At 42.7% G+C, this 256,463-nt stretch overlaps 3 protein-coding genes across 6 annotated transcripts; 2 read left to right on the forward strand and 1 right to left on the reverse strand.

Moving 5' to 3' along the window:
• The first annotated feature begins 68,405 nt into the window (after positions 1-68,405).
• Positions 68,406-77,130, forward strand: PSMD7 (proteasome 26S subunit, non-ATPase 7). Its single transcript, XM_027620121.2, has 7 exons — positions 68,406-68,596; positions 70,639-70,730; positions 71,785-71,877; positions 72,617-72,714; positions 73,262-73,342; positions 75,417-75,508; positions 76,184-77,130. Exons 1-7 carry the CDS (start codon positions 68,523-68,525, stop codon positions 76,620-76,622), a joined length of 969 nt encoding a protein of 322 aa, XP_027475922.1. The 5' UTR covers positions 68,406-68,522; the 3' UTR covers positions 76,623-77,130.
• A 12,206-nt stretch (positions 77,131-89,336) lies between these two features.
• Positions 89,337-232,175, reverse strand: WWP2 (WW domain containing E3 ubiquitin protein ligase 2). 3 transcript variants are annotated; one of them, XM_027619044.2, is made up of 24 exons: positions 232,089-232,175; positions 210,718-210,802; positions 203,419-203,566; positions 202,948-203,069; positions 171,239-171,376; positions 169,330-169,426; positions 146,758-146,804; positions 133,710-133,920; positions 119,905-119,994; positions 110,624-110,798; positions 103,320-103,374; positions 99,754-99,835; positions 98,825-98,953; positions 98,372-98,447; positions 97,991-98,062; positions 97,675-97,763; positions 95,696-95,855; positions 94,270-94,403; positions 93,930-94,070; positions 93,541-93,661; positions 93,129-93,233; positions 92,095-92,191; positions 91,860-91,932; positions 89,337-91,342 (listed from the first exon to the last, which is right to left on the reverse strand). In XM_027619044.2, exons 2-24 carry the CDS (start codon positions 210,785-210,787, stop codon positions 91,243-91,245), a joined length of 2,532 nt encoding a protein of 843 aa, XP_027474845.1. In that variant the 5' UTR covers positions 210,788-210,802; positions 232,089-232,175; the 3' UTR covers positions 89,337-91,242. The 3 variants fall into 3 exon arrangements, with proteins under 3 accessions (XP_027474845.1, XP_027474844.1, XP_027474846.1); XM_027619043.2 differs by having other exon boundaries at positions 146,677-146,804; XM_027619045.2 differs by lacking the exons at positions 203,419-203,566; positions 210,718-210,802; positions 232,089-232,175 and adding an exon at positions 203,149-203,209 and having other exon boundaries at positions 146,677-146,804.
• Positions 232,176-238,733: 6,558 nt separating this feature from the next.
• NOB1 (NIN1 (RPN12) binding protein 1 homolog) lies at positions 238,734-246,695 on the forward strand. 2 transcript variants are annotated; one of them, XM_027619961.2, is made up of 9 exons: positions 238,734-238,866; positions 238,987-239,119; positions 239,950-240,080; positions 241,536-241,607; positions 241,804-241,932; positions 242,027-242,236; positions 242,836-242,933; positions 245,013-245,157; positions 246,092-246,695. In XM_027619961.2, the coding sequence occupies exons 1-9, from the start codon at positions 238,804-238,806 to the stop codon at positions 246,359-246,361; spliced, it is 1,251 nt and encodes a 416-aa protein (XP_027475762.2). In that variant the 5' UTR covers positions 238,734-238,803; the 3' UTR covers positions 246,362-246,695. The 2 variants fall into 2 exon arrangements, with proteins under 2 accessions (XP_027475762.2, XP_027475763.2); XM_027619962.2 differs by lacking the exon at positions 241,536-241,607.
• The last annotated feature ends 9,768 nt before the right edge of the window (positions 246,696-256,463 follow it).

Here is a 256,463-nt window from a genome sequence, read left to right on the forward strand (position 1 = left end):
AAGAGAAAACGAAAAAGGATTTAAAATCCTGTTATTTTGAAATAAATTTTGGAGTCTGATTTCCTTGAAAAACAAAAAGGACGTTGCTTGATTTGTGTTAGGTTGCCATTAATGTTGCTAGAAGGGCATTTATCCTTGTAAGGGCTGTAGAGGACTCTAGAAAAATGGAGTTAATGAAAGTATAAACGTTTACTTTTATTTGTTATTTACTTGAAATATTCCACGGCCTCTCTCTCTGTATCCTATTAGTATGTGTAATTTCATTTAAATTTATTGAACATTTTTCTTACCAACAAAAATTAGACCTGAATAATCTTACAGAGCAAATAAAAATTCTCTTCCTCTAAAACTAATGCCCTAAATAAAGCAGTGTAATGTTTTTTTCATAAAGTGCAAATTGTGAAAGATTTTATTTTAAAAAAATTTGTTATTATATTTTTGAGCGACTAGAAATAAGGAGCTGTAAGGAAATTTTCTTGGAGCTTGAACATTAAAATTCATCATAACTCAACAAATATATATTAAATCTATATTATACAAGAATAAGTATCTTAAATTATACACATAACAGACCAATGCACATACCCTAAGATTAAACTTTACCGATCTACTGACATTTATTTTCTTATCTTTTTCTTTTACAAAAATACCCATTTTTGTACTCATACTATACCTGATCACAAGGTAACCAGAAGCATATTCGCTTTAATAACTTTTACACATTCATAAATATTTTTAAAACCCATAAATGTTTAACATTAGTATAGCATATCAAAGTACTGTTCTTTTCTCTGTAAATAAATCATTTCTAATCTAAAGAATTGGGATTTGGGGAAAGGTACATAAAGTAACAAAAATCTTTCTGGCCAGTGAATCAAAGGACATTCCCAGACATTCACTTCTCTTTCCAAATATGAAAAAACATACTAAATATATATCTTATAATAAGATGTTTTCCTCATGTTTCCTTTGGGTAGTCTGTTCAGTACATTCTTCTTCACATTGTACTATGGGATTGTTGCTCGACTTTGTCATTTTCCCCTCTGCAAAAGACTGCCTGCTGGAAGAAAGCCAGAACTGCTATGATACCACTCCTCAACCATGATTAACCGTGTTAAGTTCAGGCAAAAATTAGTTATAATGTAAAAGTAAGAAAAATATATGTATAAATTACCCATACGTATGCATGTGTGCACTTACACCACCCATTATACTACTTCTGAAGAACAACAGCTAAACCCCACTGTTTGTGTTTTCAAAAGAAGACAAGCTATGAAAAACAGACATAAGGCATTCAACAGAATTGAAATGAACTTCTAGGACTGCTAAATATTTTACCGCTTAATTTTTCTTCCCAAACCCACGTGGCCATCTGTATCTCCAATTAGGAGTAAATCAAGAGATTTTTCAAGCAAACCTTTCCTAACGCTGCAAACTGCCATGGTACTTCAAGGAAAGAGTGTCAAATGACTTGTGTGTTTCTGAGCAACCGTATCGTAAAAAATAGTGCATGTGGGTGGCCATGTTGCTTCTATTGTGGCATCCAAGTAGTGATATTAGTTACACTTGCCTCTCACACGTAAATCAAGCTCCCATTTTACTTCTATGCCATCTTTTCCACATCTTTTTGCCACGCCTGTCACCAAGCTATGCCAACCAATTAGGTCTGTAGCTGTCAATATTGTTTCTATATAAACATCCTCTTTGAATAAATCTTTTGCCACCTGCATTATTGCACTTCACTTCGTTTTAGCAGCACTAACTGTTTCGAGAGGACAACTTCGACTAAAAACACAGTACTGAAGCAATCATTTGGTTCTGTGCACACATTTTAATTTCATGCCCTACCGGGGAGAGTCACTATCAGCCTTAAACAAAAATTGACTCTTTAATGCTTTACTGTTTTACACAGTTTATCTTTCATATGGTAGAGGAGGGAGTATAGGGGCAACCCTCAAATCTGAATTTTTCAAGTATTTCCCCAACTGTATTTTTACGAAAATAGACTGAATTTGTCAGAGGTCTCCTCACAGTATAGCCTGTTGTTGTCTCAATGCAGTGAGTCCTATGGTGTTAAGCCAACCCTGTCATGATCTCAAGAGAGAAGCATTCAGTTACTGATATCACAGATTTAGATGAGTTTTGTAGCATGGCCTGTAATTTAAAGCTTGCCTAACAAAAAGTACAAAAGCAGTATGGGGGTGGGAGCCAGTGGGAAACAGTACAGAATAAAACTTAATATGAGCAGGAGAATGTATGAACATGTATAGATATAAGAACTGATCTCAAACCTATTATGTGATTGTTTTGCTTTGACACAGGTGTTATTTTGTCATTGGCACAGACAGTAGTGAAACACTGGTCTTCTCCTTTCTCCCATGCACCTATTAAGGGTCTACAATCATGAGTCAATGAAAACGAGCTGCTTTGGTCACTGGTAACAGTAACCTCATAACACTTAGCCCAGTAATTAAAACCTATGATTAGAATCTAGAGGAGGGGAAAAGTGATGAACACAGCTGCAGAGTAACCTCCCAGAAGGTAAGAGAAACATTAAAAATCATCCACTCATGGAACTTTTTTAAACTGGAAAAAAATTTATATTTTAAAAAGCATATATGGAAGATCGAGTAAAGCACTTCTTTCCCTAAAGGCTTTCATGAACAATTAAATTTACAGCCCAGACTTTCCTGCCCCCTTGTGGAGAAAATACAGAGCTCTCTATCAACATAAATATGATGGCTTTTTTAAAACGTAAATAGTTTTCCCATGGCCTCTGTTATTTCCTGGCATGGTTGGATCCTCTGATGTACACAGAGCTCTACCAGTGGTTAAATAATATACCAAAATAAAACAAAATCTGAATAACAAAAGAGCGCTCAATCAGGTGTTAGTCTGCAAGAAACCATCTAATTTGGGACAAAGCAAAAAACTGCAATGATTAGTTTTTAATAACACTGAGATACATAAATAAATGTTTTCTACAAGTAGAAAAAGAGAGCAGCTTTCAAAGCAGCCATCAGAAAGCTCTGGAACTATTTCATCTTTTAACTCAGGGAATAAGTCATCATCATCATCTCTCTGTGGGGAGTGCCACTACACACTGTCATCTGGGCAGGACCAGCCTGGGACACAGAACATATTAATCACATCAGCAACTTCTATAAAGCCAGAATTCTCAAGTTGCTTTAGGTTGATCTTAAAGAATTCTTGTCTAACTTGGTTTCAATAGACACAAGGAGACAGGGGCTGGAAGGTGTCAGTCCCATATTTAATGCCCACCCAGGTTCAACCAATAGCCAACATAACATGGTGGTTTACACATAAATCTCCTCTGACCATGCACAAGAAGATGCTAAATTTCATTGTATTTGTTGTATGTTCTAAAGTTATGTGAAAGGTGTTTCAGTAAAAACGAAAGGTTCTTTAAGTATTTTTATAAGTTGGGGAAAGGAAAAATAATTCATTTTAATAGAAAAAATTATCATGGAATTGTGTCAAAATTTCTGAAAGACAACATCATCTATCATAGATAGAACTTTTTCCCCAAGTTACAGACCCTCAGATGTTCAATGGGCATTCCCTAACCTGGTTCTAGGTACCAAGGCAATACAAAAGAAACGCCAACCTTGATTCCCACCTTACAACACTAGACATTTACCAAAGTACCAACCATGTGCAAGGGCTCAATCTACTGGGGAAATGAGGTATATGCAGCAGCTGGGCAACAAGGTCCTAAGTAGGCAAACCAGACAATAATAAATGGGACAGAGAAGGGAAGCTGAGCATCAGGCAATTCTGGAGGAAAAAATAGGACCCAGCTAGAGAAAAAAAAGTGTAAAGAGTGAGGAGGAAGAGAGAAACCTGCTCCATGCATAACAAACTAAGGATGTCTTGTAAGAAAATTAACCATGTTGGATTTTTAGAAAACCCCAAGTCATGGTTCTCTAAGTAAAAAGTGCCTGTTCCAAGAAAAAAAAGCTTAGATACCTTGCACAGGTAGAATGGAACCAGATTAGCCAAAGCATGGACTGCAAAGATTGAGTCTGGATTTCATCAATAGGCAGCCACCAGTGATGTGGGGTAGGGTTTACTGATAACATTTCTGCAGATGACTGAATTGTCTCCAGTGCCCTGAGAGTAGGGATGCTTTAGGAAGGGACTCAGTCAGACTGTTGTTAACGTGATTCAGGCTGAGCTAGAGGGAAGGCAAGGAATCCAAAAGCTGTTATCTAAAGAGATTAAGTACAATGACTGGTTGACTCTAAGGGGGAAAAAATGCCTGAGGTTTATTTAAATCCCATGGGGATGGTAGAATATGGCATTCACAGAATCAAGAGATTGGGCAAATAGAAAATTCATGTATTTTACGTTCACTGCCATCTCTCAGGTAAGCCTTCAATGCTATCTAAGAGTGGTAATTTTCCCTCCAACTTTTTTTTTATCAACTTAAATTTTTATCAGGTTTTTTAAGTTTTTTAATCTGCCTAAAAAAAAGATTCCTTAGAGTTACAATCTTTGTTTCTATGCACAAAAATTGAAGGTTTTGGGTGTCCTCAAATTTCACTGTCTATCATAATTAAATACCCACAAAATCACATTAACAATAATGCTAGTCATTTCCCAATACCACTTCATTTAAGTATTCACTGATAACCTCATGAATGCCCAGCACCATACTAGGTACTACAAGGAATTCAAAAATAAGGAAATCAGTCCCTGATCCCAAGCAATTTTTAATCTTTAACAGGAATAAGTACATAAACCATAAAATAAGATGGAATATGAATATGAATATGAATATGAATCAAGTACACAGAAAATCAGAGGAAATACACCATTTCAATTAGAAATGAGGCAGGAATATATGTTCCAGAGAGAGAAAATCAGAGAGCATGAATGTTGAAGATCTCCCCCAAACCTATACGCCAAAATTCTCTCTGCAGGTTGAGAGAAAAGTTTTGTTTTGTTTTGTTTTGTTTTTTTAAGAAGGTAGGAAATCAAGAGTTCTATTCAGGGTTCAAAGCACTGTAGGTGAATCATGAGAGGAAACTGGAAAGGCAGGCAATGATCTTTACCGCAATGTACTTTGATTGGCAGATAAATGATTCCTACCTAATTCCACAGGCAAGGACAGCCACTCAAGATTTCAAATGGAATTTTGGTATGATGGGACAGAACCTGTCTGTAACTCAGGAAATTCATGTTCTTTAGTACATTTAATCTGGCAATAATGTAGTTGGGACAGGGGAAACAAAAAATTGATTGCAATAGGTAAGGGGTAACAGAAAAACCATCATCAAAAGTAATCACTATTAGAGTCTTAGAACAACAATGAAAAAAAAATAAACTGGATAATCTAACACCATGTTTCTACCAAATACCTCCCGTAATCTAGCCAATATGAGTGATGACAGGCTGAATTCCAGGAGCATTTAAATAAGTAGACACAAGCAGGATGCCTCCAGGCTACACTTTTTCATTGGAATTCCCAATACCCAGGCTAATCTTCCAACAAAGCTGCCAAAATAAATGGATCTAACCTTGTAGCAGAGTTCAAAATTGAGCTGGTGAGGTCAATACATGAACATGTTAGTGAACTTTCAGTAGTAACTACCTCAGCCCAAACTAACATTTTCTTTATTATAATAGTAATTTTTCTAAAAGAATATAAATACTGTATATTGGTTAGAATACTATCCTTTCATGCTATTTGCCATTCTTCTCTCCATGTAGCATTAAACCCAAACTATGTAAGTGATCTACTTATTCCTGATTAGCCTATGTCCAAGGCTACCCATTTGATTCTTAATTATAAGCCCAAATCAGACACTTGCAGTCATAAGACTCAAGGGATGGTATTGATCTATAAACCCACGGTTAGTTTTTCAAATGTAAATTCGCTGAATTATATACAGATAAAATCTCATCACAATGAACTGAACTGCAATAAAAAGATGTGGGAAAAGATCTCTATCTCAAGAGAGGGGGATGCCTTACCAATGCCATGATTTCCACAACTATGAAATTATTGCTAATCCTTAACATGAAACAATCCTTTCTTTTAAAAGTATTCTATCTTGTCCCAGTAGAAAGGAAAAGAACATTTTCTTTTGGTCTTTTATTCTTCATCAAGAAATTACCCTTAAAAATATACTTCATATGAAATAAAGGTAGAAATTTCAGATCAGTTAAAATTAAAAAATCAGTTATTCATTTTTCCCCTATGAAACTAGCAAATATATATATTTTAATGATAATTACTGGCTTTATGGAAGGTGTGGAAGTATGAATTGGTACATACTTTCAGGAGGGCCATTTGATAATAAGATCTGAAGTGTTAAAATGTGCACCCTATTTGATTGAGCAATTACAGATCTGGAAATTCATCCCAAGAATAAAGAAATAATACATGCAAAAATTTAGCTTTCGGATGTTCACTATAATGCCATTTATAACATCATAAAATTGGAAACTACCTAAATATCAAAAATACCTAATTATTATATCCATATAATACCAAGCAGTTATTGAAAATGATGCCATCCTAATAATTACTAAAATACAGGTTATAAAACAGTACAAGACTCTACTTTTATAAAATGTACATATTTTAAAACACTGAATAAACTGTAAGAAACTGAAATCATAGTGGTGGTTTTCCCTGGTGGTACATTCGTAACTTTTTTAATTTTATGTATCCATTACCACTTCTAAATGCTCTTTAGTGAAAAATTATTTTAATGATAAGGAAAATTTTTTTAAAAAACACTCCTCAGCTGCCTTTTTCTCATACATCCCACCCTTTCATATAAAGCCACCTAAAGGCTCGTGCCACCAAAAAAACAAACACACAGCATAACAAAAAGGTAATCCAATGCTATTCCATTATTTCTCCTGCTCAATTTAGAGTACTTATTTTCCTTGCTTATTCGCCAAAGTCTATCTTTATAGTTTCTATGATTAGCATCATTACCTCTATACATCTACTCTTTGTGACAAATCCTAACACACACACACAGTAACTTGGATTGCTCATGTTGACTAAATGGGAATGGACTCAGTAACTGCTTGTCAAATCTGGATAGATCACTAATGAACAAAAACAATGGTAATATTCATAAATTTTACCTGTCACATGAGAAACACCAAAAATTATTTGAGACTGAGTTTTTCTTTTAGACTTTAACCTAAAAAGCTCATCCTAATGATGCCCCTGGTGGCAGGTAACATTTAATTTTTCTCTGTGTCATTGAAAAAGAATCAGATGTAAAACTCAGGTAAGAGATTAATATTTTACACCCTGAGGCTAAATACTTCAACATGAATATTCATAAAGGCCTATTCTGAGTGAATCTCATGTGAGTGTAGATTTCAAATGCTTGAATATTTTACATAGTTCAGAGTCTGGGCATTCCGTAGAGAAAGACAAAAATTTCACCAACTATCAGGCTATTAATTGCAGGTCTAAATTTGGGACTATGACAAAATGCTTTTCTTATCGACATACACTGTATTCTTACAGCCTCTTTCTCAAAGTCTGAACTTGGCTTTCTTTTTCCTTGGTCGCTTCTTATTGGTGATGAAGCTAAGTGTTGATGATCACTAGGATCAGAAACTCAGTTACGCCCTGAGGCTGCAGATGCCTCTGTGTCCTCTGTAGGTTCTAAGTGACTGGGAGAAAGGGGGTTGGAAGGCAACATGGGCAGGACCATCCTGGCCACCAGTTGGATTCACTTTACCGTAGCCCCCACCCTTCTGGTACAAGGTTCTAGATGAGTATCCTAATTCATCCTCCTGTGACAACGTTGATCTTGGTCCCTAATGGTACTTTCCACCTTCCAGAAAAGGAAAACAAAAGGGATTGCTCAAAGAACTCGTAAGCGTTGTGGAACAAAGCCTCAAGTTATGCAGACAAACACTGAAGTGGGGCATGGGAGGGTGGGGAGTAAACAAGGACAGAGCTGAAGAGATGAAGAGTATAAAAGCGAAAATAATGAGCTCTCTGGACAAACAACTGAATTTACTAGGAAATCATAATAGCTAATAAATACCTTAGAGAAGTAAACCAAACAGGAAGAATATTTACTGTGGTATCCCAAGCAAGGAATAGAATGAAATTAAATCAACGTAAAATATAGGTCTAGGATAAACCTGTCAACACATCTAGGATTTTGTAGAGTGTTCTCCCCATGCAGTAAGGGGTTTTTCCTTCTGAATGACAGCAGAAACATGGCAGTGCAAATCAGTCAATAATATTTATGGAGTTATCCTGCCTTGAGTCGCATATTCATTCTGTATGACCAAATACATCTACCATCTGAAGACTCCTCCCACATCTAAAACCTGAGATGCATGTTTTCTCCCTTCTCCCATCAGACAAGTAAGCACTCAATGTACAGCTGCCCTTCCATTCGTGTTCCCATCCCTCTGCCATCTCAACTACATAAAAAATTCTGTGTCACCATACATACGAGTGTTTAGGGAAATAAATTTCAGCAACTGGCCAAGGGTCAAATGGCAAAGCCAAAAAGCCTCCTCTCAGGAAAGCTCCCTGAGCCCTGAGCTCCAACTGTTTCCTGCTAATTCTGATGCCCCTGTGGTATGCCCCACACAGAGGCGACAGCACTGTGGTTCTGATACCATTTAAGGACCTAGACACAGAAAAATGAGGTAACTTAAAAACACAGGGAAGCAGATCAAAGCACAGGGCTGAGGTGGAGTAGAAGGGCTTACAATCATTCAATGAACAGTTACAATGTGTCTACTACAGGCCAAGCTCCAGAGTTACAGAAGTGAGTCTTCCCCCACCATCGAGTAAGATATGATGTGAACATATAAAGTGATTATGCTACAATAAAGGTAAGAGCAAGGACCAAGTATAAGGTATGACAAACAAAAAATGCTAAGCAAAGAAACTAGAAATTGGTGTTTCAGTTTAACTGATTTTATTTTTTTTATTTCATTTATTCTTTTTAAAGATTTTATTTACTTATTTGACAGAGAGAGAGAGAGAGGAAGAGCACAAGCAGGGGGGAGTAGGAGAGGGAGAAGCAGGCTTCCCGCTGAGCAGGGAGCCCGATGCAGGGCTCGATCGCAGGACCCTGGGATCATGAGCTGAGCCGAAGGCAGATGCTTAACCAACTGAGCCACCCAGGTGCCCCAGTTTAACTGATTTTAAAATATATAACAATTGAGAACTAAAATCCAAGATATTCTGAACATAGAAAGTGACAGGATGGGGAAAAGTGAGATATACACTACTTCAACAAAACAAATATGTTAGGATTCCTGTGTACCTAATAAATGTATCATTTTAGGCACTGAAGAAAAATATAAATTGGAATGTTACTATTAAAAAACTCTACAGAATTGAAGCACCTGGCTAGTTCAGTTGGTGGAGTGTGTGATTCTTGATCTCAGAGTCATGAGTTTGAGTCCTATGTTGGGTGTAGAGACGACTTAAAAAAAATAAATAAAAATACTGTAGATTTTATATTTAATCCCCAAACATCATAAAAAATGGAGCAGGAAAAAGTAAAAAAGTTTAAAACTCTATAAAGGAAAAGGTAAAAATGAAACAAGGGAATATAATAAATTGGGGAAAAAAGTTAAAATGACAATTAGAAGACTTGGGATGCCTGGGTGGCTTAGTCAGTTAACCACCAGCCTTTGACTCAGATCATGATCCCAGGGTCCTGGGACGGAGTACCGCATCAGGCTCCCTGCTCAGCAGGAAGTCTGCTTCTCCCTCTCCCACTCTCTCTGCCCCTCCCCCCGACTTGTGTACTGACTCTTATACATGTTCTCTTTCTCTCTCAAATAAAATCCAAAAAAAAAGGCAATTAGAAGACTAGATTTGTTTATAATTATATATATATAAATAAGTTAAATGACTGCTTTAAAATATAGAAACTTTCAAGCCAGCTTAAAAATCCAGCTAGATCTAAATGAGACATACTTAAACTTTCCTCGGTAGGCTGGGAATAAACAAAAAAAGGTACTCCAAGTGACTTAAACAATGTAAGAGTGTATTTCTTCCTCACATCATTCTGCCTGCCACAGGGCCTTTGCATCAGCCTTTAGTTCTGCCTTGAATCAAGGTTTTTACCCTGATCTTGGCCCAACCTTCTTGTCATCCAAGACATGGATAAAAATATAACACTAACCTCACTCAAACAGGCCTTTCCCACCACTAATTCCAAAATACACAATCATCTGTATTTTATTTTCTTCATAAGCTTTATTTTCAATTTATTTTTTTTTCATCTTATCCCACTGGAACATAAACTCCATGTGAGCAAGGACCTTTACGGTCCTCCATCTCCTTTCAAAGGAAGTTCTCAATAAGACGGTTTTGCTCATTGTTTTTCTTCAGAGGCAAAAAAAAACCACACAGAATCCAATGACTTCCACTCTTTACTTCCTTTCTTCTACTTAGTAGTTTTAAGTTTCTCTCTTTTCCTAGTTTCTAAGTTGAAAGGTAGAAGTTTCTTAAGGTAAGGTCTTTGAATGGAGACTTTTCTTTTCTAATATAGGCATTTAGTGCCATGAATTTCCTGTAGCACTACTCCATTGTAGCAACACATTACTTTATGCCTTCATTTCCATTTAGTGAAATATACTAAGATCCCTTTGATTTCTCTGACATATGATTTTCTTAGAAGTTTGTTGTTTAATTTCTGAATATTTGAGGGTTTTTCGTATTTGTTAGATTTCTAAATTCCAATGAAGTCAGAGAACATATTTTGTATAATTTGAATCCTTTTAAATTTTAGACTTGTTTTATAGACCATAAAGTAAGCTATCTTGGCAAATATTTCAAATTCACCTGATAAAAATGTGTATTTTGTTGTTAGGTGGAATTTTCTGTAAATGTCAATTAAGTAAAGTTGGGTAAGGTTACTAAAGTCTTCTTTGTCCTTTCTGATTACTCTCCTTGTTCTATCAAAAATTAAGAGATGTGGTGAAATCTCTATTTGTCTATTTCTCCTGCATTTCTCTGTTTTTGCTTAATGTACCTTAAGATTTGTTACTAGGTATGTAAACACTTATAACTGTTCTATCCTCTTGATTAATTGACCCCTTTATCATTTTATTTATGCAATAGTTCTTTATCCTTGGTACTCTTTTCTCAGGAAACTACTAACCAAAATGATCAGGGAAAAAGAGAGAAGATATAAATTATCAAAATCAGAAATGAGAGTGACATTACTAGAGATCCTACAGATAGGAGAATAAAAAAATATAAATTTTAGGGCAACAAATTCAACCACCTTGATGGACAGATTCCTTAGAAGACACTGAAGTGACTCAAAAAGAAAGAGACAACTTTAAAAATCTTGTGCCTTTTTAAGAAATTGAATATGGGGGCACCCGGGTGGCTCAGTTGGTTAGGCATCTGCCTTAGGCTCAGGTCATGATCCCAGGGTCCTGGGATTGAGCCCCGCATCAGGATCCCTGGTTCGCGGAAAGCCTGCTTCTCCCTCTCCCACTCCCTCTGCTTGTGTTCCCTCTCTCGCTGTGTCTCTGTCAAATAAAATCTTAAAAAAAAAAAAAGAAAGAAATTGAATATGTAGTTAAAATCTTTCCCACAAAGAGCACTCCAGGCCCAGATACCTTCACTGCTGAATTACACCAAACTGTTAAAGAAATACTATGAACTCTATACAAGTTCTTCCAGCAAACTGAAGAAGAGGGATCTTTCCCAACACATTTTATGAGGATAACATTACCCTCATACCAAAACCAGACAAAAGTCATTATGAGAAAAGACAAGTGTAAATCAACATTCTTCCTGAGTATAGATGCAAAACTTTTAAATATTATAACACATCAGATATGAAAATACATAGAATGAGTAATACAGCATGACCAAGAGGGTTTTAAATCAGGAATGCAAGATTGGGTTAATATTCAGGTATCAATCAATGTAATTCACAATATAACAAAATAAAAAAGACATGTAATTATCTCAGTAGATGGAGAAAAAGCATTTGACAAAATTCAACATTCATTCTTAATAAAACCTCTCAGCAAACTAGGAATAGAAGAGAATTTTCCCAGCCTTATAAAGGACATCTACATAAACTTCTATCTAACAACATAGTTAATAGTAAAAGACTGATGAATATATTCTCCCTAAAACCAGGAACAAAATGAAGACGCCCAACCTCACTTCTATTCAACATTATACTGTTGGGTTTTAGCCAGTGAATAAAGCCAGAAAAAGAAATAAAAGGCATCCAAACAGAAAAGTGTAAGTAAAACTGTACTCAGAGACAACACTGTCACTTATGTAGGAAATCCTACAGAGTCTATTTAAGAAAAAAAGCAACTAAAACAAATACGTTTAATATGGTCACAGAATACAAGTTCCATATACAAAAGTAAGTTCTATTTCTATATGATAACAAGGGAAAATACTGGAAAATGAAATCCACAATACCAATTATAGTAACATCAAAAAGTAACACATACATTTTTAAAATATGAATACAGTGTTTGTTATAGAAGAGAACACTATGAGAAAAATCAAAGGACTAAATGAGTAAAGTGATATATCAGAAGACTAAATATTAAGAGGTCAATTATCCCCAAGTTGATCTATAGACTCAAAGCAAACCCAATGAAAATTCCAGCAAGGGGGTGGCAATCCTTTTATCAGACAAATTAGATTTTAAAACAAGGATTGTAATAAGAGATGAAGAAGGACACTATATCCTACTTAAAGGGTCTATCCAACAAGAAGATCTAACAATTGTAAATACCTATGCCCCTAACATGGGAGCAGCCAATTATATAAGGCAATTAATAACAAAACCAAAGAAACACATTGACAACAATACAATAATAGCGGGGGACTTTAACACCCCCCTGACTGAAATGGACAGATCATCTAAGCAAAAGATCAACAAGGAAATAAAGACTTTAAATGACACACTGGACCAAATGGACTTCACAGACATATTCAGAACATTCCATCCCAAAGCAATGGAATAGACATTCTTCTCTAGTGCCCATGGAACATTCTCCGGAATTGATCACATCCTAGGTCACAAATCAGGTGTCAACCGGTACCAAAAGATTGGGATCATTCCGTGCATATTTTCAGACCACAAAGCTTTGAAACTAGAACTCAGTCACAAGAGGAAAGTCGGAAAGAACTCAAATACATGGAGAGCATCCTACTAAAGAATGAATGGGTCAACCAGGAAATTAAAGAAGAATTAAAAAAATTCATGGAAACCAATGAAAATGAAAACACAACTGTTCAAAATCTTTGGGATACAGCAAAGGCAGTCCTGAGAGGAAAGTATATAGCAATACAAGCCTTTCTCAAGAAACAAGAAAGGTCTCAAATACACAACCTACCCCTACACCTAAAGGAGCCGGAGAAAGAACAGTAAATAAAGCCTAAACCCAGCAGGAGAAGAGAAATAATAAAGATCAGAGCAGAAATCAATGAACCAGAAACCAAAAGAACAGTAGAACAGATCAACGAAACTAGGAGCTGGCTCTTTGAAAGAATTAACAAGATTGATAAACCCCTGGCCAGACTGACCAAAAAGAAAAGAGAAATGACCCAAATCAACAAAATCATGAATGAAAGAGGAGAGATCACAACCAACACCAAAGAAATACAAACAATTCTAAGAACATATTATGAGCAACTCTATGCCAGCAAATTAGATAACCTGGAAGAAATGGGTGCATTCCTAGAGATGTATCAACTACCAAAATTGAACCAGGAAGAAATAGAAAACCTGAACAGATCTATAACCGCTAAGGAAATTGAAGCAGTCATCAAAAATCTCCCAACAAACAAAAGCCCAGGGACAGATGGCTTCCCAGGGGAATTCTATCAGACATTTCAAGAAGAATTAATACCTATTCTCCTGAAACTGTTCCAAAAAATAGAAATGGAAGGAAAACTTCCAAACTCATTTTATGAGGCCACCATTACCTTGATCCCCAAACCAGAAAAAGACCCCATCAAAAAGGAGAATTACAGACCAATATCCTTGATGAACATGGATGCAAAAATTCTCACCAAAATACTAGCCAATAGGATCCAACAGTACATTAAAAGGATTATTCACCATGACCAAGTGGGATTTATCCCTGGGCTGAAAGGTTGGTTCAACATCCGCAAATCAATCAACGTGATAGAATACATTAACAAAAGAAAGAACAAGAAACATATGATCCTCTCAATAGATGCAGAAAAAGCATTTGACAAAGTACAGCATCCTTTCTTGATCAAAACTCTTCAGAGTATAGGGATAGAGGGTACATACCTCAATATCATAAAAGCCATCTATGAAAAACCTACAGCGAATATCATTCTCAATGGGGAAAAGCTGAGAGCTTTCCCCCTAAGGTCAGGAACGCAGCAGGGATGTCCACTATCACCACTGCTATTCAACATAGTATTAGAAGTCCTAGCCACAGCAATCAGACAACAAAAAGAAATCAAAGGCATCCAAATTGGCAAGGAGGAAGTCAAACTCTCACTCTTTGCAGATGATATGATACTGTATGTGGAAAACCCAAAAGACTCCACCCCAAAGCTGCTAGAACTCATACAGGAATTCAGTTAAGTACCAGGATATAAAATCAATGCACAGAAATCACTGGCATTCCTACATACCAACAAGACAGAAGAGAGACAAATCAAGGAGTCAATCCCATTTACAATTGCACCCAAAACCATAAGATACCTAGGAATAAATTTAACCAAAGAGGCAAAGGATCTGTACTCAGAAAACTATAAAAGACTCATGAAAGAAATTGAAGAAGACACAAAGAAATGGAAAAACGTTCCATGCTCATGGATTGGGAGAACCAACATTGTGAAGATGTCAATGCTACCTAGAGCAATCTACACATTCAATGCAATCCCCATCAAAATACCATCCACTTTTTTCAAAGAAATGGAACAAATAATCCTAAAATTTGTATGGAACCAGAAGAGACCCCGAATAGCCAGGGGACTCTTGAAAAAGAAAAGCAAAGCTTGCGGCATCACAAATCCGGACTTCCAGCTCTATTACAAAGCTGTCATCATCAAAACAGTATAGTCCTGACACAAAAACAGAAACATAGATCAATGGAACAGAATCGAGAGCCCAGAAATGGACCCTCAACTCTATGGTCAACTCATCTTCAACAAAGCAGGAAAGAATGTCCAATGGAAAAAAGACAGTCCCTTCCAATTGGGAAAATTGGACAGCCACATGCAGAAGAATGAAACTGGACCATTTCCTTACACCACACACAAAAATAGACTCCAAATGGTTGAAAGACCTAAACGTGAGACAGGAGTCCATCAAAATCCTAAAGGAGAACACAGGTAGCAATCTCTTCGACCTCAGCCGCAGCAACTTCTTCCTAGAAACATTGCCAAAGGCATGGGAAGCGAGGGCAAAAATGAACTATTGGGACTTCCTCAAGATAAAAAGCTTTTGCACAGCGAAAGAAACAGTCCACAAAACCAAAAGACAACCGACAGAATGGGAGAAAATATTTGCAAATGACATATCAGATAAAGGGCTAGTATCCAAAATCTACAAAAAACTTATCAAACTCAACACCCAAAGAACAAATAATCCAATCAAGAAACGGGCAGAAGACATGAACAGACATTTTTCCAAAGAAGACATCCAAATGGCCAACAGACACATGAAAAAGTGCTCAACATCGCTTGGCATCTGGGAAATCCAAATCAAAACCTCAATGAGATACCACCTCACACCAGTCAGAATGGCTAAAATTAACAAGTCAGGAAACGACAGATGTTGGCAGGGATGTGGAGAAAGGGGAACCCTCATACACTGTTGGTGGGAATGCAAGCTGGTTTAACCCCTCTGGAAAACAGTATGGAAGTTCCTCAAACAGTTGAAAATAGAGCTACCATATGATCCAGCAATTGCACTACTGGGTATTTACCACAAAGATACAAATGTAGGAATCTGAAGGGGTACATGCACCCCAATGTTTATAGCAGCAATGTCCACAATAGCCAAACTGTGGAAAGAGCCAAGATGTCCATCGACAGATGCATGGATAAAGAAGATGTGGTGTATATACACAATGGAATATTATGCAGCCATCAAAAGGAATGAGATCTTGCCATTTGCAAAGACGTGGATGGAACTGGAGGATGTTATGCTGAGTGAAATAAGTCAATCAGAGAAAGATATGTATCATATGACCTCACTGATATGAGGAATTCTTAATCTCAGGAAACAAACTGAGTTGCTAGAGTGGTGGGGGGTGGGAGGGATGGGGTGGCTGGGTGATAGACACTGGGTAGGGTATGTGCTATGGTGAGCACTGTGAATTGTGCAAGACTGTTGAATCACAGATCTGTACTTCTGAAACAAATAATGCAACATATGTTAAGAAAAAAGAAAAAGAAGAAGATAGCAGGAGGGGAAGAATGAAGGGGAGTAAGTCGGAGGGGGAGACGAACCATGAGAGACGATGGACTCTGAAAAACAAATTGAGGGTTCTAGAGGGGAGGAGGATGGGAGATGGGTTAGCCTGGTGATGGGTGTTAAAGAGGGCACGTTCTGCGTGGAGCACTGGGTGTTATGCACAAACAATGACTCATGGAACACTACATCAAAAACTAATGATGTAATGTATGGTGATTAACATAACAATAAAAATTATTTTAAAAAATTCCAGCAAGCATTTTATAGAAATGATACAGTGAAATAATGAATCTCTTTAGTGCCCAGATTATAGTGATGAAAGACTATTTCCTACCAAAAGAAAACAGGGCTTCTTGGAGAAATAATTGACTCTGAGTCTTTGGCGAGAAATGAATAAAATGAACTTGAATGTTTCGTTATTCCACACAGCAGGAAAGCTATCAAAGACTACTAGGGTCCTGCCGTGCCCTAAAGACTGAGGAACCAATTTAAAGAGCCTCCCAGTGATCAAATCTGGAAGAACCTGAGCCTCAATAAGGATTGTAACCTATCAAGTATGTTCCAACCCAGGAGTTTGTGACAAAATAATTTTTTAAAGAAATTAGCCACCTTCAGAGAATAATTGATAATCTTAAAGATAAACAAATGAGATAAACATTTATCCTGCTTAATTTTATTTTTAAGTAGTCTCTACACCCAATGTGGGGCTTGAACTCACAACTCAGAGATCAAGAGTCACACATTCCACCAACTGAGCCAGCCAAGCACCCCTATCTTACCTTTCTTATTTGAACACAACAGACTGGGGGTGGGTGTAGTGTCTCTTAACAGATGAGGGAAAATGTCTCCTTAAAAATGTCTACCCAACTAATTAGGAGAGAAAACAAAACTGGAAGAGAAATATTAAATGCTAAACAAAGAGCAAAATAAATTGAAACAGAACTAAAAGAATAGAAGATTTCAAACAATCCATGAATATAACTAAGTATGGGGCTGGGATCCCAAAATATAGGGACAAGCTTTACAGAAAGAAACATCTTCTGAGACTACTAGGAAAGTATGAAAGCAAGTAACAGGGTCTATGAAATACGTGTCACATGTAGATATGTAGTTCTACTGGGTAGTCCAATCTCCCCTAAATTAGGAGAGCAACTCATACTCTAATAGAGACCATAAGTCATTTACAGTGAGTATAAATAAAACAGATAAAAGAGGGCAGGACTTGGTGTATACTACTGTTGACTACATGTTAAGGAGCTAGGTGGTAAGGATGTATGGGAGGGGGTAGTGAGGTACCAAAGAAATGAAAACGTGGGGGCACCTGGGTGGCTCAGTCAGTTAAGCATCTGCCTTCAGCTCAGGTCATGATCCCAAGATCCTGGGATCAATCCCCACATCTGGCTCTCTGCTCAGTGGAGAGTCTGTGTGTCCCTCTCCCTCGGGCTCTCCCCCCACCCCCACCCCACTCATGCTCTCTCTGGTACTCTATCAAATAAATAAAGAAAAGAAATGAAAGCCTGATAAACCACACATGGTGAAAGAACTGTACTAGACCAAAGCACTGGAGAAGGGACCCTTGAGAAGGATAATCACAATTCTACCAAATAAACTAGAGGAAAGCAGGAGACTAGGATGATTGGAGATGCCCGTAAGGAGCAGTGAAAAGCAAGATTTGTAGACAGGATGGGCTGTGACAGAAATGTAAGAAAAGAGATTGAGATCCCCTGTATTCATCCAACATTGCCAAGAGTGTACCAACCATCTTTCTAGCCTAGTAGATACATTCCTTAGAAAAACAAGAGCCAGATGTTATCATCTAGAGGTACAATGCGGTGAAATGGAAGACCTTGAAAACAAAGAGGAACAGGAAGTGACATGACATTAACGAGGGAGTTTGATGATAAAGGGATGTTCATGAATATAGGAAAATGATAGGTTTGGGCTTTTTTTTTTTGGATTTTCAGTTTCTCTAAGTTCAAAGGCGTGTAGCCATACATCTACTATATATACATATGAATTTGCTATTTGCATTACTAATGATAAAGTAGCCTGCTATTCTGATCCAAAGCTAAGGAGAAGGAGGGTTAGTTATAACAGTAGCAAAACTATATACTAATATTTCAATATTACATATTTACAACCAAAAAAAAAAACAAACTTAGAAACTGTCTTGAGATTCAGATCTTTTGTAAAAAAAAAAAAAAAAAGCCCACTACACCCACAAGCATGGCTCCTAAAGTCCATCATGTTGTAAGAAAAACACATTAGAAAATACGTGAACATTTTATTAATCATCCAAGATTTTCTAAAAATGCAGTAACAGAAGTTGTAGTCACTTTCCTTTGAACATGTGCTGACTTCTGCTGTCTGATGTTCTCATTTGTCAGGTTTCTTAACGTTCCTCTTAAAACAGTGTCTTTATTTAGCTCTCCCAAAGGAATATCAGCAATTTCTGGGAGCAGGAGGAAAACTTTCTGTCAATTCTGCATAATGACCAAAACAGAGTGATTGAATCACTTAATTGAAGCTCTGTAGTCGGTAATGTGATGCATATTAAGGCCCGTTCACTGTGAAAAGGAAACAGTTGGTGGGTGTTCAAGTAGACAGTAAGAACAGTGAACCAAGTCTTTTGTCTTTGTTTGCTTTATTCCTCTGAAGCTCACACAATCCACAAGGGATTCCCTCCTCAACTCTGTAATAGCTGAAGAGTGATGGGAGAAAAATAGGAAGAAAAAAAGTGTAACTAAAACAGAAGCACATAAAAGCCTTCCATGTAGATAGTTTTATAATCCCATAATAATTTTTATTAGCCCACAAAATTGCCACCATTCCTGACTTCACCTGTTGGTAACACGGCAAAGCTGCAGCTGAAGAAGGTGGGACTGCAGTTAAGGGATATGTGGTGTTAACGGCTAAGTCAGATCATCCCATGAGGCTAACTCTCGGACTATCCTAATGGCTTTCAGTTCCCCAGTCTACCAGTATGTACTTACTTAACTGGTGTAGGAAATGTCCCAGTGTAGTCTAAGCAATGTGGGTCAAAACCACAGCTTCAAGTCACTTACCCACCTCGACAGTCACCTTGCTCCTGGCCTATGAACAAACTACTGTGTCATTTGGAAGATGTGGGGGAGGTGGGTATGGGGGGCGGGCAGGGAATGGCTTCTGACTCTGGATGCCTCTCAACTCTCCCTCCACACTAAAAATATTACACTTTATTCCAGTTTCAATCCCTATTACTCAATACAATTTAAGAATCGACCTAGAAGTGGTAATTGAAACTTAGGTATTTAAGAATGTAGTAGAAATTCTATTTAACTCAGCGTTGGTTGTTGACAGGTTAACTTTTTTAAAAAATTCAATGGTTAAAGCACAATTTTACAAATCATAATGAACATTTCACATTAAAATATATTCATCTAATAAAATTTAAGGATAGAAAACTATTTTTCAATGTCGTTCTTCCATGTTTATGTACCATATTGTTGAGTGTCCATTCAGGCTGTGATCCTGTATACTGTAAAGGGGCATTTTTTTTTTGGCCACAACGAGTCATTTTTGCCTCTGGATTTGTTTTAATCTTTTCCTTCATGTTCAGCTCCATCTTTGGTGAATGATTTCTACATCACCACAATTTCATTTTCCAACAAATTGTCATGCTTAATCTTCTGTTGTATATAATCTTCCTTAAAAAAAAAAATCTACTAGAACCCTTGATTTGTTTGAGATTAGCTAATACACCAAGTCCTCTATTTTCTTCTTCAACACTTGGATTTTCTGCAGGAGTTGTCAAGTTTAGTCTGGTTTCCTTAAATGCAGTATAAGCTGAACTGGGAACTATTTTACTCCAATATTATAAATACTATCTAATATGTTGTTGACTCAATTTTATCTCAGCTACATTTTTATCTTCAATTGTTTCCAAATTAAAAGTCAAACATTTTCACTTGTATTATTCTATACTGATTTCAGAAATACTAAACCCATCATTGACATCAATGATGTTATTTTATCTGCTAAGGAACAGGAAGGTATTTATATCCCCTACCTTGTCCTAAAAATTGGGATGTAAAGGATAGCTAAATGAACACTTTTTTTCTTCAGGCACAGTTTTTTTCAAAAAATACACAACTTCGTAAAAAACAGATTCTTCGTCCAGAGTTCATCCACACCTTATTTTGTGAGTTGTAGTTAACCACTGAAGACAAACAATTCATACTTTTAAATGCTCTAGGATTTGCTGATCAGTAACCTCAAGCGTAAATTTTTAAGCTCCAGGGGCAGGCCACTGCTGTGTTGTTTCTTTCCATCTTGATGACACATACTCTACTTTCAGATCATTGTTTTTATAAGCAACACCTTCCACTTTGGGACCGTTTATCAATATTGAAAAATATTCATCCACAAAATATTCTGATAAATGATTACTCAACAAATCATTCAATTAATATTTTCTTTTGCTGCTCCCCAATGTGTGGACATCTGATTTTTTCCCCACCATCTAAGCCATCTATTTTTACTACAAAATACCAACAAGGGGGTACATGGGTGGCTCGGTAGGTTAAGTGTCTGACTGGTCATGATCTCAGCGTCCTGGGATCCCCACAGGCTCTGGACTCAGCAGGGAGTCTGCCTCTCCCTTTCCCTCTCCCCTACCCCTCCCCCTGCTCATGCTCACGTGTGCCCACTCACACTTGCACTCTAGCTAAGACCCTTAAAAAAAGTTAAATTTAAAAAATAAAATAACAAGACTTTCGGTGTAACTCCACCAACTGGAGTACAACACTTTTCTTGCATGAGCTACCCTTAAAATACACTGATTTCCAGTTTGCTCAAAGTACAAGAATGCAAAGACACTTGCTCATCAATCTAAGAACAGAACACTTTCAGAGTTTTAATTTATATTTTCCAATGTTAAACATCTAATCGGACAGTTGGTTTTTTTCTAGCAGGATGCCTTTGAGTTTTCCTAAAGTATTGGCTGTAATTTCAAACAAAACTTTTACATACTCATAGTTCATAAATTTACATAATTTATGTAACTACATTGCACAGTTATAATACCAAATATAACTGACATAAATAGACTTGAGAACAGACTTGACTTATGCTAAGTATAACTTAAATAATGGGAGAAGTGCCTAAGAATAAAGCTTACTAGGTTTAAGCACTCATCAGGTGGTAAGCAGTGCTCAACATGCTTTATGGAAGGAATAACTATTGGAATCAATTTTTAATACCTTAATTACTGTTAGTAACTAAACTGTTTTCTCAAGTATGACACTACCCCGAAAGTAAGCCATGTGGCACCCTGAAATGACAGGGGCCTAAGTTACGTTTTGAAAGCCACTTTAAAGATTTTAGGGACTAAGATACACTATCCAGGAGAAGCCGGAAATAAAGTACTTATCCTGGTGCTGGGCCAAGAGTGAGTTTTCAAAAGGAATGGGGTAGATCAAACATATGCTGTTACTCGGAATATCAATTCCACAGCCAAAGTATTTTTGGCAAGGATACCAGAGTTGAAATTACAACTCGAGGGAAAAATCCATACTTCACTTCTCTAGAAACATCTAGTCCTAAACCATGTAACAAATATTAATATGTTAGTACACTAAATGAACAAGTCTGAAAAGCTCCCATGCAAAGTTATAAACTCAAAACCACATTTCTTCAAAAATTAGAGTTGCTAATACATAAATAGAAATGGGAGATATCCATCCTGCTCAGATTACTTCAAGATTTCTGCCTCACACTACGTTAGCATTTATGGAACTCGGGTATAGGCCACTCTATTTAGTACTTCATATGCATTATCTTGTTTCATCTGTGTAACTAGCTTACAAAGTGGTTGTCCAGATGAGAAAATAACATTTGCCCAGGTGTACATAATTAGGAACAGGCTAAGATGGGGACTTGAGTTCAAACGTCATGATCTTCCACTGGCTATCATGCCCGCCCATCCTGCTCAAAAGTTCCAGCATCACCAAAGAAATCTCAAATCGCCACTGATGGTCGAACAAAAATCAAAATTATTTGCCTATGTACTCAATTTCAATTTTTTTCAATTCTCAAAACCTGAAAACTTAAGAAGTAACTTCGGGTTTGCAATGGTGGGCACACATACATACACAAAGGCCACAAAACATGCAAATGAAAACAGTTTTGTTTCAAGATATAGAAAGGAGATTAAACAACAGAAAAACAGAGCAGGTGGAATCCTTAGCAATATTATAGCCTTTTTCCTATTTCATGCCGATTTGAATTAACTCTTTTCTCACCCATTTTCTCACCTTTTTTAGGCAATAATTACTGCATTGTCACCTCATTCTACCACTTCTGCATCTTTGCAAATTTCTAGAAAAATTTATCACTTTGCTTTCTGGGTCCATTAACAGTTTGAGATAATTCTACAACATTTTTAAAAGACAAAAAAATGAATTAAAGTATCAAAGAAAACTGACAAAAGAAAGGGTATATTTACCAGCACTTTTCCTCCAGCATTTGAGTTTTTTTAATCTCTACACCCGACATGGGGCTTGAACTTACACCCCGAGATCAAGTGTCACATGCTCCTCCCACCGAGCCAGCCAGGGACACCGCCCCCCGGTATTTTTTTTAGTGAGAAATGACCTCAAAAACACACTTCACAAATCAATCCAAAATTGTTACCTAAAGTTGATTTTATTTCCTTAAAGCTAAATTCAAAGAAGTCATTTCTGTGTTTAAGCAAGGAAAATGCACACGGAGGATTGTTAGACTTAAAAACCCATGGAAGCAGATTCCAAGTTTTTATCTATGTGATGGTATCTTAGGGTTCCCCCCAAAGCAGATCCTGACATAAAGCTACAGGTAGTGGGGTGCCTCGATGGCTAAGTCAGTTAAGTATCTGCCTTCAGCTGAGGTCATAATCTCAGGGTCCTGGGATGGAGCCCCGTATCAGGCTCCCTGCTCAGAGGCGAGTCTGCTTCTCTCTCTCCCTCTGACCCTCCTTCCTGCTTGTGCTCTCTCTCTCTCTCCCCGTCTCAAATAAATAAATAATTTAAAAGAAAAACTACAGATAGTTTATTTGAAAAGTAGTCCCAAAAGGGACCAGTGAGGAAGTGGGGAAAAGAAAAAAGCCATATATAGGCCATAACCAGGAGCAGGATACCTGACAAGACACCCAGAGCACAGTCCTGCCGGATCCATCTGAGGTACTCTGTGGCACACAACTCAGAACCTACAAACCTACAAACCAGGGAACTGGGGCATTTACCTACCAACATCCATCCCTCATTGGCTGAGGATTGAGCACAGAGCCAACTCCACTCTTAGAGGCTGCACCTGTGCCCAGCCCAACTCCTGCAACACCAAAGCAAGCCCTTGGGTGCCAGATGTTAAGGTGAGAAGCTCCACGTGTCTGGGACTGACCACAGCTATGGCAAATGCAGGTGAGCTGATAGAATGGGGGTGGGGCTGGCAACAGTGCTGCCACAGCTGGTTATGATTAGTTTTTCTTAAGGTTCCTCATCGAGTGTGGAATCTGTTTTTCCACTGTTCATCCCAGATGTTTACAAACATTAGTCCACCTAAATCAGACTCCTTGCCAATAGAACAGACTACAGACCACTACCCCCCACCACACACACACACACACACACACACACACACACACACACACACACACACACACAAACTCCTCTTACCTCATCTTCCCAACACAGTTGTATTATTTTTTGTTAAATCAATAATCAGTTTTCAAGGTAACATGATCATGTAAATATTGTTTACAGCTGAGCCTCATGGTGTAATTTCTAGTACAACTTGTTTGCCCTAGAGGTAATAATTATCTTATTTTTTAGTTGCTTAACATTCTATGGACCCATCATAAACTTATACCCAAGATTTCTGAAAACATTCAACCTCCTCTCAATATGTGGAAACAAATTAGTAATCTATTAATTGAATTTTTAATTATTGGAGTTGGAGTTTAGCCTTTTCTCTGTCAGGCAATCTTATACAAACATGAAAAAAAATCTCTCCCTCCATTTCTTCACCCACCAAATGAAGGCAAACGTCAAGCAATACTTCTCAACACAAAGACTTCATCTAAGAATCAACCCAGAGACCAAAATCATCTAGAAAAAATATATATACTTCAGTTCTAAAATTCTAAAATTTCATATTCTGAGATACAGGTCTAAAAAATTTGTTTTCCCCCCTAGAATTCAACAGAGACAACTAGAACTGATGGAAGCATGAACAATATAATGCCAATCAGATGGTTTTGCCCAAGGTACTGTGATTCAGGATGAGCTCAAGGGACTTTCTTGACTAGTGAAGCTCATTAACATTAATAGCAGCTGCAAGTTCCTATCTAAACGGGAAGGTGCCTCATGGAATAAAAATACACTAATGTACTATATGGGCTACTCTCATATTCTCAGGATTCTAGGGCTAAGACAAACTGAGAAAGCATTAAAGGTATAAACATCACTTTCTTGTTAGTTGGACTTCATTTCCCTACTGTTAACCTCTTTTATATGGGAGGGGATTGTTAGTGTTAAATCTCCATTAAGTCTCTCCCTTTATGGGAAATTACATGGTGCAAGAGGTATCTTAGGTATTTTTATAGTAAAATATTTCCTCTGGAAAATAAACCCTAAAAAGTAATTTTGTTTTACCCTAAGAAAAAATAGTCATTCTACATTTCTGTAAAATGTAATTCATCATTATTACATTACCAGATTACATGCACAATTAAACTTATTTATTAAACAAGACATATGCCAACAACTTTGTAATAATCCTCTAAAACCATAATAGCAGATTTTCAACTTTAATAACAACATCATGCAGCTAATACTCAAAGGACTCATTTTAAAAGTAAGGGCATTTGGTAATTGAAACTGAAATTAAACAATTAAGCACTTGAGTAATTTAAACATGAACATAAATGTCCTGGCTGTGCTGCTCTTGGCTTTTAGTCAAATTTACTAGTGCCAGTTAGACTTTATCACTCTAATTATTCCTGCTCATATCAGATCTTGCTAAATAGAAAATGAGAATTATCTGAAGTATTTTTTTAATCCTGTCTCTTCTTTTTTTAAAAAAAGGATTTTATTTATTTATTTGACAGGGAGAGACAGCGAGAGAGGGAACACAAGCAGGGGGAGTGGGAGAGGGAGAAGCAGGCTTCCCGCTGAGTAGGGAGCCCGATGTGGGGCTCGATCCCAGGACCCTGGGATCCTGGCCTGAGCCGAAGGCAGACGTTTATGACTGAGCCACCCAAGTGCCCCTTCCTATGTCTCTTCTGCTTCAAAAATACATTACTATATTCTTATAATTAAAGCTTCACACAGATAATCAAGAATAACCCCATCACAGTTTCTCAAAATGCCAGAAATTCAGAAACAGATATTTGTATACCTATTCCTAGAGGAGGTGCAAAGAAAAAGTTTTAATAGGTGCAAGAAAAAATTATCCAGTGAGTATATTTGCCTTGTGTTTTTAAATAATCACCTCTCTTACAGCCATCCCCCCTTCTTTACATTTTCTCCACCAAATATAAAAGCCCACTTTAGCCTCATCTCTTTAGGAACACTCTAAAATAAAATAGGCTGTCCCTGAGGGCACCTGAGTGGCTCAGTGAATTAAGCATCTAACTCTTGATTTCAGCTCAGGTCATGATCTCAGGGTCCTGAGATCGAGCCCCATGCTAGGCATTGCCCTGAGTGTGGAGCCTGCTTAAGATTCTCTCTCCCTCTGCCCCTCCCCCATTCGCTCGTGCGCTCTCTCAGAAAAAAAAAAGTCTGTCCTTTGACAATGAACATAAGAGAACAGCCTCTAATTTAGCAGAAATCATCCCTGTGGTTTTTACTGTATGGCTAAGACTTTTGATATGAAATTAGTTTATTTGGGAATATTACTTCTTTTTTTAAAAAAAGATTTTATTTATTTGACAGAGAGAGCCAGCGAGAGAGGGAACACAAGCAGGGACAGAGGGAGAGGGAGAAGCAGGCTTCCCGCGGAGCAGGGAGCCCGATGCGGGGCTCGATCCCAGGACCCTGGGACCATGACCCGAGCCGAAGGCAGACGCTTAACGACTGAGCCACCCAGATGCCCCAAGGAATATTACTTCGAAAATGAATTGTAAAAATCATCAAATGTTTTAAAGTAGAAGAACAGAAAACAAGAAACATTATGAATATCCCATAACAAGGCACTGGCTTTGAAACGGCTTAAGAAGCAGGCTGACTTCCTCTAACCAATAAATGTACTGCAGGCACCAGGGAAAGATGGCTCCACCATCAAGACCTCATTACCACAACCAAGTACAGAGGCACGGAACTGGGGCAAAGGACATTTCGAGTTCAAGGAACAGCACAGGTAAAGATACAGGGATAAAGGAGCTGGTAAGTTCTAGGGTATATGGCTGGAATCTAGGGTACAATACTAAATGAAGCTAAACAAGTAGGTATAGTCCATGTCAAACTTGCACACCTGAATCTAATGTAACATTCTGTGTCAACTTCAATTAAAAAAAGAGCATTATGCTGTCAATTATTAAAAAGTCTAGAATTTAAAGAAGAAAAAAAGTAAGTATACTTCAGATCACAAAAAAACCTGGATTCCAGGCTAAGTCACTGGGATTTGAGGATTTTATCATGATGGCAATTGGGGGTGGGGGTTAAACAGAGAATATACAGGGAAGATCATTCCAGCAGCAGGGTAAACGCTTGACAGAGGAAAAGAAGGACACTTCCTAGAGTAGTCCAGAGCATCACTCTACCATATTACAACAGTCCAGAACAGCATTTTGCTGTATTACAATAGTCAGGAGTAAAGCACTTTACCATGTCACAGGAGTCCAGGCAAAGAGTGAAAGCCTGAACCAAGACAGCAGCAGCTGAAAAAAAGAAGGGACTAGATCTCAAGATACTTAGGAAGTAGATGCTTCGTTCATGATGGTCCAATTAAATGTGGCAGATGAAGGCAGGGAAGAGTCTATTTTCTGACTTAGAAGATTCCGGAAAAAGTGTCCCTCCTCTCACTTGTGATACTGACCCCAACACCAGCTGCCTGCCCAGAGCCTTGCCCATCAATTACCACTTTTCACTCCTATGACTCTTTCACTACAGTCTGTAAGATATTCAAGCTTCTCTCATCCCAGGAAGCAAAGATGTTTTGGACAGTAAGTCCCTGAGTTAGCTGGAGGAGGTAAGGGCAAAGTGAAATCATTTATCCCAATACCCCCAATCCATCTTCAGGACTGATGAAATAACATTAGGCCTTTCCAGAAAAGAAGGCTTTTTGTTTAGAAATAGCAATGCCAGACACCTTTAGGAAAATTCTATCTAGCAAAAGATATGGCTTAGAGCAAACGACATGTTAGTGATCTTCAGGGGCCACTACATGATGTTGAAGGTCATTGTCAAAGGTGCCTATTCCAGGAAAACCAAGGGGCTGAGTCATCTGAGCAGGCTGGATGTATCATGCAATAGTCCCACTGTGTGCTTAGGGCTCATTTCTTCATTTCATTCAGTCAGCAAGTATTTCTTATGGGCTTATCATGTGGCAGGTGTTGGGCTAGGCTCTGGGGAAACAATAGTGAGAAAAATACACCCAATTCCTGCCATAATAGTACTTACAGTTTAGTTTGACATTAATACTTGTAATTCTGCCATTGTAAGCAAAAGGCTGCTCCCCAAAGGGGCCTCTATCTTCTATTCCTTCTTCCATCAGAGGCAGGAATTTATTTCTCAATAGCTCATTCCCCCTCAGAGTCACTCATTACTATCACTACTTGATGACAGTTAATAGGCATTATTATTTTTGTAGAAATGGGTTGATCTTGTACATGCTGTTTTGTCATCTATTTCTAACTAGCCATAAAGATTATTTATAGTAAGCCTAAGACAACAAAGTTCAGGAAAAAAAGAGAGAGAGAGAGAGACTGATTCTCAGTGGCCCAAGATTTAGGAACACTTCCAGTCAAGTCATCTATACCCAGCACCAAGGAGAACAGAGGGGAAAACAGACAAGTAGAGTTCAAACTCTGAAATGCCACAAATTGGCAGTAGGACATCCAGCCCAGAAAGCAGAGAACAGAGAGAAATGATTGAGACAGTATGACCTACAAGAGACCGAATTTACACAAAGGATTTGAGAAACAAGCATGAGGACTGGACAGCCGAGAACCTAATACCAATAAAAACATTCTAAGGGTGGAGGCAAGTCAGGGCCTTCAGGTAAATAGCCGCCCCTTGTTGGCAATAAGAAGGAAAAAGGTAGGCACCTGGGGGGCTCAGTCAGTTAAGCTGCTGACTTCGGCTCCGGTCAAGATCTCAGGGTTGTGGGATCAGCCCCATGTCAGAAACCCCTGTCCCCTCTCCGCCTGCCAGGAGTCTGTTTCCCCTCCTCCCCTCGCCCCGCCCCCCATTCGTGCACTCTCTCTCCCTGAAATAAATAAATCTTTGAAAAGAAAAAAAAATGAAAGAAAAATATTCTTTACCAAATTATGTCCTTAGACAGTCACGAGAAACCTTTTATAGGCTAGGATCATTTTATAAACCTCAAAATGTTTATGGGTTGCTTTAAAAAAAAAGTACAAGGTCTGGTCTCAGGAATTCAGCTGAATAGGGATCAAACCATTCTGAACACCTACGAACTCAACAGAAGATCGAACAGGAGAGTAGCAACAACTCTCTGAACAGAGAAGCGACCACTTACTGGAAGGTAGGACGTGCGGAGAAGTAAATCCAAAGCGATATTCGGGAGGATAGACAGCGGGGGAGGGGCCTCCGTCGGCCGCTTCTGGCAAGTGCTAGAGCCGCGGAGCACAAAATCGGACCTTTTAAAAGTTGGCTCGGCGGAGGGACGTCGCTCCAGTGGCTAAGCGGGGGGGTGGAATCCTCCCGGGACAGTGTGGTCTCAGGACCCTTGGGGTCACAGAGAGACCGGGGGTGCCTGAGTGCGGCAGAGCTCCCAGGTCTCGGGGCGGGGAAGCCGGCTGCAGATACGGAGCAGAGTCGCGGGCTCTCAGCTCGGGGTTGCCATAAACTGTGATCTGCGGCCCAGTCGGGGCACGGCTCCCCCAGCAAGGACCCAACAAGCAGCAGATCCGGGGAGACTCCCCTTCCTTCCCGGGGAGGAGCGGTGCGGGAGCGTACTGCAGGGATCTGCTGGGTTTGGAGACTCCGAGCGGGGTCGGGTGCCAGAGATACAAACACTCGGTCACAGGCCGGGTGAGCACGGAGTGCGGCCAGAGACCGGGGACACGGGAGTGACTGCTTTTCTCTGGGGGCGCACTGAGGAGTGGGGCCCCGAGTTCTCGGCTCCTCTGGGCGGAGACTGGGAGGCCGCCATTTTCGCCCTGGTCCTCCAAAGCTGTACCGAGAGCTTGCAGGGAACAAAAGCTCCTGAGAGCAAACTGGAGCAGCTTCCTTAGCCCGGACCGACAAGGGCGGGGCAATTCCGCCTCCAGCAAAGACATTTGGAAACCACAGCAACAGGCCCCTCCCCCAGAAGATCAACACAAACAGCCAGCAAGCCAAGACCAAGTTGATCGATCAAGGAGAATAGGAGAACTCCAGCGCTAGGAGAATACTGCACATAGATTCATGGCTTCTTTTTTTTTTTTTTTTTTTTTTTTTACCATGATTCATTATTTCATCAAAGTTAATTTTTGTTGACTTTCTTTATTTTTCTTTTTCCCTTTTTCAACCAACATCTTATAAATCCCTTTTTTAAAAAAAAAAACATTTTTTTTTTCATTTTTAGAGTCATATTTTATCCCTTCATAGTAGTTATCCTTGTTTTTGGCATATATATATAAGTTGTTCTCTCTTTAAAATTTTGAGGTACAGTTTCTTCTAACAGATCAAAATATACCCTAAACCACTAGTGTATGGCTTTGTTCTAGTCTCCTGCCTGATCACATTCTCTCCCTTTTTCCTTTTTTTTTTTTCCTTAAATCTCCTTTCTTTTTTCAAACAACTTATCTTACCAAGTCCTTTTATAAAATCTTTTATAATTTTCATCTTTATAGTCATCTTCCATCCCTTCATTGTATCAACCCTTATTTTGTACATATATGTCTTTCTTCCTTTAAAATTTTAGGAGGCCCTTTTTTCTAACAGACCAAAATATGCCCAAAATCTAGTGTGTGGCACTGATCTATGCACTAGCCTGATCATATTTGATCATATTCTGCCTTTTTTGAATTGTTTTGTTTTTGTTTTTATCTTTTTTATCTTTTTTTTTCTTTTTCTCTTTCTTTTTTCTTTCTTTCCCTTTCTTTTCCCCTGGTTTCAGGTCTTTTCTGATTTGTATACAGTATATTTGCTGGGGACGTTGTAAACCTATTAGCCTTTTGTTCTCTCATTCATCTATTCTCCTCTGGACAAAATGACAAGACGAAAGAAATCACCTCAGCAAAAAGAACAAGAGGTAGTACCGTCAGCCAGGGACCTACTCAATACGGACATTAGTACGATGTCGGACCTAGAGTTCAGAATCATGACTTTAAAGATACTAGCTGGGCTTGAAAAAAGCGTGGAAGTTATTAGAGAAACCCTTTCTGGAGAAATAAAAGAACTAAAATCTAACCAAATCGAAATCAAAAAGGCTATTGATGAGGTGCAATCAAAAATGGGGGCACTAAATGCTAGGATAAATGAGGCAGAAGAGAGAATCAGCGATATAGAAGACCAAATGATAGAAAATAAAGAGGCTGAGAAAAAGAGAGAGAAACAACTACAGGATCACGAGGGCAGAATTCGAGAGATAAGTGATACGATAAGACGAAACAACATTAGAATAATTGGGATCCCAGAAGAAGAAGAGAGAGAGAGAGGGGCAGAAGGTATATTGGAGCAAATTATAGCAGAGAACTTCCCTAATGTGAGGAAGGAAACAGGCATTAAAATCCAGGAGGCACAGAGAACCCCTCTCAAAATCAATAAAAATAGGTCAACACCCCGACATCTAATAGTAAAACTTATGAATCTCAGAGACAAAGAGAAAATCCTGAAAGCAGCTCGGGAGAAGAGATATGTAACCTACAATGGTAGAAACATTAGATTGGCAACAGACTTATCCACAGAGACCTGGCAGAACAGAAAGGACTGGCAAGATATCTTCAGAGCACTAAACGAGAAAAATATGCAGCCAAGAATACTATATCCAGCTAGGCTATCATTGAAAATAGAAGGAGAGATCAAAAGCTTCCAGAACAAACAAAAACTAAAGGAATTTGCAAACACGAAACCAGCCCTCCAAGAAATATTGAGAGGGGTCCTCTAAGCAAAGAGAGAACCTAAAAGCAGCAAAGAGCAGAAACGAACACAGACAACAGACAGTTAACAGTCACCTTACAGGTAATACAATGGCACTAAATTCATACCTTTCAATAGTTACCCTGAATGTAAATGGGCTAAATGCCCCAATCAAAAGACACAGGCTATCAGATTGGATTAAAAAACAAGACCCATCCATATGCTGTCTGCAAGAGACTCATTTTACACCCAAAGACACCCCCAGATTGAAAGTGAGGGGGTGGAAAACCATTTACCATGCTAATGGACACCAAAAGAAAGCTGGGGTGGCAATCCTTATATCAGACAAACTAGATTTTAAAACAAAGACTGTAATAAGAGATGAGGAAGGACACTATATCCTACTTAAAGGGTCTATCCAACAAGAAGATCTAACAATTGTAAATATCTATGCCCCGAACATGGGAGCAGCCAATTATATAAGGCAATTAATAACAAAAGCAAAGAAACACATTGACAACAATACAATAATAGTGGGGGACTTTAACACCCCCCTGACTGAAATGGACAGATCATCTAAGCAAAAGATCAACAAGGAAATAAAGACTTTAAATGACACACTGGACCAAATGGACTTCACAGACATATTCAGAACATTCCATCCCAAAGCAACGGAATACACATTCTTCTCTAGTGCCCATGGAACATTCTCCAGAATTGATCACATCCTAGGTCACAAATCAGGTCTCAATCGGTACCAAAAGATTGGGATCATTCCCTGCATATTTTCAGACCACAATGCTTTGAAACTAGAACTCAACCACAAGAGGAAAGTTGGAAAGAACTCAAATACATGGAGGCTAAAGAGCATCCTACTAAAGAATGAATGGGTCAACCAAGAAATTAAAGAAGAATTAAAAAAATTCATGGAAACCAATGAAAATGAAAACACAACTGTTCAAAATCTTTGGGATACAGCAAAGGCAGTCCTGAGAGGAAAGTATATAGCAATACAAGCCTTTCTCAAGAAACAAGAAAGGTCTCAAATACACAACCTAACCCTACACCTAAAGGAGCTGGAGAAAGAACAGCAAAGAAAGCCTAAACCCAGCAGGAGAAGAGAAATCATAAAGATCAGAGCAGAAATCAATGAACTAGAAACCAAAAGAACAGTAGAACAGATCAACGAAACTAGGAGCTGGTTCTTTGAAAGAATTAACAAGATTGATAAACCCCTGGCCAGACTGATCAAAAAGAAAAGAGAAATGACCCAAATCAACAAAATCATGAATGAAAGAGGAGAGATCACAAGCAACACCAAAGAAATACAAACAATTATAAGAACATATTATGAGCAACTCTATGCCAGCAAATTAGATAACCTGGAAGAAATGGGTGCATTCCTAGAGATGTATCAACTACCAAAATTGAACCAGGAAGAAATAGAAAACCTGAACAGACCTATAACCACTAAGGAAATTGAAACAGTCATCAAAAATCTCCCAAGAAACAAAAGCCCAGGGCCAGATGGCTTCCCAGGGGAATTCTATCAGACATTTCAAGAAGAATTAATACCTATTCTCCTCAAACTCTTCCAAAAAATAGAAATGGAAGGGAAACTTCCAAACTCATTTTATGAGGCCAGCATTACCTTGATCCCAAAACCAGACAAAGACCCCATCAAAAAAGAGAATTACAGACCAATATCCTTGATGAACATGGATGCAAAAATTCTCACCAAAATACTAGCCAATAGGATCCAACAGTACATTAAAAGGATTATTCACCACGACCAAGTGGGATTTATCCCTGGGCTGCAAGGCTGGTTCAACATCCGCAAATCAATCAACGTGATACAATACATTAATAAAAGAAAGAACAAGAATCATATGATCCTCTCAATAGATGCAGAAAAAGCATTTGACAAAGTACAACATCCTTTCTTGATCAAAACTCTTCAGAGTATAGGGATAGAGGGTACATACCTCAATATCATAAAAGCCATCTACGAAAAACCTACAGCGAATATCATTCTCAATGGGGAAAGGCTGAGAGCTTTTCCCCTAAGGTCAGGAACGCGGCAAGGATGTCCACTCTCACCACTGCTATTCAACATAGTATTAGAAGTCCTAGCCACAGCAATCAGACAACAAAAAGAAATCAAAGGCATCCAAATCGGCAAAGAGGAAGTCAAACTCTCACTCTTTGCAGATGATATGATACTGTATGTGGAAAACCCAAAAGACTCCACCCCAAAACTGCTAGAACTCATACAGGAATTCAGTAAAGTAGCAGGATATAAAATCAATGCACAGAAATCAGTGGCATTCCTATACACCAACAACAAGACCGAAGAGAGACAAATCAAGGAGTCTATCCCATTTACAATTGCACCCAAAACCATTAGATACCTAGGAATAAATCTAACCAAAGAGGCAAAGGATCTGTACTCAGAAAACTATAAAATACTCAGGAAAGAAATTGAAGAAGACACAAAGAAATGGAAAAACGTTCCATGCTCATGGATTGGGAGAATCAACATTGTGAAGATGTCAATGCTACCTAGAGCAATCTACACATTCAATGCAATCCCCATCAAAATACCATCCACTTTTTTCAAAGAAATGGAACAAATAATCCTAAAATTTGTATGGAACCAGAAGAGACCCCGAATAGCCAGAGGAATACTGAAAAAGAAAAGCAAAGCTGGCGGCACCACAATTCCGGACTTCCAGCTCTATTACAAAGCTGTCATCATCAAGACAGTATGGTACTGGCACAAAAACAGACACATAGATCAATGGAACAGAATTGAGAGCCCAGAAATGGACCCTCAACTCTATGGTCAACTTATTTTTGACAAAGCAGGAAAGAATGTCCAATGGCAAAAAGACAGTCTCTTCAACAAATGGTGTTGGGAAAATTGGACAGCCACATGCAGAAGAATGAAACTGGACCATTTCCTTACACCACACACAAAAATAGACTCCAAATGGTTGAAAGACCTAAACGTGAGACAGGAGTCCATCCAAATCCTAAAGGAGAACACAGGTAGCAACCTTTTCGACCTTAGCCGCAGTAACTTCTTCCTAGAAACATCGCCAAAGGCACGGGAAGCCAGGGCAAAAATGAACTATTGGGATTTCATCAAGATAAAAAGCTTCTGCACAGCAAAAGAAACAGTCCACAAAACCAAAAGACAACCGACAGAATGGGAGAAAATATTTGCAAATGACATATCAGATAAAGGGCTAGTATCCAAAATCTATAAAGAACTTATCAAACTCAACACCCAAAGAACAAATAATCCAATCAAGAAATGGGCAGAAGACATGAACAGACATTTCTCCAAAGAAGACATCCAAATGGCCAACAGGCACATGAAAAAGTGCTCAACATCGCTTGGTATCAGGGAAATCCAAATCAAAACCTCAATGAGATACCACCTCACACCCGTCAGAATGGCTAAAATTAACAAGTCAGGGAACGACAGATGTTGGCGGGGATGTGGAGAAAGGGGAACCCTCCTACACTGTTGGTGGGAATGCAAGCTGGTGCAACCCCTCTGGAAAACAGTATGGAGGTTCCTCAAACAGTTGAAATTAGAGCTACCGTTCGATCCAGCAATTGCACTACTGGGTATTTACCACAAAGATACAAATGTAGGGACCCGAAGGGGTACGTGTACCCCAATGTTTATAGCAGCAATGTCCACCATAGCCAAACTGTGGAAAGAGCCAAGATGCCCATCGACAGATGAATGGATAAAGAAGATGTGGTATATATACACAATGGAATATTATGCAGCCATCAAAAGGAATGAGATCTTGCCATTTGCAACGACGTGGATGGAACTGGAGGGTGTTATGCTGAGTGAAATAAGTCAATCAGAGAAAGACATGTATCACATGACCTCACTGATATGAGGAATTCTTAATCTCAGGAAAGAAACTGAGTGTTACTGGAGTGGTTGGGGGTGGGAGGGATGGGGTGGTTGGGTGATAGATATTGGGGAGGGTATGTGCAACGGTGAGTGCTGTGAATTGTGCAAGACTGTTGAATCACAGATCTGTACTTCTGAAACAAATAATGCAACATATTTTAAGAAAAAAGAAAAAGAAGAAGATAACAGGAGAGGAAGAAAAGGGGAGTATGTCGGAGGGGGAGACGAACCATGAGAGATGATGGACTCTGAAAAACAAACTGAGGGTTCTAGAGGGGAGGGGGGTAGGGGGATGGGTTAGCCTGGTGATGGGCATTGAGGAGGGCACGTTCTGCATGGAGCACTGGGTGTTATGAACAAACAATGAATCATGGAACACTGCACCAAAAACTAATGATGTAATATATGGTGATTAACATAACAATAAAAAAATTAAAAAAAAAAATTAAATTAAAAAATAAAAAAAAATAAAGTACAAAACAAAAATAGCTGGAGTGGTCGGGGGTGGGAGGGATGGGGTGGCTGGGTGATAGACATTGGGGAGGGTATGTGCTACGGTGAGCGCTGTGAATTGTGTAAGACTTGAATCACAGATCTGTACTTCTGAAACAAATAACGCAATATATTTTAAGAAAAAAGAAAAAGAAGAAGATAGCAGGAGAGGAAGAATGAAGGGGAGTAAGTCAGAGGGGGAGACGAACCAGGAGAGATGATGGACTCTGAAAAACAAACTGAGGTTTCTAGAGGGGAGGAGGGTGGGGGGATGGGTTAGCCTGGTGATGGGTATTAAAGAGGGCACATTCTGCATGGAGCACTGGGTGTTATGCACAAACAGTGAATCATGGAACACTACACCAAAACAAATTATGTAATATATGGTGATTAACATAACAATAAAAATTTTTTAAAAAATAGCTGCATTTAGTCCTGTGAGGGACTATAGCACAAATTCTTAAAATTTAAATTGCTTACATTATTGAAACAAAGAATGTCAAGAAAAATGACTGTGTTTTTTAGCCACCAAACTCTAACATTTGTGCGTATTAGAGAAGCAGAGACACAGGCAGTTTCCTAATCTTGCATTTTGCAGTGGGATTGAGAGCTGCATGGCAGAGCCGAGGCCTCCAGCAGCCCTAAGGCTGTGAGTTGCCTCATCATTACCCCAGCTACTATGATAGGCAATTTATACATGTTATCTCATTTAATCTTAGCATGACACTAAATATTGGTCCAATGAGCCACTGGGTAAGTGTGTGACAAAAGACAGAATGCCTAGCAGTTCTATTCGTAGTCTATAAACATGTAATTATTCTTCCACAAAGATTAATTACTAGCTTATTTCAAATACCCCAATCCACCTCACTCAGCAAATGAGCAACACCTGCTAAAATTAGTATATAACACAGAGTACCAGGATGTGACATTAAAAAAAAATTATTTTGGCCACATAACCACCTTCAACGTTTTCAGTTTAAATAAAAGAGAATTATCCAACCAAGATGGACTACAAGCCACTCAAATTTATTACCAAGTAAAACTGCAGAATCACTTTCAGAGGTGCATTAAGAAACTAAAGTCTTCTATGATTAAATATTCTTTTAAAAAAATCCCTCCCAGGATTAACATACTGCAACATTTTCTATGTTGCAACACTAAGGAAATTAATATCTAAACGCTTGATCTTAGCTGTATTTAGAGGGGAGACCAGGGAGTTAATTTATTTTAAGAACCCAGATCTAGATCCACACAATTCGACATTCACTTCTTCATTCAAAGGTCACTAAAATGCATACGTCAGACATCTGCTGCTTTCTTTTAAGAATGCTGAATTTTAAACCCAGTAAGTCTAAATGTAGCTCTAATATAATCTACAAATGACCTTACTTAGTCTTTCTACATCCCATAAAAGTATATTAATTGTATAATTTTATTTAAGTTCCCAACTTGCTGTGATGTATTATCATATTAAAATTAACTCTGCAGGCTCTAATCATTTCACCTTCTGAGCCAAGTTACCAGGACAAATTTGATAAAATTATAGTACCCCCTTGTGGTGTTACCTTCCACCCTACTAGGACATTTTGTAATATTACATTTTTTTTAAATCTTCTTCCACTAAGATCAGTGGATAACTAACCTTTTCTAAATTCTAATAAAATCATGGGAAAATTAAAGGGGCCAATGTCAGATTGTGAAAAGAGATGAGACGGTATGGCATTTCACCACGAAGTAAGAATATCTGGAGCCATGCATATTATTTTTAGTAAAAGGAAAACACTTTTAAGAAATATTTTCTATGGACTGAGCCATGTAGCTAAATTTAAAGCACAAAACTCTGAAATTATTCACTCAATTTCAGTTTGCCTTGCAAGCAGATTCAAACAACCAAAGAGGGAGGGGGCAGAGAATGATGTTTTTGAATGGTAATCCAGTGTAACTTCTGCACAAATCAGGAAGGAAAACGAAAACTGGTAAAATTTAAATGCAAAGATTTTCCCCTCATAATACATCCAACTTTCTTCTTAGATGCAATTTAACTGTGTATTATTGTCAGTGCTTCCAAACACTCTCTTTTAATTTTATTAAAGTTTATATCATTTAGCAAGATGAGTAAGACCTTTAGGCATGTACTTAGATAAAAAACTTTTTCTAACATCATTTTATTTTTCCTGTTTTTACTTGCTTTCCTACCCTTCCCCCCCAAAATCCCTTACTCTCATCTACTGATTTCCTAATTAACTTTCATCTTATTCTAGAATGGGCTTTTAAGGAATCATGGAATGAATGAATGAATGAATGAACGAGGGAGAGAGAGATAAGACTACCCACAATATTTGGGCAAGCCCTAGAATAACTTCACTTAGGTGGGAGGAACTAATAAGCAATTCTGTGATCTCACTAGAAGAAAGAGGAAAAGAACTCACCTATGAGTTAATACATTTAGATCCACTGTTAACAAAATGGCAATTTCATATTCATAGAATGTCCAAGTACCCTACTAAGTAACTAAGAATAAACCAGTATGTTTCTCAGATTAGTTCCACTTTGAGTTCAGCAGTGAAGCAGTTTTACTCTGGTTCAAGCCAGTAAGCAATTCTAACTGATTTACAATGAAAATATCAAGAAGCTTTGTTTCAATTTAGTTCAGGTTCAGGTTCAATAAAATAACAGTTCTGGTGCCGTTCTGGAAATGTGGAAACATATTTACTAGTTTCTGATTCACATTCCATTGGCTTCCTGATTATAATTTAAAATAAAGAACATTGGATTGTACTCATTTAGGTATTCAGGCAACATTTTTTAAGTCCTTACTATGTTTCAGGGATTGTTTGGATGTTGGAATACAAAAATGAATACAGCAAAATTCCTGCCTTAAAGAATAACCATAGCCTAGCTAGGAAACAGTCAAGTGAAAAGGTGTAGTGACATGGAAGAAAATGCATTATCTTAAGAGTTATAATAAGAATTTCTTAAAGGGTACCTCACTTTGGTTTGGAAAATGTCTTGATGAGCCCCTAAGAGTATGGGTCTACCAAAGGGCAACCTAAAATAACCACAAATGGTCACTAAACCTCCTTCTAAAGTCAGCAGGTCCTGTTTTCCCTCTTCTGGGGTGAGCCCCAATATATAGTTGAGGGACTAAATAGCAAGCTGTATAATATAGTTGAGGGACTAAATAGCAAGCTGAATTGTTATGCATAAAAGAAAACAGCAACTGAGGGTCACAAGGATGCAGACAGATGTGCAAGGGAGAGGACAGAAGTGACACAGGGCCATGACACACAACCCCAGGGAGAACCACGCATATTATATCCTATGTGAATGGCACTGTACAAGCCAACAACCTGGCAGAGGGACTGGGCTGTGCTGGGCAGTAAAAGAATCTGCAAGGGCCAAGAAGAAATTTGAGCCAAGAGCAGAAAAGTCTAGAAGGGATTTTGGTAGTTATTTGCCTTGGAGTAGGACATAAACCCTTTTTCAACCTCCCCTCCAAAATCAACTTTTCTCTTAAAACTTTTATAAAGTGAACTTGAATGTTTACTATTGGTTTTTGTTTCCATATAGTAGGTGATGGTGGCAGTTATCATTTGGGGTTTTGTTGTGGGGATGGCCTTTAGTTGGTGAGCCCAACACAGTGCTTGACCTTGCATCCTCATGGGCCCAGGGCATACAACGATCATGATGATGCTGGACCCGAAGGACAAGAGAAAAGTTGGTATCTGAGTTACACAAAGTTGTAATTTAAAAAGTAATAAAAGCTAAAACAGAGGTGCAGTGAGAGAACAGAGAAGGAAGCACCTGCTTTGCCTCAGGGAAACAGAAGCATCATGGAGAAAGTGACTTTTGAACTGAGTCATGAAAGATGAGGAGACTCATCGACATGGACTGAACTGTGTTTTCCAAAAAATCTTTCAAAATATGAGTCCCCAGAATCTAACCCCCAGGATCTCAGAATGTGACTGTATTTGGGCCTGAGGTTTTTAAAGAGGTGATTAAGTTCAAATGAGGCTGTTAAAGTGGAACCTGATCCAATGTGACTGGTGTCCTTATAAGAAAAGGAAATTTGGACACACCTTTTAAGAGATACCAGAACTGTTCGCATACACAGTTAAGAATACAGTGAGGACACAGTGAGACATGGCTATCTGCAGGCCAAGGAGAGGGTCCTCAAAAGAAACCAAGCTTGCTGATACCTTGATCTTGGACTTCTAGCTTCCAGAACTGTGAGAAAATTAATTTCTGTTGTTTAGGCCGCTCTATAGCATTTTGTTAAGGTAGCTATAGCAAATTAATACAGATGTGGAACTGACCTACCTCATTTTGTAGACTGAACCGGAGCCAAACCACAGATCCATGAGCAAGAAATAATGTTTATGGCTGTAAACCACTGACATCTCAGGATTGCTTGTTATGCATTATTACTGCAGCAAAAACTGACCAATACACTTACATTTCCTAATTGACAATCATTTAGCTTCTGAATATGCTGTGAAGTGCTACTGCCAAATAACATCATGTGCTATTGGTTTGAAACGGTCAATAAAAGAGATAAACCAAAATAAAAAACATCAACAATCTAAATGTACTTTATAATCTAAATACTAAATACTAACAGAGATAAATACTAAATCTGACAGAGATAATTCCTTTCTCTTTATTTAGTCCGATTTTCCTTCTACTCGCTCTTAGAGGCCATTTCATGGAATCATTAAGATTATAAGATCTAGAATCAGATTATCTAGGTTCAAACTCTTCAGGCTTTATCATCTGCTAGCTTTGCAGTCTTAGGCAAATTACTGAATTTCTCTGTATCTCAATTTTCCCATCTACAGAGTGAAAATATAATACTATCTACATAAGAGTTGCTGAGAAGATTAAACGCATGAATGAAAGAGCTTGAAGCAATGTCTTACACTTAGTACATTTTCAATCATATTTGCTGTATCATTTGTCTGACAACAATGGGGTTCCTCTGTCACCCTCTACCCGACTCCAAAATCTCTGCCATGCCCAAAACCCCCTTCCAGGCATCTATCTGTCCCAAAACTTTCCTCTTTTCATTCTGGACATTCTCCCAAGGTGATCTTGTCAATTCCCATGACTTCTACTATACCTACTCAAATCTCTTTCTTTATTTTAGACCTCTTTTTTAACTCCAAAATCACACTTTCTACTGCCTACAAGACATCTCCAGGCTTTACCTTCAAGACTCCTGGAGAAGCCCTACATTGGCTGGAGATGACCACCAGAGAGACTATGATCCCACTAAAGAAAAATGAGACAGAATTGAGTCCAAGTAAATATATTTAGGTCTCCTATAGCTCTATAAAGATAATGTGTCTTAATTAGAACCCAAAGGCATGCTAAAGTCACAAGTAATAATAATTATTATATTATTAATATATATTAAGTAATAATACATTATAATAATATATTATAAATTATCTATTGAGATCCTTTCTATCCAAGTTCTTTTCTAAACATTTTATATATATTAATTTATTTAATCTGCATAGAATATCTGCACGGTAGGTACCACTATTACCCCTTTTGGATAAATGAGGAAATCAAGGCACAAGAAGCTTATATAGCTTGTGTCATACTGTGGAAATGGTATAATCTGAAACCAAGCAGAAAGTCAGACTCTAGAGTCTACCATCTTAACCACTATATTTCACTTTCTCTCAGAACTAGGCCTTAAATAATTTCTCAGACACAAAAACAAGCACAACTGTTATTATTTGTAATAGTAACGGCTAACATTTTGGGGACCAGATACTCTTTCAAGTGAAATGTTTTTCACACATTAATTGGTTTGATCCCTCAATAACCCTGTAATGCAGGTCTTGGTATTGCACCCATTCTCCATGGGAGGAAACCAAGACCCAGAGAAAGATGAAGTAATTAACCCAGAGTTACATAGTAGTAAGTGGCAGAGACAGGACTCCACCCTGCATCCAGCATCCATGATCTTAATGACTCTTGTCTCAAGAGAAGTGCACTAAAGTGCCTCTTGAGTAACTTCTGGCATAACCTCTCCTGTGCCACACACCAGTATTGCAGATGCCACTGGAAGCCTTCCCAGTTTCAGTTCCCATGAGGCCCACCTTTGGGGGCTGACACAGCCTCTCTCTTCAACTCTCTCTGAGACTGCAGGAGTCTTGTCACTGATTCTCTCCATGCGGCTCTGCTCCATCCCCTCTATACCCAGCTTCCTCTTACTTGTGGTTTCAGTTCCAGCACAACTTTAGCTTTCATCTGACTTTGGCTTGCGCTGGTGCTGACTCAGGCCTCTACCCCACATGACCCTTTAGCTCAATGCCCTATAGATAACTGGCTACAGTTTCTGTCTCTGAGTCAGAATCCAGAGAGAGAAAATTGGATTGGTCACTGGCCAGCCAGTGGAACAGCTGACTTGGATGAGGTGTCCATCTCAATTAGCTACACTGGATGGGAAGCTAGATTCACGTGGTGGGGGAAATCAGAAATATTCAGCTTAGAAAAAAGAAAACTTAAGAGAAAAAGGGTCTTAAACTATGGACAAGCTATCACAGGAAGAGACTTTTTACCTCCTCACCAGCTTCTCTTTAGTGGTCAGAGTGGCAATCTCCGTATCACTGATGTGTTGAAGCAGACACAATGAGGAAGGCTAGGAAGAGATTTCTGCCTGGGAAGGTATGGGCTTTAGGTGACCTCTAAGATCCCTATGAATTTGTGGAAAATTCAGGATTCGTTGAAAAGGGTACCAAATGTACCTTAGATAAGCATTTTAAATGTTCTCCAAAATACCAGCTTTCAGATTGTCTCTTGAATTTTTTCCACCCCATCAGGAAGCTGCCCTTAGATGGCATGTGCAAAGGCACAACAGGCAGAGGGAAACACTGCACAGCAGAAAGAACTTCACCAATTCCACCCCTTCAATGGCACCTGTCACCCTAATGGCCATGAGTCCTCCCCTAATAAAATAAATAAAATTAAACTCCACCCACTAGAATTACAATTAAATGACTAGTTAATAGTTTCTGGACTCCTTGAATGTCTCCTGTTATATGGACTCTAAAATCACCTATGACTGAATTCTAATCACTGAAGAGGTACCTATTACCCGCCCTGCACAATAGCGTGAGGTGCTAGACCTGACCATATGCAGGATACAAAGATAAGAATCACACTGCCCCAACTTCCAGAGCCCACCATCCATGGAAGGAGGGAAACATATTCACCAATAACTTAATAAAGAATACACGGTGGAAGTAGGACAGGTGGAAGAGGGCAAGTTTATTCCACAGAAGTCTATGTAAGAATTTGGGAAACATTCTCTGAAGGTGATCTAAACTTTACAGAATGCACAGGAGTTGGTGTAAGAGTACTCCACATGGACAGGAGGAGCAAAGGCACACAGGACATTAGACAGTCAAGAGGCAAGATATTAGGTGGCATATGTGGAGAATAGCAAACAGTCCGGCAGGGCTAAAGGATGGGATGGGGGGAGAGGGAGAAGAGAAAGACAGGAGGAAAGACTGCTGGGAAGAGCAGAAGATACATTTGAAAATGTCAGCTGGGAGACCTTGACTTAAAGATAATTCCAAATGAAAAATGTATCTATCATGATAATAATGAACTACAAGCCAACTGTACTAACCATCCAAGTTAAAAAGTGCTAATGAGCAATGATGTGCCCAATATTTGATCTTAATAACAGACTCTTAAAGTCAACAAGGAAGACCCTTAAAAGATCATATCCCTGCCTTCAAGAAATACCACACATAACTCTCAGGACAATGAAAATGGGATATCCAGGTAAAGGCAATAGGTTGAATAAACCTTTGCTTGGCCAGAAGCAATGCCCTTGCCTGCCAAAAATGCCTGCTCAAGTAACTTCACCAGTCCCACATGTGACCTGACCCTGAATAACGGTCTCTTTCGACACTCCCTTGCACAAGTAACGATAAAAATGCTGTGCCCATCAACTAGCACGTTTAATTCAGCAGCAGCACTTAAACCTACCTCTCATTTTCCTACCACTTTCCTGAAATTCCAGAGGACGGGGTTATTGTTAAACAGCAGCAAGCATTATTCTCACAGTGGTGCACATTAATAATAATTCAGTGCAGTGTCATGGAAGCCTGTAGGCTCTTAACTGAATTTATTTGAAAAATAAAGTTTGTTTTTTTTTTCCCTGAAGATCTTTACTTAAGTCAGCATGGAACTCTTGTAAAGACAACTACCAATAAGTCACAACTACCCAAGGAGCAGTCTTGTTATTTTTTTAATTCACTGCTCACCATGACAACATAATAAACACACCTTTGGAGGCTCATACATGCCCAATTCTTGAAAATGTCATAGTTCCTCCTTCATGGTGCTCCCAGGCATAAACTTTAACTCATTTTTCTGATTCTCTGAAATTCTACTAAACACTGATTTTCAACCGCAAGCTACTACAAATAATTTTGTGGTATGTTAGCAACAGAAGCCTTATTTCATAATCCATTAATAATTACTAAGCTCTTTTTATTTAAAAAAAATAGCAAACCATCAAGCCAATATGGTTCCAACATCTGTTTTTTCAATTTTGTTTGGAGTTCTCTTAGATGTTCCTGTATCCTTTCATAAATGACTAATAGGAAAGATACAAGACTAATAGGAAACACAACTTTATGCAACTTCGTTGCCGGTTGGTTTCAGTTAACAGCTGGTCTTTAAACTACCCAACATAAAAGCATACATTTTAGGGAAAAAATCTGACCCCAAAACTGCTTCATAAAATAAAGTATTTCATTTTTCAAAGCTTGAGGATTATTTGAGAGGCTATAGTACCAAAAAGTCCCTAGAGTTGTTGTTTTTTTTTTTAAGAGAGAAAGTTAAAAGTTTCCACCTTTAAATATCAGAGACTAGAGATTTTACAATACAATAAGTGTCAGAAATAAAATGCAATTCCCTTCAAAGCCATATAAAAGAGTAAGCCTCTGTAAAAAGTTTTTCCTTCCAACAGTGAAGTGTGGACCTAAAATCATAGCAAATAATTATGATGGTCTTTCTGCAATGGTGCCCAGACATCCAAATTAGCCAAAGCTTCAGGCTTCCATATGCTCAGGTTAGTAACAATGCTTTCTCTGCTACCCAACAACTGCTCCCTTTTGGTTAAGGAAATACTATACAAAAAGCACACTGTGAACTGTAGTGTTCAATTTCCCACCATCCTCCAGACAGATGTGGGCCCTTCCCAAATGTACAGAATACAACATAAAGCACATAAAGAATGTGCCTTTATTCAAATGACTGTTTTTTTTTTTCCTGCTCTATCCAAAATCATCTATACTGATAAATTTGTTTTGGGGGTGGGGGACAGATACCTTTACTCTGAGAAAATGTTAGGTGGACTCAAGAAGAATGACTAATGCTCGGTATCTCTCAGAAAATAAAACACCATCTCTCACTGGAAGCTTCTTGTTGGGCTCATCTCTCTCTATGAAGCCAGCCAGGTCCTCACATACCAGAGGTGGTTTGCTTTTTTTCCAACAGGGATAATGGGCTTTTCAGCACTTTTGCCAAATTACTGACAGAAGGACTTATTTCCCCTACCTATGAAAAGAAACTGATAGTGACAGAAGCAAGAGAATAACTTTAACCACTATATTACATGTTGCAAAGAACAGACGGATAAACAGAACTCCCACATAATTCCATTCTAAGTTTCTCAACAGCTAAAGGTTTGTAAGAATTGACCAATAAGTCACAAAATCACCTGACCGGAATTTTTTTTTTCCTGGATTTTTCATGTCCTCTGCCTTACTACTGTCTTTTGAAAAATATTATTTTTCACTAATACACGAATAAGGAGCTTAGATAGTGATTGCATAACTGGAAAATGCCAGGAGATTTTACTTGAATTCCTTGTCTTTTCCAGAGCCTAAATTACATAACTTGCTCCGTTAGGAGTAACATTCATGATTTAATATTTGTGTTCATTTTCCCATAAGTATAAACACTACCACTGTCTCTGGTTCCAAATCATTGACCTTTTCCCTGGTAATGTTGATACCCAACACATTGTCATGCCCAGGGAGTGCTTAATAAATACTATTGGATGATGGATGTACTCACTTATAAAATATTCAAAAATGCTCCTTTTTGTAAGTCTCCCAAACAGCAAAACTGTTGTAGCCTTTATGTCCAGCTTAGATCAAACTCTGTGAATTCATTTCAAAAAGTCAAAACTGTGTAATCAATGCTAAGAGACAGCTTAAAAGTGTCTTTATGTATCACACCTGCTTGCCTAGAACGCAAAAGAGAAAAAGCATACTCGAATACCAAGTAAACTGAAAATATGTGTACCGGAACTGTCCTGCTTTTCAGCATCAAAATTCAGATGAAGTATTCTTTGATAAAACAAGACAACTGAGATTCAAAATCCAAATTTTTAGGCTCTTTACTAAACAAACAAACCCCACAATATTAACATTCCCATCTACTTCCTTCTGGAAAGAAAGTACACACACACAAAGTATTGTTCAAAGTAAACTGAGAATTAGTACTACAAATATGTTGGCAGCAAACTGCTGTGTGTCAAAAGTAAATAGGTAGCACCGTTCACAGCCAGGCATTCCAGGTGTATCCTCAGTGTTTTCATGTTAACAATTTATCAGTGAGTGTAGATGAGGTGGTGCCAGGTTGCCACCAGAGAAGCCTGGCGTGCCCAAGTTTAGAGAACAGGGAGCAGAGAATGTGTCTTGGTTATAGAACAAAAGAATTCGTTTTATCACTTGCCTTTACCGCTGGAGAAAATGGCTCCTGGTGTGCTGAACTCCATGATAAATGTGCCCCCTCTAGTTCTTTATTGCCTCTGTAAATCACAGGACTGACAGCAGTTAATAAGAAAAGCTTTTGAGTGGTTTTGAAGTTTTGCTTTGTACAAATAAAGTCTCATATTAAAGATTTTGCTAGTCCTGAAGGTGTAGAAAAAGGAGCATGGGTAGAACTTCTATACTTTTAACTGTTTGTCTCCTTTTCTTTTTAATTCTCAGAACCAAAAGAAAGAAAACCTTTCAGACGTGCACAGTGGAAAAACAAAAGAAGATCATAGTCGAAATGGCTTCATATACTCACAGAGTTGCTGGTGAGTTGCTATTGAAATGACAATCTCTTCTAGTTTTTAGAAGCTAGGTATTCAGATAAATACCAGAAAAGGTATGTGGTGGAAAGAAGGTTGTTACCATAGATTTATTATTACATTTCTGACCATAATTGTATGCTTTACCTCTTTTAGCCAAAGCAAATTTCAGTTCAGTGTCAAGAAAGAGAACTCTAAATTCCACTGAATCGATCAGCTGCCAGTTCAATCATAGGTCCTGGGATCCTGAAATTCTAAAATCATATTTCAGAATATAATTGACGCTAAAAGGAATAACAAAGCTACCTCACTGAGTAGCCTTTTTCTCCAAGGAGCTCAAAATACTTTGCCGCAACAGCCTTACAAAGTCCTAAAGGGCAGGTTTTATTAGTTGTACTTTCTTGCAAAGGAAGCTAAGGTACAAAAAGCAAGAAATGCCTTTTCCTGATTATTGCTAAGTTCTCCATAGAGCTAAAACAGAACTAGCTAGAGCTGGTGTTCTTCTCGTAAGACCTCACTTACCTTACAGTGCACAAAATAAGAATTTTGCATGCATTTTCCTCTGACAATATCTCCACAGCACAGAAAACAAGGGTTAGTAATCCATATAAATTGGCTGAATAATTATCTGTAAACCAGAAACTGGCCAGTTTACAATCTGGAATTCAACTTCACTTTGACCCAAGCAACAAGGGCAAATATTGGACTTTCAAATTATCTAGTTGAGGCAGTTTGCAGCTTGGTAGGCATAAAGTTAAAGGGGACTAGCTAATTTAATATAGGTTTTTTAGAGCATTCTGATTAAGTACACATTTCATAGCCGTGTATATCCAGGACCCAGACTTATCATTAGGATTTGATTAGTAACATTTTACTGAAACAAAATCAATGTTTTGAGGTTTTGTTTCCTTTCTGTGGTTTGCTTTATCCTAGTCTCTCTCTGGCCAATTCTTTCCAAAGTAAATTTTTTTAACCCATCATCCCAAGTGAATGGGAATAAACAAGAATCCATGTTCTTCCAGGTCTCTCTGTTGAGATTTGCAATCTGCACAGGTCACCCTGGGAGTCATCTGGGACAGCTGGCACCAAGATCTTTAATACCTCAGATTCAGTCATCAGTCCTTGAACCACGGGAGGCAGAAAAAAAGACATGTCATTACCAATCCACCATACATCTACTACAATGTCATCTCTCTCTACTTCCAGAGATTATTTTCCAGGAGACCCAGAACACATGTGTTACAAACTTCTATGAAATACTGAGGTGTTTGTCTGGAATCCAGGTTCTGTCTGGATTATGATGAATTTCCTTGAATCTCTGCTTGGGTTCACCAGGAGAAATCTGGTCAAAGCCTCTGGAGATAAAGGATTCATGTCAAGGAAGTCAGATTGTCCAAATGTCATACTGATGTAATCAACTGAAAGTATCCAAGAGAGCATCCATATAGATTTATAGCACACATGACATTTAAGAAACTGATAAAAATAGAATGGGCACCAACATCCATGGTATTAACCAGATTTCCCATGGTTTAGAACATTAAGACGCATGCTAGGCTGTTTCAGAAGGCAGTGGTCTATAGTGCAAAGGAACAGAGACTCAAGCATGGGACAGAGCTAGGTGCAAATCTAAGCTCAGCCACTTTGGAGTTGTGTAACCTTGCAAATAAACTAATGTATGTGAGAGTTCCTTTAAATACATTTCATAGGGCTGGTAGATATGATAAAGTTTACACTTGTAAGGTGCTCCACAGAGAAGGCACCCACCAAATCACTCATAAATTTGTTCAATACCTGTGTGCAGGAAGAGAGCTCTACATACATTATTTCATTTAATCCCCACACAGGTGTGTGAGTGGCCCTTATGTAAAAGAAAGGCCATCAGAAGATCACTTTAAAACAGATCCATTTCCAAAAGGGTCAGTGGACCTCAGGAGCAAGAGACTAGAGATGGACCCTGGAATGCAGCCAGAGGAGAGGCATGGCACCTGCAGCCTGCCATTCCCAGAGGGGACCTCAAGAGAGTATATCTTGAAAGTCAGCGCTAAGCATCTGCCAAACCCAGAGAACACCACAAGCAGATCAGTGCAGGACTGCTAAGACTTTCCCTGTCCCTGCCCCTCCTCCTCACCCCTTCCAGGTCCCACCCTAGGGGTGGGATGGATTCAGGGGGAAAAGCTCCTCTAGGAAAGAAAGAGAGAAGTCAACCCATCCCCACCTCCTACTGTGGGCTTCTCAACCTAAAGCAACACCATGATGGGCAAGAAGAGTGGCTTGAACTTTAATAAAGGTCAGAATGTTACATTGAACTGGTCATTTTTATCACTGAAATTATACTGTTCTTATGACCAGAAGTAACCAGAGTATATTTTCTTAAATCTGAGAGTAGCTGGAAAAGCTAAAATGTGTGTCAGAGATCTCATGGAGATGCAGGCAAAGAACTGGCACAGAGTGGGTTTGGGGGGTGGGGGAAAGAACACAGTTTGTATCCTAGAATTCTTTCCAACATACCATGGCTTTTAATATAAAAGATGTTCACTATAAGTCCTATGAAACTACAAAATGAAAACAGAAGAGCATGGTCATTGCACTGGATTAGTTTAGTCATTCCATCTGAATATACTGAGCAAGAGAAGAAAAATCTATAAAGTTCAAAGTAAAGCAGAGCTATAATGTGAATAAACCAGACTATTTCCTATTTCAAATGATTTCGATAGTCATTTAGATTATCTAGAACTCCCACATCCTAACTGCCAAAAAAAAAAAAAAAAAGCTTTCCACACCATCTGAATTACTAGACAAACATCAACCTATTCCTTCACTTCATCTGGCACAGTTCCAACCAAAGAATAAGGGGTGGTAGGGCTTGAAAGACCCAGGTTTTTGTGTGCTTTGCAACTAGGTTTAAGAATACTTTTTTAAAAAATGAAGTATTGACAGTGTAGAAGGGAGCATCCGAGGAACAACACATCAGAGCTTCAAAAATATTGGTAATATTTTAATACCTCAGCTGGAAGGTGAACACATTTTATTTCATTGTTCTTCATACATCACACACACACGTATATAATGGTATAGTAATTGTTTCAAAATTTTCAAAACCTTTTATATTTATGGAAACAGTAAAAAAATCAGTGGTTCACAGGGGATGGGAAAGAAGGAGGGATGGATAAATAGGTGGAACACAGAGGATCTTTAGGGCAGTAGAACTGTTCTGTATGATACTGTAAAGGTGGATACATGTCCTTCTACATTTGTCAAACGCAAAGAACGTACAACACAAAGAGTGAACGCTAATGTAAATTATGGACTTTGGGTGATAACAACTTGTATCAATGTAGGTTCATCAATTTTAACAAATGTACCACTCTGATGCAGGATGTTGATAGTGGGGGAAGCTGTGCACGTGTGGGGTCAGAGGCATATGGAAACTTTTTACTTCCTGCTCAATTCTGCTGCGAATCTAAAACTGCTCTAAAAAATAAAGCCTATTTAAAAAAAAAAAAAAGGCATCTGTATTGCTGGTCTCTCTACTTCTGAATGCTCATCTCCAACTGTTCTAAAGTTATTTTAAGTGACATCTCCATAAGCCCCTCCCTGACACTTCCTCTTCCCACAGAGGAAACCCATTATTCTTCCCTATGCTGCATAGTTCCTGACCTTTATTCCAACTCTTCCATGGGATGTGTACTGCATGTCCACTGAGGGAAAGGAAGGCATCATCTTGGTGTTCTTTATATTTCAAACACCTACAAGAATATCTTGCATATAACAGATACTTAGTATAGCTTATTTCTTATTATGTTTATATAATTTGTAAGATAATATTAGAAATATTTATATTATTATATTATTGTATTATTAGGAAAAAATCTGGTTTTCAGCCTAAAATAGATTAAATCTACAAAGATGCTTCCAACATCCCCAATATATTGAAATGACACCTATAGGTATTTTAACAAGTTTTCTTTCCTTGCCAGTGAGTAACTGCCACTACTGTAGATATGAGCTCATTTGAAGGAATGAAAAGAGCTATTCCAAAGATCATTTAATAGACCTATGCATAATTATCAATTTCCTCTTGAAGCTAACATTTGTTAAAAGAAAAGGACAGATTCTATTAATGATCAAAACACTTGACTTTCTGGACCTATTCCATTTAATGGGGAAAACTCAGTTCTCTGTTCTTGGGTTACTGCCAGGTGGTCTTTTACCGGGAATCATTCTAAACTTCTAATCACAGTTCAACAACCATCTGCCAAATCATATACAGGTATTGATATTTGCCACTCTACAGTTAAATTACATCAAATGTCAATGCAATCAACTCATTAGCAGGCTTCTATCGAGCTTCAGTGCTCACCACCCACTTTTGCGCCTCTTTGATGAAGCAGTGTATGGACCACATCCCTTGTCTACCAGCTGATCAGCTCAGTAATGTAAAATCAAATGAGCAAAAGAAAGAAGTGGATAAAAAAAAACACCGTGAGCGCTCTGGTTCCCTCATATGCAGAATATCAATATACTATAATCTAGCAAGAAAAGCAAAAGAAATTTAAAAATTGTTTAGAGAATCATTTTAACCAAAAATCACATGAAGTGATTAAAAGGCAGTGTAATTGTCCCCGGATCAAACCTTGTTATCGTTCTTCCACCCTCCTTCCTAGCTGAGATTTTAAATCTTTCTTGCTGATATAAATACCATAAGCAAAACTGAAGTGTCACTGTAGCATGCAGAATGTGAATGTCAGAGGTCAGCATGGCTTACTGGTATGCTGGCCCACTGCTCCAAATTTTATATCTCTTCTGTCCCTGTTATTGCCTGACATGATTTAACAACTGTAATTCCTTATTTAACGATGTCAAAGGTTTTTAGGAAATTGACTGTATTTCACCAACGATATATTTCTTCTTGATTACGGAGTGGTTAAAATGATTTTAAACCAAGACAGCAAAATAAAGCAGTAATAAAATCAATAAAAGGTGCTTAAAACATTCCTTCTATTAGGTAATGGCATTTAAAATATCCGTAGCTTGTAATGGCACTTAGGATATGCCCAAAAATCAATGAGCTAAATTACTTATTGAACTAGTTAATTTGAACATTGAGTTTTTTATGTATATTGATAAAATGGGCTACAGAATACTCCTGGCAAGTAGCAATACCACGTTAATGGTCAGATGTCTCCCTCTGCTGGAAAAACAAATTATTTTCTTTAGCTACAGAACAAAAAGATCAAAAAAATCAAAAGATATAACCTCAAAAAGTTCGCCATAGGCCTCTTAAATCTTAAAGGCTTAAATCTTTTTTAATAATTTTTATTGTTATGTTAATAAGGCTTAAATCTTAAAAGGCTCCAGAAATTCTTCGGAATAACATAAAATCATTAAGGGTTAAAAAAACACATGCACCTTTTTAAAACTTTGTCATTAGCCTGGACCATGGGAATTTATACTCAATATACAACAGCAGAAAGAACCGAGATTTAATTATTTCAAAACTTTCTTCCTAATTTTCTAACCATTATCCTAGGGTTCTCTGGTATCTTACAGTAAGATTCTAAAAGCCTTGCATCCTTTCTCTTTGATGTCAGAAGGAAAGGGTTTGAATTTTAAAAGAGTAAGTATTAAATCTGTGCTCAAGGAAAAGTCTACATTCTTAGTAGTTTAATTTGATCAAAATCAAATTTGAACTATCTTTGCAAATGAAGATTTTTGAGAACTCAAAGTATGAATCCACTAAACAGCTTCACATTCCTCTCCCTACATGGCAGGATAGGAGTTCCCAACACTATAATTACCATTATTTTTTTTCCCCAAACATCTACCATTTAAAATGCTAAGTACTTTATTGAAAAGACTCTTCACCGCTTTTCAATTTCTCCCCCTGCCAGTTCAGCCCTAAGCAGGTGTTAGAGTTCTGAAGAGCTTGCCTCAGGACTTTAAATTCAAACTACAAAGGGGAGCTTCTGAAATTATGATAAAAGGTGTTAACAAAGAAATGAAGGTGAAGAGGTTATCTGACACTAAACTAAAATTGTATATAGTACCTTTCAAAAATTACTGCCAACCAGAAAATAAAACATTTTATTTAGGAATTGCTTCAGTAAGAGTCCGTATATTTTTCACTCATATTTCAACACATTTCATTTATATTTGAAACAATGATATATATATATAAGATTACGTGCATTGGTAGGAAATTTGCAATCAGAGTTGTGCTCATTCTGCATTTGGTTTGGCTTTGTGTTGCTTTGTTTTGTGTGTAGGGAGACTAAATAGGAAACTACAGAAAAAATCGTTTTTGCATGCTGAAAGATCACTGACCAACACATTACAGATGCACTAACATACCACCCAAGTTGCACAATATGGGTAATGAATGTCTGACTCTTGCTAGGTGCAGATGCTAAAAAGATGACGAAGTTGGCCTTTACACATACCCTAGGGCAGAAGAGACGCATGTCAAATGAACCATTACCATATAGCATGATGAGCACTATATTAGAAAGATGCACAAAGTGGGGACCCGGAGGACAGAGGAACTCTGGGGAGGTGAGGAAAACTCCAACAGTAGAGATGACCTCTGAGTGGGATCCTTGAGAAAGACCTAGAAACTCTTCCGGTGTATAAGGCAGTCAAAGACAATTCAAAAAGTAGGATAAGCACAGAGAAAAGCAAATGGCACGTAAGAGCTGAAATGGCTGAAGTTTCAGGTTCGTCTGGCAGAAGGCAAGAGGTCTGAGGGGTTGGTGGAGGCCAGGTTGGGTAGAGTCTTGGATACCCTCCTAAAGTTCAGATTTTTGTCCCATAGGCATTGGAAAGGTTTAGAAGGTAATAAGGAAGGGCGCCTGGGTGGCTCAGTTGGTTAAGCGACTGCCTTCAGCTCCGGTCATGATCCTGGGGTCCTGGGATCGAGTCCCACATTGGGCTCCCGGCTCAGCGGGAAGCCTGCTTCTCCCTCCGACCCTCTCCCCTCTCATGTTGTTTCTCTCTCGCTCGCTCTCTAATAAATAAATAAAATCTTTAAAAAAAAAAAAAAGAAGAAGAAGAAGGTAGTAAGGAAATAACATCACTGGGGGAATATTTTTTGAAGACTTTTTCCCAGGGCACCTGGGTGGCTCAGTCAGTTGAGCGTCTGACTCTGGATTTCAGCTCAGGTCTCGATCTCAGGGTCATGAGATGAAGCCCCACATGGGGCTTTGCACTCAGCACAGAGTCTGCTTGAGATTTTCTCTCTCTCCCTCTGCCCCTCCCCCTGCTTGTGCTCTATCTTTAAAATAAATAAAATGAAATATTTAAAAAACAATAATAAAATAAAAGATTTTTCCCTTTCCTTTTCTTAAAGAAAGCAAAAAATTAGTTTACTATTGACAAGCCTTGCTCTATTCTTAAACTATGAAGTAAACCAACTTCATATTGATTAAACTTGCTTCAAATTCCTTCTCCATAGTTTTTCCAGGTACATTAAAACTTAACTTCAACTTGATAAAGTATGTATGCGTATATCCAAAACTGAAAGGTACATACAAAACTAAAACTAGTGGCTGTATTTCAGATTAGGATTATGGTTGATTTTTTTTTTTCTTCCACAGCAGTTATTTAATACTGTTGCCCCAGTTTTTCAAATTAAAAAAAAAAAATGCTTCTTTGATTTACTATCTTGAAGAAAGTAAGAAAAAATATCTCCCTCCTTAAAAAGATGAAAAGCTTCATCTGTCTTCAAACCTTGTAATTGTTTTGATACTAAATTCATAAATCTGCACCTAAAATTTAGATAAAACTGAGAAGAAAAGAAATATTTAATTTTATACAGCCATTAAGAGTGCTCTGAAAAGAATCAGAACGGAAACAAAAGACAAAAGTGGCTTTCCCGACATTTTAAAACATTAAAGAAATGAAACTAGTTGTTTGCTTATTTATGTTAATCTAATGAATTCTTTTTATTAAAGCTGTAATGAATTCTTTTTATGTGTAATCTGACGAAGAGGTAAATTCAAAATAAAGGTCTTTGAGGCTCAAACCAAAGAAGCTTCCAGGGCTGAATGTGGCCTCCTGGGTTTTCTTTTATAGTCAACTGTTATAAGTGTTCCTGTACCAATCTTAAAGTGTCTTGTTGTAATCACAGCAGCCCCTAACACTGATCCTGAAAGAAAATTAACTCTTCAGATGGGAGATTTCCTACAGTCTATGCACTGCAGTCTCTCTGAGCTTCATCCAAGATTGGTGAACTGTGCGCCATTGTGGCCTGCTTACAGGCTTTCAAACCACAATGGAAAATAGTTTTCTAACATATTTGTACCATGCAAGGGGTCCTGTGGAGAGTTGTTTCCTGGATATAAACTAGAAATTGCTATAATTTTTTTAGTTCTTTTTAATTTGCAGTTAAATGACATATGACAATAAGAGGAATAACAGCGATCCAGGGCCAACACACAGGGCCACCACTTATGTAAAACATAAAATAAGGAAAAAACCTCTTTAAACTGATCAAGTCATTATGCAACAATTAGCCATTTGAAAAATCAAAATGATCAACAATACATTTATAAATAGGTATTTTAAAAAACACATTTTCATAAACTAAAAATACCTGAGGCAAAGGATAAGGATAAAGAAATATTCAGCAACTATGAAACATGAATTTTAGCTCTTTTTCTGCTGGGTTACTTAAAACATAAACATCAGGTAATAAAAATAAAAAATTCTTATAATGTTATAAAATATGACGATAATGACTCTATACTCCAATGATAATGATGTCTAACATCTCTGAGTTCTTCCTATGTTCTATAAGCTGTGCTAAACAATTTATGTCACAGGACAGACTTGCTGTTTTTACCTGCCCAGCATTCATTCCCCACTTCTGATTACAACATTCCCTTTTCCTTCTCCATTCCATGTGGTCCTGGTGAGCTGATACATCACAGTTACCCCATACTCAAAATGATCCCAAAGTGGACACTTAGAGAACTCTGTTCCTCTCAGCACAATGATTAGTTAGTTCAGGAAAAGCCCCTAGTCCTGGAAAGGCTAATCAAATTCCATAAAGGTTTGGAGTTCAAGGTCTCCCTTTCTTTAAAGATTTAAACCTGTGACTGTCTGTAGCCATCAACATGCTTCATTACTAGTAGGAAACTGGTCTGAAAATGGAGCCAAAACACTGAAAGATGCTAAAAGAGAGAAAAACAAAAACAAAAATACCATTTGAGCCCCTGGAAAAAAGAGGGCCCCTGGACTTGCCTGGTACATGTGATAATAAATTTCCCTTTGAGAGTCAGCTGGTTAGAAGAGGGTTACACTACTAGCAATCAAGAATGGTCTGATTAATAAAAAACAAAAAACTTTGATCACAGGGTCATGAGCTTGAGCCCCACAATGGGCATAGAGTTTACTAAAAAAAAAAAAAAAAAAAAGAAAGAAAGAGGGAATGGTCTGATTAGCGCACATGCATATGACTAGCCCCCACAGCCACACAAGTACACATTGACAGCCAGGGCCCCACAGCTGCTCACATGCCTGTGGTTGGCCCCAAACCCTACTGCTGGCCCCCAGCCCTCACCACTGAATGTGTGTCTGCAGCAGGCCCCTGCCACACACAGGTACCTGTAACTGGTCCCCACATCTGTGTGTATACCACCAACTCTAGCCACTACTGCTGCTGTCCTGGTCCTAGCCACTGGAACTAGAGGCCCCACTGAGGACCTCAACAACCCTACAACCACTGCCGACCCCTCACAGCTCTCACCAAGGATCATGCACTTGATGTGGAGCACCACAACTGCTCAAGCCAATGAGATACCACATACCCCTGGACGCAGGGCCATTCCTCACCCCCAAACTGAGTACCCCACACCACTAGATGCAGAGCCCTCACCTACAAGTGAAGGTCTTTCCTTACTGAAGTCAGTCCATAAAGTTTAGAAGAGGTGGCTGCTTCTTCAAGTATGCAGACACCTACGTAAGGCTAGAGGGATCACAAAGAATCAGGGAAACATGACACCACCAAATGAAACAGTAAATTTCTAGCACCTGACCACCCCAAAATGGAAGTGCCTGACAAAAATTCAAAATAATTGTTCTAAAGATGCTCAGAGAGCTATAAGAGAATACACAAAAATAATTTAACAAAATCAGGAAAACAATATAAGAACAAAATAAGAGGTTCAACAAAAAAAACAGAAAACACTGGGATGCCTGGGTGACTCAGTTGGTTAAACATCTACCTTCGGCTCAGGTCATGATCCCAGGGTTCTGAGATCGAGTCCCACATTGGGCTCCTTGCTCAGCGGGGAGTTTGTTTCTCCCTCTGCCTGCAGCTCCCCCTGCTTATGCTCTCTCTCTCTCTGAGACAAATAAAATCTTTTAAAAAATAGAAAACATTAAAAAAAAATTTGGAGCTGAAGAATACAATGAAGAATTTGATAGCTTTCTTTTTTAAGATTTTATTTATTTATTTGAGAGAGAGCATGAGCGGGGGGGGCAGAAGGGGAGGGGCAGAGGCAGAAGGTTAAGCGTCTGCCTTCGGCTCAGGTCATGATCTCAGGGTCCTGGGATCAAATCCCACATCGGGATCCTTGCTCAGCAGGGAGCCTGCTTCTCCCCCTGCTTGTGTGCTCTCTCTCTCTCTCTCTCTCTGACAAATAAATTAATAAAATCTTTAAAAAAAAAGAAAATGCAATATACTACTAATTGTCATCACTACCCAGGGGCAACCACTGTTAACGATTTGGTGTATTTCTTTCCAAGTCTTTTTTCTGAAGCATTATCTACTAATATGTCATATTAATACTTAAGTATTCAGTGAGTACTTAAATTAGTATTTGGTATTTCTTATACTCACTAAAAAACCTCACATCCCAGTTCAATGTGTAGCAAAACAAAACCCACCCTTGAAAAGGTTAAATTGTAAGCAGAAAGCAATACACAAATTGAGGGCCTCACTTACAAACCAGCCTATGTTTATACATATAGGCTTACTCAAAAATATGGAAACTTTAAAAACATTCAGAATCGGGCGCCTGGGTGGCTCCGATGGTTAAGCGTCTGCCTTCGGCTCAGGTCATGATCCCAGGGTCCTGGGATCGAGTCCCGCATCGGGCTCCCTGCTCCTTGGAAGCCTGCTTCTCCCTCTGCTTCTCTCTCTCTCTCTCTCCCTCTGTCTCTCATGAATAAATAAAATCTTTAAAAAAAAAAATAAAAATAAATAAATAAATAAATAAAATAAAAACATTCAGAATCAACTGAAAGGTCAGCACAGTTTGTATAGACCTCTTGGCAATTCAGATGTTAAGTTACCTGCATTCCTGGAAAGAATCAAAAGTAAAACACAAAATTATAAGAAGTTTCTAAAAGCCTGGCTTTGAGAATTTTACTTACTCAACAAATGTTCATTATCGAGGGCTGTTCTGGCACTAGCCTGCCCTGGGATCCAAAAAGCAACAGTGCAAAATCTCTGCCCTCTAGGAATCCTCATTCTATTGTGGGAGCCTAAAAATAAACAGAGACTAAATGATACAGTAAGTCCAAGAACAGACCACATGTCTAACTGTCCTGAGGGCCAATGTTCTCACGAAGGTTCCTGCACTGAGACCCAAAGGATGATGTAGGGGTTCTCTAAGCAGGTAACAGAGGGAAAGACACTGCAGGCAGAGAGAATCCTATGTCCATGCCACACCAGAACCAATATTAGCACAGGCAGCCAAACCTGAAAGCCTTCATTCCACCGTGGTCACTGTACTATTAAATCAATGTGGTTGTACCCAGCTAGATGCAGGGCAATCTAAGATCTGAGTCCCAAAAAGGCACAAGAGAGAAAATTTTCCTTGCCCTCTCATACTCCCACTCATTCAACACACCACCCACTTTTCCAAGACAATGAGACAAAGCCCAAAGAAAGGAAAAGTGAAACACATCTGACCACCTTGCTCATGTTCTTCCTTCACTTCCCTTGGCAGGAAAAGGAGTGGGGTTTTCTTTTACCTTCTTTACATCGTATCTTCATTCTTCCTCTCGCTATGCCTTAATGTACGGTAAGCAGAGCATTTCCTTAAACTACCAGAGGACCCTATAGTTCAGTGAACTGAGATCTCCAACCTTGGTTGGAAACAAAAAGAGTAGAAAGATTTAGAAAATTATCTCTGAAGACAATGCTCTGGCTTGCAGAGCTATTAACTTATTGAATAACCCAGTTGTGCGTGTCAGAAGCTAAATATTACGTCTTTCTGACTTACTTCTTGACCCACACCCTCCCCACACATGGAAGCCTCCTAAAACCTAGAGCAAATGTTTTGTATGGAAAAGGCAAAAGACAGAAAGGACATTAATAATTTTCCAAAGACTACCTCCATTGCACATACACACTAGCCTCCATTAGAACAGACAGACAAGTTCATTATAACATAATCACAGTCCAATGCACATAGACACACACATACCCCTACAATGCTTTCTGCCTCTGTATATATTATTTCTAGAAGTCTTACTTTTTCATTTCCTGTTTTCTTGTATGTCGTCGACTTTGATTAATAAAGTACTAGAATTTTTAAATTATTTTCTTACTTTTATTATGAGATGACAGAAAAATCTAAAGGCCTCCTCTTAGGAAAATACCACAATTTTTTCCAAATGATCAAGAGAGGCCTTGAGCTGTGTATCTAATTTATAATAAGCAGAGAGCTATTTTTAGGCAGTATTTGTTGAATATGTAATACTATCTCATACACACATATAATCACTGTTCACTGGCCATTGCATTCTACTTACAGCAGGAACCCAGAACCCAGAACTTTACTGTTTCTCCCACCCAAGTATTTGTCAAGGTCCCAGGGATGTTGTGTATGCACACAGTGAGCCTGTAGTTTCCTTGGTTTTATTTCTTCCTGCTCTGACCCATCTATTGTACATTTCCATGGCCTCCAGGCCTGCTGACACTGCTAGATACCACCAACTTCTACAGACTCCAGTCTCTTGCTAACACCATTGCTCCAATACCAGTGCCTCAAGGAGCCAAAACCGCAAGGTGGGTAAGAAGGGTTCTCTCCATGTTTTAGGGTTACACTGTTGGAGAAATACTATAAGCAGTGCTACTACTTGGGCATAAATGTCTCACAGAGCTTTTATGGAACTCTTCCAATCTTCTCATAAAACTTACCCAACGTGGCTTTCTGGCCTCAGCTTTAAGTCCAAGATAGGCTGAACTATTAGTCAAATCTGAGTGGCAGATATATACATTCTCAAGAATCAGTGCTCTTCCTCCAAAGACTAAGGCTTAGCATTTGCGTCAAATGGGTCCATCTAACTCTTCCCTTAAGAACAGTCCCACTGCAGATTTCTCAGTGATATATGCAAGTAAGTTCTAGTGGGCCTACCCAGGTTTGCCAAACATTTCGAAAGATGAATACCAGCAATGAATACAGCTTAGGCTGAAGGTGGTAAGTCTGCTAAGTATAATTTTTTTCTTCCACTTCCAAAATTAGTAAGATGATAAATAGAGACTATGAAGTTCAAAGTATTGCTGCCAAGCTTATAGGACCAGTGGTCCATGTTCTGGAATTAACAAAAATAAAAACTTTTTCAAAACACTGGGGTCTGTAGGAGCTATCTCCCAAAATTGAAAGACAAGATGTGAACAAGATGGCAGTACAGAAATTTCTAGTACTCATTACCTCCCAGAAACATCAATATGAACAACTATCCACATGCAAAAATACCATCACAAGAGGTAAAAATTCAAGGTAAAGGGTTACAGCACCTGGGTAGACACAGAAATAAGAAAAGATGCATTGAAGAGAATGGGAAAGACAGTTTCACATTACTCTTGTCACCTTTCCCCCAAGCCTGGGTAGCTTAAAGGAAAAGAGACATCCTTCTTGTGGGGGAAAGAGAGAAGAGTGAGCACCCAACTTCACCATGAACCCCAGTACGGGGCCTGCACCAAGAGGCCAAATCCCTCAAATCCAGGCTCCCAACCCACCCTACCTTCAGCTGGCTCCTGTGGCCCCAGGTAGCTCCTATGACCCCAGGCTCCCAGCAAGCCCCCACGAACTCAGGCTCCACGTGGACTCCCACAAACCCAGGCTCCTGGCCAGCCCCAACACCAGACCAGCTCCTGTGGCCTCAGGCCCCTAGCCCATCCCAGCACCGGTTCCCTACTAAATTTAAGCTATAATCTAGATGAAGTGAAACTTACAGACATACAGAACCTTCCACCCAACAGCAACAGAACACACATTCTTCTCAAGGGCACATAGGAACATGGATCATATGTTAGGTCACAAAACAAGCCTTAGCAAACGTAACAACACTGAAAGCCATACCAAGATTCTCTTCCAAACACAACAGCATTAAACTAGAAAACAATAAAAGGAGGAAAACTGGAAAATTCACAAACATTTGAAATTAAACAATATCCTCCTGAGCAACCAGTGGTTTAAAGGAAAAACATCAAAAAATAAATCAAAAAAGATCTTGAAACAAATGAAAGTTGAAACACAACATACCAAAACTTATGAGATATAGCAAAAGCAATTCTAAGAGGGAAATTTATAGTGATAAATACCCACATTAAGAAAAAAGAAAGTTCTCAGGGGTGCTTGGGTGGCTCAGTCAGTTAAGCATCCAACTCTTGATTTCGGCTCTCATCATGATCTCAGGGTTGTGAAATCGAGCCCCACATTGGGCTCCGTGCTGGGCATGGAGGTTGCCTACGTAAGATTCTCTCTCTCCTTCTTCCACTGCCCCTCCCCCTCCCTAAGAAAGAAAGAAAGAGAGAGAGAGAGAAAGATCTCAAATAAACAACCTAACTTTAACCACCTCAAGGAATTAGAAAAAGAAAAAAACCAAGCCCAAAATTAGCAGAAGAAATAACAAAGATCAGAGCAGAAATAGGGACCAGAAAAACAATATAAAAGATCAGTGAAACTAAGAGCTATTTTTTAAACAACAAACTACATTGACAAGCCATTAGCTGGACTAGGGAAAAAACAGAAAATAAAATAAATAAAATATTTATTTTTTATTTTTTTATGTATTATGTATTATTTTATGTATTATTTTTTACAATAAAATCAGAAATGAAAGAGGATAAATTACAATTGACCCCACAAAAATATAAAGCGTCATCAGAGGCTATTATGAACAATTACACATAACAAGTTGGATAATCTAGAAGAAATGGATAAATTCCCAGAAACATACCAAAACTGAATCATGGAAATGCCTGGCTGGCTCAGTCAGCAGAGCATGCGACTCTTGGTCTTGGGGTTGTGAGTTCAAGCCCTACATTGGGTGTAGAGCTTATTTAAAAAAAAAAAAAATTTATAAAAAGAAGACTGAATCATGAAAAAACAGAAAATCTCAGCAGACTAATAACAAGAAGATTGAAGCAGTAATCAAAAACTTCCCAACAAAGAAAAGTTCAAGACCAGATGGTTTCATGGAAAACATCACTGAATTTACCAAACATTTAAAGAATTAATGCCAATCTTTCTCACATTCATCCAAAAACTGAAGAGGAAACACTTCTAACTCATTTTGAGGCCAGCATTACCATAATACCAAAGCCAGATAAGAATAACACAAGGAAAGAAAATTACAGGCCAATATCCCTGATAAATATAGATGCAAAAATTCCCAACAAAAATACTAGCAAACCAAAGTCAATAGCACATTAAAAGTATCAGACACCACAATCAAGCGAGATTCATACATGAGATGCAAGAATGAGTCAACGTACACAGAATAAAATACACTGCATTAGTAGATTAAAACCATATGATCATCTCAATAAATGCAGAAAAACTATTTGACAAGATTCAACATTGTTTCATGATTAAAACTCTCAACAGAGTATAGAAGGAACATACATCAACATAATAAATGCCATCTATGACAAGCCCATAGCTAACATCATACTCAATGATGAAAGGTTGAAAGCTTTTCCTCTAAGATCAGGAACAAGACAAGAGGGACCACTCTCACCACTCCTCTTCAACACAACTCCTATTTTGGAAGTCCTGGCCAGAGTAATTAGGCAAGAAAAACAAAGAAACTGCATCCAAATCAGAAAGGAAGAAATAAAACTGTTAAAATTGTTTCTGTTTGCAGATGATCTTATGCATGGAAAATCCTAAAGACCACCAAAAAATTGTTAGAATAAACAAATTCAGTAAAGATGCAAGATACGAAATCAACATACAAAATCAGTTGGGATCCTGGGGCTCCTGTCTAGCTCAGTTAGTAAGCATGTGACTCTTGATCTCAGGATTGTGAGTTCAAGCCCCATGTTGGGTGTGAAGCCTACTTTAAAAAATAAATTTTAAAAAACATGCTTATTAAAAAAATCAATTGGGATTCTATATACTAACAATAAAATATCTGGAAAAGAAATAAAACAATCCCATTTACAATAGCATCAAAAACTGCAATATACTTAAGAATAAGTTTAACCAAGGGCAAAAGATCTGTACACTGAAAATTATGACACTGATGAAAGATTAAAAATTACACAAATAGGGGTGTCTGGGTGACTCGGTCGGTTGAGCATCTGCCTTCAGCTCAGGTCATGATCCCAGGGTCCTGCAATCCCTGGGATGAAGCACCGCATCAGGCTCCCTGCTCAGTAGGGAGTCTGCTTCTCCCTCTGTCCCTCCCCCCTGCTCATGATCTCTCTCTCTCTTTCTCACGCTCTCTCAAGTAAATAAATAAAACCTTTAAAAAAAATGACACAAATAAATGGAAAGATATCCCATGCTCATGGATCAGAAGAATTAATACTGTTTAAATGTCCAGACTACTCGAGCTATCTATAGATTCAATGCAATCCCTACCAAAATTCCAATGACATTTCTCATAGAAATAGAAAAAAAATCCTAGAATTTGTATGGATTACATTTGTAAGGATTACAAAAGACCCCCAAATAGCCAAAGCAAACTTGAGCAAAACAAACAAAGCTGGAGGCATCATACCTCCTGATTTCAAACTTTATTACAAAGCTATAGCAATCAAACAGTATGGTAGGCATAAACACAGACACACAGGCCAATACAACAGAATCAGAGTTCAGTGGTCGATATCTGACAGGGAGCTAAGAATACTCAAAGGGGAAAGGATAGTCTCTTCATTAAATAGTGCTGAGAAAACCAGATAGTCACATGCAAAAGAATGAAACACATCACTCACAAAAATAAACTTAAGATGAGTTAAAGACTTCAATTTAAGACCTGAAAATGTAAAACTCCTAGAAGAAAACATAGGGGAAACGGATCCTTGACATTGATCTTGACAATATTTTGGACATGACACCAAAAACGTTAAGTAGCAAAAGCAAAAATAAATGAGTGTGACTACATCAAACTAAAAACCTTCTTTACAGTAAAATAAGCGACCTATGGAATGGGAAAAAAAAAATGTGCAAACCATATATCTAACAAGAGGTTAACATCCACAATATATGAAGAACTCATACAATTCAATAGCAAATAATAATTTTAAAAGATGGGCAGAGGATCTGGACATTTTTCCATCCATACAAATGGCCAACAGGTACATGAAAAGATGCTCAACAACATTTGTCATCAAGGAAATGCAAATCAAAACCACAACGAGGTATCATCTCACACAATAATAACATGGTTATTATCAAAAAGACAAGAGATAACAAGTGCTGGCAAGGACAAGGAGAAAAGGGAACCCCTGTGCATTGTTGATGGGAATGTAAATTGGTGCAGCCACTATGAAAACAAGTATGAAGATGCCTCAAAAAACTACCAGAACTACCATATGATTTATGGTAGTTTATTTAGTCATAGCCCACTTTTGGCTATAGATACAGAGGAAATGAAATTACTATCTGAGATATCTGTACTCCTGTGTTCATTGTGGCATTATTCATAATGCAAGACATAGAAAAAACATCAGTGTCCATTAATGAATGAATTGATAAAGAAAATGGATGAATGGGGGAAAAAAGCAATAGAAAAAAAGTTATACATATATAATGAAATATTATTCAGCCATCAGAAGGAAATCCTGCTATTTGCCACATGGATAGAGCATAAGGGCATTATGCTAAGTGAAATACATCAGAAAAACAAATACTGTATGATCTCACTTATATGTGGAATCTTAAAAAGTTGAACTTACAGAGAGTAGAATAATGGTTGCCAGAGGTTGGAAGGGTGGGGGAAATGGGAGGAAAAGTGCAAGTTTCCAGTTGTAAGATGGGAATATAATGTACAGTATGGTAACTACACTTAACAATACTGGCGTATATACTTGAAAGTTGCTAAGAGACTAAATCTGAAATGTTCTCAACCCCCCCCCAACACACACACACAAAAGATAATTATGTGAGGTGAGGGCGCCTGGGTGGCTCAGTTGGTTGAGCAACTGCCTTCGGCTGAGGTCATGATCCTGGAGTCCCGGGATCGAGTCCCACATCGGGCTCCCTGCTCAGCAGGGAGTCTGCTTCTCCCTCTGACCCTCTTCCCTCTCGTGCTCTCTATCTCTCATTCTCTCTCTCTCAAATAAATAAAATCTTTAAAAAAAAAAATTATGTGAGGTGATGCAGGTGTTAACTAACCTTATTGTGATAATCATTTTGCAATATATATGTGTATCAAATCATCATGTTGTACACATTAAACTTACACAATGTTATACTAATTTAAATCTGGAAAAAGAATTTAACATTAAAAAAAAAAGAAAAACAAAGATGATCAAAGGAGAGGAAAATGTATCATCCTTAAGGTCTCATCAGGTCCTCTTCAAGTTAAGTCCAGAATTCAATGAACAAAAGAAAGTGGATTTCTTATACCTCCTTCTGCATTCCTCTGAATGAATTCAGCCCCCAGGAGTGGCTACAATATGAAGTATGATTTCAAGACAGTTCCATTTAAAAACGGAGGGGGCAAGACAGAAAATGCCTTCCTTATGATTTCAAGCCATCTTCTTTAAACTCTTTACATATTTTAGTAAAAAATAAAGCTTTCTTTAGATTCCAATTCTTGTCTTATTTGGCACATGAGAAAAATCGAAACCTATCTTTGATCTTCTGATACCTGTTAAATTTTTCATAACAAAATTGGGGGAAGGGAATCCTTCCAAGCTCTTCCCATAACTGATACATGTCTATCCTGTGTTGAATAGCATCATATAAGAGATGAAACAAGAATTATCTACTTTGGGGGCACCAGGGTGGCTCAGTCGTTTAAGTGTCTGCCTTCCGCTGGAGGTTGTGATCCCCGGGTCCTGGGATGGAGTCTCACTTGGGGTTCCCTGCTGGGTGGGGGGGGGGACCTGCTTCTCCCTCTAACTGCCTCTCCTCCTACATATGCACTCTCTCTCTCTAATAAATAAACTCTTAAAAAAAAAAGTTTAAGGGGCGCCTGGGTGGCTCAGTCATTAAGCGTCTGCCTTTGGCTCAGGTCATGACCCCAGGGTCCTGGGATAGGGCCCCACATGGGGCTCCCTGTTCCACCGTGGGAAGCCTGCTTCTCACACCCCCACTCCCCCTGCTTGTGTTCCTGAAATAGCTCTTGCTATTTCTCTGTCAAATAAATAAAATCTTAAAAAAAAAAAGTTTAGGGCGCCTGGGTGGCTCAGTTGGTTAAGCGACTGCCTTCGGCTCAGGTCATGATCCTGGAGTCCGGGGATCGAGGCCCGCATCGGGCTCTCTGCTTGGCAGGGAGTCTGCTTCTCCCTCTGACCCTCCCCCCTCTCATGCTCTCTCTCTCTCTCTCTCTCTAATAAATAAATAAAATCTTTAAAAAAAAAAGTTTAAGAGTATCTACTTTGAATCAGGCACTAAACAACAGCAAGCATGCTTTAACACATCACATAATGGGGGCTGACTTAAATTTTAAGTTGTGTTATCTTTAGTAGCAATCATTACTAGCCAAATCAAAAACATTAAAATGAATGAGGAAAATCCAAAGCAATGTTCCCAAAAGTAGGAAGAGTACATATAATAAAACTGATGGGTAGAACCCAGAAAAGAATTATCAAAAGCTCCCTGATTACAGTGGAAGGAGACCAAAATTCAGCACAGAAGTCTTGGTTATTCTTCAGAGAGGTCAGATGTGACCTCAGGTGCTATGGGGAAGGTAAGTTGTTCAGACGGGGCAAACAGGGGCGCCTAGATGGGTTAGTCAGTTGAGTGCCTGCCTACAGCTCAGGTCATGATCCAGGGGTCCCGTGATCAAGTCCCACTTTGGGCTCCTTGCTGGGCGGGGAGGCTGCTTTGCCCTCTGCCTCTGCCCTCTCCCCACCCCCCGTTCATGCTCTCTCTCTCTCTAATAAATAAAATCTTAAAAAAAAAAAAAACAGGGCAAACAATAAGCAAATAAGTCAAGTTGCTTAAGTATCGTTTTTGTTTACACAAACAGCAACTTAAAATTAGAAATACAAACCTGTATGGAATTAAATAATTTGCCTCCTTCTGCAAATACGCTTTTAAGTTTTTGCCTCCCGCATTACCCACTTCAGTCCTTTTTCTCTTTCCTAGCTAAATACCAAAACATACTTCGCATTAGTTTTTACCCTTACTTCAACCCTTACCTAAGCTTTCATTTCAAAATCAACCTGAATTATCTGACTTGAGGCACAAACTGAATTCTTCTAGCCCTAGTTAAATGATAAGTAATATAAGCAGGGAGAAAAATATAAAGACAGGTTAACTGCCAAGTGTCCATAGTAAATATTAAGGGTTAACTCCCCGATAATGAGATAAATTACCAAATCTACTTCAACGACGGGCCCTAATGCTAAAGATTTTTTAAAGTTGAGAAACCTTGGAGGATTCTGGCTTGAAACAAAGGTGAACATTTTCTGGGTGGTAGAGATTATGAGTTACTACTTTTTTTCTAGTCTTCAAACCAAGTGGGCGGGGGGGGGGGGGGAGGCTGTGAACTGGGAAAGAACTAAAGCGAAAAGCCGCTGCAGATAACGGTGCGGGCCCAATACCAGGAGGTCAACCTTTATCAGTCTCCACTGTCCCTTTAGCTTCGAAGACCAGGGAAACTCGTAGCGAGTCACCCAAGCCGGGCCCCACCTTGCTCCGGCCTTTCCCCTCCTCAAGATGGCAGCAGGCGCGAAAATCCGGGGCGGCGCGCGCGGCACTCTGGGAGCGGAAAAAGAGGACCGCGGCGGCGGCCGAGCCGGAAGAGGAGGAGCCGGGCCTGGAGGAGCCGCGAGAGTCGCTGCGACTTGCCGGTGTTTGCGGGTCGCAAGGAGCGGGGCCTGGCGGGCGGGGTGTGTCGCGATGCCGGAGCTGGCGGTGCAGAAGGTGGTAGTTCACCCCCTGGTGCTGCTCAGTGTGGTGGATCACTTCAACCGGTGAGCGGTTGCGCGGGGCGGCCTATCGGGATCGCCGTTGCTGAGTCACTGGCACGCCGGGACAGCGCGTTGGCCGCCGGGGCGCTGAAGGGCCGGGGGGTGGCATTGATTCCCCGAGGGGCCCGGACCAGCGTCGGATCACCAAGCCTAAATCACCCCGCCTCGTCCCCCGCCCCCAGCCGGCACTCCGCGGCTCGGACTGCACGTTCCTTTTACCCAAGTCCGTACGCTGCCAGAGTATGGGGGGGAAGAAGCTTCATTTAGCCCTGATCCCCCAGGCCTCGTGCCCATCTGTCACCTCGTCAGCCCCTTTTCAGGACTCGGTGCCTCGTGGGAAAGCCCTACAGATTTGCGCTTCTGTGCCTCTGAAAGCTGTCACCACAATTTTGGTCTCAGCGCCTTGAAGGGCTCCCTTGAAGAGCTGTGGTTTCTAAGCAGGCATCTGTTTTGACGGTAACCTAAAATGTAGATTAGGTGTCAAGCTTTTCTTTTAAAAATGAGAGCGTTAGTTGCTTTGGGCATTAATGAATAAGCCGAAACATCCACAAAGTTTCTTCCGCCTTCCCTTCCCTTGTTTTGGAGCTGTTCATCCCGCTGGACCTGTTACACGTGTTCATAACTTTTCCAAGATAATTACTTGAATTGGCAAGTGTAAAGACCCACTTGGGAGCATCTGCTATAAAGTCAGTTTCGAAGTGGCTGTTCTCTTGCAACTTGCGTTGTACAACTACTCATTCAACCATAGCTAATAAAACAGTGAAGACTCCATGAGGTTTAGGGTCCCCAGTTCCACTGCTTTGTAGAGCCTTCAGCCTAACAGGATATGCATGCATTCCCACTGTACAGTAAGTAGTCACTGTCTTTCTCCCTTGGATACTAGAGGTGCTAAGGGGACAAGCACCATTTCAGCTCCATCTGGAGGACATAGTGCAGACAGACACTGCTAGGTGCTGTCATAAGAGATGTAGGGTTTTAAAAAAACACAAATGGATTTTTGTAGACCAAAAGAAAAGCACATGAGCGTGGAACTTTCCTTTGAAGTGTGGATATTCAATGTCTAAGATTACCCTCCAAAATCAGAACCACCAGGGATACAGAAAACTTTGACCCAAATCCCAAATTTAGTAAGCATTTATAAATTTGCCAGCCCATATGCTTAGAAAAATAGTACAGTGAAACCAGTGACTGTTAAGGAACTGAAGTTCGTTTTACAGTGGCCTCTGTCTTTCCATTGAAAGTGGAGTGGTATTGTGTCTGTGTCTCATTTGCTAGTGGTCAAAGGAGAATTCTACATGAAGGTCAGTGAAATGAGATTGTATCAGAGAGGTTTGACTAGTAGATAGACATTCTGAAGTAAACTGACTCATTCAGCCATCCTGTCAGTGTGATTAGTCACCAGCACACTTCTGACTTGTGCCTGATTAAGCCATTCACAGAGACCACAGATGGCACACACATACCTCAGCGTCAGAACCCATTTTCTGAGCCCCTAGAAGGTACAAAGAATTAGAACTTAGAGTGGGGCATGTCCACATGGAATAGATATTCCAGAGAGCAGTTGGCAAGCCAGCCCATGAAAGTGGTTCTACTTCAGCATCTTTATCTCTGAAGATATTTAAGGATAGGGAAATGAGGAAAGTTTAAAGGAGAAAACTGCAAAAGAAAAAGTTAAAGGTGGCAGCACAACTTAAATGTACTTTTCAAACACCAACCAAATAACTTTTTAAAACTCTTCATACCTGGGGGGGGGTTCGTTTTCTCCCATTTTGAGGTTCTAGAAACTGAAATTTTTCCAAGTGTGTATTTCTTGCAGTTAACAGTGTAAAGACTGCCAACGTACAAAGTTGGTGAATTATCCATTATATTTATTAAAATTTAATATTAAGAACTAACCTGACACTATTATATTTGTTTAGTAGGATTAGCCTCCAGGTAAGCTAAATTATATCTGTACCATTGATATTTCCTATTGAGTATCTATCTAATTGTTGGGTCCATGTCTCTGTGTGCCCATCAGACTGACCTTCTGCTTTCTTCTTCAGAATAGGCAAGGTTGGAAACCAGAAGCGCGTTGTTGGTGTGCTTTTGGGGTCATGGCAAAAGAAAGTACTCGACGTGTCCAACAGTTTTGCAGGTACAAATCTTACATTCTGAGCCTGGGTTAAAATGTCATATATCTTTAAAATTAAAAAAAAAAAAAAAACTGTTGTGGTTTCCATTTTTACTACAACCCAGAAATTCTTGTCAGAATTGCTAAAGTATAGGAGGAAGGCTTAAGGTTACTCACTAAACTGAATAGTAAATATTTTAAATTTGCAGGCCATATGGTCTCCATTACAACTGCTCCGCCCTGTATTATAGCAAGAAAGCAACTATAGACAGTATGTTGACCAAGGGCTAGCTGAATGCTAGCAAAACTTGATAAAAATAGGCAGCTCTGATGTCTTTTGTAAATCCCTGCACTAGACTGTTCACCATGGTTATGGGTTGGCAGGGGGAGATGGAGACCATTACCTTTTACTCAATGTCATGAACGTTTACAAGAATGTATCCTTGTATTTTACGATTAAAGTAACAATAAAGAACAAAATAATTGCTCTAGAATGAACTCTAGACTAGAGGTCATGAACTCCAGTATCTGAAAAGACCAAGCAGTAATATTATTCATCAAAGGGATTAGGAAGGGATGGGGCTTTTAGCAAACTGACAAGCATGTGTCCATTTTAAAGGGGGAAACCTTGGGCGCCTGGGTGGTTCAGTTGGTTGAGCGACTGCCTTCGGCTCAGGTCATGATCCTGGAGTCCCGGGATCGAGTCCCGCATCGGGCTCCCTGCTCAGCAGGGAGTCTGCTTCTCCCTCGGACCCTCCCCCCCTCATGCTCTCTCTCTCTCTATCTCATTCTCTCTCTCAAATAAATAAATAAAATCTTTAAAAAAAAAATAAAAATAAAGGGGGAAACCTCTATCTGGCTCTAGCCAGTTGTTGCCAGGCCTTCCAATTTCAAGAGAAGCTGGAAGTCTGGATTTTTATATGAAATCTCCCAGTTTTTAATGAGAGCAACTCAAAAATAATTTTAATACCATGCTAGACAAACCACTTAGGTGGATCCAGTGTGGCCTAGGGGTCTTCCTAGGCTAGTTCTGTCCAGCACCCTAAACTAAATCTTACTTTTTTTTCTCTCTCTTTAGTCCCTTTTGATGAAGATGACAAAGATGATTCTGTCTGGTTTTTAGACCATGATTATTTGGAAAACATGTACGGAATGTTTAAGAAGGTCAATGGTATGTCTTGATGTTTTGTTTTGTTTTTTAAGAAGGCATTGTGGCATTGATTTATATGTGTGTGTATTTGTGTGTGCGTGCACCCAGGTACATGCCCCTGATGTCTTTTTGTTTCTTAGTATGCCCTTTTCTTTGTTTAATGTCAAGGGCTCTTTCACTTAGCTATACTTAAGTAAGACTAATGGTAGTAGAGGAATGAGGCAGAATAAATGAGAAACTGGAGTAGCAATTTAAGGCCAGCTAGACCCACCTAGGTTTCGGATCTAGCCCTCTGTAGCAGAAAAGTGAAGAACTATTAAACAAAATCCTGTTGCCCCGAGAGCTTAAATACCATCAGGGTAAATATATCTCTCTGTCACATGTATCATTTTCATTTTATTTCATTATAGCAACCACATATGCTTTGGAAATGTTTATTTCCACAACATTCACAGTTCCAGTCTCTGTGACCTAGAGTTGCATTTGTTTATGTGTTGCCTTGGACTTGTTTTCTAGTGTCATGTGTGACTGATCTCAACTAGTCTGAGACACAGATATCTCTGCATTTCCCTCACTGCTTATTTTCTAAGAATTCTGTTTTTCAGTTTTAGATTTCACAAGTATGTCAAGATTTAAAATAGATGTCTGGAATTTTTTAAAAAGTAGAGAACACAAGGGCTAGAGTTCTTACCACCCTTTTTGAGGGAATTCTATAGATCTTCATGTAACAGTTCAAACCCACTAATGTTTTCCTTCCCAGCCAGAGAAAGAATAGTTGGGTGGTACCACACAGGCCCTAAACTACACAAGAATGACATCGCCATTAACGAACTCATGAAAAGATACTGCCCTAACTCAGTAAGTGCTCTCTATCTTTAAAACTCTTGAATGGTATTCCTTGCCAGCTAACATACAAGTATCCTAGGAAGGATTCGGGTAGCAAATCATTTCACTGCTTTTTCTCTAAACTGCTTGTGTTAATTTGTTTTGTATAGTATACAATAACCCAGGATATTTATTAAGTAACAGTAAATATGTGCTAAGTGCTTAATCCTCTCAGTAGCTAAATGGGGTTGTTCTCCTCCTTACAACAAGAAAACTGAGGTTCAGAATTGTTAGTAAGGTCTCATACATGTGGGGACCAGGATCAAACCACTGGCTATCTTGATTCTGGGTTCTTCATGCTTGATAACCGCACTATACTGCCTCTCAGCTTGTTGATGGATGGGGGTGACGAGCAGAGCACATGGTGGGATCATATGAAATGTAGACTCATTTTTGCTGAAAATTCCAACTCTTTTCTGGTTGAATGAATGAAATAGCTTCAGTAATCATCATCAGTAGAATGGCTATGATTGTTCCTTACGTGCTTGGTGTGAGTTGCTAAGGTGTGTTTTTCTGCCAGGTACTGGTCATCATTGATGTGAAGCCAAAGGACCTAGGACTGCCCACAGAAGCATATATTTCAGTGGAAGAGGTCCATGATGTAAGTCCTCATGCTATGAGCCAAGGAGATTAGATTCGCTGCTTATTGGATAATCTGGATTTTGTGTTTTTTTTAAGTCAACAAATCTTTATCTCTAATAAAGCGTAGGTTGTTGATTTTTGTCAACAGTTTGATAGTTTCTTTCTCCCTTGAGTTTTTGAATCCCCAAATTTTAAAAATCAAGAGGACCACAGAAATCTAAAATCCTCTTTTACACATGAAATTGAGGCCCAAAATTATCATATGATTGCCCAGAGATGTTCACAACAAAGTAAACGCAGAGCCTGGTGAGCTTAGTCTTAATCTAATGCAGTTTCCACCATTCGGCTCCTCTGTGCCAGCATTCCCTTCTTGAAGTTTTTCATTCCCTATAGACGAGACACAGGTTTTCAAATAGAGTGACTCAGAGCTGCCTGGAGCCAGATGGCAAGACCCATCTGTGTGATTTGACACCTGAATACTCAGCTCCACAGCATCCAATACCTGCCGTGTGCTTTGGGTGTAGACACAAAGAGGTTCCGGAATATAGCTTTTCTCTATTTCCAGGAAAACTAAACTGATTCCAGGGTAGCATTTGATGTGAAAATATATGTGTTTTGTTGTGAGCATAAAATTTTGCACTTGAGCTCAATCTTGAATTTCCAGAATCAAAAGTCTGAGGATAAGGTCTGCCTTTGGATTTAGATATGTAGACTTTATCCTTATATTCAGTTTTTAAATCAGGGAAAAGATTTTAGGTTAACTCCCTGCAGGTGTCTCTTGCACTGAGCTCCGTCTTCTTGTTCCTCTTTCTGCCTTGCCACCAGGGACCTTAGATTGAAATTTATTTCCTTGTTGCAGTAAGTCTTTCATCCTCGGTCTGATATAGTTGTTTTTGTTTTTGTTTTTATTTTTTAAGATTTTATTTATTCATTTGAGACACAGAGAGAGAGAGAACACAAGCAGGGGGAGAGGCAGAGGGAGAGGGAGAAGCAGGCTCCCCACTGAGCAGGGAGCCAGATGCGGGGCTCCATCCCAGGACCCCAGGACCATGACCCGAGCCAAAGGCAGACACTTAACCATCTGAGCCACCCAGCCGCCCCCCTGATACAGTTTTTTAAGTTAATTTTACCCTGCCTTTTTCAAAAAGGAATCAGAGGTTCTTACACACACACACACACACACACACACACACACACACACACACACACATCAAGATTTTTAAATAGGGGACAGAAGGGAGATGAAGGCCACAATATTAAATGAAGCCGAGGAAAAATGAGCACCTGAAAAGGCATTCCATGCAGTCCTGACCATTCCAGCAGACAAAGTCAAGAGGAAAATGGCATTTGCAGGATTTACACTGTCCTGGAAAAAATAATTACTACAAACATTTATACCACTTAATATAAGTTAAGTGACTTTCCCAAGGTCCCACAGCTCGCATGGCAGAGCCAGACTTGGAACCCGGGTGGTCTGGCTCCAGAGTGCCCCCACTGCTATGCCGTCCTGCCTTGCGGACATTTTACAGCCATTACAGACCATGTACAGCCTCTTCTGGTGTGAGATCTGAGGAAAATTGCTCCTGAATCCTGTCAGGAAGCCACTAGGTGATAAAGTGAACAATATACCTGAACGGACCCTTTGACTAATTCAGGCCACCAGAAAGCCGGTTATGCTGACTGCATTGTTTTGGTGCTCTGGTATCATTCGATCTGAAGGACAGTAGACGGTTAAAAGTTAGATTATCTGACATCAGCTTGCCTCCAGTACACGTATTCTGTATACTGCCTATTCTAGAAAGAACTATATGCTTTAAAAATCATCCTAATTGAGACTTCCTCAAGTGCCCATCCCCACAGTGGGCTTAAGGGATTATCAAGATTTTCCTCAGAGACAGGGAGCAGGGCCACTGCAGCCTTCTAGACGAAGGCTGAGCTTTCAAAGCAAACCTCGCCCATTTCTGCTGGCACTTGGGAAGCCTAGTGATGCACCCAAGAGGTGATATGACTGAAAGCAGAGGAATCAAGGTGTGAAAGGAGTATGTGCCAGGGTGTTTGTAAGTAAATAACTATAGTTTAGCCTCCTCTCCCAGGATGGAACTCCAACCTCAAAGACATTTGAGCACGTGACCAGTGAAATTGGAGCCGAGGAAGCCGAGGAAGTTGGAGTCGAGCACTTGTTACGGTGAGCATCAGGACGGCATCGGAATCATAAGTGGCCCAAGAGGCTCTATTAGGAGTGGGGAGATCTGGGTTCCAGGCTTGGATCAGTGTCTCGAGTTACAGTTGATGACTGTGGATAATACATCTCTGTCGGCAAAGGGCAGTGTTGACTAGGACAGGAACACGTGTGGGAAGGAAATGGAGGTGTGCGTTCTTCCTGTGTATATTGTTTTCAGTGAAGGGAGCGAGCTGTCTGCAGAGAAGCTACGTTAGGATGGGTTTTTATTTTAAAATACTATAACCCTGACTTTATTCGAAAGGGTCATAGTTTTTCTCAAATAAGATTCCCTGCAATTCAAAAAGTTAGTCCTGACTGATGGAAGCTTCTCACAACAGCGTATAGATGGGGGTGGAGAAAATGCCATCCTTTTCAGGACCAGGGAAGTCGAAATAGATAGCTTTTTTTTTTTTAAGTGAAGATGGTTTCATTTTAGTTCTCTTTTTTGAAAAATGTCCTGTGATAAGAAAGATAAAATATATGCCTCCAAATCAAAACTAAGGCAGTTTACGAAGTAACATTTTTCTTTTGAAAACTTGCCCTTCCCCACAAAGCTGGGAGTTTGCCTAGATTGTGAGAACCTGTGTGATAATATAGTATACTGATGCTTTTTCCTGCTCTTCTTATGCGTTATTACAGAGATATCAAAGACACTACAGTGGGCACTCTTTCCCAGCGGATCACAAACCAGGTTCATGGTTTGAAGGGACTGAACTCCAAGCTTCTGGATATCAGGAGCTACCTGGAGAAAGTGGCCACGGGCAAGCTGCCCATCAACCACCAGATCATCTACCAGCTACAGGACGTCTTCAACCTGCTGCCAGATGTCAGCCTCCAGGAGTTTGTCAAGGCCTTTTACCTGAAGACCAACGACCAGATGGTAGTGGTGTATTTGGCCTCGCTGATCCGTTCCGTGGTCGCCCTGCACAACCTCATCAACAACAAGATCGCCAACCGGGATGCAGAGAAGAAAGAAGGGCAAGAAAAAGAAGAGAGCAAAAAGGATAGAAAAGATGACAAAGAGAAAGAGAAGGAAAAGAGTGATGGAAAGAAAGAAGAGAAAAAGGAGAAAAAATAAAACATGTAGCTTTTTAATTTGTAAATTAAAATCTTATAAACTAACTCAGTGTGCCACTAGAGGGTTCTTTTTCCTTTAAGTGCTTGTTAAAAAGCTGTACTGCTGAGAGCTCTCTGGCCTGGGGCCCCCTCGCTGTGGCGGGGAAGCGAGTGCACAGAGGCACTGAGCTCAGAGCCGACCGGCGGCTTAGGCTGCCATGCGTGGGGGATACAATAGCTCAGCCTTCAGAAAAGTGAAGAGAGGTAAACAGAACCTTACTGGTACTCTTCACTCTTACCTATCAAACTGGAAGTTGAATTTCCCCCATCTCAGAAGACTCTTGGGGTTGGTTTTTGGCAGTTTGCAGAACTGCAAAATGGAATGCATGAATTCCGTAAGCCTTAGAACACCTTGAGTTCTGACCCCTCTGAACTCTGTACCCAGAGCTCTGGCATTATCAGGGCTTGGGATCCAGCTCCATATATTGTTTACCTTCAAAGACACAATTAAATGACTTGGTTTGTAAGTCTGTGTTCTAGTCGTCTTTGGTTCTGGGAGTGACAGTCCTTTTCAGAAGCAGCCAAGACTTAGTTTTTAGTTGAAGCTGCCTTAAAGAATTTAGACTTGGAATCTTTGATGAAAGAGAGTCTCACTCCTTTAAAAACAACCTGATGGTGAGAAGAGTTCTCAACTGAGCCCAGAAGACCTGGGTCCTAGTTTGTGCCTCAGGTTTGTCATCTGTGAAGTCCCTAGAGCAGTTTTTCATAAGGGACACAGTTACGGATACATGAGACCCCAAGGTCAGTGGGATGTTTCAGAGGATGGAACAAAGTTTCCCCAAAAGAAGTGCTCAGGGCTCAGAACAAGTAAGTAATCATTTGACCTACCGGAGTCCCTTAGATATTAATTCCCTCTCTTGAGCAGATAGAACCTAAGAGTTCTCTAATGTACCATATGGATTATCAATGTTCAAAAACTGAAGAATATAATAAAATAGCACTAAAATTAAGTTGAATCTCAGAAACCACTTTACAGTGTCCTAATGTCTCAAAGTTTATCAGAAACATCAATTTTTATTCCAAAGAGCTAATTAGTAGAAATTGGGAGTTGACAGTATGATGTGTAAATAAGCTTTTATTCTACTTAATAGGGGCATGCCAGTGTAAGGGCTGACTTCAAGTTTCATGAAGATTCTGACCTAAAATGGGATGGTCAGAGAGAAACTGGAGAACCAACTTTTACTTGTCTATTTCAGCAGTCAAAATCAGGGTTGCTGCATCTAATTGGATAAAATATTTGAAATAACAGTCAAGGCCTGAGATCTACTTAAAACCACAGGAGTGTTGAAGAAGCTTTTGAAATTTGGTTACCACGTTTCAAATATACTGATGTAAGAAAGGAAACCTGAACATTAACTCTCCAGCAAATGGGCAGGAAAGAGCCAGGATGTTTCTGGGGCTAGGCGGGGAATGATGAGAACGTCATCCCAAGGAGTGGATCATTTATGTAAAGGTCAGGGGGCAATCAGAGACCACACAGGATTCCGGTCCACTTTTAGTAGTATAATCTGTACTTAAACAGCTCTCCAGGGTCTTCTAACAACACAATGCCACACACTTTAAAGTTTGTCACGATTTCATAAACTGGAAAGTTCGTGGAGCAATAAGACCATGGGAATACCCAGACCTTGCTATATGTAATAGTTTGACCCACGAATGGGCAGAATTGACTTCTACCTTTTTTTAAGATTTTTTTTTTAATTTTTAATCTCTTCACCCAACATGGGGCTCGAACTACAACCCTGAGAGCAAGAGTCACATGCTCTACTGACTGAGGCAACCAGATGCCCCAAACTGAATTCCACCTTTCTAACAGGATCCTCTATTTCTTGCAAAAACAGTTTGTAGACTGTAGCTTAGGCTTATTTTCTAAAGCAAAATTGACATCCTATATAAGAGAGTGACCCTCATAAGGTTATTCACAAAGTCTTGCTTACACAAACAGCAGCTGAATTCACTACATAACCCATGACCCTCACCTGAAATAAAGCCTTGTGTCTGTATAGCCTGGCAGTCTCAAGATGAGATCTCTAAACGACGGTCTGTTGTTTTTGAAAATACCAAAAATTACGTCTTGGAAAAAGTCTGCCCCAAAGTCTAGATCCCGTATCTGTCGCCGCAACATTATCCTCACTCCACTTCTAATGCTTCAGACTGACTGGTTAACAGAATTCAGGCCGCTCTCACTACACACATTACAGAGGATGGTATTCGTGCCTTACTGGTTTTGTGTGATAACTAACATCTGAAATATCCCTCAACTTGTAAGTTATCCTTCATGTAAAGATGGAAACTATCAGAATGGAACAACTCTGGGCCAACTAATTAAATGTTCTTTAATTATGCTCAGCCCTCCAATCACTAAAGGGACAAGAGAGAAGTAATCCTGTTAAAGAGCTACCCTATTACTTCTCCAGTGTGCTAGATGCAGAGTATACCTTTCCATCAGGAAACAGCAACCTCAGAATGGCAATCCAATTTCTGGAGGACCCTGCAGGTATGAGAACTTTCACTTCACACAAAAGACTGGACACAGCCCTCATAAAAGAATGAAATCAGGGTTGTTCGTTAAACTACAACACACTAAGAAAACTACTTCATTTGCCCCTGTTCCCAGAAATGGGGAGGATTTGGGGCATGCTTCAAAGGCAAGGAACCATTTGATTTATGTGACCAACAAGCGCAGATTTTTTACAGCTTTCCTAAACAAATTCATTCCAAATTATTCGATGTAATAGAGACAAGTACTAATTTGCTTATCTATGCTATTCGACTCCGTATCATCGGTGTTTGCCTGGGAGCAGCAAAGAGTTCAGATCTTTCAAAAAATAATAGACATTCTTGTTGGGGGAGTAGGAAGAACGTGACTCAGAAAGCAGGGAAATGGAAGTGGGGAAAGAAAATAGAGGAAAAGAAAGGAAGGGGAGACCAGGGAAGTTAATGTTTCCAGGGCATAAATCCAGAGAAACCTTTTTCTCAGCATTCCCCTTTGGAGCCAATCTGTTCTTTGACACTAGAGGGCGCCATTGACTCGTCTCGTCTCCTGGCCAGAGAAGCCTTTGATGTCCGTTTAGCACAGGATGGCGAACCTTTCTCAGAGTTGCCTCCCCTCACTTCTGCTTTGGGCGGGCTGCAACCAGCCAGGCAAGATTTTGAAGGAACGTGGAGAGTGTATGGGTGCAAAAAGATTGGGTCAGGTTGCCACTCCTCCTCCCTTGCTGTTCCCCACTCACACTGCTGCTTGAGCAATGAATATACATGGTCTTCTCTGCTTTCAGATAGCTCGTTCTTTGATTTTCCTCACTGCTGATACCACTCCTGGTCTCTTTAAAAACCATATTCAGTGGTGTCCTGGTAAATGTGAAACAACTAGTTCTCCAAAGAAAGAGGGAGGCGGGGTTTGATTTGTAGCCTTGGCCAATTCCCCTGGTGTAAATACTCCCACCATGGCTGGATGGCAAGATCCCAGCATTAGCTGGGAAGAGACGCACAGTAGCAGAGCATTACAGGGTATTTCCTAAACACAGATATAATAGACAACACTAACCTCAAGAACATGCACGGCAGTAAAATGTAGTAGCATAATCTGGATATGATTGTATTTTGAGTATGACCTTTTTAGATATAATTTATTTCAATAAAAATTTGTACAACTTACCTACTTCATGAGACTCTCTGGGAATCTGTGTTTTTAAGATGCTCTCCTTGGGGTTCCTGTATACATTGAAGTGAGAGAACCTTTATTTTGATATAGACAAATCTTGCCCTGGTTAGCACTCTATGAGTCATATTTAAGAAGTCCTTTCCCAGCTCTGGGGGCGCCTGGGTGGCTCTGTCAGTTAAGCTTCCGACTTCGGCTCAAGTCATGATCCCAGGGTCCTGGGATTGAGTCCCGAGTCAGGTTCTGCACTCAGCAGGGAGTCTCCTTGAGAATTCTCTCCCCCTGCCCCTCCCCCCCCTCAAATAAACAAAATCTTTTAAAAAGTCCTTTCCCTGGGACGCCTGGGTGGCTCAGTCGGTTAAGCGGCTGCCTTTGGCCCAGGTCATGATCCCAGGGTCCTGGGATCGAGTCCCACATCGGGCTCCTTGCTCAGCAGGGAGCCTGCTTCTCCCTCTCTCTCCTTCTGCTTGTGCTTTCTCTGTCAAATAAAATAAAATCTTAAAAAAAATAAAAATTAAAAAAAATTAAAAAGTCCTTTCCCAGCTCAAGACTTCTTCTCAAACACATGTCTATTACACTCCACGAAGTGTCTTCCTTCACAGCTTAGTACCCATATCAACCTCTTTCTATACACTACAGCTAAAGTCTGATCAATAATAACATAACTTGGCTACTCTTTTAACCAAAATAACCAACTAAGGTCCTTACTTCATCTATTATCCCTTCTTTCCTTATTTTCAACCCTGGCTTTATCCCTACCTCTTACCCCTCAGCATATAAACACTCAATTCTCTCCCATCTCCACACACACACACACACACACACACCCCTCTGTCCCGGTTAACTTCATTCAGCAAGTAGCCATCTGTGTTTGCTACCTTCTCTTCTTTATCTTCTAAGCATTTTTTTAAATCTTACGCAGTCCAGCTTTTGTCCCCACCAAGCCATTAACAACCTGCACTAAAGTCACCAATGGCTTCCGCTTTGCCCATCCAGTTGACCCCTGTCAGCCATGACCTCACTTGACCTGACCTCTGAAGGCTTCTCTTCTGGTGCTTGGCCTGCTTCTCTTGGACCCTCGTGGGCCCCTTTTGCTCAGTTTCCACTAAGGTGTCCTCTTAATGTATCACTTATATATTTTTAAAAGTCTCAATCTATATGATGCTTCTAATTCCAAAACTTGTTCGTCCTCTTTAGTCCATATCCTGGCTAGTCACCCACTCGCCCAGAGTACAGGAGTCACACTGGTCACCCTGCTCACCTTCAGCCTCTGCTTTCAGCCACCTGCTGGTCCTACCACGTGGACCATGTCTGACTGCTGCCCTCTGCATTTCCCTGCCCCTGCTTACACCTTCATCTACCTTTCCTGTGGCTAAGGTTGCCTACCTGCCATTTCTGCGTACTTTTTCACTTTCCTTTTCCATATTCTAGCCTTGCGCCAGAGTCAGCTTGGCTAGAGGATGAATCTCAGATGGAGAGGGTTGCATGATCTTACTCCTCAGCTCATGCCTATCATCGTCATCACTTTTAAGGCCCGTCTCGCTTGAACAGTTTTTACCTTTATCCTGATTTCCACTATAGTTCTAACCCCCCTCACACACACAAACACACAAGCGATAGATGCTTAAATGTGTTCAGTAAATGTCCTTAGATATGGATGGATCGTGGAAGAATATGCAGTATAATTTTGTAGGTGCTTACATTTTACATTATGTATATGATATTTCCCTTTCGAATTCTTTCTTTCCTACCCTTTTAAAATTCAAAACAATACTGGGGCACCTGGGTGGCTCAGTCAGTTAAGCGTCTGACTCTTCATTTTGGCTCAAGTCATGATGTCAGGGTTGTGAGATCAAGCCTGGCGTCGGGCTCCACACTGGGCATGGAGCCTGCTTAAGATTTTCTCTCTCCCTCTCTCTCTGCCCCTCCCCACCGCCGCTCACACATGCTCTCTCGCTCTCTAAAATAAACAAATAAATAAAATTCAAAACAATATTGTAAGGGCCTATTCTTCATTCACTTCATAGCTTTTAATCTCATGTAGCAAAGACAATCCTATGTGATCCTCAAATCCCATTTCATATTCCTCGTTCCTGACCTACCACAAACAATACTTCCCATCCACTTTGCTGTTCGAGATGGCCACAGGTTAGCCTGGACGATGACGAGATGGGAGCAGTGCACGCAGTGTGAAGCCCCTTTGGTCTCTCCCTCCCTCTGCCTTGGCAATAGAGGAACATGTTGAGACCCACCCTGACCCACCAACCTCATTCACCCCATTCCTGCTTACCCTCCATCAGTGCTCAGCCACACCAGCCTTCTACCCACTTCTGGAACATGCCAGTCTCCCAGTCAGGCCACTGTACCTGATGGGCCCAACCCCGGATATGGCTCTTTGCTTGACTGGCTCCTTCCCAGCTTTCGGGTCTCCAGGCTGAAACACCTGTTTGGAGATGCTTTCCCTAAGGTCCTATCTCAAGTAGACCCTTTCTGCCCTGTCCCACTTGCCCACACTATACTCTATCCTATTTAGCCAGGGTACAGCATGGTGACTATAGTTTACTAATACTACCTCCAAGTATTGTATACTTGAAAGTTGCTAAGAGAGTGGATCTTAAATGTCCTTACCACAACAAAGCCTTAAATGTCCTCAACAATAAAAACAAAATGGTAGTTATGTGAGGTGATGGATGTGTTAACTAACCTTACTGTGGTAATCATTTTGCAACATATACTTGTATCAAATCATCATCTTGTATACCTTAAACTCACACAATATTCTATGTCAATTATATATCAATAAAGCTGGGGAAAAAAAAATACCTATCCAGGGGCTTCCCAGACCCCACGGCAGACAGCTGATGACCAGGGGTGTGTGCCCTGTGGGAGAGCAGCGACAGGGTAAGAGTCAAATTCAGTGTACGAGCTGCTTCTGCCCACCCCACATACCCTGTATTTTGGCCATTGTGAAACAATTACAAGGAGTTAACAAACCATCATGAGTATAAAATCCAAAAGTTCAAGGGTGAAAAGAATTCCCTCACAGAAGAAACAATGCTTCCACATCTGTGGCCCGTTAGGGCCCAGATGCTCACACGGGAGGCCACTATGGAGGAGGAAGACGTGCCCCTTGAGCCAACCTCAGCGAGAGTCGAGGAGCTGCACAGGCCCTCCTTCAGGCTGGTTTACTGCTGTAAACCAGCTGTAATGGTACCACCTACCTTGCTGCTCACCCTACAATTACAGAGGCAACAGATCCAAAAGCATCCTTGAGAGACTGGACAGGACACTTGCCAACTGGGTTTGGCTAGAGGCCCAGATAAGCACTAATGACATCCCAAGGCAAAGTGCCACTGTCCCAGGCTGGGCCAGACCCAAGGCCTCTGAGACCATTGGTGCTGCCGGGCAGTTGATGTCAGGCTGTAGACTGGGGGCAGGGACTGAAATGACTCCGTCTTCCCACTATTTGCTTTCCCCAAGGAAAGGAAGAAGAGCAATACTGGTCCCCTTCCGTCTCTGTTCCTGGTGTGATTTTTTTGATCTCCACACAATCTCCATGCTCTGGCTCTTTCATTTACTAAAAATCATGGTCACATTCAGGGCCCGGAACATGAAAGAGATGCTAATCCAAGGACATTCCATCTGACCTAGGATGGTGTATGAGTTATCTATTGCTGTTAACAAATTGCCGTAAAATGTAGCAGCTAAAACCACACACATAATGATCTCACAGTTTCTGCGGGTCAGGGGCCCCAGCGCAGCCCGGCTGGGTTCTCCGCTCCGGGATGCTCACAGGCAGCAATCAGGGGGTCCGCTGGGCTGCAGTCATCTTAGCATTCCAAGCACATGTGCTCGTGGGCAGGACTCATTTCCTTGTGGGCTGTTGGACTGAGGGGCTCAGTCCCTCGCTGGCTGTTGACACGAAGCTCCCCTCAGTCCCTTGCCACATGGGTCTCTCCAACATGCAAGTTTGCTTTGTCAGAGTGCACAAGCCGAGAAGGCAGTGGAGAGCCTGCTAGCAAGGAGGAGGTCAAAAACCTTTGTAACTCAAGCAGGGAAGTGACACCCATCACCTTGGCCACATTCTCTTGGTAAGAAGCAAATCACTAGCCCAGCACCACTCAAGTGGAGGGGATTAGCCTACTAGAATGTGAATACCAGTAAGAGGTCGTGAGGAGGGCACCTAAGAAGTCTGCCTTCTTGGGGGACGCCTGGGCGGTTCAGTCGGTTAAGCGTCTGCCTTCAGCTCAGATCATATCCGGGGATCCTGGGATCGAGTCCTGCGTCAGGCTCCCTGCTCAGCAGGGAGTCTGCTTCTCCCTCTGCCTCTCCTCCGGCTTGTGCTCTCTCTCTCATAAATAAAATCTTTAAAAAAAAAGAAGTCTGCCTTCCACTGATAGAAACAGAATTCATCAGAGTAATCCACAACAGGCTACAGGGGGTGTTCCCTTTTTTAATTTCAGCACTTAATTAATGTCTTAGAATGAAGATAATATTAATAGAAAATACAGAAGTAAAACATTCCTCCTGTTTATAAGCAGGACTATCTTTGGAGACAGCAAAATAAAACAAAGCAAAGCAAACCCCAAGCATTAGGAACCAAATCAGTGCTCTCAGAGAGGTAAGGCCTAATGGTCTTAAACATGGTCAAATGGCTAAAATTCAATTCTGACATGTATTTATCATTGCTCCCTGCCAAGAGACTCCATTAAAAAGAGATTTCCCGTTGTTCCCTGGCCACTTGGCCCAATTTGAGAGAGAACGAGCACATGAAAGGTAGAAAAGAGAATTCAACAAGTTTCTAGGAGGAAAGCAGAAGTGGCTGGCAGCAGGATCTCCAGCCAAGATGAGTGTGGAAGGAGGTTTTCCAAGGAGAGTTCTGGTGAGCCGGGAAAGACTCGGACCCGAGAGAGGTTGGAATTAATGCCACAGGAATAAACAGTGGCAGATTCGATGAAATTCAGGTCCCCTTTGGGACCCTTATGCACAGATTGCCAGCTGTAAGCTGCCCCCTCCTCTGCCCACCCCCTCACCCCCGACCCCGGCAGATCTATCAAGGGAAAGGAAGTTAATGGAGATGGCAGATTAACCATGTCTTCGCCCTCTCCAGCCTCACCGCTCAAATGACAGTGAAGAAAGCTTTATAAAAGTCTTTCTCCACAAGGGCAAAGACAACATAAGAGGATTCAGTGCCTGGACAAGGATGTTCAACAAAGTGTTCAAAGGTAGAAAGCAGGTGGAGGAGCATAATTGGCCAAGCAGAAGTTTTAACCTAAAACCCCGCAGAGGGAGATGCAGAGGAGAAATGAGCAAGTCCCCAGAGAGATGCAGTACCTGGGGCAGCGGGAGGGCAGGAAGAGAGCGGACAACTGCAGTAGTTAAAAGTCGTTTCTACATGGAAGGGTGGGACACCCAGGTCCCCATCCCCAGCCACAGAGCCTGGCTATGTCCCCTCTGCCAGCTCCAGGAGCCCAGGCTGAGGGGAGGGGCAAGAGAGCAAGAAAAAGTCAAGCGAGGGTCCAGGACTGCTGAGAACCTAGGTTCCTTCCTTCTCCTGATCCCCAGCAAGACTACAGGCAGGTGTATGCCGGCTCAGGTATATCCTTCCCCCCAGGCAGAGAACAGGAGTGTCTTCTGAAATACGGAGAGCCACAGAGCTTAGGGAAGGAGTTGTGTTCTCCCTTCCTGTGTGTTACAGCTGTCTCCTCCTGTCCTGCTGGGCATCCATTCAACAGTCTTATCTTTTGAGTGGCAGTTTGGGCCCTGGCCTGGGAGGGACCCAGGAATATCACAGATCCAGGCTGGATCCCGCAATGGTTTGTCTTGATGAGTTTCTGCCTCCATCTTTCTCAAAGCCATGGCCAGAAGCGTAGCAGAGGCAGTTTGGTTTTGCTGCAGTTGGCTGGTTGGCCTGCTTTTCATGAAACGGGAGGGAGCAGTGGGCCGGTGCCCAGGCCCTGTCCAGCCTGGAGCTTACTTAGAGCCCTGACCCCCAGCAGGTGCACTCCCAGGCACCACCGACAGGCTCTGGGTGCTGCAGCACACTTGCGAGCTTGTTCAACATTTTGCATTTTGTTCTATTCTGACCCTCAGAAATCTTGCTCTTGTTTTTGAACAAGAATTTTTGGCTTTCTCTTTTTTATATTTTACGTGTCTTTATTATATGTTTGGAATGGAGAGGTTGGCCAAGTCGTGAACTCACTGTGCCATCGTGACAGAATGCATTTTGGTTTCTAACATTACTTTACCCCAAAAAGGACAAAGAAGAGTTGATTCTGTGTTTGGGGCAACAGAACTGAAGTTGGGAACAGAATATCATAGAGACCATCAGAGACATCCAAAAGAGCGACAAGAGAGGCAAGTTGAAGGGGCCAAAACTGACAGGCATCAATAAGAAAATGATTACTGTCACTGGGACCAACTGAATCAGATTCAGACCCTGAATCCATGATGTCCAAATGGTATGGACAAAAGTGCGCCGAAGAAGTCACATGCTCCGATCTGAGTCTGTTGAAGCTTGACTCGTAAAGCACAGGCTATAGAAAAGTGAGCTGGACTGTGGCACTTCAATCAACCTCAGAATCAGAGGGACCTGATAAGTAAGAGGATATTAAAAACTTAGATTCGGGGGCGCCCAGGTCGCTCAGTTGTTAAGCATCTGCCTTCGGCTCAGGTCACGATCCTGGGGTCCTGGGATCGAGCCCCGCATTGGGCTCCCTGCTCGGCGGGAGGCCTGCTTCTCCCTCTCCCACTCCCCTCTCTCACTGTCTCTGTCAAATAAATAAATAAAATCTTTAAAACAACAACAACAACTTTGATTCACGGGGTAGGTCATAGGGAAACGAGCTAGGGTAAGAACTTTGGGCACAAACTCCATTTTCTTTGGATGGGGCTGGGGCCTTGTTGATGCCAAGTCCGGCTGAAGAACCAGGAGAGCTTGCTATCTGCAAGCATACCTCTAAACAGAGACACAGAGATCTTTAGGGTTTTTCTAGAAGGGTGATGTGAGCCCTAATATAGAATGCCAGTCGGGTAGCAAGAACTGAGACTCCAGATCCAGGGAGGTCCCACCTTATTGACATTGAGACAGAAAGTCTCACTGACCCATGGGAGACCCACTGGAGATCTGGGGCGACAAAGGAAGTCCTATCAGCTCTTTACTTCCAAAATAACCTTATAGCTTTGGCTAATTACATGAGGAACTTACTACAGAGTGTAGAGAGAGGTAGGGGGGCCTCTCTGCCTGCCTAGTTCTACCTGAAACACTTCAGAATAAGAAAAAAAAAAATGAGAATATAAGAAAAGCAAAGAGAGGTACTTAGAACCCCCCAGGGTGAAAGACTAGACGAGGAAGAAACAGTTGTATTATATTATACTATTAATTCTGGAGCAAAAAATATTTATTTATATAATCATATAATATAGATGCTTTCTGTTGCTTTTCAGCTTTTTTAATAAACCTTTAGAAAAAGTACAGATGATTTCCTTGTGATTACCCAGTACAATGTTAAAAGAAAAAAATGAAAAAAAGAATCTGATTGTGTAGAAGTAAAAGGACAGCTAGCCAAAGTCAGGGGAGGGAATGCAGATGGAGTGCTGGAAGAGCAGCCAGGGGAGCTCAGATGCAGTTCTCAAAGTGGGGTGACAAGAGACCCTATCCATTGCTAAGGCTAGGAACACAGGAAACTTTTTGAGAGCCATGGGGTAGACTCTGTTGGGCATTTAAAGTTCTATCTGGAAGGATACAAAAGCAACTAACAATCACAGCCTCTAGCAGGTGATCAGAGCAGCCGAGGAATGAGGAACAAGAATAAAGGGGGGAGGGTAGCCTTTCACTGCAGACCCTTTGTATCTTTGAATTTTAAAACTTTTTAAAATTTTTAAGTAAAAATAAAGGTAAGTCATCAACCATCCAACTTCCAGGACTGCCTCCCCCACCCTAGAAGAGCAGCACCGGTGCACAAGACCCACCAAAGGACATTCGCTGAAGCTCTGCAGCCAAGAGCAAACAGTTGGATGCAACCATAATGTCCCTTAGCATGGAGATGGGCGTATTGTAGGAACCATACTGGGGAATATCATGCAGTATAGAATCATTTAGACCTACGTTCAGGAAAATGGAAAGGTTTCCTTAATACCTTGTTGAATGAGACAAGTGAGTTAACATAGGTAAATCCCATTTTGGGGTATATCTAAAAATGACATGTATACATGATCCGCATGTGCACACTAAGTAGTATGGAAGGGCCGCAGCAAACTTAACGGCAGTTATTTCTCAGGTAAGACTGGGGAGAACAGTTTCCATCTGAGCATGTCTTATTTGAATTTGTTATGGGATGTCTGCATAACGTGTAGACTTTTTTCCAATCATTTTCTCAAAGCACAGCATTGCTCTGTCAAGTGAGAAAAGGCTTTGGAGGGGCGCAGTGAATTCATGGAATAAACTCCAGGGAGGAAAAACTCTGAACATCTCTGCCTCCCTTGAGAAGGGCAAGGCTTGATCGACGTCATTTCCATGTCAAATGCCTTAAGACACAACAGCATGGTGATCTGTCCCATATGAATCCTTAAGAGTTCAGGAAAGTGGGGGGCAAGACCTCATATGACCATTAGCTCAAGATCATGGCATCCCTCTGTCATTGTGGGACTCAGTAAATGCTTCTCGAATGAACAACTGCCCAGACACTGTCCCCAGGAGCTGGTTTGCAAAACCCCACCCAACCTGCAGCCACAGCAGTTCATGTTCTGGCCCCACAACAACTGATCACAGAAACCCTGGCCTGGCAGGGGGAGGATGGGGGAGTCCAATCCTGACCAAGGGCTGCCCCCGTAACCCCTGCACAAGGACTCAGCCGCCCATAAGTGTGACTGTCTCGGTTAATAACACACACATTTTAGGAAAAACCAGCAAGGTCACGGAACTTCCACCCCTATCCCGGCCTGGAGGGTCTGTGGGGCCCAGAGGCCTCCCGTCCAGAGGACAGCGATTTTGTAGACATCCACACCAACACCACCCACAGCTGCTGATTTTTTTATTGCACAAGAAACTGGCAATACCAAGGCAAGGGGGAAGGCATTACAAAACCATCCGTTGACCAACCCAGAGCTACCGAAGGACATTCTACACAACACCTCAGTTATATACATGTATGTACACACACGCACACACATGAACACACTCTGAATACTGAGGAGTCTCAGGCTTCCAAACCCCACAGAGCAGCTTGCACCCCAACCCCCCCAGGAGAGAGGGACACTGCAGGGAAGCACAGCAAATGACTCAAGGAAAGAAAAAAGGTTGAGCTCCAGTGAGCCGAGACACTCAAATCAGCACACGCAACAGAGCGGATGCGGGCTGTCCCTCCTGGGCAGCGGGGAGGGGGGGAGAAAATGATCTGGGGATGTGAGCCGGTCCTAAGAAGGCCCTGTGACTGGTCAGTGCGCCTGCCTAGGGTCCTAGGAAGCTCAAGCTAGTCTGCAGCTGGTGCTCAGTAAGAGAGCCCCAGGGGCCTAGACCAGGTTGCTCATGACCACCACCCCTCCAGCATCCCAGAGGAGCATGTCCGCCTTGCACATCTCCACACGTCGGAGACTGGCAGGAGCTCCAGAAACCAAGTCAGACTGTGTGTGGCAGCTCGAGGCCCTTCCTCTGGTCTCCAAGAGCATCATTTTCCATGTGCAAATAAAGCCTCACTTCCAGGCAGGATGAACATGCTCTAGGGTGGCTGGGACAGGAGGTGGTGCATTCTCAACAGGAGACTAATGGACCTGCCTGTAGCCTCAGGGGCTGGTACGGAATGACAGGGTCACCCACCCCAACATGCTCCATCACTTGGGGCTGCCTGGAAAACTACATCTAGCAAAGGAAGTTTTCTACCAAAGGTGGCCAGGTTGGGCGACACCCGGGATACCACCCCCTCCCCTCTCTGTCAAGGCCTGGGGACTAGGCCGCTGTGAAGCTGGGCCGCCGTGTCAGGCCAGTCTGAGCTCACAGAATTGCGAAGGGGGTTCCTAAGAGGAGCAGCTGTTTGGGAAATTCTTGGACCAACGGTGCCGGTTCCCTCCAGGTCCCAGCGACTCCCGGTGTACCAGCTCCTTGGCAGAAAGTGACAGCGGCACACCAACATCAAAACACAAAGTAACCCTACACACAAAATGCTTCAAGTTGATATAAAAGGGAAAAGAAAGTCTGAGGGAGTTTGTTGTTTCCAGCCCACTCACACCCAAGCAGCTGGTACAACCCTTTATTCGCAGGAAAGAACAAATTGTCCCGCACCAAGTGCAGAGATGGGCCTAGCTGCTCAGCCTCAGTGGCTGGGTCCTGCTGGGAAAGGCAGCGGCGGGCCTCGACCCAGAGCTCTCTCCGGGCGTGGGAAGAGTTCCTCTCCCTCAAACCTCCATTTTATACAGATCACTGGAAAAGTTCTACTTAAAACAGAACCTCTTTTCCTGGCAAAGACCCTGGGCCTTCTCAGCCCAGAAGAGTTACCCCGAGTGAGCAGCCAGTGTCCTCTTGCCTAACTAGCCCATGAAAACCAGGGCTTCTGCTGCAGCTCTTCGGCACAGGGCCCCCTTCCCCACACACTCATGTATGCCTAGCACTGGTCTTAGGGGAAAAGGAGGAAGAGCTTACAGAGAGGGTCAGGCCCCCAGACTTTGCAATGGGTGATGGGGCCAAAGGTGACATGGGGGCTTTATTCCAGACTGCCACCAGTGGGTAGGAGAAAGGAGGGGACAGGCAGGGCCTCTTGAGGTCGGGCTCTGCTACCACCAGCCTGATGACAGTGTGGTCCCACGCACGGCCACCACCTGGCAGGGGTGGGGGCCTCCCAGGAGCTCTGTGGCCACTGGCCTCTTGGGCAGGAAGAACTCATGACTACATGTGCGCTGGGGGGGTGTGTGTGTGTGGGGGCAGCCTCAGTTACTCCTGTCCGAAGCCCTCAGTCTCCTCAATGGCGTACAGCAGCTTCTCTTTCAGCTGTTCATAGCTCTTGTACGGTGGGAGATCCAGGCGGTTGAAACTGTTGAGAGGGAAGCACAACAGTCAGCAGAGAGAGGTCAGGGCTCCATGGCCCTGCCCCAGCCTGGCTACAGTGGGGTCAAGAGTTCACGTGACCGTGGCTTGACCACACCACCAAGTGGCCAGATGCCGGAACAGAGTCCTTGAGGGCCCTGCTGCGTGCGTGAGGCCTTCATGCTTCCTGTCCCTGCTCAAGCCCCCACCTCCACCCCCCACCCCGAAGGGTCAGCAGACAGGGCAGGGCAACTGGAGAAATGGGGGCCTGGGCAGAGGGCACACAGGGAAGCAGCTCTTTGTCTAGTGGAATAGAAGTGTTTGAATATTTAATAGCTGGTGAGGCCATGAGGACACGGAACTGCGCCACAACCCCCACAAAATCAGAAGCCCCTCCTCTCCAACCCCAGGGCCACACAAAAGTTGCCTTAGTCCCTGAAGCTGCCCCACCCACAGGGCTGCCCTCAGGAACTCATCTGGTCTGTGAGGTTCTGGCCACCTCCCAGTAAAACCAGCAGGCTCACCACGTGTGACTTCTGGGCAGCCAGGTTTCCTTGCCAACCTTGTCGATGCAAAACTTCTGTGGTCCATTGCTACCTGTTACCCAAAGAGAAACAGCATATACAACAGGACCACGCCTTCTGTGGGCAGGACCCTGACTCCACCCCACAGATGGCTCAGGCCCCGCCCACTGACTCACCGGGTGGGAGCAGCCCTCAGGCCCACCCTAGGGCCCCAGCAGGGCAAGGGAAGACGTACCGATAAGTTCCGCAAATCCGCCAACAGGCAGGCGGCAAGTCCCCGTGACGAACTGCAGCAGTCGGATCCTCTTCTCATTGTCCATCTCCTTCACCACCTGGAACGAACTCCACCAGTCAGAGCAGAGCCAGGCAACCCACGTGACCCAGAACCTCGCTCTAACCTGTGACTGTCAGCTGGAACCCCTCTTTAGGGCTGAGAACACAAAGCCCAGGTTGCATGGGGGGTGGGGGGGTTACAGCCACCATCCTTGGAAACCCCAAAGCCGCTCCCTCTGACAGGCTGAGTTCGGAGGCCAGTCCTACCAGCCCACGGGACATCTCTGGTCTCAGGGGCCCCTCGAGTCAGGTAGTCTTTTCCCATCCAAGTTCTGCTTTGAAAAATACACTAAGGATGGGAGTGATTGCTTAATGGGTATGGGGTTTCTTTTGCGGGGGAAGATGTAATGTTCTGGAATTAGATGGTGGTCATGACCGCATCACACTGTGAAGGGCCAGTGAACAGTAACACCTTAAAATGCTTAACATGGTGAATTTCATGGGATGGGAATTTTGCCTTCACAAAGAAGTTTTTATTTACCTACTCTTTCTCATGCATGCTATACTTCATGACGACAACGACAAGACTACACATATAAAAGAATCAACTCATTATATCCAGGACTCCGAGCTCATTCAGGTTCTCTGGGGACAAGCACGTGCTGTCCCGTCCCCCGTGGCTGGAAGGAAAAGCACACAACCGATGGGAGCTTTCCTTCCTGCCTGCAGGCTCACCCTCCTGCCCGCCAAGGTTGACCACCATGTCCTGTCAAGAGCCCTGGTCACAATCCAGCTGCAACAGCTCTGTTCATCCCAAGGCTGGGTTTCTCTTCTCCTTTCACAAAGTGAGGGGAGCGTCAGAGATGAGGGAGGTGACCATGCAACACTTGTCCTTGAGCCTGAGATCGAATCGGGTCTCTTTCCTGTGGCTGACTGCTAAAACATCCCTGTCCAGACCCTTACTCCAACCCCGCTGGGACGGGCCCCAGGACCTACCTGCCAGAACCACTGGATCTGCTTGCTGTTCTTGGTGTAGTGTCGGTAAATAGTGTTCTTCTGCCAGTCGCTCATGTCTATCTCTTGCATGCCGCAAAGCATCAGCTGCAGGGAGGACAGGTGTCAGCCGCCCAGTGCCAGCCCCCTTCCCACTCACGAGCAGATCAAAGCATCCCGAGCATCTTCATGAATTCTGCTGGCAGTGCTAATAACATGGGTGATACGAGTCTTGAATGTGGACGCCCTCAAAATAAGGGTGAGAAACCCAATCACAACTATCTGCCCTGCTGCCTCGGTCCCGAGGGAGTGTGAGGTTCTACTGGTGAGGTTCTCTGGAGACACAGTTTGCCAACAAAGGGCACAACCGCCCCGGAGGCAGAGGCTCAGGGTGCCCGGCGACCCCAGCTCTCACCTCCAGCTCTTTCTCATCAAAGTAGCGCAACCACTCCAGGGGGGCCACCTCGTTGAAGCCATCCAGGAAGGCTTTGGTCTGCTCTTCCACGCCCCGGGTGAAACGCCAGTCGGTCAGCAGCCTAAAACCGAAGACCAGCCATCAGTGGAGCCGAGACGCACTGCTCAGACGCAGCCTGGGGCGTGCCAGGAGGCTGCTGTCACAGCGGGCAATTGGCTGAGAGGTGGCTTCGGCGCACCCAGAGCCAGTGGGCTGCCGGCCCCGGGGCAGACGCCAAATGGGAGGCTGTGATCCCTGGTGAAATGCGCGGGGGGCCTGGGTGGAGGGTGCCCCAGAGACGGGGGTGGCTCTGCTCCCCTCCCCTCGCCCCCCCAGCGCTTAAAACTCACATGATGTACTCGTCCTTGTTCTCCTCTGTCACTCGGATGCTCTCACCACCTTCCTTGAGCTCGTGGGTTGTCACCTTGCCCAGGATCTCCATGTCCTGGATGAAGTACAGCTCTAGACCACACTCTTCCAGGTTGTTCTCTCTGGGGGCACGAGAGACCAAGAGGGAAGAGGTCTACCCCTCATCCTGCTCTGTCACTCACTTTAGTGCTCATGGGACGCTAGGACTCACAGCCCGTCTGAGCTCAGAGCCATTCTGGCAGAGAAAATAAAGGCCAGTAAGGCCTACTCCCCAACCAGAGACCCCTCCCCTCCCAGCATGGCACAAAGGAGAGGACTCACTTGATCCAGACAATAGAGTTGTAGAATTCAGGGTCAATAGATTCCAGGTCCTTCAGGGTTGGTCTCTTGTTGAGCATCCGCTTATAGAAAGGGAGGGTGAAGCCTGTGTCAATGAACTTTCCATGGTACAGAGCCTGAGGAAGAAGAGACATGGCAAAGGGCTTTGGTCTTCTTAGGGCACTGCCCGAGGCAGGCTCTTGGATGCTCCACACCAAAGCCCAACTACTGCCACCTACCCTTTCTCCCCAAGAGCAACTGTGACCTCGGGACGGTGTCTCATCACAGCTGCAGAGCACAGGGGCAAGCAGAGCTGGCCTACTTAGGAACGCACTGCCTGCCCAGCACACTTGCCCGCCGGCTCCCTGCTCTAGCGGAGATCTGCCCCACGCTTACGGACAGCACAAGCCCAGGTGGCAGCCCTGACGAGTGAGTCAGTGACGCTCAGAGCTGGGCGGCAGAGGCAGCCAAAAATAATGCAGACGCTGTCAACGGCGGGAGCTGGCGGGCCAGTGGTGAGTAATAGTCTAGGGTTTTACTGGTCTGTCCTGTCGGCTGCTGGGCCAAGCGGGTCTCTAGACCTGGGAAGAATGTGCCCACTTCCTGAGCCCAGCACCTTGGCCAAGAACTTCCAGACAAGGGGAAGGCACATATTTAGTCATGGCTCTTAGGTTCTCGCGGGCAGAGCATTCGGGAAGTCAGGAAGAAGCAAAGGAAAATTAGCAATGAAACATCTCAAACTACCAAATATGGCAGAAGGACTGTGGCTACTATGGGCTCCCCTTTCTCAATCCTGGTTCTCCACCCTCAGGAGACACTCAACAGGATGCATGTGACACGACGCCCTCCTCTATTCATACTGTGTTCCTATTTCTAGATAAATACGGGTACCGTGACTCCCCTTTCCCTGATGATGATGATGCCTCCTACATCCTGACCAGCTGGTCTACCAGGCTCTGTTCTAAGCTAGTGTTGATTCCAAACCCCCTTCCAGAAGGCCCCAGTGTCTCAGGCAGACATTCCCTAACACTCTCACCCGAGGGTTGTGACAAACGGTGGTACCCCGCCCCACATCTTCCCTCCCCCCTGCAAGAAAGACAGCAAGTGGGCAGTGTTTGTCATGCCAACATCCTCGACAGGGTGGACGCTGAAAGTTAAGTGATGTCCATGGTCCCGAAAACCTGGCCTATCGCTCAACAAGTCTTACACAAATCAACACAAGAAAACTCTCTCAAAGTCCCTGGGGGTGCCACTGAGAGAGCTCTGAACTGTCTCCAGAACTCTCTCCAGCTTTCTGCATTTCTTGTTAGGCGCTGTGCGAGGAGGAGTGTGGGGCTCAGAGAGAGGGCACCCACTGCAGGTCGCTGTCGGTACATCTGGCCTCCTTGGCTACTGCCCTCTCTAGAGATCTCACAGCCATGCATCTTACCATAGCGATGAATCTGCCAATAAAGCGGAAGTAGGTGAGGTGGTCAGGGTTGATGGAGGAGGCAGGGTTGATCTGCAGGCAGTAATTGTTCTTCCCAGCATATTCAAATAAACAATACATGGGGTTGAGCACCTCATGGGACAGGAGGAAAAACCACTCCCTATGAGAGAAGACAGAGAAAAACAAGAGTAATGGATCCCTTCCTGCACAACTACACTGGAGATGTGACTCTCTTCTGCTGTCCTGTTTCAGCTAGTTTGGAGACACGGGTCCCTGGGAGTCGAGCTCCACTGGGATGAACACTGTATTAACAGCGGGTCAGTGAGCAAGGGTGAACCAGAACAACAACTGCACTTGTGGACAGCGCTCAGGAAAGCCTGCGTGCACATATCTGGGCTCCCAGGTGATGCATTCCAGGACTTTACATCCGTTATCCAGTGTGGCTGATGGCAAAGGGGCTTTTGGTACCCTGAGGCCACCATGCACAGTTGTGTAGGCTGTGCATCGTACAAGAGCACTATGTTAAAATGTCATAGATTTGCACATTTATTACAATTTTCCTGCATACAGCAGTCAACCTGGTTTTTTTCTGATAAAACCAAAATATCATGACCATTTCCCAACATGGAAGTGTCTTGAGAAAGAGCATCTTTTTCTAAATCTTGCAAAGGTGCTGTAGGAAACAGCGCCCCCCCCCTCCCCGTTTCCACCCTGAGTAGGCAGCATGAAATGAATACACAGTAACATGTTCCTAGGTCCTGACTAATCCATGCTGCCTCTAGATTACAAACCTCACTCCCATTAGCTATACAAAAGGTATCTCATTTCCCTTGCTCTTTGCCCTCCCCTTACCCTAGACCCCATCACCATACCCTTTCCCACACTTCCACGCATTTGTCTGAACCAACACCCATGCCTTGCCATCTCTTTGTGGCCTAGGTACAAGCCTCAAGCCAGAATTGAGGGTCCTTTCAGGCTTGAGCTAAACCAGCAGGGGGACATCCCAAGGGGGCCAGTCCCTGGCTGCTTGTGGCCGGGCAGACGAGGAGTCCTTCGATGCAGAGGGTGCCTCGGTATCCTGTCCGTGGTTCTACCCTGTGGTAGAACAGCATGACGTAACCTACCATAGGGTAAAACCACTGGCAGGACACAGAGAGACAGACACACACGGGGTGGGAGCCACACCACCAAGCAGAGCCTGGAGAGAAGGTCACCATGGTCACCACAGAAAAAGAGCAATTGATCCACAGGGGCCAACAAGGAGGGCAGCGCCACCAGCAAACAGAGGACCAGAAACAAGTGAACCCAACACCAAGAGAGAAGATGTCCCCACACCATGAGAGGTCAGTGAGCTGAGCAGTCACCGCAGGCCAAGGTGCTCATTCTCCCTGCCAGGGGACTTCAGCCCCAAGATCCAAGGCAACGTTTTGTCAAAGAGACTGTTAACTTTTGCAGGTAGACTGGGGTGAGGGCAAGACGATGCTTTTAGGCTCTTTTTATGGGTACATCAGCCATTTTAACTTTATTGACCCTCTGCACGTGATGTGTAGCGAGCGCTGATCAAGGCCCTCTGGATGGTGACACAACTTGTATATGTCAGGCACACACCAGCACACCAGATTCAACCTGGCCCAGCTGCCTCAAGAAGAGAAGCCCAGCGTTGATTTCTAACGGAAATCATAGGACACCAATACTTAACCACTGCCCACCGGTGCAGCCAGACTGGTTCAGGTACAGAAATCACACACCACCGTCCCTCTGAAGCGCCCAGCCTCTCCACAGACCAGTAACTCAAGGGTTAATGCCCAGCCCAGAAGCGGACCCCAGGATGGGGACTGGCCCTACCCATGCCGACTCCTGAAGGTGCCTGAGAGTTTTGGGAACCGATCTGAGCAAGGGGGAGGCAGCTTTCTGGCCGCGAGCGCTAGAGCCTAGGGAGACGGGGGTGCAGCACAGCCTTCCAGGGGCGCTGAGCTCACCTGGCGATGCCCCCGTAGTCCAGGCCCTCCTCACCCCGCATGATGATGTAGAGCCGGCGGCGCAGGTCATAGGGCTTCATGTTCATGATCTGGGGAGACAGAGCATCGTGGCCAGCCTGCCACTCCCCGCTTCCATGGCAGGCCGGGGACAGGGGGCAGGGAATTCTAAGTCCTGCTCTTCCGCAGACACTTGTCACCAAGGCCCGCACCCTGGAAACTCTACCATGTGGGGCTAACAGGCCACATGATCGAAGACAGGGTGGTGTGAGGGGGCCTTCTGTTCGCTGGGTCTTAGACACCATGATTATTCTCTAACCTGTTGGAAAGAATCCTCGAAAAGCGTCTGCCTGGAAACACTGATCTTCACATGGCTGGGGAGGGCATTTGACTGAAAAAGAAAAAAAAGGAAAAAAAGAAAACCAACCCCAAATCAGGACCTCAGTGGTCACTATTCAGTCGGGTCTCCTGTCTGTACAAACAGGCTTCCCCGTCTCCCTGGGCAAGTGGCGGAGAGCCTGGTACCCCAGAAATGGGAGCTGGTTGTCAGAAGACGATGTCAGACAATGCTCAGGGCAGGACAAGTAACCAGTCACCACCTGGGACACAGGCATCTCAACACCTCTGCGAGACTGGGAAATCATGCTGAGGTAACTCAGTCAACCCCAGTGTCTGGCAGAGGTCCAGTCCCAGAACTCACGTGGCAGAGGAAACGGAACTGGTGATACTTCCACCGAAAACTTCGGTCGTAGGCACCAGGGGAACCTTGCTTCGTCCTGGGGAGAGCAAAGATGTTCTAGAACCCATGTGATTTCTCAAAAATTAGCAGAAGTTAGCCCTGAGGCAAGCAGATGCTATGTTAAAGACCAGAAAGGCGGGCATAAAAGAAAGGAAATAACTGGCATTTCTGTAGACAGATTTGAGAAGTAAAAACAAAAACCAGAAATAAAGCCAGACCTCTTGCTTTTAGAGAAAGACCACTAGTGTTATTCCGAATAAAGAGGACAGCTCCCCTCCCCACTCCTCCAGATCCTCCTGCCATCCCTCTAATGTGACCCCAAAATTAGCCACCAGAGGGCAGTAAAAGGAGAGAGTCAAGGATAAACCCGGACCTTGCGAAGAGATACTACGGCGGCCTGTGGGAAGTCCTTACCCAGACTCAAACCCTGGGCGAGGATCCTTAAAGGTGGTGGTGCGTGTATTGTGGTCCACAAAATAGCGTACCCCTTCACTGGTGTACTTCATCTCCCACCCCGGGGGCAACGCTGGTTCCTGGATCATCCTGGAAGCACAGGAAGAGAGGAGTTATGAGCCGAGCTCTCCTTCTGGGCCTCAATGCTTAGGAGGCTGGGGCTGCCAAACTGCTGCTTGCTCTCTGCTTTTACCCGGGCCCCGCACAGCCCTTAACGGTGGCCCTTGAGGAAAGGCACCTGGTACCACCCAAGTCATGAGGACAGTTCTGGAGCAGAGAGAGGTCACGTACCAGCTCTGGGTAGACGGCCGTGGCCTGAGTGGCCAACCAGCAATTGTGAGACTCCATACGCCCCTATCCTAGACTAGCTTGCTTCTGGAGGGTGGGGGTGCAGAGGTTCCCTCAAACCTCTTGAAATCACACTATTAGCAGCCTGCACAAGTGGCACAGAGACCAGCAATACCCGCCAGTTGGGCCACTCTATCCATCAGGAAGGTCAATTTTTTTTTTTTAAGATTTTATTTATTTGACAGAGAAAAACACAGCGAGAGAGGGAACACAAGCAGAGAGAGTGGGAGGGGGAGAAGCAGGCTCCCCGCTGAGCAGGGAGCCCGATGCGGGGCTTGATCCCAGGACCCTGGGATCATGACCTGAGCCAAAGGCAGACGCTTAACGACTGAGCCACCCAGGCGCCCCATCAGGAAGGTCAATTTAAGAAGCCACGTTCAAGGCTCACTGGGCAGACACTATATGGTAAGGGTCCTGGGGTACTGGTGTGTAGCCGAAGATCCGAGAATATTGACCAGAGAGGCCCAACGCAGTTCAGGGCACTTGGCCACCACTGGAGCTCCAGGGGGCCTACACAGGGCCAACCCAGCGCAAGTCCTTACCCCTGGGTGCGAGGGTCCTCCCACTGGGTAGTGCGTGTGTTATGGTTCACGTAATACACCCGTCCATTGTCCTGTCTCTTCTCTGCCGTGGGAGGAGAAAGAAAAGAGGACAATCAGCTGGAAAACTCTGGGGCCCGCCTCCACTCCCCTCTGACTCCCACCTCCTGGGCACCAGGTCCGAATGTCTGCTCCCGTTCCCGACCTCTTAGAGAAGTTTAACCGCTGAAACCCTGGCTCACTCACATGTGTCCCTGTAAAGAGGACAAAGAGAACCTTTCCCTGCTGGGGAGTGGGAGAAGGATAAACACATTTCCAACTCGAGATCCAGCACTGTCTTTGGTTGGTCGATCTGTTGGAGGGAAGGGGGCGGTGTGGCAACAGGGAGGGGGAGCAGCCCAGCTGAAACCAGAGGCATAATTGCATCCAGCTGTGTGCAAAGTGGAGGCACGGCCAGCCTCCCCTCAACCCCCGTCCCCACCCCAGTCCCTCACGGGCTGGTCTCTGGTCCTGCAACTGCTCCATCCAAACAGGGTCATTGGGGGGTGGCTGCATTTTCCTTCATATCCTTTTGATCAGCGTTCTGGGCCACAGGGCCGATCTACGGTCCACCTTCTCTCTTTCCCCCCGCATAAAGGCAAAGCTTTGTTCTAAAACTCTCACAACTCAGCAAAACCGCTACACCACACGTGTGCATTATAAAATGCCTAGGGCTGTGGGCACTTACAATGCCCACCTTGTTCTTACACCTAAGTGTGTGCTTTGAGCCACGGCAGTGTTTGCGGGTGCTCACACATACTGCCCCTGCCCTCTGGACAATCCTTACTCTCTCCCCTCTCTCGGGGCTTGGGTGCTCACGGGTGGGAGTCTGGGCAGACCCAACTCTAGCTGGTGATTCCGGGCTTTGAGAGGTGTTGAGAGGGGTGCCCCATGAGGTCCAAGTGGATGACAGGCAAGACTAGGAGCAAGGCTGCAAACCCAAGCGAGGTCACCTTTCCCAGGAAGTTCTTGAGCCTTCAAATCTGTTTCTGTCCCCCAAACAAATGATGCAAATGGCCCTCCCTCTTTGACAATGAAAGGGCGAAATTAAAGAAATAAAAATAATTAGTTCCAGAAGTGAGGGGGAAACCAAAAGCTAAAAAAGGCACAGAACCGAGGAGCCCACTCCTCTCCCCTCAAGCATCAGGCTGCAACGTTCTCAGGATCAACCTAGGGTCTTGGACTCTCTCTGCCTCACGTGGTATCCGTTACTTGACAGAAATGTTTAAAGCACAGACAAAAGAAAAGAAAAGAGATGCCCCAAATTATGACAGAGCTAGCATCACCTCAGCTCACTTTGTGGGACTGTCCCACAGAAGACAAGCTTCCCAAGAAGGTTCTGAGGAAAAGGAGAAGCCGCTCCCATCCCAGAAGCTTCTGCTTTGAACTAGATCCTCCGTGTCTGTTCTGCCAAGGGTCAAAGCCAATGCTAATCATCAGGCCGGGAGATCTGTCCAGCCGGCCTGGGGCCTATGCACTCGCTGCTGTGGGCAGAGGTGGGGGCTACTGGAACTGCCTCACTGAGTACAATTTCATAGTCTGGGGGCTGGGAAAGTCCTGAAGTGAGCATCTAGCTTGCCTCCTTTGGGAAGAAGCAGACTTGGAAGCATTGAGTCACGTGTGCAGGGTCAAGGCATCTGAAGAGATGTGGATCTAAACCCAAGGCGTCCTAACCCCTGGGTGTAGGGAGAACCATGGGGTCTCTCCCGGAGGAGCAAAAAGGGACCCAGGATGGTGAGCAGGAGAGCCCAGTAGATTTGATCGCAGGCTCCCACTAAATGCAATTCTCGCTCGGTTCTGCTGCTCTTCCTGTTCACTGAACTCTCCTTGGGAAGGTGGCCCTGCCCCAGCCCTGAAAAAGCCAACACAGAGCCCAAAGGATCTGTTTAGGGAGGTGCCCTGGCCCTCGGCCGGATGTTCTTTTTTCTCAGTTTCATACGAATATAAGCTTGTGTGTTTTCCTGGTCATATGTAAACACCGCTGACTTTGGCCATGGCTCCTCTTCCCGTCTCAGACATTCCACACTTGGCTTCTGGGAGCTCTTTTCGAGGCACTAAAGTTGCTCTTACTTGGTGACCATCATGTAACAGAACCCGTACAGAAATCAATCATTTGATGCTATAGATCCACGAACAACTCTGGGTCCCTGGCTCCAGGCCACAGCGTCTACTGGCTCCCAAACAACACCACGGATTCTTGCTTAATCTGATGCGTTCTCCCCTGCCTCGCCTGGGATCCTGTGTTCAACTCCTCAGACTCGACTGGCTGCTGATCTCTGAGATACCAGGGACCTTTCATCAGTTCAAAGAGCCAGGTGGATGATCTGTGTGTGTAAGGGATTCCCTAGCTGAAAATCAAGAACTGTCTGGAGGCCCCACTAACCAATACGTCCCCCTAGAAGGTCTACGAGGTCCTTCCAGGGCTCTGGAATGCAGTGGTAATTCACTAAGTCACACCCTGTGGGCCCAAGGAGGGGGGTGACGCAACCTGGTAAATTGCTACCAGGGAGTAGTGTGTCTATACCAGGGGGTCCCAGCTCAAAAGCCATACTTTTCCAGTTCATGCTCATCCTATCATTGTCCGCTCCTCCATCTTTATTGGGGAGCATGCCCCTGCCCAATTTAATACCACATGTGCACACCACCAAACTAGCATTTACTGTCCTCCACCAGCCCAACCAATACATTAAATCCAACACCTGCCGATTCCTACAAAAAACTGCCCTCTTCCAGCCCCAGGGCCTTTCTGTACTGGCTCAGAGCTGCAGAATGCACTGAGTCTCACCAACTCTCGTGACCCCTTTGAGCATAATCACTCCTTCCCAAAATAGCCACAAAGCCCATAATTTCTCCCAAGTCAGAGACGTCCATCCTTCTAACTCACTATTGGCAAATCACACACCGGAGCTAAAACTCTCCAGTGACAAGGTGAATCCAGCATCGTACTATTAACCAGCAACGATGCGCTTTCACTGAGTTGCCGCCTGGCGCTCAACTCTCTCATCTGCTTCCCTCTGGCCTCTTTCACAACTGTGTCACAAAGAAAAAAGGTGGCTTTCTTTAGTCAAAATTAGGCTGAAGTCCTCCAACATCTCAGCTGCAAAGAAAGTTTTGGTGGGGTGGCTCCTCCCAATCACACAGCCACAGACCTGAAACCAATGCACCAGCGAGTAAGCCAGTGCCAGAATGTTTTAGTCAATGACAGGTCGGATGGTTGGGTAGACAGTTCAAGGTCAGGACCAAAACCCAACAGTCCCATGGCCGCCCAGGGGCTCTGTCCGCAGGGTCACACTCCTTCAGCCATGGCGGGTGAATGCTCCAGGCGTGCAGGGGAACTCAACTGCCTTCCCAACCTTCCAGCTCCAACGCCGGTAACCACTCAGGCTGGGCCTCCCCACAGAGCGTGCTGGCGAGAAGCGAAACGGGCAGTTGAGGGCTGGGAGTGAGGAAGCCGCTCAGGGAAAGACGACAGAGCTCAGCGGGGCATCAGCTGACAGATGGCTGAGCACACGGAAGAACTCGGTACTTACCCCAGCCAGGAGGGAGGGGGCCCAGTGGGTCATGGTCAGTCGAAGTACTTGAAGACTAAACACAAGAAACACAGCAGAACACAGAGGTTAAAAAAAGCCGCCGGTTAAAAATAAGTCAATCGATAAAAATAAAAATGCCAAGGACTCGTTTTCACATTTGAGCACTTGGTACACAGGCTACAGTGGGGCCTGAGGTGACATCTCCTCCTCCCAGAAGTTTTCCTCCAAAAAGAAAAACCGAAAAAGAACCCCCCACACGGAGGGCCCCGACAGGTTTTGGAGAGGGCGGAGCGAGGGGGAGGAAGATGCGTGCAGAGGAAGGTGGGCCAGGGCTGTGGAGGCAGAGAGCTGGCCCCAGGCGTGGCAGGAGGGCCCTGGCCCGACGGCCCCGCACGCTCGGCCGGTGCCTCTGCTCTCAGCTCCGGCTCCCCGGCGGCCAGGGCGACTGAAATCACCACCACCTCCAACTTTCTCCAAGAACCACACACGGGAGGGGAAAAAATATCGCAGGCCTTTCCAATGAAATCATTCCCACAAGCCCTGCCCACGCCCAGAGCTTCCTGGCTGGGGGCTGGGCCCTCCTCCCTCCACCTCCCTCCTGGGTGCGCTGGCAGAGGGAGCAGCCGTGGTGTGCAGAACCGGCCCAGACTGAGGGCACATTCATGCCCCAGGCCCCTCACCTCCCCCAGGAATGTTTTGCTTCCCTTCACAAAGCACCTTTATTCTCCCCCAGCCTGAACCTGAAGTTGCTCAGTGTTCTGTGTGTGCCTGTCTGGGGAGGTGGGGAGGGGGGCGAGGTGGCAAGCAAGGAGGAGAGACAGGAGAAAGAAGGGGGGGGGAGACTCCAGGCCTTCAGGGTCACTGTTTACATTCGCACCCCCCAGCCCCAGCCTAATTCTGCTGGGAGATCCCTGGGGCAGGGCTGCAGTGGACGGAGAGCTCTCATATCCTGCGGGGAAGGGGGCTGTTGTCAAACAGTCAAACACTCTTCATAGTTAAATAAAACAAGTCTTGTTCCGTTGTTCCACACTTGCTTGCTTGCTTTTTTTTTCCTTTTCTTTTCTTTTTTGCTGAAGCATTTTTATTTCACTTACTAAAATTTAATCGTCGCATGAAGGGATCAAGTTCTCAGTGCAGACTCTGGGCTGCCCGGCTGGCTCTGTCTGGGGGTGACGGAGCCACACACGGGCAGGACGATGAATGGGGCTCAGTCTCGGCTTGAGAAAACATTGGTGGAACTCAACTGCCAACGCACACCCCCCCACCTTCACAGCCGGCCCCCCGCCCCCAGCTGAAAGGACAGAGAAACTTTCTTTCCAAGGTGACAACACAGGCAACTCTTCCAAAGCAAGTTCCAACAGAGATGTTTAAGTCTTGAAACCATAGGTTCCTTGACGGGACAGAGCCCCCTTTCAGCAAAGGGCCGCCTGCCCAGCAGAATGAAACTGCACAAAGGTGTGGGAAGCTGGGCCGTGCTCGATTTAGGGCCCCCGTTACCATCGTCCTGGAGGACGTGCTCAAACCACCATCCCAACTCAGATTTGTCTGATGGCTACTGAACAGGAGCTCCCAGAGGTCATTCTGGTAAAAGTGCGAGGGGGTGGGGGTGGGCTGCAGCACCTCCTAAAACCTAAGTTCCTCCAACCTTGTTAACGCAAAAGAGCAATAGCTGTAAAAGCATTTGGTAACAGAAGGAAAGGAACTAACTTGTGAAATACGCATACATTTCAGATAATGAAGCCAAATAGAACTCAGTGGGTCATGAGCTGTAGCAAAAGGGAAGAAATACAGAAAAGGTCATTTTAAAAAAATAAAAGAAGCATTCAGAGCAAAACTGTTCGCTGCTTCAAGTCTTTTTTTTTTCTGAATGAGTGGATAACCCATAAGGCAGTCATGGGCACCAGTGGGAAATTAGCTCCCAACTGGTACCAACTGGGCTTCAGTGGACTGACGGTCATCTTCTGCATAACTTGACAGATCAACAGACCAATCTTTACTGACAGCCTCCATGACCCGCATTGAACTAGAAACCAAAAAATATTTATCAGCTATCAAATATTTCCTTTTCCAACACCATGGCACCTACAGTGTAGGCACAAACTTAAAGAAAAGCCAGCCAGATGCCCCCACTCAGAACTTCCGGGGAACAGCAGGAAAGCACGAGGTCTGTTGGAAATGACTCACTGCTGCGGGAGAGTCCACAGTCCTCAGGAGCAACAAGTGCTTAATGGCAGAACAGCAGGGCAATGTCCTGCACAAACTATGCCTTTGCCCAGCCTACCCCTGGTTTCTGCCAGAGCTTGGTTCTTCATCATTCTGTTCATTCATTCTCATTTGGTAAATTCCTTTTTTGCCTAAGTTTAACCAACTGGATTTCTATGATTCATCAAAATCAACTACAACTTGTATACAAAGCACAGGGAGGAGAATAAAAAAACTATCAACTCTTGTCTTTTTCTTTCTTTCTTTCTTTCTTTCTTTCTTTCTTTCTTTCTTTCTTTCTCTCTCTCTCTCTCTCTCTCTCTCTCTCTCTCTCTCTCTCTCTTTCTCTCTTTCTCTCTTTCTCTCTTTCTCTCTTTCTCTCTTTCTCTCTTTCTCTCTTTCTTTCTTTCTTTCTTTCTTTCGTTAAGTAGGGTCCATACCCACCGTGGAGCCCAATGCAGGGCTTGAACTCCCAAGCCCTGAGATCAAGACCTGAGCTGAGATCGAGTCCGACGCTTAACTGATTGAGCCACCCAGGTGCCCCAACCTTTTTCTTAATCCTTGTCTTTTTTTTAAACCTCATACAATGTTGGCTCTCTTTCACTGTCCTGTTGCTTTTTTAAAAAAATTTCCTTGGCATTGTCCTATTCTCAGCCTATCAGATCCACACACCCCCAAAACCTGTGAAAAGGGAACAGAAGAGGAAGCAAGAAGGAAGGGAAAGTGACCAGAGATTGATAAGCATGAACAATGCACGAGAAGGAGTCAATGAAAGCTGACACTCACAACAATTTGACTGCTTGCAGTTAAAGCAAAGCACTTAACTATTTTGGACATTTCTTCCCTAATGTACATAGTACAACTTGAAAATAAGAAAAGGAAGTGGACAGAAAGAAGCCAAAGAGAAACAAAAATAAGAGCTACACACCATGGCCTGAAAACCAAAACCCCACATCTCCAGTAAGTCAACCAACTGCCCCTTCTCTTCTCCCACATTTCCCCTAAAATGAGTGATCCTAAGTATTGCTTGGAACACAGCCAGAGAAGCACAGAGAAAGGGGCATGGAGGGATTACAGTCGGAAGAAAGATCCTGGGATGTGCAGGTGACTCTTAGCGATAAGACAGTTTCCTTTACTAGTAGGAACAGAAAGCAACACTACTGAATTCTTTTCCTGGTAACTGTCCCTCGGTTGGGACATCTGAGGTGCAGGCCCCGAGCCAGACAGCTCACGTTGAGTTCAATTCCCTCAGGGACTAAGCACTAAGTTCCAGTAATATTTTAAGATACAAACTCAGAAATAAAGAATGTCTAGCAAATACAGCCGAGGGCAAGAAAGGCTCTGGGAAGGGCATAAAGGTTACTGTATAGAAGGCAGGCTCCTTTTTTAAGGATCTACCCCATGGGTGCAGAACAAAACCCAGGTGTTTGAGAGTTTAATCCAAAGGGCTCTCTGCAGAGTAAGAAATGAGAGTTGTCTGTTTCTGGATAACACAATTTGGCATCCACACATTAGGAGCCACAGAATGATCTTTTTCAGTCCTGAAGACACTGGCTACCTCCTTTGGTCCTTTTTTTTTTTTTAAGATTTTATTTACTTATTTGACAGAGAAAGAGAGAGAGAGAGACAGTGAGAAAGGGAACACAGCAGGGGGAATGGGAGAGGGAGAAGAAGGCTTCTCGCAGAGTAGGGAGCCTGATGCAGGGCTCAATCCCAGGACCCTGGGATCATGACCTGAGCCAAAGGCAGACGTTTAACGACTGAGCCACCCAGGCACCCCCAGACTGTGGTTCTTAAGGGAGGACCAAAGCTGGGGTAATGGGAGTGCCTTGGAAACAGGAGTAGGCACAATGCACTCTAATGGGCAGGCATCCCCACAGGACCGCAGTAGGATCACAGAGGAGCAGGCATAGCAAAACTGTGAGGGCAGAACACAAGTATGTGCATGATGCTCACAAGAAACAAAGGCATGCTGGGGCATCAAGAAATGGAAGCATATCAGAAATAACGGAACAATGGGCGCCTAGGTGGCTCAGTCGGTTGGGCGGCTGCCTTTGGCTCAGGTCATGATCCCAGCGTCCTAGGATCGAGTCCCACGTCAGGCTCCTTGCTCAGGGGAGCATCTGCTTCCCCCTCTCCCTCTGCCTGCCTCTCTGCCTACTTGTGCTCTCTATCTCTTGGTCAGATAAATAAATGAAATCTTTAAAAAAAAAAAAAAGAAAGAAAGAAGGGAACAATAAGAGAAACTGAAAAACGTGTGTGATGAGGCAGACGGCAGGAAGGAACTGTGGGAGACTGTGATGTGGGGTTCCCCTGGCTTCCATCTTGAACTGCGTTTCGTGTTCTCTCGAGAGCAAGTGGAGAAGAACGAGGTCTTGGTTTCAGCCCAGCAGGAGGAAGAGGAGTGGAAGCCGCTGGTACAGTATCAGCTCTTAAGTCTTCCAAGTCAAATCCTGGGCCAAGGCCAAACCCCAAAAGAACTGTATGAAAGCAACTCTTCTTACTTATAACCAGGACATGGCACCATTGCAAACGAGGCGCAAAACAAATCCAGGGGAGAGGGAAGTCAACAGAGAGACATTGAAAGCTAACCCAAAAAAGATTCCTAACATGTTTTTCAATATGAATCTTGTTTCACAGAGAAAAGGGAACAATCACCTCCATCCAGAACCCTCCTGAATCCCAGCCAAGCTGAGAAAACCAGTTTGGATTACTCAAAAAAAAAAAAAATCTTTCCTTCACGGGGACCCTCCAAGGTGAAGTTCAACCTCTGTGTGCCCGGGATGACGCCGCTAGAGCTATAGAGGTGGGCCAGAGAAATGGATGTTCCAAAAGACTAAGTGAATCTGACCTCCAGAACCTGCCCTCTCACACACCAAACATCTCAGTCAACCGACAGAATATATCTGGTGCAATGTAAAGCAAAAAAGATTTCTTTAAGAGATTTTTTTTTTTTAATTAGAGAAGCTGAGGAAGCAGGGAAACAAAATGATTGTGAGACTCCTGGATAGAATGTGTCTTTGTCTCTAAGTCAAAAGCTAGAAATGCCCGGACCCTCCTAGTTTTATAGCCACGACCACCCAAAGAGCAGGTAAAGTCTTTGGGGCCTAGCTCTGGAGGAACAATTTCTGAAATGCAGAGAATGACTGGATTCCATCCAGTTTTGAAACATGCCAGAAGTGGATGCCAGGCAAGTGTGAAAGGGGCTGTGGAGTGCAAGGCTGGGCATAAGAACCCCCAGGGCATGGATTAGAGAGAGGCATTCCAGCTGACCTCGACACAACGTAATGTGACAAACATCGTGCTTTCTGTTCATCCATACTAAGGAAACTGAGGTTCCTCATCAGTTTACTCGCTATACAATGAGCATCAGCCCCCACAGAGAGAAGAGGAGACAGGCCCGCCCAGGGGGATGACACCATCCCTTATGGTTGATGATGTAGCTCCTGCTTTGGGTTAGCAGAGAAAAAGCTGCAAAGTTGATAATGAATGCTACTTGGTTAAACGAAATTAAAGATCTTCTGAGCATCTAACTAGGAAAGTATCTAATTTAGAAATGGGCTGTGGGCTTAGAGTTTATTTCAAATAGAAATAATGTTGACTAAACACGGTGACTCAATGTTGTGGAACAGGTCGAAAAGTTTCCAGCCTCTAATCCACCACCTTCTATAGGGATTCTAGGCAGATCCCAAGCTTCATGTTCAAGGTGCCCTGAGAATATGCAGAGTTCCAGTTTGGGAATCCCCGTCCCTACCAAAGAGGCTGTGTGGCTGGGTTCCCCCAGCCACCAGGTCACTGATGGAGGCTCTGATGGGATGGAATGTGAGGCTAGGAGGGTTCCTAAAGGGACACAGTACAGGAGGCCATTAGACAGTTAACTTAGGACCCTAGCACTCTGAATTCTGTTAAGTAGGAAATTTAAATGCTATTCTGTCGATAATGACTACAGAAAGCTTCAAGCCAGTGATTAAAATGGCAGTGATAGGGGCGCCTGGGTGGCTCAGTCGTCAAGCGTGTGCCTTCGGCTCAGGTCATGATCCCAGCATCCTGGGATCAAGCCCCGCATCGGGCTCCCTGCTCCACGGGAGGCCTGCTTCTCCCTCTCCCACTCCCCCTGCTTGTGTTCCCTCTCTCGCTGTGTCTCTGTCAAATAAACAAATGAAATCTTTAAAAAAAATAAAAATAAAAAAATAAAATGGCAGTGATAAATGCAGAGCAAAACCCTCTTCCTTAAACCCTTCACAGTGACTTTTAAAAAGTGATCAAGTGACAGTGACATTTGAAGACTACTCTGCTGGGAACAGGCAATACAGATTGGAGAAGAGAGCAATGCCAACAGAGAGAACAATTCAGAGGCTGCTCTAACTGCTAAGTTGGGAGGGACAGAGACAAATCAGGAATCAGAGAGAAGGAAGGTGAACTAGATCAACGGTCAGTAAACTTTTTCTTCTACAGGCCAGACAGTAAATATTTTAAGCTTTATAGGCTATATGGTCTCTGCTGTAACTACTCAACTCTGTTACAATGTAAAAGTAGCCAGAGTCACTATCTAAACTACTGGGAGTGCTTCTGTGCCAATAAAACTTTATTTACAAAACAAAGTGTGGGCCACTTTGGCCCATGGACCATAGTTTGCCAAGCCCTGATTCAGATCAATTTTAAAGGTCCCTCTATCCTTGAGAATCTATCAAATAAGAAAGATCTAAAGAAAAACAGTAGCAGCAATGAAAAGGATTTGGGTGGCTGTTTTGTTCTGAAAAGCTGAGGTACGGGAGAGATCACAGCTGACCTTCAGGTTTCAAATTAGAATAAATGGGCTTGGAAGGAGGGGCCAGGAAAAAGATCCAGTCTTGGAAGAAAGACAGTAAATCGGGTTTCAGGTATCTCGATTCCTTAAACACAGAGGCTAGACAGTGAGTTACTAAATTAGAAATAATGGAATTTGAGGAATTTCACGGTGATGCGTAAAATCTCCAGAGCACTGATGTTTCGAGCCACGGCTTTCCCCACTCACCAAACAGGTCAACGGCTACTGTGTTAGAAAGCACATTCTCCAGTGCTGGGAGGTGCCACGCCATCGTGGTGAGCCCCTGCCCTCTCACCTGGTAGAGGAATCTTTGGCTGAAGTGCTGCATGGCGCCCTGGAGCTGATTGCGCTGGGACTGCCACTGCTCGTAGTTCCGCACGTACTCGGCTGTGGGGCGCTGCCAGGTGGTGGTCCGAGTGTTGTGATCCACATAGTAAAACCTGCCTCGGGGGTCTGTGCGCTTTTCCCAGCTGGAAACATTAAGCTCAGAATGAATACAGTGACCACCCACCCCTACCCTCAAATTCCAGAGAAATCTCATCTCAGGGTGGCTGGCAAGGAGGGACTGAGGGAGGGTTAAGCATGGGGTCTGGCCAGGCAAGCCCCAGTCACAGAGGCTTCTGGGGCTTACAGGATTAAAGCAGTCATTTGTGGCTGCCTCCTCACCATTAGCTCCTGATTTCCATTTAGGAGATCCATGTTGTTCTGGGGGAGGTGACTCTACTCCTAAGTGCAGAGGTGAGCAGCTGACTGGATCAGGAGTGGGTATGTGACCTATGTTGAGCTTAATCAGGGCAAATCTCATGACTTTTGCTAGGAATTCGAGGAAAAATATAGTCTCTCTTCCTTGCCAGGTATGACTGAGAAAGCATGCAGTCCTAGGAGGCGCTGGCTGCCATCTTGGACCCAAATACAATATGAAGCTGACCCAATAGATGACAGAGTAGAAAAACAAAACAAAACAAAAAAAGCCAGCCCATTGGTGATATTTTTGAGTCACCAGATCAGGCTTCACTTGAAACCAGGATCTACGTCTAGAATTTTCAGTTATATTAGCCAGTGAATTCTCTTCATTATTTAAGCCAATTTGGATCCCAATTTTTGTTACTTGCAACAGAAATCATCCTGATATAAAGTGCCAGTGAAAACATGTCGCATGGTCACGAGAAGAAGAGTTGGTATGAACAACAGCAGGATTCTCTACAGTATTTTTAGTGAGAAAGCAACCTTTCCAAAGTACTAAAATACCTAAAATACCCATGGGCAAGGCAAGGCTAGAACAGATGGTAAAAATCTTCAACTGTGCTTGGTAGGTATAACTTGATTTGCACACACTGAGGGAAGAAGTGATCAAAAGAAAGTAAGAGAGGGAACTTTATGGAATGATGGAAATGCTTTAACATTTTCATGCAGTGTAGGACACGAATGTATGCATTTGTCAAAACTCAGCCAACTATGTACCTGAGATCTGTTTAACTTATTGTACGTAAATCATACTTCAATTTTAAAAAGTGAATTTGAATCTAATCATGCCTCCATATCCAACTACCAGTTTACAGGGAAGACAAGGGATAGAGGAGCATGTTACCCAACACCTCAAGGTCACATCAGTTACATCCAGAATATGAGAAATTCTACAAATGCCAATGATCTTCAAGAAATAAATGGTCAGAAAAAAATAAGAAAGGGTGAGGGACTTACAGATTAAGAGAGACTTATGAGACATAACAGCCAAAAGCAACATGATGGTTGAATCTGTTTGAATCTGACTCAAAAAGAGTTTGAATCTGACTCAAACAAATCAACTGTAAAAACATTTTTAAGACAATTGGGGAAAACGGAACATGGATTGGGTATGAAGTAAGGAAATATTATTAATTTTGTTGGGTGGGATAATGGTATTTTAGTTTAGTTTTTCTTTTTTAAAAGTAATCTCTATGCCCAACATTGGGTTCAAACTCACAACCCCAAGATTAAAGGTTGCATGCTCTACCGACTGAACCAGCGAGGTGCCCCTTTTTTTTTTTTAAACCCTTATCTGTTAGAGATGTATGTGATACATTTATGGTTCAAAGTATATGACATACGGGATATGCTTTAAAATTTATCAGTCCCCTCCCTTGAAAAGTAGAAGGTCAGATGAAACAAAATGTTATTAATTGTCAGAACCAGGTGGTGGTTACGAGGAATTCATTGCACTACTCTCTCCAATTTGGTGTATGGCTGATGTTTGCATCATAAATTTGAAAGGGGAACAGGGACAAAAGGGGCTTTAAAAAGATAATAGATACCACTGAAGAAAACAGCATTAACCCAATACAAAGGGAACCAATAAGGATTACACTATATGTGTTGGAAAGTCTTTGTTCCCTAACTACCTTCTCATTTATTTCATCTTCTCTGAATCTTTATCTTACTCAAATGCTTACCATGCTTTGGTCTGGTACCTTCCTCAATTTTCAGGGTTAGCTTCTTAAATGACTTTTTTTGGCCACCTCTTCAATGATTCTTTTAACTCAAAGCCTCTCTAAAAATGGCTTCTCTTTAAGGAGTTCCCAGTCCCGATGGCCAGTGCCCACCCTGTGTCTGGATTCTGCCTGCTAGACTGCTTTGCCTTCACGACCTACTGTCACTTTGGACTCAACTAAATGCCACAGCTCTCTCCCTAAACCTGAGTCTTCCCCGGTCTTCCTCCTGCTAGTCCTCCTCCCAGGGGTGAAGCTACCCCATCATTCCTGACACTTCCCTTCCTGCTGATGTGAATTAACCATTCAGCCCGAGGGCTTCTTAAGGTTATCACCTACCCTTGACTTTCCGTTTCTCTGTCCAACTATATTGGAACAAATCTCCCCACTCTGAGTCAGCCTATAAACTTCCATGGGGATAATCATACCAGACATCCCCCCCTACCCGCTTGTGTGTGATGCTCCTGCTCAAAAACTTCAACTGACTCCCCACCACCCTTAAGTCAAAACCTCAAATTAGTATTCAAGGCTTACAACAAATTGGAACCTTCCCACCTTTCTCATAAATCCTCTCAACTATTGATTTTTATTTTTATTTTTTTAATCAAAGGAATCATGTATCAATAGTTTAAAAATACAAATAGTTCTAAAGGAGGTACAATAAAAAAAAATAGCATCTCTTTCCCTACCTCTCCCCATTGCTGATTCCTGCTCCTCAGAAGCAACAACTTTCAATTCTCAAGTGCTTCTTCTATTTACAGCCATATTTCTGAATAACATGCTTCTTCTATTATGTCTTGATTTCTGTCATATTAGACGTTACTGGTGAACTTTCTACTGTCAGAGCTGAGCATTTATTATATCCCACCCCACAAGACACACAGTGCCCTCTCCTCCCCCCAGACTCCCAATTTAAAAAAATCATCATTAAATCAACATTCAGAGTTTGTATTATGACTTTGTAGAATACTAGAAATACATTTCCTTACTTGTACAACTTTTTCTTCTTTTCTGAAGTTAAAGAATTATGTATTTCATTCTGCTTGGTTTTCAAGAACCTATCACTACTGCCCCCCCCCCCAGATTCTCATAGTACAGGTGGCCTTTTGGTGTGAGTTAAATGTGCCTAGCCATGTCTCTCCAAGCACACTTTGTCCTATGTGGACACCTGTCCTCCAGGCCAGCTCTACATCACTGTCCTGAGTCATCTTCCCTCACCTTCCTCTTGGGAACGTCTTTGGCCCCTGAAAGGAGTCCCCTATGTCCCGCATCTCATGACTTCTTTCTTGGTTTCCTCTCATCTGGTAGAACAAATCATCTAGTAGCTTCTGAGGAAGAATGCACCAAAGTGAATTGTTTGAAACACTGAAAATACCTTAATTTCAACCCTCACAGTTGAGTGTTAAAATGACTAAGAGTTGATTTCCAGACAGGAAATAATTTTCCATCAGAATTTTAAGGGTCCAGCTCCACAGTTGGCTGTTGAGACGAGAAATGGCATTCTTGATTCCTGATCCTTGATATGTACCCTATTTTTACCTTCTAGAGGCTTCTGAGATGTTCTCTTGTCATCCCAAAATTTCACTAGAATGTGCCCTGGAGTCACTCTTATCCCATTCTCTGGGTTGGGCATTTGGTAGGCCCTTTGAGTTTGAATACTTTATCTCTCAAGTCTAGCAAAATCCTTTCATTCTTTCTTTGAAAATTTCTTATCCTCTATTTCTAGTTCTTGCTAGAACTATTCGTGAATGATGCTGAAGCTCCTAACTCATCCTCTAATCTCCAACATTATCTTTCAATCCTGTAATTTTTATTTCTGCTGTTATATATAGTTGACCCTTGATCAGCAAGGGTTTGAACTGTGGGGGTCCACTTATATGTGGATTTATTTCAATAAAAACAACACAGTACTGTAAATGTATTTTTCTTCCTTATGATTTTCTTAACACTTCCTTTTCTCTAGCTTACTTTATTGTAAGATTACAGTATATAATACATATAACATACAAAATATTTGTTAATTGTAAGGCTTCTGGTCAACAGTAAGCTATTAGTAGTTAAGTTTTGGGGGAGTCAAAGTTATATCCATATTTTCTTTTTTTTTTTTTAAGATTTTATTTATTTATTCATGAAAGACAGAGAGAAAGAGAGAGGCAGAGGGAGAAGCAGGCTCCCAAGGAGGAGGGAGCCCGACGCAGGACTCGATCCCAGAACCCTGGGATCATGACCTGAGCCAAATATTTTCAACTGTGTAGGGGGTCAGCCCTCCTAACACCTAGGTTGTTCAATGGTCAGCTATATATTAATTTCTAAAAGGCCTTCTTGGGGGGCGCCTGGGTGACTCAGTCGGTTAAGCGTCTGCCTTCATCTCAGGTAGTGATCCCAGGGTCCTGGGATCGAGCCCCACATCAGGCTCCCTGCTCAGCGGGGGGCCTGCTTCTCCCTCTCCCACACCCCCTGATTGTGTTCCCTCTCTCGCTGTCTCTCTGTGTCAAATAAATAAATAAAATCTTAAACAAAAAATAAAAAATAAAAGGCCTTCTTGGGATGCCTGGGTGGCTCAGTTGGTTAGGTGCCTGCCTTCAGCTCAGGTCATAATCCCAGCATCCTGGGATCGAGTCCCCCATTGGACTCCTTGCTCAGTGGGGAGCCTGCTTCTCCCTCTGCCTGCCACTCCCCCTGCTTGTGCGTCCTCTCTCTGACAAATAAATCAATAAAATCTTTTTAAAAATCTAAAAAAATTAAAAATAAAAATAAGAGGCCTTGTTTCCTGCATGGTCCATTTTATGGTCTCCTGTTTTTGCACAGATGCCATATTTCCTCCCAAATTTTTGAGGATATGAATTATAATTTGGTTTTACCTTCCACATTGTTTTCACCAAGTCCCTCTTTCTCTGTCTGCTGGTCTCCGGCTGTTCTTTCACATTTAAAAGTGAGTCATTAAAATGCTGAATGGACGCTCTGGGTATCCAGGTCCGGGTGGGCTGACCAGTGGCTTCACTCCGCTGTTGGACTAAAAGACCCCCAAATAGCACCATCTGTGGTTCTCTTCCCTGAGACTGGTCACTTTATCCAGAAAAAACTCCAATCTTTAACTTGGGGACAGTACCCTTGCTCAATCCCTTTTTCTCTGAGTTCATCTCCGCCTTCCGCTACGGCTGTATCCCACAGGCCGGCTGTGTGCGTACATGTGTGGAAGAGGCATACACGTGTGCAGGCATGCATGTGACAGTAGGAGGCAAGTGACGGCTGACAACCTGAGAACGTAACTGCTCCCTGCACAGATTTCTGACTTAAGGGTTTTTTAGTCTCATTACACACACACACACACACACACCCCACCCCAATGTCTGATTGCTGAGGCTTTCCAGGTCTCCAAGCTGCAAACTGGCTGGCTTCCCAGGGGATACCCACACTGCAAGCTTGGGTTTCAGCTTTCTCAGCTCTGCCATTTATCTATCAGCAACTAAACTTTGATTACCATCTCCCATATGCTGCTTCTCCTCTTCTGTTCCTTTATCATTATACTTTTATTGCCATTTTAGGGGGTTTTGAGAAAGGAATGGAAATAAACACATGTTCAATCCACATGTTTAACTGAAAGTCCTCTGCACTGGTGAATTTCAAACTTCTAAGCAGCACAAGCCTACCCTTGATTCCGGGTCAATCTTACGAAGATTGACAATCTACAAAAACAGAGCAATGGCTGGAGGCCCGGTGAGCCCTTTTACTCTCCACTTCCAGCAGGCGTGTCCACCGCACCCAGGCGCCTCGCCAGACACACTCTGAGCATCTTTGTTTCACATAAACTTTCTACTCCAGCAAAACTGCTCCATGAACATTCCCTACAGACATCTTTTACATTCACACTGTTCCCCAACCCTGGATCAACTTCCTCTTGTCATTTAAGTCCACGTCCAGCATTTCCTACAAGACCGAGTTTGAGCCACCTCCCTCTGTGAGGCCTCCCCTACACCATGCTCTATGGACAGCCCTCTTCCCTGCTCACCTCTGGTCTGAGTACCACCTAAAAGCAAATTACTACATTCATCTTTAGTTACCAGGGCCAATACTTTTTGTTCCTAGATAAAAAATGACCATTTCGGGGCACCTGAGTGGCTCAGTCGGTTAAGCATCTGCCTTCGGCTCAGGATCCTGGGACTGAGCCTGACAGCATCGTTAGGCTCCCTGCTCAGCGGGGGAGTCTGCTTCTCCCTCTCCCTCTGCCCCTCCCCCTGCTCGTGCGCTCACGCACGCTCTCTCTCTCTCTCAAATAAATAAATACAATCTTTAAAAAAAAAATGACCATTTCTCATATAAGCATTCCCTGGCTCTAAGAGAATGGGGTGGCCATGATAAAGTGAATCCTTTGGCTCAATCTCACTCCTGGGTGACTAGGTCTGCTGAGATAATAGCTCCATCTGTAGTTTCAAGTGTGATGTGTGCATGGTAATACTCCCCTGGGGTGGAACTCCTACTAGTTAGCGATGAGAGCTGAAGCATTCTGTTCTCTCTAGGCTCCCTGTTACAGAGCAGAAGTACCTGCCAGAGGCTCAGAGGTCTGCGACCAAAACTCAGTAAAAACTAATAGACTAGGCCTGGGTGGCTCAGTCGGTTAAACGTCTGCCTTCGGCTCAGATCATGATCCCAGGGTCCTGGGATTGAGCCCCATATTGGACTCCCTGCTCCGCGGTGAGCCTGCTTCTCCCTCTCCCACTGCGTGCCGCTCCCCCTGCTTGTGCTCTCTTCTCTCTCTCTGTCAAATAAAGAAATAAAATCTTTAAAAAAAAAGAAAGAAAGAAAGAATAGGCTATGTGCACTGAGCCATCTCCCAATAAGACATTAAAACTGTCCTGAAAGTAAGAAAGCTGGATCTAGTGTCCCACCTCAATACTTAAAGAAGAATCAATCTTCGGCCATCCTTAGAAGACACCATTAAATATCTTCATTTAGATTCCATCCAAATGTTCATGAGATCGAGGCCTACATAACTTATAGACCAGAGAGGGTAAGAGGGAGCAACCAGAACACTTCTAGAGTTAAGGCTGCTTCTATTTTTTTTTTTACTATTTTAATTCAGTTAATTAACATATAATGCATTATTGGTTTCAGAGATGATGCTGCTTTTAAATATATGGGCTGTCAACACAAAAAGTACAAGTGTAAAATGCATCCTGTTAAAAATCAATGATTAGGGCGCCTGGGTGGCTCAGTTGGTTAAGCGACTGCCTTCGGCTCAGGTCATGATCCTGGAGTCCAGGGATCGAGTCCCGCATCGGGCTCCCAGCTCAGCAGTGTGTCTGCTTCTCCCTCGGACCCTCCCCGCTCTCATGCTCTCTCTATCTCATTCTCTCTCTCAAATAAATAAATAAAATCTTTAAAAAAAAATCAATGATTAATTTGCAAGACACTGGAGAAATTTGACTACTGACTAGGTATTCGATGACAGCAAGGAAATACTGTTAATACAGTGGTTTTGCTTTTAATAAGAGAGCATTTTTTAGAAATATATACCAAAATATGGATAAAATTATATGATGCCTGGGGTTTGCCTCAAAATGATCTAAGAAAGGGGGAGAGGGTCGGGTGAGGATTACAGATCAGGAGTCGGCAAATTTTTTTCTATAAAGTAAATGCCTTAGGCTTGGCAGGCTCTACAGTCTATGTTGCAATTACTCAACTCGGCCGTTGAGCATGGAAACAACCATAGACAATAAGTATAAACAAATGAGTATGTCTGTGTTCCAATAAAACTTTATAAAGACAGGAGGAGGTCAGATTTCGTCCACAGGCTCATAGTTTGCCAATCTCTGGTATAGATGAAACAAGACCGGCCATGAGTTGGATAATTATTGAAGCCAAGTGTTGAGTATGTAGGGATTCTCTCTACTTAGTGCGTATTTGAAACGATCCATCATAATATGAAAATTTCCATAATTTCCAAAGTAAAAAGTTTGACTTTTTTCTAAGAAGTCAATATTTTACTTTGGTTAAATATGTAAATAAATATTCTGGACTTAAAGTAGAAAACAGAATGAGGACTAATGATGACAGATTATCGTTTCATTTCCAGAAGGGCAAGGAAAAAAAGGAAAACACAGCATTCTCCTGGAAAACTGAAACTAAAAACAGCCCATCCGTGGAAATTTGTAGGACCAGAAGGTGAGGTGGTATTTGCCTGGAACATACCTGACCACTGAACCAGAGTACAAGGGTTTTCCTGATACTCCCCACCTCTGACATCGTCTCCCTCTACAAACTTGGTGGGGAGGTGTCCATATGTTCCGCAGGAGCCCTTCATGACTGCTTTACTGGGAGGTGATTCTCTCCTGAGAGCAGAATACATTCTCTTTTGAAAGCTCTCAGGACCAAAAGGCACATGTGGAAAGAACTTTCTGTCCCTGGCAAGCAGGGAACCAAATCCCTTCTCCTTGAACTTGGACAGTCTTCCCTCACTTGGAAGCCTCACTCATCCTCTGGTTTTAGAGAACTTAGCTGCATTCTCACAAAGCCCAGCTGAACAAGAAGCACCCTTCAGGGGCCGATTGGGCATAGGATGCTGTGAAATGCATCAGCACCCTTTCTATCTTGGCTTCCTCGTGCCCTTTTTTCCCCAGAGATGCTCTAAAAATCCTAGGACATCCTAAGAAATGAGACGAGAATTAAGTGAATAGGCAACAAAAAAGCAATCAAGTGACCAGGGAAAAATGTCCCTGTACTTTGCTACCTCTGCAGAAAGAGAATGAGAACCTGGCCCTGATAGGGTACCTCTGTAGGTGAAATAACTGAGGGCATCAAGACACCAATGGCCCAAGAGGCAGGATTCCTAGCTCTCCTTCCTCCAGGACCCAACAGCCATGGTAGTTCTGAGTATCACTTACTAAAAAGCATGGCCATCAGTCATGGCCAATACAGTGAATGTGGGGAGAAGGGAAAATAAAGAGAAGAAAGAATGTAGAAGGAGAAGACAATGGAAGGGGGAAAAAGAGAGGAAAAGGAGCAGAGAGCAGGGGGAACTAAAGAGAAGGGTACGGCAGTGTTGGCAGACAAGCCAGTGGGTGACTCTTGGCGCCAGTTCTAGAGTCTCGGGGCTTGCCAGCCCAAGCCTTACCCTGGAGGAAGAGGCCGCTCCCAAGTGGTGGTCTTGGTATTATGATCAACGTAATAGACACGCCCATTAGGCAGCTCTCGCTGTTCCCATCTGAAAAATAAAGTCAAAGGACGCATGAGCTACATGGTTGAAAGGCATAAGCCCTTGTTTGAGAAGGAGTCCTTTGCTACTGATGTGGCAACTTTAAGAGGACAAAGATGACATATGAGACCAGCCCAGGGGTCAAACCAGCTCCATGCTAGCACTGACGGTGGCACCCAGGAGTACTTCTTGAGAACAAAAGCTCCCCTTTATGAAGTCAATGTACTAGAATATGCCATGGATCACTCTAGCTTCTCCTAAATGACCCATATGAATCTACATTCCTTGGACTTTTCTAAATCAGTGTTTCATGGCCATTTCAAGATCAAAGATCCCTTTAGGAATCTGACGAAAGCCAAGGACACTTTCCTTCCCAAGTGTACTTACCAACAAAAATTTGTATGCAATTTCTGGGCCTCACAGACCTCACCCAAAGTTAATCTAGGGACCCTCCAACCTTTGTAACCTACACTACGTTTTAAAGTCACAAATTACAGGACTATCCCTATTCTCCTAGCATCAAATATATTCATGATCACATTTCTTTTTAAAATATAAGATTCATTTACAGAGGATCTTTAAAAGAGATCTGGGTGAATCAAGAAACACAGCATACTGTTATTTATTGACTATTCTCCTCATGCTATTTATTGACTGCTCTTCTCATGAGTCTGTGTGTAAGTTAATATGAGATAGGGGTGCCGACAGTGGCCATTCTGTGCTAATGGAAGAACAACAAGGTAGCAGACGATCCAAAGAAACAATCTACAAGCAAAACCACTAAAAAATACAGCCAAGGACCCCCCACTCCCATACTCCTGTTATTCCCATACTCAACGCAGTCTGACAGTAACTCCACTTACTCAGAACACAGTAGTCCATATATAAAGGATGCAAATTTTTATATTTATAAAATGATCACCACTTTATAAAGGATGTTAATGGTCCCATTAGCCTTTATGTCTTACATTGATTTCATTCACTTCTACTTGTGGATACTGCCTAGGGGAAGGTGACCTTTTCCAGGAAGTTAGTACAGTCAGTTCTGCTGAAATGCTTGTTTTGAAAACATAAATCTATCCCAGCTTGATTGATACATGAGGGAACAATGTGAGCATAATGTGAATTTTGTGTTTGCTTATGCATCACTTTTCCTTTTAGAAACACGAAACGCACACAGATGACTTCCCCTAGCTGACCCAGTCACACAGGAATACACAAAGTCCACGTGCATCTACCAGCTGCCTCCGTTTACTACATGCTGTACACCATCTTCATCCACATCTGGCGTTACAACTCCCATTTTATTTCAGATAGTCCTTCTTGCACCACTTTGCGACAACACTCACAAGCTCAAACTCTTCAGACACCCGCTTCCACAAGCACACTTCAGGTCTTTTCATGGAAACACACACTTATTGTAGTGTTATGTATCTCAACCATTTAACGTGTAAAACTGTGCTAACCATCATTATTAGGTTCCTGTTTTTCATTTGTGTACTGACACATTTTTTAAAAGATTTTATTTATTTGAGAGAGAGTGAGAGAGATCACAGAGGGAGAGGGAGAAGGAAACTCCCCGCTGACACAGGGCTCGATCCGAGGACCCTGAGATCATGACCTGAGCTGAAGGCAGATGCTTAATCAACTGAGCCACCCAGGCGCCCCTGTCACTGACACCTTTTTGGATGTTATACCCCTAACCCATTCTTTTCCTGTAAGCCCTGTAGCTTTTATTGCATAGTTTTTTGTGTTTTGTTTTGTTTTTGCACTGCATCGTCATTTTTTAGGAACACGTTAAGTAACAGCAGAGCAGACTGAATACTGAAATAAATGTCCTAACTTCTATTACTAAGCATGGTGTGGCTATTCCAATGGACATTAGCTTTATTCAATACTGTGTCTCATTTAAACCAAAATATCTGATCAGCAGCCTGCACTGATCAACACCTCAGAGGCTGATTCAGATACAGATATACATGAGGCTTTTAGGGCAAGAAAAGGAAGGAGGGCACCATCACCCTCTAAGCATCTATAATGAGCTACGGGCTCATGTTCTACTAAAGCAGTCCTTGCCTCCATCCTTTAAGGTGGTATATGCCATCACCATGGGTGAAACTGAGGATCAGAGAGGCTAAGTAACTTTTATGTGTCATTCCAACTCAGCTCTGACCCTCCAGCTAGTGAGTTTTACCAGAACATGCTGAAAGGAAGAAATGTGGAAAAGGAAGGTCGACTGAAATTTATAGGGAACCTACTACCCAGAAAACAAGGTGCCAGGTGCCTTCCCAATCCCCATCTCAAAGTGAACAGCACTGGAGTCCAGGGAGGGGGCCCTGGAGAATCAAGACAACTGGGGAGTAATTACAATGGGTCTACTGTGTTCATCTCTAGGCTCCATTTTAATCATAATCCTCTGCTCTGACATGATCTACCAGAAGAGGCTACACATTTCACACCACGGGGAGGGTTAGCCCTGGGAACAGTGAGGTCCAGTGGTTCCACAGTCCCACCTCTCAAAAGGGATCGACTACTGGCTGGAGGGCCGAAGGGCTACCTACATCGTTAACATGTGCTCGAGAACATCTTCTCTCCTGGGTATTCTTGCTCAAGGTTCTGGTTAAAGTGGATATGGGTGACTTGACCCAGGTGCCCTAATTCCTCCCACTGCAAAAAGAAGATCCTTACACTTCACTGTTTTTTATTAAAAGGGCAGCATATTCTGCCAAAAGTGACCAGATGAAAATGCACACTGGGTGAAAAGTTAAAGACCTCCTCCCTCTAGATGCCCTTCTGAATCAAAGACAAAATAGTAACAAATATTACCAGCTTGAGAGGCTGGTATTTCATCTATGGAGAACCTTTCATGTGAGGACCTCTCAGCAAAAAAGCTAGGCTAACATACCATGGCTTCACACCAGATCCTCAAACTCCTCCCGTCTGCCCGGGAATAAAGCAGCATATCTGATACCCTCTTTATTCATCTGAATTTGGAAATGAGACAGTCTGGAGAAGGATACTTGGCTTACGGGTTAAGTACTGAAATATGGAAGCTGCTCAAGGAAATGGCAACAAACCACTCTCGTAACATTTGCTCCCAGGAAGGCTTAAGTGGCTGAGAACTCCTCGGCATTCCCTGAGAAGTTAGCTAGCTCCTTCCCTTCCTTGGCAATTTCTGGCACAAAAGCACCAATAAAACGAGTCAGCTCATTTTGTAGTCACTATTTGGAAACCTGTCCATAATATGTGGATGAGGCCACACCTTTTAAAAAAGACAAAATATCTGTTGTAGCAATTGCAGATAAAAGGTGCCAAACACACTTTTTTCTTTATTCCAAAAATTCTTTTGTTACAACTTTCATCTTATAAGTAGTCTCTGCTTTTATAATTCATTTCAGGCAAAGAGAAAACTTTGATTTATACTTCGGCTCATATGTTAATTTGAAGATGGGATAATACTTAAAATTCCATGAAGTTAATGTCTTTAATTGACACAGTGGTATTCCCACATGCCGGCAGAAAGAAAGTCGGTGTGAAGTCCTCTTCACTTATATTCAAAAGTTACAGCAGCTCTTTCTAAGCCCAGATAAGATCTGTCCATCCCATCTTTGATCCCAGCTGATCCTAGAAATGAAAGTCTCTTTTTCAGGGGCTGTTATTGTCCAGCAAATCTCCATGTCCTTCTGTGAACCCTCTCAATTGGCTTAACTGGAAAAATAGTTACCAGAGGAACAAGACCTTTCTTGCATTACCTTTTTTGATATCTACATTTTTTTCCTTTTACAACTGGCCTCCTGCTCAGATTAAATGTCCATGTGGGTCCTCCCTGATCCATGACCTGGCCTAACTGCTTTTCTTAGAGAACTCTCGACTCCTCCCTTACCTGCACGGCTCCTCAGAATTCACACAAACCTCTTCCCTTCATTCACTGCAACACAGTCGGTCAATTCTAGCGACAATCAAAAGAGCCTCCCAATTCTCCTGCCTCCTCAGTAGCTGCTGACCCACATAGATTAAGCCTTCCGACTATCTTGGTTCGGTCTCCCCATGCCAAGAAAGTGATACTGGCAGCGACCTTTCATCAGCACATCCCTGTCAGGGGTTAGGTTTCTGTCCCTTATAAGCATCTTCTTCACACTGAGATAAAAAGGCTTTTCAATCACACTACCCATGGGTCTCAATACTGCATCCTGGTCACATGGTCATATCCTCTCCCACTGAATAGCTTTCTTTGATGCTCTCAGAAACAGTGTTCAAAGCATCAAGCTTGATTCAGGTCCCTTCCCAACACATTGCTCCTTGGCCTTCAACAAGTAACATTCAGTTCGACCATGGACTACACAGGGTCTTTGTATTCCAAGGCACTTAAAAAGTAGTCTCCAATTTCAATTAATCGTAGGTAATTTTTTTTAACTTAAATTACCTTTGCTCCTATGCCTTTTATTCAGTTCTGTATCTTCCGTGCCCATGCCCTAACCCACCCCCCACCCCCATCGCCATCATTAAAAGGGTAAAAAATCCCATTGTAAGGATGTCACCCAGTCATTTCTCTCCTGTACAGTCTGAAAGGAAATTGTCTGGTCCCCTAAACTACATTTTTTTTGGAAGGTTTCCTAAAAGGTCTTCAGGAAATTCTCAATTATGCTGCCACTCAACCAACCCTGATCAACATGCCACCTGGTCAGATTTCCCTATGTTTAGACAGGATCACATTTTCACCAAGAGTAGGATTAAATTGGGAAGTGCTGGAAAGCCAGGCAAGGAGTTCAGGTTAGTATCAGAGATGTTCTCTTTAAAAGGCCCTCTCAGGGGCGCCTGGGTGGCTCAGTCAGTTAAGCGTCCACCTTCGGCTCAGGTCATGATCCAGGGGTCCTGGGATCAAGCCCCGCATTGGGCTCCTTGCTCAGCGGGGAGCCTGCTTCTCCATCTCCCTCTGCCTCTCCCCCTCCTCATGCTCTCTCTATGTCTCTGACCAATAAATAAATAAAATCTTTTTTAAAAAAATAAAATAATAAAATAATAAAATAAAAGGCCCTCTCAGGGGCACCTGGGTGGCTCAGTCATTAAGTGTCTGCCTTCGGCTCAGGTCATGATCCCAGGGTCCTGGGATCGAGCCCCACGTCGGGCTCCCTGCTCGGCGGGAAGCCTGCTTCTCCCTCTCACACTCCCTCTGCTTGTGTTTCCTCTCTCGCTGTGTCTCTCTCTGTCAAATAAATAAAAAAACAAATAAATAGAATTCAAAATACACTCTGTTAGAAAACAAAGTCAGGATGGAATCTTTACACGCATCAAAGAAAAGATGCCTTGCTGGCTACTTGAGACAAAAATTCAACTTCAAAAAAAGACATTGAAAAGTATTCTTAAAACTGCCTATGTGGAAGCTGAACTCCCCACAGGCCAAAACCCCATGGAATTCCCAGTAAGAAACTGACTGAACCAAATCCTACTCCCCAAGCTTCGGCCACTTCCTGGGTGAGCCATAAGATTTATTTCCTCTGTTAGGGACATTTTTAGACTTTTATGAGCCAGAAATCTAGGTGCAAGGGAACAAATCTCCTGCTCACTATTTTCATGGCTTCAGTAGATCCTTTGTAAACTGGGTAGGAAATGTGTTAAACTCCGTCTTCCCCCAAGAAACTTTCTTCAGATACTGAGCTTTCCTTTCAAACTAAGCACACTAACCCCTTCTTAAAAACTATCAACAACCAGCACTTAAACCCTTTAAGCAGAGAATGGCACTGTTCAGCAGCAATCAAGGCTTCTGAATTAAGTCTGTTTTTCTTCTCCTTCAACCATCCAATTTCTTTGCATTGGAAAAGTCTCCAAAGCTCCTCCGTGAAGGATGACAATATTAAAATGTATGCTTTCACAGAGAGGTAAGACAATTCCTGAAGATGGTGTACATTAAAAAAAAAAAAAAAAAAGTTTAACATTTCTGCTGATAACAGATTTTGCAGGTAAATTTGGCAATGCAGAGAAATAGTCACTTTTTTTTAATTTTATTTATTTATTTGACAGAGAGATAGAGAGTACAAGTAGGCAGAGAGGCAAGCAGAGGGAGGGGGGGAAGCAGGCTCTCCGCTGAGCAGGGAGCCCGATGCGGGACTCGATCCCAGGACCCTGGGATCATGACCTGAGCCGAAGGCAGACGCTTAACTGACTGAGCCACCCAGGCGCCCGAGAAATAGTCACTTTTTAAAAAACAGTTGGTGGGAGCAAAAATGGGTATACTCTTTCAAAAGGGCAATTTGGCAGCTTGGTCAAAAACCTTTCCTATATCCTGTGAATATCCTGTAACTCAGCAGCTCTGCTTCTAGGATGTATAGTGCGGAAATAATTATGTGTTAAAGATTTAGCTGTAAGTACATCTGTCACAGTATGTTACAGCCTGTTAAACAAAAACTAGAAACAACCTAAATGCCCCCAAATGGAGGATTAGTACAATAAATTACGTCATTTCTATAATGGGTATAACAGTCACTGAAAATAACATGATAGATAATATTGACTTGTCTAGATATTTACCATATACTGGGGGGGAAAGCAAGTTAACAAATAACACACATAATAAAATCAAAATTTTGTTTAAAAATTATGTAAATATACTATTTTTCATTAAATCTAAAATGCCATCAATTGTATGATTTAACATACCACTAAGAAAGAAGAAAAAATGCTGCCAATTAAGCTTGTAAATTACATCTTGATTTTCAAGTTTAAATGTGAAATAACAAGCGTGCCAGAATCAACAAAATGTGGAGAGTATATGTGTGTAAAATTTTTACGTCAGCATAAGGAAGAATTTTAGACAAGACACAAATGGCACACGAAGATTAACAAACATGGCTGCTTTAAATTGTGAACTCCTGGGCGCCTGGGTGGCTCAGATGGTTAAGCGTCTGCCTTCGGCTCAGGTCATGATCCCAGGGTCCTGGGATCGAGTCCCGCATCGGGCTCCCTGCTCCTTGGGAGCCTGCTTCTCCCTCTGCCTCTCTCTCTCTCTCTGACTCTCATGAATAAATAAATAAAATCTTTAAAAAAAATAAATAAATAAATAAATTGTGAACTCCTGTACAGGGAAAGGCAACATTAAAAAGTGAAAAGATGAGCCAAAGGCTGGAAGAAAATGTCTGCAATGCACAAAATTAAAAAGCAGTTAGTATCCAGCATATATGAAGAAACCCCACAGATTAGAGAGAAAAAGACAAATAGCCAAATAAAAAAATGGACAAAAATATATGACGAGGCAACTTACAAAATAGGAAATCAAAGAACCAAATGAAAACATGCAAAAGAGGTTCAATCTCCTTGGTAATCAAGGAAATTCAAAATAAAACCACAAAGAGATACCATTCACACCCATCAAACTGACCAAAAGGGAAAAAAAAAAAACTCATATTTTTTGTTGTTGTTGTTTTTTTTAAGATTTTTATTTATTTATTTGACAGAGAGAGAGAGAGAGAGAGAGAGCACAAGCAGGGGAAGCAGCAGAGGGAGAGGGAGAAGCAGGCTCCCCACTGAGCAGGGAGCCCCAAGCGGGGCTCAAGCCCAGGACCCTGGGATCATGACCTGACCTGAAGGCAGACGCTTAACTGAATGAGCCACCCAGGCGCCCCACAATATTAAGTTTTAGCAGGAATGCTTATGCATGCTCGTGGGAGTACGAGTATTGGTGAGCAATTTGATGGTATCTACTAAAATTGAACATCTTCAACCCCTACAATAACATTCCAGCTCCAGCACATGCCTTAAAGAAACAAACATGGAGGGGCGCCTGGATGGCTCAGTCAGTTAGGCATCTGACTCTTGGTTTCATCTCAGGTCATGATCTTAAGAGTCCTGGCATCCAGCCCTGCGTCTCGTGCTCCACATTCAGCGGGGAATCTACTTGAGGATTCTCTCTCTCCCTCTCCCTTGGCCCTTACCTCCCAATCCCCCCACACTCTCTCTCTAAATAAATAAATAAAATCTTAAAAAAAAAAGACATGTAACCAAGATATGCACAGAAAAACTTCATTGTATGTTTATAATTGTGAGGCGATAATAATAGTATAAATATAAAATATGCAAACATTTATTTAGCTGTTATATTAAATATACACATAGAAGGTATAAATTTTATATAAAAATAATCAAATGTTTATTAAAATAATATACATGTTTAAATATATTTATAAGTTTTTATATTTTGTATTTATATATGACATATAAATGTAGTAAATATAAATACATTTGAATTATAAATAAAAGTTGTCTATTCATACAATAGAATACCTTATAGCAGTTTAAATGAATACCTGAATTCCACGTAGTTCTGTATATAGAGAATGGAATCGGGAAGAGGTTCACAGACACTTTCTACTGGATTTGTAATGTCTTTGTCGAGAGGTTAAAAAAGGGGAAATCACATGGCGCCTGGGTGGCTCAGTCGTTAAGCGTCTGCCTTCAGCTCAGGTCATGATCCCAGGGTCCTGGGATCGAGCCCCGCATTGGGCTCCCTGCCCCACGGGAAACCTGCTTCTCCCTCTCCCACTCCCCCTGCTTGTGTTCCCTCTCTCACTGTGTCTCTCTGTCAAATAAATAAAGTCTTTAAAAAATAAAATAAAATAAAATAAAATAAAATAAAATAAAATAAAATAAAATAAAATAAAATAAAATAAAATAAAATAAAATAAATAAAATAGGGGAAGTCTGTAGCAAATATAGCATAACGCTAAAATCTGATAAAACTGGGTAGTGAGCCCACAGGTAGGTTTCATATTACTCTCCATTCTTATCTGCATGCTTAAAATATTTTACAATAAAAATATAAATTTTAAAGCACATACTATAAGATGATCAAATTTTGGTAGACGTGTATTTACGTGCATGTCTATATATGTGGTTCTGGGCAAATTGCTTAAGATTTCCTCATTTGCAAAATGAGGATAAAAGCAGCTACCCCACAGAGTGTCATGAAGATGCACCAAATAATCCATGGGCAAAACTCAGCATTCCCCTACACACTGTAAATACTGAACACATGTTAGCTATTACTAATAGTCAGGAAAAAATATACACAATCTGGAAAGCACCAATGGTTAAATCGCGGTGTTTGTTACTGCTGTTCTTCTCCATTTTCTTTTTCTACGTAAAAAGAATCTTTTTTAATTTTAAATGCTATTGAGAATGTGAAATAATTTATCTAGTCATTAACAAATACTTCTCACCCCATCTCCCTCGAAGCCAGGTACTATGCTAGGTGCTGACAGTACAAAGATGGACACAATAATCTCTGCTTTTGAGGAGCTCTCAAGGAAGTGTAGTAGGAATAAAAATTCATAATTACACATATATATAGTAGCGTGAGAAGGTCTTGTGGACCAGCCCCGGACAACACAAGAATCTTTGGAAATAAGGTTGCATTCTGAGATGATGAGGAGGAAGCCAGAAGCATGTGTTGATATTCAGTATTACCTAAGTGTGTAACAGTCCCTGCATGGCCAAGAGCTAAACCATATTCAGCAAAAAAGGCACAGAGTCTCCCAGTATAATCCTTTAATCTGGTGCTACTCAAAGCATGGTCCATGGCCCAAACTGTTACTGTTTAGCAACCAGAAAAGTACAGAAGTTTCTAAGCATTTAGAAACTTTTGTACCAATTTGGCACTGCCACAACAGCTAAATAAGTGATCAGTGGAGAAGGAAAAGTAAGGCTTCGTAACAGATTGAAAATAAGAAAATAAAACAAAAACAGAAAAGAGGAAAAAAAAAAAAAAAGGACTGGTTCTTCACAGACAGTGTAAGAAGTATTGTTTTCAAACTCCTTGGGTAAGGATCCTTGGCTAGTGCCAAAATTGAGTTTGGAATGAAATGCAATGGCAGCGGCTGGTTTATAACTTAGCAGAGAAGCTCCAAATTCCAACGTCTCTTAAAGCTTTCCACAAACAAAACATCCAAGAGCTCTTCCTCGACGGTCATCCTTGAGAGTGTCTCAAGGAGCACCTGGGGCAAAGGGCCTCTGGATGTCCATAACCGGGTGTGGGGGTAGGGGAGATGGCAAAGCCGAAAGATCTAGAAAACACCCCTCCTCGATTAATTCTACTTTGAGGCAGGAAACAGGCCAGCCAATGACTGCGGGAGAAAAAGGCTGGTGTGAAATGGCAGCACTGAGGTAAGTCGGCAGTCCAAACACAACGGCCTCCCTTATGTAAGAAACCACAGCAGCGTGCAGCCTGCCAGAGTCAAATAATGTGCCTCTGTGTGCGAGGGACTGAGGGGGCTGCAGAGCCCAGGACGCACTTGGAGTTTATCTAAGCCATGTACACACGGTCTGTTAATGAGCATTTGGTTCCCAAAGTGGGCTCGGGGCTGATAAAAAACAGATGCAGGGCCAGCTGATCAAAGTGGCCTCACTCCCCACTGCCCGCTGCCTGGACCACTACCTCACCATGTCTCCTGAGCCCTCCTGGCACCCCCTTCTTTAATGCACATTTGCAACCTGAAAATGCCACACCCTTCCGCTTGGCTTCTTTCAGGCTAATTAAATTTAAAAAGTACAGGAAGCCGGAGGGTTTGGAGACAGGGAGAGAGAAAGGGGCCGAGGGCTGCTCTGCTTGTGGACTCACACAGCCCAGCCTTCTGTACCTTCGGTCCTTAAAACATACAGACAGACGTGTGTAAGCTCTTTAAGACCAGAGTTGCAAAGGCTGCAGATTTCAGAAAGGCAATGCAGCCACCAGGAAGACAGGCCCTCGGGATTCCCAAGTCAACCTCGGTCAATCGCTCAGTAGAGGAGACTGAAGGGGTTGAGAAGATAAAGGTGGGAAGAGACAGTTGGCTGGATTGCTTTATCGCGGCTGGATACCTCGATAAAGCAATGTCCTGTGGCTGAGAAATGCCTTAGCCAAGAGGAGACATGGTCCAGGGGATCTCCCAGCGCACAAGGACTCCTCATGAGCAGGGAAGAGCATCCCCCACCCTGTGAGAATAGCGTATTTGAACCCAAAGCCAGTCAACTCAGTGGATGACAGCCTTCTGCTCTTGCCTCTGGGAAGAAAATGCAATATTCCTGTCACAGTTGCTATATTAGGTATCAAAGAAGCGGAACACATTCATCCAGGTGGAGAAAGAAAAAAAAAAAGACGGAATTTAAATTTACTCATTACAAATATGTCTGGGGGTGCCTACTTTGTGTCAGGCTCCCTGTCACCCTGATGTTTACAGCCCGGCAGGGCAGAGAGGTGCCAAACAAGCAAATAGACATGTGAGAAGAGTTACAGTAGACAGAGCAGTTTGACCTTGTCTACCAGGGATCTTTCCTTGATCAGAGGAAGTACTGATTGATTAATGGAAAAAATGGGGAGGAAAGTTTCAGAAAGAGTGACTTGCATGGTGGAGGGTCCTAAGTCCAGAGAAAGGGTGGTACATCTGTCAAACTAACCGAAGTCATTAAGGCTAGAGCTTAGAGAGCAAAGCAGAATCTTCCATGGAAGGCTTGAGGGGTTGGTGGGGTTATATCATGTGGGGCTTTTTAGGCCTTATTAAGGATTTGAGAATTTATCCCTAAAGACAATGGGCAGCCACAGCAGCATTCTAAGTGTGACATGTCATGCTCAGAGTTGTATTTAAAAAGATGAAAATTGGTCTCCTGACTCATAAAGCCAAGGTACCCGGAATAAAGGAATAACCATCTTGATCAGATCTCCTGAACTTGTAAATAGGCTGGTGTGGTGATAGCAGGTCTTTTGAGTTGCAAAGGTCACTGCAAGAAGCATGTCTTCTCTGACCTGCCACCACAGAGCAGCAAACTGAAAGCATGCCATCCTCATGCCAGGCACTCAGCAGTTTTGGTGGCAATCTCCAATCTCCAGGCCCTGAATCAGCCTGCGAGGCACTAAGCTCCCGCTGTCTTAGGGATGCGCACCTTAAGCTGGAAAACGGGGTCTCAATACCATCCTACATGTTAGAGTGGGCAGTGGCCTCCCCAGGCCCACACACGGATCTCATCACATTCTAAATGCTCTAGGGAAAAGATCTTGTTCAAACTCTACCTCAGCAAAGTCTTTCAGCCTCTGGCAAGGATGGGGGTGGGGAATCAGCTTCTCTGGGCTGCTCCATCTGCCAAACTTAGAATAAAGAGTGTTTTCAGGGCCTGGAGTTTTCCAGCTGCCTGGAAACAGGAAGAGCCCAATCCCAGAGAACAGTAACCCTCACACACACCCTACATAAAGACATGTTGAGCCATTAGCCCTAATTGCCTGTGACTGACATAGGAGCGAAGCTGGCCTTCCAGGCATTTGCTCAGCGGAAAGAAAACAAACAGCTCACAGGGGACACAGGCAGCCATTTTCTCTCCTTTCTGCCAAAATGATTTTGCTCCGTTCCCCCCAAATTACAGCATACATATTTGAAATTATAAACCAAACAAAGGTCTTTCTAGCATCCTTCACCACATACAAAAGAGAATATAAATTTAAATCTGTACGGAAGAGCTGGACACAAGCAACTGGTTATTAATCTTTTCGCAAAATCAAGAACTTCACAAACACTTTTCAGAGCCACCTCTCAATACCCGATCTCTCCAGGTTTGAGTTATTAGGAAGTACTTGGAATACTTTTCATTTATTCATCATACTTTATTAAGATATATGTTAGGTAGTGGGCCAAATGCTAAGAATGTGATATATATGTGGTAAAAATCATATTTGCCTTCAGATCTACAATTTTTGTTTTTAACAAGTGGGTTTTCTAAAGAGGCTTAAGAAGACAAAGCATATTATACATCAAGCAAGAGACCGTGCATCCTTCCCTTTTCCTTTATGAATTACAAGGGCCCAGAGGACACACCCACATGCCATCATCAGCCAGACCAGTGACTGTGGTGATACAGTTTCCTTGGTACCAAACTGATAACCAGGATGGATTTCAGGACCACAATGATTGGTAGTTGCTGAGACAAGACTTCAGTTCCCAGTTCAGAACCATTCCCTTCCTTTACGGTTCCTTCACAGTCAATTCAAAAATATCATTCACCAGGTGGAACACCCACCATGTTCTGCCCTTCACTTCCTAGAGAGACATGCATGATTATTAACTCCCCCTTACAGAGATGGTGAACCATCTGAGCAAGGTCACATAGGATCCAGTGGGGATTTGAAGCCAGATCTGCTTGTTTCCAGGGTCCATACTCTCAATCTCTATTCACTATATAGCCAAATTTGAACTGCCCTTTGGCTTAATGGGGCCATCTCCTTATCATCCAAGGTCTTCACCGTCAGATTTAACTCTGAACTAAAGGATGACTAGTAGTCCATGTTAACATCAGCCCCAGTATTACAGGAGGAACATACAGTAATATTGAGAGCCTAATGTCCTCCACAGATTGTTAAGATAAAATTCAGGAGAGAAAAGCAGTTTTCTGAGCAGGATCTCAATAAACACCCTCCAAAGACGAAGGAAGGCAAAATGAGCTCCTTGTTCCATAAAAGTCACACTCTTCTAGTCAAGCTGTTCATTTCAAGTCATGGTATAAGGTAGCATTGATTCTGCCCCAGATGAGTTAGAGTCTTTTAAAGATTTCTGTAGAACAAGCAGTTCTTCCACACCTCCCTTGCTCCTATGCATGGCAGCCTCCCCAGAGACTACAAGTCACTAGGTAATAAATAACCATTTTGTTTCTGTCCTGGTGAAGGAGCCTGAGATTTGAGAGGAGGGAGCGCTGCTGTGGGCCGGAAGGCTACTCACCCAGCAGGCAAAGCATCGAGGGCCTGGGCAGCTGCCGGGAGCTGCTGGGTGCCTGAGGTGCTGGGCTCCTCTCCTTCTGCTGGTGTGGCCGGAGCAGGGAGAGACACTGCAGTGGGGTTCGAGGTCACACTCGACACCGCAGCAGGCGACGATGTCACCCCAACAACAGAGGGCTCTTCAGGATCAGTGGCTGCGGTGGGCTCGTCATTCACTGAAAACAGAGAAATCATATTTGAGAGATCAACTCAGACTCGTATTCACATTCACTAGATTTTTCCCTTAAAGTGGTAACACAGTACCTACAATGTTACCCTGCATGTACCTGGTGATAGGAAAAAGTTTTACAAAACTTAACTTTGGAAATGACAGCTAGTCAGTAATGGCCTGCCCCTGTTCTCCTCCCACCCCCCGCCCAACAATTGGGAGATGGATCTGAAATAAATATATTAAATATTACCCCTTTTGTATACCTTTATTACATTTTTCTAAAGTAGTCTGATTACATGTATTACAATAAAAGAAGAGCAGGAAGGAGGGTAATGGGGAGCTGTGCTGGTGATAAATGAAGCAAGGTCAAGGCCATCTATAGGGTCACATACTTTTCTTTAAACCTGCCATTTGTCTGCTGGGCACAAATGGCACCTTCCTTCAAAAAGCTCTCTATACTCTAAGAAGCAAAAAACTTCCAACAATGTGCCTGTTCTTTTAAAGACTCATCCTCAAAGCATGGAACAAAGATTAATACTATAGATGAAAAAGATGGGCGCCAAAGATGAGGGACTTGTCTTCCAGATAACAATAGACAAAGAGAAAGAAGTCAAATAAGCCTGTTCCAAGTCTCCTTATTTCTCCATTTCTTTATTTCTTTGCTGATCACTCATGTCCACAAGGACCCCAAGACAATGCAATATGCTCTCACTCAAAAAGGGATCAAACAAGGTTTTCGAAGAATTCTTTGAAAATGGATAAGCCATATGCAGAGAATTTTCTACATATGTGATTGCATATGTGCACGTTTATACTAGAATTCTGTAGGAAAACCCCTTAGATGTGAGTTAGCCTCATCTTCTTAATTCAGAAATTCTTTATGCAGTTTCAAATGTAACAAATGTACTTATCCAGATTCTTCTCAAATGCTTGTGACAAGGAACTTGCTACCATTCCATCGTTGAGCAGCTGTCCTGCCAGCAAGTTTTTTCTTACGTGAGGCAGAGATTTCACTCGCTGGTCCTCGTCCCCACCCCCCATGCAATACACAGTAAGTACTTGGCCACCCTGTTTCTCATTCACCTTCTCTTTTCTGGTAAGAAGGCCTGCTCTTCCTTTAATGTTTCTAGGCCCTTCCCTTCTTATCACCTGGCTGCTCGCTTCTACTTATCTTCTACTGCCTCTCAAATAACCCGCTGAGGTCGAGGGGCACCTAATTCTCACCCCTACTGCCTGCCTCCAGAGCCTGAACTCCTAACTGTGCTCTCCTTCTCCCTCCTTGCACATCCTCTAAAGCAACCCAAGATGGTAACAACTGAAGCAATGACAGGATCCTACCAGCTCACCTGAGACTGAGGGCCAGCTGAAACCAAAAGTTCTTTACATGATGGGATGCCACCTGCTCTTCAGAAATGGAAAAGAGCCTAGGTACAACCTGTGATCCACTCATTTGCTTTCTCCCCAGCATATGAAACACTGTCTGGCACATCAACTAAATTAGTTGTTTAATAAGTGACTCCATCTTATGCAACTGGTGTTTCCCCCACACATATGCAAGATTTCATACTTCTCTTCCTATTCTAGCTCAGCCAAGTTGGTAAAACACAACAGATGGCAACTCTCTTTATGCAAAACTATATATTTTACCCAATTCCAATACAAAAAACCATCATGATATTTTTGAGAACTAAATAAGTTCATCCTAGAAGCTATAAGAAAAACTAGGGGCGCCTGGATGGCTCAAGAGGTTAAGCCTCCGACTCTTGATTTCAGCTCAGGTCATGATCTCTGGGTGGTGGGACTGAGCCCTGCATCGGGCTCTATGTTAAGCGCAGAGTCCGCTTGTCCTTCTCCCTCCCTCCCTGCCCCTCTCCCCGCTCACACTTGCTCTCACTTCCTCTCTCTCTCCTTAAAATAAATAAACTGTTTAGAAAAAATTGTAAGAAAACCTAAATGCAGAAGAATAGCCATAAAAATTCTCAAGAAGAGTGTTGTGTGTGTGTGGGGGGGGAGTAGTTCTCTAAAGTATTAACACATCACAAAGCTGCAACAATTAAAACAATGTGGTACTAACACACGAATAAGCAGATGTCGATGAAATAAACAAGAAGTTCAGAAACAGAATTAAATATTCATAGGAATTCAGTATTTGACAAAGGTGGCATTTTAAATGACTGCAGCAAAGAGATCATTCAGTAGACAGTGCTGTGACAACTAGGTAGTCCACCGGGAAAAAGAGGAGTTATATCCCTACCTTATCCAGGACATGAAAATAAATTCCAGATGAATCAAAAATTTTGACATAAGAAATGAAACTAAAAAGGAACTAAAGAAAACAGAGGAGAATATTTTTATCTCAAAGTGGAAAAGACTTTTTGAAGTATCACACAAAATCTAGAAGACATAAAAGATGGATGAATTCAACTGCATTATAGGTTTTGGGGTTTTTATTTAAATGGCAAAAAAAATCAAAATCAAAATCAAAGAAAAACAACAAACTGGGAAAAATTATTGCCAACTCATATTACAGACTAATGGCTAATTTCTTTGATATGAAAAGAATCTCTACAAATCAGTAAGAAAAAGACCAAAAATATGCACAGGCACTTCAGAGTAAAGGAGATACAAATTACCCCTAAAAGTATTAAAAGATGCTCAATCTCAATTATGAGACAAGAAATGCAATTTAAGGGGCGCCTGGGTGGCTTAGTCGGTTAAGCGTCTCCCTTTGGCTCAGGTCATGATCTCAGGGTCCTGGGATCGAGTCCCGCATCATGCTCCCTGCTCAGTGGGGGAGCCTGCTTCTCCCTCTCCCTCTGCCCCCTCCCTGCTTGGGAGCTCTGTCAAATAAATAAATAAAATATTTTTTAAAAAAAGAAAAAGAAATGCAATTTAAGACTAGGATGAAGTACCATTTTTTTAACCTATCAGATTGGTAAAAATAAAAATATTTAGGGGCACCTGGGTGGCTCAGTCAGTTAAGCATCCGGCTCTTGATTTCAGCTTGGGTCATGATCTCAGGGTTGTGAGATCAAGCCCCACGTCAGGCTCCGCCTGGGCAAGGAGCCTGCTTAAGAGTCTCTCTCTCCCTTTCCCACTGCCCCATCTCCCCCCTTAAAAAAATTAATCTGGTAAATAAGAAAAAAAAAATAACACTAGTAAAAGTATAAGAAAAACTGGCATTTTCACATATTGCTGGCAGCAGTAGAAATTATTAGAACCTCTAAGAAGAACAGCTGGCAATATCGAAAAGTTAAATGCAATAAGAGGGGGCACCTGGCTGGCTCAGTTGGTTAAGCGTCTGCCTTTGCCTCGGGTCATGATCCCAGGGTCCTGGGATTGAGTCCCATATGAGGCTTCTCCCTCTCCCGCTCCCCCTGCTTGTGTGCTCTCTCTGTCAAATAAATGAATAGAATCTTAAAAAAAAAAAAAAGAAAGAAAGATCTTAAGGGGCGCCTGGGTGGCTCAGTCGTTAAGGGTCTGCCTTCAGCTCAGGTCGTGATCCCAGGGTCCTGGGATCGAGCTCCACATCGGGCTCCCTACTCAGCGGGAAGCCTGCTTCTCCCTCTCCCACCCCCCCTGCTTATGTTCCCTCTCTCGCTGTGTCTCTCTCTGTCAAATAAATACATAAAAATAAATAAATAAATAAATAAATAAATAAAAATAAAAAATAAATTTAAAAAATCTTAAAAAATATTTATAAAATAAGGTCTCTGCCCTATAATCTGTTTTAAAAAAAGCTGAAGACACTGTCAGCTAAGTACCAACATAGCAGATGTCACAGGGGCTGTGTGGTTGAGTAGTCAAGACCACAGGTGTTGTAGGATCCACAGAGAGGATCAGTCTGGCTTAAGAAGTAGAGACGGCCTCCAGGGAGTGGGGCTCAAGTGAGCAAAGAGGTATAGGCAAGAACATAGGAGACAGAGAGTGGAAGTAGTGAAAAACGAAGGAAACAAATTTGCCCTAATTTCAAGGAGGGTGCAGTCTTTGCAGGGAGCAAAGTTGTATACATCACACAATTAGGATTAATAGAGAACATTGGCTATACGTATTGGATAGAGCTACAATGTAAAATACAGCAGTTCTCTAAGGCATGACTAAATTGTCACTCCTTGTCTTTGTCAATCCAGTTTTTTTCTCTATTTGAAGCCACAGCTTGAGTACGGTGCTCTGTCACTGGCTTACTGGTGTGACCATAAGCCAGTAACTTAATTGTCTGAACTTCAGTTTCTTCTGACTGTAAGCTGTGATGGAGAGGATTTATTGCTGAGGTTCTTTCATGCTCTCATGTTCTAAGAATGTGTATATATTTACAACACATACACTTTCTGAGAGTAGAAGAATACAAGCACAGACCCAGAAAGTTGGTCAGTGCAAGGATATTCGGCTCTCATACTCTATTTCCAAAGCAAAGTGTAGCACAAAGCTCCAAAACAGGTAAGCTCCTGTGGTGAATCAAGGACTCTTGGATAGGTCTGTGGACAGACGCAATCTTGGTGGGAACCCTTCAAACTAGATTTGCATCTTCATGCATAGTCAGATCCAAATAGCGTTGATTGGAGGGTCTTTTCCATTGGCATGCCATGGAAAATGGGGCTCTGCTTTTGTTATTTTCCTGGTCAACAATTTTGTAATAATTATTTTTAATGGGTAGTACATGCACATTATGAGAATTCTTTTTAAAGATTTTATTTATTTATTTGACAGAGAGAGAGAGACACAGCGAGAGAGGGAACACAAGCAGGGGGAGTGGGAGAGGGAGAAGCAGGCTTCCTACGGAGCAGGGAGCCCAATTCAGGACTCGATTCCAGGACCCCGGGATCACAACCCGAGCTGAAGGCAGACACTCAACGACTGAGCCACCCAGGCACCCCTTTCATGAGAATTTTAAAGGTATAAAAGCTCAAACAGTGTAAAGAAAGTCTCCTTCCTGTTCCAGTCCTCTGGCCCCCAGTTTCCTCCCCAGAGGCAGTCACTGTTGTGTTTCTTATGATTCTTTCAAAGATATTCTTTTGACTATACAAGCATATGCACATATATTTGAAAACACACTCATACTCATACACACTAGCACAATATATATGCTATTCTGCACCTTGCCACACAATAATTAGAAATTTTTGCAAAGAACTTGAAACAAACTTGAAGAGCTTTGGCACATCTCTCCTTTGCTAACCCCAACCAGATATGGGGACACAATTTTAGTATCAAAAAGAACAATAATCACAATGGACTGAAATATTTTCTTTTTTTAAGTTTTTTTTAAGATTTTATTTATTTATTTGACAGAGAGAGGGAACACAAGCAGGGGGAGTGGGAGAGGGAGAAGCAGGCTTCCTGCCGAGCAGGGAGCCCGATGTGGGGCTCCATCCCAGGACCCTGGGATCATGACCTGAGCTGAAGGCAGACGCTTAATGACTGAGCCACCCAGGCGCCCCTGGATTGAAATATTTTAAATATGTTTAAATCCAAGAGCTTATAATGACTTTTACACAAAACAAAATTTCACTGTTCATTTTTAGAGGATGTAAGGAAATCAATTCATTATTCTGAAAACCAGTAAATAAAAGGCAAGACCCAAGCATTTCTCCTGCCTTTTCTTTACAAACTGAATCTCAAGGTAGCCAAATAATTGATGAAGGGAAGTTTCTCTTCCAGGCATGGTAGGATTAGAATATGACTGTTTTGCAATCCCCAACCAATTTATGGATTTAGGCAATAATCATCAGTGGGTGCTAATATTGCAAAAGGGTGACAGCTGTGATGTGCCTTCTGATGGAAGGACGTGACTCTGTGTGTGTCACCAACATTGAATATATAACAACAAAAAGAACACTATAATAAACTTATCACCCAGCTCCAAATATTATTGGTTCATGGCTATTTTAATTTCATCTACAGCCCCACCCACCTCTGTTCTACACACCCACCCCCAGGTCCCCCACCTCCCTCTTACTGCATTTTATTTTTTAATTTTTTCTAAAGATTTTATTTATTTATTTGACAGAGAGAGACACAGCAAGAGAGGGAAAACAAGCAAGGGGAGTGGGAGAGGGAAAAGGAGGCTTTGCGCGGAGCAGGGAGCAGGGCTCGATCCCAGGACCCTGAGATCATGACCTGAGCCGAAGGCAGACTCTTAACGACTGAGCCACCCAGGCGCCCCTCATTTTTTAATTTTTATTATTATTATTTTTTAAAGATTTTATTTGTCAGAGAGAGAGAGGGAGAGCACAAGCAGGGGGAGTGGCAGGCAGAGGAAGAAGCAGGCTCCCAGCTGAGCAGGGAGCCCAACGCAAGGCTCGATCACAGGACCCCGAGATCATGATGCAAGCCAAAGGCAGACGCTCAACAGACTGAGCCACCAGGCGTCCCCTTGTTTTATAAATCTTTACACCATCCATGGTCCTTAGCAAAATGGCATTCGACAAATATTTGTTCAATAAACCTAATAATCTAGTGAAAGAAATCTGAAATAAAACCACCTGACATTTGTGTAACACTATCAATTCCAAAGGAGTTTCTTTTCATTTTTATTTTGGAATAATTTTAGACTTACAGAAAAGCTGCAAAGATAGCACAAAGATAGCAATATTAGGGGAAAGTGAGTCAAGGGCGTACTATCTTATATAAGCATAGAACATTTGTCAAAGCTGAAAAATAAACATCAGTACATTACTACGAACCCAACTTCAGACTTTATTTGGATTCACCAGCTTTACCACTCATGTCCTTTTTCTGTTCCAAAATCCAATCAAGGAACCTACAATGCCTTTAGCAAATTTATTTTCATTAGCTCATCTACCTGCCCAATAGCTCTGTGAGGAAGATACTATTCCCATTCTATTTAAGACAAAACTGAAGTTCACGGAGGTTCCATCTGGACAGATGCCATGCAGGTAGCCAATAGCAAAACCAGTACTCAAATCCAGAATACCATGAGGTAAAAGCAATGGTGGAGGAAGGGGAAAAGAAATTAAGATGGCTTTGACAGCTTTCCTCTATGGGAAGAAAAGCTCGGTACCAAGATAACACGGTAAATAGGGTAAGTAGGTTAAAATGGTAGGTGAATGGCCTCTGGTTTCGGCAACAAGGAGTATTTCACAAGGTTCCCTCTGTGATGTTGGTTAAACATTCTAACTTTATGAATCAGATATTCATTCAGGACTGAGACATACTCTAGTCACAGTTAGCCAAAAAAAGATCAGGATTTGTAAATTCTTGTTCTTAATCGTGGACACGCCGCCAGCTCACTGTATGTTCCAAGATCTTCAGGTGCGTGTAGCATAGTGCAGGCTCTTGGTATACACACAGGCCTTTTCAGCCACCACACTAAGGCATGGCAAAGGCAACTGCCAACAGTGGAAACTTTTTAAACTGAAGATCAGCTCGTAACATATGATACACAGCAAAGCAGTCACTATCTCTCATCCATGAAACACAAGCAATGGATTCCCAAGATGACTAGCTGCTCAGTTCTTCACAAGAGCAACCAAAACTAGAAAAATCTTTCATAATTAGCATGACACAGGGTGACGCTTATATATAAAGAAAAGCAACTAAATTAGATGGGGGAAAACAAAGAAAAATTTAATGGAAAACAAGAAGAGAAACTTGAAAAATGGACAAAGCCATACCATGGGAAAGTTCAGTCCTTCCTTGATCAATATACAGATTTGCCCAACTTCCATGTACATTCCATCATGCTTCTAAGAACTCAAAGACTGAAATTTGTTTTGAAAAATGTATAAACTACCAAAGAATATCATGGAGAAAAAGTACTACGGCAGGAGTAGCTCTTCAAAACCTTAGAAAAACACACTATCACATGTCAATAGTCAAAATCACATGGGAATGGCCCCAAACTGGAAATAAATAAATGGAATGAGTAAAGAGTCCAGAAATAAATTCTCACTGCATATTAAATACATGATAACTGATAAACACTAAGTAAAACCACCAGTGAGGAAAAAAAAAAAGTTTCTGGAATAATAGGACCCAATATAAAGAAAAATTAATTTAGACCCAGACTTCATCATATTGATATATGTATATAGACATAACACTATACATTCCATTAGGATAGTTATTTTGTAACACCATGAAAAAAAAGTAAAACAGAATAAAGTATTTATCCCAGCCACAGACAAGAGAGAATTTTTTCCACTACTAAAGCAAAAAGTAAAACTATAAATTTTTTTAAATGCTCAGGCATAATTATTTTTAAATTGTCTATCTCCTTTTCTACAAAAGCCACAGAAAATGAGATAAAATGTAAAACAATAATATAGGAGGGAAACTTAAAATCATAAATTTAACAGATAAAACTTACACCTAAGTACTTTGTATACATTAAGATGGCTTTTATTAAAAAAAAAAAAAAAAAAAACAGAAAACAACTATTGGCAAGGATATGGAAAAACTAGAACACTCATTCACTGCTAGAGGAAATGTAAAATGGTGCAGCTACCATGGAAAATAGTTTGGAGGTTCCTCAAAAAGTTACACAGAATTACCAGACATTTACCCCACCAACTCTACTACTAGGTTTATAGCCAAAAGAATTGAAAGCAGGGACTCAGATAGATGTACACCCACATTCACAACAGCAATTCGATATTATTCAAAATAGCTGCAAGGTGGGCACAATCCATAGGGTCCACCAACAGATGAATGGATAAATAAAATGGGGTATACACATGCAGTGGAACATTATTCAGCCTTAAAAAGGAATGAAATTCTGAACATGCTACAACACAGATGAATCTTGAAAACACGCTAAGTGAAATAAGCCAGAGACAAAGGACAAATTATTCCACTTTTAAGAGGTACCTAGAATAAGCAAATTCTTAGATTAAATCATTAGCCAGTGGTTATTTTTTAAGTTCTTTTTTTCCAGTAATCTCTACACACAACATGGAGCTCAAACTCACGACCCCAAAGTCAAGAATCTCTTGCCCTACTGACCGAGCCAACCAGGAGCCAAGAATAAGCAAATTCTTAGAAACAGGAGAATAGAGGTTACCAAGGGCTGGCGCTGGAGGGTGGAAAGGAGGAAGTTATTGTTTAAAGGGTACAGAGTTTCAGTTTGAGAAGATGAGAAAGTTCTGGACATGCATAGTGGTGGTGATAGTTGCACAACACTGAGAATGTACTTAATGCCACTACATTACACACTTCAAATGGTTTAATGTCTATATATATTTTGCCACAATTAAAAAAAAAAACTTGTACCAGAATACATAAATCTCTCAATCTCAAAAAAAAAAAAAATCAAATGCTCTGAAAAAAATCACACAAGAGGAAAGAAACAGTCGAGCGAGCAACTAATGAATGAAAATGTGCAATTAGGTTCGACAATGAAGTGGCACTTAATAGCTGTTAGCAAAATGATAAAGCAGTATTTATACAGTTTCAGTAAAAAAATAAACCTCACATACCACCTAATGGAAATTTTATACTACTTTGGAACGTATAATTGCTTCAATCCCTTCAGAAGGCTGGTAAAATACAATTGCTCTCATTTTTAAAAATTCATATCCTTTGACTCAAGAACTTTATGCAAGAAGAAACAAAGCTGTGTGCAAAGACATTTGCATTAGGATTTTGTTTTATAATAAGGAAACACATAAGAATTGAAGAATGGTTAAAAGAATTCTAACATATTAACTGCGAAGCAGTATGAGGTCACTAAAGAAAGCAAACAAGACAACAGATACATAGAAGTGTATATAAAAAAACAATGGGATTAAAAAAAACCGTCATATCCATGCTACATAACTATAATTGTATGAAATTATTCATAAAGATAAAAGCTAACTTTGAGAGTCTCAGGCACTCTACATGTTTTATATAATTTATTCCTTATAACAACTTTATGAGATATATACTCTTGTCCTCATTTTATTAATGAGAAAACTAAGACCCAGAGAGTCACTGGGCCTTATACACATACTGTACATGGCGGGGGTGGGGGTGCTCCAGAATTTGACCCGCGACCAGTATGACTGCAGACTTTATGTGCATGGAAATCACATTTAAGAGAGGAGCAAGAGATGTAATTTTCTTGGATAAAGTTTTCAGTAAAAAGTTAGAAAGTAAATCATGGCACACAGGTCTCAATGAAGTGCTGCTATACTGTTCGTCTACTTCTCGACAGCACCACTTCTAAAACTTAGTAATGTTACATTTATACAGACAGGCTGCCATTCACTTTCATTTTATAAAAATGGATACTTTATAGTTGTGACAACATGAAAAAACCACCTGGAACTCAGCTCTGTTTTTGCCCTAAATGTCTTTTTCATGCATAACTGCAGAGCATAGCCAAAAAGCCTTGCTAAATAAATCTTGTATGTCTGTGGAAATATTTCCTGGAGGCACAGCTACTACCACCATTTTGGAACTGGTCCTCACAGTTCTAAGAGCAGCGTGTTGAAGATGAGGATGCCCTCATTCACATCCTCAAACTCCCTTCTTGTCTCGCACTGCCAAAGAGTAGGGTTTCTGTCTGCTCCCCAAAGGAAAGGTAAGATCTTTCTGTACCCCTTGGATAGATATTAAAAAGCCTACAAAGTCCAGGCTGGCTGGAGGCAAAGGTGAACCATCATCACAGCAGAAAGTAGGACGAGACAGAGGCCAAGGCCTTGGTATTTTAACAGGCAGAAATCCCTAAAATGCAACAACTGGTCCTTCACAGATGGGTTCTGGTAACAGTCTGGGCACTCAGATACACCATTATAAAACATTCCCAATGCACTTTGGGGTTAGAGACATTTGGCTTTCTGAAGACATGGCTGGCACCTGCCTCGTCTGCTAAAACATAATGTTCTTGCAGATAAGGACAATACGCAAAGGTACCTAAAAATAAACGTAGGGGAAACACAAATATGTTCCAGGACTCAATAAGAGTGACTCAAAGACCATCACCATATAAAGTCAATTTACCAATAGTTTTTATAAGAAAAGCAGAGATGGCTGAAGGAAACCAGTATGGAGTAACGGAGGCCCCTAAAAAACAAAGCGGTTTGGTAGCCTGGCCACGGCCTCCCGGAAACAAATGGTTCCAAAAATCCAGTTCCCTTCCGCATTTGTAAATGCTGGCCCTCCTCTACAAGTGACTTATTTTTCTTTCCCTTTTTTTTTATTTAACGATTTTTATTTATTTATTTTAGAGAGCGAGCGAGTGAGAGAGCATGAACGTGGGGAGGGAGAGGGAGAAGCAGACTTGGCTGCTGAGCCGGGAGCCTGACGCAGGGCTCGATCCCAGGCCTCTGGGATCATGACCTGAGCGGAAGGCAGACGCTTAACCGGCTGAGCCACCCAGGTGCCACATGACTTATTTTTCGAAGAGAAGCATGTTTACTGGTGCTCATGGAGCTGAATACGGTTTTGTATAGCACGGTCCATGGCTGCCACCTCGCCACCCCCTTCACCCAGACTGGAAGCCAGGCCCCCCGTGCTGGATGGTCCAGCATGCAGATACGGTGGTCGGCACAGGGGCACCAGGCTCGCTGAGATGGCAGGCACTTGTACTCCTCATCTCCAGCTCATCCTCGTCCTCAAGGCTCAGGGGGAGCTAGCTAACTCAATTCCTTCAGGCAGGTCCTAAACTCCAGGGAGAACGTCCGCTTACCACCCACGCATGGTGCCCAGAAGGGTGGGCCATTCCACCCTGCAGTCCATGGTGGGTAATGGTATAATGAAGCACCATGAGCTATCAGAGGGGCTCTGCGGCCCTCATCTGGTGCTGCCAGAGAGCTGAAAGCCACTAGAAAGTAACCCTAGTTGATCTCTCCGACTCAGTAGGTTCAGCTCACAAAGGGCAGCACCAAGCCTGGGAATGCTCTGTGCAGAAGGTATGCTGCTCTGGATCTCCCCTCCTTGGCGCCACCCCTCGGCTATCACAAGCACCTACAAAACTCATTCCATGCCACGTACTGATTCTCCGCCATCCACAGTTTACTGAAGTAAACATCCAAGTCCTTCCCCACCTGCTTCAAATTTAGACAAATTACCAAATGACTGGCAGTCACTAAAGATTTGACAATCTTCAAGACATTGAGAAAAACGAATTTTTTTTTTTTTTTGCTTTTTAATTCGACACTGCCCTGATGAGACAGAAGGAAAACATGAGAAAAACTGATTTGTTCTGAAATCAGTCCTTCCCTTCCTACTTACAGAGAAGTAGAATCAAGGGCAGAAAAGTTCTCTGTGGATAAGGAAGGGCTACCTACCTATTCTTAAATGGGACAAATACTCTCACTGGAACAGCCATGAAATGTGATCTCCCCACCTCCCCACCCCGCGTGACACTCTGGCTTTGCCCCTAGTCAGCATCCCAACCAGTCCGACAGCATTGCCATCTTCTCAAACCCAGCTCTGAGCAACAATACTTAGTCTTCTTTCTACCTAGTCTGATCACTGCCTTAAATTAAGGAAATAAAAAATGTGTCATATATAAATAAAATATCCCCCCTGCCCCCAATACTGATAAGAAATGAATTTTAAAAATCAATACTTTTTATTTCTGTGCAAAGGAATATTTTAGAAGAGTGCAGGCATATGGAGAATAACCTCGACTGAAGAGAATCTGCCAGAGACAAAAGAAGATGGGCCGGTGGAAAGGCTGATGGATTTTAGTACTGGAGTCTTCTCCTGCCCACCCTACATTCTGACACAGCAGGCAGAGTCCCGACTCCATGTGAGCACAGGTTAGAAGCCGCTGCTTTAGTCGAGGCTGCCATTCTGTGCTGTCACTCACCTGTGCCATTGGCCAAGCCATTGTGTGTTGGGTTCTTGACGGGCTGGCGGTACCGGTTGCTGGTACCAGGGCTTTGCTCACCTGCTGCTGTGGTTGTTCTGGCTGAGCCACCTGAATGTCTGTGCGTCCTGGAAATTCAAAGTATAAAGCAGACAGATATAAGTCACTGTGAAAAAGAAAGAAGTATGTCCCATCTAAGTCACCGTATTCCCTCTCTCGCTATTTATTGGAAATAAGACTTTTAATAGCCCCTGTAGTCTTTGACTCAACAGAAGCTGGCTCCAAACAGAGACTCAGGTAAGCTTCCTCCTTGGTAATAGCCCAGAAGGCAACTTTGGGTAAACTTTTCCACTTGAAGTAAACAAATCCAGAGTGAATTGCCCCCACATCTGAAAAAACTGGCAAAATATCCTATGACCATCACATTATTTTTATTGGGCTCAAATGTAATAAATAAACAAGAATCACTGGACAGGCTACAGATGACATAATTCTCCCATTAGGTAAAAAGAGCCCAAAACGTATCCAAGTCTATTTTCTCTATAGCTAGAAACATACTTCCCTTGGGAAAAGAAGTCAAGGGGCACTAGACAACTCCAGCCAATGCATATGTTGACATGTTTTATCAAGAAAAGATGACTCAATGGTCCATCCAAATCAATGAGAAACAAAGCATAAAGGGATCTACATCGCAGAAAATGGTGGGATCTAGGAGCAGAGAATCTATCTGACAACTTCAGAGAACACAAGACAATAGGCAGTATGTCTGCCTATTGTCGCCTGACTTTGTTCACTCAGTGAAAATGTCTAAGCCTCCCTGCCCTTCAGTCCAGCTGTTTTGTCAAAGGAGATTATTCTACTGCAGAGTCATTATTTATTAGTTTTCAAGTGAGAGTATTTAAAAGTGAGAGTATTTAAACATCATCCAGTAAAGAAAAGACCACCCCTGTCTAAGCAAAGAAACAGAGCACATACCCCATACCCTCCATAACACATACCCCCAACGGATACAGGTCGCATACCATGTGCATGGGGCAGTGAGAATAAGATCAACAATAAAAGGAATAACTATAGGAGTATATAATATGCACTGAGTCAGAACATTATGTAACAGATATCCATAGTGCGCTGTGCACTTTATTTATTTTATCTCATCTAGCATGGTAACCCTAGAAGGAGTTTACTATTGTTAATACCTATTTTACAGATACGAAGACAGAGAAAGTAAGCAATGGAGCAAGACTCAAATCCAGGCAGTCTAAGATCAAGACCTCATGTTCTTTGGTTGGAGACTGGGGGAAGGTAGCCTGGACTTGAACTGAATCCCTCCCAGGCTATACTTTCACTGGTCACTTGGCCAATGGTGAGATGAAGAGCTCAAATGGAAAGGTCCCCTGCTGGGCTGGAAGGCTCCATATCCACCAGAACACCTCTGCTGGTGAGACTCTCTCATCCAGAGTGTTGGGACAAGCCTGCAACACAACAAACCTGGAGGTTCCTAGGGGAAAAAGAAGTGCCCCCACCAACAAGTACCTTCTCCAGCACAAGAAATGGACTTTTTCCAACAAGATGGGCATAAGCCAAAATAGTTATAGTCATTATCTCTGATTGTTGTGAATATGAATTCCCTTAGCTTTTCCTTTTGTGCTTTTCTAGAGTTTTCTAGGTTTTTCCATTGAACTTGTATACTTTTGAGTAAGGAAAAAACACCATTTTTTAAGGAGGGAAAAAGTTTTTTCTTAGATCAAAACTGTAGGAAGGAAGGAAGGAAGGAAGGAAGGAACCTAGCAAACCATGGAGTTCTTCATACCTGAAGACTGCATGGCAGTTAAAAATGGACAGAGAGGGCACAACTGAGCTATGGAAATAAAGATTTAATTTGGGCTCTCTTTTTCCATCTTATTTTTCCCTGAGCTAATTTCACAAATCGAAAGTTGTCAACCACACCTCAGTCAAAAAAAATATTTCAAAGTCCCCACTTCATGGGAAGAAAAGTTAGTACTGAGCATTTTACCACAACTCCTCATCGAAAGCAGAATGAGTACAGATTAGTTCCAAAGGGAAAGACGGTCTTCCGCCACTGGTGAATGGGTGGGTGTGTGGGTGGGTGTGTGTGTTGAGGGCAGAGAGCTTGACAGAGATAAAATTGGTTAATAAAAGGTTTATTTCAGCCGAGAACACCCTTAAAAGGACAAATAAGCCTCTCAGATTTGGTACTCAGAGCCCACAGCAGAGGGCTGTATCACTCAAGAAGCAGCAGGCTGTGTGGGCAGCACAGGAAAGGCGACATCAGTCCTGTCACACGCACAGGCTCCAACGAGCCCGTGATTACTTACAGTCCGGGGCTCCCGGTCCCTCTGCAGAGCAGCTGGGCATGACAACAGGGTGGGCCCCATTAACTCTCCTGGCTCCTCCCTCCCTTCCCCGAAAGGGCATGTGGTCAGAGTTGAGAGAGAATACTCTCAGAAATGTTTAACCACTAATGATAGCAGCTTGCCCAGAATGATGGGCTGCAGCAGGGCTGGGATTAGCCTGTAACCAGGGGCAGCTGGGACCACTTGGCATGAGTTGCTGCCTCCCTGGCCGCCGCAGCCCACACTGCCACCTCCGCCCTCCCCCAACACACACACACACACACACACACACACACACACACACACACACACACACACACACACACACACACACACACACACACACACACACACACACACACACACACACACACACACACACACACACACACACACACACACACCGCAGCCCACACTGCCACCTCCGCCCTCCCCCAACACACACACACACACACACACACACACACACACACACACACACACCGCAGCCCACACTGCCACCTCCGCCCTCCCCCAACACACACACACACACACACACACACACACACACACACACACACACACACACACACACACACCCATTCCCCAGATTCTTCCCTTGCCCTCAATCTGGAGTTTCCCCCTTTTTTCACCTTGAATTACCTTTAACATACGACTCTCAGAAGGAAGAAAGGCCTCAACAGTTGAGGAAAATCTTCTCTTCAGCAGTTTCCTCTCTTGGAGGACTCACTCAGCCCTTACAAAATGGGATTGTGTCGTGATTAAAAGCTGGCCCAAATGCTGAAACCACACACCATAAGCCAAAATAGTATCAGGACAAAGGCGAGACGATGGGGTGGAGATGAGCTGGGCTCCACCACAGGCAGCCGGGCTTCAGCACTGCCAGTGACTTCAACTCTGGCCTGATCTTGTCACCATTTTGAGGTGGAGATGGCAGCAGAGGTGGGAGGGTGAGTGGGTTATACAGCCCTGAGATAGAAGAAGATGGAACAGCAAAAAACAGCAAAACTCCACAACCGGTTTCAAGTTATCTAGTTATAGAGATTCAGCTCTCTTTACAGCATGCCCTTCTCAGAATGCTGGCGTGTCCTTACCTAAGTTCCTCTCTCAGAACCTGAGGCCTCCCTAAGAAATCCAGTCAAGGCCAGGGCCCTGGAATTCTCTCTCCACATTCCCAGAAGCAGATCTGCTGCATGTGAAGTCCCCCAGATGGGGCTCTGGGCTGTCCCTTGGCATTCAAGCTTTGCCACTCACAGAGTTGGCCTCAGTCCTCAGCTGTACCCTGAGAGCCGCAACCTTGGTTGCTTTGAGACATCTTGCATCACCCTTCATGAAGGCCACTGAATAGCATCTGATTACCTTCTGAGCACTAAGCCCTGTTCTAACAACAAAACAGAAAGGGTCCTGGCACTCCAGGTTGGTGAACGCATGGAGATGTGGGTAGAATGGCGTGCCTGGAGAGGACATGGAGGCTCCCCCACCTTTTCCCCATACCTCGCCCTATGTATCTCTCTTCCATCTGGCTGTTGATTCATATCCTTTAGTAAACTGGTAAACATTTAAAAACAAAAACAGAAAGAGTCCCTGATCTCAAAAAGTTTACATCTTAGTGGAAATGCAGTCATTTGTAATTTTGCATCACACTCTACAATGCTGACATGTGAGAGCCACTGGGCCAGTGAGTGAGACTGGCTGACAACTTGGCACTGTCACTCCAGTGCAACTTTGTCGACCATCGTCACATACACAATTATTTATGTGGAGTAGTTAAACAAAACTTTGTTTCTTTGGTTTAAAAAGAGGCCAGCCCCAGCATTGGTAACATAAGTGAAAACAAGATGGACAGTCCAAAAAAGCAAAGGCTCACAAGCCAGAACACAAAATTTTTTGCCACATTAAAAGTGAAATTCAAAATCTGGTGATGGCTCAGAATTTGAGATTAATAAGTCTACCATATCCTTCATGTGGAAATTGATTTTTAGAAGTAGTAGGTAGCTTCAACAAAATTCAAAATTCCTGCTCTTCCAAAGATACTGTCAAGAAAACAAAAAGACAATCCAGAGACTGGGGAAAAAATATTTGCAAAATACATATCTGATAAAGGACTTAGATCCAGAATATATAAAGAACTCTCAAAACCCAGTAACAAACCAATATAAGAAATAATCAAAGGATTTTAACAAACATTTCACCCGAGACAATCCAGAAATGGCAAATAAGCACAGGAAAGGCATTCAACATCATCAGTCACTGGGGAAACACAAATTAAGATCAGTGAGAGACCATCACATGCCTGTTAGAACAAAGTAAAAACAGACAAACAAAAGAACTGAGAGCAGCAAGTGCTGAGGAAGATGGGCACAAAGCAACGGAAAGTCAGTCTCAAACACTGCTGGAGGGAGTGGGGTGTGGCACAGCCCCCTGAGAAAACAGTATTGGGGGGGGGGGAAGAAAGAAAGAAAAGAAATGGTTTGGCAGTTTTTCATAAAGTTAAATATGCACTTAGCAGACAAACCAGCACTGCTACTCCTACGTATTTACCCAAAAGGAAAACGTAAGTTTCCACAACCTGTAGGCAAATGTTTATAGCGACCTTATTCATAATTTCCAAAACCGTAAGCATCCCAACGTCCTTCAACTGCTGAATGAACGGACAGACCGTGGTACATCCATACGGGGGACTTGCACTCAGCAAATAAAAGCAAACAAATAACTAATACCTGCAACAACACAGATTCATCTCAAATGCCCTACGCTACGCTAACCAAAAGACAGACTCAAAAGACTACAGTGTTTCATTCCATTTTCCTAACATTTAGGAGGAAGCAAGGCAAACTGTATGGAAAGAAAACAGACTGGTGTTTGCCAGTGGCTGGAGGTAGGAGAGGATGACTACAAAGAGGCACAAGGGAACTTTTCAGGAAGATAAAACTATGTATATCTTGGAAACGGTAGTGGTTACCAGACGGTATGTTTTCTCAAAACCCACAGAACTGTACATGGAAAAGGGTGAATTTTCTTCTATATAAATTATAACTCAGTAAAGCTAACTTAATTTCTAAAAATCAATTTGTATATTTTAGCCACTGCAAAAACAGTTCACATGAGAAAAAATAAAAGTGAGCAAAAGTTTTAAAAGACAGGTAACTTGAGAAGCAAACTGAGGGTTCTAGAGGGGAGGGGGGCGGGGGGATGGGTTAGCCCGGTGATGGGTATTAGACAGGGCACGTACTGCATGCACGGAGCACTGGGTGTTATATGCAAACAAAGAATCAAAAACAAATGATGTAATGTATGGTGATTAACATAACATAATAAAAAAAACTAAAATAAAAAAATAAAAGACAGGTAACTTACTGTGTGAGGATATGCTCAAAAAAAAAACACACAGAAAACAAGAATCTTGATAAGAATGTACTTTAGGCAATATTCAAGATTCTCCAAACACTCTGTATTAATAAACATGAGGATTCTTCAAAGCCCAGGAACACATTTCTCCCAAATGTTGAGAATTCCTGGTTGACTGGATACTGGGTGCCGAGGACAATTTTCTACCTTGGTAAAAGAGGCCTGGGATACAAAAGGGAGGTTCTTTGACCTCAGATCCAGGCCCGTCAGTATTTCAGCTCAGCACATGAGAAGTTTCAGGGTAGAACAATTAACAGTGAGTTTTCCTCCATTTACAAAAACAAATCAATAATGACGCAGAAGGTAAAATCACCCAATAAACTTCAAACTCTTCTCACACTCTAACCCAGGGAACTGATATTTGCCTGGATGACTGGACCCAAGAGGGTGGCTGTGCAGTCCTTCCTCTGAGGCCTCTTAACTGGGCATTGTCTTTTAATAGCAGCATGGAAACAAACTGAGTGAGGCTGGGCCAGTTTCCAGTAAGACAGAACCAGCAAAAAAAAAAAAAAAAAAAGGACACTTAAAATAGAAGCACTAAAAAAAAAAAGAAAACGGGAATTGGTGATGGGAAAAGAAATGGTTTCCACCATTCAGAGACGCATCAATAAGCAAACCTGCTCCCACCTACACCCTCTTCAATCCTTCCTCCCCATTCAAATGTGGATTCAGGGGAAATTAAAAATAATAATAATAAATAAATAAGGGGATAAAAAGGAGAGGTGAAAGGGAAAGGCGCAATTAAGAGTTAAAATGGGACCATTCCAGTCATTCCAAGGGTAATCTACGGCTCCATTCCACACCCTACCTCTAGGCTGCCAGCCTCAGAAATGACAGGAAAGGTAAAAATAAAACTGCTGCCAAGTCCATTCTATGTTTCAGAAAGACAAATGATTTACTTTTTTTTTTAATTTTATTTATTGATTTGACAGAGAGAGACATACAGCGAGAGAGGGAACACAAGCAGGGGGAGTGGGAGAGGGAGAAGCCGACTCCCCGCGGAGCAGGGAGCCCGATGCGGGGCTCGATCCCAGGGCCCTGGGATCATGACCCGAGCCGTAGGCAGACGCCTAACAACTGAGCCACCCAGGCGCCCGACAAGTGATTTACTTTTGCACAACCTGGAGTACAGAGCAAACCTCTCAACAGTGGCAGCTTTGGAAAACTAAAAACTAAATGTTCACTTACAAGAGAACATACAATACATTTTGATGCATCTAACCTAATTCCATGTTGTAGGTCCAGAGTAATAGAAAAGGATACTCAAACACCCTCCCCAACTTGAAAGGGAGCTGAAGTTCCGGGGAAGTATTCACTCATTCTACCCAGCTCGGTGCAGCAGTCAATGACTGATATGTTCCTTGGCCTGAGATGCCACAAATGCATAGGATGCTCATGGGGAGAGCGTTGGGGACCACCAGCCTCCACTGACACGCAGGAGGAACGTGCACGGGTGGACCCTGAAAGGGATGTGGAGCCCCACCTTGGACGGGTAAGCCAGAAGGGCGTCTCCACCTTCTTCCTACTGAAATCATCTCTTGTTTGAGCGTCCCTTGTGCTACAGCCTCAGACCAAAAAGGACTACATGGGGCCCTGAGGTACTGGGGTCAACAGTACGTTCGGCTGTCATTTCTAAGTGTTCTGACCCAGCAAATCACAAAGGCAGAAATCCAGCAGGAGTGAGGTAAGCTCCAAAAAGAGTATGTTCCTTGGAACATCCTCAGAACATCCCTCTAAACTGCTCCTGAGGATAATTCAGAGCCTTTGAGGATCTACTCACCTGGCAGACTCTTCTCTGGATGCCCAATCCAAATCTTGGTCTGAATCTCCCTCATCTCCCAGGCTAAATTCCCTTACATTCTCTCACAAAGCATTCTAATTTTCCCTTTATGGCACTTCTATTTGTAATTATGTATTTGTGTGTTTATTTGTTCAATATCTATCTCCAATAAGGTCCGTGAGGGCAGGCACCATGTCTCTTCTGTGTACCTTTGCATAAACCAGCACCCAGCATGTGCCTGGCCCCACAAGAAGGCATGTAAAAATATTTGCTGAATGAATAAAAGAAGCAGGCTGTCAAGTTCAAAAGCACTCTTGGGCCTGTAATCTCTAGTACTGCTCATGTTCTTTGCAGCCCAGTCACTCAACACCTCTTCATCTTCCATCATCCCTTTAGAGAATGGAATCCATGCCAGGGGATGGAATCCAGAGTCTAGGAGGTAACTGAGAAGTACCAGAGCTACTGCCTTCCAGAAAGACCACCTCTAAGCATCATGTGAAAACATCCTCTAATATCAGGGTCTAGAAATAAAAATCATTTCACTAGACTCATTTCATGGCCACACATAGATACTAAAATTGTGAGACAATCTCCAAATCCAACAAGTTCTATTTGGCATGGGTTTTTATTGGTTCTAACTGTAATTTTCAAGCACTCTAACAGGTAAAGTGTAGGCAAGTGACTAAACATGAGAATTTAGAGAGACACCTTCTGTGGCGGGCAGAATTTCTAAAATGAAAAAAAAAAAAATTTTTTAAGTGCCTCCCAAAGATACCCCACCCTAATGCCTAAAACCAGTGAAATGTGACAAAATGTCACACCCCTGATTATGTTATGTGGCACCAGTGACTTAGGAAAGAGCGCTCAAATAAGCAGGCCTGATCTGACTATATAATATAAAAACAGTATGCTTTCTCTAGCAGGTGTCAGAAGTGGAAAGCAAAAAAGAAAATCAGAGCGATTCAAAGCTCAAGGGAGTGGGGGGCACCTACATGAGAAGGAATGCAGGTGGCCTTCCAGACCTGAGAGAGGCCCCAGTTAACAGCCAGTAAGGAAACAAGGACCTCAGTCCTACACCCGCAAGTAACTGAAGTCTACCAACCACCGGAATGAGCTTTGAAGCAAAGTCTTCCTTAGACTTTCCAGATTAGAATGCAGCCCGGCCAACACTTTGATTTTGGTCTTGTGGGACCCTGAGTAGACAAGCCAGCCAGCCACACTGTGCCACTACAGAACTGTGAGCTAAAAAAGGTTATCGTTTTAAGCCCTAAGTTTGCGGTGATTGATTACACAGCAAAAGAAAACTGATAAAACCTCTCAATACAAATAAATGTCAATTTCCACAGAAGACAATACTGACTTTCAAACATGTGGCTAGGTGCTAGCCTTGACCCAAATTCTTACTGATCACCCCATTTCACTCTGATTTCAGAAGGCCTTATGCGGGCGTGGTACGTCTCTATGCAATCAGGGGTCATCTCAGGGCAAGAGCATTCCTGTGATGCATGTCCTTTATGAGACACACTTCTAAGATTCAACAATCACTTGGGAATTTCGACTATATAGAAGTGAGGTATTACCGTTCTTAATGGGTAAGTAACATTCTCTTCTGGTAGAGTTCAGCTACAGGGACTTTACGCATTCTTTTTCCAAAAAAGACATATTTATGTGTCAACTTGTGTCTGATTCCAATGTCAACCTTAAAAGTTGCAAGGATTTGAAAAGAATAGTCCACGCAAAGGGTTCTATATAGAAATACAAGTCATGAAGAAAAAAGAGATGAAACAGGAGAGACTGAGTGGGCAGTGGGAACCTACCAAGCTCTTGGAGGTTAGGCTAAGCCTTGGAAAGCACAAGGCAGTCCTGATAAAAAGTCTCCCCTACACCCTGGGCCCCTGAAATCATCACTTCTCAGGAGAAGTGGTGCCAAGGAATGTAAGCTAGTAGCAAGACCCACCCCGAAGTTTTGGCAAATAAGGGACAAGAACATAAGACTCTTTCAACTCAACAAATATTTACTGAGCTGCTGCTATGTGCAGCAAGGCACTATTCTAGGCTCTGCTAAAGACAGAAAGATGAATAATGCACAGATGCCTTTAACATGGTATTTGGCTGAGAGTTTGGCACCACTCCCCCTGCACCTTCTCCTCCTCCAAAAAGAAGTAGATGGAAGAAGTTGTTACTCCTCGGTAGTCTACAGTTCATTCTTTTCTAAGCCGAAAGCAAAACTGAAAGATGTGATTTAAAATAAATCTTTCTTAAACCTTTTTTAAAGGTAAAATTAAAAAAAGAAAAAAAGAAAAGAACAACAACAACAAACAAACCTGGCCTTACTCTCTCATTCTCCTTCACAAAATAACAATTATTTGCACTACATCCTACCCTGGGTTTTCACTAATCTCATTTTTTAAAAATTTTTGTCATTTTGTCATTAAAACATTGTACTTTCAAAGGCTATTTGTCTACACCAAGTAGACCCAACGCATTAGGTGCGCTAAAAAGTAAAGCCACACAAAATCTTCAAGACAGGGAGCAAGTGAATAAGTTCCCATTCTTTTCACACCACTGGATGCAGAATTTCACACTCCATTATCAAAGAATCAGCGAGCCAAAGATGACTTCAACTCATCAAGACCAAGAAAAAGCATGGCAAACACGGGCTTAAAGTGCAAAGTCAGCCTAGAGATAGGAAACAAAGAAGGCAGGACAGACAGAAACGGAAAAGGCAAGAGGATGGTGAAAACAACTCCAAGGGTATCAAGACTCAAAGAAACACAAAGGGCCTGTGGCGGTTTCAAGATAGACGCTATCGTACTGGTACTTTAAAAATTAAGTTCAATGCCATTGCAAGCAATGCTACCTAAAATACAAACACCAAAAAGGCTGAAACTAAATGGGTGGGGGGAAAATATGCCAAGCAAATACAAAACAAAAGGAAGCTGAGACAGCTATGCTAATGTTAAACCAAATAGACTTTTTTAAATAATTTTTACAAATCAGGTGTAATTTAGAGTTAGATTCACCCTTTTTAAGGGTACGGTCTAATGAGTGGTAACAAATGTACACAATCGTGTTACCACCACCACAATCAAGACACAGAGCATTTCTATCACCCTCAAACATTTCTGGTGCCCTTTTACAGTTAATCCCACCCCCCACCCCCGTCAATTCCTAGAAACTGCTGATTGGATTTCTATCCCTATAATTTTGCCTTTTCCAGAATGTTATATAAATGGATCCATACACAATGTAGCCTTTTGTACAAGTCTAGCTTCCTGCACTTAGCATTATGCTTTTGAGTGTCATCTATGTTGTTGTAGGTTGTTCCTTTTCATCATTCAGAGCAAATAAATTTTCAGAGAAAAAGCACTAAAAAAAAAGGGGGGGGATAGTGAGATAAAGATAAAAAGTTTAATTTGCACATAAGTCATATTTCAAATTCATAGCGTGGACCCAATAAAATAATCTTGAAATGCACAAAGCAGAAGTTCACAGACACAATCTGGCCCCACCAATTGCTGCCCTCATCTCCTATTTTCCCACCACTCCCTCCACACCAACGAGACTGGCCTCCCTTCCCTTCCTCCAACTCCAAAGGCCTTGGCAGAAGCCATTCCTCCGCCCAAATATTGTTCTTCCCAGATATCCTCACGGACAGCCCTCATCTTCAAATCTTTGCTAAAAGGTCATCTTCTTAACAATGCCTCTCTTGACTGCCTATTTACTCCTGCATCGTAATGTTAGATAATACAGTCATATGTATGTATGTATTTATATATATATATATGCATACATATATATGCTCTTTAAAAAAAACAACCCAAAACCAAAATAAACAAACAGGTGCATCCTGGAGCTGGCCTGTGAACCAGTTTGCCATAGCTATCACCCAAATATCTTTCATAGGGACATTAGCAAATGACTAGTATTTCCTCAAATATGCTAGGTTCTCTTTATTCTGCCTTGCCTTTGCCCACGCTGTACCCTCTTCCTGGAGTGACTTCCCTTACCCTGATGCCACTGGTCTGCAAACTCCTTTCAAAGCACAGCTCAAACGTGGGACGTCTTCCCCAAACGCCCCAGGTGGATTCAGGAACACTTCCACTACCTTCCTCTTGCACGTGAACTCGCCACCGCTACACGGTCCATCGTGCTACACTGCCACTTTTGTATCGGTCTCCTACTAGATGCCACAGTCCTTGATGACGGGGACCGTGGCTTTCCCTCTTTTTGTCACCATGACCTACCTCAGAGCCTGGCATTCTTGTCTGTGGAATGAATATTGCCTTCAATTGCAGACATCTGCCTTACCTTCTCCTAGTGCCTGAAAAGTTCCCAAACATACATGTATGTATGCATATATATATTTGCATGGGTCAGATTTATCTTTTAAATAATAAAGATCAATAACACCAGAAAAAAGAGGAACACTTTGGGATTCTGCAAGGCAAAGGATGTACATTTCCAGAAAGAACTAGTCCACAAGGTTAAACTTGCAGATAGGTCAGGTGGGCTTTTGTGGCTATAATTTTGGCAGGATGATAGAACCGGATGCCAGAATGAAATGAACTAATACATAAAAGGAAATAAGAAAGGGAGACCCAAAGAATACTGAAGCTAATATCCTCACTATATTTTTAATAACTTAAAGTTACATATTAACCTCAGAACACTGTGACACATGTAGCATCACGCTATATAAATTCTGTATTTCAGTTCTGTAACTTTTCATCTAAATGCAAAACTTAAATATAGAATTGTTTCAGTGTTTGAAAGGAGTCTTTCTATCAAAGCTACTGAGGATGCCATTGTAAAGACAGTCACTAAACTAAACCCCAAATCTCCACTGCCACAGACCTTGGCGCTCTCAAAAGGAGTCATCCAGTGCCAACAGAATCCTAAAGGAAAAGTCTAACCTCATCACGCCACACTACGCCACAAACTGGCTTAAGCAGCCTCCTTCCCCACCATCCCATCTGTCCAAAGCATCTGCCATCAGTTCTGTTCCGCTCTTTAATCACCACAGACCCAAGCTGCCTAAGCAACCATGACTAAAAAGTCATTTCTCCAAGACCCACACTCTTTTTATTTGCTTCTCTGTAAATCCTTTCCCTTTCAACCACAATTTTCTAGAACTGGGAAATCCCAGAATCCAGATACAGACCTAATTAAAGTAGAAATATCACTGCTGTGCCCTCATTGTGGTGACCCTTATAACGGCCCCGTTGTTCAATGTCAGAAAAACATTTTGTTTTGCTCTGTGTAAGCCTTGAAGTTTGGTTTTCACTCCTCCCCCTGTGGATACACTTTCAGAGTGCGACTGCCCCAGGGCCACACGGGTCACTAACACCAATCCCAACCATTATGGGGGATGCCATTTTAAAGAGACAGCTTCTTAAGCTCCTCCCCTCCTGCATTTCTTTTTTCCATGAATAACATCACAAAGCGCTGAGTCCTCTCTATTCCTGCTCATCCCTTACTCTGTCTCATTAGTCAGTCACCCAGTCCTGCTCAATGATTACACCTCCTAGGTATTTCTAGGTATTTCTCTTGACTTCTCTCCATTCTGCCACTGCCCAAGGCCAGTCATCAACTCCTATCTCACCTGTTCCTACAATGGTCTCTTAGTCCCTGGTTCTAATCTCAACCTCCACTGTGGCAGGCACTCCCACCCGCTTCTATTCCACATGTCTCCCCCATTCCGTCCACTCACTCAGGGGATGGAAGACTCTCAGATTCCCTTGCAGCTAAGTTCTGGAAGTGATGCAGATTATACCAAGGGAAAGCTCTTGCAGGAGATTTGGAAAGCAGAAAGAAAGCAGAGACCATTCCTCTGAAGCGCTGATGAGTGGAGGGGCTCTGGCAGACTCCATTCTTCACTACATGGACACCAGCCTCCCGCATGGAAGGCAGCCAGAGGAGCAATTGCAGTTTCCTGACATCTGGATCGCAGATGCAAGGCTATGACCTTGAAACTAAGGATGGGGAAGGTCACACTTCTGTTCCTCCAGCCCATACAAAGACTTCTGTAAACACCTAATTCCCCATATTAAATCCTTTCTGCTCAAAATACCTAGAGTGGTTTCTGCTTCCTGCAATGAACCCTAACTGATATAGCTTCAAATTTATCCATTCAATACATCCCTGGATAATTTATTACAAAAACAGCACATCATGCCCTTGCTCAAAATTCAGTGGTTCCCTAGCTCCAAAGAATAAAATCTAAAGTCCTCAGTAAAGCATAAAGGCCCTTTGTGAACTGGTCTTGCCTTCTTACCACCTCCTATAGCAGGGATCAGCAAACTCTATGAAGGGCCAAAGAGCAAATATTTTAGGTTTTGCAGACCATCTGATCTCCATCACAACTACTTAACCCTGCCATTGCAGCATAAAAGAGGCCACAGATGATATGTAAATGAATGAGCATAGCTGTATTCAAATAAAATATTATTTACAAAAACAGGTGGTCAAGAGAATTAAGACAAGCCACAGACTAGGAGAAAATATTTGCAGAAAACATATCTGATGAAGAACTGTTAACCAAACATACAAAGAACTCTTACAACTCAACATCAGAAAAGAAACCACCCAAGTAAAAAATAGGCCAAAGACCTGAACAGACACCTCACCAAAGAAGATACAAAGGTGACAAATAAACCTATGAAAAGATGCTCCACAAAAGAGGAAGCCTCTTGCACTGTTGGTGGGAATGCAAACTGGTGCAGCCACTCTGGAAAACAGTATGGAAATTCCTCAAAAAGTTAAAAAGAGAACTACCTTATGACCCAGCAATTGCACTACTAGGTATTTACCCAAAGGATATAAAAACACAGATTTGAAGGGGCACATGCACCCCAATGTCCACGATATTTATAGCAGCATTCACAACAATAGCCAAACTATAGAGAGAGCCCAAATGTCCACTGACTGATTAATAAATAAAGAAGATGGGTGTGTGTATGTGTGTATAAAAAATGGAATATAAGCCATCAAAAAGAATGAAATCTTGCCATTTGCAATGACGTGGATGGAGCTAGAGTGTATTATGCTAAGTGAAATAAGTCAAAGACAAATACCGTATGATTCCACTCATATGTGGAATTTAAGAAATAAAACAGATCAACACAGTGGAAGGGGGAAAAAAGAGAGAGAGGGAAGCAAACCATAATGATAGAGAACAAACTGAGGGCTGATGTAAGGAGATGGTCGGGGCGGGTGGGGGATAGGTTAAATGGGTGACAGGTATTAAGGAGGGCATTATTGTGATCAGCTCTGGGTGTTGTATGTAAGTGATGAATCACTAAATTCTGCACCTGAAACCAATTTTACCATATATGTTAACTAACTAGAACTTAAATAAAAACTTGAAAAGAAAAAAAAAGATACTGCACATCATATGTCAACAGGAAAATGCAAATTAAAACAGCAATGAGATACTACTACAAAGCTTTAAGAATGGCCAAAATCTAGAACACTGATAACACCAAATGTTGGTGTGGATACGGATCAACAGGAACTCTCATTCTGGTGGGAATGCAAAATGGTGCAGCCACTTTGGAAGACAGCCTGGCAGTTTCTTACAAAACAAAACATACTCTTACCATATGCTCCAGCAATCATTCTCCTTGGTATTTACCTGAAGGAGTTGAAAACATGCCCACAAAAAAACCGGCACAGGAATGTTTATAATAGCAGCTTTATTCATGGTTGTCAAAACCTGGAAGGAATCAAGCCTGTCCTTCAGTAGGTGAATGGATAAATAAACTGTGGTACAGCCAATGGAATATTATTTAGCGCTAAAAAGAAATGAGCTCTCAAGCCATAAAGGGACACGAAGGAAGCCTAAATGTGTACTACTAAGTAAATGAAGCCAATCTGAGCTACATACTTCGGTTTCAATTATATGACATTGTAGAAAAGGCAGTTTTTTGGCGACTATAAAAGAATCGGTGGTTGCAGGAGTTAAGGGGGAGAGAAAGATGAATGGGTAGGGCACAGAGGATTTTTAGGGCAGTGAAATTAATCTATATGACACTATAATGGTGGATAAGCATCATTATAAACTTGTCAAAACCCATAGAACATACAACACCGAGAGTGAACTGTAATGCAAACTATGGACTTTGGGGGATAATGGTGTATCAGGTGTTTAACAAATGTGCTATGCCAGTGCGTGATGTTGATAGGAGGGGAGAGTGTGTATATGTGGGGGCAGGAGGTCTATGGGAAATCTCTTACCTTCTGTTCAATTTTGCAGTGAACCTAACCCTGCTCTTTAAAAAAAAAAAAAAAAAAAAACAACCCAAAACCAAAATAAACAAACAGGTGCATCCTGGAGCTGGCCTGTGAACCAGTTTGCCATAGCTATCACCCAAATATCTTTCATAGGGACATTAGCAAATGACTAGTATTTCCTCAAATATGCTAGGTTCTCTTTATTCTGCCTTGCCTTTGCCCACGCTGTACGCTCTTCCTGGAGTGACTTCCCTTACCCTGATGCCACTGGTCTGCAAACTCCTTTCAAAGCACAGCTCAAACGTGGGACGTCTTCCCCAAACGCCCCAGGTGGATTCAGGAACACTTCCACTACCTTCCTCTTGCACGTGAACTCGCCACCGCTACACGGTCCATCGTGCTACACTGCCACTTTTGTATCGGTCTCCTACTAGATGCCACAGTCCTTGATGACGGGGACCGTGGCTTTCCCTCTTTTTGTCACCATGACCTACCTCAGAGCCTGGCATTCTTGTCTGTGGAATGAATATTGCCTTCAATTGCAGACATCTGCCTTACCTTCTCCTAGTGCCTGAAAAGTTCCCAACCAGCTTCCTGGCATATACCACACCTCTCTAGGCTCACAGACAAGAAATGCCCAATAAATACCTACAAAATACATAGAGCTGAAGAGATAAGTGTATAATAATGTACAATGCAGGATTTAATTAGTGCAAAATTAATAAATTAATGTATAAATGAATGTGTAATTAATCTCCATGATTACTTTTCGATGCCTTGCTTTGGCAACACAGTGAGGCTTCTGTCCACGGTCTTAATCCTCCCCCAAATAAACCAACTACTCAGGAAAGAGTCCATTGTAAGAAGGGACTGAGTCTTAGTTATTCCTAAAGGAATAAATGAATTACACTTCTTTCTCTTCTTATTCCGTTCTCTCCGTCAGCAATCCTGAGGCTCTGCCCAGATTTGAAGGAGAAGCTGTTGGGTGGGAGGCTTGAATGAAAACCATAAAGGTGTTCAGTTGTGTTTCGCGCTGACAGGGTGACATCTCTAAATAACTACAGTTTCCAATCAAGTAGCCTTTAGTCATCTCAGCTGCAGGAGAGGCCAACAAGGACTGAGAAAATGGCCCCGTGCCCAAAGGCTCAACCCCCACCCTGTCCGCCCCTGTCCCCATGAGCTTTGCTTCCCAAACCCCCTTGGCCCTCCCAGGGCTCCCAGCAGTGCCCCCAGCAGACTCACGCCCCGTTGAGTTTATTTTTCTTTCCTTTCTGGGCTAGGCTGTCTGCAGACACAGCTGATGAGCTATTTAGAGCTCACCAGAGACCTTGGGGCTTTTTAAGTCCCCCAGACTTCACTCTTTTAAATCTTCAGAGGTCATTAATGCCAAGGCAAGAGAGTCAATAAATTTCATATGCTTTTATCAAAGCACTACAAAAAAGAAAGAAGAAAAGAGGGTGGATGAAAACTCTATCATAAGAGGTTTTGAAACTTTTACATGTAAAGGAATCACAGGGGAGGGGCGCCTGAGTGGCTCAGTCGTTAAAGCGTCTGCCTTCGGCTCAGGTCATGGTCCCAGGGTCCTGGGATCGAGTCCCGCATCGGGCTCCCTGCTCGGCGGGGAGCCTGCTTCTCCCTCTCCCACTCCCCCTGCTTGTGTTCCCTCTCTCGCTGTGTCTCTGTCAAATAAATAAATAAAAATCTTAAAAAAAAAAAAAAAAAAACAGAATCACAGGGGAGCGTGTTAAAACACAGGGTCTGCCCGACACTGGCCAGTACTCTCCGCTGACGATGGACGTGGGCAAATTCCAGGCCTCCATCCCCTCACACCAAACACAAAGAGGTACATACATCCCTGCACGTTCACATCTACACTTCCACAAAACAAACACGTACACACACGGCAAAGGAAAATTAATTGCTTAACCTTCTTACAGTTTCTTCATCAAGACCTCTTTCAGTCTTCAGGTCCATTAATGAAAAAATTCAATGCCTTCTTCCCTTTTTGTCTCCCCAGTTCCCTATAGAACTGTGGAAAATCTACGGGGATTCTTGACTGAGGAGCTAGTTGGTCAAGTCAGAAGGCATCTCAGGCTGTGCTTGGAGGAGCAGCATGGCTCGCAGATAGCCCTGAGGGTTTCAGCTGTGAGCTGGTTTCCCCTTCTCACCCCGATTTCACAGAACGGCTGGGGAGGGGGAAAAAGAAACTCACAGGTATCAGGGCATCAGCGAAGTACGGAGGGACTCAGACACCCTGACTTCCTACTCTCCAGGCTCGAATTTCACACCCATTTCTTTTTTTTTTTTTTTTTTAAAAGATTTTATTTATTTATTTGAGAGAGAGAGAATGAGAGCCAGAGAGCACGAGAGGGAAGAGGGTCAGAGGGAGAAGCAGACTCCCTGCCAAGCAGGGAACCCGATGCGGGACTCGATCCCGGGACTCCAGGATCATGACCTGAGCCGAAGGCAGTTGCTTAACCAACTGAGCCACCCAGGCGCCCCTTTCACACCCATTTCTAACTGAACGGTAACTCTGAAGACAGCAGTACCCGCGCGGATCCCCTCTGCCGGGTCCTTTCCCACCACGGATGCCCCACTGGGGTTTTCTCTCATTCACTGCTCGCTCCCTCCACTAGTCAGTTCCTGAGACACTGTACTGAACCCTCGCAGAGGGGACGATGGTCTCTCTGCAAACTCCCACTCCACTCTCTCCTCGGTCTTTCCTCTGCATCCACAGATTTCTTCTCTCTCTGAACTGCCCGGAACGCTCGTAGTTTTATTTGCCTGATTCTTTTCTTTCTTTCTTTTTTTAAAGATTTTATTTATTTGACACAGAGAGAGCGACAGCGAGAGAGGGAACACGAGCAGGGGGAGTGGAAGAGGGAGAAGCAGGCTTCCCGCTGAGCAGGGAGCCCGATGCGGGGCTCGATCCCAGGACCCTAGGATCATGACCTGAGCTGAAGGCAGACACTTAACGACTGAGCCACCCAGGCGCCCCTATTTGCCTGTTTCATTCAGATCTCATGTATCATGAAGGCTGTGAACTGGCTGTGGAAAGGGGAGGCCATGCTCCCCGCAAGCCGTGTGCAGTGTGCACATGGGACCAGGCACATATCAGATCTGCAAAACCTGAACTGACTTAGGCACCGTTCCCGAAGCCAGCCCTCGGTCCAGCCAAATAAACTAAACACTAGGTGATTATTAAAGGGTGTGGAAGGACTCCCTGTGCCAACGAGCACGCGCTCTCCCAGGGGGCTCCGTCACACACCAGGCACTCTCCACCACTGCGCTGGAAGCAGGAACACTGGCTGAGGACGCCGGGCAGGATGACACGCTGACAGAATCCGGGGGGCGCCATGTAATCGCGCCCACTCCAGTCAAACGCCAAACAGGGTCAGGCCAGGCCGCTCAGGCCACCAAGACTAGTGCTGTTCGGACACGTTATCTGGCAGTGATCGGCTTTCATCTGGAACCCATTCCCCCAATTCCCAAACTAAATTCTCAAGCCTGAGGTTTCGAAGTGACAGGAACATGACCTATGAGGCCGACGTGGAGCACTGACTCCGAATCACTGGTTACCGCTACAAAGATCAACGGGGAAGAAGGGAAATAAGTGCTTGTTATCAAGCCTGGAGAAATCCTAAGTTCTGACATCTGTCTGCCTCAATAGCAAATGGCAGTCTCTCCAACCTAATACCATGGCTGTTCGGTTTTCTCAGATTGATAGAGGACACTTCTTCCTGCTTTATTGTGAAATATATCATGCAAACCAAACAATATATTAAAGATATATTCGGTTCAAAGAAGTCGAGTAAGATGCACAGTCGAGGACCCACCCCCCACATTCACAGTGCTGGGAAATTTCCGTGTGCTTTCTCCTCGTTTTACCCACCTCCAGCCCCACAATGATAACCACTCTCTTGAATTCAGGGTTACTTATTCCCTTCCATTTTTTATGGTTTTACTACTTATGGAGGAATCCATAAAAAATATTACGGTTTATTTTGACATTTTTCAACTTTATATAAGTTACATCACACTGTGTTCCCCCCACCCCACCCCCCGTGGCCTGCTTCTCTTGTTCAACATTATGTTTCTGAGATTCCACCATATTGATGCAACCATCATTCACCCATTTTTACTATGGGATGGTATTTCATTGTAAGACTATACAACAATTTATATTTTCTTTACTCAACCAGACCCACTGACTGCATACTAGTACGGTGTGTCTATAAATCAATTTATGCCACATGATAAAATAACTAGGGATGGTTCACCCAATTATTCTTAAAGAGTGGGCAAGATCCCACTGAAAGACAGAGCTTGGGGTCTTATTCTGCAAGCAAATGGTCCCTTTACTGGACGACCTTGGGTAGATGAACCCCTAAATAAAACCCTTACATGGTTCCAGTTTGATAGCTTAATAAAGCAGAAAGGCTATTTGACATGGCAATCTTCACCTTCATGGACATGTCAGAGCATCTTTGATCATGGTGAATAGCACCCAAGTCCAAGAAAAACCTACCTCTCGGAGAGCAAAGACTAAATATTTAGTCTAGGAGAAAGCAGGCAGAAGCCCATCCTCTACCCCAGGAAGCCTAGGACAGCAGAGGATTGTCCTTGAATCCTGAAGGCTTGATTCATCACCCTGCTAATTACAGACCTTGATGCAAAAACATCAGCCAGGCCACACTTCCCAGGTTTGCAGGTGAGGAAGGGGGTACCACGGAGAGTCTTCAGAGCAAAGGCACCCCCTGCCACTATCCCTGAGCACTCCCAGAGTGCAAGGCTGACATAGCTCATCTCAGTTAATCCCAACAATGACCTTGTGAGGCAGGTGATATCCCCATTTTGTATCTGAAAAACACTGAGGTGCCGAGAGGTTTAGTAACTGGTGCGATATCACAGAGCAAGTAAATGACAGGCCAGGATTCAATCTACTTTTTCTGCTTGTAAAGCCCCGTACCCTGATCCAGTCAACTACCCTGCTACCACCTGATCTTCAGTGCAGCAGCAATGGGGAAAAGGAGTTCTTAGGGACAAAGAAGACACTGCCTTCAGGTGATCCTTTCAAAAGTGTTTGCTACTGAATGGCAGCAGGCTCCATGCGAACAAAGAATAAATACTTAGATGGCAGAGGCCTGTGAAAACTCAGCGGCCATGCGTGGAAAATGCTATAGGAGCTAAGCAGACCAGGGAGGACTCCTACACCGCTCAAACTACTTGGAGGACACTCTGCCCACCAATAGTTGACTAGCATCGAATGTCTACCGTGGGTTATGGGCAAAGATGCATCCAATTTTCTGTTGAAGTCTGGTTGCTGCTTTACAAGACAACAATCCTCAACACAAACAACAACAAAGACGGGCTCCTGGGACACGTAAGTTTCAAGATCTATTCACTAGAGAACTTCAGAGAGCAATAAGTAGGTCAAGAACTTAATTCCAAAGGTATTAAGAACTGGACTCTGCCTTCCAACCCCCAAATAAGTGACATCAGTTGCATATGACACAAACTTTCCAAGTCAGCTCAAAGACCAAGATGGCAGCTGCTAGTGCCAAAGCTAAGAAGGCATCATTCCCAGAGAGTGAAATGCTGAGGCGTTCTTCTCCGCCAGCTACTCACCACCAAAGAGATTCTGTTTTCTCTAGCTCTGGGTGCCCCTCATGCCTCTGTTGACACAAAATTTGCCAATTATTTCATTGGTCCTTACCCTGTGAGACTCAACTATTTATCCCAAGTTATAACTCATCTAGCAAGTCAAGGAAAAGAGTGAATGGTCTTCAGGGTGTGAGGCAACACCTCTGCAGAGGCTTGGAGAAAAGAGACAGGGAAATGGCACCTTGGCTTCTACTGACGCTACACACAAAAGATCCAAACATGCAACCCTCTCTCGCTCTTGGCACCTGCCTGGCAAACCCTCAAAACCACCGAATCCAGAGAGGCTGACGGCTGTCGTTACAGGGATCATTCAAGATGCTGTGGGTATTGGCTGAAATCATACTGTGTTTCTCAAAGCATTATTCCCACTTCCCTGGGATATGTTCAGGAAGATTTTTACTAGTTTTTTCACTTACTCTCCACAGATAGTAACGATTTACAAACTATACTCATAAGATTCTTTTCCCTAAAATTTCTTTAATATATCTGGAGATTTTGTACACAGTGATAAATAATAAAATAAAAAAGTAAATAATTCTTAGAAGTCCCCAACTCCCTCCTCCCCATCTCTCTAATATACCTGGGAATTCAGGTGGCTTGGAAATGAATTTGCACTGTTAACCCAGGTGTAAGATGGGTATGTCAATAAATAAAATTAAGTCATTCCTGATAGGTATAATAAGTATAATATAACTCAGACTGCAAGTGCAGGAGGTCTTAATCAGTACTCCAAAGAGAATCATGGATCACCTCCAGAAACAGAAATGCACAGACAGAAAAGCTCACATACAAAGAACCAGTGCTTTAGGCATTTCTGTGTGTATCCTAAAAGGATAACTGTGGCACCAAAAACTAATGATGTGATATATGGTGATTAACATAACAATAAAAAAGTAAAAAAAAAAAAAAAAAAGGATAACTGTGGTTGCTGCCCCCATAACATAAAACACCAGTTAAGTTCTGTTCGACAATCCCTCTTATCCAAATAACCAGCTTAGCCAGTCCCAACCTCTGACAAGGAACCCCTGACCCTTCTGAGAATCCCAAATTCTGTACTCCCCTCTGGACCTCCTTAACGTAGTGAGTCAGTTGGAAATTTCCAACAGTTTCTAACATAAATTGTTCCTCGCCACCTCCCAACATGTTTTCAATTGCTCTGAGCACCCTCCTAGCTCCTGCTCATCCACAAGGTGGGGGGGGGGGGGGTCTTACCGAGATCTCCCACCAAAGCAGTTTGTGCTGGGGGGCTGGTGTCGGTTCTCTGGAGCAACAGCTGTCCCACTGGATTCTCTTGAAGGTGGCTGGGATCCTAAATAGGGGACCCATCACAAGAAAAGACAGAAACATTGAGAAGCTCAACCCTTGTTTGAGATGTGGCTCAGGAACAAAGTTCAGTCCGTGCATCCAAGTGACCCACCACAGAGCACCCTGGCAGTCTAGCAAGCTGCGGCCTCCAGCAGGAACAGGGAATAGGGATAGCCAGAGGAGATTCAAGCGGGGCTTCAGAACAGAGGCGCTCAAGCCTGGGAAACAGCTCTTCTTCTCCGAGACCTTCAGGAACATCTAAGGCACTTACAAGCAACTTGCCATGTGCATTAAATAAACTTCAGCTGCACCACGTGAGACACAGAACAGATGCTGACCATGCAAAGTAGGGGCAAGCAATGGGGGCATTTGTCCATATCGCAACCAGAAACCTTTAAAAAGCCAAAGCCAATTCAATTCAAATCAAATCACGACACTCTTCTGCTCAAAACCCCTCAAGAGCTTTCTGCTTCTTAGGATGAGGTCCAAACTCCTCACCAAGGTCTTTGAGGCTGTGGTGATCTGAGCCAACCTGCCCTTATGGTCTCACCTGCCACCACTCTTCTTCTTGCTCTCCCTGGTCCAGCCACCCTGACCACCTCTGTTTCTACTGCAGGCCAAGCTCACTCCCACCTCAGGGCCTTTGCACAGGGGACCCTTCTACCTCTTACTCAGCTACCCCATTCCCACACCTCCATCTTGGCCTATCTAAACTCTTCACCTCCAGTGGATCTCGCTTCCTCGAAGAGAACTTCCCTGGCCCCCAGTTTAAGAGAGATCCCCCAAAGTATGAGAATCTCACATCACCCAGTACTTTTCCTTCATAGCTTTTGTCATGATTACAATTACGTAATTATTTCTGCATTTATTTGTTTCATGTCTAACAACCCTGCCCCCACCAAGTAAATCATGGGCTCCTACGAGTAGAGACTGTATGAATTTTGCCCCTGCCATCCGGCTAGCACCTGGTCCAAGATCTAGTACATACCAGGTGCTCAATTACAGATATACGTGCAGAATGAGTGAATAATGCATGTTTTCTCCATACACCAAAAGTACCGGAAGCACCACTCCGTCCAGGGAGGATTCTCAAGTCAAGCCCCATCCAATCACTGAGATTCTACCCAACTGCCCTTAAATCAGAACTCAAATTTCACTCCCTTGAAGCTAGAGAAAGCCTGTTTGGGGCCTGGAAAGTGCCACAGTTACCTCACATTTAACGAGAAAAGTTATGGAGAAACCCAACCCATCTCAGTCCTCAGACTTCATGAAATAATTTCCTGCTAGATCCAAAGGTGACTAATTTCAAACTAGATCAAAAGAAACAAACTGCCCTCATTCAGGACAGAGTGGGAGATACTCCAATTTCCCTGCTTCTGTCTGTATTTTGCCAGTGTGAATCTCTAAGACACACAGTCCCTTTCCCAACCAATACCGTCATATAAAAGGAACCTTCAAGTTCCCCAGGAAGTGTAACTGTATTGGGAGGAAAAATGGGCCTGAGTAACATTTAATAAAGACATTTTATTTTCTAGAGTCCGTGTGGGATGAAAAGATATTTTCTCTGCTCTCAAAGCAAAACGACAACACACGTTTATTTTGGTCCTTTATCAGAAAGCGGTCCTTAAAAAATCGTGTCACAGTTTTGATCATGCTAAGACTGCTAAGAGGAATCAGGGCTAGCTACGGGCCAGGGCTGGCTGAGTGGGACCCAAACCCAGGTACCTGGTCGAGAACCAAGCCCCAGGCACCTCCCCCGCCCCAGCCCTGCCCCACCCCATCCCGGCACAGCGCCGGGGAGCAGGGCGGCACTCACCGTCTGTCACGGCGCTGCCATTAGGCACGCTTCCCAGATCAACAGTTGGCCCGTCCAGGAAAATTGTCAGCTCACCGCCCGACACAACACCGCCTTTGTTCTCCGTCTGCAGGTTCAGGGTCAGCTGTGTGTTCTCCACTGTTGAACACAAAAAGCAACAGGGATGGACTAAAGCAAATGCACCCCAGGTTAAGATTCTGAGAGTTATCAGCCCTCATTTAACCTACTCTGGCATCCCTGGCAACATTCTTCTGCCGCTTCACATCTGTCTTGTGGCATGGAAGGAAGAATGGGAAGGAACAGGTCTAATTGTCATCACTGCTGTATTAGACTGGGGGGAAAGGCTGCATTCTTGTTTTTCAAAACATGTTGTATCTTTATAATTTCTACATGACCGATTTGTTTGCTTATACTTGCAGGACTGTGAGAAAAGCCCAGAGATATCTGATGGCATACAGAGGAAGCAGTGAGAAGCAGCACCCCCCCCCCACCCATAAAAAGAATGGTGGCAAAAAAGAAGAGAAACAGGTCAGGAGGCCCTGAGGAAATGTCATCAGGAGTCATCTCTAAATGAAGGATTACAGGGGCTTCTCAGATTATCTGTATTTAAAAATAAACTGTTTTTAATTTTCACTTCTGAAGATGTTTCACTTTGAAATAAGGAAAAATTTTTAAGCAATAAAAGTTCAGCAATGGTAAGTCAGCCCCACAATAGTCACAGGGCACTGAGTTAGTCCCTGAGGAGAAAGCATTCAATGAGGGGCTCTGCGGCGGAGGCAAGAAGGCACCTCAGAGTGGCCCGGCCCCTAGAACACCAGGCAGTGAGTCCTGTGGGCGAGCAAGAAGAGTCAGGAAACCACAGCAGAAAAACAGAACAAACTGACACGAGGCAGAAGCCCCAAGCCCTCTGTGGGCTGGAAACTGCTGCACACACGCCCCCCAACCCTCACCACCAAGCCTGGCCACACGGAACAGCTTCCACCCAATTAACACTGGGAGGAACACAGGAGCTAAAACCTCCAGTTCAGGGTCATTCGATAATGACCGAGAAAGCGGCGTTTATGAGGATTTCCAAAGAGCACGTGGCTCTTCCATGTCTTCCCACACTGTACAGAGCCAGGCCAGGAGAGGGCCACATGTTCCAACCTCCCTCCCCACCCACCACCCATCAAACCACCGCTTGATTCTATCTCTTAGTTGCCACTGTATTATTATAAGTTATCTCACTGGTTTTCTAGAACGAGGCAGCGTATGCATAAGTCTCTCTTTAAGTACTTTCTAGAAACAACCTCCCCCAACTAAAAAAGCCAGCCCCGAATATAAGATACAGACACAATCCTTTAAGAACTAAGGAAAAGTCTGGATCAATTCAAGGATCTACTGTAATAATGTGGAAACCAGTTACCCTTTAGGTGTTCAAGTTCTCCTAAGCATCTCTACCTTCCCTTGCTCTCTCTTGCCTGTAATGGATCTCTCCAAATCCTTGTGAGTCTGTTGCTATTTTCAGTCAGTTTCACTCAGGGGCTTGGTGAGTTCCAAACATTTCTATAAAGTAATACTTGTAATCTGAAAATGAGTTCCTTCAAAAGTCTAGTAGTCAGGAAAGAACTGAAGCCTTTTGACCACCAGTACCCCTTGTCAGCCATGCAAATGAGCCACCTAGGAAGGAGAGCCTCCAGCTCCAGTCTAGCCTTCAGATGACTGTGGTCCAGCCATTGTATGGACTACAACCTCATGAGAGATCCCAGGCCAGATTTCCCAGCTAAGCCAGTCACAAATCCTGACCCACTGAAACCAGGAGATAATAAGTATTTATTATTATTGTTTAAAAAAGAAGTCAAGGGGTGTCTCCCTACTGTATTATGTGGAGATCCAGGGCCTAAGTCCCCAGCAGGTAGTACAGCACAGAGGTTCAGGATGGGCACCAGCCAGGCAGACTGGGTTCAAATCTCAGTTCTACTTCTTAGTAGCTACAGCATTATGCAAATTACCTAACATGAGCTTCAGTCTCCCCACATGGAAAACACGAGCAATAAGAACACATTTTTCAGGGGGCACTTCTAAAGAATGAAGCAGCCCCCAGGGGGTTCCTAATAACTTGTCATTTTTATTATCTCCCTGTTGACTTTCCTGTTTTTAGGCTGAAAAGTCCTGATTTCTCTTAGTCGAATTTGTTCATTGCAAACGTGTACTTCTCTTGACTTTTTGGAGCCTTTTCTGGGTTGCAGCAACAAACTCCAAAACGTCTTCCAAGGTGAGCTACCTAACCATCCCAAGGACAAATCACCTTCTCATCTTGTTTCCAGGACACTTCCTAAAGATGCCCTGCCTTCTGAACTCAGAAATGTGCTGGGATGAGCATTCCAGAAGGATTCCTTGATTCCTTTCTTGGTGTCTCAAAGGCCATTATTTTACAAATGGAGTGTGGGCATGGCTTTCCCTACTTTCTGGAGAGAAGATAATGTTCAAGAGGAAGGTAGGGGAGTCCCAGGCCCCTTGTTGTTTATTTCAAACTCCTGACGGTCACACTGCTGTGGTCCTCTGACAGAAGCCATAGGCATAACTTGAATTTTTCTCTACATGGTCTCATCTCAAGGTTCTAACTTAGTTCTTCTCTCTACCCATTAATCATGTCCAATAGAGTCATTATATACTTATAGGCTCAGAAGTTACCTTGCAATACATTGAGATATATTTTACCTACAAAAAAAGCCAGAGAGGGGAGACATCTTTCCTCTTCAAACAAAATTTTTGAGACCATAATTCCTCCATTGTTCTATCTGCTAAAAAAAGAGAGAGTCAGAGAGACCTCTGACCATCACCATCATAACCAAGTGGTCAAATGAAGTATTCCTAAGAGCAAGACAACCTGACACGCACACACTTCCTTATGTGATGCAGCATGAAGTACACAACATCACTTTTAAAGTCTTCTTGCTAAAAGCATTGAGCCTGAATCCAATTAAGCCACTAAATCTTCTTCCCGATTTACATGAAATAAGGGGACAGAGAAAACAAATTCAACGATACCATGAGGAAGCAATCAGACAAATCCAGAATACGGGACATCTATACAGTAACTATCCTGGGCTCTTCAAAAAGCCAATGTCATTAAATACATTTCTTTTCTTAAAAAAGCAGAGCAAGAAGGTGACTCTTCTAGATTTGAACAAACATAACCACCAAATGCCATGCAGTGTTTTACTAAACATTAGTTTGAAAAAAATATTCTTGGGGTGGGGTGCCTGAGTGCACAGTCGGTTGAGTGTCCAACTCTTAAGTTCAGCTTGGGTCATGATCTCAGGGTCAGGAGATGGAGCCCAGGGTTGGGCTTCACGCTAAGCACAGAGTCTGCTTAAGCCTTTCTCCCTCTCCCTCTGCCCCTCCCCCAACACTCTCCCTCTCTCTCAAATAAATAAAATCTTAAAAAAATATATTCTTGGGGCAAGTGGAGAAATTTACATCCAGACTAGATATTAAATGATGTCTGAAATGACTATTAATTTTCTTAGATTTAATCAGAACCTATGGTTTTACATATGAATGTTCTTATTCTTGGGAGATGCAAGAAGCTTATGATGATATCCACAATCCCTAAACAGTTTTATAGGAGAATAAGCTGAAATTTTTAGGAAGGAAGTGTCAAGTTATCTGCAATTTACCTTCAAATGGTTCAGGGAAAAAATGCACATGCCCACGGTCTCACACAGATAAAACAAATGCAGCAAAATGATAACAAGTGTTGGGTCTAGGTAGAGGGCATGTGGGTGTTCACTGTATTCCTCTTTCCATTCTCTTGTCTGTTTGAAAATTTCATAATAAAAAGTTGGAAAAGGGCTTTTTTAAATTGGCAAGGCTATTAAAAAATTAAACCTCTAAGAACAGAACACCCCATTATTCTCTTTGAAAAAATTACCTGAGCCAGGGGAGCCCTACAATGCATAATGGGACTAAAGAAACCATTAGCTGAGTGACAGACTTGAGCATACAGGGGAGGCTGAAAGGAGTAAGTGTGGCTGGAAAACATACACTGGAAGCTTAGCTATAAATAGCAGCCTGAGCCACTTCGCCTCTGGGGTCCTCGGGTTTCACTACAGCCACGCTGACAACTCTACAAAGGGCCTTTCTCTTGCACCATGTCTTCCTACTGCCTTTTGAGGCGTTGCTCAAACACCAAGAAACTGCTGAAAAAAAAGGGCACAGTAAGTCGACTGCCATAACCAGAATCAGATTGTGCCGAGGAAGCCGCACCAGTTACTCTCAGCTTCATTACCCCCCACCTCCGCCACGGTCATGCCATCCACGTTTGTGTAGTGAGCACCTACTAGTTGAGTCACTGAGATTTAACAGCAACCAAACAGACAAAAATCGTGTGCCTGGGTGTTTCTATTCTAGGTGGGGGAAACAGACAATAAGCAGTTTTTTTTAAGACAATTGCATCATCTGTTAGACGGTGGCAAGGGCAGGAGAAACAAATGAACCGAGGAAAGCAGAGGGTGAGTGCTGGAGGCGGGAGGAGGATTTGTGGTAGTAAGAAAGGCTCGCTGGGGAGGTGACAACTGAGCAGAGACTGAAAGAAGGAGGGGGCAGGGGAAGCCGGTTAGGTTCTGGGGGAAGAATATTCAAGGCGGAAAGAAAAGAAAGCACAGAGGCCCCACGTGGGAGCAGGCCTAGCCTGTCTGAGGAATGGCAGGGAGGCTGGCGTGGCTCGAGTGGATGAGGGAAGACAGGAGCAGGAGATGAGGGCAATAGGTAGGTCCCCAGAGCCCACAAGGAAAGCCTTGGAGCTCTCGCAAGGTCTCTGGAGTTTCCTCTGCGTGAGACTGGGAGCCATTAGGGGACTGTGAGCAAGGAAGGGCCATGAGGGGCGCTGTAGCGCAATCACTCTGGCTGCAGGAGGAGCAAGGGCTGAGGCAGACGAGACCCGGTAGGAAGTCAGTGCAATATTCCAGGCAGGAGCAGCTGGTGGCTTGGGCTAAGACGATGGCAACATCTTCCAGGAACACAGTGCTTAAGGAAGACTCTACCTTGGCCTCCTCCCTAGCATGTGTTGGGAAAGACCCATGACTCCCCAAGCACATGGGCCCACCAGTCTCTTGGAATCAAAGCTTTGGGCAAATGATAGGCAGGTGCTGCAGAAAGCGCCAATTTAAGAGCATGGCTGGAGGAAGTCTGATTCAATTACCAGCAAATGGAACATATATAATGAAAATATTCCGCTGGCAAGAGGCTTCGGTTCTCTGAGAAAGCCAAAGGCCTGAGCTCATGCTAACTTCAGCAATCAGCAAATGTACGTCTTAGGTTATGGGATTGTGCCCTTCTGTTCTGTTCTCAGTACTATCTGGTTAGCCATACTTTGTAATGCTACGTCATGAAGGTCAAGAGACAGCGGTAGAGCTGAACATTAGAAGCTAGGGGAAAAGAATTTGGAAAATCTCAAGGACTGTGCCAGGAGAACCCTTCAAAAGCTGGCAGAGCAAGAGAGACGAGCAGACATTTAGGTGCCTCCTAGTGGAGGCACACACCACCTCGTCAAGAAGGAAAACAAAGAACCTGATCAGATCAAGCCTCTTGATCTACCTCTGAGTTTATAGGAGACACAGAGGGACACAGGAACATGTTAAAACACACTTCAGGGACACAAACAGCAAGACCCAAAAGGTGGGAAACTACAGGACAAACTGTCCAGTTTCTGCAAATAAACAGCAGGGGATAAAAAGAGGAAAGAGAAAGTATTGGTTAAAAGATTGAAGAGACATATTAATGTCGTTTGTATCCTGATTCGAACAAACCGAACAAACCAATGGTAGAAACTTTAAGACAACTGGGGAAATGTAAAACCAGGCTAGTTGATGATACTTAAATAACTACCATTATGCTTTTTAGGTATGAAATTGGCAGTATGGTTATGGGCGCACTTATCTTTTAGAGCTCCCTACTAAAATCTCTGTGGATGAAATACACCTGGGCTTTAAGTAAAAAGAACCCGGGGGCTCAGTCTGTTAAGCATCTGATTCTTGATTTCAGCTCAGGTCATGATCTCAGGGTGATGAGATGGAGCCCCGGGTCAGGCTCTGCTCTCAGCAGGGAGTCGGCTTGAGATTCTCTCTCCCTCTCCCTCTGCCCCGCCCCAGCTTGCAGGCACATGCACGCTCTCCCAAAAAATAAAAAAATAAAAAAATAAAAAAATAAAAACTAACCCAGTAGGGGGTGGGATAAGAAGAAAGATGAGGGGCGCCTGGGTGGCTCAGTTGGTTAAGCGACTGCCTTCGGCTCAGGTCGTGATCCTGGAGTCCCGGGATCGAGTCCCGCATCGGGCTCCCTGCTCAGCGGGGAGTCTGCTTGTCCCTCCGACCCTCTTCCCTCTCGTGCTCTCTATCTCTCATTCTCGCTCTCTCAAATAAATAAGTAAATAAAATCTTTAAAAAAAAAAAAAAAAGAAGAAGAAAGATGAAACAAGAATGGCCACTCGTGGACAGCTACGGAGCTGCATGACAGACACACAGGGGTTCGTGCACTATTCTCTCCCCTTTCGTGTATGCATGACACTTCCTATAATATTTTTTTTCCAAGCCAGTATACCTAAGGCACAAACAGTGACTGAAACCAACTAAGGAACTTATAAGAATTCAGCATTACATATACAGTTTAAAATACAAAAAGGGAATCTACAATCAGGCTGCTTCAGGAATAACTCATACTCTCATTTTTTCTTACTTCAAAGCCTCAGATTTGCAAGTGGCTTCAGGTTAATAATTTCCTATTGGGAAGAGCGGTTATGTGCAATAAAGATGAGTAATATTTTTCTAAGAGTTACTTTTTCCCTTTCTTGACTGGACTTTTTAAGATGTTTTTTGCATATGGTACTAATAAGTATAGATAAATAGGGCACGGAAGTTGCCTTCTTATTCCAACAAAAGAGAATATTATGTAAACCAGAACTGCCAAACTGTGCCACTATTAATGGGATTCAGTTATGAAATCCAGAACTGCCTGGACAGTTTCACTGCAGTGTGTGAAAGAATGTTCTACTTTAGAATTTCTATCATCTCTGCCCCTCCTGCTCACACACCACAAGAAGGTATGTGCGTGTACACACATATCTTTTAAAAGGAAAGATCCTGGGGTGCCTGGGTGGCTCAGTCAGTTAAGCGTCCAACTCTTGATTTCAGCTCAGGTGTGGATCTCAGGGTTGTGAGATCGAGCGCCACGCTGAGCTCCGTGCTGGGTGTGGAGCCTACTTAAAAAAAAAAAAGGGGGGGAAAGAGCTTATTTTTTTTTCTTCCTCACTCAGAATACAAATGTAAAGATTCACCTGGAAATTTGAGAGAAATAAAACAGGACACAAAAGTAAGATACTTTTAAGAAAGACTAAGTACTCTCAGGTCAAGCGTCTTGGAAGCCTGATGAAGATGTGATTGATTTGGCCTTAACGGAGCTGCTCAGTGGAACAAACAAACCTTCTTCCTGCCTCCCTCTGCCCTCAATCCCATAGGCCCATCAAAAGAAAGTGAAAATAAGCAGGGCATTCATTAACAGGTCAGTGTTCATTCTACACATAGCTGTGAAACACTGGTGCACAGAGGAACGGAACCGGAGGAAATTCCAGAAGAGCAGAGAGTAAACAGTCTCCTTTCCATTCCCCGGCTCCCTGTAACTCAGACACACACAGGCTGGAGTGTACCCCAGGTTTAAAGAGAACACTCTTTCACGTTCCCTTTGCAGTAAAGGAAGCCAGAGGCTTCCAGGATTTACTGTTACGATGTCTCTTTGGCTTCCAAACTTAGCCAGAGCCTAACAAGAGAAAGTCTTTTCTAGCAAGCTACCATCAGATTAAAAACATTGGAATTCTTGTTGGGGTACCAATGTTGACTTGGCTTCACCCCACCCCCCGTCAGCCCCCATCACTGACGATTTGGCAGGGTCTTCGTAGAACACAGGGTGCAAAGAAGAGTCTACTTTGGCCTTGAAGTCGTTTCTGTCTGCTGCTGCTGGGCGTCCCTCAGTGGTCTCTAAATCAAAGTTTTGGTCTACAGGGGTTACATTAACTCCGCTAAAAATGAAAATAGCTTCATTTTACAAAGCCAGTTTGTAAACTTTTATTTTCTTTCTTTCTTGTTCATTCATTCAAGAAGCATGTTCTAGGCATCTATTATCTATGTGTCTGACACTGGGCGAGAGGCTGGGTTATAATGGAGAATGAAAATAGACTAAGTCTCTGCATTGAGGAACCTCACAAGTCACTTGAAAGAAACAGAAGTAAATAATCACACAAAGAAATGTAAAACCGCAACTGTATTAACAGATTTTATGCAAGATATCTATGGTCTCATGAGCACTGGATAGCTGGCCTCATCAATGCATCAGGGAAAATTTCCTGAGGAACTGACAACTCAACTGTGCTCTGAAGCTGAAGGGTGGGGTGGACTGCAGAAGAACACCAATCCAGGCAGAGGAAATACCATGTGCAAAGGCCTTGTGGCACAAATGCACTTTCAAGAAACTGAACAGAGATAAGTGGGGCTGGAATGCAGTGTGATCCAAATGGGGTAGAAGACCCAGGCAGTGGCTATACATTGCAGTGCATTATGGGCCCACCATGTTGAAAAGTTCCTCTCCATCCTAAGAGCAGCAGCATGGTACTTAAGGGTTTTTAATCCAGGTGTGACAAGATCAGCTTTGCGGTTTCAAAAATCATTCTATCTCCAATGTGGAAAAGACTGGAGGGAAGTAAGGTTAGATACAGGCAGAGCAGAAAGGAGGCCAAAGGAAAAGACCAGGATGATACAGGTGGGGATGAAAGAGGAGGGCAAACTTGCAAAGGTAAAAACCAAGAAAACCTAAAAACAGATAAGCAAAGAGGCAAGAGGAGTAGAGGTATCAAAGATGACTCCTGAGTTTCTAACATCACTGGACAAATAGTGTATCTACATATTGAGATATGGAGCAATGGAAGAGGGTTGAGTCTGGGAAAGAGGCAACAAGCTTAGATTTGGACATGTTTCTGACATAGCCACAAGCAGAAAGCAAGAAAATAGTCAAATATGTGGGCATGGAGCTCAGAGGAGAAATCTAGGCTGGAGATTCAAATCTATGCATCACCTGCACTTGGTGGTTATGCATAAAGAGGAGGTATGGATGAGAATGCGATCACAGAAGAAGATGGAATGGCAGGAAACTCAGCTAACAGTCAAACAGATGAAGATGACCTTGCAAAGCAGAGAACAGAGAGGCAGCAGGAAAATCAGAAAGGATTCCTGAGAAGGCAGGAAACATGGGCTCCAAAGCATGGACGGAGAGTCCACCCTTAGACAGGAGAGGAACAGCTCCTCTCCTACCAGAGGAAAGAGGGATCAGGCACGCACATCGTCATTTCAGTACATGACAGATTTGTCAATCATGATCATCCTTATTTCTCTTGATTCAAGCCAAAAGCCAAAGCCCATGCAGGAATAGACATTTTTCTTTACTTACAAGAAAAAAAAAGTGCATAGGCATACACTTTTCAGAACTGGCTATTCATCACAGTCATCCATTGACTAAGGTACATTAGAGACAAAGTCTCTCTTGAACCAACTGAAGTTCCTTTTAACACAGGATACAAAAGGCCTCATCTATCTTGGTAAATCTCACTGTCAAGCTGCAGCATGTTTTTTTAATTTTTAAAGTGATTCAGCGGGAATAAACACAGATCTGGGAAAGTTAGGTCTTCAGAATAAACTATCAGTCCATGTGAGTTACTACTGCCTTGTCATTAGAGCTCCTCATCCCCGATGAGAAGGAAAGTCCTCATCACCCATGAAAGCAATTCCTAGATTCCTAGACCAGAGCCCCCTTAACAGCTCATCCATTCTCTGTGCCCTCAGGGAACCTCAGCAACCACACCACCTCTCCCTGGTGGCACAGGATCAAAGCCATGTTTATAAACACGGCAGGGGAAGGCTTTCAATGAACAAACCTTCTTTTCAGTGGTCTTTTTTTTTTTTAAGATTTTTATTTTATTTGACAGAGAGAGCACAAGCAGAGGGAGAGAGAGGGAGAAGCAGGCTCCCTGCTGAGCAAGGAGCCCAATGTGGGACTCGATCCCAGGGCCCTGGGATCATGACCCGGGCCGAAGGCAGCCGCTTAACCGACTGAGCCACCCAGGCGTCCCTTCAGTGGTCTTTAAATACAAAATGTAGGAGCCCAGCTAGAAGAGAACTTTCACAGTTAAGATTCTGCTTTTTAAAAGTCAGCAGTTATAAACGTCTATAAAATAAATAAGGATTAGGGATGTAATGTACAACATGGTGACCACAGTGAACAATGATCTATTTGAAAGTTACTAAGAGAATAATTCCTAAAAGTTCTCACACAAAGAGAAAAACACATTTTCTCTTTTTCTTTTTGTATCTGTTTGAGGTGATGAAAGTTAACTAAACTTGTAATCATTTCACACACATACACAAAAACCTCCTTTGTAAACAACTGCTTTTTAAAAATTACAATGTCAGATGAGTAAAATACTATGCCACAATGGAGAGATGGATTATTGATTATGAAGAGTATACAAGAATATGAAAAATTATTCACACTACATATGTTGAGTTAAAAAAAGAAAATGAAGTTATATTCATATTACTCATATTATTAAAATCCTATAAAAATTACTATGTAAAGGGACAAAGAAATAAATGAACCAGAGAGAAACTGTAAGTTGTGTTTGAAGAGTAAGATTACGAAACAAAGGTTTTATTTTTTAAATTTCCATTACCTGCATAGTGGACACATTTTTTTTCTTAATTTCCCTATCAGACATGTACACAGAAGTGTTTTACAAATGAAATGACACGATGTCTCTGATTTGCTTCCAAATACTGCCCCCCCAAAAATGTAGGGTCTAGAGACGAAAGACAACCTGACATGTGCTAATCCTTCTTAAAACTGGGTAACAAGAATGGGATGGTTCATTATACTGCTCTACTTTTATTTATGTTTGATACTTTCCATAATAAAAAGTTTTTAAAAATGTCCCATTTGGGGCACCTGGGTGGCTCTGTCGTTAAGCATCTGACTTCGGCTCAGGTCATGATCCCAGGGTCCTGGGATTGAGCCCCACATCGGGCTCCCTGCTCCGCAGGAAGCCTGCTTCTCCCTCTCCCACTCCCCCTGCTTGTGTTCCCTCTCTCGCTGTGTCTGTCAAATAAATAAATAAGATCTTAAAAAAAAAAAGTCCCATTTATGCTATAAAATATTGCCTTCAAATAAATTATATTAACTTAAAAAATAAAAGAAAACAACAGCATGCTTATTATGAAAAATTAAAACGGGGCACCTTGGTGGCACAGTGGGTTAAGCATACTCTTGGTTTCAGCTCAGGTCATGATATCAGGCTTGTGAGATCGGGCTCTGCGTTGGTCTCTACGCTCAATGCAGAATCTCCTTGAGAATCTCTTTCCCTCTCCCTCTGCCCCTCCCACTCATGCTCTCTCTCTCTCTCAAATAAATCAATCTTTTAAAAAATTAAAACAATATAGAAATGCAAAGTATGACACCTACCCCATAAATACACACATTTCAAATCCAAACATAATTCATGGCTGTCAACTTTGTATGAAGTCACTGTACCTGCAAGCAGCAGCACAAACACACATAGATAAACTACATATGCAAAACTGACTTCATCCAACCTTCGATTTTTCACTTAATGTGTTCCACGAATCTTTAAAAATACATACAAAGGGGCGCCTGGGTGGCTCAGTGGTTAAACGTCCGCCTTCAGCTCAGGTCATGATCCCAGGGTCCTGGGATTCAAGCCCCACATCAGGCTCCCTGCTCCACAGGAAGCCTGCTTCTCCCTCTCGCACTTCCCCTGCTTGTGTTCCCTCTCTCGCTATCTCTGTCAAATAAATAAATAAAATCTTTAAAAAAAAATAAAATAAATAAAAATACATACAGAAGCAATCTATCCATTTGGGGGCTTTTCGGATCAAGGGAGGGGTATGTTCAAGGTGAATTCAGCCTTGACTGCACTCCCCCGCCCAATAAGAACGAATGTATATAAAGTATGTATAAGTAAACACTAATTAAGAGAAGGGCGGAGAAAGAGAGAGGGAGGGAAGAAAGGCACACAGATCATAATCTGAGAAATGGGTGCCGTGCTGTCCTGTGCATCATAAACAGCATCCCCAAGGCCAGGCCTGACAAGGGGTGAAGATCTCCACTCCATACCTAACAGTGGCCCTAACTGCCACCATCTAACTGAGGCATCCGTGCTCTGATGCACTATCGCTTTCCCTCCCGATACACCACTCTCTGACAAGAGTGAAGTCTCCTAATCTAAGAAAAACACTCCGAGCATCCTGGAAGACTGGAGGAAAAGGGAAAATAGTACACTCAAATGAGATAAGTGAAGTTTGATCTTAACACTCTCTCAGCAGCCGCAGCGCCTCCCCTGGCAGAACCTGGGAGACTGGAATGGACAACCAGGCGGGAGCCGCTCTCAAGTAACTGGAGCAAAGTAGAGGCCTGCACATTAGAGGAAATGTTTCAGGGGGTTTTGTTTTGTTTTTTGTTTTTTTTGGGTGGTTTTTTTTTTTGGTTTGGTTTTTTTTTTTTTTTTTTTTTTTGGCAAGGGAAGGAAACCGCTCATACCCAGGCAACAGTCTCATTTTCCTATCACTGATTCTGGGCTCTCATTTCAGGCCTATAATAGCTGTCAGTTTAGACGCCGAATGCTACAAGGCTAATTAGAAACAGTGGCACTATGCCTCTGTGGGGCAGGCTTAAGAAGAATGAGAGAAGTTTCTGGACAGTACAGTCCTATACTAAAAACCTAATTTAGCAGAAAAGTTTCCCAAGTCTTCCTTGAGTAACAATCTCCAGGCCTACACTGTCCAGTGTGGGAGCCCCAAGCCACATGTGGCTGCAGAGCACTAGAAATGCGGCCGGTCCAGACTGAGATGTGCTGGGAGTGTGAAATGACACACCAGATTTCAAACGCATGACACGCACACAAAAAAAGAATGCAAAAATACCTCAGTAATAGCTTTCTTTATACTGGTTATATATAAAAATGATAGTATTTGGGTTATATTAGACTAAATAAAATATATTATTAAAATTGATTCCACCTGTTTGTTTTTACTTTTTTTGATGTGGCTACTAGAAAATTTTAAATCACATACATGGCTCACATTATATTTCTATTAGCCAGTGCTGCTTCAATGCCTCCTCCCTGCCATTTTTTGGTCATAATCTGGAGCAGCTCTCACTAACAAGGCCTGGCTGGCCCCAAGGGCCATCTCTGCGTGACATGACTGCACCAAGCCCATTCATGCCTCAAAGCTTCCCACGTGCTCCCTCAGCCTGGAACGCTTTTCTCCTGTTGCCCTAGGCATCCCTTTGCATCCTCTGGCCTCCTGGTGTCACTTCCCCAGAGGAGCCTTCCCTGACACCCCCAACCTCAGGATAGGTGAAGTTCTCAGGGCAACAGTCCCAGAGCATCTTGTACTTCCCTCCATCACATGTCATCACTGGCCTAGTGTCTTTCACTGACCGGCTTCACGTCTGCCCATTTTCCTCTCTAGATCCTAAATTCCAGGACAGCGCCTTGTTCATTCCAGCTCTTTAGCATCTTACCCAGAGCTGAAGGTAAAAATTTACCACGTGAATGCTGATAAATAAACTTCTTACCCACCCCCGGCTCCAGGCAGGACTCACAATCCTAAGAAAATGTCCTAGAGTGCAGATTTCCTCTCATAGAAAAACCCTGCTCCAACACTGAGAAATCCTGACATCTAAAAAGGAGAAAAACAAGATGGAGGGAAAAATGCCTTGACCGCCTACTACGGATGAAAATGCAAAAGGTCACAATAGACCTCCAGCAGAAGAGAAAGGGGAACAGCTTCGGCTGGCATTCGTGTTTCGAGGGGTAGAATCACTCTTTGCTCAATACGTGCTCCCAGGAGAGTGACCGGCTTCCAAAACTGATAAGCTTACAGAACACTCGAGAGGCAGCAGTAAACCCCAGGCTATGCCGAGGCAGCCACGTATGGGGGAAGAGATTCCTGACAGAAAGCTTTGCTTCTTTCTTCAAGTGAGGTTTCACAAGGCAACCTCTCTGCTGGTGACACAGAGAGCAGGTCTGTTTTAACAGTCATTGCAGGGCCCTGTGTGTTTACTTTTGAGACTTCTGGCTGAAAGGACCTTTTCTTTCAAACAGCTCTCCGCTGACACCAAAGCCACGAACTGGGCCTGGCCATAACTTTGAGAAGCTGGGGACGTGGGGATGGGGGAGGGGGGGTGCTCTTGGCTTCTTCGGGAATTCCTTGAGGTTCTGGCTTGGCCATATCTGCCTGAGGTGCAGATGATGGAAAGCAACACACAGAGTGCTTTTCAGAGACTATTAAAGATGGTTTTAAACCCCAATGCCTGGCATCTGGTGCCAATCAAGAAAACAGTAGTCACTGATGTAACTGCAACCAGACCGGGGCAAAATGAAACAAAGGCTTGCTTTGGGAGGCCAGGGATGGGTTCAGCCTGATGCCTCCCCAGATCAGGCACTGGGTACTACCCTGGCCCCACCTCTGCCTCAGAGGTGAGCCATGACACTGGCCACAGAAACCCGAGTCACAACAAAAGATGTTCATCCTCACTACTCTAATTCAGTATATATAATATAGTATTTATATTTTGTATATATGTATTAGCGTCTTGTGTTCTAGGCACAGGGGTGAAGGGACGCCCAAGAGTGAACAAAAATCAAACAACGCCTGCCCTGTGAAGCTTACATTCCAGCTGTAGAGGGCAAGGAATGAGATAAACGAAATATATCATATTATATGGGGATACTGCTAAAAAGAAAATAAAGCAGAGAAAGGAACAGGGAACGCTGGGTAGGGAGGACTTGCAATTAAGACCATTTGGTCAAGGCCACATATTATATGATTCCATTTGTACAAAATGTCCAGAAAAGGCAAATCTACATACACAGAAGGTAGATGTGTGGTTGCCAGAGCTGGGGGTGGAAACAGAAATTAATGGTAAGTGGGCATAAGAGATCTTACTGGGGTGATAGAAAAGTTCATGGCAACGTTGCACAACTTGGTAAAATTTTTAAAAATCACTGAATTGGGGCACCTGGGTGGTTCAGGTGGTTAAGCTTCTGCCTTCAGCTTGAGTCATGATCCCGGGGTCCTGAGATCGAGTCCCACATTGGGCTCCCTGCTCAGCGGGGAGTCTGCTTCTTCCTCTCCCTCTGCCTCCCCCCCATGCTCGCACACTCTCTCTCTTTCTCGCATAAATTTTAAAAAATAAAATAAAATAAATGATTTAAAAATCACCGAATTATACACTTCTAAAACAGAAAGAATGGTCAAAGAAAGCCTCACTAGGGTGGTATCTGAGTAGACGGGAAGGGGGTGAGGGAGCAAAGCCATGAGGACACATGAGGAAGAATATTTCAGGAAGACGGCAAGGTCAGCACCAAGGTCCTAAGGCAAGAATAGCAGTGGGTCAGAAGAAGAGCAAGGGGGCTTGGGGACTAGAGGGGGGCCTGCAGAGGGGCAGAATGGCTGAGATAAAAGAGGAGTGACATGAAGATCAGGGAAGGTCTTTTAGGCCATTAGGGGAGGATTTTAGCTTTTACTCTTAGTGCAATGGGCAACCACTGTGCAGGTGATATGATTCGGCTCACAGTTTGGGTTATTCTGGCTGCTCAGTTCAAAAGTGCACTGTAGGGAGAGAGAGGCTGATGCAGGGAGACAGGCAAAGGCCTCCTAACAGCTGAAAAGAGGGATCTGGACATGGTGATGGCAGCAGTCATGGTGAGAAATGGTCAGCGCCTCAAACATATCTCAAGGGTAATGCAGGCAGGACATGCTGACTGGATGTGGGTTATAAAAGAAAGAAAGAGTGGCATCAAGAAAGACACCACGATGCTATGCCTGAGCAAGACTGAATCACCATTGCCTGAGATGGAGGAAGCTATGAGAAAGCAGGTAGCTTGACTTTTAACATGTTAATGTGAAGATATGAATTAGATATCCAGAAACACACAGTCTTTCGTTACCATGGCTGAGGCCCAGGCTGCAAGTTACACGTGTCCAGACCAAATTGAAAGCCATGAGGCTAGACGAGATCTTGAAAGGCAGGGGTGGAAATGAACAAGTGGATGCAGGACTAAGCCAACCTGGGGTATCCCAATGTTTCCAGACCGGCAAGGAGTAAACCAACAAAAACGACAGGAGTGGCCAGAAAGACAGACAGAAAACCAATCGGGTGTGGTGTCCGGAAAACCAAGTGGAAACAGAAGGTCGAGAGGAGGGATCGACTCATCATATCCCATCAGTCAGGCAAGCAAGCTGAGGATGAGAACTGACCACTAGATTTTGCAACAGGGAGGTGACTGAGGCACGTGACATGGGGTAAGGAGAACAGAAGCTTCCCTGGAAGTTTCCCAAGAAGAGGAGAGAGGACAAAAGAAGAGATGCAAATTAAAATAAGAGTAATTGCTTTTCACTTAACAGAGGTTAAAAGGTTGACAACCCCCAGCACCACGGACAAGAACAAGAAGTACAGGGCGCCTGGGTGGCTCAGTTGGTTAAGCAACTGCCTTTGGCTCAGGTCATGATCCTGGAGTCCCGGGATCGAGTCCCGCATCGGGCTCCCTGCTCGGCGGGGAGTCTGCTTCTCCCTCTGACCCTCTTCCCTCTCGTGCTCTCTATCTCTCATTCTCTCTCTCTCGAATAAATAAAAATAAAATCTTTAAAAAAAAAAAAGAAGAAGAACAAGTACAGAAGGGTGAATAGGTGAGCGGTGAGCGGTGAGCAGTGAGCATGCGTTATTGGCCCAGGCTTTGCAGCAGATCCAGGCCACAGGCATCAAAAACCTTGAAACTCGCCTGCCCTTTGACCCAGCAATTGCCAGCCTAGGAATTTACTACCTTAAGAAAAAAGAGCTCTCTTTATCAGAATTGACCAAAAAGTCTTGCTTATAACAGTGAAAGAGTAGAAATGGCCAACAATAGGAGAGTGGTTAAATTATGGTGCATTCATTCCAAAAAACCTGCTATGGCAGCCATTAAAAATGGTCTAGTTTCACTGAGGTAAAAAAAGAAAACAAAACTGGGTGAAAAAAGTTACAAAGCAATCTGCATAGTGAGTTCCCATTTTGGAAAAAAAAGTTGCACATACAAACATATATGATTTACATACCACCCCAAAAAGCTTAGTGGATATATAACAAAGGATTTATGGGGTTAGCGCTGAACAATAAAATTTTAAGTGATTTCAACCTTGTCCCTCATTGGAAGGCAGTAGATGAAGAGAGGCTGTGAGGCCAAAAGGCCTGGATTAAATCCCGGTTCTGCCACCACCTACTTGTGTGGCCTTGGAAAAGTTACATAATAACATCTACCTATTTCCTCATCTAAGGGGATGGCAACACAATCTGTCTCACAGGGACACAGGAGGACTAAATAAGTTTTAATACTTGTACTTTAAGAATTCAAAACAATGCCTGATACACACTAAAGCAATTCAGAATGGTTTTTGTCGGGGCCCCTGGGTGGCTCAGTCGGTTGGGCATCTGCCTTTGGCTCAGGTCATGATCCCAGGGTCCTGGGATCAAGCCCCACATCGGGCTCCCTGCTCAGTGGGGGGCCTGCTTCTCCCTCTCCCACACCCCCTCCCCACCCAGTTCATGCTCTCTCTCTCTCTCACTCTCTCTCTCACAAATAAATAAAATCTTAAAAAAAAAAAAGAATGGTTTTTGTCTTTTTTTTCCAATAAGCATGAAAATCGTTAAGAAGAAAAACAATAATATTTTCAGTTTTTGGGACGCCTGGGTGACTGAGTTGGTTGGACAGCTGCCTTCAGCTCAGGTCATGATCCCAGGGTCCCAGGATCAAGTCCCGCATCGGGCTCCCCGCTCAGCAGGGAGCCTGCTTCTCCCTCTCCCCGCCACTCCTCCTGCTTGTGCTCTGACAAATAAAAACTAAATAAGTAACATTTTCAGTTTTAGAGGCATGTGTTATTTTTATAATCAGAAAAAATAATATTTTCAATTTGGGGAACAAGATAAAATTTTTCAGAAATTTTGTTTCTTAAAGATTTTATTTGTGGGCACCTAGGTGGCTCAGTCATTAAGCGTCTACCTTCGGCTCAGGTCATGATCCCAGTACGCAGCCCCGCATCGGGCTCCCTGCTCCGCGGGAAGCCTGCTTCTCCCTCTTCCACTCCCCCTGCTTGTGTTCCCTCTCTTGCTGTCTCTCTCTGTCAAATAATTAAATAAAATCTTAAAAAAAGAAAATTTGGCTATGCAGGACTGCTCTGGCCATTTCTACCATCAGGCTTGTTCAAGACACTGGAGTTTGTAGCTATGTCCTAAGTAAGATCTCCTGATCAGCTCAGAGGACTGTCACATACAGTCTTTCATTTTTGTCCCCTGTCACTTCTTCCTCAAGTTTAAGAGTAGTGAACAACTTTATAAATTTAAATGTAAAATTGTTTTTGCCTTTCCGCTTCCGGTGCTGCCATGGCCCCTGTGATAAAGCTTGGCGGGGGGGGGGGGGGGGGGGCGGGGGGGGGGGGACCAAAAAAAAGTTTTTAAGTTTACCCTTGACGGCACCTACCCTATAGAAGATGGAATCATGGGGGCACCTGGCTGGCTCAGTTGGAAGGGTGAGCAACTCTTGATCTCGGGGTTGTATGTGCCCCATGCTGGGTGTAGAGTGTACACACATACACACATACATACATAGAAGATGGAATCATGGATACCGCCAATTTTGCGCAGTTTCTTCAAAAGAGAGAATCAAAGTGAAAGGCAAAGCTGAGATTCTCAGTGGTAGGGTTGTACCACTGAAAGGAGCAAGAGCAGGATTATTGTAACTTCTACGGTGCATTTTCCAAAAGGTATTTGAAATATCTCACCAAAAAATATTTGAAAAAGCATAATCTTAGCAAAGAGTTATAAATTGCGTTACTTCCAGATTAACCAGGACGAGGAAGAGGAGGGAAAAGGGGAGGAGGTGGGTTAAAATTCATTTCTCTGGAATATTTTGTATGCGTTCTTGAATAAAACTAGGGGGAAAAAATTAATTTAAAAAATAAACATAAAATTGTTTTTAACTGTAGAGCAAATTTTTTTTCATTTTCTCTCTTCTCCCTCTGATTCAAGTTCCAAGGATTAGTAGTTTTATTTATCTTTCAGTTGAAAAACTGGAAAAACAGCGCTGTGTTTACTTTAAAATAAATGCACGCACTGTCTGTCAGGCGTGCCTCCTTGAGATGCACAGCCCACCCACCAGAACACTCCATCCTTACGGAAGAGTGAGGGAGGCGGTGCACCCCTTATGACTGGCCTATCTGTTCTCAAAATATAAAGTGCCGAAACAACCTTCTGCTTGTAAGATTTTTAAATAAATAGGGAGCTGTTTGCTTTCTTTCTTCTTTTTTTTTTTTAGACACACATGGGCAAAGACAAGAGATGCATAGGACATGGAGAGCATAAGCAAGGGGCTTTTCAAAGTCTACTTCACTTTTCACAGTGGCATGGGTACAGCAGTTCTCAAAACACCTGGTGTGCATTCTAGAAGAGAGGTAATGAGTAAATATATGGATGATGCTGAGAGCCAGGGCTCTCCTATGGGAAGGAAGAAAGTTAGGAAGAACCCTGTGGGACTGAACTAGAAAGGAGGTTTCATTATGACCTCCTGGTGTTTTATACATAGACAAAGAAACAGATATTTACACATCTGTTTATAGACATGTGCACAGAGAGCTAGCTAGATAGCGGGATGGACAGATATAAAGTCTGTCAGAAAAAAACGAATGCTTAAGAGCCAAGAAAGTTTTGAAGAAGAGCAGTGTGAGAAGAGAGAACATCCAACCTGATGCTGACACTCCCTCCAAAGAAAACAGTGAGACTGTAAAACCCATTAGGAAAAAATACAACTGGATCCCTACCCCGTATCATAAATCAAAATAAACTCTCGACTGATTCAAGGGTTACATATTTTAAAAACTAATTAAAGAAAACTGTCACGCGGCACCTGGCTGGCTCAGTTGGTAGAGCATGTGACTCGTGATCTCGGGATTGTAAATTCAAGCCACACGCTGGGTGTAGAGATTACTTAAAAATAAAAATCTTAAAAAAAAGAAAAGAAAGAAAGAAAGAAAACTATCACAAGTATCAATTTAAGGAAGGTACCTAGCTTTATCTTTTTCCCAAGCAGTTAGCTTTGTGGTTCTCCAACTGGAGCACACATCAGAATTCCCTGGAAAATCTGATAAAACAGATTGCTGGACCCCACCCCCAGAGTTTCTGATTCTGCAGGTTTGGGATAGGGCCTCAGAATTTACATCTCTTTTTTTTAAGATTTTATTTATTTGAGAGAGAGAGAGAGTACATGAGTCAGGGAGGAGAGGCAGAGGGAGAGGGAGAACCAGGGTCCCTACTGAGCAAGGAGCCTGTCACAGGGCTCAATCCAGGGCCCAGGATCATGACCTGAGCTGAAGGCAGACATTTAACTGACTGAGCCACCCAGGCACCCCAGAATTGGCATTTCTAACATGTTTCCAAGTGATGCCCATGTTGCTAGCCTGAGGACCACACTTGGAAAGCCACTTGGTTAGCTGATGGTCCTAATGCCATTTGTTCACCTTTTCTGATTCTCAATGCCCCCTTTATCATATAAGAAATTCTAACTATATTGGAACATATTTGGAAAATAATATATGATGGAGGACATATCACAAGGATACAGGAGCAGGTCTGAAGAGACACCCACTGGCCAAACCAGGGATAATGTGAGCATCAAAATAATGGCAGAAATAAACTATAACCCACTGAATAAAATAAGACTCCATGAGTTGAGACTGATAATACATGCCTAAAAGAAAAGGAAATACTCTTCCTTGCAAGAGTAGACCAACTAATAAGTGTACAAGGAATAATAAAACTGGGGGAAAAATTTGCAACCCACACAGTAATGACTGATTCAGAAAAAAAAAATTAATGAATGCAAAAACAAGTAGGTGAAGGTGTGACAAGGGACAGATATTTACATAATCACAAAGTATTATGCCTCCCCATAAATTATTTTTTAGTTATAAAAAGAAAACAGTCATTTTACCGTGGAGAACCTGGCAGATACCACTTTAACCAAAGGATCAAAGTTAACATCGTTAACAATGAAACACGCTGAGTCATGTGCCTCCTGATATTTTGCACTTAGAAGGACACAATATCATTTCCTGAGCATTCCTGCCAAAAACACATACCCTGAATCTAATGCTGAGGAAAACCCAGACAGAGCCAAACTGAGAGGATTCTACAAAAAGACAGGCCTGAACTCCTCAACAATGATAGCGTCATGAAAGACAAAAACAGGCTGAGGAACTAATCTCATATTTAAGGAGACATGACAACCAGATGCAATGCATAATTTTGCATGGGATCCTGGATCATGGGGAAAAATCACTTTAAGTGCATTTTTGCCACAATTAGAAAATATGAATTAGGTAACAATACTGCAAAAATGTTAGGTTTCTTGATTTTTTTTTTAAAGATTTTATTTATTTATCTGACAGAGAGAAAGGGAACACAAGCATGGTGAGTGTGAGAGGGAGAAGCAGACTCCCCACCGTGTAGGGAGCCCAACACGGGGCTCGATCTCAGGACCCCAGGATCACGACCCGAGCTGAAGGCAGAGGCCTAACGATTGAGCCACCCAGGTGCCCAGTTTCTTGATCTAATTGTACAGTGGTTAGGTAAGAAAACATCCTTCTTAAAAAACAGACACTTAAGTACTTAGGGACAAAGAAGTACCAGGTTCCCCCAATGTTTATAGCAGCAATGTCCACAACAGTCAAACTACGGATAGAGCCCAGATGTCCATCGAAAGATGAATGGATAAAGAAGATATGGTATGTACATATGATGGAATATTACTCAGCCATAAAAAAAAATGAAATCTTACCATTTGCAACGACATGGATGGAACTAGAAGGTATGATGCTAAGCGAAATAAGTCAATCAGAGAAAGACAATTATCAAATGATTTCACTCATATGTGGAATTTAAGAAACAAAACAGAGGATCATGGGGAAGGGAGGGAAAAATAAGACGAAATCAAAGAGGGAGACAAACCTTAAGAGACTCTTAACTATAAGAAACAAACTGAGCGTTGCTGGAAACGAGGTAGATGGGGGGATGGGGTAACTGGGTGATGGGCATTAAGAAGGACATGTGCTCTCTCTCTTTCTTGCTATCTCTCTCTCTCTCAAATAAATAAATAAAATCTTAAAAAAATAATAAGGACATGTGGTATAATGAGCACTGGTTGTTATATGCAACTGATGCATCACTGAACCCTACTTCTGAAACTAATAATATACTATATGTTAATTAATTGAATTTAAATAAATTTTTAAAAGAATGATATATACCTGGAATATAATACTAGCAATATAACATAGTGACATAATAATAATAAATAACATGTATTGAGCATTCAAAAAAAAGTACAAGGTTGGTAATTTAAAATGATTCAGAAAATGATTATAGATGTATGTATAGCAATGTTAAAGCAAACGTATCAAAATATTAACAGCTGGGTGCAGGGCATAGGGGAATTCCTTGTCCCACTCTTTTAACTTGTTTCTCAATTTGAAATTATTTTAAAATAGAGAAGGTTTTTTTTAAAAAATCTACTTCAAGCTACAACTTCCCCCTTGCAAGGAGGACAATCTGGTAGTGCCAAGATCTGCAGGGTTAATGAGGCCAGCTGCAGGAGAGGGGAACTACAAGAGAAAATCAGTTGAGTCTTACATCCTACCTGCTACCAATTTAGAAAGAAATCAAGATCATCCAGTGGGCGGATACAGATGAAACATATGCTAATAACTACCAAAGCTTGAAAATGCCCCTAATAAAAAGGTTTTTAAAAATCAATATTCGAGGGGCACCTGGGTGGCTCAGTCGTTAAATGTCTGCCTTCAGCTCAGGTCATGATCCCAGGGTCCTGGGATCGAGCCCCGCATCAGGCTCCCTGCTCCACAGGAAGCCTGCTTCTCCCTCTCCCACTCCCCCTGCTTGTGTTCCTGCTCTCATTTATCTCTCTCTGTCAAATAAATAAATAAAATCTTTAAAAAAAAATCAATATTCAACCCCAACATCTGGCTTCCACACAGAGATGAGTAGAGCCGACCTTAAGAGCCAAACCAGTCCTTTGAGTCAAGTACTTCTTGCAGCCACAGCCAGGTCAATGTCCTTGCAGAAAGTCGGCCAAGGCTGACCCTTACGCAACTGCAGGACTCGAGCAAAGCCCTCCACCAGGCATAACACACCAGCTGAGCTTCCCAGTCAACTTTCAAGTCCACCCAGGGGACAACAAGGCAGCGAACAAAGGAAGGAACTGAGTCGCGTAGCGCAGAGAAACACCAAGCAGGACAGGCCTTTTCCCAGGCAAAGCTGTTTCAGGAAGACCAGGCCACAGTGAGAGGAGTTGCCTAACTTGCTGTGACCTACTATCCTACATAACCGTATTCATACTTAACACACCACTCTGGACACACTCCCAGCCTAGCAGCTCCCCAAGGAATGCAGGTGCCAAGACCCTGGAGCTGAAATACCTCACATTAATGATAGCCTCTCCACTCCATACCCCCAGGGCTTTTGCATTTGTCCAGCCTTAGAACTCTCCCTTGAGGGGCGCCTGGGTGGCTCAGTCGGTGAAGCATCTGCCTTCGGCTCAGCTCATGATCCAAGGGTCCTGGGATCGAGTCCCACATCGGGCTCCCTGCTCCACGGGAAGCCGGCTTCTCCCTCTGCCTGCCGCTCCCCCTGCTTGTGCTCATGTGCTCTCTCTCTGACAAATACATAAATAAAACCTTAAAAAAAAAAAAAAAAGAACTCTCCCTTGGAACAACCTTGGGGCTGCCTTCCATTTAGGCAAGCAGGTCCTACATCAAGAAACAGGGTCTCTGCCACCACCTCGAGGATTTGAACCTCCCCAGCTTTGGGAAGAAAAGAATCAGAGGAGGCAGGATTACTACCATGACTACCACAGTTACTATTTCTATAGTACTCACTATGCTTAGCTCATTTCATCTCCAAATAATGTTTTACAGATAAGGAAACAGAAGCACAGAGAAGTAAGTGACTGTCTGACATCACAAAGCTCCTGGAATCAGCATTCAAACCCAGGTAGTCAGACTCCGGAATCTACGTGTTCTTAACCACTTTTCCATGCAACAGATCTGTAACCACCAGAAACAGCCTTGCTCTAAACAGAAGGCTTTACGAAACCCTGCTGGAATGTTATGTATCTCATCTATGCCATTGTCATCCTAGATTTCCTTTTCTACGAAAAAACAGCCCACTGCCCAGCGACAACCCACATTTTCCATCAGATTGGATCTGATGTGTCTCACTACCCCAGCCAGCCACACACACACACACACACACACACACACACACACACACACACACACACACACACACAGTGCTACGGCTGGTGCTGGACAGCAGGAGCTGTGGTGATGGTCACGCACAACATAAGCACCGGGAAACAGAAAACATCCTTCTGAATCACTCTGGGCTCAAAGAGAAAAACCGCAACAGCAATTACAAACAAGGAGCAGGACACAGCAACAGATAGGGATTTGCCCCTAGAAAACTGTTAGACAGTTATCTACCAAAGCTAAACATACATCCACTCTTTGAACTGAGGGCCCTAGATAGATAGATAGATAGACAGGCAGACACACACACACTCAATAGAAATATATGTATATGTCTTCCAAAACACACGTATAAGAATGTGCCTAGCAGCTTTGCTCATGATGACCCCAAACTGGAAAAGAGCCCCAATGTCCACCAACAGGAGATTAAACAAATAAATTGTGGTATAGTCATATAATAGGAACTTTAACCCCTATAAAAAAATAAACCAGTATTACATGCATGGTATGTATGTATGGGTGACTCTCACAGATACAATGATGAGCCAGGCCAAGAAAATGTACTGTATGATTTCACCAATAAAAAATCAGGAATAGGGGCGCCTGGTGGCTCAGTTGGTTAAGCGTCTGCCTTCGGCTCAGGTCATGGTCCTGGGGTCCTGGGATCGAGCCCCACATCGGGCTCCCTGCTCCGCGGGAAGCCTGCTTCTCCCTCTCCCACTCCCCCTGCTTGTGTTTCCTCTCTCGCTCTCTCTGTCAATTAAATCAATAAAAATTTTAAAAAAATTCAAGAATAGGCAAAACTAACCAATAGTGATAGAAATCAGAATAGTGGTTATCTCAGGGTGGGCATAGGGATACTGACTAACAAGGATGTGGGAATCTCCTGGGACCTTGAAATGTTCTATATTTTGATCTGAGTAGTGATTACACAGATGTGAACATATGTAAACATTCACTGAACTATATCCCTTAAGGTTGGTGCACTTTTCTTTAAAAGAAAAAAATGTGAATACCCAGGGGGTTAAAAATCAAAGCCAAGTTGAAAGCATGAATGTTTTCATCATTAAACAAGACAAAAATAAATGCACTATAAGCTTTCAACTCAAAAAGCTATAAATGACCAAATGACTGGATTAAAAAAAAAAACAGATCTAGGGCAAATAGTTGAAAAAGTTAAAGCTAAAAATGGAAATATTAGAAAATAAGGTATAATTGATAAATCCAAGTAGTCTCGTGAAAAATAAAGAGCAAAAGTTAAAACAAAAATGCTTACACTAGTCAAGAAAAAAAACTGGGGGGGGGCCTGGGTACCTCAGTTGGTTAAGCGTCTGCCTTAGGCTCAGGTCATGATCCCAGGGTCCTGGGATCGAGCCCCACATCGGGCTCCCTGCTCGGCGGGAAGCCTGCTTCTCCCTCTCCCACTCCCCCTGCCTGTGTTCCCTCTCTCACTATGTCTCTCTCTGTCAAATAAATAAAATCTTAAAAAAAAAAAAAAAATTGGGAACAAATACCAAAAATTTTAAGTGAGAAAGATGAGAAACATTTTTAAATGAGAATGCGATTTAAAATATTAATACTAAAAAAACAAAAATAGTATAATAAAATCTTTATACTAATAAATTTGAAAAATCTCATGAAACAATTTTTCTCAGAAAATATGAATTAACAAAACTGATGCAAGATGAATCAGAAAAGCTGAACAAACCAATCATTATGGGGTAAAAAACTGAAAAAGTCATCAAAGAATTCTTTCAGAGAAAGCAGCCAGACCCAGATGGTTTTACGGGTGAGCTCTTTCCTGCACTCATGGAACAGATAATTCCCATGTTATAGAGTCTGTTCCTGAAGTTGGAAAGAGCTTCAATTTACTTTATAAAATTAGCTAAGCCTCGATTCCAAAGCTGACAAAAATAGTACAAAACTACAGACAAATGCCACTTATGAATATAGGTGGAAAACCCCCAAATAAAATATTAACAAGCAATTCTAACAAAATTTTCAAGGAATAATCCAACATGAGCAATTGGGTATATTCTAGAAATTTAAAGATTGTTACTATTATCCCAATAGTGACCTTTCTAAATAAAAGATTGATTTATTTATTTTAGAGAGAGAGAGCACGAGCAGGAGGGGGAGAGGGAGAGAGAATCTCAAGTGGACTCCACGCTGAGCCCGGAGCCCAATGTGGGGCTCTGTCTCACAGCCCTGAGATCACAACCTGAGCAGAAACCAAGAGTCCAATGCTCCACCAATGCACAACCCAGGCTCCGGCCCCCATAGTTACGTAAAAGATATTTCACAAAAATTCAACACCCTTCCTGATTAAAAAACAAAAAACAAAAAAAAAACAGTAATTAATAAACCGAGTGGGGTGGGAAACAAGAAGAGGTTACTAACACCCAACTTTACACCCAGAGAAGAGTCATTAGAAAGCATAGTTACCAGACAGAGTGGGATGCCAACTTCATCACCACTGAATCAGGAAGTTGTATGCAAAGCAACAATGAAAAGAAGTGTAATTATTTCCTAATGTGAGCAAAATTATCAATCTTAGAAACCACAAAAATGTCTACCAAGAAAACCCAAAAGAAACTACTGAAAACCTATACTAAGCATTCAACAATTGAATGATTATAAAAACAAAAACATGCAGAAACTAATAGTCATATATCAACAACACTGGACTAGGAGACCCAACAGGAAAAAATCCCACTAAAAATAATATCAAAAATATTTTTACAATTTAAAAGAGTCTATCTAAAGATAACTTCAAAATGATTTGAGTGAATTTAGAGAATTCTTGAGAATTCTAGGTAGGAAGAATTAGTATAGACATTCTCCATAAAGGAACTTTACATAGGATAGAATTTCCATAAAATCTTAAGGGAATGGGGGGAAAGGGAGGAGGAAGAGGGGAAAAACCTGAGAAAATAATTTAAAGTTCAGGTGCTGTTGTCATATATGCAAAGAAAAGAGGGGGAAGATTTTAAAAAGCAGAGAAGCTCAAACAGTCAGATGTTAAAACATGGTAACATTACAACAGCTAAAACAGAGTGATTTTAGAAGTCTAATAAAACAACAGATGAAATGGAAAATCCCTCACACAGGCCCAAGTATGTGTATGTGTGTGTGTGTATGTGTGCATGTATGTTTCATTTACATATATATATATTTTAATATACACTGAAGGTAACAACTCAAATCATCAGGGATGATAATCACAGATGGATTATTCAGTACGTACTACTAAAGCAACCAGTGAACCACTAGGGAAAAATTAAATTAGATCCCTACTCACACTGTACACAAAATTAAACTCACTTTAAGAATTAAATGCAGGGGGCGCCTGGGTGGCTCAGTTGGTTAAGCGACTGCTTTCGGCTCAGGTCATGACCCTGGAGTCTCAGGATCAAGTCCCGCATCAGGCTCCCTGCTCAGCGGGGAGTCTGCTTCTCCCTCTGACCCTTCCCCCTCTCATGTGCTCTCTCTCTCTTTCTCTCTCTCTCAAATAAATAAATAAAATCTTTAAAAAAAAAAAAGAATTAAATGCGGGGGGGGGGGAGGATGGAGTGCCTGGGTGATGGACATTGGGGAGGGTATGTGCTACGGTGAGCGCTGTGAATTGTGTAACACTGATGAATCACAGACCTGAAACAAATAACACATTATATGCTAATAAAAAGAAAAATATAGAAATGTGGGTGTGCCTGGGTGGCTCAGTCGGTTAAGCATCTGCCTTTGGTTCAGGTCATGATCCCAGGGTCCTGGGACTGAGGCCCCCGTCGTTTCTCCCTCTCCTTCTGCTCCTCCCCCCCTGCTTGGGCTCGCTCTCTCTCACTCTCTCTCTCGCGCTCTCAAATAATCTTAAAAAAAAGAATTAATGTGAAAAATTAAAATCATAATGAACTAGGAAAAACCAGAGGTGACTAGTTACCTGAACTCAGGATGGAGAAAGCCTTTCATAAAGGAAAAGGTTACAAATACAAAGAGTGATGAGTCAACTGCAAGTTTAAAACATGTTTGAAAAATAGAAAAAAAAACCTACAAAATTAAAATGCAAATGAAAATCCAGAAAAATATTTATAAATTATAAGACAAAGAGAAATGGCCTTAACATATAAAGAACTCTTTCAAAACTATAAGAGAAAAATGTACACTTTGATATAAAAAGAGCAAAGAACATTAATAAGGCAATAAACACACTCTAAAAACATTCAATCTCCTTCAATAAATCACAGCATCAAAAAGCAGAGCGAAGCTGGGGTAACTTCAGAGGCATAATGACCAAATTCAATGATAGACCTTGTCTGAATTCAGGTTCAAGCAAACCAACTTAAAACAACACTTTGAGACAATGGTGAAAGTGAATAGGAACTGGGTATTAGGTGATAATAAGGAATTCATGTTAATATTGCTAGGTGTGATAATGGTATCGTAATTATATAAGAAAATATCCTTTTTGCTTCCTCTCTGGGCTCAGACCTAGTTTGTGGTGACATGGCTAAACAGACCAAGAAGGTCAGAATCATTGGTTCATATGAGACCCATTATGGTGCCTCTCGCAGGAAAACGGTGAAAAAGACTAGAAATAAGCCAGCATGTCAAGCACACTTGCTCCTTCTGTGGAACAACCAAGATGAAAAGATGAGCTGTGGGGAGCTGGCATTGTGGTTCCTGCATGCAAATAGTGGCTGGTGGGACTCAGACCTACACTATCACTCTGCAGTCACAGTAAAGTCAGAGGCCATCAGAACCTGAAACACGTGTAATTTACTTTGAAATACTACAACCAAAAAAAAAAAAAAAATAGATGAAGCAAATGTGGCATAACGTTAATTATCAAAGAGACAAAAAAAAAAAACAAACATTTTTTTCCAATAAAGGCCAAGATGCAAGAGAAACCAGCAGTTTGACCACTGCTGATGGGAGAGTAAATTGGCAGAACTTTTCTGGAGAGTAATCTTGCAATATGTGTCCAATGTCACAAGTATGTGAAAAATGCTTAAACCCAGCAAACCCATCTTCAATAATTTATCACAACTATCAAAATAGGCACAAAGATTTATAAACGTATAAGTTTACCATAGCATTATTTGTGACTATAAAATACTGAGAACAACCCCAATGTCCATCACACAACCACCTGAGAGACTACTACCAGGCAGTCACCAAAAACTACACTTTGGAAGAATAATTAAAACTATTTCAATATATTGGGGGCAGGGGTGCCTGGTTGGCACAGTCAGTTAAGTGTCCGACTCTTGGTTTCAGCTCAGGCTGTGATCTCAGGCATGTGAGATCAAGCCCCACGTCAGACTCCATGCTCAGCATGGAGTCAGCTTAAGATAGTGTGTCCCTCTGCCCCTCCCCACGCTCGCTCTCTAAATAAATAAATAAATAAATAAATAAATAAATAAATAAATAAATAAATAAAATATTTTTTTTTTAATAAAGGGCAAATACTGTATGATTTTACCTATATGAGGTACCTACTCAGATGCACAGAGACAGAAAATAGAATGGTGGGTGATGGAGGGAAGAGAGTGAATGAGTTGTTTGATGGGTACAGAGTTTGAGTTTGAAATTCTGGAGACAGATAGTGGAGACGGTTGCACAATGTGTATGTACTTAATTGCCACTACACTGTACACTTGAAAATGGTTAAGATGGTAAATTTTGTTAAGTGTATTTTATCACAGTTAGAAATATATACGTAAAGATATACTGAGGGGCGCCTGGCTGGCTCAGTCAGAAGAGTATGTGACTCTTGATCTGGGGGTCGTAGGTTTGAGCCCTAAAATCCCCGTGCAGAGATTACTAAAAAAAAAAGTAAATAAATACATTTTTTTAAAAAGATATACTAATACATTTTAAAGAGTAAAAGGCAGGTTACAAAATATTATGTTTATGTATGGTCTCAATTTTGTTTCATTGATGTCTTATTTATATTTGCACACAGGAAAAAAAGGCTCAGAAAAATATATGTCAAAATGGTAGTAATTATCACTAAGTACTGTGGCTTACAGGAGAATTTTATTTTCTTTGTGTGTCTGTGTGCTTTTTGTAATTTCCAGTTTTTCTACAAGCACTTTTATAATCAAAAGCAAAAGTATGTTGACGGAACAAATGAAGAAGGGAAAAAAAAAAGGACAGTCATACTGGCTGCTGACCCTCATGTGAGAATGTCCACAGGTATATTTCCAAATGACATAATAAATGTAATCCTCCTTGATAATCAAATTATAAAAGGCACGCCAGAGTTTGGGAAATAAAGACCAACTCAGAAGATAAACCATCAGGGAATGAAAAGAGAGGCATATTCCTGGTTTTAAACAATTCCTGAAGCTGGAGTGGGTTCACCACACCTCTGTGTGCCCAGCAGAAAGGGAAAGACCAGAGGAGCCTCCAATACCACTCGAGTGGCCTGTCAGAAAGGACAGGCTCAGAAAGAAAAAACCCTCGACTCAATGCAGCACTCTCCCTGGGACTCAACACTCCCCACCCCCACATCTCTCTTAAGCTAAATCCACTTTCAGAAAATATTTTCTAGACAGCAGACATCAAGAGTAAAAGGAGTCTTTCTTTCCGTGGCATTCCCTCACCACATATGGTACTGCTCTCAATAGAGGCTTTATGAGGGAGGGTCCAGATACCAAAACCATGGGTTATGCCACTGACCACAAGCAGCAATAAACAGACGTTAGGATTTAGATTTCCATGCAGCAGAGGCACCCTGAATAATTAAGACAGAGCTTCCATCACATTCCAACATTCGGTAAACGTTTACTGAGTCCCTACCGAGCACAAGGCACTATTTGTAACACCACCCCCCACACACACACACACACACAAACATACGCCACTTCTTTGTTCTGCTCAAGGACTCAGACTAGGAAAGTAATGATTTAGGCTGGAGGCATGGGACAGTTTGATTCAACATGTCACATGTCACCTGGATTGGGAAAAGAGCAGAGGCAGAGGGAGAGCATTCAACCTCCAGAAAGGATCAAGGGGACACATCACTGCATCCCACCAGGAGAGCCTGGGGACAAAAGAGGCTGAATCCGGCAGTGCAGGGCTCTGGCCTTCCTAAACCTCCACGACCCATTCCACAGGGAACAGTCACGGCAGCCCCTGGTCCTGGAGGAAACCGCATCGCCAGGTCTATCCGTGGCGTGGGAGAGAAATCCAAGCCTTGGAATTCTTCTCCCCAACCCCACAAGTGAATCATGTCAGCCACCCCTTCATCATACGTACTTTTGCCCCCATTGTTCTTCAGGACATTGGAGAGGTTGACAGAGGCGGTGCCTAGCAGTTCATTTCTCAAAGTATGGCAGCTCCAGACCTTCAAATCTAGATGACTCTGGGCCGTGACATTCCTGGAAAACAAAAAGTTGATTCATCACATCTGAGCACATTGGTCACTCCTACAACGTAGAAGAAAACAGATAAACTTACCGCTGACATCTTGGAGGGAAGGGAGAAACCTCAAACAGGAAGACATTCACATGTGTACTCTCTCCCCTCCAAAGCTGACCCTGTAACCATCTAGCTAATAATGAACACTCTGTGAGCTCAATGATGTAGAAACACCTGGCGAGAGGTGCCCTGGGTACCAAAGGCAGAGGAGTTAGCGGGGTCACAGGAAAGCTGGATCTCCCACAACCCCGCTGGAGCACCTCCTCACTTTCCCCCTGGTTACTGCAAAGAGAAGGGACTTTCTCTTACAAAATGATGATTTCATTCCAGAGAAGCTCGGAGCTCCCAATTCGCTTCCCCGTCTTCTTGGTTTCACTGGGGAGTCCATCCACTGCCACCTCCACAAATGAGTTAATTCGAGGTTGACGATTATGCACCTTGGGTTTTGCTGACACCACTGGACGGGAAAGAAAGGAAAAGTCGAAGATGAGTCAGAGGGCTCCCAGCTGCCCCCCTGTGGCAGATGTTCCGCTCTTTTTTGTTGTTTCTTTTAAAAACTACGTTTGGTATTTTTTCTGATCCTAAAAAAAAATTACTTTTAAAAAAATGTGAGGGGTGCCTGGTTGGCTCAGTTGGTTGGGCGACTGCCTTCGGCTCAGGTCATGATCCTGGAGTCCTAGGATCGAGTCCCACATCGGGCTCCCTGCTTAGCACGGAGTCTGCTTCTCCCTCTGACATTTCCCCCTCTTGTGCTCTCTCTCTCTCTCTCATTCTCTCAAATAAATAAATAAAATCTTTAAAAAAAAATGTGAGGATATTTCAAAAATATGAAGCATAAGAAAAAAAGCACTCCTAACCTGAAAACACTGGGATAATTATCATTAAGATGTTGGCAAATCCAGACTTTCCAGACTCTCATCATCTTTTATGCCCCCAATTCTTTAAGAATTCTTCTCCCTCCAAAATCAATTCTAAATGGCTGCAATATGAGCCAATTGTATAGACATGCCATGATTTAGTTAACTATTCTTTCAGTGCTGAATAGATTACTTCCAATTTTTCACTCTGGGAAAATCATCATGAATGTATATATTTGCATACATTTCTCAGTGTTCCTCGAAATGATATGAATATTTTTTCTTCAAACTGCTTAATTCCTTTGCAAAAAGGATAAACCCATGTAGAGGCCAATATATCCATTTCACCACCATCATACTGAGTATTATGTTTTTTCACTATTTAGAAATCAGAAAGGTAAAAAAAAAAATCATATAAATTAGGTAAGGTTTAACGAGCACTTATGACAGACACTAGGCTAGGCACACATCATCTAAATGAATCCTTTTTTCTTTTTTTTTTTTATTTTTTTATTGTTATGTTAATCACCATATATTACATCATTAGTTTTTGGTGCAGTATTCCATGATTCATTGTTTGTTCATACCACCCAGTGCTCCACGCAGAACGTGCCCTCCTCAATACCCATCACCAGGCTAACCCATCCCCCTACCCCCTCCCCTCTATCTAAATGAATCCTTAAAACAAACCCATGAGGCAGGGAATATATCATCACCCCCATTTCACCCAGAGGAAGCAGGCTTGGGGAAGTTAAGTCATTGCCCCAGGTGACAGAGCCTGGGAGCTTCAAACCAGGATGTGCACCCAGGCAACCTGACTCCCCACCACACTGTATGTCATTACCAGATTTTGCTTATTTGTTCTATTGCTGTTCTTCAATTACAAGTGAGGTTGTATGTTTTCCATGTGCTTGTTAGCCATCTGCATTTCCTATTCTATCTGTATCCTTCATGTGGCAGCACCTCTGATGTTTATTTGGTACCTGCGAGCCAAGCTGAACAAGTATGCAAGCATCTCTTAGAGCATATATTAGCCATGGTGGAAACTCCAGGTCACGGGGATGGAACACACCTAAGGTGTCCTCCATCCCATGCCCCAAATCAGAGCATGTGACTGGCATTTCTTACCCATGAGGCAAGACAGAGCTCCCCTCCAACAAGGTTTAGCAAACCTCTCCCTCCCAGACCCTTCTGAGAGGTGAGAGTCCTATCAGGGTCCACAACTTGACAAAGGACAAAACTACCTCTGGATTCTTTTAGCAATACCTGTCTTTTCCGGGCCCAAAGAACAGTAGAGAGCAAGTCAAAGAACAACAACAGCAAAAGTTGTGGCTAAGATTCAGAAGCAACAGGGGATGGTACGAGGAGAAACAGGTGGTGGTGGTGGGAAATGTGGTCGAGAGTAGAAAACAAGTACTTTTCACATAGACCAAGGTTAACTGAGGCCACCTGGTGGTGGGAGAGCAGCTCTGCACACAGAGCCTAAAAAGGGGGGGGGAGGGAGGAGGACTAGTTATAATTATACTCCTATCATTTTGAGCTAGACAGTTTCTTTGAAATCAACAAGTTCATAAGGAGGGCACATGATATAATGATTAGCACTTGGTATTATATAAGACTGATGAATCACTGAACTCTACCTCTGAAACTAATAATATACTATGTTAATTAATTGAATTTAAATTAAGAAAAAAAAAGAAACAAGTTCAAACCTTTCAGTTAATAGTTGAGCCAATTAAATAAGGTGCAGGGAGGTGAGATAATGAATCCAAAATCAGGGAGCTCCCAGGCCAATTCTCGGAACTCTGTTCTAATGTTTCCTTTTTTGTCCTCCTAGCTTTTTCCCCTAGGTTTTTTTGTTTGTTTGGAGGTTTATTTTTTGTTTTGGAGGGGGTGGGGTTTTTTGGTATCTTTACTGTCTTTTTTATTTTGACATAATTTCAGATGTTTAGAAAAGTTGCAACAAAAATACAAAGAATTCCTATAAGCCCTTCACCTAAGGGTCACCAAATATTAACTAGTTATAGTATTTGCTTTATTGCTTTTTTCTCTTCCCTGATTCTCTTTCATACACATACACATCTGTTCCTGAAACTTTGAGAGTGAGTTTTAGAAGATGCTGTGCCCCTTTTCTTCTAAACACTTCGGTGTGTATTTCTAAGAACAAAGACATTTTCTGATACCATAGTATAATTATCAACACGGAAAAATTTAACACCCTTTAAAACTATGATCTAATGTACAGACCTCATTTAAATTCTGTTAAATGTTCTATCAATGTCCATTATAGCAAAAGAGAAAAGAAATTTTTTTTTTTTTTGGTCCAGGACCCAATCTAGGATTAAATATTGCAGTTGGTAGTTTTATTTTGAAGTTTCCAATCTACAGAAAGGGTTAAAGAATAGGACAGTAAATAATTGTATACTCAGCAACAACTATCATTTTGCCCCACTTGCTTTTTCAAAAAGCATTTTTACGGGACACCTGGGTAGCTCAGTAGGTTAAGCATCTGCCTTCAGTTCAGGTTATGATCCCAGGGTTCTGGGATTGAGCCCCGCGCCAGTGGGCTTGAACTCACAACACAAAGATCAAAAGTCATGTGCTCTACCAACTGCGCCAGCTAGGTGCCCCACCACATTTGGGGTTTTGGTGTTGTTTTTTTTTTTTCTATGTGTGTGTCTATATCATTGCTATTCAAGAGAACCTCAGTGATAAGGAAAAGTTCTATGCCAACACAGTCTAATGCATTGCCATGAGATACATGTGACTACTGAGGACTAGGAATATAGCTCTTATGACTGAGGATTTAAATTTTTAATTTAATTTTAATCTTAACATAAATAGTTCTATGTGGCTATAGTGGTTATCGTATTGCATAGCACAGGATACAAATGTATGATATCCACGTCTATATATGTGCATGACTAGGCATATACCCACAAACTTTTTTTTTGGTAATCCATTTGAAAGTTGTAGATATCAAGACTTACCAATCCTAAATACTTCCAGAATACAACTCTTAAGAATAAGGATGTTCTAAACGTTGTACACTTGAAACTAATATAACACTGTATGTTAATTATACTTCAATTAAAAAAACAAACAAACAAAATGAGGGGTGCCTGGCTGGTTCAGTTGGTAGAGCATGCAACTCGATCTCAGGGTCATGAGTTTGAGCCCCATGCTGGGCATAGAACTTCCTTTAAAAAGGGGGGGGACCAGAAAAGCAGGCGCCTGGGTGGTTCAGTTGGTTAAACTCCAACTCCTGAACTCAGCTCAGGTTTTGATCTCAGGGTCGTGAGCTCAAGTCCTGAGTTGGGCTCCACGCTAGGCATGGAGCCTATTAAAAAAAAAAAAAAAGAAAGAAAGAAATGAAAGGGAAGGCATTTTCCCACCTAACCACACCATCATTATTATACCTGAAAAAAATTTAGTTAGTCCATCATTTGATATTCATTACATATCCAAATTTCCCCAATTTTTCCAAACATATTTGTTAGAGCTGTTTCCCCCAATCCAGGATCCCATCAGCATGAGCAAATTGCATTTGGTTGCTGGTTCCTTAATCTTTTAAAATCTAGAACGCTGGGCGCCTGGGTGGCTCAGATGGTTAAGCGTCTGCCTTCGGCTCAGGTCATGAACCCAGGGTCCTGGGATCGAGTCCCGCATCGGGCTCCCTGCTCAGCAGGAAGCTTGCTTCTCCCTCTGCCTCTCTCTGTCTGTCTCTGTCTCTCATGAATAAATAAATAAAAGCTTTAAAAAAATAAAAAATAAAATCTAGAATGCTCTCCTTCTTTTTCCCTGACAATGATTTTTAAAGACTTCCACCAGCTGTCTCATATAATACACCAAATGCTATATTTTTCTGATTGTTTTCTTCATGATGAGATTCACAGTAAACATTTTTGTCAAGAATACTACATAGGTTACGTTGCATGTGTCTTACTATACACACTAGGTTGTCCTCCTATTGTGGATGCTAAGTTTGATCCTCTGGTTAATGTGGGGTCTATCGGGGTCACTCCACTGTAAAGATACATTTCCCCTTCATAAGTTATAATTAATCAGTGGGATGATTATTTTGAAAGTTTCTTGTTCTTAAAACACAAGCCAAATTAAAGGCCTCAACATTCAAGCAGATTTATCCAGAAAGTCTAGTTACTGTCTGATGAAATATAAATGGCAATTTCACATCTTCACATAGAATTTAGCTTTTAAAGTTAACAAATAAGGCAAAAAAAAAAAAAAAAATCACACATGGCCAAAATTATATCCTTGAAAAGCTCTTAGGAAGGCACAGAACAGAGTCTTTCAATAGGTTCCCACCAGCCAGCTTTGCTTTGTTGTGGTTTTCAGTGTTCAGTTTCTCAGTGTTTCTTGAGTTATGTATCAGATAAAATAGCTCACTCATGTTTAAGGACCTTGCTGTATTTTAAAAGTGTGTTTTAAAACTCTAGGACTGGGTGCCTGGGTGGCTCAGTTGGTTAAGCGACTGCCTTCGGCTCAGGTCATGATCCTGGAGTCCCAGGATCGAGTCCCTCAGCGGGGAGTCTGCTTCTCCCTCTGACCCTCCCCCTTCTCATGCTCTCTCTCTCTCTCTCTCTCATTCTGTCTCTCAAAATAAATAAATAAATAAAAATCTTTAAAACTCTAGGACTGCATGACAGAGAGGCATAAGGGAACTGAGGCAAAGAGAAGGAACAGCAAAGTCACCTCTCCCAAATTACACCACAGGCTCTCTCAAAGAAACACATGGGATGAGGAACCAGCCACAACAACCATTTTGTTATTTCGCTTTTTCTCTTTCTCCCCATATTTTCTTCAGTGGTATTACAGAATCCCTATAGGTTAAATGCATCTGTGTCAGATGCACCTGTATTATCAAGTTAGCTCGTTCCACACTCGGAAAAATTCACACTGAGGAAAGGCAAACAGAAATCTCTACAAGTCAAATGTGCTCCTGAATAATATGGCCCCAAAACAGGGACTTTATTATGTCACCAGGTTCTATAGGCAGGCTTCTGTTTTAACCTAAACTTGGTAATTTTTAGACCAGGTAGTAAAATCTAAACGCCCAAGCTCGCAACCCTATGGAATTCACTCTAATGCTTCTCCCTCCTCGAGAGGGCTAGAGCAGACATGAGACATCAACAAAAATAATTAAAATGTATCAAGACTACTGTTTTTAAATCAGTAAGTAAATAAGAAACAGCAGAGAGAATATGAATACACAATCTACAGAATAGGAAATCCAAATTTCCCTTAAACATAGGATAAGATGTTAAACATCATTTATAATTAAAGAAATGTGAAATAAAACCGCTGAGAAAACAGTTATTTTGGGGTGCCTGGGTGGCTCAGTCGGTTAAGCGTCTGCCTTCGGCTCAGGTCATGATCCCGGGGTCCTGGGATCAAGCCCCGCATCGGGCTCCGTGATTAGCAGGAAGCTTACTTCTCCCTCTGCCCCTCGCCTTGCTTGCGTTCCCTCTCTCGCTGTCTCTCTTTCCGTCAAAAAAATAAATAAAATCTTAAAAAATAATAAAGTCTGACAACACATTGTGTTGGTAAAGATGTGGGGAAACAGGCACTCTCATGCACTCCTAGAAGAGTATTCCTTTCTAGGAAAGCAACCTGGCTCTCAAGATTACAAAACCATATCCCCCTTCATGTATCTTAGAATGTGTCTTAGAAACTGGTAATATTAGTTTCCTCCAAGCAGGGGCACTGAGCAGCTAGAGGAAAGGAAACCATTTTAAAGTATGTAGAAATGAATAAAATTTACATTTCAGAAATAATAATTTTAAAAAATGACAAGACGATTTTGCCTCCAAATGACCGTGTCTCTGAGAGGCCAGAGCTGTGATACTGAATGCTGTTCCCGGGTCACCCGGCATCTCTCAGCCCCGCGACTCTTCTGCAGAGCTAAGGCTACCAAAGCAACCTTCTGTCATCGAAGCAATATTCACTGACAGACCACTAAATGTCCGGCAATGTTCCATGTCACTGAGGTATCAAAAGGAACCAAAACAGACAAAATCACTATTCTACGTGCTCTCGCTCTCTCCCTCTCTCAAATAAATAAATCTTTAAAGAAAATAAAGCCATGAGGTTGGACAAGATCGCCTAGGGAGTAAGTATAGACAGAAAAGGGCCCTGAGGCACGAAGGAATCACCATTTTCAACAATTTTTGCCAAAAGTTCCTTTTATCCTTCTTAAGAACTCCACCTATAGGGACACCTGGGTGGCTCAGGTGTCTGAGCATCTGCCTTTGGCTCAGGTCATGATCTCAGGGTCTTGGGATTGTGCCCCACGTCTCATCTCAGACTCTCTGCTCAGTGGGTAGTCTCGTCTCCCCCTCTATCCCTCCCCGCCCCCCCACGTGTGCGCGCTCTCTCTCTCTGTTTCAAGTAAATAAATAAAATCTTTAAAAAGGAAGAATTCCTTTTTAAAAATTGCTGAGAAAACAGTTATCTGGAGCACCTGGCTGGCTCAGTCAGTGGAGCATGCGACTCTTGATCTCAGATTATGAGTTTGAGCCCTACATTGGGTGTAAATTTTACTTAAAAATAAAATACATATATAAAAAAAAAAGAATTCCAGTTACATGGTAACCCTATGAGAATGAATAGTTACACTCTTCAGTTATTTCACAATACTTGGCTCTCAGACCAAGGTGTGGTATAATTCTACCTCTTCCCCATAGACTGGGCTGGACCTCGAATGGTAAACATTTCACATGGTGCCACTCACCTTTCAAAGTAAGCTGAGACTTCTCAAAAGGCAGGGCCACTCCTGCCCGACTGGAGCTGGCAGATGCCATGTCATCACCAGAAAACTGCAAGACGAACAGCAGGAGGTTTAGAGAATATCTGAGAAGAGACTGACAAAACTGCAGCCATTTTTAATATCTGAGTTGAAAGAGAGGAACCAAGGAAATATAAACGTCCAGGCAACTTTGTACTACTTTTGTCAGGGTGGAGTCTGTCTTGTGATGACTACTGAGCCTAGACAGGTCTCTGCTGGCCTAGGAAGGGCACAGGACTATTACATCAACATATACAGGACAGAGCCTAACATAACACTTTCAAAAGGAAAGTCACAGTTCAACAATTTTTTAAAAATCCAATTTTTTAAATCGACAAAGGATATACAGATAGGGGCACCTGGGTGGCTCAGTCCGTTAAGTGTCCAACTCTTGATTTAGGCTCAGGTCATGATCTCAGGGTGGTGAGATTGAGACCGCGGTCGGGCTCCACACGTGTGGAACCTGCTTGGGATTCTGTTTCCCTCTCCTTCTGCCCCTCCCCCCCCCCACTCTCACGTGCACTCGCTCTCTAAAATAAAAACAAAGAATAATAAAAAAATAGTAAATAATAAATAAAAAGATATACAAATTGCGAATAAGCACATTCTAGACATCATTAGCCATCAGGCATCCCTGTCGCTCTATCTTGTCCAGAAGCATAAGTCTATCTTGCATTTTGAATGGATCTTTTACTCATATACAATTTTGTAACATCGTCCTTTGTCATTTGAAAAATATTGGTTCAGTGAGATTACAGATATTCCAAATGTTGACATATTTCATTATACCCTATCAAAAAAAGCACATTTGTGAATGTCACCACTGATCTCATCAAACAGATCTTTAAGTACCGGGAAAGTGTCAAGCTCTTAGTGGCAGATGCAAGTGTTCCAAAATCCTAATTTTCACTTAAAAACTCATATTTTATCATTGGCAACAAATACTGCCCGTTGTTTTCCTTCAAGTGACCGGCTCACTTCATTCATCTTCAACAAAATGTCTGCCAAATACCCAAATCTAAAACTTCGTTTTTTTAAGTAAAAATAGTATTTCATGAGAAAAGCAATTCAGCTCTCAATTCACACACACAAGTGCTTCTTCCCAAGACAACCATTATACTTGGGCGTACAGAAGGACTGTAGCCATATTTCCCATTTCATCACACAGAATATTAAAAAAAGATGTGCAGAAGAGTCGAGACTTAATAAAATTAATAATTTTTACTGCTTCGTCAAGCACATTCTGAAGTGAAACTGGCCCTTTTGTTCTCTTTTTACTGAGTCTACTGTGCTGAGGAATACAGGGACAACAGCTCAGATTCGTGGCACTGCCCGGATTCCAACGATGGCAACAACAATTGTACTCACCTTCGCTCTTGCACCATCAGTGCAAATGTAATCACAGTGGAGAAGGCAAATAAAGTTATCATAAAAACAGTTTTGATCTTGCAAAACCTTTTAAGGCTCAAGGGGCCAACAGAGGTCAAAGGATCCCACCTGAGAACTGCTACTGTAAAAACACTAACAAAGTCATCTTCTATTCAGCGTCATTAATACCTTCTTTCATTCTATTTGTTTCTGATCTCTCCTCCAACTTCCTATTCTGAAGAGTTGTTCAGCCTTAAAACACGGTTATTAAGTCACCACATTTCTCTAAGAATGGAAAACTTTTATTTGAGGATGAAATGTAGCTACCATGAAGTCACAATGATTTTGACATTTTTCCATAGCTGAAGTCAAATACTTTTATACTTCAAGATGTTAGCCAAAACAAAGCAATGTGCCTTATTATAAGGTATATGCAGTCCAAAAATTTTAAGCGGCTAGTTTTTTCTGGACTAGTCTGTACCAGGCATTCTACTTCAATCTTATATATGGAGCAGCAATGGAAACCTCTGAAAAGTTCCAGGGAGCATACAGGAATACGACACGGAAACTACTGGTAGTGAGTTCTTAAGACCAGACTTTTGTGTTATTAAGTCCAATGGTGAATTCTCAGTCTTCGTCTTATATAACCTACTGGCAGCATCTGACATGATGGATCGATCACTCTCTTCCTTGAAATGCTTTCTTCCCTTGGCTTCCAGGACATCACACCTGCCTGATGTTTCCCCCTGCCTCTCAGGCTGCTCCTTCTCTCCTCCTCAACCTCTAACCATCAGGGTGTCCCATGGCTCAGGCCTTGCATGTCTTCTGGTTATTTCATCTAGTCGTATAGCTTTAAATACTAGCCATTTGTTGACAATCCCAAATTGGTGTGTCCAGTACAAACTTCACCCTAGAACCTCAGACCCTCTTTGTCTAATGACAAAACTGATATTCTGATATTCCCCCTCAAACCAGCCTTCCGCATCTCAGTTAATGACGACTCCTTCCAGCCAGTGGCTCAGGCCAAAATTCTCGGGCTCATCTCCGCTTCTCCTTTCCCTCTCAAACCCCACATTCAATCTGTCAGTAAACCTGTTGGTTGCGGGCACCTGGGTGGCTCAGTCGGTTAAGTGTCCAACTCTTGATTTCAGCTCAGGTCATGATCTCAGGGTGGTGAGATCGAGCCCCATGTTGGGCTCCATGCTGAGCGGAGAGTCTGCTTGAGATTCTTTCCCCCTCCCTCTGCCCCTCCCCACCGTGTTCTCTCTCTAAAATAAAATAAAAAATCTTTAAAACATATATGTAAATCCTCTTGGTTCTACCTTTAAAATATCCTCAAGTTCAAACATTTTCTCCACCTCTATTATCACTATCTTGGTCCAAAGTCCTGTGATCTTTTACCCAGATTATCTTTCTCCTGCTCAGACCCTCTGCCCCTTCAATCTAATCTCTACGCTCAGCAGATTGATTTTTTTTAATATGTATGTCAGATTATATCACTCTGCTATTCAAAACCATTCAGTGGCTTCCAGTCTACCTCAGAGTAAAAGTCAAAGTCCTTAAAATGGAGGCCCTGCATGATACAGTCCACACCCCTCTCTGACCTCACCTCTCTTTTCTCTCCCCACTTACTCCCTCCCCTGAAGCTACACAAGCCTCCTCACTGTTCCTTGAACGTGCAAGACATGCTACCCTATTGGACTTCTACCCTTTCCATCTAGAATGTTCTTTTCTCAGTTGTCCACCTATATGGTTTATTCCCTCACTACCTCAGGCATTTACTCAAAGGTCACTTTCTTAAGAGGTGCTCCTGGACCACCCTATTACCCTACCTTTCCACACACATTTGGACCCATCCTTCCCTATTTTACTTTTTCTCCCTAGCATTTATCACTGACATGATTCATATTGTATTGATTTACTGTATTTATTGTCTCTCTCTCTCTCCCCTAAAATGTAAGCTCCACGAGCACTGAAATGTGTGTCCCATCTGTTAGCCCTGTAGCCCAGGTGTCTAGAATGATGCCTGGCTCTTAATAGGAACTCCATAACTGTTTACCAAATGAATGAATCTGAGCACCATTGTCTGAAATTTAAAAGGATGATGTTGTGACTCCTTAGACTAAATCTGTTTTGGTAAAGCAATAAAAAGATCAACTCTCTCTTTCCACCTAGCAGACTAGCAAGACATTAGAAGTCTGAGAAAAAGTGTTGGGGAGAAGCCTTATACACTTCTGGGGGCAAATGAGATGGTACCTGGCAACCTCCGTAGAGTTAAAGATGCATATACTACACCTGGCAGGATTCCACCCCTAGGTCTCTGCCCCGGGAAAAATCTTCCAACACATGCCGAAGAAGCCATGTTCAAAGATGTTCATCACAACAATGTGTATAATAGCAAAAATTTGTCAACCAACTAAATGCCCATCAATGGGGGAATGAATAAACTGTGATATACCTATAAAATGGAATGGTATGTAATAGCTGAAATATATGAATTCAATCTACATGTACAACTCCCGAATTATAATGGTAAAAGGGGAAAAAAAAAAAAAGCAAGTGAAACCTAAGTGTAGTACGATGCCATTGGTATACACTTGAACTTACACAGAATCAGTTATATTGCTGTGGCAAGACATAAATGGAATAAAAGTATAAAAGCGTGGCTGGGGGCGCCTGGGTGGCTCAGTCGTTGGGTGTCTGCCTTCGGCTCAGGTCATGATCCCAGGGTCCTGGGATCGAGCCCCGCATCGAGCTCCCTGCTCGGCAGAGAGCCTGCTTCTCCCTCTCCCTCTGCCTGCCTCTCTGCCTACTTGTGCTCTCTCTATCTCTCTGTCAAATAAATACTTTAAAAAAAATAAAAGCGTGGCTGGGAAGTAACCACACTGAGGTGAGAAGAGAAGTTACCCCAGGGTACCACAGAAGGAAACATGCGTATTGATGTAAGGAGAGAGACCAAGAGGACTTCAAATGTATCTGCAACATTTTATCATTTAAAGAAAAAGTTCTGAAGCAAATATGGCAAAATGTTAATATTCATTAAATCCAGATGGTGGTTTTTATGACTGTTTGTTATCTTATTCTCTGAACCATTTTACATATTTGATCTTTCTCATAATTTAACGATTATTTTAAAGGGGGGAAGATCATATCTTGAATAATGAAGGAAAGATTAATGATTATAAATTAAGCCTCAGGGCTTTCAGTAACAGAGGTTAAAGCATTACAAGCAGGAAATCCATTATTTATAGACTTAAAAAATAAAAGAATATTTTTAAAATCTTTACATCTATTGGGACTCTCTCTTTCCTAAGGCAACTCAACTAAGGGTAGTTTTACTGTAACATGTCCTCCCTGAGCTTTACTCTTTTTAGCCTGTGGCCTGAACTCAAGAGAATTCAAGAGAATGAAACTGGCACCTCCCACAGGGCCTGTTAAATGGGAGGAAGACCAAACCTCTTGATCTATATACTTCACGGCCCCCAGACAAAATCAATCAGATAAATTCTAAAGAAGGCTCAGAAGGAAGAAAGCCAACTGGGAAAGCGGAGAAACAAAGTAACACGTTTTCTTTCTCCAGCGGCTTTCATGATTACAGTCCAGTGTTTATTAACAATAACCAGTGTTATGTGGGGCACTGTCTGTCTTTCCAGATCCAATCAGGAAAATACCACCTTGATATTACAAGGTAGGTATTTTGAACTGTGAGATCTCTCCAACCATGTACAAAAAAAAATAACCATTACTAGAGAAGAGAAGTCAGATCCCACCCCAAAGTATGTTTAACCTCTTAGCTTCTGCCTCAGGGTCCCATATGAGACATGGTCCCTAATGGGCATGAGGCTCCAATCCCCACTACTCACTACAGGAAGCTCATGAAACCCGAGGCCCAGAATTTACTCTGCACCTGTCTCAGCAGCACTGTACATGTACTCAAGTAATTTTTTCCCTTGCTAGCAGCAATGGGAAATGTTTGCATCCAAATCACTCCCAAAAAAATGAGTTAGCATAAGCCCAGGGCAGAAAGGTGGAGGAAGGGGAACAATGTTTAAAGTATCACCAAAGGTTATAGGTAAACACACAAAGACTTTCATGACTGAAGGGAGTAATGGATTTATTGGGAGCAGAAGGGGAAAACCGAAACTAACTCTGGTAGATTTAACCAAATTTCTTTTAAAAAAAAAAACTAAACACATATTGTCCTCTGAACCTATCCTCTACATAAATCTTGAAAAGCATTTTTTTAGGGATGCCTGGGTGGCTCAGTTGGTTAAGAGTCTGCCTTCGGCTCAGGTCATGATCCCAGGGTCAGAGGATCGAGTCCCACATCGGGCTCTTTGCTCAGTGCGGAGCCTGCTTCTCCCTCTGCCCCTGCTCGTGCTCACTCACTCTCTCTCTCTCTCTGATAAATAAATAAAATCTTTTTTAAAAAAGCTTTTTTTAAATAAAATAGTAAAAAATATAAGAGTACATCATACATAAAGGAAAGTATTATTTCATGAAAAGTCTGTCCAGATAAATGATCATTTATATGTACAAGTACACTGGATCATGATATAAAATACATTTGTTACTAAAGGTTGCAGTCAAAAAAGCGTGAGAACTGCTCTGCAATCTTCCCATTTTAGTTAGGGTTTCAGATTAGAGAGACACAAAACACCAAAAAAACCCAAAAAGTAAACAACAGATTTGGGGGCGCATGGGTGCTCAGTCATTAAGCATCTGCCTTTGGCTCAGGTCATGATCCCAGGGTCCTGGGATCGAGCCCCACAGCGGGCTCCCTGCTCCACGGGAAGCCTGCTTCTCCCTCTCCCACTCCCCCTGCTTGTGTTCCTTCTTTCGTTGTCTCTCTCTCTGTCAAATAAATAAATAAAATCTTAAAAAAAAAAAAAAAAACAATAGATTTGAGGACTAACTATTCATTCAGAGAAATGTCATCAGTTTATTATCATTTTAGGTCTGAGAAATTTTCCCACATCTATGTAAGATAACCTCATGGGCCTGGATGAAAGGTATTCATTCACTCATTCAACAAATATTTACTGAGCATCTATTATATACCATGCACTGTTTTTGATGCTAGTGATACAACAGTGAATAAAACAGAAAAAAAAAAAATTCCTTCCTTACAGGTTGTCCTGATGAAGAGCCAAGAAAGATTCCCTCCTGGCTCTGGCATGGAAAGGGAGAAAGTAACCACTGTAAAATATGCCAAATGTTCTCCACAACAAGGGCCTGCTCTCTAGGGAAAAAGACTTCACCAGAGCTTTATCCTAACTAGCGGGAGGAAATTTCCCTGGCTGAGGCCCTTCTAGTCTTCCTGTCTCATCGAAGGGGTAAAAATACAGTTAATAACCATTTGCAAAGGTCACAACCCACAGACACAGACCCTTGAAAAGACTGAGGTTTTTCGGGTTTTTTTTTTTTTTAAGATTTATTTATTTTAGAGACAGAGAGCACAGGGGAAGGGAAGAGCAGGGAGAGAAACTTAAGCAGACTCCGTGCTGAGCGCAGAGCCTGATGCAGAGCTCAATTTCACAACCATGAGATCACAACCTGAGATGAAACCAAGAGTCAGATGCTTAACTGACTGCACCACCCAGGTGCCCCAAAAAGACTGAGATTTAATGAGAAAATGACAAAATGCCCCCCCTACTTTCCCACCACACTATGGGTTCAGTATAACATTGGATTACAACTGAAAGAGCTGAAAGGTGCATACTCTATTTAAGAAGGCGTTCTTAGGGAAGACCAAAGATAACAGGGAGACCAAAACAAGACACTAGATGAATTTGAAGCCTCTGGTACATACAGTTACAGCAATTATTTTGTTTTGTTTTGTTTTAAGTGGGCTCCACACCCAATGTAGAGCCCCACATGGGGCTTGAACTCACGACCCTGAGATCAAGATCTGAGCCGAAATCAAGAGTTGGAGACTTAATGGACTGAGCCACCCAGATGCCCCAACAGTTACAGCGATTGTTAAACACAAATCAACACCTAGCCAGATTAACATAAAACCCCAAACTAAAGACCTATTCACCTCAGTTCCTATTACCCAATACATCATGTCCAGCTTTCAATTAAAAATTATAAGTAATGCTAAGGGGCACCTGGGTGGCTCAGTCAGTTGAGTGTCTGACTCTTAATTTCAGCTCAGGTCATGATGCCAGGGTCATGGGATCGAGCCCCGAGTTGGGCACCACTCTCAGCAGGGAGTCTGCTTTGGATTCTCTCTCTTCCTCTCCCTCTGCTCCTCCCCACTCCTCATGCATGCGCACACACGCTCTCTCTCTGTAAACTAAATAAATCTTTAAAAAAAAATTATAAGTAATGCTGAAAGTCAAGAAAAACAGTGTGAAGAGACAAAGCAAGCATCAGAACCAAATCAGAGATGACACAGATATTAAAACTAATGGACAGGGAATTTAAAATAACTATGGATAGATATGTTAAGGGTCTAATGGAAAGAGTAGACAACACCCAAGAACAGATGTATGATGTAAGCAGAGATGTGGCAATTCTAAGAAACAAAGAAGAAAATGCTTGGGGTGCCTGGGTGGCTCAGTCGTTAAGCATCTGCCTTCGGCTCAGGTCATGATCCCAGGGACCTGGGATCGAGCCCCACATCGGGCTCCCTGCTCCGCGGGAAACCTGCTTCTCCCTCTCCCACTCCCCCTGCTTGTGTTCCCTCTCTCACTGTTTCTCTCTCTGTCAAATAAATTAAAAAAAAAAAAATCTTGGAGCGCCTGGGTGGCTCAGATGGTTAAGCATCTGCCTTCGGCTCAGGTCATGATCTCCAGGTCTGGGATCGAGCCCCGCATCCAGCTCTCAGGTCAGTGGGGAACCTGCTTCTCCCTCTCCTTCTGCCTCTCCCCCTGCTTGTGCTTCCTCTGTCTCTATCTCAAATGAATAAATAAAATCTTAAAAAAATCTTTAAAAAAAAATAAAAAATAAAAATCTTAAAAAAAAGAACAAAACAAACAAATAACTAGGCATATGATATTACCATATTAAATCTAGAGAAAACCAGAAACAAACAGAAAATCTTGAAAGAAGCCAAAGGGGGAAAGAAAACAGCTCACCTGTACAGGAATAAGGATAAGAATTACAGCATGCTTTTTACCAGAAACCATACAAGCAAGAAGATAGCAGAGTGAAATATTTAAAGTATTTTTTTTAAGATTTTATTTATTTATTTGACAGAGACAGAGCAAGAAAGGGAACACAAGCAGGGGGAGTGGGAAAGGGAGAAGCAGGCTTCCCGCTGAGCAGGGAACCTGATGTGGGGCTCGATCCCAGGACCCTGGGATCATGACCTGAGCTGAAGACAGATGCTTAACCAACTGAGCCACCCAGGCGTCCTGAAATATTTAAAGTATTGAAAGAAAAAACACACTAACCTAGAATTTTGTGTCCAATGGAGTTGTCCTTTTTTTTTAAAGATTTATTTGAGAGACAGAGAGAGAGAGAAAGAGATAGCATGAGCGGGGTGAGGGGCAGAGGGAGAGGCAGGCTCTCTGCTGAGCAGGGAGCCCGACGTGGGGCTCAATCCCAGGACCCCAGGATCATGACCTGAGCCGAAGGCAGACGCTTAACCAAGTGAGCCACCCAAGAGCCCCAGAGTTATTCTTTAAAAGTGAAGGAGTAAACAAAAGACTTCCTCAAACAAAAACATACCCTGAAAGAAATGTTTAAAAGAAGTGCTTCCAGGATAAAGAAATGATTCAGGTCAGAAACTTGCATCTACACACGGAAAAGAAAGGCATGGGAGAAAAAATAAATGAGGCTCCATCCACTGGCTTCTTTAAACACTAAAAGACTGATAACATAGGGAAAGGACATGTGCCAAGAGGGATGCCAGATAGAAAGCAAATGAGAGAACTGTAGAGGGGACAAGGGATTCTGAGAGGGGCGCCTGGGTGGCTCAGTCATTGGGCGTCTGCCTAGGTTCAGGTCATGATCCCAGGGTCCTGGGATCGAGCCCCGCATCAGGCTCCCTGCTCGGCAGGAGGCCTGCTTCTCCCTCTCCCACTCCCCCTGCTTGTGTTCCCCCTCTCGCTGTATTTGTCTCTGTCAAATGAATAAATAAAATCTTAAATAAATAAATAAATAAATAAATAAATAAATAAATTCCCCAGGTGATCCTAAGATAAAGTTGGGGTGAGACACTAGTTTAATGTTACTGAATTAGTTGAATGCATTAAGAGTAGGACTTTAGCTCTATCAGAATATTTAAGGCTAAACTAAAATTATGCAGAAAAATTGCACAAAACAATATGCGGATAAAAAAAATGGGGCAATATAAAACTTTAGGAACAGAATATAGTGAAGGAGCTCTACTCCAGGAGTAGATCCGAGGAGACTAAGTATTACACCACCTTCCCTGATACCAACTTTTCCCTTAGAGAGACTTCCAGGAGCTCTCAATAAACATAACAGATCAAACATATATTTATCTCTGCTCCCTTCTCAAACCCCATCAAAATGACAGGAAAAGAAATACAAAAATATAAACCCACTAAAAACAAATGGAAAAGGTTTTCTCTATCAACAGATAAAGGGGGCAGCAACATTCTGGAAAGAGGCAAGTGAGATAAAAATGAAACCTAACTGCCTGTAATGGGGGTGAGGGGAGGAGTTGACAAGAAGCAGGCTGGTAGCACTGGGGAATCACAGAAAGGGTCAGTAAATACTGGCACTAGGTACCTCTGAAAGTGAGAGCATAAGTAGACCTAAAAACAGGAGAGAAACAGGAGCAAAAGCCTGTAGGAAAAAACAGAGTTCCCAAACTCCCCTTCCCAACAATTCAGCCAGGCAGTCACCCCACCCTCCCAAATCCCAAACAGGAATTTTTGGTCTCTAGATAGATTACACTAGACCCGAGGACTCGAGGCACAGCTGAGGGTAGCGATAGGACACCAATACTGATCCAGGGAGATAAGTGGAAGTCTACATCCTGAACTATGAGAAGTCACTGCCCCCATCCCCACTCACCTTCCCTCATTTGAGTCCAGCACACAGCTCAGCCTGCTGGTACTTCATACATAAAGGAACAACTATTTGAGGAGAGCCTCAGACAGGAAAGCCAGATATCAAAACATACAAAGAGAAAAATAGAACTCAACTGATAAACTCATCCTAAGATTCGTAAGGAAATGCAAGGGACCCAGAATAGCCAAAACAATCTTGGGGGGAAAAAAAAAAAACAAAGTTGGAGGATTCATACTACTTAATTTCTTTTTCTATTTAAATTCAATTAGCCAACATATAGTACATCACCAGTTTCAGATGTAGTGTTCAATAATTCAGTTGCATGTAACACCCAGTATATTACTTAATTTCAAAACTTACTAGAAAGCTACAGTAATCAAGACCATGGTACTGGTATAAAGATAGACATAGAGCAAGTGAAGAAAATTGAGAGTCCAGGGGTGCCTGGGTGGTTCAACAGGTTAAGCAACTGCCTTCAGCTGAAGTCATGATCCTGGGGTCCTGGGATGGAGCCCCGTGTCGGGCTCACTGCTCAGCAGGGAGTCTGCTTCTCCCTCTCCCTCTGCTCCTCCCCCTGCTCGTGCTCTCTGTCTCACTCTCTCTCAAATAAATAAAATCTTTTTTAAAAAAAGCAATAAGCATATGAAAAGATGTACAACATCATTAGTCACTAGAAAAAGGCAAACTAAAACCACAATGAGACATCACCTCACACAAACTAACACAGCCAAAATCAAAAAGCATACAATAACAAATGGTAGTGAGAACTTGGGAGAAATTAGAATCCTCATACACTGCTAACAAGAAACGAAAAACAGTGAGCAGCTTTAGAAAACCGTTTGTCAGTTCCTCAAAGAGCTAAACAGAGGGGCGCCTGGGTGGCTCAGTCTGCCTTTGGCTTAGGTCATGATCCCACAGTATTGGCACTGAGTCCCACATTGGGCTCCCTGCTCAGCGGGGAGTCTGCTTCTCTGCCCTTCCCCTGGCTCATGTGCTCGCTCTCTCTCTCTCTCTCTCTCTCTGCCTCACTCTCGCTCTCAAATGAATAAAATCTTAAAAAAAAAAAAGTTAAACAGAATCAGCACACCTGGCTGGCTCAGTCAGTGGAGCATGTGACTCTTGATCTCAGGGTTGTGAGGTCAAACCCTACATTGGGTTAAAGATTACTTGAAAATAAAATCTTTAAAAAAAAAAAAGTTAGGAAACAGAATTACCATAAGACCCAGCAATTCCATTTCTAGATGTATACCCAAAAGAACTGAAAATATGTCTCTACACAAGCCTTGTACACAATGTTCATAGCAAGGTTATTCATAACAGCCAAAAAGTGGAAACATCCCAAATGTACATGAACTGAGAAACGGGTAAGTAAAATCTGGTATATCCATACAATAGAATATTATTTGGTCATAAAAAGGAATGAAGTGCTGTTTCATACTGTAATTTGGATGAACTCTGAAAACATCATGCTAAGTAAAAGAAATAAATGAAAGCCAGGCAAAAAGGCCCAATTATTATATGCTTTCATTTATATGAAATATCTTGAACAGGTGAATCCATGGAAAAAGAATGTAGACTAGTGGTATCCAAGGGTTGAAAGGGTTAGGGGACTGGCATGACTGTTAATGGCTACAGGGTTTCTTCCCGGGTGATGAAAATGTTCTAGAATTAGTGCTGAGGGACGGCCGGCCGCACAATTTTGTGAAAAGGCTAACACCACTGAATTTAACACATCAAAATGTGAATTTTAAGGTATATGAAGTATAGCTAAAACTTTTTAAAAGCTTATAGTTAAAACAGAAGTCAAAGAAAACCTCAAAACAATTTAAAGAGATAAAATATTGCACCCATGAAACAACAACAGAATGTAATTTTAAAGGAAGGCAGGCAGGCAGGAAAGTAAGTTGGCTGGTTGGTGGATTCAGAGAATAATAAATTGCTCTTAGAAAGGACAGTTCTGAGAACAGAAACAAAGCTGATAAAGTGAGGACATACACTAAAAAGTGAACCAAGGGATGCCTGGGTGGCTCAGCCGGTTAAGCGTCTGCCTTCGGCTCAGGTCATGATCCCAGGGTCCTAGGATCGAGTCCCGCATCGGGCTCCCTGCTCTGCGGGGAGCCTGCTTCTCCTTCTCCCTCGGCCTGCCTCTCTCTCTCTCTCTCTCTCAAATGAATAAATAAAATCTTTAAAAAAAATAAAATAAAATAAAAAATAAAAAATAAAAAGTGAACCAAAAGACAAAGAAGATGGTAAATAGGTGAAAAATGATTTTTTTAAAACAGTGGATTTGTTCAAAATGTCCAAAGTCCAGGGGCACCCAGGTGGCTCAATAGGTTGAGCATCCAACTCTTGGTTTCAGCTCAGGTCACGATCTCAGGGTCGTGAGATGGAGCCCCACCTCTGGCTCCGCACTCAGCACAGAGTCTGCTTCAGATTCTTTCCCTCTGCCCCTCCTGCTCGTGTGCTCTCTCTCTCTAAAATAAATAAATAAACCTTTAAAATGTCCAATGTCCATCTTATAGCAAGTCCAGAAATGAAAAAGGAAAAAAAAAGAGAAATCATCAGAGCAATGTTGCAGAACATTTTTCTTAAGCTGAAGGATATACAGTTCTAGACAGAAAGCACCCAACTGAGTGCCCAGAGCAATGGATGAGACAAAAACCATTCTACTGCACAATGCTATGAAATTTCAGAACATGAGAACAAAGGGTATACAAACTTCCAGTCACATTTACAAACAAGAAAAATCAGAATGGCATCAGACTTCTCAACAGTAACACCAAATGTGAGAAGACAATGCAATGCTTTCAAATTTGAGGTAAAATGATCTTTTTTTTTATTTTTTAATCTATAATTCCACAACCAAGAAAACCATCCATCAAGTATGGTTGGAAAACCATGGTATGTTCAGATTTGTAAAGTCTCAAAAAAATTCTTCCCCAAGCTGCTTTTGTCAGGAAGCTACTGAAAGGTGTGTTCCAGGGGAATGAAGGAAAAAGATGGAGGACAGTGGGGTTCACAGGGGAGAGACAAAAGGAATTACAAGATTAACACTGCAAAATCCCAAGGCATTACAGTACAAGAGCCCAGAGCGCAACCAGTCCAGATCAGAGCATTCATGTCACCTCTAGAGGAAAGAAAGAAAACGGGAGAAATAGGTTGCATGATGCATCTGATTGCACTGAAAAAAGTAGCACTTTTAGCTCTATCACAATGTTTGGTGTGGAATTAGTGACAGGAACACAGGACAACTACACAAATGAAAAATCAGGAAATATGGAACTAGCAACAACAAAAGTTATATGATAGGAAATGTAATCCTAATACACTATGTGGCTCAGCTGTGAATAATATTTGTAATTATAACAGCATAAACAATTTAATCAAAACTTGTGATGTGGAAGTAATCAGAAGGTGGAGGTAGAAGTGTGTGTGGAGACTGGCCAGAAAGACGGCTAAATCCTCACCTTCAATAGTTCAAACGGATAAAACTGACAGGCTAAGAAATAGCAGTATAAAAACATTCAGAATTGCAGAAGTTGGGGCGCCTGGATGGCTCAGTCAGTAGGTAGAGCATGTGACTCTTGATATCAGAGTCATGAGTTCAAGCCCCCATTGGGTATGGAGCCTATTTTAAAAGAAAAAGAAATGCACAAGTCAATATTAAAAGAAAACTAAGAGTTGAAAGTCACTGACTCCACAGAGCAAGAATCAAGAACAAAAAGAGGCAAAGCTAGGAACTGCTGTCGTATTCTCAGTCTTGTAATGCTATTTGGCCCTTTAAACTATGTGCATGTATTATTTTGGTCATAAATAAAATTTAAATTCAGAAAAGAAAAAGGCTTCTCTTCAAATCAGGTCACAGGATGATATCCTTATTTAATTTTAATAAGAACATCCCTTCTAACATCCAATTAGAGTAGTGGGTTGAATTGTGGCACCCAAAACGTATGTCTGAGCACTAACCCCCTGGAACCTGTGACTGTGACCTTATTTGGCAACAGGGTCTTTGCAGAGGCAATTAAGTTAAAGATTTGAAGATAAGATCACCTTGAATTTAGAGTGGGCGCAGTATCAGTATAGGAGACAGAGCGGAGAGACACAGACACAAGGGAGGAGGCCATGTGAAGACCGAGCCGAGATGGGAGTCTTACAATTCCAAGCCAACTGACGCCTCAAGCTAAGAGAGGCAAAGAAAGAATTTCCCACAATCCCACCCACACCTCCCTACCCACTCCCCCACCCTCCCCCAAGGTCATCCCCAGCCTAGAGGGATCAGGCCCTGTCCATACGGACACCTTGATTTCAGACTTCTGGCCTCCAGAACGTTGTTTTAAACCATCACATCTGTGGTAACGTGTTAAACAGATGAGGAATAGTAACCTAATACAATTAGCAACAAAGGCTTTAGAAGAGGTAGATTTCAACCGACATCAGGCTGAAACTCAAAGTCCTCTCCCCACGACACATCCTTTAGAGGCCCAACTCCCAGGCCCACAGTAACTCCGGGAAAGAAAGAAGCCCTTCAGTCACAGGGGGTGTGGTCTTGCTCAAACTGCGTTTCTTAGTTGTGATTCCAGATACAAAAGAGAATCCTAAACATATCATTATGCTTTATATTTCATAATTTAAAAAAAAAACAAGTATTTTTCATGCTCTATTCCAAAACAATTTTTTGGTGCCACTTCTGACACAACAATCGATTCGCTTTAGAGAATCCGAGACTGAGGTAAGTATTTTAATGAAAAGTGAAAGGACGAAGCGAGGAGTGCTACAGTAGGAGAGCGGCAAGCAGCCTCCCTGCTGTCTTCCCCTGGAAGCTTCATGACCTTCCTCCGCCTTTCCATCTCTCTTTCCTCTATTTTGCTAGGCCCCTCCTCCCTGGCAATTCCTTCCTGTTCCCTCAGGTGCCCCAGCCCCGCCCGGGGATCACTGCACACCTCACAACCAAAAGGGCAGCTGGCCTCCGGCTCAAAATGAGCTACCAGCTCGCAGGTGTTTGTCAGCTCCCCCCTGAAAATAACAAATAATGCCCTTCCACCTTTCATTTTAAATAAGAAACTCTAAATAAATAAATAGATAGGTAGGGGCGCCTGGCTGGCTCAGTCAGTGAATGGTGCGACTCTTCATCTCGGGGTTGGCAGATGAAGCCGCACGTTGGGTGTAGAGATTACTTAAAAATAAACTCTTAAAAAAAAAAAGGACAGATAAATAAAAAGCCAGCTTTCTTTGCCTAGAATCCACAGACTGTTAAAAGACACGAAAGTGTCGGCTAGGGCAGTAATTCCTGAGCTCTTCTCATTAGCAAAATTAAACAAGTCAAGGGTCCACTGACTGGTTCAGAGTTTCCAGAGACATCCAGAAAGACACAAAGATCTATCATAGTCCTTCTTGGTTAAAATACTTGAAATACTTGAGATCAAAAAAGCAGGGAGAACACTTTTCAATGTATTGTCCCGGGAACAACAGAGGACGCTGAATACTGGGAGGAGGGCAGAAGATGATGGAGAGTGGCCACTTTCACCTGCACTAAAATCTTGATCTCCACAGAACACAGAGGGTACATTCAAAACAGGACTGGTTGACTCTTTATTTTTATTATTGTTGAAATATAATTCACATGCCATAAATTCACCCTTTTAAAGCATACAATTCGGTGAGTTTTAGTATATTCACAGAGTAGTGCAAGCACTAATTCCACAACATTTCATCACCCCAAAAGAAACCCCATACCCATAAGCAGTCACCCTTCATTCCTCCCTGCACCCCAGCCTCTAGCAACCACTAAAGTACTTCCTGACTCTGTGGATCTGCCTATGCTGGACATTTCAAACCCATGGAATCATACAATACATGGATATATAACCTTTTGTTTACCCATTCATCAGCTGATGGACTACTCAACATTTGGGTTGCTCGGACAGGTTGATTCTTGAAGCCGGGGGAAAATAATGGTCAAGGGCACCTTTTCCAGGAAGGCAGCCAGCCTTCTGACTCTGCCTCTTCCAGAGCCTTTTTTTTTTTTTTTTTTTTTAAAGCTTCTATTTTATTTGACAGAGAGATAGAGAGCACAAGTAAGCAGAGAGGCAGGCAGAGAGGGAGAAGCAGGCTCTCTGCTGAGCAGGGAGCCTGACGCGGGGCTTGATCCCAGGACCCCAGGATCATGACCTGAGCCGAAGGCAGCCGCTTAACTGACTGAGCCACCCAGGCGCCCCCCAGAGCCTTTCATTCCACCCTGCCCAGTCCAGAGCCAGGGTTAGTCTTTCAATAATGCTTATAGACCCCACTCTGTGCCAGGCCCTGGAAATAACAAAAGTGAATGTCAGGGGGGTGCCTGCCTTCTGGGACCTCAGATCTCTCGGTCTGAGAGACCTCCGTTAAAGAAATCTTCAAAGAGCTTTTGGCACAAGAAAGCAACCACGCATAGGATTTCGCAAGGGATAGCTCCTGCAATTTCTAGAGCACCTGATCCTTTTTCTCACCCAACTTCGACAAGAACCTTTCAGACCAGTCGATCTTTTTGAGGCAAATAGATCTGACCACTCACTAGCCTTTGAGTGACAGTGAAAAAGGGACTCACCCTCTCTCAATCTCAATTCTTCATCTGTGAAATAAACCTAAGAATATTACTTAATCTATAAGATTACTGAAAGGATTAAATGAGCTCAACCAAGTAAAGCAATCAGCACACAGGAAGTGCCCTTTCAAACATTAACTAAAATACAAGCCAAAATAGTTCTTCTTGACACTAAAAGTCTAGGCTCTGCGATTCCTCAAATTCTTGACCCAGCTTTGAGTCAAGAAACCACTGAACACTGATCTCAAGATGAAAGGACCTGTGTAGCACATGAACCAAGGAAGACCAAAAACTGCTTACCAAGATTTTAATTTTAATTAGCCAGTTGTAGAAACAGCCAGAGCTTCTTAGTTATCATTATAGATCCACTCTATACTCACTTCTTAAAAAACGTGGAAGAGAAGGGTCTGTTCAAAAATTCCTCCTTTCCTTCATACTCTCATGCTTTTCCAGTTCTTTCCAACACTAATTCTTTCTTGGCCTCTTTTCTCTGGCCAGTGTTGAGTTACCTTCCATTTTCCAAAGGCCCATATTGAAAAACAATCAAAACAGAACTAAACTTTGCCAAATGACATCCATACAAAGCCCAAGCACATAAAAAGAGAGAGGGAGGGACAGGGAAGGTCATATCTTTGGAAGCACAGTGGAATTATAGGCTAATAATAAAAGAGAATGGAAAGCAGACTGCACAACAAAACAGGAAGCAAAAGACAAGGGTGACACAGACGAAGGGGACCTGCCCTAGGTCAGGACTGCCAAGCCTTCGTACTTGGTATTTTCCTAGAAGTACTTATTAACACTTGACTTAAATCACTGTTTGTTTACCAGCTTGTGGGGAGGGGCAGAGGCCTGCAACTTTCTAAAAAAGATTCAGTTTGTTCATTTTAAGGGAAACAAGACCTTCCCTTTCGTTCCTACCTCTCAGAAATTCTACAATCTGTAACAGTCTACGGTGACTCAAAATCATTCAAAAGCAGCTCACTGATTTGATTCCAATGGGAGTTTAGGTTCATGTACCCACTGCCACTTATCATGGAAGTATGAGCTCTGGACTCAAAGACCAAGATTGAACTCCCAGCTCTTCCATGCCAGAGCTACATGACCTCACGCACGTCACTCCGCCCAAGCGAGGTTCTGTTTGTTGTAAATCTGTAAAACAACAGAATACCTGACAAACAATATGCATTCAACGCATGTAAGGTAAAAACAGTATTTAAACATTAGGCACCTGGGTGGCTCAGTCGTTAAGCGTCTGCCTTCGGCTCGGGTCATGATCCCGGGGTTCTGGGATCGAGCCCCACATCGGGCTCCCTGCTCCGCGGGAAGCCTGCTTCTCCCTCTCCCACTCCCCCCCCCCGCTTGTGTTCCTGCTCTCACTGTCTCTCTCTGTCAAATAAATAAATAAAATCTTAAAAAAAAAAACAACAGTATTTAAACATTAAAAACTCATTACCCCTCCTTCTAGGCTGTGTCTTCCCCACGGTTCTTGGAGGTCTCTAAACTCAACTGCCTGCTTCTAGCCTTGCTCCTCTATACTCTTTCTCCACACGGCAACCAGAGTGAGCCTGTTAAAAGGCAGGGTAGGTTGTGTCCACTCCGCTGCTTAAAACCCTCCAGTGACCCCAACTCACTCCAGCTAAAAACCATCATCCTTACAATGGGCTGCAAGGCCCTCCATGACCTGCCCATCTCTCCCCTTGCCCCTAGGACTTCTTTACCTCATCCTACTACTCTCTTTGCTCACACCCCTGCAGCCATCCTAGCCTCCTAGGTAGCCCACAAACCTGCCAGGGGTGCTCTTTCTTACAGCTACTGAATTTGCTGTCCCCTCCACCTGGACCACAATGTCCCCACTCACACGGCTCTTGCCCTCACCTCCTTCGGATCATTACTCAACAGTCACCTTCCCAGGAAGGCATCTCTACAGACCCTATGCAAAACTGCAGCCCCAGCCAACATTCCACATTCCGCTTCCCTCCTTTATTACAATAAAATACGCATTTTACTTGGTTATTTTATTGCTCCTTTCCACTAAAATTTAAGTTCCACAAGGGCAGGGGTTTTTGCTTTTCTTGTGTACTATATTCCCAGTGTTTAGAAGAGCACTGTCCAATATGATGTTTAATTTTCTAGGAAACACATTTTAAAAAGTGAAAAGAAGCAGATGAGATTAATTTCAATTATATTGCATTTAACCCGATAAACCTAAAATGTTATCATGTATTAGCATATGTTATTATATTAATATTATGCTTGTAACATTTTAAAAAATCAGTGACATATTTTACCTTTTTTTTTTTTTTCTTCAAACTGACTCTTCAAACTCTGGTGTGTACTTTGTACTCCATAGCATATCTCCAGTACTCACCATACTGGACAGTGCAACTCTAGAGTAGGCACTTACATATTCATTGAATGAAAGAATGTTCTCCCAGGAAGAGGCATCTATGGTATAGTACAGAGTCTTTTAAACTTCAATTTCATGCTATATTCACATTTTTTGGAATGATATATATATACTATTTTTTCCTTAAAATGTCATACTTTTTATACTTGAAAAAATGCTTTAAAATAAAATTTTATATTCCTTCTATTAATGGGAGAGAATGGGTCTATGACCAAAAGGCCTGAGCTTGAGTCCCTGCTCAGTCATTCACTAGCTCTGGAATCTAAAGCAAGAACTTCACTGAGCCTCAGTTTCCACATCTGTGGAATAGGGACAATCCTGACCTTTGCAGGATCATGGTCACAAGATGTTGGTAAAAGCTCCCTGTAACCAAGGAAGTCATCATTAGTTAAAAGCGACCAAGAAGCTAACTCAAGCCTTTTTCCCATACCCATCATTTTCATATGGATCAATATAACACAGAAAATGGTCTGATAAGAGAAGAGCTAGGTCTTGGGTTCAAATCCCTTGTCCTCCACTTATAGCTGTGTGACATTCAGAAAGTTATTCATTCAGCAAACATTTACCAAGTGCCCACAACATGCCAGCCACTAGGGTGGTAGCCAAATAAGATATGAACACTGCCCTTGGAGGATGTGCAGTCTAGGAGGAAGAAAGACACCAGTAAACAAGAAAGCAACAAATTGTTCAAAAAAAAAAACAAAAAAAAACAAGTCGCTCTCCCTTAGGTCTGTTTGTTCATTGTTAAATGTGAATAATACCTCCCCAGCCTAACTTAAAGGCCACTACAGAAAATAATTTTTAAATGTTTGTCAAATACTCCAAAAACTTTAACTTGTATGTCAGCAAAGTCATTTTTTTTTCCTACTTGTAATCCAAAACGACTCCAGCTCCTCTGAATATCCACTTTGAACATTCACTCCAGTTACACCACATCTATGAAATTTATTTCACTTCTGCAAATTTTAGTAAACATGAGGAAAAAGAGGATAAGCAGCTTTCACACAGGTATTTAATATCAAAATAATGATTCAGGTCACAATGCTAAGGAACACAACAAAGACCTCTCGGTCACTCTACCTAGTTACAGTTTGTCCAGATAAACAGTCACATGATACGGGAAACTGAATAATTTAAACCGAAGAAAGAAGAGAAGTCATAAAGCAGTACAGACACTCTGTCCAAGATTTCTGCAGTCACTGTTGCTGAGGTAATGCTGGGCTAAGTCGTGGTCAACAGTTTAGGCTAAAAGCCATTTTATGGCCACAGCAAAGTGCCCACACTCCTTTTTTAAGCCTCGAAGTTGATGTGATCTGGGAAAAATCTCAAAGAAAGATGATCTGAAGGGCTAGGTTCCCAAGAAGTGGAACCCTACCCAACCAGGACTAAGTGGGTGTGACGAAAGCAAAATGATCAAGATTCTGTGATGCTTCCTGAAGTTTAAAAAAACTGAATGGGACCGAAATCAAAGTCTCGGGTAACAATCATTTCCAAAAAGAAAAGGAAGACTCTCAGCTGGTTTCACACATCTTCCAGATTTCTCCTTTCCCTCCATGTCATATACTCAGGCGCCCCCTTCCAGCTCAGTCCCAAGTCGCCCCTTCCTCCAGTCCCGATCCCTCCACAAAGGTCACGCCTCTTCATCCCTGGCACCTAAGCTCCTTTCCCTCTTCCGGCAGGACTCGCTGGCCACCGCACCCCCGGCTGTCTCCGCGCCCACCTCCAAGCACCCCCGCGCGCGGCCCTCCGCACGCCCACCCCGCTCGGGCGGGAGCCGGGACACCCCTCCTCGGAGGCCGGAACCGCCGCGCCAGGCCCCTCCCACAGGAAGCCGCCGCCCCCCGGCGCCCGGACCGCACCGCCCCGGCCCACCCCGCGCCGCCCGCCGTCCCCCGCCCGCTCCGCGCCCCCGACCCGCCCGCCCGCCGCACCCCCCGCGCCCCCCGCGCCCATCGCGCCGGCGCTCGCTACCTGCCGCGGCCACAGAAGCGGCGCCCAACTCCGCTCCCACTTCCGCCTTCCACCGCCCTCACTCGGGCCGGGTCACGTGACTGCGCGCGGTCACCTGACCCGGAAGAGGCTGGCCGGACCCGCAGGTGTGGACAACCTAGGCCTGGCTTGGGCGCCTTTGGCCGGGAGCCGGCCCTCTTATCCTTTGTATGTGTCAAAGTGGAAGGGGTTTGCACTCAGCAGCTGGTCCCGGAGCAAGCAAATAAGTTGAAGGCTCGGTGTCTGCCCGGCGCTTCATTCACTCCCTCAACCCCGGAGGCGGGTCTATCATTAGCCCCATTTTACAGGTGAGAGGAAGCCAATCAAGTCAACAAGTATTTATGAGCTACTTAGGGTTACCCAGTGAATACGGACGCCTATTTAAATTTGAATTTCAGATAATCAACTATGCAATATGTAGATGTGCCCCCAAATACTGCAGGAGAGTATTATACTATAAATATTCCCATGCCATATGTCAAAAAAAATTATTTGTTGTTTAGCTAAAAATTGGGGCATTCTGTATTTTTACTAGCTGTATCCGGCAACCCTATACCTAATAGATACCAGGCACCATTCCAGGCTCTAGAAACAAAAGTAGGGGCGGCTGGGTGGCTCAGTCGTTAAGCGTCTGCCTTCGGCTCGGGTCATGATCCCAGGGTCCTGGGATCGAGCCCCGCATGGGGCTCCCTGCTCCGCGGGAAGCCTGCTTCTCCCTCTCCCACTCCCCCTGCTTGTGTTCCCTCTCTCGCTGTCTTTCTGGCAAAAAAATAAAATCTTTTAAAAAACACACACACACACACACAAAAGTAGCCTTTATGGAGCATCTGTTTTTGTGACATAGAGCTAAGATAGGAAAGCTTCAAAACCCCTGGTTGGGTCCATAAAATGCCCCGCCACACCAAACTAGACCCCATTCTCTTAATCTACAAAGCAGATAGAATTTTATTAGTTATAAAGAATATTTTAAATCAACATTCTGTACTGATAGTATGGACCTTCACCTTTGATAAGTTGAATGAAGACTCAATTTTTTCACTCTTAATCAGCATTAACTAAAATTAATACTAATCACTTAATTAGCCTTAAGCATTGCGAATTAATTCTGTTATTTTGGGGGTTTCGAATTTACATGGATCCTATTATGCATGCAAATTAAATTGGTTGAGCACTTTGTCTCTACTTTTCCTATTCCCCTTCCAAATCCAGGAGATGGTATTTCATGGAGATACAGGCCTCTCTTAATATCTTAAACTCTACATTAATTCCATTTATATAAAACTATTAAAACTTCTCTAGTTCCACTGAAGGAAGCTTTCCTTATTCCAGAGGAATTAGGAAAGGATTCCTTGATTTGATGGCATTTGAATAGATGTTTACCAAAAGAAAGGACTAGGCGGGGGCTCCTGGGTGGCTCCTTTAAGAGCCGTTAAGCGTCTGCCTTCACCTCAGGTCATGATCCCAGGATTGTGGGATGAGCCCCTTCTGGAGCCCCGCATCGGGCTCCCTTCCCTGCAGGGAGCTTGCTTCTCTCTCTCTCCCTCTGCCTGCCACTCCCCCTGCTTGTGCGCTCTCCCACCCTGCCCCTGCTCTGTCAAATAAATAAATAAACTTTAAAAAAAAAAAAAGGACTAAGCGAACATGCTCACAATTGTGCATTAAAGGACTAAAACCTAAAGTGTATACACACACACACACACACACACACACACACCTATAGTCACCTATGAGGCCGTACATGATCCCTCCCCACACCTCATCTCCAGTTACTCTTTTTGGATTTGACTTTCCCTTTGCCTGGAAAGCACTTTCCCCAGAATCAGATGGCTGACTCCTTCATCTCTCATCAGATGTTTGCTCAACTATCACAGTAAAGCCTTTCCTGATCAGCCTGTTTAACCATGCAACCCATCTCTTACTTCCCCTCCTACCAGCCCCTGTTCCTGCTTTATTTTTTTTGTCCAGATTTCCTCCATACTTAGCACTATGACATATATGAATGTATGCATGTGTGTGTATGTAATCTGTTTCCCTCTACAAGAATTTTGAGACAGGAGCCATATCCCTAAAGCCATATTCGTAAAGCAGTGCCTAGCTCACAGGAGGTCTCCTTAAGCAAACTGCTGAATGAATAGATTTCATCAACATTTATTGAGCACTGAACACATTGCTGTAGATCCCACAGTATAGAAGACTTTTCTAAAAGACACACAAAAAAATCTAAAGTATGTTTTCATAAAAGTGTCCCCTGAAAGTTAAAAGGTAAATTGAAATGTTCATTTGAGGAAAAAGACCCCTAAAACACAGTCCCTGATTTCCAACTTACTTAAAGAGGACATACAATTGGGGTCCCTGGGTGCTCAGTCAGTTAAGCGGCTGCCTTTGGCTTGGGTCATGATCCTGGGGTCCTGGGATCAAACCCCGCACCACATTTGGCTCCCTGCTCAGCGGGGAGTCTTCTCCCCCCACCCCTGCTCCTCCCCCTGCTCATGTTCTCTCATTCTCTCAAATAAAATCTTTAAAAAAAAAGATACACAATTAATTACAGTGCAAAGCAGAAATAATAGCTGCTCATTGAGCAACAGAACTAAAACGTCTTAAGTGTGATAAGAAAGAAAAGGTCAAATCTGTCCTTGGGGAAAAGTCTGATTTGAGTAATCAGAGACTGGTTTACAGAAGGGACCACTGAACTGCTTCTTGGAGACTAAGCAAGTAATGATTGGCCAGCACAATTTTCTGGAAGAAGGAAAAACAAGGGCAAAGACAGAGACAAAAAGTTTGGGACACTCCCAAGAATGTTCAAAGGAATTCTAGGGATACTTACTGATTTCACATAGTGTTTCTTCTGCATCAAGTTTTTCTCTCCCCCTAGCCCAGTGTTAAGTGCATAGTTTCGCAGCCTCTGCATGTACAGTCCTGGAAATGAACTCAGATCTTCACTGGCACACAAGATCTTTCTCTCTCTCTCTCACTCTCTTTTTTTTTTTTAAGGATTTTTATTTATTCATTTGAAAGATAGAGCACAAGTTGGGGGCGTGGGTGGAGGGGCTGAGAGAGAAGCAGATTCCCAGCTGAGCAGGGAGCCCGATGCAGGGCTCAATGTGGGGCTCTATCCCAGGACCCCAGGAACATGACCTGAGCCAAAGGCAGATGCTTAACCAACTGAGCCACCCAAGCGCCCCAACCTTTCTTTTTTCATAAAGGGCTTCACATGTAAAAATTGATATTATCTCCAAATGAGTCATACATTGAATCCTTCTACATGTGTTTCAAAGTGTTAATTTAATGCAAACTGTTTAAAGTGACCATAATTTGTGTAATAGTGTTAGATTTCTTTACCTTTTGAAAAACCATAAACTGCAAAAAATTGAAGTGTTTCAGGGCTCACTTCACCTGTGAGAGACCCTGTCCCCAGATACCCTCAGCTACCACACATACTACCTTCAATTTCCTGAACGCCACTTGGGACTTTCATACCTCAGTGCCTCTGCCCTCCTTCTCCTTCAAGATCTGGCTCCAAATTCACAGACTCTGAAGGTGCCCCTAGACACTACACTAAATACTATTCTGTTGGGGCGCCTGGGTGGCTCAGTCGTTAAGCGTCTGCCTTCGGCTCGGGTCATGATCCCAGGGACCTGGGATCGAGCCCCGCATCGGGCTCCCTGCTTGGCGGGAAGCCTGCTTCTCCCTCTCCCGCTCCCCCTGCTTGTGTTCCCTCTCTCGCTGTGTCTCTCTCCATCAAATAAATAAATAAAATCTTCAAAAAATCAATCAATCAATAAATACCATTTTGTTATATCACCCAACCCATGGTGGTATAAAGGAGCTCCCAATACATATTTGTGGAATAAATTAGATTCCTTCTAAGGCTTTAGGGGACTTGGAGACTAATGTTACAAGGTAACAGAAAAGCAATTAAAATACTATTAAAAATGACAAAAGATACAAGGTGTCCAGAGACCTTTTGTATTAATAAATATTCTCAGTGTTCACTGGAGAATGAAGGGTTCCAAGCCTGATCTTCCTTTTCCTGAATGTTCCCCTAAATCTGTGGTTCTCAAGTGTGCCCCCAGCTCAGCAAGAGCAGCATCGCTTAAAACTTATTAGAAATGCACATTCTCAGGCACTGCCCAGATCTACAAATCAGAATCTGAGGAAGAGGCCTGGCCATCCATTTTTGGTTTTGTTTTTGTTTTTAAGATTTTAAGTAACCTCTACACCCAATGTGGGGCTTAAACTCAGGACCCCAAGATGAAGAGTTGCATGCTCCACAGGCTGAGTCAGCCAGGCACCCCTAACCCATCTGCTTTTACAAGCTTTCCAGGTGATTCTGATGCACACTCCAGTTTGAGAACCACTGATCTAGATCATACTTCTCCATCCTAGGGTTTACAGAATTATTACTGCCAACTTTAATAAACCTCTTCTATTATGGAGTCCAGCTCCCGCATCCTCCCTTTTTAGGCAATAGGAGCAATCAATTAAAGAAGGAGAGAAGAGAATACTAGTGTTGAGTGGATTATATAGTCTAGGCATGGGTATTCAGAGTAAGGGGAATAAATGTAGAGGGGTCACGGGCACCCCAACTATTTCAGAGATGGCATCAAGGGGGGTACTGGTTTAAAAAGAAGGTATGGAGGTAGGGGGCACCTGGGCGGCTCAGTCAGTTAAGCCGTCCAGCTCTTGGTTTTGGCTCAGGTCATGATCTCAGGGTAGTGGGATTGAGCCTGGTATAGGGCCCCACAATCAGCGGGGAGTCTGCTTGGGATTCTCTCTGTCCCTCTTCCTCTGCCTCTCACCCCGACACATGCTCTTTTTCTCCCTCTCTCAAATAAATTAAATCTTTTTTTAAAAAGTGAACGTGGGAATTAAGATGACTCACATTCTTACCTTGAGTGCCTTTGTTGGAAATGCCACTCGTAAAAAATAAGAACTCTAACGAGTGAAAAAAGTTTAAGCAGGTTGAGAGAGAATTATATCAATTTTAACCTTCCCCCTGAGTGAAGATAACCTAAAATTTTTATCTATTTTTAATGTATTTGTTTTTAAAGATTTTATTTATTTGACAGAGAGAGCACAAGCAGGGGGTGTGGCAGGCAGAGGGAGAGAGAGAAGCAGGCTCCCCGCTGAGCAGGGAGCCCAGACTCTGGGCTCCATCCCAGGACCCCGGGATCACCACCTGAGCCAAAGGCAGACACCTAACTGGCTGACCCACCCAAGCACCCCAAGATGTCTAAAATTTTTAGATGGATGTTTCCAGAAAGCTAGACTGGGTAATAAATAGGGATCGAATCTAAAGATTTGGGAGGCATTCCTATAATGTAATAATTGAAGCCTTGAGGACAGATAGTATTGCTGAAGGAGAGAACTCAGAAGGACAGAGGGGCCAAGACAGTTCCGCGGAGGGTGCCTGGCATGCAAGGCAGAATAGAGTCCAGTGAAGGAGGGTGGAAAGCCATCAGAGAGGCAGGGGGACCAGGATCCTTAAGTATTACCAAAGTCAGGGGAGGAGAGACCGTCCAGAAAGAGGACATGGTCAGCAACGTCAAATTTGGCAAAGAAACAGAAAGCTGAGAAATCAAAACAAAACAAAACAAAACTTGATATGATCAGCTAGAACATTAGAAACAGCTTTCCATCGTGCCATTTCAGGCAGGGCAGGTAGCACAGGAGCCATTGGCTCTGGAGATTGGAGAGAATAAATGGTAAGCGAAGTGGAGACAGATGTTTGGGGAAAGACAGGGAATTTGGGCAACTTCTGAAAGGGATGCCTAGGGCACCGAAATGTTTTTGAGGGTAGGATGAATAAATTCTCATCGAGGGTTAAGATTGAAGACTTGACAAAGAAGGCTTGTTAATGACTCAATGTCGCTGAAGATGAATGACAGAAAACCCACGTCATCATTCTGCTGAAATTCTGCATGAATTTTAACAGGCCAGATCCCATAATTCTAGAATCTCAGATTTGAAAAGGAATTTAGAAGTCATCTAATACTCCCTTTCAGTTCCATCCAGCAAAGGATTGTTTGCTAGTAAATTGCGTGCCTTGCTTAGAGAAATGGGCGAGGTTGTCAAAGACTCTCAAAATGAAGTGGGAGTACGTAAGCCGCGGTCCAATAGAGCATAGTGGATAAGAAAGTGGCTCAGGGGTTGGTTTGTCGGTTAATCAATCTTTCTTTCTTTCATTTTTTTTTTTTTTTTTTTTTTTTTTGGTAAGTAGACTCCACGCCCACGACCCTGAGATCAAAAGTCGCCCCCAGGTGTTAATCTTACAACCAAATACTAGACATGTTAGCTGAGCCTAGCTGTCTTGAGTAGCTATCCCTTACTTGTAAAACAGTACCTATCTCATAGACTTGTGATCTTTAAATGACCTGTAGTTTCTCCGTATTGACTGACTTGTAACAATAAGACTATTGACAGGTTTTACATTTAAAAGTAAAGAAGGCGCTAAGGGGTGGACGCAGAAGCCTATCTCCTACGGTGTCTCCCTAAGTTTGACCCTGCCCACACCTGGCTGGGCTCCCGGCAACCTCGCGCATGAGCGCGGGTAGCCCTGAGCCGGAAAATGCCTATGCGGCCGCCAGGTGGCGCCGCTAAGTCACAATTGTACCTCCCTGCTCCCAGAGGCCCTCATTGGGATGTAGGGGTGGAGCCAGCTCCGTGCGCAAGCGCGCTGAGGGCGCGTTCGATCAAGATGGCGCCTGTGGAGCACGTTGTGGCGGATGCCGGTGCTTTCCTGCTAGATGCGGCTCTGCAGGTACAGAGAGCTACCGCCAAGAGGAGCAGGGTCTGGGCTGGCGACCCCTGAAGTAGTGCGGGAAGTCGGGGGCGCATTGCGTGGTGCGGACAGGTGTGAGCTGGGCGGGTCTCTCCGCAGGACATCGGGAAGAACATCTACACTATCCGGGATGTAGTGAACGAGATTCGGGACAAGGCCACGCGCAGGCGCCTCGCCGTCCTGCCCTACGAGCTGCGTTTCAAGGAGCCCTTCCCAGAATACGTGCGGCTGGGTGAGTGCCTCTGCCCTGGTGTCGATGGCGAAGCCGGGTCTCACGCTACCCGCTCGGGACCGACTCGGGTGCGAGTTGAGATCTGGGTATTTATCAGCATTTGATTCAGAAACGGCACGTTCTAGGAGATCATGGCGGCAGAGAGGCTCCCTGGGTCAGGAGTCAGCCAGGCCTTGCCAGTTACTAGCTATATACAAGTTACTTAATCTTTCTGAGGACGTCCTAATGGTGATTAGTAGGATTTGGTTGAAGGATAAAATGAAAAGCTTTTAGTACAGTGCCTGGTACCTAGTAAGTGCCCAATAAATTTTAGCTGCTAATATCAGCTTTTTAGAAAATGTGTTCTTGTTATAAAGCGGAGTTGTTGCGGAGCAGTCCAATAATTTTGTTTCATCACAAACTACAACAGTTATTGACTGAATTAACTTTTAATCCTATTTGGAATCTGAATATGCTATTAATCTGGATTGTTATACTTAGAATCAAAGAATTTTAGACCAGAGAAGAGACCTTCTATTCCAACGTAATACCGGAGTTTAATAAGGAATTCTCACCATTTGCAGACATGCTTTTGGTGACTTTCTGTTAACTTTGTTCTCCTGTTCCTTCCTCGGCGCTGGATAAGGAGGTCACGGTACACCTAACTGGCGTGAATTTTAATGATAGAGAATACAAATGTCTCAACAGTGAGTAGAAAAAAGGAAGTGGATGAAAGTATTAAAAGGGTTTTCTTGGGATGTTGATCCTGAGTTCTTTTTCATACTTTGACTATGGTTATCCAAGGTTATATGGCTTTCTGTTTCTAATTTGAGTTGGGACTCTCTTTACAGTGACTGAGTTTTCAAAGAAAACTGGAGACTATCCCAGCCTCTCTGCCACAGATATCCAGGTGCTGGCACTCACCTATCAGTTAGAAGCAGAGTTTGTTGGGGTGTCTCACCTAAAACAAGAACCGGAAAAGGTAAATCAATAGGATTATTAGTTTTCTTCCTTTTAACTTTTTTATTCTGGGAACCATCAGATATACAGAAGTAGAGGGAATAGTATGATGGACCCAGTTTCCGGATTACTCTGTCTCCACACTTATCAAGTCATGATTTATCAGGTTGCATTTCTACTGACACCCAGCCCTTAGTATTTTGAACTCATTGTATTTCATTGATATTTCTTGGTGTCTCTCTTTAAAAGCAAAAAAAGACCCCACAAAATCGTTACACAGAATTAATAGTAATTCCCTAATATTGTTAAATGTCCACCTAGTGTTCACATTTCCTAATTATTTTACAATTTTTTTTAACAAATGCGTCTCAGTCCCTTTTGATCTGTAGGTTTTTAGGAAGGGTTGGTCAAATTTGGAAAATGCAGAAATAGAGCAAAAATCAACTATATTCTTGCTATTTTTTAAAATAGGTTTCTTTCCAAAAGCAAAAAAGAACACTATGTGCTTGCCTTTTTTTTTTTTTTTAAACTCTTGCCACCTTCAAAATTCTAGATTCCTATTGTACTTTTAGGGACTTGCCCCCATTGGCTAGGTTGAAGAGACTAATTGATTAGTGGCTGGGTCCTGTTGGCTTTTTCCACGCCAAAAGATTTTAGAAGCCAAATAATCATGTAATAATTAATTTCAAATAGTGTTAAGAATTGCTTAATATTCTCTATCTAAAGTCATCAAAAGTCTTCTGAACTCACATTTGTGTACGAATTGGAACTGCCATCACTTGTTTTCAACCAGGTTTAGAGTCCTCTAATCCAAAGAGTCTAAAACTGATGTGTAAAACACAGATTTCTGTGTGTCACCAAAATGTTTTAGGGAGGCAGGGTAAAGGGAAACATAAAGCCGGAGTCTGTGACTGAGCACAGTGTGACTAGTATCTGGGTTTCCATTTGGCATCCATCAATTCATGATTCCTAAAAATTGCCCTTTTCCTGCAGCCTATTGGGCAGAGATTAGGTTTTTTGTTTTTTTGGGTTTTTGTTTTTTTTTTTTAAGTAAATTCCATGTGGGGCTTGAACTCATGATCAAGAGTCTCCTGCTGTACCCACTGAGGAAGCCAGGCCCCTAGGAGTTGGATATTTTGTATCAGAAGCCTTAAAACAGTGTATTTTTAAAAAAAATAATACAGTATCTTTTGACCTAGCAATTCCATTTCTAGGCTTTTATCCTAAGTATGTAACTAAAGATACATGCAATTTTTATAAGTAATGCTGTTCACAGCGTTATTTATGTGGACAAAAAAGAAACGTTCTAAAGTGGTTATTTGGTAGTTGTGGGATCACTGAATAATTATTTTTATGTTTCCCAATTCTCAGTAACTGTGGGGAAGATATTTTGTTTTCTATTCATTTTAGTTACTCTCTCAAGGTGAATTTTTAAACTGTGTATTTCTCTGCTTAGAGCTCTCACTTCTTTTTAAAGGTTAAAGTGAGCTTATCAAGTCAGCATCCAGAAACTCCTCTACACATTTCTGGTTTCCATCTGCCCTCAAAGGTAATTGCTTAGACAAGCCACACTCTCCTGCCCTCTTGTGCTACCTAGCTCCACAAATTATGTACAGTGAGCCACATTTATCTAGACTACTATCCTAGGTTGTCCATCCCTGTCTGATCGGACTTGTGTCATCTGTCATTCCATCTATAGTCCTCTCAGTTTTTAGGTTTTAAAATCCTTATTCTTTTAACCTCAGCCTAAACCCCCACGAGAAACGCTACAACATGGACACCCAGCTGGTGAGCCCGAGAACCTAGAATTCAGTTCCTTCATGTTCTGGAGAAACCCCTTGCCTAATATTGATCATGAACTGCAGGAGCTGCTGGTAAGGCCCTGATGTGTGATCCCCTGATGACAGCACGCCAGCTTCTTAACTGCTCTTCCTGTGGGCTGGGACTCTGTGACTTCCATTGTTTCAGATGGAGAAAGGTGATGATGTTCCAAGTGCGGAGGAGGAGGAGGAGGAGGAGGAGGCTGGATTTGAAGAAAGGAAACAGGAGGGTAGTGACGACGATGGGGGTGGCTGGATAACCCCCGGCAACATCACGCAGATCCAGCAGGCGGCAGAGCAGTGTGCTGTCCCGAAGGCCGTGCGGGTTGGCTGCGTGACTACGGACTTCGCCATGCAGGTGGGCGGATGGGCGGCGGCCGGCCCTAGGCTCTAGTTCAGAACCTGTCATGAGCAGGGGTCCCTCTGAGGTTTGGGGGTATGTACAGCTCTACTCTGAGGCTTCTTTTCCTGGTTCTTGAAACTTCACCCGTGCTCTTTATTTATAGTTTATTTTCTAGTTTTGGTTTGAAACTAGAAAATCAATATAGTGACAAAATCTGTATCTTGTATTAAGTTTTTAACATTTACTGTGGATGGTCTCTTGATGGTTCTCATTCAGTATGTTTCATGTTCTGTTCTCAGTTAGGTTCTTGGAAAAAGTAGAGGTTTCCAGCTCCCAAAAGAGTGTCTTGCCTTTGACAAGATAAATGTCTTTGTTAAGAGAGATTGCTAGTGAGGGGCCCTGGGCAAAAGACCTGGGCCCTTGAAATACAAGAGAAATCTAGGTCCCTTTTCTAGTCTGTGTGTCTTGAGAGGCCTCCTAAGCTTACTCTCCCTTAGTGGAAGTCCCTTAGAACCAAACCAGGCTTTGTGAAGTCCTTTCACTGTGATTATACGGATGTTAAAAGAAACTGTGGTTTTGCTGACTTCGGTTGCGCTTTGACTTGTCGGTCGCAGAACGTCCTGCTTCAGATGGGGCTGCACGCGCTGGCGGTGAATGGCCTGCTGATCCGCGAGGCCCGGAGCTACATCCTGCGCTGCCACGGCTGTTTCAGGTACGCGGCTGGTGGTCTGGACCCACAGCCTCTGTGGAACGCTTTTCTCTCCTGTCCTTTCGGCCAGTCTTCAGAAGGATGGCCTCGTGTTCAGGTTTTCCTCCACCTTGTCCTTCATATGTGGCTAGGTTCGGTCCTCACCATAGCACTGAAACCTCTGGGACAGTAAGCTCCTGCTTATTATCTTAGTCGTAGGAATAAAGATGTGGATTGTGGAGCAGAGAGGCCTCATCATTTAACCATACGTACTGAAACATTGATGGATGAAATGATGCCTGGGACTTGCTTTGAAATAATACACAGGTGGAAATGGTGGGGATAGAGAGAGAACCTGATGGTTGTTGAAGCTGGGTGAGGGGCCCATGGGGGTTCGTTGTGCTCTTTGGTCTACTTTATGTTTAGATTTTCTGTTTAAAAACAAAAAAAAAGGTGGAATGGATTCAGATTACACAGGTTCAGATCCAGATTTTGTCTCACAGTAGCTTTACAAAAGTTGGTGAACTTCTCGGTGCTTCAGATTTTTCTTGCATAAAATCGAAAAAGCTGATTGTCCGAGAAGAGTGTGATATCTGGAACACAGGACGGGGTGCACTCAGGTGAACTGTTAGTTCACAGACCATGCCCTTCTCTTCCATTTCTCTTCTGGCTCTTGAAGTGGTCCTTGTGTGGGGATGGTGTTCTGTGGGCAGGCCCCAGGGTCCTGGAGACCTGCTTGGAGCAGACGAGACTGTACTACAGCTGTTGCCAGGGACCATCGCCCTGAGATCTTACACTGCAGTGGCTGAGAGCCTCTCCGTAGATTCGGTCTAGATTTGGTGGCCATCATGTAGATCATCTCGTGGAGCAGCAAGGTGTCCTTAGTGCTGGGTCCCTAATGCTGTTCCACTGAGGATAAAGTTGCCTAGATGGACCACTGCTCCCCTGCTGGCTTCAAGACAACCAGTCACTCATGACCCAGGGGCCCCGCCCCACCCGCAGCCCCCACAGGTCTGCCTGTGATGTAGGGAGCCACTTCTCAAAGCTTCCTCTGCATTCTTCTCCATCTTCAGTATGTAAATGTACCACACATAGGACAATAAAGCGCCTGGCTTCATGAAAGCCCATTTCCCCCATTGCCCTTTGCTACAAAACCCCAAGTTCCCCAAATGAACACGCCTTCTTAGCAGCTCTTAGAAACATTCTCCATTCTTGTGAGATTGGCCCAGTGACTGGATGGTTTCTTACACAGGATGATTAGTTCTTAGCATCTGTTGAGAGGTGCTTGGTTTCCTCTCGGAGACTTGCAGGTCAAGGGTTCAACTTCTCAGGAGATTCATATTGCTCATCCCCTGACCCCTGGGAATGGAGGGGGAGTTCCTCAAGGACACGTATAAACACTGCCACTTGGTCCTTGACAGCAGTGGCTTTCTTGTCCAGGGTCCCTGTTGGGGCTCGAATGCATAGGGGCAAGGCGAGGCCTTAGGGCCTGCCCTCAGCACCCACAGCCATTCAACTCTGGCAGCTCTCCAGTGTTATCTGTGTCGTTCATTAATACGTTCTTGGCACTTTGGGAGCCACCTGCTGGCTTCACAGCCCGGCTGCCATCTCAGGAATAGGCCCCTGGACTAAATACCATGATGTTAGGAGCACTAACTGGAGCCAGGTTCCCCGGCCTTGTATCTGCCATTCCCTAGCTCTCTGACCTTGAGTAGGCTACCGTATCTTGCCTTGGTTTCCCCATCTGTAAGATGGACATAATGCCAACTCCATAGGATCGTTTTGATGTTAAACTTGTGGAATAATGCCTAACAGTTCAGTAAGACTTCATTACTAGTTTAACAACATTCGCTCAACTTCCATGTTTAAGGACTCACTGCCTGTGTCACTTCTTTCACCTTTGCCCTCAGCGCAGCGGGGTGGCTTGCTTGTATCGGCGGCACGAGGCCAGGCGGCCGTGGTCTGTGATGCGTCGGGGGCCGTTCAGCCTCCCCCCGTTCCTTGTCGCTTCGTCCTCCTGACACCCGTGACTCACCTTGTGCTCCGGGGATGGGGTTTGCCCTCCGTGGCTTCCGTGCAGAGCCTTTCTTTTTCTGTCTCCAGAACCACATCTGACATGAGCCGAGTGTTCTGTTCGCATTGTGGAAACAAGACCCTGAAGAAGGTGTCCGTGACCGTCAGTGACGACGGAAGCCTGTGCATGCACTTCTCCCGCAACCCGAAGGTGCTGAACCCTCGGGGCCTCCGGGTGAGTGGCAGCATTCCCTTCCCCTTGCAGCCGGGCCTGAGGCTGGGAAAGCAAGACCTCTTAGCACCAGGATCAAAATCCACAGAGAGGACCAAGAAAGGCTTGGCATTTAACTGTCCCGCTGATTCCCTGAACCCAGCCTTACTTTATGGCACAAGATGGTCTGGCGCTCTTCGAATTCCGTCCCTGCCCTAGCATCAGCCATTTCTCTGTGGAGCTCAGATTCCTTACCAAGAGTGGGGTTTTGAAACAAAGAGCTGAGCACAGCGTGGGCTCATTGCCCTAGGGGGTCGGAGATGTCTCAGCCCACGGGGGACAGATTATAAACCGACGCATGTGTATGTAAATATACGTGGGAATATTTTCTATTCCGTATCTGTATTTTAAAATGAGTTTTTAGGGCGCCTGGGTGGCTCAGTCGTTAAGCGTCTGCCTTCGGCTCAGGTCATGATCCCAGGGTCCTGGGATTGAGTCCCGCATCGGGCTCCCTGCTCAGCGGGAAGCCTGCTTCTCCCTCTCCCGCTCCCCCTGCTTGTGTTCCTGCTCTCACTGTCTCTCTCTGTCAAATAAATAAAATCTTTAAAAGTAAATAAATGAGTTTTTAAGTTCTGTTTCAACCCAGCAGATTTCATCGTAGCCCTCCCTCGTATCTTGACACCATTTTCCACCATTATTTGCTCAATCTGGAATTCTCATTTCAGAATTACTAACCCACAGCAGTGAAAATGGTACCTGCTTAGTAGAGTTCGGTGTTTGGAGGTGACTCCATTGCTAGCTGAGGGCGTGTCCCCACAGCACGAGTAGCAGTGAGTGATATGCTCCACTCATGTCATCTCTCTGCATCCCGAGCCGTCAGTACGCTTGACATTAATAAGATCGGACGTGTTTGAATAGGGTGCCCCATCCTAATGGCCTTTTCTCCTCTCATTTGCAGTATTCACTTCCCACTCCCAAAGGGGGCAAATACGCCATCAACCCCCATCTGACCGAGGACCAGCGCTTCCCTCAGCTGAGACTCTCCCGGAAGGCCAGGCAGAAAACGGACGTGTTTGCCCCTGACTACATAGCTGGGGTATCTCCTTTTGCGGAGAATGACATCTCCAGCCGGTCCGCCACCCTGCAGATCCGAGACAACACCTTGGGAGCGGGGAGGAGGCGGTTAAATCCCAATGCTTCCAGAAAGAAGTTTGTGAAGAAGAGGTGAAGCGCAAGCTCTATGGGGCCGACAGGATTGCCACTGCAGCTGCTGAGGTGCTCAGGGGCCTCATTTCCCCAGCCGTCAGGCTTCAGAACCATGTAGGTGGAAACAGTAGCCCTGGCTTATGCAGTGCTGCTTCCTGGCTCCCTGGGATGGGTCGGGTCGGGTTCGTGATGGAACTGGGCCATCCCTTGGCCTGCAAGCATCCAGAGAGCTGGGATTCCTGCCATGTTGAGGGGAGTTTGACAGAAACAGAACGGTGCCGCGGAGCACATCCTCAGCATTCAAAGAAAGGAACTTCCAGCTGGTACTATTTTTCTAATAAATGTGGTCATAAGCTTCTGTGCCTTTTCATTAAGTCACCAAATGTTTGCTTTTTAGGCAATTGGAAGGTAGCACCTGAGCTGTCTACTCAAGTATCAAGCATTTAGATTTTTTTTTTTTTTACAAGAAAATATACTAAGTTTGTTATAATAAACCTAAGAGCTACTGTTTTTTCTTTTTTACAACTTATTCTTGGGACACCTGGGTGGCTCAGTTGGTTAAGCGTCTGGCTTTGGCTCAGGTCATGATCCCAGGGTCCTGGAATGGAGTCCTGCATCCGGCTCCCTGCTCAGCAGGGAATCTGCTTCTCCCCCTGCCTGCCACTCCCCCTGCTTGTGCATGCGCACACCTCTCTGTCATATAAATAAATAAAATCTTTTAATATCCTGAGGCATTTCAGTCATTCAAGAGAGTTTTAGTATAGTGAACTGCTACAGACTTCCACCTAGATTCACTCTTACTTTGCCTTTTCTTTTTCTCTTCCTACACCCATGAGTACGTCAGGAATCTCCTAGGGAAAGGATGTTCTTTGCGTAAAATCGGGAAACAACACGGATATATAACTACTGATACAGAGCAGAACTCAATTTTTTCCAGATTGTTCACCGTCCTTCCTATCATTTCCCGTTTCTGAACACTTTTAAAAAAGATTTATGTATTTTAGAGAGGGGCAGAAGGAGAGAGTTTCAAGCTGACTCCACACTGAGCGCGGAGCCCACCATGGGGCTCAGACCCACGACCCTGAGATCATAGTTGAGTGGAAACCAATAGGGGGACATTGAACCTACTGCGCCACCCAGGTGCCCCTGAACACTTTAACCCATGTCTTGTGCAGTTGACATTTTTAATAGTACAAACCACATTTTTTAAAATGTCCCTCCATTTGGGTTTGACAGATTGCATAAGCTCAAGCAAATTTAGGGGGAAGCACTTTGGGCAGGAATGTTCCATGAGTGATCGGTATACAGGGTATCATGGTAAGTGATGTTAACTTTGATTACTTGGGATATGTACCTGACTACAAGATTTTTTCCAAATTCTGTATATTGATAGTATATATACAAAGTGTATAATAATCTTTAAAAGCTCCTTAATTAGGTTTTTTTTTGTATGGGTATCTTGGGCATATAGTTAAATTGAATTTAAACCAAGAACATTAAGGTTTTTCCTATCCTATTTTTTTTTAAGTAAACACGGGTTCCAAAAATAAAAACCAAAAGGTACATACAGAGCTAGATGCATTCCATCCCCTCCCGCTTCACCTTAACCCATATAGGTCATTGGTTTTGTTTTTTATTCATCCTTGTTTTGTTTTGCAAAAATAAGCATCTGTGTGTATTATATCAATTTTTTTTTAAGATTTTTAAGTAATATCTACACCCAATGTGGGACTTGAACTCACAACCCTGAGATCAAGAGTCTCATGTTCCACTGACAAGCCAGCTAGGTGCCCCAACTTTTTTCGTACACTAATAGTAGGGGCACTCGGCTGGCTCAGTCCGTGGAACGTGCGACTCTATCTCGGGGTTGTAGGTTTGAGCCCCACATGAGGTATAGAGATTACTTAAAATTCTTTTTTTTTTCTTAAAGATTTTATTCATTTATTTGAGAGAGACAAAGAGAGCACGAGAGGGAAGAGGGTCAGAGGGAGAAGGAGACTCCCTGCTGAGCAGGGAGCCCGACGTGGGACTCGATCCCGGGACTCCAGGACCATGACCTGAGCCGAAGTCAGTCGCCCAACCAACGGAGCCACCCAGGCGCCCAAAATTCTTTTTTTTTTTTTAAGATTTTATTTATTTGACAGAGGGAGAGAGGGAACACAAGCAGGGGGAGTGGGAGAGGGAGAAGCAGGCCTCCCGCGGAGCAGGGAGCCCGATGCAGGGCTCAATCCCAGGACCCTGGGGTCATGACCTGAGCTGAAGGCAGATGCTTAACCACTGAGCCACCCAGGCGCCCCTTAAAATCTTTTTTTTAAAAAGTAGTATACTATATTCTCCCCCCACACCCCGGGAAATTACTCCATATCCATTCATAGAGATCTTAACTGTTCTTATGGCTCTGTCATGAAAAGCTACCAGTTCAGGCACCTCATCATGTTACAGGCTCTGGGTTGAGTATGTAATCCACGTCCGCCCACTTACTGGGTAGGACACTGTTAACGAGGTGCGGGTGCTGTCAACAGCAGTCTTCTACACGAGATTAAATGCCTGAAAGTCACAGAGCTTGTGAGCGTCCAGGCCAAGGTTTCAGCTTAGTCCGTCTGCTTTTATGCAACAAACGGACCAGGGGAGACCAGAGGAAACAGGATGAACACTAGCGCCCCTGCCCTGCATCTCTGAAACTCACGGGGGGGGGGTGGCAGGGGCGCAGCTTGGGGGCTGGCTGAAAGCTGCGGTCCAGGGTGCTGGAGCAGAGGGCAGTAAGGGGGAGAGCCTCTGAGAGTCCGTTTCTTTCTCCTCCTGTCAGACTTACAGAAAAGCAGGGGGTAGTGTAACACCCGTGTGCCCAATGTAGAGGCCAATTTTAGGCAACCAACTTGAACAATGGAAACTTGAGTCAGGTAGAAGGACCCATAGGGACCCCCAACCCCCAACCACCCCATCCCCACTGCTACATACAAACAGGCCCATCAGGCGACCCACCACAAAATATCCCTAAGTCCTAGCTGACCTGCAGGTTACTTACACCCGGACACAGGTACCAGAAAAGGAAAATTCCCTAGGTTCCCATACCTCCTCACCTCCCTTGTCTTAGGACCAAAAGGCTGCTCTGGTGCCACCCAGCAAAGCAAACCTCAGAATGTGCTTCTCACAGTTCACCAGCCAGAACTAGTCCTGTGGCCCCACCCAGTCAGGTAGGACCAAGAAATGCAATCCCGATCAACAGCCAGAAGGTAGGATGCTAGAAATACTTGGTGAATAGCATTAGTCAAAACCACAAACTGTAGAGATAAATACAAGTGGCTTTGAAATAAACTTGGGAGCAGGAACAATAGGGTAAAATGTTGTAAGTGTGTGCATAGCAAGTTGTTAATTCCAGTGTTTAAGGCCTTGGACTTGAAGTTTTAAAAGCTTAAGAACTTTTATATAAGTTTTCCTTGAGAATTTTGATTGCTAGTTTAGGACACATGAAACTCGTACTTAACCCAAATCTTACTGGCAACCTTGAATCACACTTTTAATTGTTAATAATTAATAAGATAATTCTGAGGTAGGGAAACAGAAGGACTCCATAAAAATCTGCTTTTTGCTCCTTTTCCTGCTTCTATTCTTGCCAGGACATGCACCCCATCACCCCACTTTACACAGGCCTCAGAATGTCCTCCTTGTCAGGGACAAGGAGTTAATGATTGCTTTAGAATAGATAACATCTAAGGAAGGGCCAGTTGAGAAGGACCCCACAAAGCCCATCATATGTACATTCCAGACCAAGGGAGCTAAATATCTCGATGCCAAGTATCTCTACTCCAAAGAATAACACCTGGGCCCTCATCTTTGTTCTAACAGGTTCCTGGATGCCTGAGAGCCCATGTACACTGGACCACAATCCTCCCTAAAAACCGCCAGACCCTGAACAAAGAGGAAACTCATGCTCCTTTCCTTTCCAAGTCTCCCAGACACAACGCCTATAATCTGTTCTCTAACTTCAATAAGCTCTGCTGGCTTGCATCAGATTTCTAGCACGCATGAAGCCAAGGACCCTCTTGTCTAGTCCTGAAGGACCCCCTCTGGTCACCAGATCAAGCCTGCCAGCATCAATTCTATACTGCTATCTTCTTTAATACAAGATACACTTAATAGCAGTGTCAGTGACATTTCCAAAACACCCCCCGGGGAAAGAGTACCACTGTAATCCACAATCAAGCAGCAAATGCAAAACCCTGGGACATCTGGAAGACTAGCCCCCAAATTTACTAGTTATTTTCACCCCAGTACACGTGGACAGGGAGATAGCTAGAGTGGAAATGAATGCCGTGTCTAGCTCACTGTGTTTGCGTGTTCACGTGTTTGGAGGTAAATTCTCATAAATGCAACCTTTCTGCATTATTAAGACAACGATGAGACTGTAATTCCGGGACCCATGATGACACAGAGGTGTGGTGTACATTTACTACGCTAATAATGAGCTGTTCACATGTCTGCACACTTCGGAACTGGGTGGGGTTTATCTTTCTACACCCTTCGTGAGGCTCATTGCCAGGTTCTGGAATGATGTTTAATAAAGGCTTGTAAAATTGAATGCATGACTCACACCAGTCTGGAGAAAATAATCAAGAGACAGGAAATGCTTTTCCCTAACTTTTCTTATAGTTTGCTCTTGGAAATTACAGACGAGTTCCCTGCCCCCAAAGGTGTTTATGCTAGAGCTGAAGAGTTACTAGTGGGACGTGCGATAAAAAGTATCAAGCAATGAAAATGGGGTCCCTTCTATACCTTAAACTCTGTGATCTGACGCCAGAACTCCATTTGCTCTGTCAGATAATATCTCTTCACAATACATGCATACCATTTCAAGAGAAATTTCAGTTTACCCAGAGCTGTCTAAGCCTAATAGAGAATGACCTATTTGACACAATATATAACATGACAAAGGTCCAGCAGAACACACAGGAACACAGAAGTCCAGCATAACAGTGCACGTTTCATACCATCGTGATCCAGGGAGAGGGACAAGGAGGAGGAGGTTTACAGTAGAAGAATCATTAATCCCCTAACACCAAAGACCTGTTCCGTCCAGGGATCCATGGCTGGTAGCCACGGGAACCACCGAGGAGAACAGACGCCCAGGTCCCCAGACAGGCCCGTGCTGCCCCGAGCTACTGCACCAAGTCCATCATCCACAGCAAGCGGGATTTAGGGACTTCTTACGCCAAAAAAGAGGCACCCTTGTGGAGGCAGTGCCTTAGCAGGTGACTAATGAGGCTGTTTGTGTTCTTCCATCAGGAGGAGGATGGGGGACTCCTGAGGTTTCTCCTCTACCTCTGCTTTTTGTTTCTAGATAATGAAGACCATCAACAAAGCTTTCTACAGCTCCAGAGTGCTGGCTGCTCCCTGATGATGTGGGAGAGACCTTGAGGACACGGTTTTCAGTCAACACGCAATGCTGGTACCTACATACTCCAGGGACAGGCCTGCTCAGAAAACCCCCTGGGAAGTGAACAATTTTTAAACTGACAGCAAATTAAAGCTGAGGGACCTTTAAGGCAATGCAGCTGAAACCTATGTTTTTACTGAAGCAACCAGAGCTCAAAGAGAAGAGCACTGGCAGCTCATCTGGACCTAGGCTCCTCTGGAGTCTGAGGGCCTGAGTTCCAATTCTGAACTATACCACTAACTAGCTGTAGAGCCATGGGCAAGCCATAATACCACTTGGTTCATCAGTTTCCCTATCTCTAAAATGGGGGTTTTAGGGGCGCCTGGGTGGCTCAGTTGTTAGCATCTGCCTTCGGCTCGGGTCATGATCCTGGGGTCCTGGGATCGAGCCCCGCATCGGGCTCCCGGCTCAGCAGGAAGCCTGCTTCTCCCTCTCCCACTCCCCCTACTTGTGTTCCCTCTCTCACTGTCTCTCTCTCTGTCAAATAAATCAATAAAATCTTAAAAAATAAAAATAAAAATAAAATAAAATGGGGATTTTATTCCCTACCTCACATCATACACGGAAATTACTGCAAACTAGATCTTAAAACTACAGACTTAAATGTAAGAGCTGAAACTATAACACTCACAGATTAAAAAAAATATATACGCATAAATCTAGGGTTAGGGAATGATTTCTTAGGACACCAAAGCAGAAGTGACAAAAGGATCATAAGTTAGACTTCATCAAAATTAAAAACTTATATGGTTTAAAAGACACCATTGAGAAAATAAAAAGACAACCCAAAGAATGGGAGAAAGTATTTGCAAATCATGTATCTGATAAGGAATTTGCATAAAGGAGGCACCTGGCTGGCTCAGGTGGTAGAGTGTGCAACTCTTGATCTTGGGGTTGTGAGTTCAAGTCCCACGTTGGGTGTCGAGCTTACTTTAAAAAAAGGAACTTGTATAAAGAACCCTTACTACTCAATAATAAAAAAGACAACCCAATTTTAAAATGCACAAAGAAATTGAATACACATTTTTCCAAAGAAGATAAGTGTCCAAGAATTACATGAAAAGGTGTTGAATATCACTAATCATTAGGAAAATGCAACTCAAAACCACAATGAGGTAACACCTCACACACACACTAGGATGGCTATAATAAATGAGACAGACAACAGCAAGTGTGGGTGAGGAGAAATTCTAACACTCATACTTTGCTGGTAGGAATGTAAAATAGTGCAGCTACCTTGGAAAACAGTTTGGCAGTTTCTCAGATGTTAAACATAATGTAACCACCAATTCTCTTCCTGGACACCTACCCAAGAGAAATGGAAACACATGTCCATGCAAAAACTTAGACACCAGTGTTCATAGTAGCATTATTCATAATAGTCAAAGGCGGTAACCACCCAAATGTCCATCAGCTGATGAGTGGATCAACAAAATGTGGTTCATCCATACAATGGCATATTATTTAGTCATAAAAAGGAACGAAGTACTGATATCTGCTACAATGTAGATGACCCTTGAAAACACTATGTTAAAGAAGATAGTTACAAAAGACCACATAATGTACACCATTTATATAAGATGCCTGGGAAGGGCAAATCCCTAGAAGCAGAAAGATTAGTGGTTGCCTAGGACCAAAGTGTAGGGGACAGGCAGGAGAAATGGAGAGTGATTGCTAATGGGCTCAAGGTTTCCTTCTGGAGTAATGAAAATGTTCTAAAATCAGATCACTGTGACCACTGCAAAACTTTATACATATATTAAAAGTCATTATACTCTCCCCTTTAAATGGGTGTTTCACATCTTATATATCTCAAATCCATTTTTTTTAATTTTATTTATTTCAGAGAGAGAGAATGAGAGATAGAAAGCACAAGAGGGAAGAGGGTCAGAGGGAGAAGCAGACTCCCCGCCGAGCAGGGAGCCCGATGCGGGACTTGATCCCGGGACTCCAGGATCATGACCTGAGCCGAAGGCAGTCGCTTAACCGACTGAGCCACCCAGGCGCCCTCCAATCCATTTTAAAAATGAGAATTATAATAGCCCTTCCCTCAAAGTGCCGTGTGGAAGATTAGCATGAGTTAATACATGTAAGTGTATTCAGAACAGGTCTTGCTGCATGAAAGTCTTCAGTAAATTAGTGATCATTACTTCCTATTCTGCAAGGGAAAAGGAATAAATTCTGTTGACTTTTCTTACATGAAGTGGTAATAAAGTTAGAAGGATTTTCCACTGTTAAGTATAGCATGACATATTCTGATCACTTAGCAAAGCACAAATTAATACAATATGGTTTCCATAGTAGTACATAAATTCAGGTAAAAGTATAGAATAACGTCATACTGGGGTTATCTTTGTAATATTCATCTGGACAAAATGTTACAACACTGGGAATAAAAAAAATCTCAGGTACTTATACAGAAAAAAAGCAGATTCCATCCAAACAATCAGGAAGTAGAGGATATCGGATTCTCCACAACCACCATAAAATCCTCCACACAACTAGTCAGATATACAATGTATCAAAAAACTTACCTTCCATTTATCCTTTGTTAGCAAACTATTAGAAAATGTAATCGGGGAGGTGGGTGGCGAGGAGAGTAAACCGAAGAGGAATACATGGACTTCAGCACGAGAGAGAGGAGAAAAAATCCCAGAGAGAGAGCTATGCAGCAAACCTCAGAGTCATCAGCCAAGACTGAAACAGAGGACTTCAGAACTTTACCCAGAAGAAGAGAAGTGGGAAACCCGATGAGTTTGACCAAGTGAAAATTAGCAGGCACCTGGGTGGCTCAGTCGTTAAGCATCTGCCTGCAGCCCAGGTCACGATCCCAGGGTCCTGGGATCGAGCCCCGCATCGGGCTCCCTGCTCCGTGGGGAGCCTGCTTCTCCCTCTCCCACTCCCCCTGCTTGTGTTCCTGCTCTTGCTATCTCTCTCTGTCAAATAAATAAATACAATCTTTAAAAAAAATTTAAAAATAAAGAAAATTAGCATCCAGGCTGTGCTTATCTTTGTTTTACACTTTTTTTTTTAAGATTTTATTTATTTATTTGACAGAGAGAGCACATGAGGGAGCACAAGCAAGGGGAGCTGTAGAGGGAGAGAGAAGCAAGTTCTCAGCAGAGCAGGTGACCCAATACAGGCTTTATCCCAGGACCCTGGGATCATGACCCGAGCTGAAGGCAGATGCTTAACCACGTGAGCCACCCAGGCGCCCCTGTTTTAGAATTTTTTTTTTAAGATTTTATTTTTTTTTTAAAGATTTTATGTATGTATGTATGTATTTATTTTAGAGAGCGAGCATGGAGGGGGCAGAGAGAGTAAGCAGAGTCCCCACTGAGCAGACGGCCAGACATGGGCTCAATCCCATGATCCTGAGATCATGACCAGAGCCAAAATCAAGAGTCAGATGCTTAACCAACTGAGCCACCCAGGCACCCCAAGATTTTATTTTTAATTTTTTTAAGATTTTATTTATTTGACAGAGAGAGACACAGTGAGAGAGGGGACACAAGCAGGCGGAGTGGGAGAGGGAGAAGCAGGCATCCCACGGAGCCAGGAGCCCGATGTGGGGCTGGATCCCAGGACCCTGGGATCATGACCTGAGCCAAAGGTAGACGCCCAATGACTAAGCCATCCAGGCGCCCCACCCAAGATCTTATTTTTAAGTAACCTCTATACTCAGTGTGGGGCTCAAACTCACAATCTCAAGAGTTGCACTTTCCACCAACTGAGCCAGCCCAGCACCCCTGTTTTTCACAATTTCAGTGGAAGGTTTAGGAACAAGTAGAGTGTGGTGTAGAAAACTAATGAGGAAAAAGAGGCAATTATCAACTCTAGGAAAACAAGAAGTTGAAGAAAGAAAATTATCATAATTCACTATCTGGCTCATTGTCATAATAGCATAAACCCTAAATACTGATTTAGCCAAAAATTTTTATATTGCCATATTGGAAGAATAGAAGAAGGAAAGATGGTGGGCAGTATGAAAGTACTAGTCCTCATCTTTCACAGTATTAAGTGAATAGATAAGGCCTTAAAATAATTAACTATAAAACAGCACACTACTTAGAAATATGGCATACCACAAAGTATCATTAAAACTAGTTCCAGGAATGCCTGGGTGGCTCAGTCGGTTAAGTGTCTGCCTTCGCAGCAGGGAGTCTGCTTCTCCCTCTGACCCTTCCCCCCTCATGTGCTTTGTCTCTCTCTCATTCTCTCTCTCTCAAATAAATAAATACAACCTTTATAAAAAAAAAAAAAAAAAAAAATGGGCGCCTGGGTGGCTCAGTTGGTTAAGCGACTGCCTTCGGCTCAGGTCATGATCCTGGAGTCCCTGGATCGAGTCCCGCATCGGGCTCCCTGCTCAGCAGGGAGTCTGCTTCTCCCTCTGACCCTTCCCCCCTCATGTGCTTTCTCTCTCTCTCATTCTCTCTCTCTCAAATAAATAAATACAATCTTTAAAAAAAAAAAAAAAAAAAAAGTGTCTGCCTTCGGCTCAGGTCATGATCCCGGGGTCCTGGGATCGAGTCCCTCATCAGGCCCTTTGCTCAATGCGGAGCCTGCTTCTTCCTCTGCCCCTCCCCCTGCCTGTGTGTGCACGTACTCTCTTTTTCTCTAAGTAAATAAGTAAGGTAAAATATGGAAACATTACTGAATATAAGTTTATCCACTTTTGGCTTCCTTTTAC

Source organism: Zalophus californianus, chromosome 17 (assembly GCF_009762305.2).
Source record: "Zalophus californianus isolate mZalCal1 chromosome 17, mZalCal1.pri.v2, whole genome shotgun sequence".
Taxonomy (NCBI): domain Eukaryota; kingdom Metazoa; phylum Chordata; class Mammalia; order Carnivora; family Otariidae; genus Zalophus; species Zalophus californianus.

Excerpts from the sequence above, each read along its gene's own strand:
- PSMD7 (XM_027620121.2), top strand. The coding sequence starts at position 68,523 with ATGCCGGAGCTGGCGGTGCAGAAGGTGGTAGTTCACCCCCTGGTGCTG. Across the intron at positions 68,597-70,638 it reads GTGGTGGATCACTTCAACCG|AATAGGCAAGGTTGGAAACC; the intron begins GTGAGCGGTTGC and ends TTTCTTCTTCAG. Across the intron at positions 70,731-71,784 it reads CGTGTCCAACAGTTTTGCAG|TCCCTTTTGATGAAGATGAC; the intron begins GTACAAATCTTA and ends CTCTCTCTTTAG.
- WWP2 (XM_027619043.2), bottom strand. The coding sequence starts at position 210,787 with ATGGCATCTGCCAGCTCCAGTCGGGCAGGAGTGGCCCTGCCTTTTGAG. Across the intron at positions 95,856-97,674 it reads GACTACGGGGGCATCGCCAG|GGAGTGGTTTTTCCTCCTGT; the intron begins GTGAGCTCAGCG and ends CTTCTCTCATAG. Across the intron at positions 93,662-93,929 it reads AACAAGGACGAGTACATCAT|GCTGCTGACCGACTGGCGTT; the intron begins GTGAGTTTTAAG and ends CTTCGGTTTTAG.
- NOB1 (XM_027619961.2), top strand. The coding sequence starts at position 238,804 with ATGGCGCCTGTGGAGCACGTTGTGGCGGATGCCGGTGCTTTCCTGCTA. Across the intron at positions 238,867-238,986 it reads TGCTAGATGCGGCTCTGCAG|GACATCGGGAAGAACATCTA; the intron begins GTACAGAGAGCT and ends GTCTCTCCGCAG. Across the intron at positions 241,933-242,026 it reads ATGAACTGCAGGAGCTGCTG|ATGGAGAAAGGTGATGATGT; the intron begins GTAAGGCCCTGA and ends CCATTGTTTCAG.